The following is a 288,358-nucleotide window of genomic DNA, read 5'->3' as shown; positions in this document are numbered from 1 at the left end:
GTACCCTGAAAAATGCAGCCATGCCTCACCAGAAAAAAAAAAATGCATCTCAGGTCCAACTTCCCCATCGTGAACAGACCGTAGCAGCCACTTGCAATAACGACGTCGAGCAACAGAGCCTGGGTTTCCTAGTTGACGCACTACCGTTATTTTGTACTGTTTCAATTTCAGATTGTGCACATCTCTGTGGACAGATACTTTTAACACACAAATCTGAAGTGCCACAGTGCGCAGAGATTTTCTCGTGCTTCTTTCCAAGGCCTCCTCTACCTCCTCTAATCTATTTTCGGTTGACACACTAGGTTCTCTAGGCCTTCGTATGTGTAACAAATATCAAGTCTCTTGATATTTCTTCACTAATCTGCGTATGGTCGAATCATTGGGAGCATGCACACCGGGAAATTTTCGTATGAATTCAAGCCAACATTCCACGGACGATTCTGTGTTTGCATAATTCAGCACGAGATACATTCGCTGATTCTTCGTGTATACCACGCGGAATGGAAACTCGACGGGAAATTCAAAATGAAACACCCGAACACTGTCGCACAGTACAGAAGACTCGCGCATGGTTTTGCTGTCTCGCGACCGAGCCCAGCCACATACGGGCAGGGAAAGCCCCGGAGTCGGCCCAATTGCAATAATAATGACGTCTAACAAAAATATTTGAAGCGATTAAATGTGACAAAAAAACTCAAAAGAAAACACTGGTGTACTCATTCGCTCAGTGTAGGAGGCATGCGCGAAGTAATGGTGTACGAGAACTGGGCATAGCGACAACCGGCAGACGCAGAGTATCCAAGTATTGAGTATGACGTCAGAATAGAATTTTATTTCAGGGAACCACTGAAGTATCTGACATCTAGCGATACTCTGTAACTGCGACGTATGATCTGAAGTTGGGCGACTTTATCCGGAACAGATCATCTGTGAATGACAAAGAGCGATCGACAGACGGGAAACAAACCAATTTTGTATAAATAAGTGTCACTGTATCTCCGTGTGATAACTCAGTCCAGTTCTGATAATACGTTTTGATGATGTTGGGTGCGGTAGTTAAAAGATTAGGACAAGATAAAAAAAGATTAAGAACAGCATCGGATCAGTCGAGACCGATGACTTAGAAAAAGAAAACTGTTTCTTTAGAGTTGTCTTGGACGTTCCAGATATTCAACTGACAGACAAGCACGTCGTTTCACAAAGTGGCCGGAGCTAGTACGCTGACCAGCTCGACTCCAAATTGTAGTCTACCAGAACAGTGGCCAGAGTGCATAGTGACTCAGCTTGGAATTCAATACGACGTTATTCATGCCTACTTTATTCACGCTGCTGCAGACACAGAAAACTGGGTTAACGAAGAATTCATGTCAAAGGGAACATTTTCGAAAGAAGGAATGCCTCCAACCCAAATAATGCAGTTTTCGAATGGTTCTCTGGGACACTAATGACACTAATAGCAACAACATAATTCTGAGAACACTGTCATTGTTTCACTTGTCAGTATTAATGGTCTGTTGAGCAAAGATTCGCAGCAGGACCATGCTACTTTTATGTACCTTCTTCGTTAGTCCACGCTGTCTGAACCAAACCACTGCTCTCAGTTCACTCTAGATGTCAGATAATTCACTGTTTTCCTGAAATGAAATTTGAATCTGTCGTAATACTCAACGCTTGGTTATGTGATCTCATTTCCAGTCTGTGTTATAAACGTGGTGCGGATTAAAAGTTGCCAGTATGGAGGGCAACCGTTACTGAAAGTGCAAAAACTCTTTGGTTTGTCCGTTTCCATTCAGTATCAGCCGATGCCCCATATTCTGCACCCCTGTTTTACATATTAAATCCTGCGGGTTCGAAATTAAGTTTTTATTTATACGAGAGCATTTAATCACAGCATTTTTTATCCCTGATTATCGAGCATAGGCGGCAACAGATGTTCCGAGCAGAATATTTCACGTCTTCTCTGCAATATTCAAAAATATTTTTTTTTTTCGCAGCGGGCCTAAATTAAGCTTTCACGTGATTTACTGCCAGCCGTAAGAGGACAGAGCGCTGGATCTGGCGGGTGGAGCGCCGCGTCAGCTGACTGTCTGATTCAGCTCCTATATAGATTAAAGCAATCCCCTTAACAAGGGCTCTTGCATCTCTCATCCAACGAAGAGCGCACACAATACAAAAATATTTCTCGTAAACAGATCTCTCACTCACTCCTGTTTATCGCTACATCCCAGTTCGCTCTTGTCCCTGGACGCCGTTGATAATACTGCTAACCGTGAGAGTAGCCGCAGTCTCTTTAATCACAATTACGAAATTACATCGACGAGAAAAAAATGTTCTGGCAGACACAGATTTACAGCAATATACGAGGGTTGTCTAGAAAGTAAGTTCCGATCGGTTGCGAAATGGAAACCACTGGGGGAATCCGGTAAATCTTTGCACAGATTTGTTGGGCAGTGTCTCTAGCACGGCCGTCGACCGTGTCGCGTCGCTCTTTTCAGTTTTGAGTGGACAGTGAGCATGTAAAGACGCGTAGGAAATAGCGTCTCACGCGAAGTATGAGGGCCTGGTTAGAGATTTCGCCTGTGTCACGCAGCCCACATAACACAACTGTCGAGCAGTTCCTTCTTCATGCCAATTCTCAGCCGCACACTGCAGGGGCAATGAAGACGCTCCTGCAGCGGTTCCGATGAGAAGTGCTTGATCACCCACAATACAGTCCGTAATTGGCTCCCCCAGAGTCTCATCTCTGCTCACAAGAACCGCTGGCTATGAAGACAAACTTTTTCCACAGACAACGAGCTGCAGACCAGATAACTGCCCGAAAGCACAGGCGGTTGCTGACGAGGATATTGGAAAGTTGATACATCACTACGACAAAAGTCGAAGGTGGAGCGGCGACTATGTAGAGAAGTAGGTGGAAGGTGTCCCTAACTGTTGCAGATAAAACGTTTCTGGTTTACACAGTGGTTTCCATTTCGCGACCGATCGGAACTTACTTTCTTTTCTGGACAACCCCCGTAAACCGCTAAGGAACGAAATGAATAAGAAGTACACGGCAGCCAAGGCGAAGTTGCAACAGGAAAAATGCGAAGAAATCGATAAAGAAATGCTTCTTATTCGGAGGACTGGCTCAGCATATAGAAAAATTAAAATAAACTTCGGTGGAATTAAAAGCAAAGGTAGTAACATTAAGAGCTTAGTGGGATTTCCACTGTTAAAGGTTGTGAAGAGAGAAAGAACTTGTCTGATGACGTGGCAGGAGAAGGAACTGGAATCGATGTGGAAGATGTAGGGGATCCAGTATTAGAGTCAGAATTTAAAACAGCTCTGTAAGACTTAAGATCAAATAAAGCACAAAGGATAGATAACATTCCGAGGCACTTCCTAAAATCATAACGGAAAGTGGCAACCAAACGACTATTCAGACTGATGTGTAGAAGCTATGAGACTGGCGACTTAGCAACCGACTTTCTGAATAGTATCATCTGCATAATTCCGAAGATAACAAGGGCAGATGAGAATTATCGCACAGTCAGTGTAACAGCCATGCAACCAAGCTGCTGAAAAGAATAATATACAAAATAATGGAGAAAAAAAATAGGATGTGTCAGACGATGATCATTTTGGCTTTAGGAAACCTAAAGGCACCAGAGAGGCAATTCTAACGTTGCTCTTGACAACACAAGCAAGGCTGAAGAAAAATTAAGATACGCTCATAAGATTTATCGACCTTGAAAAAGCCTTCGACCTACAGGATGTTCGAAATCCTTAGAAAAATAGGAGTAAGCTACAGGGAAAGACGGGTAATAAGCAAGATGTACAAGAACAAAGACGGAGCAATGGTACTGGAAGACCCAGAACGATGTGATCAGTGTAAGACATGGATGCAGTCTTCCGTCGCTACTATTCAGTCTACACACTGAAGAACCAATGACGGAAATAAAAGACAGGTTCCGAGTGGAATTAAATTTCAGAACAAAAGAATGTCAGTGATGAGGTTCGCTGATGACGTTGCTATCGTCAATGAAAGTAAATAAAAATTACAGGAGTTGTTGAAAGGAATAAACAGTGTAACGTGTACCAAGTATGGCTGGAGAGTATACCGGAAGCAGCAATAGTAGTGAGAAATAGCAGAAACGAGAACAGCGACAAATTTAACATCACAATTGCTGATCACCAAGTAGATGAAGGAGTTCGCAGCAAGGATGACATGAAAAGGAGACTAGCACAGGCAAAGATGACACTCCTGGCCAAGAGAAGTCTGCTAGTATCAAACACAGGCCTTAATGTGAGGAAGAGATTTATGAGAGTGTACGTTTGGAGCGTGGTATTGTACGGCAGTGAATGATGGGTAGTGGGACAACAGGAGCAGAAGAGAATGGAACCGTTTGAGATAAGGTGCTACAGAAGAATGTTGAAAATCAGATGGACTGATAGGAAAGGAATGAGGAGGTTCTTCGCCGAATCGGCGAAGAAAGGAACAAACGGGAAACACTGACAAGAAGAAGGGTCAGGATGATAGGACACGTGTTAAGACATCACGGAGTAACTTGAATAGTACTAGAGGGAACTGTAGAGGTTAAATACTGCAAAGGAAGACGGAGGCTGGAATACATCCAGCAAATAATTCAAGACGTAGGGTGCAAGTGCTACTCTGAAATGAAGAGGTTGGTGTAGGAGAGGAACTCGTGACGGGCCGCATCAAACCAGTCTGTAGACTGAGGACTCCAAAAAATCAGGAGTGGAGCGATGGTTCAGTTCTGAAATTGCAGAGAGGTGGGGGGGGGGGGGGGAAAGGGGCGGTGCGCAGGCGGTGGGGCAGGAGGGAGGGGGGAAACACAGTTCGCTATTGTCTCTCTCTCTCTCTCTCTCTCTCTCTCTACCCAAATACAAGTTGCGGGCAACCCAAGTTACATATAATAACAATAAATAGCAGTTTAGTTACCGTAACATACATTAAATATTCTAATGTAATAATAATAGAGTATTTACATAATGAAAACTATACATTGTTTTAACATAATGTAACATAATGTGCATCATCAGCAGTGTTCCGCCGAAAGGCAGGTTTTCACATGGTAGTTCTCCATACTGTCCGGTCTTCTGCCATCCTCTTCAGGTCTACTTAATTTCCTCTTCCCTTTATGTCGTCTATCATCTTGTATCTCCTTCTTCCTCTCAGTCTTCTTCCACAAACCAATTCTTCCAACGCATCTGCTAGCAAGCACTCCCTTCTCAATGAATGTCCCAACCAGCTCTTTTTCCTTTCTCTTACAACCTTCAGCAGACATCTTCTCTCACCAACCCTTTCCCATACTCTTTCATTACTCACTCTTCCCATCCAGCTTATTCTCTCCATTCTCCTCCACATCCAAATGCTTCTAACCTTTCTTCATCCTCTCGTCTCAGCGTTCATGTTTCAGCCCCATATAGTGCCACACTCCAGACAAAACATTTGCCAAACCTTTTCCTTAGACTATTATCTAATTTGCCACATAAGAGTCTCCCCTTTCTGTTGAACGCCTCCTTCGCTATGGCAAAAAAATCGTTCAAATCTCTCTCCCATAGGGGACTTAACATCTGGGGTCATCAGTCCCCTAGACTTAGAACTACTTAAACCTAACTAAGCTAAGGACATTACACACATCCATGCCCGAGGCAGGATTCGAACCTGCGTCCGTGGCAGCATTCGCTATGGCAATTCGAGGTTTCACCTCCTGGTGACATCTCAGGTCTTCAGTTATTGTGCTTCCAAGATATTTAAATGCACTAATAGTAGACTGTCCTATTTTAATATTGGACAGTCTGCGACTTGTACTCATGACCATACTCTTTGTTTTTGCTGTGTTTATTTGCAAATGAGGAGAATGTTGTTTCTACCTAGTCGATTCCAACTACGTTTCGGAAGTCAATTTTTGTAATTGTGGAAGACCTTTCCCTTTCTGTTTTCTCTTACTCAGTTTCAGGCGGTTTGGCGGCTCTACTCGCAGCCTCACGAACCGCGTCAGGTTTTTTGTTGACTGCACGTACGGTCAACCTGACAATATGCATTTCTTCCTGGCTGGAATGTCGCCCGACAGCCCACGGAAGAAATTCAAAAGTACTCTGTTAAAGGTACAGGAGTTCGAGAAAAATATGGAATGAACGAGAAAAATCCACGCTTGAACGTAAATACAGATGCAGGTCAAGATGCGTGCTGCTGTATTTCACCACGAAAGGCACCTGTGCAGTGACCTCAACAAGCGACATTCGTCGTCAGAACAGTGTTCAGTGTAGCTGTGAGTGCAACATGTCGGAGCTCATTGCATTCGAACGTGAGCAAATTGTTTGTGCTCTTATGGTGGGTGCTTCCAGAACCATGGTAGCCCAAACGTTAGGTGTTTCAGGTGGCACTGTATCAAAACTTTATACTGCACACAGTGTAATATTATTGGATTTCGGATGCTCTGTATATAAAATATTTGTCATAAAAGAGAAGAACAGCCATCGAGCTGTAGTTGGTAAAATGTTATTTTTGTAATGTGCGTCTACACAAAGACGCGCGTCCAGCCTTAAGTCATCGGGACACAGACCGTGCTGTCGAACGTCAACGTGGAGCGTCCCAAGTTCAACGTGCTGCTGAACGCTCAGGAACGATGCGACTCGTGCATACGGTACGTGGGCCCCAACGTGGTATAACGCGATCACGACACACTCCAGCGGCAGTTGAGGGATGCTTCTAGTTCGTAAGTCACGCTGTTTACTCAATGGGCGCGCGTAAAATTCCCACGTCAGCTCTATTAAAATGCACATTTCCTTCATCGTCCACGAAAAGTAAACTACCATGTCCAATCAATAAGGACACAGGCTTATAAAAGTTCCACTACAAACAGAGCGGTACAAATTTGGAATACTTCTCCGCATAAGATAAACATTATTTCATCATTCCCACATTTTAGTAAAATCCCAGGTCAGTTTTACTTGACCACTGTTCCTACCCAGTAGCAGAATCTTTGCAACATGTGAATTACGAAGCGTAAAAGAAAAAGGAGCAAAATATCTTTATACAAGTAGCTCAAGCTGTCCTATAGATTAAGCCAGTCGAACAAAGCCACCCCTCAAAAAAAGGTTACCTTATATTTTCATAACATCAAATATTATAACATATACTTATATTAAACTAATAATAAATTATCAGAACCTAATGAAAAGGCGAATGTTAGGAAAAAAAATTGGAAGGGTTAAGACGCGAACCACCACTGCAACCTAAACACATTACTGAACAGAGACGCTACCCATCACACTTTTTTTTTATTTTGTTCGTTGTTGATCGTTGTCTTTGGTCGTTTCGGACGTCACATGACATCCGGTCAAGTTCGTTTATTGATCCTTACACTCAGTTTTTTTATTACAGAGGCCAACCAGCTCTCTGACCGAACACGCTGAGCTACCGTGCGGCTAACGCTAAACCAACAACACGCTCCTTGTTGTTAGCCATATGGTGTTACCCCTTGCTAAAAACGTTAATCGTAGATAATTATGTTACTAATTGAAATTTAACTATAACAAATTGTACCAAGAACAATGCGTTTTGGATTGATTTTCAGTGTGTTGCTGCCTTCAAATAGCCTACTCTCGTAATACGCAACTTACAATAATTATTTTGCCACGAATGTGATGTTTCTCATTATTTTATTGGAACAAATAACACAACACAAACGGGTTTTCCAGTGATTCTCAATTTGCCGGTGCTCAGAAACGGCATATATACATATAGGCTTGAAATGAATGCCAATATGGCGTCTCACAACTCTGTACTGAAGGGAAACGGCGTGCGTGTGACGTAGGTGGCGTTGTGCCATCTCATTGGTCAACGCTCAGACGCACGCTCAGAATATCTGATATGCCAGATATTGCTCTGCACGTTCGGAAAGACTCCCGAACGTGCTATTCCACGCTATGACGTCAGAAACTCGGCACGCTCAACGCTCAACGTTCGGATGCACGGTCCGTGTGCCGACGGCTTTAACTGCTTCAAATAAATACAATGACCCGCTGGGTGCCGATATTTAATTAACTTCCGCAGCGCTCGATCCTAATAAGATGCGAAACATATGAATGATAAAAAATCTGCCTTTTGTTATGTATAGTTCTAGACACTTGATTACTTTTTACTGTTTCGTTGCCGACATGTGGAGAAGTGCAGTGTAGCATCGCTACAAGTTATACTATATTTTGTGTACTAAAAAATGTAAATCTTAGAACAAACGCTTCGAAAAACCGTGTGACGCAATGAAATATTCACTTGTACGCAAGGACATCTAATTTCAAGAAAATGTTGGACAGACAAAATAGGACATTGTTGTAGCACGCAATGTGTGAAAGAAATATGAAATGTAAGTTTTATGTTCCTTAGATATCTGTTCATGTTCAGTGGTATGGATCCTTTTAGAATATATTGATGAGTCACAAATCTTTTTCTTTCTATTCTTTTCTTTAAGTAACCTCAGTGTTCTTTCCATGCATGCTATGTTGCAGGTCAGCTCTTTATAGCGGTATCTCGGTTGTTTTCGGGAGGCTACTGATGTATTGAATCTCAGATTTGATAACCATTACAAAAGCCCACTTTCGTGTATCCATTTCCTTTTCTTTTAATGTTCAGTTCGGTCTCTTAGGTATTTGTATCGAAGAATCAGATTGCGTGAAGGGGTTAAACGTCGGGCTCAAGCCATCTTTGCGTAAACAGACATTATTCCTCCTGAACACAATCGTGAACCGACGCAACGATATTCAAAACTCTTCTCTCTCTCCATCTCCGACCTGCACCAAAATCGGCTAAGAAATTGCCGTTAGTGCAGAATCTAGTATAAATTGCATTATCGTTATCATCTGTAATATTATCTTATCACATTACTATCAATATATCACGTTATCGCTATTTGGCCTTCTCTTTTTTTGCCATTTCCACTGGAACAGGCAAAGTGCGAAAACATTATCCGCTAAGTCACAAAGCAGACGAAAGTGTGTTTTTAGTGATCGTGACAGGCATCAACGGAGAGGACTGTGACGAAGAATAAGGATGAAATGACACAATTTCAAAGACGTTACTGGTCTGATACAGAAATGGTTTTACGTACATAGACTGAAGTGGAGAGTGAAAATCTACTCGAAGGCCGGGAATCGAACTCAGGTCTCCTGCTTACTAGGCAGGTGTGTTAGCCGCTAAGCCACCTTGCACACTGGCTCAGAGCACTGCACGAATTACCCTGTCATGCCTCACTCCTCGTTCCAAATTCTCATTGCTGCTCCAGTCTACTTTAAATTCCCCCTTACACACGAAAAGAACGCCAAGGCTCTCCATATTCTGGAGTGGCACCTCAGCATCTAACCGTAAATGGGAAATCCAGCCTGAAACCCAGGTGCATGTACAGGGTTATTACAAATGATTGAAGCGATTTCACAGCTCTACAATAACTTTATTTTTTGAGATATTTTCACAATGCTTTGCACACACATACAAAAACTCAAAAAGTTTTTTTAGGCATTCACAAATGTTCGATATGTAGCCCCTTTATTGATTCGGCAGACATCAAGCCGATAATCAAGTTCCTCCCCATCAATGAGTTCGAAAGCATCGTTGATGCGAGCTCGCAGTTCTGGCACGTTTCTTGGTAGAGGAGGTTTAAACACTGAATCTTTCACATAAACCCACAGAAAGAAATCGCATGGGGTTAAGTAGGGAGAGCGTGGAGGCCATGACATGCATTGCTGATCATGATATCCACCACGACTGATCCATCGGTTTTGCAATCTCCTGTTTAAGAAATGCCGAACATCATGATGGAAGAGCAGTGGAGCACCATCCTGTTGAAAGATGAAGTCGGCGCTGTCGGTCTCCAGTTGTGGCATGAGCCAATTTTCCAGCATGTCCAGATACACGTGTCCTGTAACGTTTTTTTCGCAGAAGAAAAAGGGGCCGTAAACTTTTAACCGTGAGATTGCACAAAACACGTTAACTTTTGGTGAATTGCGAATTTGCTGCACGAGTGCGTGAGGATTCTCTACCGCCCAGATTCGCACATTGTGTCTGTTCACTTCACCATTAAGAAAAAATGTTGCTTCATCACTGAAAACAAGTTTCGCACTGAACGCATCCTCTTCCATGAGCTGTTGCAACCGCGCCGAAAATTCAAAGCGTTTGACTTTGTCATCGGGTGTCAGGGCTTGTAGCAATTGTAAACGGTAAGGCTTCTGCTTTAGCCTTTTCCGTAAGATTTTCCAAACCGTCGGCTATGGTACGTTTAGCTCCCTGCTTGCTTTATTCGTCGACTTCCGCGGGCTACGCGTGAAACTTGCCCGCACGCGTTCAACTGTTTCTTCGCTCACTGCAGGCCGACTCGTTGATTTCCCCTTACAGAGGCATCCAGAAGCTTTAAACTGCGCATACCATCGCCGAATAGAGTTAGCAGTTCGTGGATCTTTGTTGAACTTCGTCCTGAAGTGTCGTTGCACTGTTATGACTGACTGATGTGAGTGCATTTCAAGCACGACATACGCTTTCTCGGCTCCTGTGGCCATTTTGTCTCACTGCGCTCTCGAGCGCTCTGGCGGCAGAAACCTGAAGTGCGGCTTCAGCCGAACAAAACTTTGAGTTTTTCTACGTATCTGTAGTGTGTCGTGACCATATGTCAATGAATGGAGCTACAGTGAATTTATGAAATCGCTTCAATCATTTGTAATAGCCCTGTGCTTATACAAAGGAAATGGCACTACCCCAGAACATGCAGATGCTCAGCAATTCTGTTTGTGTATAAGGGGAAATTTAAAGTAGACTGGGACGGCAGTTAGAATCTCGATCGAGGAGGGAGGCGTGCCATGTAATCCGTGTAGTTGTGTGAACCGCTGTGCCACGGTTGTTTAGTGACTCCACGTGCCTTTGTTCACTGCCAGGTCTCCGTAGACATTCTGTATGTGCATATGAATACCTGCGGTGCTTTCGTTTTTCGCCAGTAGAAACTCAACGACTTCTCTTCTTGGAATGCACCTCCGTTACATTTTGAACGCTACGTATAGCGCCGCGGCCAGTCATGAAACTATAGGAGCTGAAGCGTGAATATTCCACTATTTCCCACAGCAAATTCCACGTTTCTTCAGCCGAGACTGACCGAGAAAAAAAAATGTTGCATTACTTATTGAACGCCTCTTGTACTTCCACTTCAACGCGCAGATAAGATCTTTGACAATGTAGGTCGAAGTGATTAAAAGCACGCATAAGAAAACACCAGGCAAGATTGAATGTTCTGTCTGTACCAGTGTTTTAGCTCCACACTCAATAGGGCAGTAATGTTGTCGATGACAGCTGCCACTGTATCCCTTACAACGCGTACAGGCCTTATTATTTGCGGACTTGAGTCTGCGGCATCCCTGTAGCGTGGACACCACGCATGCCCTCTTGAGTGTGGAACTAAAACGCATAGAACATTCCCACTTACCTGGTGTGTTCTCACTTGTGGTTTAGAACACTCAAACATGCGCTATAAAATAACTTTCTCATTTTCACCTTCAACTGTGTGTACCTCCGTTGGAAATTTCCAGCCGTATGCCCGTGTGACCATTTTTGCTTCTTATCGTCTCAGGAATCGTTTCCTGTACTTTGTCCCCATTTGGCAAAACCACGCTGCGTTTTATACGTACTTCACTTCTTTCAGACATCTTTGACGCAAGTAAATATTGTAGTCTTTAGGAATCCCTGGGGAAAACGGAACGTAAAGCAGTAGTATGATATTGTTGTCGATACGGATTAATTCCGTCCGAGAGGGAGTGCAACTCTCCCTCGAAGAGTCGAACAGGTACAACCGTTGCAAATACGATGTGAATAACAAAAAGTGTTGTCTCAAGACTGATGAAAGCTGCTGTTTTTAAAAAGAACATTTTCGTTCATACCTCTTGTGGGTTGTTTTGTAATAAGTCCCTATGTTCACATGTGACAAATGAACTTACATGCTCCATGGTGATTCATGGGGAATTATGTTTTATAATAGATTCTTATCTACAGCGTCTGTGATTCAAGTTCTGTATGAGATAGAAATTCATTATCTTGATGAACTTCAATCTTCAAAATCCAGAGTGATAAATTTGCGTGTAGTCAACGGCGCATTTCTAATGTATCACTGTTGTAACATGGAAAATTATCCACCTGTAAAAAGTAATCGTGTAATTAATCTCTCGAGAGGAAAAGAACTGTTACTTACGATTTCACCCACGAAACATGTAAGACGTGACTATGCTAGTAGTGACCGATAGCTATACGGAGCCAAATACAAAGGTTCCGTTAAAATAAACGGATGCAATGCATAGCTGAGTATGAAATTTATGTTCAGTGACTACCATGAATACTGGCAGTCCCATCCGCAACGAACGTCATGGCAGTGTCTACCATATTTTCGCCGGAGATGAAATATCGTTCCCTGCAATACAGTAAAGTGCCCTCACACTCATTCTGCACATAAAATGCGGCAATTTAAAACGAATATTTCATTTCGATAACTGAAGCCCTCCGTTATCTGAGATGTCGATGGGTCTAGCAAATCTATATCACGCGTCACAAAAAAAAATTTACAAATGGTGACTAGTATTCCGCCACTCTTCGGTATAGTAAGCCAGTAGTACATAACCACCGCAGAGCCATGTTCGCAAGTGACATGCTAATAACAGATGACAGTTCACTCCGATATTTCACGCAGCGGACACAGTATGACCAGTAGTCGATATAAACGTTAATGGGATACAAATTTTAGAGCAGTATGTGACCTGCATACTACTGTTACGGTTGGTAATGTTGGTTTACTGTTGGCTTTCAAAACCTAAGCCAAAAATGTTCAAATGTGTGTGAATTCCTAAGGAACCAAATGCTGAGGTCATCGGTCCCTAGACTTACTTTCTACTTGAACTAACTTATGCTAAGAGCAATACACACACATCCATGCCCGAGAGAGGACTCGAACCCCCGGCGGGAATGGCTGCGCCATCCGTGTCATGGCGCCGTAAACCATGCGGTCACTCCGCGCGGCAAACCTAAACCGCTACTTCACTTTCTAGATATATAGCTACGTAATAGCAGTCACAGCCGGCCGGTATGGCTGAGCGGTTCTAGGCACTTCAGTCTGGAACCGCGCGACCGCTACGGTCGCAGGTTCGAAACCTGCCTCGGGCATGGATGTGTGTGATGTCCTTAGGTTAGTTAGGTTTAAGTAGTTCTAAGTTCTTGGTGACTGATGACCTCAGATGTTAAGTCCCATAGTGCTCAGAGCCATTTTTAGGAGTCACAATAATGATAATAATAACGCTAGAAAAGAATAAGAAACTACAAACATGGTTTTATAGACTATTGTACTTAAATTTGACGGCGACTTTTTAGGAAACACAATAATGATAATAATAACGCTAGAAAAGAATAAGAAACTGTACAAACATGGTTTTATAGACTATTGTACTTAAATTTGGCGGCGACTAGCTTCTTTTCCACGGGGCTTCTTACCCACGTCGTAAGACGGTACATGCAAAATTCTTGCAGATACGTACAGAATGGATCATGCACCCACGACAGAACTGCCAAAACTGAGTCCCTCGCCCCCTCCTTTTCCCTCTCCCCCAATAAAACTGCTTTTCTCCTTTCTGCAATTCCTATCATACAGGTTTAGTAAATTTTATAGTTCCACAGGTATGTTCAATAAAAAATCACTTATTATTAAAAATATTACTCAAATGAACGACATTGGTGAATAATGTTACGTGTGTCATTGTAGTACGCAAATTATTGGAAAATTAAAATTGAAACATAATATATATGTCATTGTTTATGGCAGCTACTGTGACTTGGTTTTACTATGACATATAATAACGAACGGATTTTTCTGCTCTCTGTAAATTATTAAGAGAGCACAAATTATTATCCAGAATAAAAGAAAATAGGCTATGATTAAGAACTGAGAAAATATCTCCTTCCAAGAAGTGTTTTTATTATAATTTTACTCTGCATTTCTTTGCTTTGAGTGAAGCAAACTCTTGACTGTGTCATTGAATTTTAGCAGTTGTGTCTCTCTGCGGTCTGAAAACATGCTTTCACCCACACTCGCCTTAAGTAGTCTTTTGATCCACTTTAATTTGCTAAAAATGCGTCTGCGAGGTACAGCAGTCACTGGCATTGTCAAAAATATTCTCACAGCTATTTCTATGTCTGCATAATCATCTCTTGATACCCTCTTTGAAAAAATTTGACGAGAAGCTGCGTTAATATTTATCATCTCTTTCACCTGAAACAAGAAAGCAGCTATCTCGTTAATTAGTTCTGATGTTTCAATATCTCTAATAAAGTTTTCATCGAAATCAGCTGAACAATTTTCGTTTACGTACAGAACTCTCATTTAAGAGGTTTCCTGACAGGAAATTGAAGTCGATGGCATCTCTCCAGCCATCCTCTTCACTCTTCTCGACCGTTTAAGAACAAAATCCATTATAGCTGTCTATAGGAACCAACGACTAATAACTCCCATAATGTTATTAATCACACACAGAGGGCTTAATCCTGCATTCTTTTTTATTTATAGAGCAGGTTGCTCCAAGCTGAACTTGGGAGCAATAAAATACCTGCAGGGGTCACTACACTACGTATCCGTACGTCCTTTTTTGCATGCTTCTTCAACCGTCACGTCTCTCTCCAATCTTTAGTGAGCAAAAATAGGCAAAACCCCGAAGCGTTCGATTTTATAACATATTTGCTTCAGTTTCCTCGTGCCCATCTTTGAAATCTTACAGTACCGTAACGATGTAGCAGCAACGAATGAGCTGTTGAAATAAGCGGACTCCGTGGGCGGTAGTTTTTGCGGACGAAGCGTACTGTTCCCGCCGAGTATCGGATCAGATTTGGGGCTGGATATGAGACTTCCTTACAGAAAGAACGCAACACGTCGCTCTTAACGGAATAAAATCGACAGATGTGAAGGTAATTTCCGGAGTAACGTAAGAAACTGTGATAGGACCATTATTGTTTACAAAGCACGTAATCACTCTAGTAGAAAGTGTCGAAGACCCTTTAAGACTGCACAGTCTCGATTTGCAAAATGACCTGCAGAGGACTGACCCTGAATGAAAATAAAATGTAGCATACTATGCATACATAGAATAAAAACTCCATTTCCGTACAACTTAACCATTAATGACAAATTGCTGGAAACGGTACCTACCGTAAAATATCTAGGCGTAAGTATCCAGAGTAAGCACTTGCTCGATCGATTTTTGAGTATTGTTCGTCAGTCTGGGATCATTACCTGGTAGGGCTGACAGAAGATATAGAGAAGATCCAACGAAGAGCGGTGCTTTTCGTTACGGAGTCCTTTAGTACGTTCGACAACGTTACAAAAATGCTAAATAAACTCTAGTTACAGACGCTATAAGAGAGGCGTTGTTCATCATGGAGAGGTAATTTCGAGAGAGGAAGATATGGACAACATATTACTTCCTCCCACATATATCTATCGAAATTTCGAGAAATAAGAGCTAATCTAGAGTCTCACCGACAATCATTCTTCCGCTGCTCCATTCACAATTGGAAGGAGAGAGGGTGAGGGGGGGGGGGGGGGGGGGGGTCAGCCAGTGGTACCAGATGTGCCCTCCACCACATACCGTTAGGTGGCTTGCAGAGTACAACACGAATGTAGATAAATCATGTCGGCAATATACTTCTGTTCGGTAATAATATTCTCTTTATGACGTCAGTCAAACGAAATGACACTGTGACAAAAGCCTGTATTTACAGCCGTGAGCCGAGGGAGGGGCGTATTCTCGTAGGTAGAAGATAGAAACACGAGGGGTAGGGAGTACTCTGAAGCTGTCGTCCTTCCTGCCGCTTCCTCTGTGCCTGCGCCCTGGCAAGAGACATGTCTAGCCATACACTCGGCGCGGCCCTGCCGGCCGAAGTGGCCGTGCGGTTAAAGGCGCTGCAGTCTGGAACCGCAAGACCGCTACGGTCGCAGGTTCGAATCCTGCCTCGGGCATGGATGTTTGTGATGTCCTTAGGTTAGTTAGGTTTAACTAGTTCTAAGTTCTAGGGGACTCATGACCTCAGCAGTTGAGTCCCATAGTGCTCAGAGCCATTTTTTGGCGCGGCCCTGCTCTCCTATCCTATATGTGATGGATGCGTGCAAGCAGGCATCGGAGAAGATAACGGAGTGTTGACATTAAAATGATATATAACCAACTACTTTCCAAATTTAAAAAAATAAGGCGCTATTGCATTTAGGGCCCGGCAATCAGGACATAAAGAACGTTACAGTACTCATTTAAGTGCGAACTATTAGGTTGTTGCATAAGTTTAAAGCATTTTTATTTTGTACATTGGTATTCTGGTTGCTAAGAGTTTATTTATCGACTGTCATATTTTACTTGTAGTTCACTGTTGCTATTTGAGTTTACATATTTGTCATTTTGTCATCTGGAGTTAATGAGTGAAGCTGTGGCCGCTAAGAAATGGTATGCCAAATGGAAAAATCTGAACATTACGACACATTCTTGTCACTAAGTCGAGTGGAGGGGTGACAGCAGCAGAGGGAGCCAGAAACATTTGCGCCGCGTGTGGGGAAAATGCCATTGGTCAGAGCACGGTAAGAAAATGGTTTTTCTCGTTTTAAGGACGATCGTTTCGACGCTAGTGACTCTCCACATTCATGAAGACCTTAGGGGTTTGATGAATATCGTTTAAACGCATTAATCCACAATGATCATCAGTGCATTCGAGAAATGACAAATGAAACTTGATCATTCCACCCTCGTGCGATATTTACATGCAGTGGGGGAGGTTCGAAAATCGCGTGTATTTGTACCGCATGCTCTAAGCCAAACTGACAAAAATCGGCGGTTGGCCATATATGAACCAGTGCTTGGTCATTATCAATTGGTTCGTGAAAAGCACCAGTTATTCCTATGCCCTATCATTACCGGTGACGAGAAATGATGTCTTTATACCAGCATAATGAAAAGAAAGGAACTGTATAGCCCAATAAAGCAGGAACTCCACATACAAAGACTTACGCGCATCCCGAAAAAGTAGTGTTATACATCAGGTGGAACAGTGACGTTGCGGTCAGCTATGAATTGCTTGACCGATGTGTAACCACTACGCTGATTAAGATGTCTTGCAGATGCAATCCACGGACAACGACTTGGAAGACTGTATAAAGTGACGCTACTCCACGATAACGCCCGCTCGCAGTCTGCTAGACTGACAAAAAATACTGTACAGGATTTGTATTGAGAAGTACTTCCGCACCCACCTTATTCGCCTCATCTTGCGCCCTCAGGTTTTCACCTTCTCCGCTTTCTGTCGAACAACCTTCAAGGAACTTTCCTTCCGGATGAAAATGCGCTCCGAATATGTCACGACGAGTTCGCATGAAAACCATCTGATTTCTACGGTCGCCGAATCGAAAAGAACAAGAAAACTCACTCAGCCTTAAAACACAACTATAAGAAAAGACAATAACAAACACACATTTCACATGTACAGAAAATCCTCAACAAGTGACACATTCTTACATGCAACCTCAAACTACCCACAGAATCAGAAACAGGCTGCTGTCAGAATGCATGTTAAACAGACTAAACAAGATACCCCTAAACACTTCTGATTACCAAAAGGAGCTGACCATTATAAAACAAATAGCATTAAAAACGGACACAAAGAAACAATGGTTGACAAACAAAACAGAAAAATAAAGGCACAAATAATGAAAAAACTAACCAAACCACACCAACACATACAACCTGCGCTGCCCAAAAAAGGCATACATTTACCTACCACAACAAATAAACACATAAAATAGGTAACATCTTGCAAAAAAACAAGGCATAAGCATTACTTACAAAACAAACAACTTCGTGCAAAATCACATCCCGAAACTGAAATCAAAACTGGACAGATACCAACAATCTGGTATCCACCAGCACAGTTGCATAGATTGTGAAAAAATATACGAGTATATTGGAATGACTGGCAGGACATTCGACATAACATACAGTATAAAGAACACATCAGAGCACTCAACATTTGCAGATAAACTAAAGCAGGAATATTACAGACAGAATAACATTCAAAAAGATATGAACATCATACAAGATAGTAAAGACGTACATTTCTTCCATTTCCAAGAAAATTTCTAAATACACAAACCATTAACGCGAAATAAACAGTTGCTCAATGAGTAGATAAGAGTAAATACTGGAAACCAGACACTGTATAAAATAACTGAAAAAATTACATGAAAAAGAAAAGAGCATTTTCCATCCTTCACCCTCTCCCACCAACCCGCCCCCCCCCTTCCTCCCTATTTCAGTTCACTTATTTCTCCGCACTTTTTCCTCCACTCAATCTCCATCACACTAGTATTCACTTATGTCCACTCATCTTTACTTCCTCTTCTTCCTCTTCAATTAAAAAAAAGTCCGTCCATCACTATTCCCTTATTACACTTACGTAGCAATAAATACACAGCAACATAACTGAATAGAATAACATACATATAATTAACTAAAAAATGTATAAATCAAAGACAAACTAGTGGCAACGTTATGTTAGCAACACTACAAAACAGAATACACACTTAGAAGTGTGCAAATAAACAATAAACGCTGGCGTACTGAAACGTGTGCTATATAAAACGTAAGGAAAATATAGTTCTGCAGAGCAAAGAAAAATTAGACTACAAGTATCAGTGTCTAACGAAGAAAGACAGCAAAAATATGCTAGCAGGCGGAATTTCCTGATGTAGGCGAGAAACCAGAAACGCGTCTGGTGAGAAAAACACACATCTACTTATAGTAGTAGCGACGAAAAGAAAATACTCGCAGGAATTGTAAAACAACCGTGGACAAGTTCATTTTCTCTTTTATCAATCCGAGGAGTATTAATAAATTACTCTCACGTTCGAATCTAGCACTGTTTCAGTTTTAAATAAAAATCGTCAGCAATGGCGGCCGAAGACTCCCGTTGTAAGCAGTTATCCTCCTTCTGCAGAGGCCAAGTCAAAAGGGCAAAGGAGCGGATAGAGTTACAGGGCAACCTCTTGCCCTTAGGATGAGAAACTGCCCCTAAAAGGTAGAAGCATAAGCAGTGATCAATGGCACGAGGATGCAGAAGGCAATGAAAACGACTGTGTTAAAGACACACAGTGTGTATCCACAGGATGTGAAGCCTGTATCTGGAAAGTGTCATGATAATATCTCCATTAGCAAAAGATTCCGGACTCGTTCCAAATTTCCAGCCCTCAAGGGGGACGTGACCGTAAGAAAGAGATGGCACAACCAATGAAAAGGTAATAAATCACGAGTCGGGGCGTGGAATGTCAGAAGTGTGAATGTGGCAGGGAAGCTAGAAAATCTGAAGAGGGAAATGCCGTCTGTACTTAGTGGGGGTCAGCAAATGAGATGGAAGGAAGGATCTCTGAAAAGGCGTATACAGAGTAATATCAACAGCACGAGAAAATGGTATACCGGGAGTACGATTCGTTATGAACAGGCAAGTTTGGCAGAGAGCTAGGTACAGCGAACAATTCAATGACAGGGTTGTTCCCAAAAGAATCGAAGGTAAACGAACACCAACGATAGTTCAGGCACACATCCCGACGTCACAGGCAAAAGACGAAGATGTAGAGAAATCATATGATCATACTGAAAGGGTAATTAAATATGTAAAAGCAGATGATAATCTAATAATGAAGGGGGACTTACAAAGCATGTAGCAAAGTCAAAACAACTTTCCTTTAAACTGAAAGGAAAGGTGTCAACATTTAGAGTGCAATGGAAATTCCACTGTTAAACGCACAGGGGAGAGTGGGTAGATGGAAAGAGGCCTCCCCCTCAATGAAGTGGAAGGCTTACCTAATGACGTGATTGAGGAAGAAATGTGAATCGATAGGGATGAATATGGGTTTCACCGTTAGATGTTGATAGTGGTTTGGAAAACTAGAAGGGATAGATAACATTCCTCCGGGATTTCTAAAATCACTGGTGGAAGTGGCAACCAAGCGAGTATTCTGGTTGTTGTGTAGAATCTATGAGTCTGGAGACATATCATCAGACTTTCGAAAAATATCATACGCACAACCTCGAAGATATCAAGGGCAGATAAATACGAAAGCTAGCACACAGGTACCTTAACGGCTCATGCACCAATGTTAGTGACAAAAATAATCTAGAAGAACGCAAAAGAAAATTGAGCAGCCCTTAAACGACGATCAGGTTGGCATTCGGAATGGTAAAGGCAGTAGGAAGACAGTCCTGAAGTTGCGATTGATAATGGAAGCGATACAAAAAATTAAGAGACCTTCACAGGATTTGTACATCTGGATAAAGATTCCACAGTTTAAAATTGTGCAAGGTGTTTGAAATTTTGGGAAAAATGGAAGTAAGCTACAGGGAAACGTGGAAAATATACAATATGTTCAAGAACGAAGAGGAAACACTAAGAGTGGACGACCAAGAACGAACTGCTCAGATTACAAAGGGCGTAAGACGGGGATGCAGTCTTCCGCTTCTACTGTTCAGTCAGAAATGACGGAAATAAAAGAAACTTTAAAGAGTGGAATTAAAATTTCGGGTGAAAAGATACCAATGATTTGATTCCCTGATGACAGTGAAAGTGAAGAAGAATTACAGGATCTGCTGAATGGAATGAACAGTGTAATGAGTACACAATATGGACAGACAGTAAACCGAAGGAAGGCGAAGGTAATGAGGTGTACCAGAAATGAGATTAGCGAAAAAGTTAACATCAAAATTGACGGTCACGAAGCAGATCAAGTTAAGGAATTCTGCTGCCTTGGAAGCAACATGATCCATGACGGACGAGGCAATGAGGATATAGAAAGCAGGTTAGCACTGGCAAACAGAGCATTCCTGACCAAGAGTAGCGTGTTAGTACTAAACGTCGATGTTAATCTGAGAAAGAAATTTCTGAGACTGTGCGTTTGGAGCACAGCATTGTAATGGTAGTGACACATGGACTATAGGACAACGGCAAAAAGAAGAAAATCGAAGCGTTTAAGTTGTGGTGCTACAGAAGAATGTCAAAAATTAGATATAGTGATAAGATAATGAATGGGAAGGTTCTGCGCACACTCGGCGAAGAAAGTAACCTATGGAAAACGTTGAGAAGAAGGAGGGATAGGATGCTAGGGCCTGTGATAAAACGTCAGAGAATGATTTCCGTTGTACTGGAGAGAACTGCAGAGGATGAAAACTGTATATGGTAGCAGAGATTGGAATACATTCAGAAAATTATTTACGATGTAGGGCGTACGCGCTACACTGAAATGAAGAGGAATTAGCGGCGCACCGCTTCAGAAAAATCATTACAAAGCTGTACCGAAAAAAATTAATGAAATTTGTATGCTTCTTTTTGTTGTTTTTCCAACAGGATTTTCTCAGTTAGTCTGATATTTTATTCTATTTGGGATTTATAATGTTCAGGATCAAACTAAGGTATTTGGTGTATAAACAGAAATTTCTTTAGTGAATATTTCCTAGTTTCATTACCGTATTCATTGTATTTTCTAGATTTAATCACATGAAGATGTCATTTCAGGTCTTCAAATCCTAAACACAGAATCCATATTTATATTAATATTATACAAATACCGTCTTTGCATGATACACTCCTGGAAATGGAAAAAAGAACACATTGACACCGGTGTGTCAGACCCACCATACTTGCTCCGGACACTGCGAGAGGGCTGTACAAGCAATGATCACACGCACGGCACAGCGGACCAGGAACCGCGGTGTTGGCCGTCGAATGGCGCTAGCTGCGCAGCATTTGTGCACCGCCGCCTTCAGTGTCAGCCAGTTTGCCGTGGCATACAGAGCTCCATCGCAGTCTTTAACACTGGTAGCATGCCGCGACAGCGTGGACGTGAACCGTATGTGCAGTTGACGGACTTTGAGCGAGGGCGTATAGTGGGCATGCGGGAGGCCGGGTGGACGTACCGCCAAATTGCTCAACACGTGGGGCGTGAGGTCTCCACAGTACATCGATGTTGTCGCCAGTGGTCGGCGGAAGGTGCACGTGCCCGTCGACCTGGGACCGGACCGCAGCGACGCACGGATGCACGCCCAGACCGTGGGATCCTACGCAGTGCCGTAGGGGACCGCACCGCCACTTCCCAACAAATTAGGGACACTGTTGCTCCTGGGGTATCGGCGACGACCATTCGCAACCGTCTCCATGAAGCTGGGCTACGGTCCCGCACACCGTTAGGCCGTCTTCCGCTCACGCCCCAACATCGTGCAGCCCGCCTCCAGTGGTGTCGCGACAGGCGTGAATGGAGGGACGAATGGAGACGTGTCGTCTTCAGCGATGAGAGTCGCTTCTGCCTTGGTGCCAATGATGGTCGTATGCGTGTTTGGCGCCGTGCAGGTGAGCGCCACAATCAGGACTGCATACGACCGAGGCACACGGGGCCAACACCCGGCATCATGGTGTGGGGAGCGATCTCCTACACTGGCCGTACACCACTGGTGATCGTCGAGGGGACACTGAATAGTGCACGGTACATCCAAACCGTCATCGAACCCATCGTTCTACCATTCCTAGACCGGCAAGGGAACTTGCTGTTCCAACAGGACAATGCACGTCCGCATGTATCCCGTGCCACCCAACGTGCTCTAGAAGGTGTAAGTCAGCTACCCTGGCCAGCAAGATCTCCGGATCTGTCCCCCATTGAGCATGTTTGGGACTGGATGAAGCGTCGTCTCACGCGGTCTGCACGTCCAGCACGAACGCTGGTCCAACTGAGGCGCCAGGTGGAAATGGCATGGCAAGCCGTTCCACAGGACTACATCAAGCATCTCTACGATCGTCTCCATGGGAGAATAGCAGCCTGCATTGCTGCGAAAGGTGGATATACACTGTACTAGTGCCGACATTGTGCATGCTCTGTTGCCTGTGTCTATCTATGTGCCTGTGGTTCTGTCAGTGTGATCATGTGATGTATCTGACCCCAGGAATGTGTCAATAAAGTTTCCCCTTCCTGGGACAATGAATTCACGGTGTTCTTATTTCAATTTCCAGGAGTGTATATTCTCAACTTTTAGGTGTCAAAGTACTATATTTTTCAAAAAATATAATGTTATTACCTATAAATCCTCAGAGATGAAATAAAAATTGTGTCTATACTATCAAATTTTTATTTTTGGATAATCACACGTCCTAAAACCCACACATTGATTTACACTGGTGTTCAAAATTAAAGCAACAGATTGAAATTTTGAAAGGTTGCGATCATTTGGCCACAAAACAGTAGAAACAGGTGATAGTAAAGCAGAAACAATGTAAAGAATACAGAACGTAATCAACTGCAACATGCATAACGGTAGACGAAATCGTTCTTGACTTTTTATTTTTATTTATTTATTTTTGCAACTTAACGGTTTTGCACTCATATTCTGACAACTGGTTAATGTGCTCAGTATGAAGTGTCACCACTTCTGGCGCCAGTACAAGCCTGAAAACGACGGAACATGCTGTGAATAATGTGATCAATCTCATTCAATCTCATGTTGAGGCAATAATGCCCATTCTTCCAGCTGAGCTGCCCGCAATTCTTGAAGAGTGGTTGGTGGTAGCTGGCGTGATGCAACTCGTCTCCTTAATGCAGCCCAGACATGCTCTATGGCATTTAAATTGGGAGAACGAGCAGGCCACGTCATGCGAGCAAATTCTTCCGTTTCCAAAAACAAAAAAAACAAAAAACAAAAAAAAACACCCGTGCTGTATGAGGTCGAGTATTATCGTCCATCAGTTCGAAGTCAGGGCCCACAGCACCTCGCAACAACAGCGCACGAGATCCGAAGATATCCTCACAGTACCTGACATCAGTTAAATCTTGCTGATTCACCCGCACACTTTGATAAAGAAGCGTTCGAGCGGTCATCATAATCCCTGTCCACACCATTCGGGATCCTCCTCGATAGCGGTCTCTTTACACAATGTTTGGGTCCCGAAATTGTGTTGCACGTGCCCACCAGATGCGAACCCGTCGAAAATCACTCTCCAGACCAAATCGGGACTCATCTGTAAGAAGAACATTGGCCTACCGTTCGACCGCCCATGTGGATTGTTGAGGGCTTCACTCTAGACGTTGCTTTCTGTGTAGACACGCCACAGGTAAATAGACAGCAGGTCTCCAACAATAAAGGCCACTCTTCTGAAGCCTTCTGTACACCGTTTGCCTCGATACAACGTGTCCATGGGATGCTGCGAGGTCTCAGACGCCAGTTGCAGTGCAGTGCTAAGGCGGAACGGTCGTGCCCTTACAGAAACATAACGGTCCACTCTTTCTGATGTTACACGTAGTCGGCTCTGTCCTGGTCTGCGGGATACAGTTTCGGTCTCTATAAACTGTCGCCTTATCCAAGAAATGACAGAACGATTAACATTAAGCCTTCGAGCCACATCAGTTTACTACTCTCCTGCTTCGATTCTTCCTATGGCCCTCCACAACAGAGAGTCTGTAGGCGCCTTCTCTGTGCCAAACTGCACCGTCTGTGATTGTGTACACAGCGAGTGTGGATGTGGGGCTACCCTGCAAACGTTACCCCGTTTGATAAGTGCCCTGACGTCATTGCTGGCGTGGTTGTCCGTTGATCGGAATGCCATCTTCCGTACAGAACATGATCATAACGACATCAGTTGACGGTTTGTATGATTATATCGTGAATTCGGCACAGGACGGGGATAATAGCAGTTTGTTGCTTTAATTCTGGACACCAGTGTATATCCATTATTAGGATTTTGCCCCCCACCTGGATAAATTTTTGCGGAAGCCCGTGAGTGGAAGGGTGGGAGGAGTATTTTACATGGGCAGAAGGAGCGCTAGATGAAAGGTGGATTGGATCCTTTGTGTTCCTGCGTCCGTCAACGGGACAGAGAGAGAGAGAGAGAAACGAAAGTGGGTCAGTCTCCATCCATCAGGTCGGCGTTATCGGGGCGCAGACGTTATTACTGCTCTCTGACAAGGCATCGATAACATGGACGCCGTCCCCGCGACGGATGCGGGTCTCGGTCGGATGGCCACCACCGATACGTAATCAGAAAACCGATAGGGCGCAGCTGCACCGAGAGAATCAAAAGCGCCCGTATCTGATGGCGGCGTGTTTCCAGCAGACGGCCAACTGTCGAACAGAGCTGTCCACGACAGCTGTCAGTCCGGCACCGCCAAAGGAGGCCCATTCTAATGCAGACAGCGTTTCCACACAAGCCAAACCCAGCCTTAGTCGCTATTCTCCTTATTCGTCAGAAGAATTTCACGGAGCGGCAAGGCACTAAGCATTCGACGATGGAGTGAGTGCCGAAGTCATAACGGGAGAACAGGTCGCCCAATCAGTTGTTCGGATCTAGATTACAAATGGCCTCGCCATCCCGCTTGAAATGCATTCTTGTGATTCACTGCTGGTCAGTCACAACTCGAAGCGTCAAGCGCCAAAAAGCCATTCCGATCAATGATCAGCCACGTTACGCCTGAAACTCACAAAGATGCGTTTTCTGCGGGTTGTGGCGTTCCTCAGTTCGTGAGTGTTTTTAAAAACGTGAAATTCAGAACCGATGAAAGATATAGCTAAATAGATCTTTATTAACTGCCGGTTTCAATCAATCGATCATCTTCAGATGTCCGTGTGACAATATTTTTATAGTATGACATCAATTAAAATAAAAACCATCTGGAGTCGTTGCTTTCAATAGTAAAATGTATTATACGAGGCGTATTCCGAAAGTAAAGAACCATCGGTCGCGAAATAGAAACCACATTGAAAATCAAAAGTGTTTTATTTGCAGTAGTTCAACCACGCCTTCCAACAACGTCTCTACGTAGTCGCCGCTCCGTCTGAGACATTTGTACCAACTTTCCAATACCCTCGTCATAGATGACAGTCGCCTGCACTTTTCGCCAATTCTCTACGCTGATCTGACGTTGACTTCATAGCAAGTGGTTCATGTCAGCATAGATGAAAATCAGAGGGAGAAAAGTCTGGGCTGTATGGAGGGCGATGAAACAGTGAGACCGAGAACTGTCATGAAGAAGGAAGCGCCTGACAGTAACGTTCTGTGGGGTGCATCAAATCAGGCGAAATCTCTCACGGGCACTCTTGGCCGGAGACACTGTTAGCTAGGCATCTTAAAGTGTTCACTGTGCGCTCAAAACTGAAAAGACAGGCGTGACACGATCAATAGGCGTACTACAGACACTGTCCAACACACCTATGCAAAGCTTTGTCGTATTTTCACTGTTTCTGTTTAGCGACTGGTCGGACATTACTTTCGGAATATGTCTGGTATAGCCAAAAGAAAATTCAGTGCTGTAGTTATTTAATCTTTGTACAGTATCATAATCTGGTACCATACTCCCGTGTGAAGTCCACTAAGCAGACTGACAATATGCTGATGGACGGGCCAGAATAAAACGATTCTTAGAAAGCCAGTTCTTAGAAACCCACAACTTATTGCCGAATAATTTGAACGTAGCTGTTATAATGTGGTTCTACCAAAGCCTATTTCGAAACACACAGTTTCTTTTGCTTTTTGCAAAAAAATTGACTAAACAGTGACGGCTAATCTTAGTGGTAACAGTGATTTTTGTGGCTGATAAAAATTTCAGGACTTGTGTCTCCGATGGAAAGATAACCGTGGCGTGACAATCACATGCGACTATATACGTCCTTGGGAGTCAAGTAAATGAGACTGATTGCTAGCTTAACAAAGGAGGACACATATGGAATGAGCACAAAAGACGTAACATCCCTTTTATTTCGTTCAAATGGTTCAAATGGCTCTGAGCACTATGGGACTTAACCTCTGAGGTCATCAGTCCCCTAGAACTTAGAACTACTTAAACCTAACTAACCTAAGGACATCACTCACATCCAACCGTAGTGGTCGCGCGGTTCCAGACTGTGGCGCCTGGAAACGCTCGGCCACTCCTTTTATTTCGTGAACGATTACACATATCAAAACGCGATTTTCGGCAAATGTTAGAGCGTCGAGTTGCACGTATTCTTTTTATCTTTTCCTTTTTTGTTAATGTTTTTAGCGCTGGTATCAACGGAGATACTGACGCAAGTATGATTTTTTAAGTGGAACCGTATACTTTTTATAACTGCATTCGATAGCTCTTGACATGACAATTACAGTGATACAATATTTTTTAATGGTGACGTTGAAACCTGCCGCACAAAAAATTCGAGAAATGTCTTAGAATTTGCCAGGAAGAAGCGAAGCAGAATCAGGTAATGACAGCTCTACAGAAAGCAATCTTGCGAGCGACAAAACTTGTAGAGCAGTCAAAAATACTTCAGTTTGAAAGACTTTAAGAAATCGGAAGAACTCGGGTAAACAGTTAAAACTCCTCTAAAACAAAGACATTCGAGGAAAGTAGTTCCTCTACATGACTTCGATGAAGCACTCATTCGAAGAAAGTTTTTGGTGTATTTTGAGCAGAGGATGGCAATTCCATCGTTGAGAAAGCTGCTTCTGTTTTCAAACACAGAGATAAATTTTTAGGAGGGAGGGGAAATATATTGGAAAATTTTGAAAGAGGTGGGATTTCGTTGCAAAAGTATAAAAACACGAAAACCATCTTCGCAAAGCGTTGTGGCACTGTTGAAAACCGTGCTGCATACTTGAGTGTAATCAGAAATAATGAAACAGGGCTAAATAAAGCAGTGGCATCCTGGGATGAACGTGGCAACAAACACTTCATACCATGTAAAAAATGCTGGTAGCATGAAGAAGTTCCGGGTGTAATGACTAATAACTGTGCTGACCAAGGAGATATTGTTGTCCACGCTGGAGGGTCAATGGGTTTCATAGGGGGAACAGAATCAGTTTATGATTCGAAATCTAAACTCCAAGATTCTCAGGAGGATGGGAAGGATTATCACAAATGTTTAGAGGAGAAACTGATTCCTAAGACACCAGCTGTTAGTAAACCTATTGTTGTTATTGATAATGCACCGAATCATACTGTTCAGACATATGAAGCCCCCACTACAGCAACTCGCATAAGGGACACAGCTTAACTGAATAGTTCATTCAGAACAAAATCAGTTTTGAACCGAGCTTAACAGGAAATGAGCGTTCACAAACTGTGCTTTATAACAAGTCAAAACCTGTTTTTAAAGCAGATACAGTTTTAAAGTGTAAATGACATAATGTTCTTTATTATTCTACAGAGTGTTTCCGTAAGAGCATGCAAAAATGTAACAGGGTATAGAGAATGTTCCACTGAACAATTTGAGATAGGGAACCTGAGGTCGCAGAAGCCAGCTTAAGGAGATATGGAAGTAAACTTTTCTACTGCCTTGGCCAGCATTATTGTTTTCCATCTTATTTACAACCACCATGCGTACAAGTTTATACGTACTGTGCTCTTTATTTACATGTACATTCCTTATTTCCTGCAAGGAAACAAGGAGGACGAGCCTGATTACTTGAAAGTCATGATGCAGGTTTTGTTTACTTTACTTGTTCATAAGGTAGCTCTGTTGTATTGTGCCGGCCGGAGTGGCCGTGCGGTTCTAGGCGCTACAGTCTGGAACCGAGCGACCGCTACGGTCGCCAGTTCGAATCCTGCCTCGAGCCTGGATGTGTGTGATGTCATTAGGTTAGTTAGGTTTAATTAGTTCTAAGTTCTAGGCGACTGATGACCTCAGAAGTTAAGTCGCATAGTGCTCAGAGCCATTTGAACCATTTTGTTGTATTGTATTTACATTGTCCCATGACAGAACGTGCTATGAACCAACGAAAGACCTGTTCATAACTCAGTGCTGTTTAGAGACGTGCATTACACTACGATGGAGCAGTACCGGTACAATTTCGCAGAACTCGCTGACATGCCCCTTTTGTATGGGAAAGTACCCAACGCTCTCGCTGCTGAATGGAGTACAGGGAACGATTTCCTAACACGAATGTTTATTTCTCTCAATCGACGAACGCCGGAGACTGGTTCATTGAAAAGAAGAAAGGAGGGACATGCCAACGTAAGGACCAGTCGCACACACGATTTTGAAGACAACGTTCTGGAACGTACTGCAGCGGACTCCACACAAGTACTCGTCGCATTGCACATGAAATGGGCTTTGCATATACTAGAGTATGGCAAGTACTCCACGAACAACAATTACACCCATATCACCTAGAACGAGTCTATGCAATGCTTGTGACTGACTTTGCACCGAGGGTCGCATTGTGTCAGTGGTTGCTCCAACAGTGGACTGATCGATCAGTCCTACAAATCGTGCTGTTTGTTGACGAGGCATGATTTGATCGTGATGGTATTTCGAGCAGCAGGAATAGCCATGCGATGGATGACGAAAACCTTCACGCTGTAGTAGAGTCACACCATCAAGCACGTTTTGCTGTGAATATCTGGTCCGACATTGTAGATGACAATCCCACTGGATCATATCTTCTACCTGGCCCTCTGAATGGCGACATGTACTGTATTTCCAGGAGCTGGATTAGAAGAGGAGGTCCTATTCCATGGTCTACGAGGCCACCACACCTGAATCAAACGGTTCAAAAGGCTCTGAGAGCTATGGGACTTAACATCTGAGGTCATCAGTCCCCTAGACTTACAAGGGAACCTCCCCATCGCATCCCCCTCAGATTTAGTTATAAGTTGGCACAGGGATAGGCCATGAAAAACTGAACACAGATAAATCGAGAAAACAGGAAGAAATTATATGGAACTATGAAAAAAATAAGCAAAATATACAAACTGAGTAGTCCGTGTCCAAGATAAGCCACATCAAGGTACGTGTACACCGACGAGCACCGTGGACCCGTGGTTACCGCGAGCAGCTACGGAGCGTGAGGTCCGTGGTTCAATCCTCCCTCGAGTGAAAAGTTTTAATTTTTTATTTTCAGACAATTATCAAAGTTCATGCACTCAGACATGATCAACTTCGCTCTCCAAAATTCCAGGACATGTTCAGATTTGCTTGGACACATGCAGGATTTGACGGTCTGCACACGGAAAAACTTGAAAACGTTAAAAACGTATGTTTTGACAGAGCACAGGGAAAACTGTGCGACTGTGAAACTTGCATTCATTTGTTGCCGTTTATGTGACAAACTCTTATGTTTTCATCACTTTTTTGGGAGTGATTATCACATCCACAAGAAAACCTAAATCGGGCAAGGTAGAAGAAACTTTTTACCCATTCGCCAAGTGTGCAAGTTAGGTGGGTCGACAACATATTCCTGTAATGTGAAGCACATGCCGTCACCAGTGTCGTATAGAATATTTCAGACGTGTTTTCCTGTGGAGGAATCGGTTGACCTATGAATTCTCGATCAAATGTTTTCGGTTCCTATTGGAGAGGCACGTCCTTTCGTCTACTAATCGCACGGTTTTGCGGTGCGGTCGCAAAACACAGACACTAAACTTATTACAGTGAACAGAGACGTCAATGAATGAACGGTCAGATCGTAACTTTGCGAAAATAAAGTAAGTAAAATTTTTACTCGAGGGAGGACTCTAACCAAGGACCTCTCGTTCCGCAGTTACTCACTCTAACCACGGGACCACGGCGCTCCTCAGCTTACACAGTCCTTGATGTTGCATATCTTACACTTGGACTACTCAGTTTGTATAATTTGCTTATTTTTTCATAGTTCCACACAACTTCTTCCTGTTTTCTCGATTGATCTGTGTTCAGTTTTTCAAGGCCTATCCACTGTGTCAATTTATAACTAAATCTGAGGGGGGTGCGATGGGGAGGTTCCCTTGTTAGAACTACTTAAACCTAACTAACCTAAGGACATCACACACATCCATGTCCGAGGCAGGAATCGAACCTGCGACCGTAGCAGCAGCGCGGTTCCGGACTGAAGCGCCTAGAATCGCTCGGCCACAATGGCCACTTTACTTCCTTTGGGGTCAAAGTCGTCTATGAGACCCCAGAGCATACGCAGGTGCAATTAGTTGCCAGAATTGTAGCTGCCTGTGATGTGATTCGAAACACATCAAGGATATTTGACAGGGTGCGCCAGAATCTTGTTCGCCGACGTCATGCTTGCATTAAGGTTCATAACCTCAGTTTCAGCACATTTTGTAACATGAAGTACAAATGGTACGTTCATTGTGTCAATGATGGTATTTGCATTTAACTCTAGCTAATGTAAAAGAAAGTACACGGTAATGGTAGCTGGCTTCTCAGACCCCAGGTTCCCTACCTCAAACTGCTCAGAGGAGCATCCTCTACGTCCTGTTAAATTTTTGCATGCTCTTACGGTAACAGCTTTTATAGTCCTTTATAATAACCCAAAGCCTCTTTTTAAAGGAGATGCAGTTTTAAGCTGTAAAGGATATACTGTTCTTTGTTGTGCTACATTATTGTGATTGGAACTCCACAGAGAAGTGGCAAAATGGTGCAAGATGTTCGAAATTGCGAGAAAAATAGGGCTAATCTATAGGGAAAGGTGAGTAATACACAATATATACGAGAACCAAGAGGGAACAATAAAACTGGAAGACCGAGAACGACGTGCTGACATTAAGAAAGGTGTAAGGCAAGAAAGCAGTTTTTCGCCCCTATTGTGCAATCCGTACATCGAGGAAGCAATGAGGGGAATAAAGGTTCAAGAGTGGGATTAAAATTCAGGGTGAAAAGATATCAACCATAAGATTCGCTGATGACATTGCTGTCCTCAGTAAAAGCGAAGAAGAACTGCAGGATGTATTTAATGGAATGAACAGTCTATTGAGCACAGAATACGGATTGAGAGTAACTCGAAGAAAGACCAATGTAATGAGGAGCGCATAAATGAGAACAGCGAGAAACTTAACATTACACTCGGGGATCATGTAGTATACCTGTGATGGACGGGACAAGGAGGACTTAAAAATCAGACTAGCACTGGGGAAAAGGCATTCCTGGCCGAGAGAAGTCTGGTAGTGTCAGACATAGATCCCAACGTGAGGAAGAAATTTCTAAGAATATACATTCGGAGTACAACATTGTATGATAGTGAAAGATGGGCTGTGGGAAATCCAGAACAGAAGGGAATCGAAGACTGCGATGTGGTGTTACAGAAGAATGTTGAAAACTAGGTGGACTGGTAAGGAATGAGGAGGTTCCTTACAGAATCGGCGAGGAAAGGAACATGTGGAAGACACTGACAAGAAGAAGAGACAGGGTGACAGGACATCTATTACGGCCTCAGGGGATAACCTCCATGGTACTAGAGGGAACTGTAAAGGGTAAAAACTGTAGAGGAAGACAGAGGCTGGAATGTGTTGTTGTGGCCTTCAGTCCACAGACTTGTTTGATGTAGCTCCCCATGCTACTCTATCCTGTACAAGCCTCTTGATCTCCGCCTAACTACCGCAACGTATATCTTTCTGAATGTTGTTAGTGCATTCATCTCTTGGTCTCCCTCTACGATTCTTACTCTCCACGCTTCCCTCCAATACTAAATTGTGTCCTACCAACCAATCCCTTCTTCTGGTCAAGTTCTGCACAATTTCCTCTTCTCCTCAGTTCTATTCAGTACCTCCTCATTAACTACATGTTCTACCCATCTAATCTTCAGCATTCTTCTGTAGCACCACATTTACAAAGCTTCTATTCTCTTCTTGTCTAAAGTGTTTCACTTCAATGCATGGTTACACTCCATACAAATACTTTCAGAAACTGCTTCCTGACACTTAAATCTATACTCTGTGTTAACAAATTTCTTTTCTTCAGAAACACTTTCCTGGCCATTCCTGTTTTACATTTTATATCCACCCTGCTTCAATCATCATCAACTACTTTGCTTCCCAAATAGCAAAACTCATCTACGACTTTGTCTCATTTCCTAATCTAATCCCCTCAGCATCACCTGATTTAATACAACTACTTTCCATTGTCTCGGTTTGCTTTTGTTAATGTCCCTCTTATATATTCCTTTCAAGACACTGTCCATTCCGTTCAACTGTTCTTCCAAGTCCTTTACTGTCGCTGAGAAAATTAAAATGTCATCGGCAAACATCAAGGTTTTTATTTCTTCTCCCTGGACTTTATACCTACTCCAAATTTTTCCTTTTGTTTCCTTTACTGCTTGCTCAATATACAAATTGAATAACTTCGGGGAAAGGCTACAACCACTGCTTCCCTTTCGTGCCCCTAGACTCTTATAACTGCCTTCTGGTTTCTCTACAAATTGTAAATAGCCTTTCGCTGCCTGTGTTTTACTCCTGCCACCTTCAGAATTTGAAAGAGAGTATTCCCATCAACACTGTCTAAAGCTTCCTCTAAGTCTGCAATTGCTACAAACGTAGGTTTGCCTTTCCTTGACCTATCTTCAAAGATAAGTCATATTGTCAGTATTGCCTCACGTGTTCCTACATTTCTATGGAATACAAACCGATCTTCCCCGAGGTCGGCACCTACCAGTTTTTTCATTCGTCTGTAGAGATTTAGTGTTAGTATTTTGCAACCGTGACCTACGAGGGCTATCCACAAAGCACATTACGTTTTGGAATTTTTTTTATTATATACAGATGAAAGCCATACTTAAATACTACTTTTCTACATAGTTGCCATTTAAATTAAGGCACTTACCGTAGCGATGGACGAGCTTGGAAATTCCTTCGTCGTAAAATTTGGCCGCCTGCGCCTTCAACCACGTGGTTACCTCTTCTTGAAGCTGTGCATCGTCATCAAAACGCTGCATAGCCAATCACTTCTTCATTGCTGGGAATAAGTGGAAGTCACTCGGTTCCAGGTCGGGACTGTACGGCGGATGAGGAAACAACACTCACTTAAAAGATTCGAGAACTTCACGAGTGGCATTTACCGTGTGGGCCCGGTCGTTGTCGTGAATCAGCAAGATCTTTGAGCCCAACTTTCCCCTTCGCTTGTTTTTTATTGCTCTTCTGAGGTTGTGCAGAATTTGGCAATACCTTTGAGAGTTTATTGTAGTGCCTCTTTCCAGGAAATCCACAAAAATCACACCTTTTCTGTCCCAAAAGACAGTCGCCATCACCTTCCTTGTCGACATCGACTGCATGCATTTCTTGGGTTTTTGGGGGGAATTTGTGTGCCCCCATTGCATTGACTGCATTTTGTCTCGCAGTTCACATGTTTAACCCATGTTTCGTCACCAGTAACGATGCGATTGAGTAATGAGTCGCCATCTTTCTCGTAAGCGTCCAAAAACGTTAACGCTGCAGCCATTCGCTGACTTTTGTGAATCTCTCTCAAGATTTTTGGTATCCATCTTGCACAAAACTTGCGGTAACCAAACTTTTCGGTAATCATTTCGTGCAACAAACTTCGTGAAATTTGTGGAAAACTCATAGAGAGTTCCGTTATTGTGAAATTACGGTTTTCACGGACCGCGGCATCGACTTTTTCGACAAGTTCGGCAGTCACTATGCTGGGTCTTCCACTTCGCTCTTCGTCGTGAACGTTAGTTCGGCCATTTTTAAATTTTATGACCCATTGACGCACTCCACCTTCAGTGATTATGTTGTCCCCATACACTTCATAAAGCTGCCGATAGATTTCTATCGGTGTACAGTTTTTTGCAGTCAGAAACCTTATTACAGCACGCACTTTACACGTCGCGGCATTTTCAATTAACGCTAACATTTCAAACTGTCACAGTAACTCAACGGAGTACAGCACGAACCTCTCACTAGCACGGCAGGATGCCGACTGAGCGGCGGAATGCCGTGACACCAAGATAGCCGCGCTAGCCCCGCCCCTAACGGACACTAACGAAAGCGTAATGTACTTTGTGGATAATCCCCGTATTAAACTGGCAGTTCAGTAATTTTCACACCTGTCAGCACTTTCTTTCTTTGGAATTTGAATTATTATATTCTTCTTGAAGTCTGAGGATTTTTCGCCTGTCTCATACATCTTGCTTACCAGATGGAAGAGTTTTGTCATGGCTAACTCTCCCAAGGTTATCAGTAGTTCTAACGAAATGTTGTCTACTCCCAGGGTCCTTGTTTCGACTTATATCTTTCAGAACTCTGTCAAATTCTTCACGCAGTGTCATATCTCCTATCTCATTTTCTTCTACATCCTCTTGCCCTCAAATACCTTGCCCTCGTACAGACCCGCTAGGTATCCCTTCCACCTTCTGCTTTCCCTTCTTTGCTTAGGTCTGGTTTTCCATCTGAGCTTCTGATATTCATACCTTTTCTGCAAAGGTCTCTTTAATTTCTCTGTAGGCGGAATCTATCTTACCCTCAGTGATATATTCTTCTACATCCTTACAATTGTCCTCCAGCCATTTCCGCTTAGCCATTTTGCACTTGCTGTCGATCTCATTTTTGAGACGTTTATTCCTTTTCGCCTACTTCATTCACTGCATTTTTATATTTTATCCTTTCATCAGTTAAATTCTACATCTCTTGTGTTACCCAAGGATTTCTACTAGCCTTCGTCTTCTTACTTACTAGATCCTATATTGCCTTGACTATTTCATCTCTCAAAGCTACCCATTCTTCCTCTTCTACTGTATGCCCTTCCCCTGTTCTTGTCAATCGTTCCCTAATGCTCCCTCTGAAACATTCTGCAACCTGTGGTTCTTTCAGTTCACCCAAGTTCCATCTAATTAAATTCCTACCTTTTGGCAGGTTCTTCACTTTTAATCTACAGTTCATAAACAATAAATTGTGGTCCGAGTCCACATCTGCCCCTGGAAACGTTCTACACTTTAAAATTTGGTTCCTAAATCTCTGTTTTACCGTTACATAGACAATCTCAATTCTTCCAGTGTCTCCAGGTCTATTCGACATGTACAACCTTCTTTTATGATTCTTAAGCGCAGAGTTAGCGATGATTAAGTTATGCTCTGAGCAAAATTCTACGAGACAGCTTCCTCTTTCATACTTAAACCTCAGTCCATATTCACCTACTACTTTTCCATCTCTTTCTTTTCCTACTATCGAATTCCACTCCCCAATGACTATTAAATTTTCGTTTCCCATAACTATCTGATTAATCTCTCTTATTCATTTATATTTCTTCAATCTTTTCTTCATCTGCTTAGCTAGTTGGCATATAAATTTGTACTAGTGTGGTAGGCGTGGGCTTCGTGTCTATCTTCGCTACAATAATGCGTTCACTATGCTGTTCGTAGCAACTTATCTGCATTCCTATTTTTTTATTCGTTATTAAACCTACTCCAGCATACCCCTATTTGATTATGAATTTATAACCCTTCATTCACCTGACCAGAAGTCCTGTTCCTCCTGCCACCGAACTTGGCTAATTCCCACTATATCTAACTTTAACCTATTCATTTCCATTTTCAAATTTTCTAACCTATCTGGTACATTAAGGGATCTGACATTTCACGCTCAATCCATGGAATGCGTTTTGTTTCTCCTGATAACCACATCCTCCTGGTTACTCCCCGCCCGGAGATCCAAATGGGGGACTATTTTGCCTCCGGAATATTCTACCCAAGAGAACGCCATCTTCATTTAACCATACAGTAAAACTGCAAGCCATCGGAAAAAAATTACTGCTGTGGTTTACCCGTGCTTTCAGCTAATCGCAGTCCCAATACAGCAATGCTGTTTTGGTTGATGTTACAAGGCCAGTGCAATCAATCATCCAGACTACTGAGAAGGCTGCTCCCTCTCTTTGGAACCACACGTTTGTCTGACCTCTCAACAGATACCCCTCCGTTGTGGTTGCACTTACGGTACGGCTATCTGTATCGCTGAGGCTCGCTAGCCTCCACACCAACGGCAAGGTCCATGGTTCATGGGCGAGGGTGGGTGGGGAGGTGGGGGAGGGAGGGAGAGAGAGAGAGAGAGAGAGAGAGAGAGGTTGGAAATTGGAGTACATCCAGCAAGTAATTGAGGACGTAGGGTGCAATTGCAGGAGAGGAATTCGGAAGACTTTTCCCCCCAACGCCACGCCGCGCTATCTGAGCGCGAGGAGAGGGAAGAGTGGGAACAGCGAAAGCGCCGCCGTCAAATGACACTGCAGTCGCGGTGAGTGCGACTTGGTTTTATGTTTCACATTTCTCTGCAACATATATCAAAAACAAAACACGGTTTAAGTATTAATAAACTATTTTTCGCGCGTTGAATACATAATATATATTTTTATCTGGTACAAACGATCGGCATATGGACAGACTCATACAATGACACAGAGTTTCGCACTCAAGTTGTCACTTAATTGTGACTTATTTGGTTTCATAATCGAAAAAAAGTCTTTCACACAAATATGTCGATCGAAATGTTAAAACACTTTTATAACCCCGTTATGGAGACTTGGAGAATCTACCTGAGGAAAGGAAGGTAGACGTCCTGGACAGCTTAAAGGTAAAAAGATTTGTCACTGAAACTGGAATTACCTTGCAGGTCAATCAGGTACGTCTGCACATGCGCAAGGAGCTTTCAACTGAAACGCAAAGGGTCTCGGAAATAGCTTGAAAAGAGACATAAGACTGACAGTGTCCCCAAAAACCTTTATAAAACTATCCTTTCAATTCTTGCAAGGCCATGATGACTTCTTCAGACCTTGCGCTTTCCTTAACGCCAGTGAGCTTAGGGAAATGGACTGCCTGTGTCAGAATGTGTCCCTTCGAAAACGCGATTTTCTTTTTAAATGCATCTGCAAAAAATCTGAAAGAAGTTAGCTTCTATTCTTTTACGGTGAGCAGTGTGCAGTCAAGTCCATTTAAAATATGAAGTCTGCAATCCACGTCGGACGTTCTGATTTTCGTTCCTGTACGCGTTTCTCCTACATAAATTCAACAATAGCGAGTTTTAAATCAAAAAGCCGTTCCAGGAATGCCCCTTGGTTTAAGCTATGTACTTCGTAGTAATGTATGAGGTCTCCACACTCTTCGTTCATTCCAATCGAAAACCGTTACAGCTTTTAACGGTATATGGGTGCGTCTTCATGAATTTTTGCTATTCTTACCACTTCCTTTCTTTGTTGTTATAAAATCAAATAGCTTTGCCACATAATTATCGATAAAATTTTTTATTGTACATTCCATCATACGTTGGGTAATATGATGCACCAACTGTAAGAATCTTAGAGCTTATGTACAAGTGTGTATGATTAGGATGAAACCATCCATCTTCTACATTTATATTAATTTTAGTATCCTTGTTAAAAGCGTTTAGGTTATATTTACTTATCTCAGTCACAGGGAATGAGTAAAACTGATGGCTCTCATAAGTGATCATCTAATAAGCACATAATTTTATTGAACCATTTCTAAAACACCTATCACACAACCACCAATGACATCAATTAAATTATCATTTTTGTCAGTTATATTTATTAATAAATCCTGAATAGCATCAAAAATTGGAATATATATGGGGTTATGTAGTTCATAAATTATTGGTGCAACAAATTCAGCTTTAGGCTCGAATCAAGCAATAATGTTAGCTTCTCAATGGAAACGATCTGTATGCTTTACAAACATTGCATCAGCCAAATTAAAATTGATGTTATTTTGGAACATCATAAGCAACAGTTTTTTTCATTGGCTTCAATAATTTGGCTACTAAATGTTAATACTGTACATTTTCAATACCACATTTTTTATCCATGTAAAATTTAATATCACTCTCAAAAATAACTCTATTTAAATATTTTATTTCCTTTTAAGTGTATGTTAAGCTTTTTTGAATGAACTAATTTTTCCAGGCTTTTCAAGCTATATTCAGTAACAGGAATTTCTATTGTTTCTCCATCACAATACAATTTATTATTTTTTGATGTAATATTTGGAGTTACAAATTTTGTACGAAAACCAACTAGTGCAACATTGTTATAGCAATCTTGTCTAGGTACAGTCCATCTTTTCTTGAGAACAGACGACTTACATTCCAACTGGATAAGTGACTCATTTACTACTAGTAAAAAATATTATTAACTACAAAAACAGACTGGGAACCAAAAATATGAATTCCAGAGAGAAATCAAAAAATAAATATGCTAAATTTTTACCAAATTCTATTCAATGTTGAGTAAAGGGACCAAGTACTTTGGAAAAACAACATTAATAATTGACAACTATATTTTAGCTCCAGAATGGTCTACCTGGAATAAGATCAGTGATTTGTACACTTACTCCAAATGTTTGGATCAAACAAAATATCAAAAAGTTGTAGATATGTGTAAAAGTGGAAGATAAGCTACAGCTAAAGAAGTCTTTGGACTGCATCTAAAATAATGAAAATTTATTGAAAAGATGATGAAATTATACTACTGGATCAATGTCAAGATAATCCTCCTGTAGTATTTGGTGACTTCATTTTTGAAAATCATGTTGTAGTTAGAGAATGTTTTACTAGAGGTAGAGATAAAGGAATAGATTGTGTTTATTTAGGCCAAACATATTTGACAATACCAAAGCAATATCTAAATTTTTAAATATATTTAGACAAGTTGATACAAATTGAGCTCATATTTATCATGAGTTTCTTGGTGGTGATTTAAAGTTTGACGATTTAAAAGAAAGACATGATTAGGAAGCCTAATGAGGGAATATACAAAGTGAGAATAAATGATTTCTTAGCAGTCTGAATATAAATACTATATCAAATTTAGTGGGGTATATTGTACATCACTACATTATAGTGAAATTAGAAAAAAAATATTAATGTTCTTTATCTTTAGTAAATGTTCACAAAATAGGAGTCAGGAGTTGTTAAAAAGCTAAACAAAACAGAAAAAAGTTCAAGAATTGTACGAAAATCACAAGTAAAACAGCATGAAAGTCCACAGTTTGATTACACATTAAGTGAATCAGAAATAAAGAATGCACTGAATAAATATGAAGAAGGAAAAAAAATAGAAAAAAATTAAAACATAAAGAACAATATGAGGAGGATCAAATGCTAAAAAATAAATGTAAGTGAAAGAATATTGGAGTACATTAACCATAATGAAGCTATGTTTTTAATTTAAGAACTGTTCATTTATTTAAATATGTTGGTTTTTTATCACTCCAGTTGAATGGAGATGAATTACCTACTGAAGAAAAAGAATGTGAAGCTACAGATGAACCAATGAATCTTTTCACAATAACAGATTGCTATAGATCATGTGACTGAAAAATTTTATGGTGCATTATATTCTGATAATAATCCACATAAAAGAATAAAAGAAATTTTTTGTGTCTACTTCCTAAAATTAAGACAATAACAATCAAATTCACATTTTTCAGTTTATTTGGATACAAAAACAGATGAGAGCTTAACAAAAATATTCTGAGAAACAAGTTGAATATCTTTGCATGAATGATGTATGAAATTAATCAACAGACTAGTAGTAATCCAAGGTGCAGAGTTAACTGGAAATAAAAATTATCATATTGAAGAAGCAGGAATAACACAAAAGTTAACAAATCAATTCAATGATTTCATTATCAATAATCCATAAGGAATACGATATCTGATTAGATTTTTGATTAACTTGCCTCACACTTTTTGGAAAAGTATGGGAATACATTAATTAATAAGTTACTTTCCAAATACATCTACCTGGTTATAATTTTGGCAGTCTGGGGACCAAACTAGATGAGGGATTAGCTAGACAACAACGAGGAATCAATCCATTACATGAAGCATGTAAGCAACATGATAATGCCTACTCAGATCATAGAGATTTTTCTATGAACAACTTCAACTAACTGCATAAGAGAGAACGCAACCATCGGATTAGCAGAAAAATTGTCTGCAACTGCAGTTACAGGTATAATGTATAGAAAAAGAAAATTTTGTGTGGGTTTAGACACTGATGAAAGTGGATGGGGTGAAACATCAATATCGGAAAATTTCAATAGCACCATTTCTGTGTTATCTAAAAATATTCATCCTCATTAAATTATTATTCTGTTTACATGAATAACTTCACCATTGATAGCAAATTGCTGCCTCTTGGCAAAACTAAACCAAATGCAATTACAATTAAACTGAATATTGAAGAGCAATATTTTTAACACAAGCTCCCAAAAAGGAAGACGAATACGAAATTGGTAGAAATTTAATCATAACATCAGATGTACCTATTGTAAAAAAATTATTGAATATCTAAAACAAAGAAAGACTGATGTAGACTAACAAAACATGAACAAGGATTTCTTCCATTATTTTTGGCAGCTTTATCATATTTAGCTATGACTGATTCACTGGCTGGAGGAGCAGCTGCTGTTTCAAATGCAGTTATAAACAAAAATAAAGGTGATGCAGAATTGGAAGAACAAACAAGACATACCTTGCAACAGAGAAAAAAGAAACTGGAGTGAAGAAAGTAAAAAGAATAATAAAAATGTAACAAACCTTTGTCAAATTTTGATGTACAAAATCTTGTAAAACAACTAAAAATCAAGCATTTTCAAGGCATCTTCGTGACTGATGAAGTACCTAATGAACCAAAAACTGTAAAATGTAGAATATTAAATCTAGGTACGTCTATTTATGATGGCACTTATTGGATACACTACTATATTAGGCAAAGCTCTAAGGCAATGACTGCATCCTGCTGTAGCTGTCGTGTTGGATTCACTCAGTGGTAATGCACCAAAAGAACTAGTTATATATTTAGGTCAAAATGAACTTCATTACAGTATTAAAAGAATACAAGATTATGGTAAAGTAATATGCAGCCATTTACATATATTTTTACTGAAGCTATCGTCAATTACTTATGGATGCAGCCCTGTCACTGAATTCTATAACATTTTAATTCTAACAGATGTATATTTCTGGAAAAAAGGTACAGCCCTTAAGTAACTACAGCAGCCACTTCATACAACTGCACAGCAGAAGAGAATTAGAAAACATTGGAAATGAATTCAAAGATTTGTAACTGAAGACTGATCCAAAAATAAAAAATTTGTCTAAACAATTTCACAAAGAATTATGCAACAGTCTTAAAGTAACTGAAGGACTTATTGATTTTAAAGGTAGAAGATTAGTAGCCTTAAGTGGTTATGATGCAATACTCCTGATATCTTAATTCCAAGTAAAGAGAAACATATAATTATGAAATATATGATCATCGATGTCCAGACATACTAGATGGAAAAGGTAATGTGGTTAAGTCATGAATTTTTTCTACATGTGAATAATGATCCAGTAGAGATCCATTTGGGTAAAGATGAGATGTGGTACATGGGAATTGACTGGAATATACCAAAACATCAAACAAATCTATTTGAAGTTTAAGTTCATGAGATTGGTCATCCATTAGGTTTATGACTTTCAAATGTTTATGGAGCAATAATCTAACCTTACTACAATGGCTAAAATTTAGACTTATCTCAAGATGATGTTGATGCTATTGAAAATTTGTATGGTAAAAAAATATCAGTACGAACAACATAGCCATCTATGTCAAAAAGCACACCAATTGTGAACTGGGTGAATCATTATGATAAATCAGTTATTATTTTCAATCGGTATTTTCATTTTTTATCAGATTGGTTATGGATATATTTGTATGATAAATCACAGCTAATAACTAACTGGTTAACATTCTTACCATAAGACTTACAAAAAACAAATGGAGTATATCAAATACTTTATGGTGAAGTTGTATTATTTGTTAGTAACTTGATATATATGGTAAATTTACAAACGCTGCAATAAAGCCTGGGATATCCAAAGACACTATATAGTACAGGATTACGTAAGCATACAGTATTAAATGGTATATTCAACACATATTCAGGTAGAATATTCTTATTTTGTAGTTATTTTTTGTATGCAGAATTGGATGAATGTAATTTTAAATATAAAATACATGAAGTTACTAGCAGGGAATTTTTGAGATTACCTTCTGGAATAAATTCTGTTGTTAGGTACATTAATGGGTTGTTTTCTTTTTTAAGGACAATACATTCTATGAACATAATGAAATCACAAAAAGGTAGTTAGAGCTTGTGCAACTGATTTATTGCTACTAGGCATAGACTGCAGGAAACCATCCGCATTAGTTCCTGACACAATAACTGTGTTACAAAATACACTGGAAAATCTGTAAAATTGTACAAGTATATAAATTTCATTTTTCCTTATTAAATTTTTAACCATATAAATGGATGTAATTATATCTGAGAAGCGCAAAATTTTTAAGTAGAGAAATCAACTCATAGTTTTATCTTACAGAAATACACAGACGATGGTTATAGGAATATATATAGATCATGTTTGAATGAAAACTATATAAGAGCATACAACAGTAAATGATTTTCTTGTATATGTGGTAAACACATTTCTGCATATTATTACAGAAGTAATTTACGATGAATTCCGAGTGAAGAACATTAAGAGCTATTGTTGTTGAAGTAAAAAGATGAACAACAAGTTGATTGAAAACATATCTTCAAAAAATAAATTGGTTGCCAAGAAGTTAAAGATTAAGATTCTTTTTATTCAAACCTATCATCTAAAGACAAACATAAAAATGGATGTAAGAAATTTTTTATTGAATATAACAAAGATAGGAAATCTGCTGCTAAAAATCAGGTTCAGGCCACTTAAATTTATCTTTTATTTTATCCTGTTAAAAATATATTTGTTGTAAATAAAGATCAAAATGGGTCAATCCACAATTGTTGAACTTCGTCATTATTGTAAAAGAAATAATCTGACTGGATACAGTAAAATATAAAAAGTTTATCTAATTACATTTACTAATACACATCATGAAAGTACTTTGAAGCAATTATCTTATTCTACAAGTGGAAATGGTTATGAAATTTTTCAAAACAATAAAACTAAAGCATTGAAAAAAATCATCCCTTCGCTACTAATGTATTTGGGAAATCAAGAAACTGAAGAACAGTTCATGATTATCTAGTAAATAAAGCATTTGAAGACAGACTACAGAATTCAAATTTCTGAAACAATCTCAAGTTATTTCAGCTTAATTTTTTTCTTGACTGCTTCGAAGCCAAAAATTATGGAAATAACGAAAAATTTTATAGAAATTAATCATGGACTGAAATTTAATTTTATCCTACTTTGCAAGTATCAGATCAAACAGATCAAAGAATTATGGAATTTACGTTTCAGGCACAACATTATACAATCATGAATGTAACAGATTTGATTAGAAAATATAAAAATTGAAAATGAGGACCAGGTTGGGCATTAAATAGTATTAATAGCTTGCAATTAGGAATTACTAGATATTTTCCATTAAGAGACTCATCTCATAGTAACCTGCCTGAAACAATAATAAATAAGAAAACTTATATTAATGTGAAAAATAATGATCAAAACTGTCTATAGCCTGTAGAATCTGCTTTCTTTCCTGGAAATAAATGTGTAGCATAGTTAAAAAAATATAGAAATGTTGGTCTTGATATTGATCAAAAACTTAGAAAAATTATGTTTGTAGTTGTGAGCAATAATATTACAAAAATTGAGGCTAAAATTAATGTTTCATCATTTGATGAAAATTATAAAGTATATCTACTAAAAGTTACAAAATGCAAGAAATAAAAATATATAAATCTGCTTTATTTCAAAAATGGTGAAAATTCACACTACTCTTGTATAAAAGATTTATCTCCAGTTGTTTCAATTCAGATAACAAAACAAAATAAATTAAAATGCATTTGTTTTTACCACATTTTAACAACAAGGAAAAATTGAATGTCTATACACCAAATTATTTATTAAATAAACCATTAATTGTAGAATTACCAAAGAAAGGGTTAATGTAAGTTTTAAACACTATCAACATCAGAGAAAATTCCTTTCATTCTTCATTCAGACTCTGACAGTTGGCATTTAAAACTGTGTAATTGTGAACCAAATCCAAAAAATGATAAAATTCAAAAATATCCTGTATTAACAGAAAATGACGTTCATAGCAGGTTGTACAAGGAACTATTAAAAGGCAGATATAATTTAACAATGGGAAGATAAAGCTAATAGAATTAAAATTAAGTGACACTTATGGTACTACAAAATATTTGTTATTATAATAAATATGTTAGTGGATATTATAAAAATTCTGTTGTTATAGAGGACCAAACTCTCATAAAAAGGGAACAAAATGTATTAAACAAAATGTTGAAGAAAAGCAGAAGAACAATCAAGACATGAAAAATCAAAAATTTGTTTATTATATAGATGCCAATATTCAAAGAAAAGTCAAAATGTTCATCATTATGATGATTTGACAGTAAAGTCCGTTTCCCCTCTAAACAATCTATGTAATCTTCAATCGAAGCAGCCTTCATTTGTTCCTCTATATCTACACAATTTATCAGGATATGATTCGCATTTGTTTGTGAAATAGCTTGATTACAATGATAAACAAATAGATTTGATTCCTAACTATGAAGAGAAGTACATCAGTTTTGGCAAGAAGATAGCCTATAAACAAGAAGATTAAAGATAATGGAAGAATTCTGTGGTTTAAGGGTGAAGACTTATGCATTAAAGAAGAGAAAATATCGAAAAGTATTAATAACTGTGTTTTTAAAAATAAAATAAGATTAGAAGCTTATAAAGATTATTCGTTTAATAACACTCAAAATACACATTTGTGAATTTGACATGAAGCATTAAAGTTAAATTTATTCCGTCAAGATTAAGAAAAAGCGTTGAGTCCGCATGATGACTTAAAATTGTTTCTGCAGTCATTTTTCAAGAGCGTCCTTGTACTTCCTACTGATTTCATTTTTAAGCGTTTTGTATTACTGTATCCATCTCTTTTTTTAGGAACTTTTTGTGCTTCCTTCTTTCCCCAAACAATTGAAGTGTTTCTTCAGTAACTTACGATTCCCTCATAGGTGTTTTTGTTATACCTATAATTGTTTGTAAAATTTCTGTGGTTAGCTTGTTTACATATGTTCGTCTTTGAATTCCTTCTATGATATTCACTATTGCACATCAAATGCGCATCTCAGTTCCAGAGTATTTCACTGTCCCCTTCCTTTGTATGTTGATTCGGCCTAAAGACTTTCTTCAACTTCAACATACTGCTCATCATTACTAGGTTGTGAATTAAGACTGTATCTGTTGCTGAATACGCCTAACAGTCCAAAATCTGACTTCAGAATCTGTATATGGTCATCATGTAATCCAGCTCTTATATTCCTTTGTCTCCAGGTATTTTCCCATTGTACCCCTCCATTGTGCTTCTAAACAGTGTATTTGTTAATATTTGTTGAAATTAATCGTAGAACTCAAGGTGTGTTTCTCATATTTTTATTCCCATTATCGAGCCCTTATTCTCTGGTAAATCTGCCTAATTTTCCTTACTGTACCATTGCATTCCCAACCCTTACGATTATTCGATTTTCATCTCCTTACCCGTTCAGTGTTCTCACAAACGTTCTCTATCTCTTCATATCCATCTACATGATTACACTGCATTTCACACTTAAGTGCCTTGAAGTGGGCTGATCGAACCACTTTCACACTGTTTCTCTATTGTGCCACTCTCGAACAAAGCGTCGGAAAAAGGAACACTTAAATCTCTCCCTGGGAGATCTGTTTCTCTTATTTTACTACGATTATCATTTCTCCTTATGAAGATGGACGTCAACAAAATATTTCCGCATTCGGAGGACAGGGGTGAAAGTTGAAATATTGTGAGAACATCTCCCTGCATTGAAAAACTCCTTTGTTAAAATGACTGCCACCCTAACTCGCATATCGTATCCGTGAGCCTCTCACCCCTGTTTCGCGATAGTACAAAACGAGCTCCCCTTCTTTGAACTTTTTCGATGTCGTCCGTCATTATCTGGTAAGGATTCCATACCACACAGTAAAACTTTATCATGGGACAGATGAGTTTAGTGTTTTCTATCTTTTTAGTGGATACTATGAAACTTCCAAGTGTTCTGCCAATAAAACGCAATCTTTGGTTTACCTTCTCCGCAACATTGTCTATGGGGTATCTCCAATTTAACTTGTTCGTAATTGTTACCCCTAGGTGTTTAGTTGAATTCACAGCCTTTATATTTATGTGATTTATCGTGTAACCGAAATGTAAAGAATTCCTTTTAGAACCGATATGGATGATGTTACACTATTATTTAGAGTGAATTGCTACTTCTCGCACCATTCAGATGTCTTGTCTAAATGACTTTGCAATTCGTTTTTATCTTTGAAGATTTCACTAGATGGCAAATGACAGCATCGTTTGCAAACAATCTAAGAGGGCTTCTCTGATTGTCTCCTAAATCATTTATGCAGATTAGCAACAGCAGAAGGTCTATAGCACTTACTTCGAGAATGCCAGAGATCATTACTTTTTTACTCGATGACGTTCCTTCAGTTACTACGAACTGTGTCCTTTCTGAAAGCATACAAATGAAGCGATACTTCATAGGCAGTCTGATTAGGATATGCTCTTCATCAATTGCTTGTAACATAGGAATGTACACCTTAGCTGTTGTTGTCTGTGTTGGCTTGCTGCCAAGTGTGATGATAACAATAGCATCATTCGGGTTTTAACAGTAACTCATTTTCTGCCTTTCCTTTTTATTTACGACGAATCACCTGTTACACCATGTTCTGCTATTTTTGCTATTACCCTCTATATGCATATGACAAGAAATCCTTACATTCTACCAATTTCACTTCTGTGGCTCCGATTATAACAAGATTTAGCCGCTGCACTTTCCTTTTCGGATTTTCTAGCTAAGGAATTTGACATTCCGTATTCCAACATGTAGAATGTTACCCTTTCTCTGACTTTTAATCTTCTCCTCATGGTCACCTCCTCCTTGGCAGTCCCCTCCTGGAGATCAGAAAAGGAGACTAATCCAGAATGTTTTTTCCAGTGATTATCATGACAGGCCACATTTTCTTGCGGATGCATATTATGTGACTTTAATTTGGTGGTTCCCATTATCTTCTGCATCCTCAGCTCATTGATCATTATTGATTCTTCCGCAAAACTTCTATTCGTTCCGCAGCTCTTTTTGACCACGCCGTTGACGGTACGAAGATGACTCATCGTACCAGCGGTCTTCAGCAGCCATTGCTGCTGATTTTTACTAGTATATGCAATGGTTTTGGGCGGACCTGGGACCTCGTAATATCGCGTAATTGTAGTAGCTTTTACTACTAATCTAAAAGCCTAATACTAATGAGATACGTTGGAAATTTATGATACAGCCTTTCGATAAAGAAACCGTGAGTAGTTTTGCATCATGTCCTTGTCTGGAACAGTGAACTGCCTGGCGCCAACGCAGTGTAAAGATGCCATAGGGAGAGCGGTGCTGTTACTGTTGTGACAACGCAGTATAAAGTAAGAAGACGTATGCAGAGTGCAAAAGGGCTTAATTCAGTAAGCTAATGAACTGGAAAAGAGCTAACTAACGCCTCTGAAGGGTTAAGATGGGCCACGCTACAGCTCCAGCTTCAGCTAGGCTCCTTGAGGAGATGACTAAACAAGATGAGCAGAACGAAAGAAGTCGTCGCCATCCAGCCTGCTACAGTTTGTTGTCTCATCCTGGATGGCGTGCTGCTGTTGCAGATGTACTGGCTAGCAGACTCTCGTAAATCCTCCCCTCATTTTCAGACGTACTCAGATGTTCTCAGATGCTCGCCAACGTACTCTGTATACGACCATATAGCGGTGTGTATATATATGATGCGAACTACTGCCATCTCCGCTAGCTGATGATTTTGAGGTGGAGACTGCTGTAGAGCCAGATGAAGTATCCAGTCATCTACCAAGCTTGGTCTTGTGTAGCGGCAGAAAACCATCTGTGCTGAAGAGCGTATGCAGATGACTTAACCAACTTCACCCAAGGAATGGGAAAAACCGACCGGTTGAAACAAATACGGGTATCTTAGTTCTGAATAACAGAAATTTTTCGGTATTTTTTGGTCCCAGATGTGACAGATCTTTTTCATTTTGTGCTAGTAACTGGGTAAAAAATCGGCAAACAAGTTTGTCGTAGCAAGCAATATCCATTGTTCTAAGGTATTGGGTTAATATAGAAACTGGAAATAGCAATCAATGCTATTTTATAAATTAGCAAGAAACACGACATAAGAATCAGCATAGCGCCGACTTATGTGGCCGAGCGGTTCTAGGCGCTTCAGTCTGGAACCGCGCGACCGCTACAGTCGCAGGTTCGAATCCTGCCTCGGGCATGGATGTGTGTGATGTCCTTAGGTTAGTTAGGTTTCATTAGTTCTAAGTTCTAGGCGACTGATGACCTCAGAATTTAAGTCGCATAGTGCTCAGAGCCATTTAAACCATTTTAAACCATTGTTGAGACAAATAATGTATCTGCAACGTCTTAGACGTCCATGAAGGCTATAGTACAGTCCTACCCTGTGTTGTATTCCGCGGCCCGATACGAGCCAACAGCGTGGACGTGGCTCTCATACATTGGCCACAGCACAGAACCTCTGCCAGATAAGGCCGTCCTGCTGACACGAGCCGTTGACGCTTCTTATGCACGCCACTGTCCAGGCGTATCTGTTGACAACGGCTCACTCAGCTCTGTTGCTCATTAAGCCATCCCGGGATCGATGGCCACTCCTCCAGCAGCGACCATAGCTTTGTACCTAACAGGAATAAAAGTCCAATTCAACCAGGGCCTGCTGCTCGGTTCCAGTCACCATCACCATTCTCAACCCACGTCCCGGCGAAGGCAGCAGTGTTACTTCCTGTTCTTCTCATAGCCGTTTCCTTCGCCATTGTACAGGTCACACTCATGGCCTCTACACAGCCTGAATTAAAATGTTCTGTTCCAGAGAATTCGGTGCATTGAAAAAGTGACTGAAGGTAAATATGGAAAGAAGGACACCGAGGGCAACCATCCTAATATTCGCCTCTAGTGATTCAACTATTTTTCCGTCATCAGCCTCCTGACCGGTTTGGTACGGCCTATGTCCTGAATTATATGCTGGATGTATCCCAGTCTCCGTCTTCCTCTACAACTCCCTCCATTACCGTGGAGGGTATTCAAATAGTTTGAATGGCTCTGAGCACTATGGGACTTAACTGCTGAGGTCATCAGTCCCCTATAACTTAGAACTACTTAAATCTAACTAACCTAAGGACATCATACACATCCATGCTCGAGGCAGGATTCGAACCTGCGACCGTATCGGTCGCGCGGTTCCAGACTGTAGCGCCTAGAACCGCTCGACCACTCCGGCCGGCGCGGAGGGTATTCCCTGATGTCTTAATGGATGTCCTATCATCCTGTCCCTTCTTCTTCAAAATGTTTTGCATATATTCCTTTCCTCACCGTTTCTGCGGAGAACCTCCTCATTCCTTACTTTAGCTGTCCGCCTAATTTTCAACATTCTTATTTAGCACCAGATCTCTAATGCTTCGATTCTGTTTTGTTCCGGTTTTCCCACAGTCCGCGTGTCAGCATTATTCAATGCTGTGCTCCAACCGTACATTCTCAGAAATTTTTTCCTCAAATTAAGAACTATCTTTGATACCAGGAGACTTCTCCTGGTCAAGAATGCCCTTTTTGCCAGTGCAAGTCTGCTTTCTTGTCCTTTTTGCTCCGTCCATCAGTGGTTATTTTGCTTTCTAGGTAGCACAATTCTTTAACTTCTTCTAATTCATGACCACCAGATCTGATGTTAAGTTCCTCACTGTTCCCATTTCTGCTGCTTCTCATTACTTTCGTCTTTCTTCGACTTATTCTCAAACCATAAGCTGTATTCCTCAGACTGTGCATTTCATTAAACATACTAGGGTAATGCCAAAAGTCTCCTACTTTTTATAAGTACATAGACTCGCTTATTTCTACAATGGTTTACATCAGTTTACAGCTTGAATATTTAGCTATTTTTTTTTTACATAATCACCATTTCTGTCGATGCATTTTTGTAGACTCTGGCAGTTTTTGTACGCCCATGTCACACCAGCTCGCCGCCATGCTGTTCAGAAAGTTATGAACCCCTTCTTTCACCTCGTCGTCGGAGCTGAATCGCTGGGACCACTAACGCTGACAGGTACTGTGAGACTCTGAAAAAAAAAACGAGCAATTCAGAACCGAAGAAGAGAATGTTGAGCAAGGGCGTACACATCCTCCATGACAACGCTCGTCCACACATCGCTAGGCAAACCGTTGCTCTCCTGCAACAGTTTCAGTGGAACATAATCACCCACTCACCCTACAGTCCTGACTTGGCTCCCAGTGACTATCACCTGTTCCCTAGGTTAAAATAACATTTGCCCAGAAAGCGATTCAGCTCCGACGACGAGGTAAAAGAAGAGGTTCATAACTTTCTGAACAGTATGGCGGCGAGCTGGTATGACATGGGCATACAAAAACTGTTACGGCGCCTATAGAAATGCATCGACCGAAATGGTGATTATGTCGAAAAATAGCTAAATGTTCAATCTGTAAACTGATGTAAACCATTGTAGAAATAAACAGGTCTACGTACTTATAAAAAATAGGAGACCTCATTTTTGGGATTATCCTCGTATTTTGTAATACTTCTTTACCTTCACTTAGGATAGCAATGATATCAGGGATCGTATCACTGAGATCCTTTCACCTTGAATTCTTATTCCACTCCTGAACCTTCCTTTAATTTCCATCATTGCTTCTTCCAAGTACAGATTGAACAGTAGGGGAATAAGATTAAATACTTGTCTTACAACCTTTTTTAATCCGAGCACTTAGTTCTTGGTCGTCCACTCTTATTATCCCCTCTTGGCTCTTGTACGTATTGTTATCACCCGTCTCTCCCTATAGCTTACTCCTATTTTTCTCAGAATTTCGAACACCTTGCTCCATTTTACATTGTCGAACGCTTTTTCCACCTCGACAAATCCTATGAACGTGTCTGGATTTTTCTTCAGTCTTGCTTCCATTATCAAGCGCAACGTTAGACCTGCCTCGCTTGCGCCTTTACCTTTCCTAAAGCCAAATTGCTCGTCATCTAAAAGATCCTCAATTTTCTTTTCCATTCCCCAGCATTTTATTCTTATCAAGAATCTGAATCCATGAGCTGTTAAGCTGATTGTGCGACAATTCTCGCACTTGTCTGCTCTTGCAATCTTCAGAATTGAGTGGATGACGTGTTTCCGAAAGTCTAAATATATATCGCCACTCATACATTCTACACAACAACACCGCAGAAAATATACATCATAATGGCCGGTCCGAGATTTTAAGCCAGGTTCACCTCAGTAGTTATCCGATGCCTTAGCTACTGTCGCTGGTAAAACAGGCGATGAGAAAAGTTATAGTGATTAATTTATAAAAGGATGACAATATGAAACAAATACCTTAAATAGGCGGCGCTGAAAGTCGCGCGTTCTGCCTTACGAGAGAACCCCGTTTCCCGTGCCTGCCGAAGCATTGTAGGCCGAGCAGATGCAAACAGTGCGTCGGCAGTAGTGCCCACGGTCAGACCTGGGACGGAGTGCAGACGTCCGCTTGTTTTCGCCTCGGCAAGTGTTTACCTCCGGCGCGCCGGAGAGGCTTCTATTGATTTAACTCCGCCGTTGGAGCGCACCAATTATAACTCGCCTGCCCATTCCGTAAGCACCATCTTCAGCGGCACTCTCTCGCCAGGAGAGGCAAAATATTTCCATAAGCGCTGCTCTCGGGATGCCTTCGCGCCGCAGCCTCCTTACGGCCAACAGCGTTCAATCGTTTGGAACAATACCTCTCTCTCGTCCAGCCTAAATTGATAAATATTATTTCCTTAGCGACGCGGGCCGAATCCTGAAGAGGGGCAAAAGCCAATTCGTTCACACCGCCACGCACTCTGTCTGTTCAAAAGTGTTCGGACACCTGGTGTCCGGAGATAGGCGGACACGCGAATTCGCGAACACCAGAGATTTGACGACACAACTTTACGTATCGATATGCTGCTCGGTAACGGAAGGAAATAGTGTTGATTAAGCTACACACAGCAGTGACTTGCGAGCTCGTTCGCGCGTGATTAATGCGGATACGTATTAGTGCGATGGTCAAGTCTTGCACGGCTATTTATTTAATAATTAATATGTTACAGTGTGAGACCTGAGTTTCTCCTGGCGTATACAATTTTCAAATAACTTCTGGGAATTCAGCCAGGTAACACTTTCAGCGACCGCCGATATTTCGGCGGGAGAACACCCCGCCATTTTCAAGGCCTTGCCGCAGTGGATACACCGGTTCCCGTGAGATTACCGAAGTTAAGCGCTGTTGGGCGTGGCCGGCTCTTGGATGGGTGACCATCCAGGCCGCCATGCGCTGTTGCCATTTTTCGGGGTGCACTCAGCCTCGTGATGCCAATTGAGGAGCTAATCGACCGAATAGTAGCGGCTTCGGTCAAGAATACCATCATAACGACCGGGAGAGCGGTGTGCTGACCCCACGCCCCTCCTATCCGCATCCTCCTTGGAGGAGGACACGGCGGTCGGATGGCCCGGTAGGCCACTCGTGGCCTGAAGACGGAGAGCTAAAGAAAAACACTTTCAGCGACCGCCGATATTTCGGCGGGAGAACACTCCGCCATTTTCAAGGCAACTGCCTTGAAAATGGCGGGGTGTTCTCCCGCCGAAATATCGGCGGTCGCTGAAAGTGTTACCTGGATGAATTCCAGGAAGTTATCTGAAATACGTTACAGGTCTGAAACGAACTTCGTCGTCAGATGTGTAGACAGGCCCCAGTCGCAGTCGGATACCAGTGACATCAAAATTGTTCAAATGGCTCTAAGCACTATGGGACTTAACATCTGGGGTCATCAGTCCCCTAGGCTTAGAACTACTTAAACCTAACTAACCTAAGGACATCACACACATCCATCCCCGAGGCAGGATTCGAGTCTGCGACCGTAGCAGCAGCGCGGTTCCCGACTGAAGTGCCTAGAACCGCTCAGCCACAGCAGCCGGCACCAGTGACATCGACTGACATCTTGGTTAAGGGGGACGTTCATGAAAAACACACACTATTTAAAAGATGCACCAAATCCAACATTTTCGAAGAGACGACAATGAAATTTTGTTCCATGCTTTACAAGAAATAAACACATTAACTGTTAGATTCCTTCAATTAGACATATTTAACTTTTTAAGGAAATTAAAAATTTTATTTTCGAGAAATGATATATGTACCTTTTTCTCATAAAATATTCAACAGATTTCTGCAAAATTTTCTCTGTGTAATTTCTTTGCAAATAGGGAGCTTTGCACATAAGATTTTTTGACTATATCGAATAGGAGAATTTTAATAACTTTTGACCATAATATAAAATGAGAATAGAAGCTTTCAAAATGTGGTGATATAGGAGAATGCTGAAGATTAGATGCGTAGATCACATAACTAATGAGAAGAATTGGAGAGAAGAGAAATTTGTAACACAACTTGACTAGAAGAAGGGATCGGTTGGTAGGGCATATTCTGAAGCATAAAGGGATCACCAATTTAGTAGCGTGGAGGGTAAAAATCGTAGAGGGAGATCAAGAGATGAATACACTAAACAGAATCAGAAGGATGTAGGTTGCAGTAGGTATTGGGTGATGAAGAAGCATGCACGGGATAGAGTAGCATGGAGAACTGCATCAAACCAGTCTCTGGACTGAAGACCACAACAACAACAACAATAAAAAATGAAGGCAAAAATCGAAGCACTTTGCCCCATATCTCAGCTTACATTCACGATTCCACAAATTGCTCTTGAGACACCATTCATTCGGTTTATAGAAATAAGTGTACAAAATTTCATAATTCTAGTCTTCATAGGTTCTGAGAAAAATGTGTATAAACTTTAAAAAACATAATTTTCAGGGAATGCAATTTAAAGTTCAGCCTAACGTTTATTCCTTTGTCACCTCTTCAAAAGACCCAAGATTTGCACTCAGGGTCCTTTTTCCCTTCAAGGATTCTATTCTGGTGTCTTGTTTTCTGCCTTCTTCCCTGACTTTTCAACTGCAGAGAGGCGCTGTTAACTATATTTTTCTCAAAACGTCTTGAGTGAAATTTCCTACCTTACATCGCATTCTGTCCAATACCTTCTTCTTCCCTACGTACCCATCATTAACTGCAATAAGGGCATCATAAGTCGCAATTCTTACAACAGTAGCTGAGAAAATGTGGTTTTAGGGCATCGTTTTCATGAGAGTGAATTTAGAAACTCATTTGGATTCTGGGATTAGAAGTTCAGCATCGGCCAGAAACCTTTAAGTGGGCTTGATAACATCTAGGATACAATCTGGAATCCTCTCTTTGTGAATGTAATCCATGGCATTGTTGCTCACCGAGTTAGTATTAAAGTGTTGATTCAAAAAGTGAGCGTGGCAGGAAGTTCGCGCCACACAGTTAATTATTTTTCAGGCATTTCGGATATGATTTCATCATTGAAACTAATTCTAACTTACTGTCCATGAGTTCTAATAAATAAAAAATAACTTGAAAATTCATTTTCGGTTAATTTCATGAACGTTTCCCACAATAAACTTTTTATGCATTCCTTGCTTGCACCACAAACTTCAACAGATATTTAAAACAAACCAAAAATTAGACGATATTCTATCATATTAACTAATATTTGATGCAATGGCCTCTGCCATTTCTTTTTAAATATCACATACACTTGAACAGCGCCTGTGCTTACTTTGCTTCCGAAGTTCCTAGTGTGACTACTGTATGGAAGTTGTTACAAAGATCAAGGCCAGGCCTTAGGTTCATTATAGTGGTTACGAATGTCGTAAACTTAGGGAATCTAAAGAAGGTGTTGTTACATAGATGCGCTTAAGTGAAAGTCCGATCTTGCAAAGAGAAGAGGCGTTTAATGAATGGAAATGTGAAGTACATGTCCGAACATCTCTGTGAACCACCTGCTGTCGCAGCTTTAGAAGTGATGAAGTAAACGGTGAAGACCAAGAAGATGGCTCGAGAAGAAACTGCGCGATGATTTCCGTAAATCGTTCCAGGCAGATGCCGGGATGGTCCCTCTGAAGGCGCATGAACCATTTCCTTCACCATTCTTGATACGATCCGAGCTTTTGCTCCACCTCAAATGATCTCGTTGAGCCGGCCGGAGTGACCGAGCGGTTCTAGGCGCTACAGTCTGGAACCGCGCGACCGCTACGGTCGCAGGTTCGAATCCTGCCTGGGGCATGGATGTGTGTGATGTCCTTAGGTTAGTTAGGTTTAAGTAGTTCTAAGTTCTAGGGGACTGAAGACCTTATAAGTTAAGTCCCATGGTGCTCAGAGCCATTTGAACCATTTGATCTTGTTGACGATCTGACATCAAAAACCCTAATCTTCTTCTTTTTTCTTACTTATATACGCTGTTAAAATGGGAACTCTTCATAATAATAGTTATGATTTTGTCATGTTAAAAAATGGAAATAAGCGTATGGCATCATCGGCCGGAAGACCCCTATTCGGGGAAGTTCGACCGCCAAGAGCAAGTCTTATTTCATTCGACGCCACATTGGGCGACTTGCGCGCTGGTCATGAGGATCAAATGATGATGAGGACAACACAACACCCAGTCCCTGAGCGGAGAAACTCTCCAACCCAGCCGGGAATCGAACCCGGGCCCTCTTGCATGGGAGGCGAGCACGTTACCACCCAGTTAAGCAGGTGTACTTTGTTATGGCAAGGCCTCACTCAAGAAAATACGAAGAGGGTTTTGCGTTATCAGGGAGGTGAAGAGCGGGGGAACAAACAAGAACCCAAGAACTGTTCTGAAATTGATCTTCATGAAGATCTCTTAAAATGGGTGGAGGCAGGAATTTTCTTCTAGAAGATAATAGATTAGAGGAGAGGATAACCATTTTTAGTGGAAGCAAAGGAAAAGTAAGCTTAAAAAGTCTTCCCATTTCTTTTATGGATGGAACTGCTCAAGTTTAGGTGGACGTAGGAGACCTAGGTTCTAATCCCAGGCTTAGTTCAAATTTTCATTAGTCGTATTTTATTAGTCGCATTAGGTGGAAACCAAACGGGCTGAGCCGCGAATGGGACTTTGGACTGAGGAGAGAGGCATGCTACGGCAGTCTGTGCAGTTGTGCAAAGCCACTGTGCCAGGGTGGTGTAGTGGTTAGTGTATGTGTTACTGAGCAGGAGACCTAGGTTCTAATCCCAGGCTTGGTTCAAATTTTCATTAGTCGCTTCAGTCTGTGTAGCTGTATGAGACTTGAAAAGGTCTCTGGAACCATATAGTTTCATTTGCACACTTAAGAGCTGGAGCAAGCAGTCTGTACAAATCTACATCATACTGTCAGACTTAAGAGGCCCGAGTGACGAAACAGATTGCACTACTCCCTAATAAATAGAAAGACACCAATGCCCGCCTGTTTCGTCTGATTAAACAAGCAGTTTCTCAGTGGTGTCCAAGAAAAGTGAATGCCGATTTTGAGACATCTGCAGTATCGGCCATTCGTCAAGTTTTTCCTTCAAATGAAAACTCTGGACAATATTTCCATATGAAGAAGTGTTTATGGATAAAACTTGAAAATCTCGGTCTGAGTGACGAATATTGTCAGAATGGAGATTTAAGACTCCACGTCAGCACGTGTGCAGCGCTGGCATTTGTAAAATCCGAGGACGTAAGAAATGGGTAGGTTGAACTTCATACGCACGTTCCTGATAACGAAAGACAATTTTTAACTACTTTGTGGATACTTGACTATAGAATGAGTATATCTCCATCACAATGTGAAATTGCTTCGGAAAAACGCACGACAAATTCTGAAATAAATAAAGTTATTTGAAAATCTCGCCCTAGGATCACCAGCTATTTGGTGGAATGTTTGAAGAAGGAAGCGGGGCTCACACACTTCATGTACATGAAGTAGGAGACTACTCTTGAAGGATAGAAAAACAAATAGTTGCAGCTGGACGACTGAACAGAGAGAACTAAAAAATTCTGAAGAACTGGCAACAATAGGTCCTGCCTGAAATCAGTATTATTGCAGAAGCATTGTCAGCGTTAATTATAGGTTGTAGTAATGAGGGAAGTGTACTGCAGTTCTAGCAAAAAACTGATGAAGCCTATGCAAAAATACTGTGTATGTCTCGTCTCCTGTACTAAAAAAAATCCAGAGTGAGTAAAGAGTTTTAAAAATAAATGTGATACAATTTACAAAACTTACGTTCTCTCCCTATCAACCTTAAATATACCCTTGAAGTGGTCTACCCTCTAATGATTTTTAAAAGTCTATTTTTCGTATTTTTTTGTCCATAACATTTGACTGTATACAGTTTGTTGGTCCTTGTTTAACTTGAATATACTTACACTTGTTCCCCACAGGCAGTTTTCATAAACTGCACTCTTATCTACGATGTTAGCTAAGTCCAGAGGATCATTACCACCACGAAATTTCTACCAAAAACGACATGATAGTTTTTAAAAAGAAAAATGAAAACTGTTCGCATAATAGTCGACTCTTTCTACTCTAGAAACGAGTTGAAAGCCTGAACATTCATGTATATCTTCGTACTACATATTTAAAACAAAACAAACTCCTCGTTCCTCAGACTGAGCCGGCCGCTGTGACTGAGTGGTTCTAGGCGCTTCAGTCTGGAACCGCGCGACCGCTACGGTAGCAGGTTCGAATCCTGCCTCGGGCATGGATGTGTGTGATGTCCTTAGGTTAGTTAGGTTTTAAGTAGTTCCAAGTTCTAGGGGACTGATGACCTCAGATGTTAAGTCCCTTAGTGCTCAGAGCCATTTGAACCATTTTGATCAGACTGACTTTTTTGAAAGAATTTTAATACAGATTCTTAGGTAGCATAAATCGATACAATTATAGCTATATACATTAATTCGTAAAGCGGTTAATAATGATTCTCTGGGACATTGCTTTCGTTTCAAATAGTTTTCGTTTATGGAACAGAATCATAGCAGTATTTCACATTGCACCTGCGGAAAACTGCTTCCACTTCAAACAGTACGTTGTATTCATACAGTAAGTGGTAACCTGTAAAATAGACTTCAGCCTCAAGAATCTATCACAAGTGATTAAATAGCGTGGAAATCCGATAAAACCTTACTGTCCCCACATCTCCGTGTCCGCATTTCTCCAGAATTTGGCCACCCATTAGTGGACATTAATATGTGCTGTGTCCACGTTTCGTCTTCAAGGCATTTCTAACTCTGCTAGTGACACTTTCATTGAGGTATCTGAATGTCTTTTGACAGTCCATTAGTCCTCAAGAGCCGGAACAAGAGAAGGTAGTGATGTTGGATCCTTGGGGTCTAGAGCGAAATCGACGTCCTAACTCATCTTAAAGGTTCTCCACTGGGTTCAGGTCGGGACTCTACGCAGACTGCCGGCCGTTGTGGCCGAGCGGCTCTAGGCGCTTCAGTCTGGAACCGCGCGACCGCTATGATCGTAGGTTCGAATCCTGCCTCGGGCATGGATGTGTGTGATGTCCTTAGGTTAGTTAGGTTTAAGTAGTTCTAAGTTCTAGAGGACTGATGACCTCAGATGTTAAGTCCCATAGAGCTCAGAGCCATTTGAACCATCTACGCAAACTACAAGAATATTGACAAACTGCCTACTGGCTTCTGTCTCGGTTCTTCGGCCGACGTTCATCTAATGATTTTTCTGACGTTTCGCCAGCACGATTGGCTGGCATTGTCAAAGCTTCACCCTCCATTGCCGGTGGTGAACTGGAGCCGAGCTTATATATATATATATATATATATATATATATATATATATATATATATATATATATATATATATATATATATATATATATATACTATTCATTTCCGCTCCTGATGGGAGGCGGATGGGCCGCTGGAGAGCTTGTTGCTCTATTGGGGCCAGAGATGAGGGTATTACATTTTTCTTTTCTTTATTTCTTTTGTACTTATTGCTAACTTACATACTAATTACACTTTTCCTAAAATAGTGTTTGGCAATATAGATTTGTTTTGTTAACTTATAGACTAATTACAATTTTTACAATTTTTCAAGCAGTAGAAGTGGAATTAGAGTTAGAAATGGAGCTAGTAATAGAAATGAAAATAAGAACAATAATACAAAAGTACAGAAGTAAGGGCGACAGTGGAGGCGGGTTTATGTGCCGATTTGTTGCTATCGATTAGGTGGGGTTTATGGTGGCGGGCGGTCGGGGTTCAACGCCTGGAGGTGGGGGGGGGGGGGGGGGGTAGGAGTGTCGTTGTTCTGTATGTGTAATTGTCTTGCGTGTTTGTGTTGGTGTATAGTTTCAGGGAAGGTGTGGAGGGTGTTGTTTATGATTGTTCTTGGTGGGTAGGTGTATTTGTATTTGGGTTTGTTTCTGTGTCTTGGTCTGTGGGTGTATATTGTGTGTAGGTCGTGTCGGGAGGTGAGGGTGGTTTTCCCATAGCGGGCTCTCAGGATGGCTAATCTTGTTTGAACGGGGGTGACTTTTGCTTCCTCAAAGACCTCTTGTCTGGGGGTGGAGGGTGGGAGTCGTAGGATGTTGCGAAGTAATCGTCTTTCGGTGCGGAAGATTCTTTCTGCTTGGGTCTTGGAGATGCAGGCGAGAGGCGCTGCCGCGTATTCAAAAAGTGGGCGGATGAAAGTTTTGTATGTGTTTACAGCTGTCTTGTCATTGCAGCCTGTAAATTTGCCTTGTACCCTTCGTATGAGGTGTTGTCGTTGACGGGCTTTACTTCAGAACTTCCTTGTCGGCGAATTTTATTACGTGGTCGGTCTCATTCAGTGCGTGCTCTGCCACGGCCGATTTCTCCACCTGCCCCAACCTGCAATGTCGCTTATGCTCTTTGATCCTGGTGTTAATGGATCGTCCAGTCATTCCGACATAAACTTGTCCGCATGTGCATGGTATACGGTATATTCCCGACATTGCAAGTGGGTCTCTTTTCTCCGTCGCCGATCTAAGACACTCTTTGATCTTCCTTGTCGGTTTGCAAATCGTCTTTACGCCATGTTTGCGCAATATACGGCCGATTCTGTCCGTCACTCTGGGAATGTAGGGCAGAAAGGCCGTACCCGACATTTCTTTTTCTCGTTCCTTACTTCGCCGAGTGTTTGGCTCTGTTACACTTCTAATATAATTTGTGGAGTACCCATTGCTCCTCAGGACAGTTTCCAGGTGTTGCATTTCGCGTTTGAGGTGTTGCGGCTCACATATTAGTCCTGCTCTCGTTACGAGCGTACTAATCATGCCTCTTTTCTGGCTCGGGTGGTGGTTTGACAGTTTGTGCAGGTATCGGTCCGTGTGTGTCGGTTTTCGATACACACTGTGTCCCAGGTTTTCGCCGTCCCTTGTGACCAACACATCTAGAAATGGCAGTTTCTTGTCCTTTTCTACTTACATGGTAAATGCTATGTTGGCATGGAGGCTGTTCAAGTGTCTTAGGAAGTCACCGAGCTGTTCTTCACCTTGGCTCCACACCACGAAAGTATCATCGACGTACCTGTACCACACCTTAGGATTGCAAGTCGCCGAGTCCAGTGCCTGTGCTTCGAACTGTTCCATGAAGAAGTTGGCCACCACTGGATTGAGAGGACTACCCATGGCGACGCCTTTCAGCTGTTCGTAGAAATCGCCATTCCACGTGAAATAGCTCGTGGAGAGCTTTCTGATGTCTTGCGGGAAAATGGAACCGATGTGCTCCAGAGCGTCACTGAGTGGCACTTTCGTAAATAACGAAACAACATCAAAGCTGACCAGGATGTCGTTTGGTGCAAGTTTCAGTTTCTTCAGCTTCTCAATGAAATGTCCTGAGTCCTTAATGTATGTGTCGGTCTTCCCCACGTGTGGCTGGAGCAGAGAGGCCAAGTGTTTTGCCAATTTATATGACAGTGATCCAGGAGCGCTAACGATCGGTCTCAGTGGAACGTTGTTCTTATGGATCTTGGGTAATCCACACAGCCGAGGTGGTAGGGCTTCTGTGTTGCGCAGGTTTCTCTGTATGTCCGCCGGCAGAGGAGACGCCTTGATTAATCGATTCGAATTCCGTGTGATAAGCTGCGTCGGATCTGCGCTTAGTTTTCGGTACGTCGTCGGATCTAATAGGTCTCGGATCTTTTGCTCATAATATACTCTTGTCGGCGTTGAGATTCTTAATGGCTTGTACCTCTTCTCTCTTCAGGTTGCAAGCTGGTGGTTTTGCTCGGCGCAGTATCCTGGCTGCTTCAGTGCGTATTTCCTCCGCCCTTTCACAGGGAAGGGTCCGAATGGCTGCTTCGGTGTTGGCAATGAAGTTCTCCATAGGTATAGTTCTCGGGATGATAGCGAAATTCCCTCCTTTTTGAAGAACAGACACTTCCTCTTCGGTCAGTTGTCGTTCAGTGAGGTTGACCACTGTGTGTGACATGTCGGGAATCGCCTTGTCGGTCTGCTTCCGGCATCTTTCAAACTTTTTCTTCTGTCGCTCGGTGCAGCGCTCGAGTTCGTTCTGCATGCTTCTGTGAGTGATGCTGTCGATCTTGTCCCAGTCGTCTCGCTGCATTCTGCTACTTAGTTGGTAGAAAATGTCCAGTAGTTCCTGATCCGTTCTTGCCAAGTCTCTCCGTGTTGTATGTATTCGCTCACGAAGAAAAACTCGTACCATTCTGTCGTAGATACGATGTGCTTGGGCGGTGGTGAATAGGCGCTTACATTTCAAGAACTTCGGTGTAGCGCATTCATCTCGGCACCGTGACAGAAAGGCGAGAGAGGACATCAGTCGCGTTTTCTTTTTCCGTCGTTGGTCAAGGCGTCGGTACAATCTGCAAATCTCCTCCCCGTAGAGGCGTAATACAAAATTGTTGAGGCTTTCGTGGCCACAAACTGCCTACTGGCTTCTGTCTCGGGTTCTTCGGCCGACGTTCATCTAATGATTTTTCTGACGTTTCGCCAGCACGAGTGGCTGGCATTGTCAAAGCTTCACCCTCCATTGCCGGTGGTGAACTGGAGCCGAGCTCGCGGGCGCAGACTAAATGCACCTGGCGCGCCAACGTCCGAGGGCTTCTCCGCGGTCATTTCCGGTGCGGTTCTCCTCTTGCTACCTGCGACGGTCGTTCGCTGCAGTACGGGAAGCCAGGATCCGTTTACCTTAAGGCTTTCCTCTTTCTTGTTCAAACTGTTCGCGTGTTTTTGTATTTCCACAGCTTCTCTGAACAAGCGCGTGTGATAGTGCTTCCCTACAGCCAGAACTTCCGTGTCGGCGAATTTTATTACGTGGTCGGTCTCATTCAGTGCGTGCTCTGCCACGGTCGATTTCTCCACCTGCCCCAACCTGCAATGTCGCTTATGCTCTTTGATCCTGGTGTTAATGGATCGTCCAGTCATTCCGACATAAACTTTTCCGCATGTGCATGGTATACGGTATATTCCCGACTATCACACGCGCTTGTTCAGAGAAGCTGTGGAAATACAAAAACACGCGAACAGTTTGAACAAGAAAGAGGAAAGCCTTAAGGTAAACGGATCCTGGCTTCCCGTACTGCAGCGAACGACCGTCGCAGGTAGCAAGAGGAGAACCGCACCGGAAATGACCGCGGAGAAGCCCTCGGACGTTGGCGCGCCAGGTACATATAGTCTGCGCCCGCGAGCTCGGCTCCAGTTCACCACCGGCAATGGAGGGTGAAGCTTTGACAATGCCAGCCACTCGTGCTGGCGAAACGTCAGAAAAATCATTAGATGAACGTCGGCCGAAGAACCCGAGACAGAAGCCAGTAGGCAGTTTGTCAACAAGTGGCCACGAAAGCCTCAACAATTTTGTACAAGAATATTATTGTCGACAAGCAAATACCCTACAGATGCTGCTTTATGACATGGTGCATTGTCATGCTGAAATAAACAATCATCGTCTACGAACCGTTCTTCACCTATATGCGGTGTCTGTTCTTTCGACATGTCCGAAAGAACAAACACATTTTGATCCCGCAACCGCTTTGAGTCAAGGCAAAAAAAAAAAAAAGACTGACGTCAGCTGCTACTGGGCTTTGATTTAAATCAGCTAGCAGCTTATGTACGTAATTTCTGTGTGTGTCTTGTTCCTCTACTGTACGCCGTACACAATGCGAAAAATGTGTTTATATCCTTCAGCATTCAGCGTTTCCTTAAGCGCATCAATGCAATCACACCCTAACCACGAAAAATGCCCCAAATACTGCAACACTACCTCCTCCATACTTCACTGTTGACACTACACATGATAGCAGGTAACATTCTCCAGGCATTCGCTAAAACCAAATCCTTCCATCAGATTGCCACGGGAAAGAGCGTGATTCATCACTTGCAGTTACTCGTTTCCAGCCGTCCACTGTGCAGTGGCGTCGCTCTTCACACCACCTCAAGCGTCACTTAATCACTGACTACAGAAGTGTTTACTTTATGACGAGGTGCTCGGCCATTGTACCCCATCATTTTTAACTTCCCTGTGGACAGTCATCGCGCTAGCTGGACTACTAGTAGCGCTTTGGAACTCACGAGTGTTTCCTTCCGCTGGTTTCACGTGGTTCCTAACAACCATCCTCTGCCATGGCCGACGGTCCCTGTCCTTCAGTAGACGATGTCTGCCTGGTCTTGGTCCAGCTAGGGTCGGTCCTTCGCTTTTCCACTTGAGAGTCACAACACCAACAGTCAGTTTTCGAAGAGGTGAAACGCCCCTGATTGATTTTTACTCAGGTGACATCAGATGACTGGTCCACATTCGAAGTCGCTGAGCTCGACCGATCCATTCTGCCACTACTGGTTCTCTACTGACAATGAAATACCCCCCCCCCCCCCATTTTGCGATATCTTATGATCAATTCCGCAGTACGCTGGGGTGTCCCGATACATTTAACGAGGCAGTGTACATCTGAAGTGGACAACGGAGATAACGTAACGTTTTTGGTGGTAAGTTCCTATGGAACCAAACTGCTGACGTCATTGGTTCCTAGGCTTAACACTACTTAATCTAACGTACTAAGACACATACACGCATGCCCGAGGGAGGACTCGAACCTCCGACGGGAGGAACCGCGCGAACCGTGGCAAGGCGCCCCAGACCACGCGGCTACGTAACGTTTAATCACTTGTTTCAGTACACCGAAATGGTTCAAATGGTTCAAATGGCTCTGAGCACTATGGGACTTAACTTCTGAGGTCATCAGTCCCCTAGAACTTAGAACTACTTAAACCTAACTAACCTAAGGACATCACACACATCCATGCCCGAGGCAGGATTCGAACCTGCGACCGTAGTGGTCGCGCGGTTCCAGACTGTAGCGCCCAGAACCGCTCGGCCACCCCGGGCCGGCCAGTACACCGAGGATCAACCCTTACCGTAGGTAGATTTTAGCTCTACGAACTTGATTTATTGTGAGTAATGGTCTTCAAACAGTGGTGTTTCCTAATGACCTATTTTCTATGGGCACCTCCTACTTTATCTCAGCTTATCTGATGCCATTCTCTTTTCTAAAATACTGCAACGAAGTTTTGCTTCTTGTTCCTTATCCCAAAGGCAAATATGTCCACTATACCACGAATCACCTGTGGTTTTTGTGATGCATCTGACACTCTCACCTTTCCAAGATTTAAGCAAACCTTTCATTTGCACAAATTCAAACTCCACAGGTTATCCAAATGAAGTTCATTTAGTAATTTATTGAAAAACCGTAGCTCTCAAAATATTGATTCGATCAATATGGGGAAATTCACCCTTTACTTTCTCCGCTTGCAGACTACGGCATGTGGAGGATTTGCAGCATCGTTCAGAGGACTTGCAACACATACATTAAAGTCAAAGGAAGGTATGTAAATGCAGTAACGGCCAGTGATCATGTGGTTATGTGCTTCAGCACACTGTAATTATAGCACTAAATTGTCCTGTTTATCTTCGAATTCAAGCCCAAAATTTGACAGAATTCACGAAATTTCTCTTCGACAGGTGCTGGTACGCAAACAAAATAGGCGAAAACATGTTCTGTAGTGCTCTCTCAACGATAACTAGAAACCATTGTCGAGCGCTGGGTTAGGGTTGTTTGGGGGAAGAGACCAAACTGCAACGTCATCGGTCTCATCAGATTAGGGAAGGGTAGGGAAGGAAGTCGGCCGTGCCCTTTCAAAGGAACCATCCCGGCATTTGCCTGGAGTGATTTAGGGAAATCACAGAAAACCTAAATCAGGATGGCCGGACGCGGGAGTCGAGCGCTTTAGATTAGATTAGATTAGTACTTGTTCCATAGATCATGAATACGACACTTCGTAATGATGTGGAACGCGTCAGGTTAATAAAAGGTGTCTATACAAGATATTACATTAGACAAAGTATTACATGACACTCGCACACGCACACGCACGCGCATGTCAGTCCGTACATGCACGGACACAAGCAGACATTTTGCATTTACAAATGTCTGCGTCTGCTTGTGTCTGTGTATGTGCGGATGGATATGTGTGTGTGTGCGAGTGTATACCTGTCCTTTTTTCCCCCTAAGGTAAATCTTTCCGCTCCCGGGATTGGAATTACTCCTTACCCTCTCCCTTAAAACCCACATCCTTTCGTCTTTCCCTCTCCTTCCCTCTTTCCTGATGAAGCAACCGTTGGTTGCGAAAGCTTGAATTTTGTGAGTATGTTTGTGTGTCTATCAACCTGCCAGCGCTTTCGTTTGGTAAGTCACATCATCTTTGTTTATATATACACTCCTGGAAATGGAAAAAAGAACACATTGACACCGGTGTGTCAGACCCACCATACTTGCTCCGGACACTGCGAGAGGGCTGTACAAGCAATGATCACACGCACGGCACAGCGGACACACCAGGAACCGCGGTGTTGGCCGTCGAATGGCGCTAGCTGCGCAGCATTTGTGCACCGCCGCCGTCAGTGTCAGCCAGTTTGCCGTGGCATACGGAGCTCCATCGCATTTAACACTGGTAGCATGCTGCGACAGCGTGGACGTGAACCGTATGTGCAGTTGACGGACTTTGAGCGAGGGCGTATAGTGGGCATGCGGGAGGCCGGGTGGACGTACCGCCGAATTGCTCAACACGTGGGGCGTGAGGTCTCCACAGTACATCGATGTTGTCGCCAGTGGTCGGCGGAAGGTGCACGTGCCCGTCGACCTGGGACCGGACCGCAGCGACGCACGGATGCACACCAAGACCGTAGGATCCTACGCAGTGCCGTAGGGGACCGCACCGCCACTTCCCAGCAAATTAGGGACACTGTTGCTCCTGGGGTATCGGCGAGGACCATTCGCAACCGTCTCCATGAAGCTGGGCTACGGTCCCGCACACCGTTAGGCCGTCTTCCGCTCACGCCCCAACATCGTGCAGCCCGCCTCCAGTGGTGTCGCGACAGGCGTGAATGGAGGGACGAATGGAGACGTGTCGTCTTCAGCGATGAGAGTCGCTTCTGCCTTGGTGCCAATGATGGTCGTATGCGTGTTTGGCGCCGTGCAGGTGAGCGCCACAATCAGGACTGCGTACGACCGAGGCACACAGGGCCAACACCCGGCATCATGGTGTGGGGAGCGATCTCCTACACTGGCCGTACACCACTGGTGATCGTCGAGGGGACACTGAATAGTGCACGGTACATCCAAACCGTCATCGAACCCATCGTTCTACCATTCCTAGACCGGCAAGGGAACTTGCTGTTCCAACAGGACAATGCACGTCCGCATGTATCCCGTGCCACCCAACGTGCTCTAGAAGGTGTAAGTCAACTACCCTGGCCAGCAAGATCTCCGGATCTGTCCCCCATTGAGCATGTTTGGGACTGGATGAAGCGTCGTCTCACGCGGTCTGCACGTCCAGCACGAACGCTGGTCCAACTGAGGCGCCAGGTGGAAATGGCATGGCAAGCCGTTCCACAGGACTACATCCAGCATCTCTACGATCGTCTCCATGGGAGAATAGCAGCCTGCATTGCTGCGAAAGGTGGATATACACTGTACTAGTGCCGACATTGTGCATGCTCTGTTGCCTGTTTCTATGTGCCTGTGGTTCTGTCAGTGTGATCATGTGATGTATCTGACCCCAGGAATGTGTCAATAAAGTTTCCCCTTCCTGGGACAATGAATTCACGGTGTTCTTATTTCAATTTCCAGGAGTATATATATATATATATATATATATATATATATATATATATATATATATATATTGGTAGGGGTTGGGGAAATTACCCACTTACTATATCCAAAAATTCATCTAATGAGAAGAAGGAGTTGCCATTAAGAAATTCTTTTAATTTCCTTTTAAATGCTATATGGCTATCTGTCACACTTTTGATGCTATTAGGTAAGTGACCAAAGACTTTTGTGGCAGCATAATTTACCCCCTTCTGAGCCAAAGTTAGATTTAACATTGAGTAGTGAAGATCATCCATTTTCCTAGTGTTGTGGCCATGTACACTGCTCTTACTTTTGAATTCGTTCGGATTGTTAATAACAAATTTCATAAGTGAATATATATATATTGTGAGGCTACAGTGAATATTTCTAGCTCTTTAAATAAGTGTCTGCAGGATGATCTTGGATGAGCTCCAGCAATTATTCTGATTACACGCTTTTGTGCAATGAACGCTCTTTTACTCAATGATGAGTTACCCCATAATATGATGCCATAGGAAAGCAGAGAATGAAAATAGGCGTGGTAAGCTAATTTACTCAGATGTATATCGCCAAAATTTGCAGTGACTTTAATAGCATAAGTAGCTGAACTCAAACGTTTCAGCAGATCCTCAGTGTGTTTTTTCCAGTTCAACCCCTCATCAATGCATACACCTAGAAATTTTGAATATTCTACCTTAGCTACCGATTTCTGATCGAAGTCTTTTTTTAGTAATGGGGTCATTCCATTTACTGTGTGGAACTGTATATACTGTGTTTTGTCGAAGTTTAATGAGAGCCCATTTGCAGAGAATCACTTAATGATTTTCTGAAAAACATCATTTACAATTTCACCAGTTAATTCTTGTCTGTCGGGTGTGATAGCTATACTTGTATCATCGGCAAAAAGTACCAGCTTTGCATCTTCGTGAATATAGAGTGCCAAGTCATTAATATATATTAAGAAGAGCAGAGGACCGAAGACCGAACCTTGCGGCACCCCATTCTTGATTGTTCCCCAGTTTGAGAAATCACCAATTTTTTGCATATTATGTGAACTGTTTATTTCAACTTTCTGCACTCTTCCAGCTAGGTAGCATTTAAACCATTTGAGCACTGTCCCATTCATACCACAGTACTTGAGCTTATCTAGAAGTATTCCATGATTTACACAATCAAAATCCTTTGATAGATCACATAAAATCCCAACGGGTGACTTCCGGTTACTCAGAGCATTTAATATTTCATTAGTGAAAGTATATATAGCATTTCCCGTTGAAAATCCCTTCTGAAAACCGAACTGACATTTTGTTAAAACTTTATTTTTACAAAGGTGTGAAGCTACTCTACAATACATTACTTTTTCTAGAATTTTGGATAAGGCAGTGAGAAGAGAGATTGGGCGGTAGTTGTTGACATCAGACGTATCCCCTTTTTTATGCAGTGGTATAACAATGGCATACTTCAGTTTATCTGGGAAAATACCCTGCTTCAGAGAGCTATTACATATGTGGCTAAGAATCCCACTTATTTCTTGGGAACAAGCTTTTATTATCCTGCTGGAAATGCCATCAATCCCATGTGAGCTTTTATTCTTGAGAGAGTTTATTATCTTCCTATTTTCAGATGGAGAGGTGGGTGGAATTTCAATTTATCAAATGGTGTGGGTAAGGTCTCTTCCATTAACTGCCTTGCTTCTTCTAATGAACATTTAGATCCTATTTTCTCTACAACATTTAAAAATGTTGGTCAGCCGTATTCCTGTCAACTCAGAGAAGGGACGCAGCTGCTTGTTTTCGACTGCGGGAGACTTAAAGTAACATTGACAACACCAACTATAATCTAAAAAGGGGAGAGCGTGGGCGAGGGCTCATTGATTTGGCTCGTATCATGTCATTAGACGCAGGTACATGTCGCATTTAGTTTCCCGGAATATTTCTCGTAGGTGGGCCATAAGAAAAGGTATAACGCTCTCTAAGGATTTACGAGTGGAGTATGAGTTACTTTTGAGCAATAATACGTAGTTGTATCAGAGCTGTTTGTTATATTATTATATTTGTTGTGGAGTTTTATGTTGTGTTGGAATATTATTTGCTGAGATTTTGGTTTGTACTGTTGGCTGTCAAGGATATACTGTTGACTAAACTCGTCGTTTGCATATTATTTTGAGTGACAAAGTCTTGGGAGAGCTCTGTTAACACTATTTAACTGCGAGTTCTTGAATGTGTAAAGAATCGCCGTGTGATTGTAGGTTCGTTCTCCGCGTCTACAGCGTCTTTCCAAATCCACGTCAACGTAGATATCTGGAACTCTCTATTTTAGAGATTTTAATTTTAGAAGAATAACTCATTTCGAGTCTCACCTATTAATCAATTCAGATGAGCTCTTTTATTTCTTCGGACACAATACTTTTATAGAGCTTTAGTGATTTAAAGATAATCTTAACGAGAACAATAGTCTGAAGAACAGTAGTCACAATAACTAAAATTCCAGATAACAAAAAAATAATAATATAGAAATCACTGATGATAGTATTCTTCATATCTCTCTGTAAGATTATAGCGTCTTTGATTCCCATGTACATCGTTCAGTGTCGAACAGTCATTTCAATAATCAAATTGTTCATATTAAATTGTGATATTACAATGACCTCCCGAGGAGTACAGCAGAATGAGACACAAGACGAAGATGAACTCCTGCACAAACGTTTTATAGTTCACATTTCAGTAACACACTGTTAAATTCTTTCAACCTATTTGATCACAAATCACTGGTGTTTTGTCCAATTAAGCGTTGTTCACGTTTGACATGACATCTACATCTATTTACATATTTGCGATGATGTGTGTTAAGTGGTGTGTAATTTCACTAAGTTTCATTACAATTGTCAACACTGAGAAAGAAAACCCTGGATTCTCATTTGCCTCCTCATTCGAGCATGGATGACCGGATAAACAGGAAAAACCGCATCGAGGCCTTCATTGTTGAAAATTGCAGTGAATGTCTCGCTGTATATCAACAATACGTGAATAAGTCTAGCTGTCTCTGTACGTAAACCGTGTTTGACAAGTAGATTTCACTAAAGTTTTCCATGTCTCTCTCTCAATTTTTAGGATACATGTCTCGTATAGCATAGAATGTACAATGTTCTAAATATATACAATCATTTTCTTCTTGTGTCGTAGGTGGTAGGCGACAAAGAAGTTGACCGGAAAGTCAAGCGGAATTAGGTTTGCAGAATGAACAGTTTAGGATGGGTGTTGGACATGGACTTAACCTTCCTTCGGTTTGGTGTGGTAATCAGCTCGAGAATGGGTAATGGAACGATCGTAACAGGGCATTAGAATTTTTGAAAGGTCAATTTCTACACCTGTAAGAAACTGATGAGTTCTTATAGATAGTCCATTGTCACACGGCATATCTGTGGTCCTTAGAAATTCAGATTCAGAGTTTATATCCGAAAATTTAATAACTGACAACGCAGTCGCTGTATATTAATTGGTTTGCATAAATCAGCAAAAGCTTCAGATCACACTGTTGTTTCGAGTGTTTTTAATAACATCGAAAGTCGTTATCACAGTTTTAATTAACGTTTATAGCTCACCACTCGTAGAAATGTAATGTTCTATTGAAACACGACATTTCATAGGAGTTCGTGCAAATAGATTCAATCACAATCCATGACACAAATTGAACGCTCATGATGGATCACATTATACCTACATGGCAGCACAGTCTTCACAAAATTACAGATTGAAAAGTCACATAGAAACACCAGTTTCAACAAAATTTGACGTTAATCACTGCGCAAGGGCAGTACACATAGTTATGTGCCTCTGAAAATCATTGCACAGGAAAACAGTTCACTGAGTTCTCTGGAAACACTGTGCCTGAATGTTCTTAGAAAACAGATAGTCTCACAGTCATATCTGTTCATGCGTGTTCCAACATTCTTTAATACAAGTCAGCTACAATATGTGATGGTATGGATGCTTGCATGAGACGCAGTTGTACCTTAGTATGTACACTTTCACATCCATCTCTACTGACTCAGACCATGGATATAGGTGTCCTAACACGGAAGAGACAAAAGAGTAAAAAAAAAAAATACGCAAAATGGAGTCGAATAGATACCTCGCGAATCGGTGTAGATTAGCAATAGATAGACACTATTAATATTAAAGTCTGTCATCCTTAAGTAAGTGTGTGCGTCTGTGTGTATTCTATGTAGGAATAAATCACTAGCATCCATTTCATACACAGTGTGAAGTTATCAATAATCACTTAATACTAAAAGAAATAACAAAATAATATGATATCATTGTTGCAGTGCTCGTAGAAACAATTAAAATGAATAAACATAGAGTTCAAACAACATAATATTTATATGTAAAAATTAATTTCAACTAGTGAGTGTAATTGTGACTAAAAACTAGTAAAAAATTTACGTTTAAAGATATTATTAAAATTATTAGTCACTGATTACATCTGTCCTTTGTATGCTAAGGTTTCAGATCGTGCTGAGGGTACATTCCCTTCACTTTGTTATTATTCGGGCGATCTAATACATAGCCTCCAGGATTATGTATAGAAATGATCCTGTCAGTTCAAGTGTACACCAGTGACCATTTCTTGTTTTTCCTTTTTAGCAATGACGCTTTTGGATGGGTCTTCACTAGTACTTCCGTGCCAATGGGAAATGTCTGTGTTTTCTTCAATTGTTGCTCAAAATAATTTTTCCTCTGATGAGATTTTCTCTTCACTGTGGCCAATGCTGGACTAATCTTGATCTCCAGAGATTTTTCTAAAGCATCACTAATACCCCTACTCTGCATTCGCTTTATTTCTCAGTCAATGACAGATCTTAGAGTATGTTATGAGGTCTCACGTTTAAATGGCATATCCTCTTATAATGACTGGTTTCTCTTCCAACACCATAGCATAATCCTGTAATAACTGCTTTAAGTCATGCTTTTACTTTGGCATTAGGGTATTAGATTCGGTTTCTTTTTTCTTAATCTGCTCTAATACACTTAGGCTAGAATCAATAGCCATTGGGTTCGTGATCTTCCTGTTATTACTCCAAGTAATGAGTTTTAATGCAATCCTTCGACATAGTGCCCATGCAGTTCCTGCTTCTGACCAGATTAAGAGTCAGAGGTACTCCGTCTGAAGTTAACATGAGCTTACTGGAGGCGAAGGCTACTATTGCATTCACTCACAACAAGATTACGTACCACTAGGCATGTGCAATCTATAGCACCATTACCGAGGTCCATTTTGATTCATGGCTGCAGTTTAACTGAATGAGAGCGTCCTCTTACAGCACAAAGTATGTTGCAGTTTGTCACGGGTAAGGTCGGCAAATTTGCTCCTCCCTTTAATCTCTTCATAAGAGCCATGGGGATAGCATTTACTCTTACGCCCATGTCTAAGATTGCTAGAACGCTGAATCCAACAATGTTCACATATGCTTGTGGCATGGTTTTCGATTTAAAGTTAGAAGGCTCGTCACCGTGCAATAATTCGTCTCTAATTTCAGCAATATGGTTGTACCTTATCATCTTAATATTACTGTCACATTTCCATTCACTAACTCAGTTCACTTCCCCCATGAACCATGGACCTTGCCGTTGGTGGGGAGGCTTGCGTGCCTCAGCGATACAGATGGCCGTACAATAGGTGCAACCACAACCGAGGGGTATCTGTTGAGAGGCCAGACAAACATGTGGTTCCTGAAGAGGGGCAGCAGCCTTTTCAGTAGTTGCAGGGGCAACAGTCTGGATGATTGACTGATCTGGCCTTGTAACATTAACCAAAACGGCCTTGCTGTGCTGGTACTGCGAACGGCTGAAAGCAAGGGGAAACTACAGCCGTAATTTTTCCCGAGGACATGCAGCTTTACTGTATGATTAAATGATGATGGCGTCCTCTTGGGTAAAATATTCCGGAGGTAAAATAGTCCCCCATTCGGATCTCCGGGCGGGGACTACTCAAGGGGACGTCGTTATCAGGAGAAAGAAAACTGGCATTCTACGGATCGGAGCGTGGAATGTCAGATCCCTTAATCGGGCAGGTAGGTTAGAAAGTTTAAAAAGGGAAATGGATAGATTAAAGTTAGATATAGTGGGAATTAGTGAAGTTCGGTGGCAGGAGGAACAAGACTTTTGGTCAGGTGATTACAGGGTTATAAATACAAAATCAAATAGGGGTAATGCAGGAGTAGGTTTAATAATAAATAAAAAAAATAGGAGTGCGGGTTAGCTACTACAAACAGCATAGTGAACGCATTATTGTGGCCAAGATAGACACAAAGCCCATGCCTACTACAGTAGTACAAGTTTATGTGCCAACTAGCTCTGCAGATGATGAAGAAATTGATGAAATGTATGACGAGATAAAAGAAATTATTCAGGTAGTGAAGGGAGACGAAAATTTAATAGTCATGGGTGACTGGAATTCGTCAATAGGAAAAGGGAGAGAGGGAAACATAGTAGGTGAATATGGATTGGGGGGAAGAAATGAAAGAGGAAGCCGCCTTGTAGAATTTTGCACAGAGCATAACTTAATCATAGCTAACACTTGGTTCAAGAATCATAAAAGAAGGTTGTATACATGGAAGAATCCTGGAGATACTAAAAGGTATCAGATAGATTATATAATGGTAAGACAGAGATTTAGGAACCAGGTTTTAAATTGTAAGACATTTCCAGGGGCAGATGTGGATTCTGACCACAATCTATTGGTTATGAACTGCAGATTGAAACTGAAGAAACTGCAAAAAGGTGGTAATTTAAGGAGATGGGACCTGGATAAACTGAAAGAACCAGAGGTTGTAGAGAGTTTCAGGGAGAGCATAAGGGAACAATTGACAGGAATGGGGCAACGAAATACAGTTGAAGAAGAATGGGTAGCTCTGAGGGATGAAGTAGTGAAGGCAGCAGAGGATCAAGTAGGTAAAAAGACGAGGTCTAATAGAAATCTTTGGGTAACAGAAGAAATATTGAATTTAATTGATGAAAGGAGAAAATATAAAAATGCAGTAAATGAAGCAGGCAAAAAGGAATACAAACGTCTCAAAAATGAGATCGACAGGAAGTGCAAAATGGCTAAGCAGGGATGGCTAGAGGACAAATGTAAGGATGTAGAGGCTTGTCTCAATAGGGGTAAGATAGATACTGCCTACAGGAAAATTAAAGAGACCTTTGGAGAGAAGAGAACCACTTGTATGAATATCAAGAGCTCAGATGGCAACCCAGTTATAAGCAAAGAAGGGAAGTCAGAAAGGTGGAAGGAGTATATAGAGGGTTTATACAAGGGCGATGTACTTGAGGACAATATTATGGAAATGGAAGAGGATGTAGATGAAGATGAAATGGGAGATAAGATACTGCGTGAAGAGTTTGACAGAGCACTGAAAGACCTGAGTCGAAACAAGGCCCCGGGAGTAGACAACATTCCATTAGAACTACTGATGGCCTTGGGAGAGCCAGTCATGACAAAACTTTACCATCTGGTGAGCAAGATGTATGAGACAGGCGAAATACCCACAGACTTCAAGAAGAATATAATAATTCCAATACCAAAGAAAGCAGGTGTTGACAGATGTGAAAATTACCGAACTATCAGTTTAATAAGTCACAGCTGCAAAATACTAACCCGAATTCTTTACAGACGAATGGAAAAACTGGTAGAAGCGGACCTCGGGGAAGATCGGTTTGGATTCCGTAGAAATGTTGGAACACGTGAGGCAATACTAACCTTACGACTTATCTTAGAAGAAAGATTAAGAAAAGGCAAACCTACGTTTCTAGCATTTGTAGACTTAGAGAAAGCTTTTGACAACGTTAACTGGAATACTCTCTTTCAAATTCTGAAGGTGGCAGGGGTAAAATACAAGGAGCGAAAGGCTATTTACAATTTGTACAGAAACCAGATGGCAGTAATAAGAGTCGAGGGGCATGAAAGGGAAGCAGTGGTTGGGAAAGGAGTGAGACAGGGTTGTAGCCTCTCCCCGATGTTATTCAATCTGTATATTGAGCAAGCAGTAAAGGAAACAAAAGAAAAATTCGGAGTAGGTATTAAAATTCATGGAGAAGAAGTAAAAACTTTGAGGTTCGCCGATGACATTGTAATTCTGTCAGAGACAGCAAAGGACTTGGAAGAGCAGTTGAACGGAATGGACAGTGTCTTGAAAGGAGGATATAAAATGAACATCAACAAAAGCAAAACGAGGATAATGGAATGTAGTCAAATTAAATCGGGTGATGCTAAGGGGATTAGATTAGGAAATGAGACACTTAAAGTAGTAAAGGAGTTTTGCTATTTAGGGAGTAAAATAACTGATGATGGTCGAAGTAGAGAGGATATAAAATGTAGACTGGCAATGGCAAGGAAATCGTTTCTGAAGAAGAGAAATTTGTTAACATCGAGTATAGACTTAAGTGTCAGGAAGTCGTTTCTGAAAGTATTTGTATGGAGTGTAGCCATGTATGGAAGTGAAACATGGACGATAACCAGTTTGGACAAGAAGAGAATAGAAGCTTTCGAAATGTGGTGCTACAGAAGAATGCTGAAGATAAGGTGGGTAGATCACGTAACTAATGAGGAGGTATTGAATAGGATTGGGGAGAAGAGAAGTTTGTGGCACAACGTGACTAGAAGAAGGGACCGGTTGGTAGGACATGTTCTGAGGCATCAAGGGATCACAAATTTAGCATTGGAGGGCAGCGTGGAGGGTAAAAATCGTAGAGGGAGACCAAGAGATGAATACACTAAGCAGATTCAGAAGGATGTGGGTTGCAGTAAGTACTGGGAGATGAAGAAGCTTGCACAGGATAGGGTAGCATGGAGAGCTGCATCAAACCAGTCTCAGGACTGAAGACCACAACAACAACAACAACTCGGATCAGACCTTCGGGGTTAAAGTTGGTCGTGCAGTCGATGGTTCGCTGACGCTTTTTCATCTGTAACGTCAGTAATAATCTGTGACTGACTCCGCCAATCATTACTGGCTTCATTTTGATGTGGTGGAATATAACTATTCTGATTACAGTGTGACGTTCCTGGATGCTGTTGATAACCAGGATAAAATCGCCTATCATGTTTCCTGTTCTAGCATTTGTAGCCAATGTTATTGCTCTTTCCATTTCTGTGTGCTGAGCGAACCTGTTTGTTGGTTTGCATCAGCATTCGCATGTTGCTGATAGTTGTTCGTATGTCAATTTTCTCAATTCTTTCTGTTTGACCCGTCATGTCGGTTGCCATTGTTTCCTCTGGCTCCGGTGTCTTCCATCAACATATCAACGACATCTACTGCAGTCGAAAACTCATCAAAATTCGTTTAACTGACACGCAATAATTTAGTTGGTATGTCCAGTGGCGATTCCCTTTCAGTATTGTAATGAGGTCTTTGGCAGATACTGGTTATGTCGAAAACTTAATCTTATTATGTTACCTCTCTACATATCTGTGTAGTATCCCTATAGAAATGGAAGAGAATGTATATGAAGATGAAATAGGAGATATGATACTGCGTGAAGAGTTCGACTGAGCACTGAAAGACCTAAGTCGAAACAAGGCCCCAGGAGTAGACAACATTCCATTAGAACTACTGACAGCCTTGGGAGAGCTAGGCCTAACAAAACTCTACTATCTAGTGAGCAAGATGTATGAGACAGGCGAAATACACTCAGACTTCAAGAAGAATATAATAATACCAATCCCAAAAAAGCAGGTGTTGACAGATGTGATAATTACCGAACTATCACTTTAATACGTCACAGCTGCAAATTACTAACACGAATTCTTTATAGACGAATGGAAAAACTGGTAGGTGCCGACCTCGGGGAAGATCGGTTTGGATTCCATAGAAATGTTGGAATACGTGAGGCAATACTGATCCTACGACTTATCTTAGAAAACAGATCAAGGAAGGGCAAACCTACGTTTCTAGCATTTGTAGACTTAGAGAAAGCTTTTGACAATGTTGACAGGAATACTCTCTTTCAAATTCTGAAGGTGGCAGGGTTAAAATACAGGGAGCGAAAGGCTTTTTACGATTTGTACAGAAAGCAGATGGCAGTTATAAGAGTCGAGAGGCATGAAAGGGAAACAGTGGTTGGGAAGGGATGTGAGACAGGGTTGTAGCCTATCCCCGATGTTATTCAATCTGTATATTGAGCAAGCAGTAAAGGAAACAAAAGAAAAATTTGGAGTAGGAATTAAAATCCGTGGAGAAGAAATAAAAACTTTGAGGTTCGCTGATGACATTGTAATTCTGTTAGAGACAGTAAAGGACCTGGAAGAGCAGCTGAACGGAATGGACAGTGTCTGGAAAGGAGGATATAAGATGAACATCAACAGAAGCAGAACGAGGATAATGGAATGTAGTCGAATTAAATTGGGTGATGCTGCGGAAATTAGATTAGGAAATGAGACGCTTTAAGTCGTAAATGAGTTTTCGTATTTGGGGAGCAAAATAACTAATGATGGTCGAAGTAGAGAGGATATAAAATGTAAATAGGCAATGGCAAGGAAAGCGTTTCTGAAGAAGATAAATTTGTTAACATCGAGTATAGATTTAAGTGTCAAGAAACTCCTTTTCTGAAAGAATTTGTATGGAGTGTCGCCATGTAGGGAAGTGAAACGTGGACGATAAATAGTTTAGACAAGAAGATAATAAAACCTTTCGAAATGTGGTGCTACAGAAGAATGCTGAAGATTAGATGGGTTAGATCACATAACTAATGAGGAGGTATTGAACAGAATTGGAGAGAAGAGGAGTTTGTGGCACAACTTGACTAGAAGAAGGGATCGGTTGGTAGGACATGTTCTGAGGCATCAAGGGATCACCAATTTAGTATTGGAGGGCAGCGTGGAGGGTAAAAATCGTAGGGGGAGACCAAGAGATGAATACACTAAGCAGATTCAGAAGGATGTAGGTTGCAGTAGGTACTGGGAGATGAAGAAGCTTGCACAGGATAGAGTAGCATGGAGAGCTGCATCAAACCAGTCTCAGGACTGAAGACCACAACAACAACAACATCCCTAAACGTAAGGTTCAGGGTTGTGTATCTACTGATGAATCCTCTCTTGTATCGACGAAGACCAGTATTTCGCAATAAATGCATTTTCAAACTCAGCAGACCTATTGCAGGTTTCTGCTGCTTCAACTGCCTGTAGCGCTCCATGTCCTAAAATTTGCCAACCCACATAACTAATCTTCTGGTTTTCCGTCCATATTCTGTATAAACTCCTTTAAATGATCTAATAAGAACTACTGGATGTACAGTCTTCTTTTTCGAATTATAAGATGAAACTATGTGACTTAATTAATTTGTCCTCCATACGTAATGCCGCATAATCCCTAACATGATTTGTCATTACAACATGTGGTAAAGTTTGTATATGGATCTGTTCATTCGTTCTAAAAGCTTGCTGCATTATGTGTGGACTAGATCGTTTGTTCACAGATTCATTGTCCACGACAACTTAATAACCATCCTGGCAAGCGCGAGGTAAATAATTTACTTGCTTGCTCACACTTTCGACCTGCTTGAAAACTTCTTGCAGACTTCTAACAAATTACCGATTGGCTAAATCTCTGTCTGAAATGACATCCTTTACCACACACTGAACCTTTTGTTTGACAGTATTAGTCAGCTGTGTGTCTTGCTCACCTAACCACTGCTGGAAAAAGTCTATTAATTGTTCCTTTTGTTGCGTGAGTTAAGCATTTATAATGTCACACTAACTCGAAGTCACATCATCTACCGCTTGTGATAGATAAGCATCAGTATTCGATATCTCATCTTGGCTTGATTTCACATTTTCAAATTCCGATTTTAAAGCATTAAATGCGTATGGCCAATGTTTACATACATCTAGAAAATGAACAGATTCTGTGGCTAAATTCGTTTTTAATTAGAAATCAGTTGAACAGCACTGTTGAGTGCGGTTTGCAACTGTACGTGTTGAGCCTGCAATATAATTTCGTTGTCTGCAATTTGGTTTTTAATTCAGTCTGTCAGTTTTGAAATTGTGTTCGAAATTAAGTTTTTAACGCTGTATGACTGTTCCGCAATTCGTCCTCAGCGTTGTTTGACTATTTCGAAATTCGGTTTTGAGTTACGTTTCTAACTCTGTAGACATTCGTTCAACACGAGCTAACGGTAACATAATCGTCAGCCTCTTACACATTCGCCTGCGGAACATTTTGTTCGTTCTATTCTACCATTTTAGCTTGTTGTTTTAACCTGATCATGAAATTATTAATATCTTATGCAGATCGTGTGATACAGTTTAGCAAGTGGGTTCTCAAAATAGTGTGCTGCAAAAACCGTTTTTGCCTGGTACACAACAGCACGCCAGAAACAATCTAATATCACTAACGTTGCGATATCGCCGCAGGATAGTTGACACAAACAAACTTTGGTACTAACTGCATCTAATCTACAAAAAGGAAAGTACCTATCTACCATTAATTTTTCCCTACAACACCTGAAGAAAAGTCAGCAGAGATGAAGATGAAAATGTACACCTACTTTTCGTAGACTGCTGCGTAGTGGACTGCTGTTACAATTCTTTGCTCTCCACCTCACTTTTATGTAGACCTCTCCATCAATAGAACTCGAGCAGTCATATATGAAAAAGAACGATATTAATTTCTTACAGTAGTAGTACATACGACATTTGTAAAATACAACACGTCATAATTTTCATGTTTCTGTGAAGACAAGTTGTGTCCTGTCACGGTCGCCAGTCGTCACATTATTTTATTAGTTGTGGTTTTTTATGTTGTTTTATGTTATGTTGGAATATTATTTGGCGAGATTTTGGTCTGTACTGTTGACTTTAAAGTGATGTACTGTTAACTAAACTCGTCGCTTGCTTGATATATTGAGTGACGTAATCTTGGTAGAGTGCTGTTAACACTATGTAACTGTGAGTTCTTGAGTCCGTAAGGAATCGCCATGTGACTGCTGGTTCGTTCGTCACGTCTCCAGCGTCTCTGCAAATACACATCAACGTAGACATCTGGAACTCTCTAGATATTTATGACAATGTGATTGTAGAAGAATAATGAATTTCGAGTCTCACCTATTAATCAGTTGAGATGAGCTCTTTTATTTCTTCTGATACAATACGGTATATCTATAGAGCCGTGGTAGTTTCTAGATAATCGTAACAAGAGCTATAGTTCGAAGAAGCATAGTCAGAATAATCGACATTCCAGATAACAACAAATATTATATATATACCACTGTAAGATTAAAGTGTCTTTGATTCCCACATATATGGCACAGTGTCAAACAGCCATTTCAGTAATCAAATTTTTCGTGTTAAATTGTGAAATGTTGTGCAGTGTTCAAGTGCAGTGACTGGCAATTCGTCGGCTTGGGTTCGATTGCAGCTGCTAATATTTTTTTTCATTTTATTATATTCCTGTCAATGTTAAACTATTAATTATGAACTTTAAATATATTTAAATAATTCAGTTTGTGTATTCAGTGTAGTTACGATTAGTACCCAAGTAAGTCAAAAACTTATACGATGTGATAAAAAAGCGAGTAGACGAGAAAAATTTGCGTAAAAATGTATGAAAAGGGTTGGATCTGTGGGTGCGATGTACACAGTGCATTTTTTTCTTTCAGTGTTTGTTTTTTGGGAACAGTGACCCTTGGGATAAATGGGAGTGAAAACTCTAGAACATATTAATCTACCAGAATGAAAAACAGTCCTACCATAGCACAAAAGAGCGAATGTATCCTGTGCAGGGTTAGGGATACAAAAGAAAGGAACTAGCTTTTCGACTTATTTTGCAGCTTCAACGATATCTGAATCAAAACATCTTGCATTATCGCACTTTTTTGCTTGTTACTGTAAGTACCCATGTCATGTAATATAATGCATCGTGTCACGTAAAGTAACATGATACATGATGGAATTTCCCCCCCCCCCCCTCTCTCTCTCTCTCTCTCTCTCAGGAACAAATCTACAACCAGAAAAACTTCTTTGGCTATTAAATGTATGCTCTTCAGCTATATGATATTACATAATGTTCACTTACGGCTGCCGAATCTTCTGGATGCTGGGCATAGGACCAGAGACCGTAGCTTTTAAATTGCAAGATACACATACGGCAACACATTGCAGCAAAGAGAGCTCAGTGCCCTGGGAAAGTAGGGTTCACTCGTAAAAAAGCGCAAATATATCGAGATGTTTTTATTTCAATGTCTCTGAAGCTGCTAGATAAGTCGAAAAGCTAGTTGCTTTCTTTCACATCCCTAACTCTTCCCAGGACATGTTCGTCTTTCTTTGTACTATGATAGAAGCATTTTTCATTCTGGTTGCCAGCTTTTCCTCTGCCATAATTTCGACGTTACGTCTCCATAGCTTGACAACCGATTTAGATTTTTGTTGACTCAGGAGGTATATGTTTCTTTATTGTCTTTCGAACCATGTTGTTCATATCGCCGCATCAGATGAAGCTTTCACAACACAACATGACGTCCATTAATTACGTGTATTTTTCTAGCTTCTTACAAAATTTGAACCGATTCCCACAAGTCCCACAAGTTTGTAATACAGAAGTCACGCGCTTAAAAAAAGGTCACTAAATGCGTTTTTTGCACGTAAAATCCGAAAGGAGATGGATTTTTGAAAGCAAATCTTCAATTTTATCGTAAGAGCGCATTATTCATTTGAATTCTCTTAAAACGTTTCCGCACTCAGTTCAAGTATGAATGAAGTTTAGGTGCTACATTTAGCTCGACTTTAAACCATCGAATCTCGACAACGGATAAGGATTATTTCGTTTTTAGTTCACTTTTTTACCTAGCTTAGTCCAAAATTTGAACTGATTTGTACAAGTATAGAAGTGGCGCACTTCAAAAGCCTCCCTGATAAACATATTGTTTGCATGAATTTGCACAAAAACTCATAACGATGCACATCAAAGTGGTGTCGTTATCTGAGCATTAATTTCAGCCCAGTTAACATATTTTGCAAAAGGAATTAATTTGTCTGGATGCCAGCTCTGGTTCGTCGTTTAAATCTTGCTTAATATGGTGTAACATAGATGCAGTAAGATAGATGTTGGAATGGCTGTACGAATGGTCCTGGTTCTGCGACCGACTTTCTCAAACATGTTTGTTACAGAGCGAAATAAACAACACGCTCTATTAAAACTAATATCGCAATAATATTAAGTCGCGACGCACTGAAACACAATATGATTATTTGCGTAAGATTGTATCACATTGGTAAAATTTTTCACGAATCACCATTATGTCAATGATTAGGATTATCGAGAGATACCGCCTAAGTATCTGACCAGCTCATGCTGAATGGTCGTGTTACGATAAGAAAAGTATTAACGCTAAGTATAGTGTTCATACGTTGTAATCGTTACGCGAGAGATCATTATATTTCATTCAGGCAACGATGCCATATGAAAATTATAGTTTGCTACAGTTAAGGGATTGATAGCAAAATTGTCTACTGACAGTAAAAATTGTTTTCCGTGCGTTGGTAGAGATGTGCAACAACGTCACTCAAGTATTGACTCGGGCGGGGCAACAGTTTTGTTTATACGACCATTTGAAGCAATCGTATTGCGTGTGTCTCGTTGAAATGAATAAATTGACTTGTCGTGTCGAAATACAATTACTGTTTTTTCTCTTTTTTCGCAGTTTATCACTAACGGAAATTCATCCAATATCGGTGAAGGAATATGCTTTTACATTTTCGAAAACTATGAAATGAGCAGATGACTCGAAGATCGTTTTGCTTTTCTTCGTTCGATAACTACAACCGCAGACGAAAACACTGAGTAAGTGCGCAATATGTATTGAAAGAGCGGTGATTATGGGAACATGAAATAGCAGACGACATGGGAATATGGGAAGAAAGTGTGCTGTACGTTTTACATACTGTAATGGTGACTTTTTATTATTATTATTATTACTGGGTTTTGAAATTATTATTTACTTTTATATTATTCTGCCTTTTAAGATGTTTAAACCCAAATGCAAGTCTGAATCAAAATGAGCTAAATGAGTCATCAATTAAAACGAGAAAATTACGTAATTTGAAAAATTATGTAAAAATATTTTTAAATATTGAAATTTGAATGCAATTCGCTGGCCATTACCACCATATTCTTTTTTTTTGCTAGGCTCCTCTACCGGAACTGTCTGTTGGCGAGTATAATTTTGGGGCATGATTTACGCCTTAAGGTTATGGGGCTTCGTTTTGTGAAAAGTGAAGTTTTAGATGCACATTCTATTCTGAAAGCAAACCAAACGTATCACACTGATTGGTGCCGTTAATACGCGATCATTCACTAACAGACATCCCCACACAAAGTAAGCCACATGTAATTATCAAATTCATGAAAAACAAGCTGAGGAAAAAAGGTATGATTAGTCGTAATAACAAACACAATGAAATTAAATAGTTATTATTATGTAAAATTAGCACAGTTAACAAAACCTCTATATAACATAGACCAAGCAATATATTTTATGACCGTACCACACAATGGCTGAAAAGAAAGAGAAAGAACAAAAATGTTGCGAGTCCTTGTTCGCTTACATTACATAGGTAATCCAATTACAGATATATTAATTTCATTATAATCTCAGTGTCTATTGTCAGCGATAAAATCGTCTCAGCGCTATTGCGCGAAAACACACAGTTACGAATTTCGCTAACACTTGGCGAAACATTACAGTAGACAGTTAACAATGAAAACGTCTTGCGTAAGATTGGTGTTGCATTTGTTTAATGCTAACTAAAGCAAATGCAAAACCGTCTTTCTTAGCAATTTTTGAACCGATTTGAAAAGAACAAAACGGGATGTGTCCATTGAGTTCTTACTGTGGATGAGTTATGTGTCCAACACTTCACGACAGAAACGAAAACACTATTACAAACAGAGGCTGGAAACTGCATGCCCAGTACTATCAAAGACAAAATCGATTACACCTGTTGGAGAGGTTAGGGTCAGTGTACTTTGGACTACAAAAGGGAAGTTTTTATTGATTACCTTGGAAAGGATAAAACAATAACTGGTAAATCCTACACAAGTTTTCTAAACTGGCTTCAACGGACAAAACAAGTAATGCACTTGCCTTTAAATGACAACAGGATGAAAAGTAAATGTAATAGGCCGTTGTTGTCTGGGATATCCCATGGTTGGGTTCAGCTGCCTAGCAGAGAGGATGTTCTTCCGCGCACTTTGGTCGCCATTCTAGAGGATATGTAAGAGTTGTGTCGCATGTGTATTTTTGGAGTGTAGATCACTGTAATAGATGCGTGTGGGATGTAGTGTTATGTTTTTGTTCTATGAGGATGATGAGAGAATAGATATAGTCAAACCCGGTGCCGGTACAAAGTCTAATCCTCTCGAATAACACCAAAGGGGCAGCCAAGCTTAATGTTCCCATCCGGATGGACGGATCGCCATCAAAAGTGTCACATGCCCACATTTCATGAGACACTGTACAGCAGCTTGGAATTTAATCCAGGACATTGGTTCAAAGACTGGTGATCAGGAACTTCACGCCATGACATCTCCTCCCCTTGCTGGGCAAATACTGGCAGCGAAAATTTCATTCGCATCAGGATTCGGACCAGCTTGCCTCCGAGTCGAGGGCCGCTGCACAAGTATTCATCAGCGACCTCTGCTATGGAGGCTGGTATGCTAAAAGGATGGATGGACGAATGTATAGATTTGATTTTGGGCGCTAAACACCTATTCCATAATTTGGTAATTGGGAAACATGTTAACAAGGAGTAGTTGGAACACCAAATTTATTTAATAATTTTGTCACCTTCCACCTACTCCTGTGTCTAAAGAAAACTGTGTTTAAAATATTTGACTCTAATTAAGAGGTAGTGGAAATGGCAGACGGGTGAAAAAATGTTGAACGATGTCGTAAAATTTGTGCATTTTCTTCCATGAAAAGTATTTAACTGCCTGGTCAAATATTTTAACCTTGCCCTCTTCAATAACTTGGAGTGAGATGAACAGAAGCTCTTTGTAGACATGATATGCCGTATTTTGAAACTGCAGCCTTTGTGGATAACAATACTACTACTGTGATGCGTGTTGGCCACTTGTGCCCAAGAAAACCAAAGATTCGCAAACCTGGAACTGAATGAAAACAGATATCACTAGATACCACTAACTGACATGGCAGTGAAAGTTTCAACATTCCAGTTATATGCTGGCAAAATATTTGAGCACTATAGCTCGCTTCATGTTGGAAGGATGCCCTTTTTTCAGCCATTATGCGCGTCCCCCACGATTAACTGGTAGTAACCAAGAAGATTCATTCTCTTTCCGAGCTACTAGCCGCGAGTTACAAACTGGACTGCGAGAATTTCTCTCCTATATGCTGCGTGCTGCCGTATTTTGTGACAAAATACAGTTTCATTCATAGAGCGAACGAATTATAATAACTCGTGCTGAACTCCTGCAACTCGTTAATTTATACAAGTCAGGCGAAAGGATGTGCAAATTTGACTTTCTTGCATGTGAATGTGGTCTCGCAGTTTTGCGTTTACCCACATATTACTGTTAGTATAATCTGATAGAATTAATTTGCGCACAGGTTACAAGCTATGTAGAGAAAAAAAAACATTCAAGATAACAGACACTGAAAGACTTGTGCATGAAGCAAGAGACAGCATCCCTCTTCAGCGTGGGCACACTGAACTTTCGCAGGGAGGTGAAGATGATAAAAGCCTTGAACACATCATTCTAAATTTACAATCACGTGGTTCGGACATGGACTCAGCCAAATGATATCAAGATGTAGACTTTGAAACAAAGTAAAGTAACGATCTTTCTTGGTTTTTAAAGACTAATATTTTAAAAACGTTCTTGTCAACATATGAGTTACGTGCGTTGTACACGAGAACTTCCTAGTTATATTGATTAGGAATATGTAGCCTGTGAAGTTTTCAGACTAAAATGTTCATCACAATGCTCAAAGAGAAGTTAAGCTTCCCCCAGCCTGTTGCATAAATTGCGAGAATGCGGCTGGGTAAATTCGTCAAAAACTCCAGTATTGCTACAAGTAAACTGTCATTTTCATGGCACGAATTGGAAACTGCCTTAAAATGAAAAGGAGGGTTACCTGTCTGGATATAGGTGGCTTTCGACGTTGTCGGGGCATTCCGTCGAGCTATTTACAGAAGATTGTTAATTGTTAGCTTATTCATTGGATCATACATGTGTTCTCCCACTGTAATGTCGAACGAGTTAGTTTAGACTCATAATGCCTGTTGACAACGAAAAATATGATAACATGCTGACAATTTTTACGATAATCTTTTGCACTAGTGATTGCCACCAGTAATTCTTTTTTATGCATAGTGATTTAGATTGATCTGTAGTGAAAAACACCTACATACGCGCATATATACGCATTTCAAAAATTATGTAGCGTAGAAGAAGTTGTCAAACATATATCGATTTCGGTTTGAGTCTGAAGTTTATTTTGTTATGTATTACATTTTTACTTATAATACAGTCCACAACGCAATAAATGGCAATTATTGCAACTATTTTCGATTATCTTGTCGTTAGAAAATCTTAGTTTTGAGAAAAATTGTTACTGGCGTCTTCACAAAGCTGTATCAGCTGTTCTCGCCTTCCGACATCACAAAGACAATTGCTGTGGAGCGGTGGCCACATCAAGACTCACAAGTTAGATTTCTCTCATGTAGACGAATGATCGAAATCGGTTTTAAAATGTACTTTCCCTCATAGATTTGAACGTATAATACGATGTACCGAAGGCATATGAACATTGTTGTAGTCCTTAGTAACAAAGTTCAACAGCACGGACTTCATTTGCCAGCTCTCTGCCACCACGCATGCGCAAACCTCATCCCCTCCACGCATCACTATCGCACTGCCACTATGCGCGGAAGGACAGCCCTATGTGAAGCGGGCCATAACCACCGTTTTTCAGTATAATTCGTCAACAGTTACTGCGTCACACATGTATTTGCGAGAAGCGCTTCTAGCTTCAAAGGGGCAGTTAACCCTTTCGTGAGCCGTGGGAAACATGCTTCCCACTACAATGAACTCGCTCCTAGTCCCGTGGGATTCACAGTTCCCACCTCTGTACGGTGCTACCACCTAGTGAACAGTATAGGGTACTACTTCCAATCGGAAGTTCCCGCCGTTTTTGCTGTACCTTCGCGCAGAGGCATTGTACAGCTGAATGTTCCTCTGTAGAGTAGGCTTTCAGTGCTGTTTGCGTGACGTTTTGTGATTTTTTCCTCAGATCTATAGTATAAGGTAAATACTTTTGATTTACACAAATTTATGAAGGAAAACGTAAAACTGGAACGAGGGGAATTCCAGTTTGAAACAAAAGGAGCCATTTCTGCAGTAAAATGGATGGATAACCATCCAGTCACTTTCCTGTCCTCAATTCATGACCCATGAGAAACAGCCACAGTGAAAAGGAAAAACAACGATGGTACTAGTACAGAGATTCCTTGTCCTGAAGTTGTGGCAGAATACAACAAAATAATGGGTGGTGTCGATAAGTTTGATCAATTACAAGAAAGGTATGCTATTGGCAGATGTTCTGTAAAATGTTGGCACAGAATATTTTATTTCCTCGTGAATGTTGCTGCAGTGAACCGTTTTATCCCGTGGAAAATAAGTAAAAGTGAAAGTGGACAGCATGATCAGCTCACATACAGGATCCATCTGGCCAGACAACTGATCGCTGGCTTCTCATCCCAAAAAAGGCGTGGACAAAAACCTGTCATTCTGGCAAAAAGGGGTAAAGTACCTGAAGATTTTCGTCATGTGGCTGTAGGGGAGCATCGACCCATTTTAGGAGAAACCTACTGGACGTGCAGTCATTGTAGTACCAAAGCTGCGGAGAAAGAGTACTCGCCGTGTTTGTACATATTGTCAAATACCACTTTGCGTAGACCCATGTTTCAGAAAATTTCATGGCAAGTAATTGTGAACAATCATTGTAACAAGAGAAGTAAATTTATCAAATAAATATGACATATTGAAAAAGTTGTTTTTGTCATTTAACTCCAAGGAAGGGCAGTGGGGAGAATACTTCCCACCTTGTTGTGTGACGTCACTTTCACAGTTGGAGCAAATTTGATATTCTGTATGATAAATACACCTATCTGTTAACTACTATCTGCTCTCCATTCATTTAAAAAAAACTGCTGAATAATTTTGCCCACGAAAGGGTTAACACAGGTACTTGAAATAGAATATTAATTCACAATGAATCGTCTTACTTTACTTTCGAATACAGTGAGGGCCAAGTGTATGTGGTTCGCAAGGAAGTTGAAAGCTGTCTTCCAGACCTCGTTATCCTCTGTCCTGAATGACGACAACCAGTCAGCGGGCACCACTGATAACCCTGATTTTTCAACAATGACTATGTCAGTGCATTTGTAGTACCAAGATAAAAATTTCTTCCCTCGAGTGCCCACTGAAAGCGAGTGTCGATTTAGCTGCTGGTGATTCGGTCGTGATGTTCGTCCAGCTACTCGTGCAACAACTCAGTGCTATCAACAAGTACTGAATTTGGTAACATAAGTATCTTATTGCTTTGTACGGTTAGCTGGTTGGTTGGTTGATTTGGGAGAGGGGAACAAACAGCGAGGTCATCGGTCCCATAGGATTAGAGAAGGATGGGGAAACAAATCGGCCTTGTCCTTTTAAAGGAACCATCGCGGCATTTGCCTGAAGGGATTTAAGAAAATCACAGAAAACGTAAACCAGGATGGCCAGATGTGGGTTTGAACTGTCGTCCTCCCGAATGCAAGTCCACTGTGCTAACCACTGTGTCACCTCTCTTGGTGCTTTGTACATTCTTTCTTTCTTATCTTGTTTGGTGTTGAATCCTAACGTTGGTTTTTTATAGTGTTCTAATCTTGTCGCTTGCCAGTTGTTCTCTTCATTTTGAGCATAGCTACTCTATACTATATCATTAACATTCTACCCAACACACTCTTTTGTAGGCATGCCGCTACGATTCATTCCTCCACAACCTCATCAGCTAAGGTTTCCAGCAATGTCTCATTTAATATGTGCCCGATCGTTGTGTGTCTTCGATTCATTACTTTCTTTATCAGGTTTTTCTTTTTCACTCGTTGCAGGTCGTATTCATTCCATATTCGAACAATCCATCTTACCTTCGATAGTATCTTATAACACCTATTTTTAAAATCTTCTAATTGCTTTATTTCTTGTTTATACATAATCCGATTTAGTACCCATGCAAAGCTATAACAACCGTACCGAGAGTCTATTATTGCTTTTCACTGTAATACCTTAACATGAAAATATTGCCAAAGGAATACAAAATAAAAATGAGGATATGGAAGAGGAGGAAGAGAAGGATGAGGCGAAGAAGAAGAAAAATGACAGAATGTTAAATTTGAAATTTTGGTTTTTGGAAGCAATTTATGACAGATTATTGTGATGCAAAAGAGGTTAATGTGAAATAAAGGCTAAGCTATTAATGTTTGAAGAGATACGGTATTTGTTTATTTTTAAAAGTTAGGGAATGAGTAGCTTCTCTGGTGTAACAATACAAATGATTTTGGTATGACAAAGAATGGCTATGGATCCTGAAAGCAATAATGTAAGGTTTGAGTTTCTCTTCTATGACAATGAATTGAAAAGTAAGAGTGGAACTGTAGAGAAATAGCTTGAAGTGGCTCGGTTAACCCTCTGCCAGGCACTTAATTGTGAATTGGAGAGTAGTCAGGTAGTTGTAGAAATGTCTGAAGAATATCGGTAGTTTAGGTGGTGGTGGGTGGTGGTCGTGATTAGTGTTTAACGTCCCGTCGACAACGAGGTCATTAGAGACGGAGCGCAAGCTCGGGTTAGGGAAGGATTGGGAAGGAAATCGGCCGTGCCCTTTCAAAGGAACCATCCCGGCATTTGCCTGAAACGATTTAGGGAAATCACGGAAAACCTAAATCAGGATGGCTGGAGACGGGATTGAACCGTCGTCCTCCCGAATGCGAGTCCAGTGTGCTAAGGTAGTTTAGGAAGGTTCCCCACTACCAAAGAGACGACAGAGCAACACTACGTGAAATAACCACAGAAATGAATATGGAATGTACGACGAACATACCCGTTAGGACAGTACTGCCAAATTTAGCGTTAACGGGCTACAGCAGCAGACGAGCGATACAAGTGCCTTCGCTAACATCACGACATCACCTGCAGTGCCTCTCCTGTGTTCGTGATCATATCGGTTGGACCCTAGACGACTGGAAAATCGTGGCCTAGACAGATGAGTCCTGATTTCTGTTGCCAAGAGCTGATGGTAGGATTCGAGTGTGGTGTAGACCCTATGAAGCCATGGACTCAGGTTATCAACAAGGCACTGTGCATGCTGGTGGTGGCTCCATAATGGTGTGGTCTGTGTTCACGAGGATCATTGACTGGAAATGGTTATGTTCGCCTACTTGGAGATCGTTTGCATCCATTCATGGACATCATGTTCCAAACAATGATGGAATTTTTACGGACGACAATGCACCTTGTCATTGGGGTCGCATTGTTCGCGATTGGTTTGAAGAACATTCCAGGCAGTTCGAGCGAATGATTTGACTACCCAGATCACCCGACATGAATCTCGTCAAACATTTATAGGACACAATCGAGAGGTCGTTTCGTGTACAAAATCCTGCACTGGCAGCCCTTCGCAGTTATGGATGGCTGTAGAGGTAGCATGGCTCAGTATTTCTGTAGGGGACTTCCATCGACTTATTGAGTTTATGCCACGTCAAGCTGCTGCACCACGCCGGGCTAAAGGAGGTCCAACATAATCTTAGTAGGTATCCCATGACTTCTGTCACCTCAGTGTACATCACCATACAGGAATTGAGAATGAAGTAAAAAAAAAGTGGTAACACACGCATATATAGTAAATTCAGTTTTATTTTAAACACCACTGACAGCAATATCATCTAATCACTCGCAGCCCTTGGCAAACAGTCCCTTACGAACGAGGTATTTTCGCTGATAACTGCTGCATTTTCAACGATGTTGTATGACGTCGCAGTATTGAAATACCATATCTCCGAATAAAGCCTTGTACCCGTACACAAAAACAGTATCTTCAGTTTATTTATTTATTTATTTAGTCCTTCGAATCCTATATGTACAGAATATATACAAGGATATTGTACATGGTTAGGTATTTACAAGATAGAATACAGTTTGTATTGCAATCCTAAGGACTAGATATTGAAGTAATTTAGCTTCATACATACAACAAACATTACAGGCAACATACAAAGTAGAATACTAATAATGCATCTTTATTTTTGTTGTTTGGCTTTTATATATTGTCAGACTGTAAAAGCAATGGTCAATTAAATATGCCTTTACTTCAGCCTTAAAACTACAGAGTTTACCTTTTGATTTAATATGGTTAGGTAGATTACTGAAAATCTTTATCCCAGTATGTAGAGTGCCTTTTTGGCACAATGATGTTCTCACCTGTTTCATAAGAAGGTCAGATTTTTGCCTTGTATTGTGTGCATGTATATCTTCATTTTTAATAAGATATCTGGGTGTCTATCAATATATTGTTTGATGAAAACTGATGTTTCGTAGATAATAATGCAAGGAAGAGGAAGAACTGACAGTTTTTTTAATATGGGTCTGCATGATTTCGTATTGTTTACCCCTTCAATAATTCTTAGTATTCTCTTTTGCATACTGAAAAGTTTAATATTTGTTGTTGTATTGCCCCAGAAGATAATGCCATATTTAATTACAGAATGCACATAGGAGTAGTATACATTTAACAGGCTGGATTTGCTGCAACAAGTTTTTAAGATCCATATCATGTAACAGGTTTTGCTTAGTTTTCTTCGCAAATATTCAATGTGTACCTCCCATTTTGTGTTGTTCTGGAGCCAGAGTCCCAGAAATTTAGTGCTGTCAACACTTTGTCCCCAAGTTCTATTTCTATGTTTGGGTGGTGTCTGCCTTTTACATTATAGAAGTTCAGCGCTACTGTCTTTTCTTTGTTTATAATTAGCTTGTTATAACTGAACCACTGTTCTACACTGTTCATTGTTTGGATAGCGGAGTCTTTTAGTTTTTCTTCTGTTTTACCAGTTCAGGTTACGTGCTCATCCAGTATTGCACCAAGCTCTCTGACGACCAGAAACGATCTGATTTCCATGTTAGTTAAAATACTGTGTTGAAGTAATCTGTGTAAGTGCCAACTGTTTAGCCCACGACGTGCTTCAAGGATTGCTTGTGATTTAGTTGAGCTCAGCTTAAGGCCTGTTTTGTAGGTCCAGTCGTAAACAGCTTGTTGATCGTTAACCAAAGTTTATGGCTCCCTCTGGATTTTCTGGTCTGGTGATTACAGTGAGAGGGAACAATCGAGGATATCCCGTTTACGTAGCAGTGAATTAACAATGCATATAGAACTGATCATCTGGGATACATTTTATGTCTTTCCATTGAGTCTTTCGCATTCCATTCTTTATGTGGTGTAGGATACTTGCAAGTTGCAAGATATGATTAAAAAAGAATAGACATAGGCTTTTTTCCTTTCGCGAGTTGTGCATCGAAACCGGCAGTATCGGAAACGTTATTGAAGTCAGATAGTGATCACAACAATTTATTGTCGAACGAAAGCCAGTTTCAGACCACTTTCTTCAGGGCTCTTATGATGACATGGTGTTTCTGAAAACGTGATTGGTACCTACCGAGAAGCATATTTTTCCTTAGGTATTCGATCAGGTGATCACGTGCAATAAATTTCTGCTTGCTCTGATGGTATAGACTTACTTTGTATTGTATATAGTGTAGGTGGTGGTGACAGTGGTTTCATTAAATATATATATTTTATTAAATTGGAAGAATATTATATCAATTACGTATGCCACGCGTATTTTGACATCTTACGAGGGAACCTCCCCATCGCACCCCCCTCAGAATTAGTTATACGTTGGTACGGTGGATAGGCCTTGAAAAACTGAACACAGATCAAACGAGAAAACAGGAAGAAGTTGTGTGGAACTATGAAAAAATAAGCAAAATATACAAACTGAGTAGTCCATGTGTAAGATAGGCAACAACACAGGTCAATGTATAGCAATGAATGCCGTGGTCCCGTGGTTAACGTGTGCAGCTGCGGAGCGATAGGTCTTTTATTTCCAGACAATTATCAAAGTTCAGGCACTCATATATAATCAACTTCGCTCTCGAAAATTCCAGGACATTTTCAGTTTTGCTTGGACATATGCAGGATTTGACGGACTACACACGGAAAAAATTTGAAAACGTTAAACATATGTTTTGACAGAGCACAGGGAAAACTGTGCGACTGTGAAACTGTTGCATTCATTTGTTGCAGTTTATGTGACAAACTCTTATGTTTTCACACTTTTTTGGGAGTGATTATCACATTCACAAGAAAACCGAAATTGGGCAAGGTAGAAGAATCTTTTTACCCATTCACCAAGTGTACAAGTTAGGTGGGTCGACAACATATTCCTCTCATGTGACGCACATGCCGTCACCAGTGCCGTATAGAATATATCAGACGTGTTTTCCTGTGGAGGAATCGGTTGACCTATGACCTTGCAATCAAATGTTTTCGGTTTCCATTGGACTGGCACGTCCTTTCGGCTACTAATCGCACGGTTTTGCGGTGCGGTCGCAAATCACACACACTAAACTTATTACAGTGAACAGAGATGTCAATGAACGAATGGACAGATCATAACTTTGCAAAAAAAATGAAAGTAAATTTTTCATTCTAGGGAAGATTTGAACCAAGAACCTCTCGTTCCGCAGTTGCTCACGCTAACCACGGGACCACGGCGCTCCGAAACTCGCACTTTCCTAGATGTTGCATATCATGCACATGGACTACTCAGTTCGTATATTTTGCTTAGTTTTTTCATACTTCCACACAACTTCTTCCTGTTTTCTCGATTGATCTGTGTTCAGTTTTTCAAGGCCTATCCGCTGTGCCAACTTATAACTAAACCTGAGGGGGGTGCGATGGGGAGGTTCCCTTGTTAGTAACATTGTGTAAAAGTATCATTGTCGTCTAATTATTATTAAAGGAGTAATAAAGTTGTTCCAAGAATAGGCAGAGGGTATTGAAGAAAATAGAAAGGATTGCAAATAAGTACTTAGAAACACTAATTGGGAAGTCTTTGTCTTTCGACGAATTCATAAAGTAAATATCGTAATTATCTGAGAGTAATGCCGAAAAGCCGCTTATTGTGGGGAAATATGCTGCACCACTGCTTGTTCTTCCTCTAATGAAAGCGTTTTTTGTGAATAGAGTGAGGTGCTCACTACTCGGTTTGAAGACATTTTCTTCAGACAGCCACTGAAAACCAGATAGCTTTGGATGCTTGCCGTATTGAATTCCCATTTTCGATATAGCCAAGATCTTGATGGTTGAGATTCTCTCTTAGCTGTCAAGTCGATGTTCGCGATCGGTTTGTGGATACAAAAATGCTAGCTACGGAAGACGTTATTATATTCGAAGTATGTTTGACAGGTGGATATATCTGGAAAAAAACACTAACCAACACAAGAAAAACTACGGAAAATAAAAATTAATTTAAGTTCTCTAAGGTTAGTAATCGAACATCCACGGTAAATAAACACCAATAAATAATGATTGAATGCCCTGGAAGGGAGAACACAAGTCCAAGTACAAGTTATGAGGTAAAAGCTTGTAATTAATTTCTTGATGGGTTAAAAGGGCGCAGTGCTTTATTGACCAAAAAGCTTGATGTTTAGTTTTACCCCACACGTACTTTTACCCCCACTTATCCTATGTTGATTACGAAAAAACGGTTTGGAGCAACTCCTCCTGTGGGTAGTTATTATAACATTTCGTGGTTACCCTTTTCCATACAATTCCCTGTTTCAGATAGTAAGAGACGTTGGGCAAATATCTAGGCTTTGAATTTCGCTTTACATGATTAAATCTATTGCGAAACGTTTTATTTACAAAGTTTTGTTTTCACGATTACCTAGTCAAACTACTCCAACCTCTATGTGCAGTGAGCGTCAGCAAAAAGTTTTCCAAGTTTTGGAAAAATGCTAAAATTGCTTGCATTTATTTAATTGATCTGGTGAGTTTCAAAACATGTCCTGTTGCAAGAAGTGGGTAAGTCATCTAGTACGTGAAACGATTGATAGTACCCCTCTGTATTTTTAAGGTAGATTATTTTGACACCCAAACAGAAAGCATATTTCAACAGTGTACGCAAATTACGTCGTTTTATGTTATTGGTATTTATATGTCCTCCTCCCCTCCCCCCCAATGAGCCATGGACTTTGCCGTGGGTGGCGAGGCTTGCGTGCCTCAGCGACACAGATAGCCCGTACATTAGGTGCACCCATAGCGGTGGGGTATCTGTTCAGAGGCCATATGAACATGTGGTTGCTGAAGAGGGGCAGCAGCCTTTTCAGTAGTTGCAGGGGCAACAATCTGGATGATTGACTGTTCTGGCCTTGTAACAGCAACCAAAACGGCCTTGCCCTGCTGGTACTGCGAACAGCTGAAAGCAAGGGGAAGCTACAGCTGCAATTTTTACCGAGGGCATGCAGCTCTACTGTGTGCTTAAATGATGATGGCATCCTCTTGAGTAAAATATTCCGGAGGTAAAATAGTCCCCCATTCGGATCTCTGCGATCCTGCTGGTACTGCGAACAGCTGAAAGCGAGGGGAAGCTACAGCTGCAATTTTTACCGAGGGCATGCAGCTCTACTGTATGCTTAAATGATGATGGCATCCTCTTGAGTAAAGTATTCCGGATGTAAAATAGTCCCCGATTCGGATCTCTGGGCGGCGACTACTCAGGAGGACATTGTTATCAGGAGAAACAAAACTGGCATTCTACGGATTGGAGCATGGAATGTCAGATCTCTTAATTGTGCAGGAAGGTTAGAAAATTTTAAAAGGAAATGGATGGGTTAAAGTTAGATATAGTGTAAATTAGAGAAGCTCAGTGACAGGAGGAAATGGAGTTCTAGTCAGGTGAATACAGGGTTATAAACACAAAATCAAAAAATGGTAATGCAGGAGTAGATTTAAAAAAAAAAAAAACAGGAACGCTGATAAGCTACTATGAACAGTATAGTGAGCACATTATTGTAGCAAAGACAGACACGAAGCTCACACCCATCACAGTAGTACAAGTTTATATGCCAACTAGTTCTGCAGACGAGGAGGAGATTGAGGAAATGTATGATGAAATAAAAGAAATTATTCAGATAGTTAAGGGAGATGAAAATTTAATAGTCATGGGGGATTGGAATTCGACAGTAGGAAAAGGAAGAGAAGGAAAAGTAGTAGGTGAATATGGGCTGGGGAAAGAAATGAAAGAGGAAGCCGCCTGGTAGAATTATGCAAGGAGCTTAATTTAATCATAGCTAATACATGGTTTAAGAATCGTGAGAGAAGGGAGCATACATGGAAGAGACCTGGAGACACCGGAATGTTTCGGATTGATTATGTAATGGTTATACAGAGTTTTAGGAACCAGATTTTAAATTGTAAGACATTTACAGGGGCAGATGTGGACCCTGGCACAATTTATTGATTACGAACTGCAGATTAAAACTTAAGAAATTGCAAAAAAAGGTGGAATTTAAGGAGATGGGACCTGGATAAACTGAAAGAACCCAAGGTTGTATAGGTTTTCAGAGGTAGCATTAGGGAACGACTGAGAACAAGAGGGGGAAAGGAATATAGTGGAAGAAGAATAGGTAACTTTGAGAGGTGAAATAGTGAAGGCAGCAGAGGATGAAGAAGGTAAAAAGATGAGGGATAGTAGACACCCTTGAATAACACAAGAGATATTGAATTTAATCAATGAAAGGAGAAAACATAAAAACTCAATAACGAAACAGGCGAAAGAGAATACAAATGTCTAAAAAATGAGATTGACAGGAAGTGCAAAGTGGCTGGACATGAATAGCTAGAGGACAAATGTAAGGATGTAAGATAGATATTGCCCACAGGAAAACTAAAGAGATCTTTGGAGAAAAGAGAGCTACCTGTATGAACATCAAGAGTTCAGATGGAAAACCAGTCCTAAGCAAAGAAGGGAAAGCAGAAAGGTGGAAGGAGCATATAGAGGGTCAATACAAAGGAGACATACTTGAGGGCAATATTATGGAAATGGAAGAGGACATAGATAAAGATTAGCATCGAGAAATGATACTGTGTGAAGAATTTGACAAAGCACTGAAAGACTTAAGTTGAAACAAGACCCTCAGAGTAGACAACATTCCGTTAGAACCACTGATAGCCTTGGGAGAGGTAGCCTTGACATAACTCTTTCATCTGGTGAGCAAGATATATGAGACAGGTGAAATACCCCCAGTCACGGATGCAAAATACTAACACGAATCCTTTACAGAAGAATGGAAAACTTGGTAGAAGCCGACCTCAGGGAAGATCAATTAGAATTTCGGGGAAAATTTAAGAACACGCAAGACAATATTGATAATATGACTTCTCATAGAAGATAGGTTAAGTGAAGGCAAACCTACATTTACAGCATTTGTAGATGTAGAGAAAACTTTTGACAATGTTACCTGGAATTCTCTCTTTCAAATTCTAAAGATGGCAGGGGTAAAATACAGGGAGCAAAAGGCTATTTACAATTTGTAGAGAAACCAAGGCACAGCAAAGAGTCAAGGGGCACGAAAAGGAAGCAGTGGTTGGGAAGGGAGTGAGACTGGGCTGTAGCCTATCCCCAGTGTTAATCAATCTGTACATTGTGCAAGAAGTAAAGGAAACAAAAGAAAAATTTGGAGTAGGAATTAAAGTCCAGGGAGAAGAAATAAAAACTTTGAGGTTTGCTGATGGAATTGTAATTCTGTCAGAGACAGCAAAGGATTTGGAAGAGCAGTTGAATGGAATGGACAGTATCTTGAAAGGAGGAAATAAGATAAACATCAATGACAGCAAAACGAGGATAATGGAATGAAGTCGAATTAAATTAGTCGAATTACATTAGGAAATGAGACACTTAAAGTATTAGATGAGTTTTGCTATTTGGGAAGCAAAGTAACTGATGAAGCACGAAGTGGAGAGGATATAAAACATAGAATGGCAGTGGCAAGAAAATCATTTCTGAACAAGAGAAATTTGTTAACAACAAGTATAGATTTAAGTGTCAGGAAGCCTTTTTTGAATGTATCTGTATGGAGTATAGCAATGTAGGAAGAGAAAAATGGACATTAAATAGTTTAGACCAGAAGAGAATAAAGTTTTGGAACGTAGTGCCTCAGAAGAATGCTGAAGATTAGATGGGTAGCTCATGTAAATAATGAGAAGGTACTAAATAGAATTGGGGAGAAGATAAATATGTGGTACAAACTGACTAAAAGAAGGGACTGGTTGGTAGGACACGTTCTTAGGCATCAAGGGATCACCAATGTTGTATTGGAGGGGAGTGGGGGGGGGGGGGGGGGGTACAAATCGTAGAGGGAGACTGAGAGATGAATACAGTAAGCAGATTCAGAGGGCTGTAGGTTGCAGTAGTTACTCGGAGATGAGGCTTGCACGGGGTAGAGTAGCAAGGAGAGCTGCGTCAAACTTGTCTTTGAACTGAAGACCACAACATCAACAGTGAATATGGATGCCACCTTTTTGATTCAACCATCTCAAACTTCATTCTCACATGATTAAGTCCAAGATATCCAACGAGTCTGAGATGAATACAGTAAGTACACTCATTATCATAAAAAACAGAACACCTTGAATGACTAGAGATAGGACGTTGATATTCACAGTACATGTGCACCAGTATGTGCTGCAGAAATGATTAGTGTTTGAACCATTTCTGCCGTCGGGTTCGACGTCAACATCGCCATCGTGGCACAACACTACCTACTGGTAAAATGTGCCTGTGAATCTCATTGACACTATAAACCGAAGGCAATGGATCAGTGTGACTTTAGCAGACCTGCAGGATGCCTCGGAGACATATGTGCGAACCATACTGTCCAATCGGTGAGTTTGAAAGAGGGCGCTTTATTGGTATGAGAGAATGTGATGCATCCATGCTGTAATTTATTGTTGCTTGTCTGGAACGAGGTGTTTCGGGAGTGCAACGGGTGCCTACAGAATGGTTCACGGAAGGCCACAGATCACAACAATGTGGGTATGGTCGCACGACCCAGACCAACCCCCAAAAAAGAGTGACACCTCATCTGAATGGCATTGCGGTACAGATCTGTGTCCCCCATGGCTCTGATACAACAGTGGAACACTATAACACACCGTACACTATCAGAGGTGACAGTTTGTCACCATTCATTATGGCAGGAGTTATGTACCCATCGTCCACATCTCCACCTACCTTTGACAAACATACAGAAACATGATAAACAGCAGTGGTGTACGGAACGACGCCACTGGGGACAGGAGAGGTATCAGATAGTATTTTCGGACGAATCCAGGTTCTGTTTGTTTGAAAATGATGCCCACATTTTGGTTTGCCACAGACATGTGGAGCAGCACAACAGTAACTGCATTCGCTCGATATACGCAGTGCCAACCCAAGTCCTTATAGTGTGAGATGCTATTGGGTACCACCACAAATCACAGTTGGTATGTTTCTGGGGCATTGTGATCAGTGTGACCTATATGAATTGCACCCTGTGACCCATAGCCATATCCTTTCTGCACAACACCCCGGATGCTATTTTTCAGCAACACGATGCGCAAGCACATGTTGCTGCATAAACACAAGCCTTCTTGGTGTGTCCACCTTTCTCCCTGGCCCACCAGATCATCAGACTGGTCACCAATCAGAAATGTATGTGATATGGTGAAACAGAGGATATAAAATGTAGACTGGCAATGGCAAGGAAAACGTTTCTGAAGAAGAGAAATTTGTTAACATCGAGTATAGATTTAAGTGTCAGGAAGTCGTTTCTGAAAGTATTTGTATGGAGTGTAGCCATGTATGGAAGTGAAACATGGATGATAAACAGTTTAGACAAGAAGAGAATAGAAGCTTTCGAAATGTGGTGCTACAGAAGAATGCTGAAGATTAGATGGGTAGATCACATAAATAATGAGGAGGTACTGAATAGAATTTCGGAGAAGAGGAGTTGGTGGCACAACTTGACAAAAAGAAGGGACCGGTTGTTAGGACATGTTCTGAGGCATCAAGGGATCACCAATTTAGTACTGGAGGGCAGCGTGGAGGGTAAAAATTGTAGAGGGAGACCAAGAGATGAATACACTAAGCAGATTCAGAAGTATGTAGGTTGCAGTAAGTACTGAGAGATGAAGAAGCTTGCACAGGATAGAGTAGCATGGAGAGCTGCATCAAACCAGTCTCAGGACTGAAGACAACAACAACAACAACAACATGGTGAAACAATGGTTACAGTGCTGCGACCCGATGCCAACCATCACAGATGAACTTTGGAACCAGGTGGACGCAGCATGGATGGCTATACCACAGGACACCATTTGCGCCTTATTTGCATCGATGCCATCACACATGGAACAAGTTGTCAGGCCCCTTGGCGAACCTTGTGCCTACAGGGAAACATGCTGCACTGAGACGACTGAAATGCTGATTATTTCTGCAGAAGACGGAAATGCTGATCATTTCTGCAGAAAGTACTAATGTGCTTGTCCTGTGAATATCAATGTCCTATCTCTAGTCTTTCAAGGTGTTCTGTTGTTTTTGAAAATGTGTGTAGATTCAAAAGAATGTAGGTTACAGTAGTTATTTCAGAGACAAAAAGGCTTGCACGGGATAAAGTAACATGGAGAGCTGCATCAAACAGGTCTTCAGTCTGAAGGCCACAACAGTATTCAACCAGTTAAGAAAATAATTCAAAAATTAGTCATATTCCCATTAATTTAGATTAAACCTGAAAATTAAAAGACATTTCTCTTGATGTACATCCACAACTGTTACTCATCATCAATGAATGTAATTAGTTGCCTCGTCGATATGTGAGAGAAGTCAATTGTCACTGCGGTGGATGCTAATTTGTGATTTCTTAGCCCTGTTGTTGGCGGTTACATTCATTTCCATTTTGACCATCAGATGTCGTGAGCAGTCCACTCGCATACGTTATGGCTACACGGCCCCTCTCGCAACGTTTCAACTTTTGTTTTGTGCTTGCTATGGGTCTGATGAGTCATAAATTTTACTCAGGGGATAACACTGTGTTTTTATACATACCTGCAGGTGCATAGTCTATATAATCACGTTTTTGGACATTTCAGTGTTTGAAAGGCCGCCTATCACTTCATGTGGATACATGTGTGGAGGCCCTTAAGCACAAACCATTGTAAGTTTTGTATGGGGAACTGCGACATCGGGCCATTATTACTGGATGTATCAAAAAAAAAAATCATCTGATTTTTAAAAAATTGTAACTATTATGTTCTTTGAGATATGTGCCTGAACAACGTATGGTTGAAAAGAGCAAACTCTCTAGTTTTACATGGTTTCTGCTAGGTAGCAGCAGTGTGTGCCCATTTAAGTTCTAGTAAAAATTGTGTCAAGACAACAGGAAGTGTTTTGTTTTCTACGTTTTGCACAGTGCAGGTTAGTAATAACTTGTACAGCGCGACTTTCGTTCTAGGCATGGTGTGGATTCTCCAACAGCACAGAGTGTTAGATAATGGCATGAACAGTTCAGTTGTTTGTGTAAAGGCAAATCACCAGGCCGTCCCCGAGTGTCTGACACAGACGTCGAACGCATCCACCATAATTTCAAAAGCAGTCTACAGAAATCCGTTCACTGTGCAGCCCGACAGCTCAACATGCCCCTGATGTCTGTCTGGCATGTGTTGCGTCACCGTTTACACATGAATACATAGAAAATTCAGCTACTGCAAGCTCTTCATGAAGGTGACAAACACAACGTGTGGAGTTCTGTAATTTAATTCTTGGCAAGATGGAGGATGTTAGTTTTCTTCCATATTTAGTTTTAGTAATGAGGCAATATTCAATTTAAATGGATAGGTGGACTGTCATAATGTGAGAATATGGGGTACAGAACAACCACATAAAGTTGTATAACATGTGAGGGACTCACCAAAATTTAATGTGTTTTGTGCAGTTTCATGGGAAAAGGTGTATGGTCCATTTTTCTTTGTCAAGAACACTGTTACAGGAAGTACACATCTTGATATGCTTGAGAACTTTCTTTTCCCTCGGTTGGAGACTGATTCGAATGACTTCATTTACCAACAGGACGGGGCATCGTCATGCTGACATCTGGAACTGCAGGAATTTTTAAATCAAAGGATTACTGAACCATGGATCAGTTGCACCAGACCAAATGATTCAGCCTTACATTACTGGCCTCCAAGATCCCTGGACCTAACTGTATGTGATTATTTTTGTAAAGGTTTGTAAAAGATTCTGTTTATGTGCCTCTCTTACCAGCAACAATGAATGAACTGAGACATCGTATAAAAGCAGCTCTGGAAGCTGTAACTCAAGACATATTCACTGTATTGTGGAACAATGTGAATACTGCATTGACATATGCTGGGCATCTCAAGGGGCGCAAATTGAACACCTATGAAAAGGCATTAAAAAGAAAAACTTTTTTGAGTTTCCTGTTCATCAAAAAACAAAATTCATTGTATATATTTATTAGTTTCACAAATACTGACGTACCAGATCGAATGATTCTTTTTGATAAACTCTGTATTCTATATTCTATTCAGTGGTGGTTTCCAATATTATGGTTGGGGACCTTTGTTGTTTTATGTGGATCTTCCTCCGAGAGAGGCTTTCTTGCAGACTTTGGATCAAACAGGATATCCTGTTTCACGCGATGTGCCAAGGATGCACTATTTTAACATATTTGATCCTATTTCAACTTCAGTTACACATCCTTCATGGATTCACATTTTAATGTACATATGGGGATTTTTTCTAATAATTTCTGTTGGTTCTGTTTAGCTTCTCTAATGTCAACAATGTGGATAGGTATTATTAATTTATAATTTTGCAGATGCACCTGAAGATGGGACATATGTCTTAAACCCTGGTTGTGCTTTTGTTTCTATATTCTACATAAATAATCACTACACCTGTAGCAGATTTTGTCATTGATGAAAATTAAAACCCTGAAATAAAAAAAAGGTCAGAACAGCTGAGAAATTTCTGTTGCATATTAATAAAAATAACCAACAAAAATACCATATTAATACTCTTCAAAGAGGAACAGAGCTTTTTCAGATTTGATGCCACCGACAATGCTTCATGTTTGTCACATTAATGGATTTCTTGCATTATATTCATGCTTTCTGTTTTTTAGTGCTCACTAGCATAAATAAAGCTGAACAAAATGTGTTTTGAAAGCTAAATTTTTGTGTTGGTGAGATAAATGCGTAGCTCTGAGATGTTATATGAACATTAAATGGCTCCCAAAACCACCTTATACTGGTTAATGGAATAGACTTGACAACCTAGGACTGAACAAGGCAGTTCTCACCTCTCCAGTTCATAACCTTTATTGTGTGGCAATGCCAACTGAGCTACACAATTTGCAGCATTATCAGTTTATTCTTCTAAAAGAATTAGTTCCTCAGAGTACGCAGAAGCCCTCCTGAAAAGTGTGGAAGTTTGAGATAAGGTATGGCAGAATTAAAGCTGTGAGGGACAGTCATTGTTCATGCCTGACATGCTCAGTTGATAGACCAGTTGCCTGCGAAAGGCAAAGGTCCCACGTTTGAATCAAAGTTGGGCACACAGTTTTGATCTGTCAGGAAGTTTCAGTGCTATAATGAAAAACAAGTATATACCCAGATTCCAGGAGGGGACAGGTACATCCTCCCCCCCCTCCCATTCCCCCCCCTCCCCCACGCTGCCCACTCTCATTGTGGATACCTAGGGCATTGTTCCTTCGATTAAGGCAATATTTACCACTGAGTTATTAGGATCTACAGCATTGAGGGAAGCATGGTTATTGCATCGCTCAGTTCGTACTATGTTTATTTTTATATGTTCTCATCTATGAGGGGCAGGTGAATGAAAACCGAACACCCATCACAACAGGATCATGGAATGGTTCAATTTAAAACTAATCACCGCACGCGTTTAGACATTGATCTCATTGAGAGACGAGTTTACCAATTCCTGTTTTGTAGAATGCAGTCGACCATGGACAGATCCACAACTGCACCCACTCTTGCACTTCCTCGTCTGATTGAAACATATGTACCTTGTGGTGTGCGTACTGTAAGAACTCGGTACACACACCATCAGATTATTTGACTTGTCGCTCTAACGAAGTAGGCGAGTGTCAGCAATATGTCTCGTGTCTTATCGTGGCGTGTTTATCTTCTGCCGTTAGGTCAGATGATAGAAATGCCACTTGCACGCTTAGAGTAGCAGATTGACGGTGACCAACTTTAAACACAACTTGATTAATTTTCACACACATTTATTAAAATAATAAAAAGCATAGACATTACGTAACTTGATTCTGGATGCTGTTTACAATTGACAATCTGAAGTTCCTTTGGTCTTGGTACGTTAATCTTATTCTCACATATCTCTGATACTTGACAAAGTGTCTATACATTTCTTTTCATGGCTATGTACAGGAATATGGTAATCTTATTAGGCGCAGACTGAAACTTGACTATAGACTGGTACAGACTAATGCAGACTGGTGCAGACAAATGCAGACTGACTAATCGGAAGTTGGGTTGTTGGGGGAAGGAGACCAGACAGCGAGGTCATCGGTCTCATCGGATTAGGGAAGGACGGGGAAGGAAGTCGGCCGTGCCCTTTGAAAGGAACCATCCCGGCATTTGCCTGGAGCGATTTAGGGAAATAACGGAAAACCTAAATCAGGATGGCCGGACACGGGATTGAACTGTCGACTAATCGGAGGTCTGTACACTCATTATAATACCTCGTGCGTTCAGGTATCACTGCGCGAGTGTGAGCCGCGAGGAGAAAAGGTTCTACGTTAGCAGCAATCTCATTGGCTGCGTTACATATTAATACACAGATCGGTGGAAGCAGAATTTGGTCCGTCTCTAAGGCAGCGCCATCTCGTAGTGCACAGATGGACGAGTGCTGCGCCTGCGCTGTTGTGCTTAGCGGGGCGCGCTCTAGTGGGAAAGTTGTGTATGCGCTGACTACGCGGAACTATGTACACAACATACCTGAATTTCTTTCTTCAGGTTGTCAAAGATATGAAAATGACATGGTGAGAGGTCCAGGCTGCATGGAGGATGTCGCCATGTTTCCCAACCAGTCTGAGGGCAGATGCTACTGTACAACAGGATGATTCCACCAAATAACTCCAAAGCTGTGACACACAAGTTCCGGAAAGGTCATGGTGACCTCCTACTTAGACTGCACGGGCCCTCTGCTCGTCGAATTCCTTGAGCATGGAACCACAGTCATTCCATGGCCCCATTTTGGTGGGCGTGTGGTTTTCATTTGACTGCCACTTATATATTGTAGGAATTGGCTCGTTTGCCATGCCATGCTGCAAGCTTCCATTAATAAATTTTCCTTTTCTACTTTGCTTGATATCACGAAAAACTGTTCTTTGACCAGTGCAATAAATAAGTTTAAATCTGTTATGGCCTCTCTGCACAAACCTGATCACAGGTTTAGTGCCCTTTACAAATCTTCATACAACAAAGTGTGTTATCCGCAGAGTGGTTGTTCTTTCGACCTATGACAATTCTTTTTTACCATCAGTGTGCAAATCATTTTATAAAGTGCTGATATTGTCACCCTCCCTCCAGATTTCAATCTTTGCTTACACCTGAAGAAATTCCTTGCCTGTAAATACTTTCACAGTGAATAACAAATTGATATGTATAAAATGCAGACTCATATGAAAGAAGGACTCTAAGGTGTAACAGGTGCCTTGCTGCCAATGGCAAATATATTGAAAAGTGGCGCAAAAAATGCTATATCTGTCCCAATGAATGTTTTCTGGAAAGTATATATTCTATATTTTTTTATTAAAGTATGGTGCCCACCACACATTATGCTCATGCCAACTTCTTGCACCCTACATCCTCATGTTTTTCTTGGATGTATTCCAATTTATGTATTCCTCTGCAGTTTTTACACACTACGAGTTCCTCAAGTACTGTAGAAGCTATTCCCAATGTCTTAACACAAGTCGTATCATTCTGTCCCTTTCTTTGGCGATTCTACAGAGAAACTCTTCACTCCTTGTCTTATCAGTCCACCTAATTTTCTAAGTCCTTCTATAGCATCACACTTCAAAAGCTTCAATTTTTTCCAATTTTACCACTGTCCTTATTTCACTACTATACAATGCTGTGTTCCAAACAAACGTTCTCGGACATTTCTTCGTTGAATTAAAGGCCTGTGTTTAATGCTAGTACTCGGCTTCAGGCAAGAAAGGCCCTTTTTTCCCGTGCTAGCCTGCTCTGTATGTCCTCTTCACTCCGACCATCGTGTGTTATTTTGCTTCCATGGTAGCAGGATTCCTTAACTTTGTCTGTTTCATAGTCACCACTTTCAATGTTGAGTTTATCACGAACCTTTCTTTTATTTCCATCATTGCTTCTTCTATGTACAGACCGTGAACAGTAGCATCAAAAGACAGCATCCCTGCCTTAAACCCTTTTTAATTGGACCACTTTGTTCTTGGTCTTCCATTCTTGTTGTTCGTTTTTGGTTCTTGCACACCCAACAGCAGGAAAAGAAAAGAAAAGAAAAGGGGCCACTGTTGACAAAACAGCAGAAACTATTTGACAATAAAATACGCAGATCGAAGAGATTTGTAGGTATATAATAGTGGATTGTGTTACAACATTTGACCTAACCAAATCAGTGTCACGAACATACAGCGATCACGATTTTTACTGTTTTCATCCTTATACCACAAGGTCTGGTTTGAATTTAATGAACTATACCAAACTACAAACCCGTTAATTGCACTTACCTGTCGTGTCCTGAGAGGAAGTAGGACTGCTAAAAGCGCGACAAGGGATCTTACCTCATCAAAGAACCAGAGAAGGATGAAGTGACTGTGGGCTGCCTGCCGCTTCTCTGAGAGCTGCTGAAAAGGCTTTAGGTGGTGCAGAGTGCAGAACTCAGAACTAATATGGGCTACAGGGTAGAATGATCCAAGACCATTCTGTACTACAATTCGAGAATATGCCTCTGGCACTTCCAACCTATCTGTAATAACTGTAAGTTCCCAGTTAAGAACATACTGATGGCTCTTCTCTATGACGCCTAAGTCCTACATCACCTGAGGCTAGCGCACGTTTTCTTAAGTCATACCCGAGACTGAGTGACTTGGAGAGGACATCTGCGGTTCACTGTTGGTACTGCCCTGTCCACAGTATGGTTAGGTGACCCTATTTATACCACCTCTTTTGTACTCTGTACCTTCTGAAGAGTTTGATGATGATGTCCAGGGAGTAGTCGATCACGCAGTTCGTGCGTAACGACTCCCATGTTTGGCGTCATGGCAATTTTCTTGGCAGCCTCATGTGTGCTACCTGGTATAGTGTCATGGAGGTCGCTGTTGCATGTTTTGCTGACCACCAGCTTTTGAGTCACCAGTCTTCTGAACAGCGAGAAACTTAACATCAGGATTGATGGTCACGAAGTAGATGAAGTCAAGGAATTCTGGTAGCTAGGCAGTAAAATAACCAATGACGGATGGAGCAAGGAGGACATCAAAAGCAGACTAGCAATGGTGAAAAAGGCATTCCTGGCCAAGAGAAGTCTACTAGTATTAAACTTAGGGCCTTAATTTGAGGAAGAAATTTCTGAGAATGTACGTCTGGAGTACAGCATTGTATGATGGTGAAACATAGACTGTAGGAAAACCAGAACAGAAGAGAATCGAAGCATTTGAGAGGTGGTGCTACAGACAAATGTTGAAAATTAGGTGGACTGATAAGGTGAAAAATGAGGAGGTTCTACGCAGAATCGGAGAGGAAAGGAATATTTGGAAAACACTGATAAGGAGAAGGGACAGGATGATAGGACATCTGTTAAGACATGAGGGAGACTTCCATTGTACTAGAGAGAACTGTAGAGGGCAAAAACTGTAGAGGAAGACAGATATTGGAATACATCCAGCAAATAATTGAGGACATAGGTTGCAAGAGCTACTCTGAGATTTATATTAGATTAGGAACTATGTCTATTTTACTAACATTGGTGTATACTGTATGGTCAGATCACAGTGGAATTTGGGCTCATATCCTTAACATTTACTGAAAAATTTGAGTTTTCCCATGCCTCACAGGTCAGTGGTCAGTAGATCGTCACATAGTTTGTTAACCCTTCATCGTTTGGGGTAACAAACAACCACTCATTGGTTTGTACCTACACCCAGACACTTTTGTTCAATACTATGTATTTAAAATTTTCTTTGCCTTCCTTGCAAATTTTTCATAGTCATACTCCTCCAGTTTTAATCGGAACTTCATCAACCTAGATTAAGGATCAGATACGCTACTTAACCACGCCACTGGCTTGTGATCCATGATATCTCAAATCGTCTACCGAACACGTATGGTTGGAAATACTTGACCACCAATACATTCCATCATGGTATAATTTTACTCAGGTTTGTTGAGTGTCTAGGAAATATATGCTATTGGTAAGTTTTTTCCTAACTGCCCTTGACTCAGGTATGCACCCAGCACATAGTTGCGCACATTTGTCATAATGAAAAACTCTTTAGTGAGGGCTGACCAGTTTCTCCTACAACTGCTGGAAGGCTTCCTCCTGTTGCGTGCCCCACTCGTTAGAGACTCCCTTCTTTAGTATGTCATGTAGCAGCTTCGCCACTTTGCTGAAATTACTCACAAAATGATGATAATACCCTTTCATCCCCAAAGACAACTTTAATTGTGAGGTGGTCCATGGCTGTGGATGCTTTTCTATTGCCTCCACTTTGGCAGGGTGCGGTTGTACTCCGGATGCTGTTACTATGTGCCCTAGCAGTGTCACCTCCCTTTGCGAAAACTCACATTTGTCTACCTGTAGTTTTAGATTTTCCTTTCGTAGTCTATCGAACACTTCCTCCAAGCGTGCATTGTGCTCTTCTAGCTAGGAACGTATCACCACAATATCGTCCAGCTATATAAATACTTTATTTCCCTGTACTCCAGTCAGCATGGTACTTACTAAATGCTGAATAGTGGACAGATCTGTTTTCAGACCCATTGCTGTCCATTGGAGCGCTGAAGGCTGTTTTTCTCGATCCTTCTTGTCTATGAGTATCAGGCATACCCTTTCGCAAGTTCCACTGTGTAGAAGTATTTAGCCTCCCCCAAACTGTCTGGGATCTCATCAACCTGGAGCAGGAGGTATAGCATGTTTAGTGATTTATGTAGTTTCTAGTAGTCAGCTATCACTCATCATTTTTGCTTCCCACTGGAATCTACGTTTCTTGGGACCACTGGGACAAGGAAATTCCAGGCGCTGGTACTTGTGGAGATTACGCCATCAGCTAACATTCTTTTTATTTCACTCTGTAACAGCTCTTGTTGGGCCTGAGGGATTTGATATCATCTCTGATTTATTATTTTACCTTCCACTTCTGGTAGAGCGGGATTTGATGCTTTCGGTGTGAGTAAACACGTCTCCTGGTATATGGAATACATCATGGTATGCAAAACAGAGCTCTTCTAATGCTGATTTCACTATTTAAATGATTGGTGCACATATTCTCTCTCAACAACGTCTGCTGTGACTTGTCGCTCCCTTCTTCTCCGTTGGGACATGGCAGACCATGCTCTGCAAAGACTTCAGGTGCAGGGAACCTAATGCCTTGGTCCCTAGCATTCAACACTCTGGTTATGCATGTTCCATCTTGCACAGTCATGACTGCTTCATGGATATACACCGCTGATCTAACTTCCAGCATGGGGACTAGTACCTCTGTTCCTAACTTGCAGGTCATGTGTATCTTTTTTATTTGTTCTTTGGTTGGTTGTGTTGGGGAAGGAGACCAGACAGCGAGGTCATCGGTCTCATCGGATTAGGGAATGACAGGGAAGGAAGTCGGCCGTGCCCTTTGAAAGGAACCATCCCGGCATTTGCCTGGAGCGATTTAGGGAAATCACGGAAAACCGAAATCAGGATGGCCGGACGCGGGATTGAACCGTCGTCCTCCCAAATGCGAGTCCAGTGTCTAACCACTGCGCCACCTCGCTCGGTATATTTGTTCTTTCTGCGGTCCGACCACTATCTCCGCACAGCAACCATTGATGTTTGATGGTGTGGGAAGTGACTTTTGTTTTCCTGACTCATTGGGTTCCTCCAGCAATTTTTTCCATTGTTTGCTCATCTGTTTTGAGTCTCGCTGTGGTGGCCTGCAATAGTGTTGGAAGCAGCTGGTCAGCTACCTGCTCATAACACTTCTGCTTGCTTGGTATCCGAGGTGGGCTGTTAGGCTCGGTCGGCTGGACCACTATCGCTTGGGAGCATATTTGGACTTTGGGTTGTGCAACACCTACACAAGGACCCCCCTGTGTTCAGTGGCTTACCATGTTTTGTTATGAGAACGTAGCTATCTCATGTGTCCCTCGGTTTTCCATTATTTTTAACAATGAGTGAAGCTATGTGCGCACCTTCCCATGCCTTCGCAGTTCCATATTCCTCTATGATCGTAATCTAAAATGACCCTGTTACTTTTGAGAAATTCTCTCCCTAGTAGACTATCAAATGGCAAGTCAGTAAGAGCATCCATGACTTGAAATTTTGTGACCCATTCATTACAAGTCCTTGTTTTCAGTCTTACTTGTGCCGAGCCTTCTGTCTGAATTTCCTCATTGACAATACTTTTTATCATTACAGCTTCATTGGTATCCCACTGTACCCAATCATTCCACACACTGGTTTTAACAAAAATTGACATGGGCTCCACTGTCAATTAATAGCTTTATCTTGTTACCTTTTAACCTTGCAAATTGGCTCTCCATAACTGAACATAATCATTTGTCCCAGTGCAGTTAGCTGTTTGTACAATACCTGATACAGTGTAAAGAGACTATATCATTATGCTCTTCTCTCGTTTCCCATGGTGGTTTTCTTCCGTATGTTGGCCCACTTACTCCCCTGACACACTCAGGCACAATGGCCAGTTCAGTGACACATGTAGCAAGTCACTAGCTTGGCCCTGTTGCATGAGAATGAGTGCCCGGTTAAACTGCATTGCGTGCACTGTACAGGTGATGGACCTTGGGGCCGTGGGCCGTTCCCTTTGAATTCTCTGATATTGATTTCCTCGATGGAAAGTCACACCCGCAAGGGTTGGACTGGAGTATCCCTAAAGTTGTCTACTTTGCGTTTGGAAATTTTTCATTGGCACTCTCATGCTATGTGTCCTTCCCTGCAACAGTTGAAGCAAGTGGATATTGTCCGTCGCCCTTGCTTGGACGCAGCTGTTACTCAGTATTTCTCTTTATCGAATGTGATTCTTCCATTGTAGCTAAATCAATTGCTTCTGATAGCATTAGCTTTTCCCCTTGAGCTCTTGTCACTGTCTTAATGCGTTCATTGTATAATCCTTGCATGAACGAAGCCCTGACTAATTTTCCATCAAGTGTTACTGTCAAATGTTTCCTCCTGCTCCATGATCCTTCTCGAGCTCTCCCTAAAATGAAACTGCATAGCGTCTATGTGGAAACACCATTGTACCACATTTCCGTCGTTGCCATGTCATCTATCAAGCATTTTACATATGTAATGTTCATAATTTTCTACTAGTACCATCCTCTCATCAGACCAAGTTTCTAACTCTAACCAATACTTTGCTTCGGCCAAGCCCGTTATTTGTCCAACTATAAATTTTAGGGATTAGTTCCTAGCCTTAGGTTCTACTATACTATAGGCACTGGGAGCCATGACTTTATTGGAATCATCTTGCGACATTGTACTGACCTCTTGGACTTGGAGAGTCAATTGAAGTGTCTGTGTTGAGTTGCCCGTGAAGTCAGGGCAGTGCGCTGCTCTCTGGTATAGTGTACCCTCACGATGACAGCACACTGCAAGACATCTCTGGTATTGTAAGCCTTGTACTTACAATGGCGGTGCAGTGCAACATCACTCTGATATGGTAAGCCTCGTGCTTACCATGGCAGCACAGTTTGATGCCTTCCTGGTATGGTGAGCCCCTGTCTGTGTCTGTGTGTGTATTTATTTTTATATACTATGTATTTTCAGATGCAATCAATGCAATGTAAACTGTCTTTGTATAAACAAACTACTATTGCTACTATTATCATCGAGCCACTCCTTTGTCTGACATCATGCCCTGGTCCAGTTTGGCTCTGAGCACTATGGGACTTAACATCTATGGTCATCAGTCCCCTAGAACTTAGAACTACTTAAACCTAACTAACCTAAGGACAGCACACAACACCCAGTCATCACGAGGCAGAGAAAATCCCTGACCCCACAGGGAATCGAACCCGGGAACCCGATGGTCCAGTTTTTCTGCTGTTACAGCTAAGTGATTAGATTTTTCTGCTGTTTTGTGCAAAGTGGTCAGATTATTTTGCTGTGTAGTGTACATACTGAATTCTACCAGTCTTTTTCCTATAGCTTGCTGATAATTTTTCATAGCTTCCAACATCTTGCACCATTTTACAGTCTCGAACGCTTTTTCTTTGTCAACAAACCCTACGAAAAACTCTTGATTTTTCTTAGGCCGTAAGTCTAGCTTTGATTATCATGCAGAAAGCCAGAATTTTCTCTTTGGTTCCTTTACCTTTCCAAAAGCCTAACTGGTCATCATCTCACACCACAATTTTCGCTTCTGTTCATTTGTATATTATTCTTGTTAGGACCTTGATTAAATTGACTGTGCTGTAGTTTTTGCATTTATCTCCATTTGCTATTGCTGGGTTTATGTGGATGATGTTTATCTGAAAGTTTAATTGTATATCTTCAGTTTTATGGATAATTCACACAAACTTAAATTTGGTTTCTATTTTCCTTAAAGGTTTTAAGAAATTCGTAAGTGATGGTACGTATCCATTCTGCCTTTTATATCCCATGCCTCCCAGAGCTCTGTTAAACTCTGACTTTAAAATTGGACCATGTCTGCCCTCTCCTCTGTGTTTAACAGTGGAATTCCAATTGCAGTATTAATGTTGATGTCCTTGCTTTCAATTTCACAAAAGATTGTTTTGCCTTTTCTATATTCTGATCCAGTGCTCCTCATGATCGTGTCTTTTGATTGCCATTGATTTCCGCTACACTTCTTGTTTATTTAATTCCTAAATTATTTATAATGCTGTATGTATGTTTTTTTCTGATCATTTTTGAATTTTCCTCTGTCATCAGCCAATTGAAGTATTTCTTCTGCTACCCAAGGTTTCTCAGAGTTAACCTCCTTGTGCCTTACTTCTGTGATTGGCCTTTTGAGAGATGTCCTTTCCTCTTCAATCAAACGGCAAGTTATGTTATTCATTGTCACAGTGTCTACAACCTTAAATAACTTAAAAATGCATCTCATCAATGCTGAATAATTCAGCATCCCACTTCTTTCCACTTTGATTCCTATATACAGTTCTCTTAAGCTTCGACATACTCTTCATTATTACTAAATTCTAATCTGAGTTTACATCTGCTCCAAAATCTGATTTTGAAACTCCGTCTAACCATGATGTGAGCCATCTGCTGAATTCTTTCAGTACCTCCAAGACTTTTGAAAGTACACCACCTCCTCTTATGATTTTTGAATAGTATATTCGCTATTACTAGCTGAAACTTACTGCAGAATTCAATTAGTCCTTCTGCTCTCTCATTCCTGATTCTAAGCCCATATTCTCCTGTATCTCTGTCTTATATTCTTTCCTCTCCTATCACAATCCAACCCCTTATGATTATTAGATCATCATCTCCCTTTACATACTGAAGACCCATTCAACATTCTCATACACTATCTCTATCTTTTCTAACTATATCATTGACATGTAAAACTGACCTTTATTTGTTGGCATTGGTTTGCTGTCGATTCTGATGAGAACAACCCTATCACCGAACTGTTTACAGCAACTCACACACTGACCTTCCTACTACACTATATTATTTTCTGCTGCTGTTGATATTATCCTTTATTTGACCAAAAATCCATATCTTCTTCCTTTTCATTTTACATATCCCCACTACAATTTGATTCAGCCTTCGAGGTTCCCTTTTCAGATTTTATAGCTTCTGTACAAACTTCTGAGTTTCCAAGTTCCAACTCTTAGCATGTTAGCTTTTGTGGTACTTGCTTACTTGATCTTCTTCTCATTGTCTCCTCCCCTTGGCTTTCACCTCTTGGAGATCTAAATCGCAGACAAACCCAGAATCTTTTGCCAATGGAGAGATCATCATTACTTTTTGCAATTACAGGCAACATGTCTGCATCTACTTACACATCTGTACTATGCAAACCACAGTGAATATATGACAGAGTATTTACCATTGTGCCAGCCTCTGCCATTCACATATGGAGCAGGGGAAGGATCATTGCTTAAATACCTCTGGGTGTGCTGCAATTAGTCTAATCTTGACTTCACAATGAAAGTGACATGTACAAGGTTGTATTATATTCCTAGATTCATCACTTAAAGTTGATTCTACAAACTTAAGTAGGCTTTCCTGGGATAGTTACTATCTGTCCTCAAGAGTGACAGTTTAATTCTTTCAACATCTCTGAGACACACTGCCATGAGTCATCAAACTTATGACTATTTGTGCTGCCCCTCTTTATATCCACTCAACAACCCCTTTCAGACCAATTTAGAATGGATCCCACACACCTGAGAGCAATATTCTAGGATTGGTCACATGAGAGTTTTGATGCAAATCTCCTTTGCTGACTGATTGCATTTCCCTATGAACCGTAAGCTGTGATTTGCTTTACCTACTGCTGGGATTATGGACTATGCTGTCTTACCTTTACACATCCCAAAAAATTCTTACACCCAGGAATTTGTGTGGGCTGACCGATTGCAAATGTGACCTGTTGAGTCTAGCCATGGGATACAACTTTTTTTTGTGAAGTGAAAGATTTTAAATTTTTGAATATTTAAAGCAAGTTGTCATTCTTTGCATAACTTTTAAATCTTATCAAGACCTGACTGAAATTTGTGCAGAGAATGACACACAAAAATACGTTCAGACACACAAATACATAAAATGCACAAAAATCTGTACAAATACATAAAAAATGCTCAAATACACTAAAGAATACATATAAAAACACAGGGAAAAGGATGGAATGGATGATGTATGGAAGCATGCATGTGATAGGGTAAGGGAAGACAGAGAGGGAGGAAGGGGGATTGGGATTGGTTAGGGAGAGGTTCAAAAGTTTGTGTAGGATAGGTAGATGAGAAAAATAACACACAAAAACAGACGAGGATGAGGGAGAAAATGTGACCAGTAGGAGTAATTATTATAGTCAGTACGAAGAATTTGAGGCATGCGATGCTGCACCAACAATACACGTGGTCACGTAGCGGCGTGTTGTTGTGGGGACGAGACTGTTGATACAATGTCTCTCAGATATTGGAGTCTGTGGATTCCAGCTGGAGCAGCTGGATAGCAGTCATCAGTCACACATATGCGAAGTATGATTGCTTGTGTTAATGTGCCTTTTTTTCTTTTCTGAAGAAGGATTTGGCTGAAAGCTCAACATGTAACACACTTTTTGTTGTGCCTGTCTGCAACTCAATGTGCCATCTTTATGGTGAGACCAAAAATGCATTTATTAATCTCATGCAGGATGTGTTATCACTGTAATCATCCCAGTTGGCTGTAGGATGAGTACAAATCTCCTCCAATTTTTACAGCACCATTGGGTAACTTATGTTCTAATGAACTGAGGTTTTCTCTGAGGGGGTGAGTCTGGTGGTCAGTAGAAGGACCAGTTATAAAGTTTATATCCATTCCAGATAATGAGTCTTGCCCAAACAATTTCACAAGCACCTTCAATTTCTATCTTGGTGGATGTGAGATTCTTCTCTAACGTGATGAATACACTGCCTCCATTTCTCATCAGCCTATTTTAGATATACCGTACACTTATACTTTCCCCAAACATCCCACTGCTGTCAATTTCATGTTTTAACCAACTTCCCGTACCTAGTATGATGTAAGCTTCACTGTGTTTTATAAGCATTTAAATCTCTGGCACTCTCCTGTGAAACTTCGGCACTTAACCATTAGGACTTTATTGCTCTCACTTGGGCTAGGGGGAGGCATTTCTTTTTATCTTCAATGATAGTTATGGGTCTAATACAGCTATTGTTATCTGGACTGTATGGAGACTCATCTACCCTAACATGTCCTTGTCTGCCCCAGACGCAGAGTCAGATATCTGGGTGGCAGCCTCTAATATGTAATGCACACCTGACCCATTAATAGGTACCCTACACTTCTCAACCCTATGGTACAAGCCTAAGAAGTCACAGTCTAGCTTGTTACACAACTTTCAGTCTTTTGTTCAAGCCTTCCACCCAACTCTGAATGAAGTGAGGAAGGGAGGGTTGGGGGGGGGGGGGGGGGGCAGCCATGATCAGTTCTTGGGAAGCATGTCCAAAGGAACATTGCATTGTTCTTCTCAACAATACTGCGACACTGCAATACCGTACTTATCAGCCAATACCAGGCAGCAACTTTCAATTAAAATGTCTTCCCATGTATGGGAATTACATGTGTGTATGAGTATAGGTTGTGACACAGGAACAGTACCATATGGAAGTTTGGGTCTGGCTGTGAGTCATGCATGGATAGCCAAAGCAGATAAGGCGACCCCTCGCATAAAGTGAGGAATCTGGGTTTGAGTCCCAGTCCAGCACAAATTTTGATTGTCATCATTCAATTACAGTGCTGATAGTTGTCCATATTCGCAACTGCAAATACATTCAGAGTCCAGGGTACCCTGTTTTAATGGCAAAATAGTTTCATGAGTTTTAGCACATGCAAGTTGTAACTTCGAATGTTTTCTTGGTAAGTAGAGCTTCTCATTTCCACATTCTACAGACATGAATTGGAGTCATTCAAAGTTACTTTTAAAGGCGAAATTTTATTAATACGTAACTTTTCTTAAATTGACAGGAAGCCATTTACAAAGCAATGGAAAGTTTTTTTTCTGAAGCACAATTATTTTCAATACAACTGAAGTATGGTACTCTTGGCTCTCTCTAGTTTTTGGTTACATCAATACAAAATTTTACCTATAAAGCTTCTACCTATGTGCTTGTATAGCAAAATCTGAATTGTTTAAGGACTCACCCTTTTAGAAAGGAAACTATAATCCTTAACAAATCCCAAAAGATACATCATCATCATCATCATCATCATCATAATCATCATCAACAACACACAAATCCTCCAAAGGCATAGTGAATTAATAACATCGCTGTCCCCCTCATACTGAACAAACAAGAGGGGCAATCACAGTCAGCTATACCAAAAACATGAGGCAGTTTGAGGAATAATCACTGCAAACATAGAATGATGACAATTTGAGTTTAATTTATCTCAGGCTGGAAACAATAGCTCTTAAAGCAACTGATATTAGATTTTATTTTGAATTGATAACAAGATGATGATAAATGATCAGATTATCTCAAATCACTTCTGTCTCCGTATTTGCACATTTTATAAAATTCTGCATCATTCATGGTGCCCTTGAATGAGGAATATCCTGTATCTAATAGTCTTACCACCCTCAAAGTGTTATTCACGCACTAACTCACTTGTGGCTACTGCATGGGACTATTTTGTTGGGCATGACTCCTAACCAGTTGTTCAACCACGTAAATGACAATCGTCAAGGGCAAAATTGCCCACACTGTGGCAGAGAAGGCTGCTGAGCATAGAAAATGGTTTCAAGCTATTTCCTTATAGATCATCTTTGGCAACAACAGTGTCCAAGACAGTATAAGTTGAAACCATCATCAAATACAATCGCCAACCTTGCAATTTCTCTGGCTTCAGTCTCTGCAAGCCTCTGTCCTATATGCACTCCTATCCCTATTCCCATCCCAACTACTTACTCTCATATTTGAGGGCTGTTTAAGAAGTACCCACGCTAGCAACAAAGTTGTCGTTAAATTATCTCTGACAGTCTTGTTTTAAGGAAACATTCTTTTAACAATATTACTTTGTAGTCCTTCCTAAAAACAGGAACTCTCAAACACTCAAATATAATACCTGTGTTGACTGAGACCACCTCATGCAAACATAATATTTTTCCTGTAAACCACTGTCTTGTCTTCACGCAGAGTTTTTTCCACTAGCGGACCATTTCTTAATGACATTTTGTCCCAACATCTCTAGTGTGTTGTCATGGTGAAAAGTGCTTTCTTCACCACTTGGGCATGTTTCCTTCAATTGCCTCTCAAACTAGTCAAGTATTTCAGTTCGTAAATTGCTTTTCTAAACAGTTTATAAGTATGGCACCTTCAATTCTCAAAACTTCATTGCCATAACTTTTCTGGTGGATGGGATCTTCTTTGTCTGCTTTCGGGTAAATTCACCACCAGCATTGCACTGTTTTGATTGTCGGTTGGCTTTTAGGTAACAATGAGGAATCTACGTCTCATCAACAATGACAACTTAAAGAGAAAATCCCCTCAGATCTTGTCTAAACTGCTCCAAACACTGCTTCAAAGGTGAAAGCCACATCCTCTTGGTGTCCACTGTCCCAGCAAATTATCACAAAAAATACTGTTTGCCATTCTGTTTTACATACTTATGACCTCCACACATTGCACATTTTCATTTGGTGATCAGCAACAATTATGTCATAGACTTTTTTTATCATTTGCTTGGTAACAACTTCTGCTGGGCATCCTGTGCAATCCTGATCAAAGGCAATTATTTGACCACGTTTAAATTTGTTGACACGCTATCCATCAGTTGACAATAATGAACAGAAACATGTGACAACATCCATTTTCACTTTCATCTAGACACAAATTTTTCCTTCCAAAACCAAAAGGTAAATCAATGGACAATACTCAACCTTTTTCATCTCACTGAAAACCAAGCAGTACAAACTTACAAAATATAGTGCAAAACCCAAAATAACCAGGGAATCAGTATCATATCTGTTTTAGCACAATCTAAGAGTGAGCAGCACATGATGGTAACACCAAATAACTTCCATAACACCACAAATGTCTACAAGCATAAATAGTTATTGAACTATCCCTCATTTCATGCTTCAAACTTCTTGATACTTCTTCTATCACCTTCCATTAGTGTCCCTCCCTCTGATAAACCAATATACTCCTTTTTTCCTTCTTTCTCCTGCCACTTCATCTGACCACCTCCAACACAACTTCTTACCCCAGTCAGGATATTACACTGTGAGAATGTATTTGTGTATGTGTGCTCTACTGGAGAATACCAATTTACAGTTTGAGCTGCAATGTTAGCATTTTTTAATTCATGTGCCTATCAATCTTCAAATGAGTCCACTTTAAAGTGACTAAGTCATTATCTTAATTCATTCCATTGCTTGTTCTATCCAAGATTTTCCATTATCTTATGATCATACAAAAATTATTCTAAAGACATTGTGGTTTTCTAGTCAAGTCCTATCTCAGTACTGTACATCATTTTATTTCAGTCAAAAGTTTGCACGAACTTCAAGCATTAGAAGTGTGACATTTTCTTTTTACTCCTGCTGTAATGAGAGCCACATTCAGCAACCATATACAACTGCTCGCTCAACAAAAGATCCGTACTCAAAGACTGGAAAGTTGCTCAGGTTGCACCAATACACAAGAAAGGAAACAAAAGTAATCTGCTGAATTATAGATCCACATCATTGACATCAATTTACAGTTCAATTTTGGATCATATACTGTTTTTCAACATTATGAAATACTCAAAGAAAATGGTCTATTGACACAGAAACAGATTCAGAAAATATCATTCTTCTGTGATACAACAGGCTTTCTATTCATCTGAAGTAATGAGTGTACTTGATGGAGGATCTCAAATGGATCTTAATTTCCAGAAGGCTTTTGATACCATTTTTCACAAGTTGCTTCTAACCAGATTGCATGCCTATCAAATTTTGTTCCAGATGAGAGACTGGATTCACGATTTCCTATCGGAAAGGTCACAGTTCATAGTAACTAATAAAGCCATCAAGTGAAACACATTCTCCAAGCAGGTTAAACAGCTCTTTGCTGTTACTAATTTATATAAACAACTCAGTAGACAATCTGAGCAGATCTCTTAGATTGTTTGCATATGATGTTGTCGTGTACCACCTAGAAGTCAATCACGAGATCGAAATCAAATGTAAAATGATTTAGATGATGTATTGTTATGCTGAAAATCTACTAAAGAGTCTGCCTGCACTATGCCTGCCAATTCTCTTCTGGAGTACTGCTGCACTCTAAGGGACCCTTACCCAATAAGATTGATGGAGGACATTGGGACATCGGAAAAGTTCAACAAAGTGCAGCTCGTTTTGTATTATTGTGAAACAGGGGAGAGGGTGTACAGATATTATACACAAGTTGGGGATAGCGATCAATAAAACAAAGGCACTTTTCACTGTGATGAGATCTCTTCATGAAACTTTGATCACTAATTTTCTCCACCGAATGCAAAAACATTTTGTTGAGTCCCACTTACACACAGAGAAATAACCACTGTAATAAAATAAGATTAATTAGAGCTTGCACAGAAAGATTTATGTGTTCATTTTTCCCAGGTGATATTTGAGAGTAAAACTGCAGAGAAATAGCATGAAAGTGGTTCGACGAACCCTCTACCGAGCTCTTAAGTGTGAATTGCAGAGTAGTCATGCAGATGTAGATGTACAAAGTGACTTCCAGTCATTCATCTCCACTACAGGTTAGCAAAATGATGGTGAAAATACAATTATTTCAGCACCCTTCACATGTCAGCTGCACTGACAACTAAAACCTATTCAGCAACACACTGATACTAGAAATGGAAGTGAATGTATAATATTTGAATCATGATCTTGACCAGTGTGTAATGCAAATACATTTCTGGGTGTTTTCATAGCTGCATTCTGATTACTTCATTCACTGCAATTACCTTGTCTATTTAGCAGTTGTTCAAATAATATGAAACAGTTTTATAGCATGAAAATGTTTGATTTGAGACAAAAGTCATAACTGCTTTCAGAAGTTGTCTTTTCTTTAAAGAAGTAAGTACAAGAACAGAACATAAAATACTCTGATCAAACCAGATCTTGAAAACATAGTTGAGGCAAGAATACATGTTGTATGACACAATAAAGAAAATATTCTAAATTAATTTATATGTTAAATACATACCAGAACATTATGACAAACAGAGAACACAAATACATCCTCCCCCACTCCCCCTTGTAAGTATACCAACTCAAAATGTTGGTTGTGAATGTGGACGAGTTCTTCACTGCACACTTGACAACAAATTAAGTACTGCGCATTTCCATGGAATGAATGGCAGTGGCTGAAAAAAATGTCTGAAGTGAGGATCTTATGATGCAGTATTTTGGCAATAAGATTAACGTTTCTGGAATGTGAAAACAAAGAGAGGTTCATGTTTATACATGTTATCTTACTTCTCTACTTGGAAATTTCATTTTTTGTGATCCAAGGTAATTTTTTAAATATGAAAGATAGCCACTTATGAAACAAGAGATACTTTTGATACTTCACAGATCTGGTCCGTATATGTAATATACATAAATGGATTCATAAAAAAGGATTACATTCAAGATTAAAAACTTTCAAGTGGCAACTTTTCAGATCTTTAGTGTATAAGATTAAAGTACAATGAAGGCCACTAGACACAGTGTTACAGAAAACAATATGTAACCTATAAAACTAATGAATGAATGAATGAATGAATGAATGAATGGAATGAATGACAATTAAAGCTTCAGCCACTTGAAACAACTGTTATTAAGTAAAAACTTACGTGAACAGCCATAAAAACAACATCAAAAGTTTAAATGTATTACAGCATACATACATTTTTTGTGATAAGTTTTCTTTTTTGTCATCCTTACTTTGGTTCACTCTAAAATATACATTTCATACAAAATAAGATTTTCGTTGTGCTAAGCAAACAGTATCAGTTTCACTGATGAAATGTACATTTGACAATTTATATTACAGAACACATTGTTTTTATTATAACATTGACAAGAGTGGCAAAAATAAATCTGCTTATTCTTATAAATAATTTCACAAAATATATCACAGTTATAACAGACACTATAACCTCCTTAATGTAACTCTTCAAATAATCTATAATTCATATATATATATACATAAAGCTCCTTTAGAAGCAATACATATTATGTACATAGCAATGGCTACGTATCTGGTCCTCAGTTGCACACCGAATAGCGTCCAACAAGGTAGACATGGCATTCATCACATACTCGCACAGGCTTTGCTGAAGAGGGTAGCATCATTGCATTATCTGAGCACTTGTTACAAAAAATTTCTCCACAGTTACGGCAGTGGTGCTGTTAAAAAAGAGAGAAAAAAATTACAAAGAACAAAACACAATATTCTCTCTTGGGTATTAATAATCACTTCAGCTGTGTTTTGGTCCTTTATTACTGTACCACTACCAGTTTCATGGTGTTACAGCCACACCTTTAGGTGACATATGATTAAAACATTAGAGTGGAAATGCTCGGAATCTTTTTTCCCAGGATTTGTTGTCCTTCAGTGCAAAACACTGCTGAAAGATGATATGTCATGGAGTAAAACTGCCAAATTCCAATATTGTGGACGGGTCCAAAACAAATTGTATCATAGTGATCTCTTCTCCGATCTATATGGAACTGTGTACAAGGGACATGGCCACGTGCTCTTGTCATACTGATGGCAAGAAAATAAACAGCTTGCCTGTATATGAATGTTGTGAATAAAGATTCCGAGCTTTTCTGCTCTAATGTTTTAATCATACCTCATCTGAAGATGTGGCTTTAATGCCATGAAACCAGTGGTACAGAAATAAAGGACCAAAATAGAGCCGAAGTGGTTATTAATACACAAAATGAATACTCATAGCTGTGGTTGATCTGCCTACAATGTTGTCTGCACAATATAATCTACCTGTCAGTTACTTGAATATTTATGGTTGCTAATTACCAACACATATTACATCCATTGTTTATGGAACACATGAAACAAATATCAAAAATATTTATGAAAATTGAAGAGAATCTAACTAATAGTTGCAAAACCAGGAGTAACTAGAACACAGCTACTCCCTTTCTGTAGATTACAAAATAAACAAATAAATAAAGAATAAGGCTCTAGCTTTCTGAGAAACACCTTCAACAGAAGATAGGAAAGATTCCAAACAACATTAAGGAAAAGATCAAGTGTTAAGGATAAGGTAAAGTTTCTCCGTTTTTCTTTTCTGCACTTGTATTTCTTGTGTCTTCTTTTCCCATCACTCCCTTTCTTCCAAGATGGGATTTTTTTAGTAACACCTAATATTCTATTCTGTTTCCAAATTTCTATTGCTGACAGAGCTGCTTCTATTACTCCTGTTTCAGTGGTTGGTAAATAAATGTTAATCTCTGTCCAAAATATTGTGATATTTTACACACAGTATTTTACCTACGGCTATTTGTATTGCAAGTACACAAACTACACTGCCCGACAAAAACAGTGAAGCACACAGATGTGTTTGCATGACAATGTAACTTTTCTCTCTCTCTCTCTCTCTCTCTCTCTCTCTCTCTCTCTCTCTCTCACACACACACACACACACACACACACAAATTGCAGTTCCCTGTGAAAGGTAGAAATGCCACAAGATTCATGTTTAATGTTGTTAACAGGCCTGGTAAGGTACATAAGGTGCTTGAACAGCTTCAGTGATCACCGTGAAGGACATGGATACACAGTGTACTCATCTGAATTTGAAAGTGGTCTCATTGTGGGTCTTCACTTGCCGGGATGATGGTCAAATTGTGCAATATCCAGATTTGTGGGGCATTCGGATGTAACAGTAGCTTTAGGGTTGACTGCATGAAAACTTAAGGGCAGCCATGATGGTGGTCAAGTTCCAGTCAACTACATCTTAGTGCCAGAAGGGAGGGTTGCCCTGCTGTGCACCAAGCACACTGTAACCCCTTCACATATGTGCTTGCAAAACCAAGTAATGGACTCCCTGTAACACATTGGGTCACCCCACACTATTGGTCAGAGAGAAACAGCATTCAGACAAGGCTATTGCTGTTTTATGAGTAGGCTAATATTAACACCACAACACAAATGGCTGCATTTAAAGTGATGCTGTGGCCAGGAAGCATGGCCTGCTGATGAATGGGATCACACTGTGTTCAGTGATGTGTCACACTTATCCAGTACCCCAGTTGACCATCGGCTATGATGGTGGAATGTGGGGTAGGTCCCATTCTTTAAATGTTTTGGGGAGCCACAGTGGTGTTACTCCTACCTGCACGGTGTGGGGAACTACCAAGTATAAGTTTTAGAGACTTTTCAAGACTGTGATTCGGAATATTTGCAGCCAGAACTACAAAAGGATTATGACTGTTTCACTGGAGCCATAACAATGCCCCAGCTGCCAACAATCATACCTACTGCCTATCAACTTAGAGCAATACAGTGTGGCCGATACAGTGATCCAATTTTCTGCCAGCAAAGTAGCGAGACACAAAACCATTCATGGTAAGCTGTGTCACAGCCAGCTTGAATTTATTTATTATTTTTGGTTGTAATTTGTGTTGTACAGCACATAAGGTGTTCTAACTCTTCTGGTTTCACTGTCGGACTATGTCCAACATTACGATTTTCTGCAATGGCTCTGATGTCAGATGTTTCAATTATTCTGTTTTCCATTTGCTGCATTGTTGGAATCCACTAGGTGTATGGCAGCAGTTAGTATAATGACCTCACAACTCAAAGCATGTTGCATTCACACGTTTCCAGTAGGGTAATGGAAAAAAAAAGTGTAAGTGATGGTGATATTGCCAGGTGGCTTCTCAAGGACACTGAGGAAAAAGGAGAATTTATTGATGAAAGTTATCAAGAAGAAACTTACACAATGTACAGTGTCATAAGTGTTAGTTAATAAGTATCCAGTGGAAAGTGATGAAGAGACACAACTTGTAACAAATATCTGGAAGGTTTATGGTGATGATGGTGATCTCTCTTGTGGTTTCCTTTTTCTGCTGCAAAATAAGATTTCACCATTCCTCAGGGTATCTAACCAAAATCCCAACTCTGCTACAAATATATATGCTAGAGAAAAAGACACAGAAAGTCATTACACTCACACAACACTCTATGTGACACTCGTGGAGAGTTGTTTCATCTGAACAACTGAAGGCTTTCCTTGGTATAAAAGTGAATATGGCCTTGAATTTGAAGCCAGAATAACTTGACTACTTTACAAAACACTGAGTAGAACAAACTCCATCTTTCAATTATGTTTTCTCTTGTCCCTCGCCTTTTTTTAAAAGTTTTAACCGTCACAAGCTCAGAGGTATCAGCATCTGAGACGGAGCAAGGAGAAGAATGTTAGTGGATATATTAACGGTACATGCAAGGAATTTCATGTACCACAAAGAAATGTGGCTATAGATGAGAGTACAGAAGTGTGATTCAGAAAATGGTTATGTTTTCTCTCACATTTTGTATTATGTAAAGATAACTACAGAATGCCTTCTGATTTACCTTTTGCAACATGAATAGTGGTTCATTCAACAGATTCTGCACAAGACCTCAACTTGTTCTGGAATTGCACAAAAGGAAATTTCATCTAACAGAGTTATGCCCTCTAGGAAAGATTTTCCATGTGATCAGAAGAAGACAAAACTTGCTGAATATGAGTTATGTGCCTATCAAAGTGAAGTGGAAACTATGTGTCTTTGCTTCCATGACGAAAGGTTAGAGGCATGGGTTTACTTTTTGGTTCTCAACCCCAACTGATCACTGATTACAGGAAGAAAGAGCCTGTGAAGTTCCTGAAACCCTTCTTTTGGAATACACAAAGTATATGGAAGGAGTGGATAGGACTGGTGAGTACTGTGGTTGCTATGGTTTGCAAAGATGATCATACAAGTGATGGAAAAAAATTATTCTTCTGGCTGATTGAAGTTGCTGTAGCGAACAGTTATATTCCACACTCAATAGACAAAAATGAATGTGGAGAAGAAGTACAGATTCATCTTTCCTATAGAATAAATCTAATTGGACAGCTAGGCGGACAGGTGAGAAATACAAATCAGAGAAGACAGGAACACCATCATCATCTGACAACAAGGAGAGACTACCGTATTTACTTGAATCTAAGCCGCACTTTTTTTCCGGTTTTTGTAATAAAAAAAACTGCCTGCGGCTTAGAATCGAGTGGAAAGTAAGCAGAAGTTCTGAAAAATGTTGGTAGGTGCCGCCACAACTAACTTCAGCCGCGAATATATGTAGCGCTACACAGGCATGCTTTGCAGGCACAAAGATAAATACTGGCGCCCAAACCTCTGCGTCAGTAAATAAATTAAAAAAAAGGTGGAAGACGAGATTTTTTTCTCCACTCCAAGTTTCGACCACTGCATTTTCATACATTATCCAACGAAGTAAATACAAATTACGTACTGTTCATCTTCGAATGTAGCAGCATTTCAATCTACTACAATAAATTCGACTGTTTGGGATGTTTGTCAATATGGCCAACTCTTCGTTCTCAATTTTTTCCTACCTGTGAGAAGAGATGGTTGCTGACACCAACTTTTATGAATTGTGAATCGCATGCAGTATTCTCTTCACCATAAGAATAATACGAATATAAACATTTTGCCATGTATTCTTTCGTGTTTGCTGCTATCTCATTTAAATCCTGTCTGCCTAATAAACTACGAAACTAGTGTGAGACAACAGCAAACGCGGAAGAATATACATGTCATGTCATGTTTATATTCGTATTATTCTTATGCCTAATAGTGACACAGTCAGAAATGAAGCACGGCAATTGACTAAATTTTTAAATCTAAGATGACTCTAATTTCTGTGCAGAATGTAATGTACAAAAGAGGCATCTGCAAAGATTTTCAAACGGAGAAAAATTTTAGCTTAACTCTCATTCAGAACATCTTCTATCATACGCAGTCTATTATTTGGTTCTTGTTGATCATTATCAAAGAAAGCAGCAGTGTAAGTAACAACAAATAGCAGTCTCTTGCCATTGTTTCGCAAATGAGACAATTCCTCTTTTTTTTTTTTAATTGTAAGCGGCAACAGTGTGCACAAAAGCAAGCCATGCCGTGAGCGGCGACAGGCCGTAAACACTCATCAGAATACGACAAACAATGCATGACACAGTACAGTAATGAAGTTTCAGCTTATAGTGACGAACACCTATAACAAAGAGAACGGCACTTATCAGATCAAAGAAAAATAAGCAATCGATTTAAACCTGACGAAGCACGTGAAAAAGGAAGGGTATGGACAGAGCGCCTGACACTTAGCAATGGCTACCTGGTAAAGCTTAACTGCTAACCTTACGACTCGAACCAAACTACTATAGCTGTATCGTCATTCATTCGACCAAAACTGTGCCTCATATTACAATGGACCAACTTTATTTCGATTTGGAGGTGCGGCCTAAAACTTTTCTCTCCCCTTGAATTTCGAGTCTCAAATTTCAGGTGCGGCTTAGATTTGAGTGAATACGGTAAATGGGAAAATACATCTTATAAAGTAAAGTGAAAAATTCAACAAAGGATTGCATGGTTTACAGTAAATACAAGGAGAAAGGAAGAAGAAGAGAAACAATTTTCTATGGCAAAACATGCAGTAGGGAGCCTTGGCTTCACCCAGGAAAATGTTTTTAGGTACCACCATACAGACAAAAATTATAAATGACAAGTGACAACATTTAGAAAAGTGATTACTTACAAGAAGGACAGAGTCAGATTCAGTTACACATTTATATTTCAACTCCATATCTTATGTCAAAAGATTTTAAATGTTTATGTAAGATATGAAAAAGAGGCAAGAAAGGAGATTTTAAGTGGAAGGTACACACCCTCATGTCTATACTGAGAGAAATGAAATATGTGGGTTGACAGGTGTACTCAAAGGTTGGGGTACACTTTCCAATGCCACAGGCGCAAAGAAATTGTAATTATTATAATTATGTGCCACATTTCATCACTCATCTTCGGCATCACATCTTCTTTTAACTACATTTTCTTTCACTGTCCTCTCTAAAATGATAAAATAAAGAAATGAGCACACGAGTAATTTATACTTAGATGATGATGTTGCTATTGTTGTCATCGTCGTCTTCAGTCCAAAGACTAGTTTGCGTGCGGAACGATTTGAAGTGGAATGATCATATAAAATTAATTGTTGGTAAGGCGGGTACCAGGTTGAGATTCATTGGGAGAGTGCTTAGAAAATGTAGTCCAGCAACAAAGGAGGTGGCTTACAAAACACTCGTTCGACCTATACTTGAGTATTGCTCATCAGTGTGGGATCCGTACCAGATCGGGTTGACGGAGGAGATAGAGAAGATCCAAAGAAGAGCGGCGCGTTTCGTCACAGGGTTATTTGGTAACCGTGATAGCGTTACGGAGATGTTTAATAAACTCAAGTGGCAGACTCTGCAAGAGAGGCGCTCTGCATCGCGGTGTAGCTTGCTCGCCAGGTTTCGAGAGGGTGCGTTTCTGGATGAGGTATCGAGTATATTGCTTCCCCCTACTTATACCTCCCGAGGAGATCACGAATGTAAAATTAGAGAGATTAGAGCGCGCACGGAGGCTTTCAGACAGTCGTTCTTCCCGCGAACCATACGCGACTGGAACAGGAAAGGGAGGTAATGACAGTGGCACGTAAAGTGCCCTCCGCCACACACCGTTGGGTGGCTTGCGGAGTATGAATGTAGATGTAGATGTAGATGTGCTCTCCATGCCACTCTATCCTGTGCAAGCCTCTTCATCTCATAATGACTACTGCAGCCTACATCCTTCTGAATCTGCTTACTGTACTGATCTCTCAGCCTCCCTCTACGATTTTTACCCCCCATCTCCATGCTTCCCTCCAGTGCTGAGTTGGTGATCCCTTGATGCCTCAGAATGTGTCCTACCAACCTACCCCTTCTTCTAGTCAGGTTGTACCATAAATCTTTCTTCTCCCCAGTTCTATTCAATACCTCCTCAATAGTTACATGATCTACCCATTTAATCTTCAGCATTCTTGTGTAGCGTAACATTTCAAAGGCTTCTATTCTCTTCTTGTCTAAACTGTTTATCATCCTTCTTTCACTTCCATACACGGCAACACACCACACAAATACTTTCGGAAAAAGACATCCTCACACTTAAATCTAAAATCAATGTAAACAAATTTCTCTTCTTCAGAAACGCTTTCCTTGCCATTGCCAGTCTATATTTAACATACTCTCTTCTTCAACCATAACCAGTTATTTTGCCCCAAAAGCAAAACTCTGCTACTCTTTTAAGTGTCTCATTTCCTAATCTAATTCCCCTAGTGTCACCTGACTTAGTTTGACAACATTCCATGATCCTCATTCTGCTTTTGTTGATGTTCATCTTACATCCTCCTTCCAAGACACTGTCCATTCTGATCAACTGGCCTTCCATGTTCTTTTGCTGTCTCTGACAGAATTACAATCCCATCAGCAAACCTCAGAGTTTTTATTTCTTCTCCCTGGACTATAATTCCTACTCCAAATTTTTCTTTTGTTTCCTTTACTTCTTGCTCAATGTATAGATTGAATAACATTGGAGACAGGCCAGCCCTGTCTCACTCCCTTCTCAACCACTGCTTCCCTTTCACGCCCCTCGACTCTGTAACTGCCATCTGGTTTCTGTACAAATTGTAAATAGCCTTTTGTTATCTGTGTTTCACCCCGTCACCTTTAGAATTTGAAAGAGAGTATTCCAGTCAATATTGTCAAAAGCTTTCTGTAAGTCTACAAATGCTACAAATGTAGGTTTGCCTTTCCTTAATCTGTCTTCTATGAGAAGTCATATTGTTAGTATTGGCTCACATATTCCTACATTTCTCCGAAATCCAAACTGCTCCTCCCTGAAGTTAGCTTCTACCAGTTTTTCCATTCTTCTGTCCGCCCCCGTTAGCTGAGTTCTCAGTGCGGCGGAATGCCACGCCAAGAGGCCCGGGTTCCATTCCCAGCTGGGGCAGAGGATTTTCTCTGCTCAGGGACTGGGTGTTGTGTTGTCTTCATGAACATTTCATCCCCATCTCCAGCACGCAAGTCGCCCAATGTGGCATCGAATGCAATAAGTACTTGCCCTCGTCGGTCGAACTTCCCCAAATGAGGGACTCCCGGCCCACAATGCCATACGCTCATTTCCATTTTCCATTCTTCTGTAAAGAATTCATGTTAGTATTTTGCTACCTGACTTATTAAACTGATAGTTTGGTAGTTTTCACACCCATCAGCACCTGTTTCTTTGGAACTGGAATTGTTATATTATCCTTGAAGTCTGAGGGTGTTTCACCTGTCTCATACATCTTGCTCATCAGATGGAAGACTTCTGTCATGGCTGGCTCTCTCAAGACTGTCAGTAGTTCCAATGCAAAGTTGTCTGCTACTGGGGCCTTGTTTCGACTTATTTCTTTTAGTACTCTGTCAAATTCGTCGTGCCATAGCATATCTCCCATCTCATCTTCATCTATGGCCTCTCATTTCCATAATATTGCCCTCACGTACATCTCCCTTGTGTAGAATCTGTATATACTCTTTCCACCTTTCTGTTTTCCATTCTTTGCTTAGGACTGGTTTTCCATCTGAGCTCTTGATATTCATACACGTGGTTCTCCTTTCTCCAAAGGTATCTTTAATTTTCCTGTAGGCGGACTCTATCTTACTTTAGTGATTTAAGCTTTTACATCCTCACATTTGCCATCCAGCCAGTCCTGTAAGCCATTCTGCAATTCCTGTTGATCTCATTTTTTAGACATTTGTGTTCCCTTTCACCTGCTTCTTTTACTGCATTTTTGTAATTTCTCCTTTCATCAGTTAAATTCAATATCCCTTGTGTTACCCAAGGACTTCTATTAGCCCCAGTCCTTCTACCTTCTTTATATTCTGCTGCCATAATTATTAAATCTGTCAAAGCCACCCATTCTTCTTCTACCATATTCCTTTCCCCATGCTTGTCAATCATTCCCTAATTCTCCCTCTGAAACTCTCTAGAACCTCTGATTCTTTCAGTTTACCCAGGTCCCATCTACTTAAATTCCTACCTTTCTCCACTTTCTTCAGTTTTAATCTACAGTTCATAACCAATAAATTGTGGTCAGAGTTCACAACTGCCCCTGGAAATGTCTTACAATTTGCAACCTGATTCCAAAACCTCTCTCTTACCATCATGTAATCAATCTGAAACCTTTTGGTGTCTCCAGGTCTCTTCCACAAATACAACCTTCTTTTATGATTCTTAAGCCAACTGTTTGCTATGATTAAATTACACTCTGTGTAAAATTCTACCAGGTGGCTTCCTCTCTCATTCCTTTCCCCCAGTCCATATTCACCTACTACTTTTTCCTCTCTTCCTTTTTCTGCTATCAAATTACAGTCCCCAATAACTATTAAATCTGTGTCGCCTTTAACTATCTGAATAATTTCTTTTGTCTTTCCCTCATCTACAGCGCTAATGGCATATAAACTTGTACTAAAGTGATGGATGTGGCTTCGTGTCTATCTTAGCTACAATAACATGTTCACTATGCTGTTCATAGTAGCTTATCTGCATTCTTTAATTATTATTAAACCTACTCCTGTAGTACCTCTACTTGATTTTGTATTTATAACCCTGTATTCACCTGATCAGATGTCCTGTTCCTCCTGCCACCGAACTTCGCTAATTCCCACTATATCTAACTTGAACCTGTCCATTTCCCTTTTTAAATTTCCAAATCTACCTGTCCGATTAAGGGATCTGATATTCCATGCTCCAATCCATAGAACATGTTTTGTTTCTCCTGATAACAACGTCCTCCTGAGTAGTTCCCACTTGGGAGATCCAAATTGGTGGACTATTTTACATCCACAACGTTTTACACAAGGGGATGCCATCATCATACTACGATATAGTAGAGCTGCATGCTCTAAGGAAAAATTATAGCTGTAGTTTCCCCTCACTTTCAGCCGTTCACAGTACCAGCATAGCACGGTCTTGTGGTTGATGTTATGAGGCCAGATCAGTCAATCATCCCACTTGTAGCCCCTGCAACTACTGAAAAGGCTGTTGCCCCTCTTCAGGAACCACATGTTCGTCTGACCTCTTAACAGATACCCTTCCATTATGGTTGCACCTATGGTACAGTTATCTTTATCACTGAGGCATGCAAGCTTCCCCATCAATGGCAAGATTCATGGTCCATAAGGAAACTATCACTGTGAAAATTGCATGGTTTTTATGAAGTAGCTTTCTGAGCAAGGAATTGTAATTTATAGTATTTACAAAAGTGGAATACTGGTGTGACTGAGGCTTAATCTGAAGTGGTAGTGGTCCAGTTAATATAATGGGTTAATACATGAGTAACAAGGATATAAATGTCTGAGTTTTGAGTGTTGTTTCTAATGCAGGTATTAACAAGAGAGCGAGTATAGTACGCAATGCTACAAGATGTTACTTTTTGCTCTAAAATTTTAACTTCTTTTGCTGTATGTCAGTGACACAATGAATGAACACATGCTGTGGTAAAATATAAAATGTCTATTATCTTATCAATAGTAATAATTATTGGGTATATCCACCAACTCACTAGGTATGCTTATTTTGCAAGTATACCTCACTATATTTTGTAAGGGTTTCATGTATTTAATTTGTCAGATGACAATACCTGATGAGAGTTAATATGCTTTCCTGATGAGTAGTAGTAACAATATTTCCTATGTGTTTTATACAAAGTGAAATCTGTACTATTTGAAATTTACTAAGTTTTTACAGTTGGATCTGGACACGTTTCTTAGAAGAGGTTAGGTTAACTTAATGTAAATAGTACAGGTATTTACCTTCCCTGTCTTACTTGAAGGAAGTGGAGACTAAGTAAGAGGTATCAACCAGAGTTGAAGTTTTTCTTTGGTAGTTTAGTATGTTAACTGAATGAAGGTTACTACTTGTGTTGCTACTCTCGCCATTGGCTTTCAATAGTAGTGTGTTACAACCAATTTTCAGGGCCTGTGAGAATGAAGCCAGGAGTGTCAATTCTGTAGGATTGGTGACTATCATCTTGCAGCCCACCAGTGAAGCATTCGCCAGGCAGGCATCACTGGGGTGGACGGTGGGAAGTATTTCTATCTGTTCCTTTCACCTCTACCAGGATGGTCATGGTTATCTTCTCTTTTTTCCACACTCAGTATTTCCTGTTGTGGTAACACTTCTCTTGTCCATACACTTAAACCTGTCATCACAAGAGTGCCCCAGATAAAGAAATATATAGATAGCTTTCAGATGAAGTTAAGAAGCATAGAATTCACGATAGTAAATGTTGCTCACATGATATCAAATAAGAATAACTAAATGAGGAATGCTTATTACAAGTTACGATTAGTAGATACGCACAAGTGAATTAAGAATACATACAGTTATGAGTAAGCCAAATCAGGACTGTACTATATTTAATGAAATAAAAGTTGAATTATATGAACTAATACTTTGAGGAAATGTGATGCATGAATGTGTTCCAGTTCATGTAGTTTAATAGTTGAAAATGTAAAAGTACCTAGTTTCCTTTGTTTCAGTTTTAACAATAATGGGATTTTGTACTTACAAATATTATCTATGTATGTTTTATAGTAGTGGCAACATCTTCATCTAATGGAGGAGGTATGAGGTGTAACTTATCATTTTGAAAAAATGTAGTGTTACCCAGCATCTATCTAGCCGATGAATGTTGATCAACATGTTTATTTGTAATTTGGTTAAGAACTGGAGGGAAAAAACCACTAGTTTGGAGGTCGTCATCAGTGTTTGTGCATGTAAATGGTACGGATGGATGCCATACATCTTCAAGCTCAACATGTAGTTGGCTTGGTAGGGGAGGGGACAATAGTGTTGGTAGGGTTCCCTTGTAAAAGGCCACATGTAATAGGGGAGGTGCAGTTGTGACAGCTGCAGCCTTTGCTCAAAGCATCCCTGCGTTAACTTGTACACCCCAAGTCTACAAAGGATCATATTAAAGGTTATGTCAGTACAACCAATAATTTGACAAACACAACCACCTTGTACAAAGAAAGAGAGAATTCAGTCAAACTGCTATACTGCTTTATGCATGTATTTGAAGTGCTTAAATAATTACAATAAAAATTTTACTGCAATTATCTCTTAATACTAATCTGCCAGTTTAGTCTGACATGAATATTTAAAGCACATTTGGAACAAGACCAGATTTTCTTCCTGCGGGGGGAATCATTTAGTTATTTTCAGGACATTATTAAATGTCTCACATTCTGAACATTTAGTTTTTATCTGTGTGTGGTACAACAAGGTGCTTTTAAGCCTTCCCTTAGCCAATCTGACTACTAGTTGCATCTAATGCGAGAACCATGGATATATCTATCATTACAGTATAGATGGATGTGTCCTCTTCACGGTAATTTCTCACATTATTCAAAAAGTCAGTGTATTTACTTCGTATATCTAAATGTTCAACTAGCACCTCCCTGTTATCTCACGACTTTTCCCAGCTGGTAAATTTTATATAATGTGAATTATATTCAAACATACTAGTAAGACAGGAACAAAGAAATAGAAACTAGAATCTGTAGCCTAACTTGTTTAGCAAGGATCATAATAATGAAATGCCTCCTTTAATTTTTTTTAGTACTGGAGCTACTGACTTTAGCATTGGGCACTGTTTGTGTGTCGTGGGGAAATTATGTATTAGTCTCCAGACAATTTGTTTATCAGAATTATCCAAACGCAAAATTTTCTTATCTTTCTTCCATGTCTTTTCTGGAGCAGAAAAGGCTTGGGAAGTACCTGTAACTACGTTTTACCCCTTGTTCTTTATTCTCTTAATTGTGCTATGGGAAATGCTAATAGCTACTGCATTCCTCTCTAGCACATTTTTTAATGGGATGTTTACTCTTTTCATTTGCCTCTACCCACATAAATTTTAAGAAACTGCACACTTTCTCCTATGCATGACAGTGGGAACCTTCCCTGTTCCCATGGAGGGTGAAGACTGTGATGCCGTGTAGTATAGAACAGAAATAGCAACAAGAACGCTGTAAATACATGGATCAGCAGGTGACAGACAGTTGATAAATGAGTCAACTACTGATAGCAGATGAAGTGCACAGCACAGCAAGCAACATACAACTGAGCCAGCCACCCTTTCAGAACACAGGGATGGACTTGTCCAGTAACCACAATGAGAATGTGTTTCTGTGCAGGTTCCAGGCTACCTTGTGTGAACTGTATCTACTAGCTTAGCAGTTATTCCTTACTGCAGCATCCCAACTTGGAGAAGTGCAATGTGCCATTGAAAAAGGGATGCGCTGTGGCAGCTGACATCACATAAAACATATGATGAATAGTTATCTGCCAAATCTGATAAAAATTCATCTTCACTCACTAGTATCAGCCACAATAATCAAATATTCAAGTATCTAGCAGTATCTGTCTGTAGCGATTTAAAAATGTCTACAGAAATAATCTAGGTGTAGGGAAAGCAACTGTTTGGCATAGATGTATCTAAAGACACCTAAGGCAGTGTCTTTCACTTATACAGGAGTTCACCAAACCTTATTTGACTTTTTTTTTTTTTAATACTGTTTATTAGTCTGGAACCCTTAGCATGTTTGATCACGCTCAAAATTCTGAGAGCCTACATTCCTTTATGAGTGATGAAACATGTCAGTATCTCATGTTTAGGTACCTGGGTGAAAATTTATGTTTCCCTGCAGTAAACCAGATCCCTGTGACAAAGCTTGGGTATCTTACAAAAATAAGGTACATACAGAAAATTTGGAGAGCTACTTTCCCATAAATTTGTGTATGAAAATGAAATGTATGCCCTACAAAAATAAATCTTCAGTATGATAATATATAACTTCAAAATTCAATTACTGGTACACACAGTTAGAAATGAATGTGGTAATGAGTTTTAAGGAAAATTTACATAATAACACAAACATGAAATAACTTATTACATACAGACCTTACGACGTTTGATGCTAAATTCTCGAGAGCAGGCACGACAGGAAGTCGCTTCTTTGTCGGGTGCCCAGGTTGCATCAGGTGCACGCCCCAGTCCTGCTCCTACTGCTGCTTCTTCACGCAGTTCATCAAGTTGGAGCTTAGCACGCCGTAGTTCTCCTCCAATTTCTTCCAAAGCTAATTCATGTTCACGACACTGTTCCTGGAGTGAGTAATGCTCTTGTTGCAGAGCCATATGCTTCTGCAACAAGTAATGTACCAAATATGTCATTTCAATATTGTTTTCCTAACTTCAGAGGGTTTCAGCTACTATAAAATCAAAATGAAATTAAGTACAATTAATTATCAATGCATGACAATCAAAATTGTCAATATAATATGAAAACACAAGCAAAGATACATAATATGAACAGCTTGCAGTTAATTTCCTCAACAAATACAGAAAAAAAGCATACAACTATAACTCATTTTTGTAGAACCTGTTTGTCCTTCAGATTTGCCATATAGTCTGGAAGTACGGTAAATAAATCCTTTCAGGTCATTCTGGATATTAGTGCTAGCCTAATTTTCTCAAAAGAAATGAAAAAAGTAGGATATGGGTTGATCTTTCCATATAGATGAAATCAAAGCACTACATGACAATAACCTCATAACTAATATACCTATTATGTCAGTCACTTAATACAATAATTATATTCAATAGGCATCAAAATGTAACCACAAACATCAAATGTTTGGGGAGGAAATAACAGACCACTGATGTATGAAGTCTTACAATGGAAGCAACAGAAACCGACTTCAATAATTTTTTTAAATTAATTATACTTCTCTGAAAGCTGATTTCTATTTCATGACGACCAGACTAACTAGACAGTTTATATGTGATTCATATTTTTAAATCATACTTTAAAGGCAACATTTCAATACACTTTTGAAGAAGATGGGGAGTGGTACCAAAATTTTAGTATACACAATATTCAGTGGCAAGATAACTGTTTCCTATCAAACATTCACATGAATTTCATTTAACCGGAGCTGTTGCTTTTATTACATTTTAGTGCTGACAGTCTTATTTTATTTCATTTCATTTCATTTCATTTCAAACACCGTGTGTTAGGAACAGAATGGTATAGCACTTAAGTCAGTTTCAACTGCTTGTCAGTCTCTGTTGGCTATGGGAGAAGACAGAGAGAGTGAATTAATGACTCTTGATACATATACAAGCGTTTCTATTTATAATACAATAAATATAATCAATTCTTCAGTCACAGACCATTTTCAGAGACAGAGACTTTCACAATCTCTATGGAAAACTCACTCATCTCTTCCCGATCACCGAAATGGACCACATGCAGACCATTCTCTAGCTAAGACCTACACTTATATACACCAACATGAGTGAAAGCACACTCTGCTTTGATCAGATGTGGCTAGGGCTCAAACCTTGATCCTTGCCTTTCGCAGACAATGTGTTATCAATTATGTGTAATTGGTAGTGCCGTATCTGTGGAATGCATGGACCCAGGTTTGAATCTCAACCCAGCATACACTTATAACTTACCACATATAGTGAGTAAAGATCTGTTAAAATCAAACATCACTAATTTCATGCAGCTAACTGGAATCTTCAACCCTTAAATCTAGATAAACATACTATTTACCAATTTCCATTTGAATTAATAGGGAGCCACAATTTCTTTCCTTATGAGTGATAAGATCTTACTTAAAAACTTTGCTCTAGAAATATAATAAAGAAACAAGGAATACTGAAGTTTAATGCCCTGTCACTGTCAAGGACATTGGACACAAGCTTGAACTGAGGAACGACAGGGAAGAAAATTGGCCCTGTCTTTCAAAGGAATCTGCATGATCGGATGGAGATCTGAATCACCATCTTCCTGACTTCAAGCCCAGTGTCTTACCACGTTGCCACCTTGCCCAGTCCACAAATACATAACCCCCACACCGAGCATTAAACAAGAGCACATACAATAATTTTTATGTATTGTGTTGTGATTGCCCAACTGGATATGATGTCAGGGCGTTCATTTTAACTGAAGACACTACATATCAGATCAAAAAAGGTTATAATTCCAATTTGTTTGTCTCAGAGGGGGACATGCCACGACACCACACTCGATCGCTGTCCCCACCCAGTGCCTGGGTTCCGGGTGCAACTTTGAAATCTTCAATGGGAACCCCCATTTTTTATTGCAGATTACGACTGTGTGGCAAAATCTATAAACGTTTTGTCTGGAGCATTTTCTTCATTTCACCACAGAGGGCTCTGTAACCGGAGGAATAGTAATGGATACACAATTGTAATTCATGACATGCTACTCCACAGCCCTTGAATATCCAATGGCACATGGGACCCTACCTCCATGCTGTAAGGGTAGGACAGGTCAGTAATTCATAAAACCCCATTCACAACGTCGTACACCTGCAACATATCGAATGGAGGACTACTCAGTGTGCCACCGTGGCCACGTAGTGAACTATGACGTATCACAACATGCAGTGCACTGTGACTGCAGCTCACATATTGTGCAACATGGAACAAATATCAGCTATAAATATTACAATACTTGTGCAATGTTTAGCACCTGCACATCTAATTATAATTTGAAGAACAGATGTGCAAGTGGACAGTGAATGCTGCAACTACAGAAGAAAAAATTGAAATGATCTGGATTTACACAAAACGTAGGAGAAATGTTGAGGCTGCTGTTGCCTTTTATGGTGAGCATTTTCCAGAGAAAACACACTCTCATTCATTCTTTTACAAGGTTCTGCAGGAATAAGTATGTCTGATAGCAGCGTACAGACCAGCAAAAGAGCACAAAGCAAACATGTTACAGGTGAAGCTAATGAACTAGTTGTACTAGTAGCAGTGCACCATGACCCACAGATAAGTACCCACCAATTACACCACTATTCTGGTAAGTTCGTAGGTGGTATTGTTACAATACAGCATCGTCATAAGTGTCATTCATACCAAGTGTCACTGCTCCAGGAACTTTATGGCGCCAATTTCCATAATCGGGTAGTGTTTTGTGAATGGACACATCAACAAATGCAAACAACCCCCCACATTCTTTGCCGAGGTACTGTTTTCCAATACATCGACCTCACAAACCATGGTCGCGTTAACTGGCAGAATATGCATTATTGGAGTGTAGACAAACCCCACTGGTTACAGCAAGTTGACCATCAATGTCCTTAGTTAGTTAATGTACGGTGTGGTATCACGGGAAAAAACTCACTGGTCCGTATTTTATCGATGGCACGTTGAATGGACGCAAATATTGAATGTTTTTGGAACAGGAACTACTGGTACTACAGCAGGATGTTGCCCGGGACATAACAATGTATTTGGTTTTAGCACGACGGTTGCCCAGTGCAATAAGCAAATGAAGTATGGGTGGTATTAGACTGTGTTTATACTGGTCAGAGGATCGCCAGAGGTGACCCTATTATTTGACCCGTAGGTCACTGAATTTGACATCACCTCATTTCTTTCTGTAGGTATATTCAAAAGGTAAGCTGTATCAGCAAGTGGAAACAGGCCTTGAAGACATGGCCGACTGCATCAGAAATGCTTGTGCTGACATTTCCGCATATATGCTTCTGTCCTGTGTACTGTCATTTGGAAAGTGGATCACTAAGTGTATTGAAGTTGGTGGTACTGCATTTGAAAACTTACTCAAACTGGAAAAGTAGAATAACGTTTGCCTCGAGTGATGGCCACAGTTGTGTGTCAAGAAGTCTCCCGTTCGTTATGTTGGAGGAATACAATGTTGCGAATGGTGCTTCCAATTACAAGTTACGAAATACTGGCCTGTCTTACTATCACAATATGGATGTGGGATCCTATGTGACATTGGATATTCAAGGGCCATAGAGTAGCCCTAAATTATGATTATGTACACATTTCTATTCCTCTGATTAGAGTGCCATCTGTGATAAAACAAAGAAAATGCTTCAGACAAAACATATGTCGATTCTGCTGAAGAATTGTAATTTGTACAAAAAATATGAACACATCATCATTAGAAATAATGCATGAAAGTGAACCAATATGTGAAACAGAATATTATACATTTTTATAAGTTAATACTGATAAGAACTTGAACTGGAAGTCACATATAACAGATCTTCGCTAACTTTTTCAATTTTCAGTCACTAAGGTTTATGGCATCATATTCTGTGGTAGCTTATAACTGAGGAAAAAAAATTGCACAGAAGTGGGTAATAAACACGACATGTATTGTCAAATCTAGAATCTCTTGTAGGCAGTTCTTTAAATAGTTCTGCATACTGATAACAGCCTCACAATACATCATAATTTGCTTATAGGAAAGTTCATAAATAAAATACAAGGTGGAGAAATTACTTTCCTTTATTCAGCACACCATGTGGTGTGGCGTGGCACAGAAATAAATTAAGTATTCAACCACAAAACTCATTGACCACCTACCCAAAGATACACTATGTGATCAAAAGTATCTGGACACCTGGCTGAAAATTACTTACAAGTTCATGGCACCCTCCATCGGTAATGCTGGAATTCAATATGGTGTTGGAAGGTTTCTTGAGGAGTGGCACAATGCACCTAATATGAAAAATGTATGTTTTTGGGGGTGCCCAGATACTTTTGATTACATAATAGTGTATTAAGAACTTAATAGAATGAAGTTAAAATCTCAGTGAAAAATATGGCACATGCATGTGCCATATTTTTCACTAATACAGTGTGCTATTACTGTAAGACTAACTTGTTCTAAATCACAGAAAGAAGGTACAATTATGATCCATTGAAGAACTTTACATGCAAATCACTCATCAACCAACTTACAAGAAACATCGTTAAGAAGTAAATACACTGAGAATCAGGTGTGTGTGAATTCCAAGATCTTTGAGGAGGTCTTGCATGCTTTACAATGTGTTCTTGATATCTTTTTTGGCTGGAAGAAGACACTCTTAAGTTTATCTGAATTGTTCTTCAGAGAGAACAGTGACATGAAGTATGCAAAATTGTTCATTTTACCCTCTACTTTCAGTTATAAAGTAAGATCCTATCCATGCAAGAGTGATGTCAGTAACGCTTCAATACTTCAGCTTCCCTAAGTAAAATTTTAAAGTTCACACAATCAAAGTCCTTGCTAAAGTCATCACAGGACAGTTAATCATATAGAACTTTAGCTGTAGAGATTCATTTACAAAAGCCAAACTAAATGGCAGTTAGTAGGTTCTACTATGAAAAAATGAGTCAGTATTCTTCTGTAAACAGAACTCTCAAAACTTTTCAAAAATTCAAAGAAGTGAAATTTGCCTCCGACTACGGATAATATGCTTGTATCAATTTGATTTGAGTTTGCTGTTCTACAACCATGCTATTTTTTTGTGAAATGCACATCCCATGTGTGTTTTCTGTTGATAATGGGTGAGATTGCTGGCAATATTTTGAGAAACCATGAGATACCATCCCTGAGTGGTCCATTAACATCCCCATACTCATCATGCTTGACGTCAACAATTTCCAAAATGCTAAAGTCACAATTCATGGAAACACCTACACTGATCTGGTAACAAGACGCTTGCATCGGATATAAATGATATATAAGCTGTGAAAACAAACAAGCTATTGCCCTAAATGCTCACACATGTGGAAACTAGTGAAAGTGGCCAATTACATCCAGATACAGCCCAACATTAACAACCCAGGACAAGTATAGAAACCACAGGTGGAAGTTCCATTACCTTGTAATCAAACTAATTTTAAAAATGCTTTACCTGATAATGTATGCAGGAGTAATTTCATTTTGCATTTGCACATTGGAGGTCGGTCTGAAGAAATGATCAGTAAGCTTTACAATATTCAAATTATTCTGTTAGAAAATATGAGACAGTCATTGAAGTTAGGATGTCTAAATGAAAACTGGCTTAAAAATGAAAATATCAGTCTCCCCGGTAAACTTACAGCTAAAAGCTGACTGCCAGGCTTTGTAAACCTAATGGATATGGTGGCTCTTGATACCAGTTCATTCCTTGGTAGACTATGAAATCAGACATATATTAGCATTCTAAATGAAGAATTTACATTTGAAAGTATTTGTATTAAACTTAAGAGTAAAAAATGTTAATCATCAGTTTACATCGCTTTTGCAGGCACTATATAAGCTCTGTATTCTTAGATAAATTTGAAACATAGTTACATAAATTAAAATCTAACAAAGTGCATAAGAAACTAGTCATACAAGTGCTGTTCAATAAAGAATGATCAAATTTTTTATGGTCATAATTTCTCATGCTAAAATTTAATCTTATGATATTCTGTTAGCTTAATGTGCAACAAACACACTGCAGTAGTTTCATTTCTGAGACTCCTGGTTCCCGCCTCTTAGAGGCTGGCAAGGTCAGAAAAGTTCAGTATCGCCTACCGTTGCAATGGAGGTAACGCGAGGAAAAATATGCGGCTTTGAAATTCTGCTTTTGAGTCAACAAATCTTCAGCTGAGGCCTATACAATGTTACAGGAGGTCTATGGAGAGTCTGTTCTTCCCTACAGCACAGCTCGAAGGTGATTAAAATGTTTCAGTTTCAAAGGAAGGTGGACCTGGTGCTTCAGTTACTGTTCGAACAAAAGGATATGTGCGTACAAGTCTGCATGCAGTTTAAGTTGATGTTAGAGGAAAACCCAGAGTTTCTTTCAAATGTAATCTGCTGATGAAACTTTTGATCCTGAGAACAAACAGGGAAGTTCAGTGTGGAAATCTTCTTCATCACCAACCCCCAAAAAAGCAAAGTGGTTGCTTCTGCTGGGAAAGTTATGGTCATCTCATTCTTTGATATTCATGGAATGTTTTATCAGCATGTTGTACCTAAACATATCAGTAACTGGACAACTGAAAACATTGCAAGTCCATATCAGACATAAAAGACCACATTTCCGTGAAGCAGGTTGGATGCTGCACCACTATAATGGGCGGCCGCATATTGCCAATGTTGTTGCTGAATATCTTGCGAAAATCAACGAGAAATGCATCCCTCACTCTCCCTTTAGTCTGGATTTAGCCCCATGTGACTTTCTTCTATTCCCTAACATGAAGAAATGCCTTCATGGGAGGTATTATCAATCATCAAAAGCAGTGGTTAAGGCTGCAGAGGCAATTTTGAAGGACCTCTCAAAAAATGGTTTGCAGCGTGTATTTGAAGACACAGAAATGCTGGGACGCGTGCATTGCATTCATGGGAGACTACTTTGAGTAGGACCATCAAAATTATGAGAATGAGTAAGGGCATGCTGTAAAAAAAAATTATGATCATTCTTTACTGAACAGCAATCATATATGCTGACTTCAAAACAGGTGGAAGAACCGATGACAAATTTTCTTCACATTTAAAGAACTTGATAGCCACAAATGGGTTAAATCTAAATTTTGATCAGTGCACAAGAACTACAGCAACTGTTTCAACATTTATTGATAATATTGCAGGAAGTTACAATTACAGGGGAAAAGAAAAAATGGTACAAGATTTAGGAGTTTCAGACCATGCAGCACTATTTGTATCACATCAAAATTAAATTCAGCCTGTGCAACAAAGAGATGTAAGCAAAATGTGAAGGTATTTACTAAAAAACAGCCTCATCACATGGTCAGTCAGCAATCACACTTCTACATCTACATCCATACTCCGCAAGCGACCTGACAGTGTGTGGCAGAGGGTACCTTGAGTATCTCTATCAGTTCTCCCTTCTATTCCAGTCTCGTATTGTTCGTGGAAAGAAAGATTGTCGGTATGCCTCTGTGTGGGCTCTAATCTCTCTGATTTTATCCTCATGGTCTCTTCGCGAGATACACGTAGGAGGGAGCAATATACTGCTTGACTCCTCGGTGAAGGTATGTTCTTGAAACTTCAACGAAAGCCGTATCGAGCTACTGAGCGTTTCTCCTGCAGTCTTCCACTGGAGTTAATCTATCATCTCCGTAACACTTTTGCAATTACTAAATGATCCTGTAACGAAGCGAGGTGCTCTCCGTTGGATCTTCTCTATCTCTTCTATCAACCCTATCTGGTACGGATCCCACACTGCTGAGCAGTATTCAAGCAGTGGGCGAACAAGTGTACTGTAACCTACTTCCTTTGTTTTCGGACTGAATTTCCTTAGGATTCTTCCAATGAATCTCAGTCTGGCATCTACTTTACCGACGATTAATTTTATATGGTCATTCCATTTTAAATCACTCCTAATGCCTACTCCCAGATAATTTATGGAATTAACTGCTTACAGTTGCTGACCTGCTATATTGTAGCTAAATGATAAAGGATCTTTCTTTCTATGAATTTGCAGCACATTACACTTATCTACATAGAGATTCAATTGCCATTCCCTGCACCATGCGTCAATTCATTGCAGATCCTCCTGCATTTCAGTACAGTTTTCCATTGTTACAACCTCTTGATATGCTACAGCATCATCCGCAAAAAGCCTCAGTGAACTTCCGATGTTACCCACAACATCATTTATATATATTGTGAATAGCAACGGTCCTATGACACTCCCCTGCAGCACACCTGAAATCACTCGTACTTCGGAAGACTTCTCTCCATTGAGAATGACATACTGTGTTCGGTTATCTAGGAACTCTTCAATCCAATCACACAATTGGTCTGATAGTCCATATGCTCTTACTTTGTTCATTAAACGACTGTGGGGAACTGTATCGAACGCCTTGCGGAAGTCAAGAAACACGGCATCTACCTGTGAACCCGTGTCTATGGCCCTCTGAGTCTCGTGGACGAATAGCGCGAGCCGGGTTTCACACGATCGTCTTTTTCAAAACCCATGCTGATTCCTACAGAGTAGATATCTAGTCTCCAGAAAAGTCATTATACTTGAACATAATACGTGTTCCAAAATTCTACAACTGATCGACGTTAGAGATATAGGTCTATATTTCTGCATTTCAACAGATGACAACTAGAATAACTTTTCAACTGAATTCAAGAGTGTATCCAATGAAAGCTTCCCTTTCCCAACACTACAGACCGGTTCTCATAAATGTAGAGTATGGGTAACAAAAGGAATTGTGAGTCTTGCACCATGAGCCCATTTAATTTTTATTAAAAAAGGGGCATTTTAAAAAGTTAAAAAAAAAAAAAAAGACATGGGACAATTTAGGGGGAAAAAGTGTCACAAATTGTACTGAGAAAATTTAATGAGCATAGTAATTTACCTTTGCATCAAGCACTCAGATGATCCCAGATGACTTTTTACAATTATTCTACTGCACTGTCACCATACTTTTCACTCTTACATATTTTACCAGGAAGTGCATTTTCATTTAACACCCATACGACATTTCTTCATCTTAATGTGATTCACAGTGTCAGACATTCTGCTGTGCCCAACAGCAAAGTTTAATTTTCACAATGTGCCATCTACAATTTTCTCCGCTGGCTACGATAAAAGTAAACTCTCTTTCGGTAATGGTACAAGTATCACTTTTTATTTTGCTGTTAAATTACACTTTCATTTTGGCATGATGAGACACTGAATATGAATTGATACTACCACCAGTGCAAAACATTTAACAGCAAATATTAAAGATTGTAGAGAAAATTTTACATGTGACATCTCCTCTGCATATACTTGCACGATGCACAGTAGATTGCAAATCAAACATCCGGTAGCATAAAATAATTCAACCATGTGGCGTCCACAAGTAAAAAAAAAAAAAAAAAAAAAAAAAAAAGTACCAGGAAAAATAACATGAATGAACACCTTAGTCTAACATTAGGAAAAGGAAACTGCAGTTGGCGGCAAAAGTTAAACAAAACCCAGAATTTCTTTTATGTATGACAACATAGTTAAATTAGCAAAGTGTACTGAAAACAATAGATCCATTTTCAATGCTTAAAACAAATCAAACGCTGTTTGTTCTGTTGTAAGGAGTGAATCTGGCAGTGAAACAAAAAATGTCTTTTGCTGAGGGATGCTTCCCAGATTGAATAAAATATACTGAAATTCAGCCAATTGACAAAAAGGGCAAACAAGATGAAATTCAAAATTATAGGCCTATCTCACTGTTACAACTTTTCTAAAAAGTATTTTAAAAAGCTGCACGTGATCAGAAAGAAAATAACAATTCATTCCACAGCATTACTTTACGCAATCAGTATGGTTTCAGGATTGACTGCAGCACAAACCACTCAATAAATGAATTGATCATAAAAATTAGCAGATGTTTTGATGATAGAATGTGTGTATAAGGCACCTTTTGCGATCTTATCAAAGTTTTAGATACAGTACAGCATGGCCTACCTCTTCAAAAATTGACATGTTATGGTTTTCAAGGAAAATCTTTTTACCGGACGTCACTATACTTGGAAAACAGAAAAATAGGATACTTGTTAACAACAATCATAATAAATTTCTCTCTGGCTGGAAACACAAGGCTTCCACAAGATTCAATATTAGGGCCACTATTTTTATATTGGGTCAATGATGTGCCATTCCACGTTCAGTTTGATACCATCCTCTATGTGGGGTGACAACTGCAAGAGCATGTTGTAAAAGTGATGAATACTTAATATGTTGTATTATGCAGACACTTGGGAAAGTAGACACATGAATAAAAAATAACAACCTGAAATTAAACTTTGCAAAAGAAGAAATTGTTTATTTCACCACAAAACAACCAGCACAATGTACAAATGAAAGTTACATGTTGCCAACCCACAGACTAAAACTAGGTGAATAAACTCCGTATTATATGGGCATGAAATTTATAAATGAAGTGTGGAAGGGGAAGTATGACTGAAATATAAAAAATACTCCTGGAGATCTGGAAAAAAATATCTGAAAAGTAAATGCTACTGTTATGTAGAAAATGTTTTGAATGGTAATTATGTACAATAGTATCTGTCTAAATAAGTAACACCATATGTACTATAACCATAGCTTATATTTTACAATAACCAAGTCTGTATGAAGAATTGTCAACATATGTATTATAAACTTTAATTAAATTTACCGGCCTGTACGTAGTGTTAGAACTGACAAGTGCCTATGTCACAATCTCTGATTGGCTGAGGCATATTATGTGATGGTAAAAATTTGATTTGAATTATAATTGTGACTCCTATGTGTAAGAGTCAGTTTTAACATTATAATGTACACAGGGAAAGAAGTGGCGAAATTCTCACCAGTCACGCTGCTGTCTTAACCAACCTTTTTTTCCCCTTCTTATAGAGATGTATACAACTGTGCTCTCTTTCTCTCTCTAAAAACACACACACACACACACACACACACACACACACACACACACACACTATGACACATTAAGAAATCATCTGTGATTTACAAGAAGGTGTTGAGCAAATTTGATTTCATTTTGTGTTAATTTTAGTATCTGTTAAATTTCTTACAACAATGAGTGACCAAAGATTACTTTACATGTTGTGCTGCACTAGCTGCATCCACAGTCTTTTATTCTTAATATTATGTACTCTCTATATTTAACATATCTTGCACTGTAATGGTTAATTTGCAGGATGTTGGTTTGGTCACTCTTAATTTTATACTGCAATTTTATTAATTTTATTTCTCAACAACTGCATTATACATTGAATATTTTTCTTGTATTGTTTGCTCTGTACCAGGCCTACTATAACAGATATGTATACTGAAGTGTCTTATTGCGGGTCACATGGCAGTCTGTTGGCCAGTCTTTCTGTATCCACAGCATGCAGTGGGCTGGGCACTTACATGGTAGGCTACTTCTGAGGTTCACAAATTGACACTCTTCAGTAATTATGTCTTCATTTACTTTCTTAGGAGTATGTCACACAGAGCTGTTTGCAGTTGGTTCGTAGATTACGTTAGTCTGGCAATGAGTGACTATTTGTTGATTCATCCCTTTTTTTTTTGGTTAGGCCTTGTCTATCATATGTGGTACTGGTTGACTCGAAGACCTTTTTCATGCCTCACCTGCACAGGATCTCATATTTCACTTTATAAATTTGCTGGACCGTTTACATTACTTGTATATTTTCTCGTACGCAACCAAGGTATTACTGATGTTCATCTGTTTGTAACTAATTTTATATAGTATCCATCTTGGTTTCCTTTGTTTTTGGTGACCTCTGAAGATGGGATTTAATCCTCAAACCCTGGCTCTGTGCAGTTTCATCCAAATAAGGGGTTTGTCATGCACAGTTGGGGCAGATTTATTCACGATGAAAAACAAATATATAAATTTACAAATTTTGATATTTACTTTACACGAAGAGGTAGTCACATCACACCTAAAAGAGGAACTCATAACATCTACCTCTGGGCTGGAGCTTGTAGCAGAACTGCAGTTCAAGCTCAGCACAATAGCTGGCTATATACTGAATCCAGAAGGAAGATACATACTGCCCCATAGACTAGTGTCAGTGGCACTGATAAACAGCTGTTTAAACTAACAATATAGCTGCTACTCGCCATATAGTGGAGATGCTGAGATTCACATATGCACAACGAAAAGACTGTCAAAAAGCGAGCTTTTGGTCTACAAGGTTTTTGTCAAAAATAGACAACACACGCACACACCCACACCCAAGCATGCACATGCACACATGCAGGCACATGCACAGGCACATCCACGCGTGCACAAATGCACGCGTGCACAAATGCACGAACGCACACATGCATTTTCATTTAACACCCATACGATATTTCTTCGTCTTAATGTGATTCACAGTGTCAGACATTCTGCTGTGCCCAACAGCAAAGTTTAATTTGCACAATGTGCCATCTACAATTTTTTCCACTGGCTATGATAAAAGTAAACTCTCTTTCAGTAATAGTACAAGTAAACTCACTTTTTATTTTGCTGTTAAATTACACTTTCATTTTGGCATGATGAGACACTGAATATGAATTGATACTACCACCAGTGCAAAACATTTAACATGCGTGCCTTTCATGTGGACAGACAGATTATTGGTTGTCATGCCCATGTAGAGTGCAGCACAGTGGTTGTAGCTTAGCTTGTAGATCACATGACTGGTTTCAAGGTACCCCTGTCTTTGATGGTATAGATGAGGCTTATAACCAGACTGGAGTAGGTGGCGGTGGGAGGATGTATGAAACAGGTCTTGCATCTAGGTCTATTCCAGGGATATGAGCCATGAGGCCAGAATTTCCCATTGTGGCTGGTTACTGTGCCCCCACTGAGACAATCTCTGCTCTCATAGACCAACACCTTCACCCATTACATAGAAACCTACCCTCCTATATAAAAGATACCAACCATTTCTTCCACCAACTCTCCACAGTTCCTGTTCCTTTACCACATGGTACCCTGCATGCCACCTCCCTTTACACTAACATCCCTGATAACCATGACCTTACCACTATTGAACACTGCCTTTCCCAATGCCCAACGAATTCCAAACTTACAACCTCCTTCCTAGTCGCCATGACCAACTATATCCTCAATCAAAATTACTTTTCCTCTATAGGCATTACCTACAAACAAATCTAGGGTATGGCTATGGGCACCTGCATGACACCATCCTATACCAGCCAACTTATTCATGAGCAATCTACGGGAACGCTTCCTACAATCCCAGAATCCCAAACCCCTCACCTGGTTCAGTGTCACTGATGACCCCTTTGTGAGCTGGACTGAGGGTAAGGACACCTTAGCCACATTCCTCCAGAACCTCAACACCTTGTCTCCCATTCACTTAACCTGGTCCTACTCTACCCAACAAACCACATTCCTTGATGTTGGCCTCCAAATCAAAAATGGCTATGTCAGTACCTCCATCTAAACACCAGCAATACCTCCACTTTGACAGCTGCACCCACTCCACACCAAAAAGTCTCGTCCATACATCCTAGCCACCTGTGGCCGTCACATCTGCAGATGAGTGGTCCCTCCCAAAATATACTGAGAGTCTCAATGAGGCCTTTACTGATAGTAAACATTGTACAAAAACAGATCTACTGTGCCTTATCTCTCCAGTCACTCACCACCTCCCGAAGTCCCACCGTCCTGCCACAGAGGAGCATTCCCCTCATGACTCAGTACCACCCAGGACTGGAGCAAGTTCTCCACCAGGGTTTTGAGTACCTCTTCTCGTGCTCTGAAATGAGGAATGTCCTACCCACTATCCTTCCCACCCCTCCCACAGTGGTATTCCACTGCTCAATAAACCTACACAATATCCTCCCATCCCTGCACAATCCCTGCTCCAAACTCCTGCCTTATGGCTCATATCCCTGTAATAGATCTAGATGCAAGATCTGTCCCACACATCCTCCCACCACAACCTACTCCAGTCTGGACACAAGCATCACCTACCCCATCAAAGGCAGAGCTACCTGAGAAACCAGTCATGTGATCTACAAGCTAAGCTGCAACCACAGTGCTGCATTCTACGTGGCTGGCAACCAACAAGCTGTCTGTCCGCATGAATGGACACCGACAAATTGTGGCCAAGAAACAGCTGGACCACCTCATTGCTGAGCACACCGCTCAACACATGCTGTGTGTGTGTGTGTGTGTGTGTGTGTGTGTGTGTGTGTGTGTGTGTATACACTGCTGGCCACCGTAAATGCAACACCAAGAAAGACAAGAGGTAGCACACCAAGATTTATTTTGTAGATAACATGTTGACCAAGTATCAAATGATTACGTTTACAGACGTCTGTGACATGTGGTTCCTGCCAGAATCAGTAGCCAGAGTAGCCGACATTGTTGGAGATCACCGCTGCCACACGTCTCGGCATTGAGTCAAAGAGACGTTGGATGTGTTCCTGGGGTACAGCAGCCCAAGCAGCTTCCACACGTTGCCAAAGATCATCTGGTGTGGCAGCTGGGGATGTAATCTGGGTCACTCGTTGAGCAACCATGGACCACATGTTTTCTATCGGCGAAAGATCCGGAGAGCGAGCCGGCCAGGGAAGCAATTCAATCTGGTTATTGACGAAGAACCCTTGGACAATGCGTGCCACGTGTGGTCGCGCATTATCCTGTTGAAATATGGCTGTGGCCGAGCCCTGAAGGTAAGGAAGGACAACTGGCTCCAGCACCTCGGATATGTAGCGCTGGCTATTTAAAGTACCGGCAATGCGTACTAGAGGCATGCGAGAGTAATATCCAATACCGCCCCATACCATAATACCCGGTGCAAGACCAGTGTGGCGGTGCATAATGCAGCTGTCCAGCATCCTCTCTCCACGGTGTCTCCACACTCGAATCCGACCATCGTGGTGCTGCAGACAGAAGCGTGCCTTGTCAGTAAAGACAACGTCATTCCATTCTGCCGTCCACATCCGTCTGTCATCACACCATTGGCGACGGAGATGTCTGTGGTTCTGCGTCAATGGTAGACGAAGCAATGGACGTCTTGTGGACAGGCCACTCTGCTGTAAACGGTGTCGAATGGTACGCGCAGACACTGGATGATGCGTTACAGACGCAATGTGCTGTGCTATGGTTCGGGATGTCACTGAGCGATCCGTCACTGCCATGCGCACAATTTGCCTATCAGCACGTGCAGTGGTGCACCGAGGTGAATGCGATCGACCACGTCGGTCCGTCGTACCCTCCTGCATCCAACAGTCACATATCCGCATTACAGTTGTTTGGTTTCGTCCAACACGACTAGCGATTTCTCTGTATGATAATCCACAATCTCGGTAAGCCACTATCCTTCCTCTGTCGAACTCGGATACTTGATCAAAAGATGTTTGCTGTTGTCTACGAGGCATAACTGATCGTCGTGTGATACAACCACAAGGTAAACACACGTGCCGAACGTACACTCGTCGAAATCGCCAAGCCTTAACTGGCGCTATGAGGTGGCGCCACAGGCGCGCGTGATGTGCGTCTGCGCTGAAATTCTAATCAGTTGCATATCTCATCGCTGCAAACCCATGGTGTAAATTTCACTTGATTCGGATGCTTCCTTCAGGGTGTTGCATTTACGGTGGCCAGCAGTGTATATATATAATGGAGTGAAACATTCCACGTAGGAAAAATATATCTAAAAACAAAGATGATGCGACCCACCAAATGAAAGCGCTGGCAGGCCGACAGACAAACAAACAAACACAAACACACACACAAAATTCAAGCTTTCGCAACAAACCGCTGCCTCATCAGGAAAGAGGGAAAGACGAAAGGATGTGGGTTTTAAGGGAGAGGGTAAGGAGTCATTCCTATCCCGGGAGCGGAAAGACTTACCTTAGGGGGAAAAAGGACGGGTATACACTCGCACACACACACATATCCATCCACACATATACAGACACAAGCAGACATATTTAAAGACCATTTGGTAAGTCACATCATATATATATATATATATATATATATATATATATATATTAATAGAGGGAAACATTCCACGTGGGAAAAATATATCTAAAAACAAAGATGATGTGACTTACCAAACGAAAGTGCTGGCACGTCGATAGACACACAAACAAACACAAACATACACACAAAATTCAAGCTTTCGCAACAAACTGTTGCCTCATCAGGAAAGAGGGAAGGAGAGGGAAAGACGAAAGGATGTGGGTTTTAAGGGAGAGGGTAAGGAGTCATTCCAATCCCGGGAGCGGAAAGACTTACCTTAGGGGGAAAAAAGGACAGGTATACACTCGCACACACACACATATCCATCCACACATTACAGACACAAGCAGACATATTTAAAGTTTAAAGTTTGGGCAGAGATGTCTCTGCCCAAACTTTAAATATGTCTGCTTGTGTCTGTAATGTGTGGATGGATATGTGTGTGTGTGTGCGAGTGTATACCTGTCCTTTTTTCCCCCTAAGGTAAGTCTTTCCACTCCCGGGATTGGAATGACTCCTTACCCTCTCCCTTAAAACCCACATCCTTTCGTCTTTCCCTCTCCTTCCCTCTTTCCTGATGAGGCAACAGTTTGTTGCGAAAGCTTGAATTTTGTGTGTATGTTTGTGTTTGTTTGTGTGTCTATCGACGTGCCAGCACTTTCGTTTGGTAAGTCACATCATCTTTGTTTATATATATATATATATATATATATATATATATATATATATATATATATAGAGAGAGAGAGAGAGAGAGAGAGAGAGAGAGAGAGAGAGAGAGAGTTATGGTTTGGAAGTGGGTTACGTATTATTGAATATATATAGGCGGGATAAAATTGTATAGTAGATTACGGTAAAAAGGGGAAGGTGAATACAAAGTGAGACTACTGGTAAAAACAGAAAGAGAAAATTAAGAGAAAATAAGACGACAGGAAAGATTTCGAAATCCAACAGCGACAATAACAAACGTAATTGTTGGGTTCAAATTAATGATATGGTTATAATAGAGGGAAACATTCCACGTAGGAAAAATATATCTAAAAACAAAGATGATGTGACTTACCAAATGAAAGTGCTGGCAGGTCGACAGACACACAAACAAACACACAAAATTCAAGCTTTCGCGACAAACTGTTGCTTCATCAGGAAAGAGGGAAGGAGAGGGAAAGACGAAAGGATGTGGGTTTTAAGGGAGAGGGTAAGGAGTCATTCCAATCCCGGGAGCAGAAAGACTTACCTTAGGGGAAAAAATGACAGGTATACACTCGCGCGCGCACACACACACACACATATCCATCCGCACATACACAGACACAAGCAGACATTATGTCACATATTTTGATACTTGCAAATGTCTGTGTATGTGCGGATGGATGTGTGTGTGTGTGTGCGTGCGCGCGAGTGTATACCTGTCCTTTTTTCCCCTAAGGTAAGTCTTTCCGCTCCCGGGATTGGAATGACTCCTTACCCTCTCCCTTAAAACCCACATCCTTTCGTCTTTCCCTCTCCTTCCCTCTTTCCTGATGAAGCAACCGTTGGTTGCGAAAGCTTGAATTTTGTGTGTATTTTTGTGTGTCTATCAATCTGCCAGCGCTTTCGTTTCGTTTGGTAAGTCACGTCATCTTTGTTTATATATATTAGGGTTCTGTACCTCAATTCGTAAAAATGGAACTCCTATAGGATCGCTTTGTTGTTCATCTATCTGTCTGTTCAATAGTTAAGAGTTCTCTTTCTCATGAATAGGTAGACACATCAGGTTAAAATTTATGTCACATACTAAGGTCTATGGTGCCTTACCACCACAACACATTTAAGCTTATAAGTAAGTGCTTTCAAAAGATATGACCATTTATGTCACATATTTTGATACTTGCAAACTCACTCATGAAAACCTATACGGTACTTTACAGTACTAGCAAAGGAAAAAATTCAAAAATTGTAAATTGGAATTATATCGCATAAAAAACATCTCTCTGCCACTAAAACTTACACTACTTTCATCAGCTGCCAAAAGCACAATGTTTTAGTAGGTAAATAAAAATATTGTATTAAATCTTCTCTCTCTAGATACATAATCCACTGCTCACTTATTTTTGTATGTTTGGGTTAGTCTCAGAAACTATTGTAGAGATTCTGATATAATGTTGGAATTCCCAGGACTAATATCTTGCCTATATCAATGTCAATAAAAAGGGAAAAATTGTTGAGATTCTTGATTGCTGGGGTGGATGAGCTATCTATACACATATTTAAGTTTCACAGAACCCTCACAGCACATGAAACATACTCACACTTACCTATGACAGGTAATGACAGTGGCACGTAAAGTGCCCTCCGCCACACACCGATGGGTGGCTTGCGGAGTATAAATGTAGATGTAGATGTATTTTCAAAGGTAAGTCGTGGACTCAGTATTGCCTCAAGTGAATTTCTGCATTTCTCTGGTACCCAAACTCATATTCCCCCAACTCTACTTCTACCAGTATCTCCATTCTTCTGTAAATAGTTTGCATTAGTCTTTTGTAATCATGAGTCATTAAACTGAAAGTACTTATTTTGCTTACCACATGGAAAAGGTTCGTTATGTATGATTCTCCCAAAGTTCATAATAATTATGATGGAATGTTGTCTAGTTCATGTGCCCTGTTTCAACTAACAGATATTTCAGTGCCCCTACCGCACAATTCGATCTCCTTTCTAATCTTCACCTATTTCATCATCACTTCGCTTAATGCTATTTAGAAGTTCCTTCTTGATACAGCCCTTCTATATATTCCTACCATCTTCAGCCTTCATGTCTTTGCTTAGTATGGCCTTGCCATCTGCTTTTGTTTCCTCTGGAGGTTTCTTTAATTTTTGTAAATGCAGCATCTATCTTTCTCATAATCATTGATGATTCTAAAGCTCTGTATTTCTCCTTTAGCCCTACTGTTTTGCCATTTTACACTTTTTCAGTCTCATTTTTTAGATGTCTGTATTCTTTTTTCCTGCTTTACTTGCTGTTTTTTTTTCTCATTTTGCCAATTAAATTCAATATCATATGTGTTATTTAAGGGCTTCTACTGGCCTTATATTCTTGCCTAGTTGTCCCTCTGCTGCCTCCATTATTCAATCTCCGACAGCTACCCATTGGTCTTCCACTGCATTCCTTTCCATTGTTTCTGTCAATTGTTTCTTAAGGCTCCCTTCAGAACTCAGTCTATGGTTATTTCAGTTTATAGAAGTTCCAACTCCCTAATTTACTAAATTTCTGGTATTTATTCAATTGTAATCTGCAGTTAACAACAAAGCAAGTACAGTTACTGCCTGAATCTGCTCCTAGACATGTTTTATGGTTTAAAATTTGGATTTGAAATGCCTGCCTTGCCATTATACAACCTACCTAAAACCTTTGGCTATCGCAGTTGCTATTCCATGTGTTCTGCCTCACCCAAGGATTTATGATGAAAGCTAGCAAAGTTTTAATCCTCTGTCACATAAACCATGTGACAATGTCCCAGCTATTTGGCGAGTAGTCTCATTTCCTCCTAAATTATCCACAGCACCAACCCCATGTCAGACATAGAAGCTACATCCCAATCCTCCTCAGCAGTTCTCACTCAGAGGTCCAAATGGGGGACTATTTTACCCAACAACGTTCATGTACTCAGGAAATGTAGCACATTAAGTTTCTCCTTGCACATTTGTTTGCAATACCACCACTGGATGGCCATGGTCCCTGTTATTACAAGACCAGGTCAATCATCCAGACTGTTGCCCCTGCAATTACTGAAAATGCTGATGCCCCTCTTTAGGAATCATATGTTAGTCTAGGCTACCGACAGAAAGCTCTCAAATGTGGTTGCAGCTATGCTATGGTTACGTGTATTGTTGAGGCATGCTACTAATTATTTTCTATGACTACAGAACACCTGAATATATCATTTATCTCTCAGTAGTATCATGGGACTGGTTAGATTGCAGTACCTGGATATTAGCTGATTAAAAGAGGCAACAAGCAAAGGTTCATCAAACTGAAAAGTATGACCAACTGAAGCTCTCAAACACTGTAAAAAGGTACATCATGTTTAATCTCATGGAAAATACTCTAGACAATGAAGTGCTCTCAGAGTCAGAGAAGGGGCCAGGCACTACAGTGATGCTGTTTAAGAAATTAGGGTGGTTACCTGCCACAGTCTGGTTCATTCTCCAGGAAGAAATGTTGTCAAGTTCGTAAGGATATCATCATTTTATATGCAACACACAGAAGGCACTATCATTCCTTCACACACCAAATGTAGGAGCATATTATTTGATGATTCTGCATACCACCGATTAAATAACAATCTGGCTGGGAGGATTCAGAGGAATACCTAGGCCCTCCTCAAGAGGAATCTACTTTAACCCATTGCCAGTAAGAGTTTGTTTCAGCAGGCTGCTTTTCCGGCAAGACAATGGCATATAGAAGATCCATAAGGATGGGGTTCCTCTTTGCCCCACTGTAAGAACATCATACTATTCAATTATTTTGTAGCTAAACGTCTAAAATCGAACAAAATAACTGTCCAGGAGAAAATTATGATACAGCTGTGGTCTCAAAAATTGGTGGAAATGTACTACAGTGGTGTTTCTCGTATCACATACGGAAGTCACAGTGAACATCTGCAAGGTATGTTTGGAGATATTCTCTATTAATTAATTAATTTCTTTCCACTTTGTGTATTTCAGTTGTCATGCAGTTGCAGTTTGAAATCGTGGGAACTCTGTGTAGCTTAATAAGATGGGATGAGGAAGTTTAGGTGTGAGTGATTAGTGGGTTAATAGAGTGTCCAAAGATGAAGTGTTTTGTATCAAGTCAGCCATATGATTCTTTTCAGGTGTGTAATATATTTTGATCTATTGCCGATGCCTTGAAATGCAGCCTCAAGTCAGTAATACACTATGGTGTTTAAACTGTCTTTTGAGATACAGGTATGTTATGGTTACTTATTCACAAAAGATTTAACTATCCATAACACCTACAAAAATTTCAAATGTTATTTTACTATCACACGTCAATATTATGCCACATATGCTTTTTAGAGTTGAGATCATCATTATAATCACCATGAACAGTTTTCAAGAAATTGGTGGATCGGTTTCTTCTGTCCTCCAGCCAACACTCTGCCACCAACCTGTTCCAGTCCTTTCCTTTTCTCCAAATATGATATTTTGCTTTTATGCCTCAATTCATCCATTCTGTCATATGTTCTCTTAAAATGTCAATATCACTTAAATCCATTGAGTCCATCACATCCTTCAAGGCAAGTCCTTTCCCATTTCCCTCAGCTCTTATCTGTCCAACCTTGTTACTCTCCTCTCTGCTACAGTGAAATTTCATTTCACGCGCTTGTATCTGGCTTTAATAACTTTTCTTCACAGTCCAGGTTTCAAAAGCAAAGGTTAGGACATGTTCATGTTCATAGTAAAATCAATATGCAATATTATTCTCTCTACCTTTATTCCCCACCAAGCTCCCGAAACTTCTCAGAAATTTGACTGCTTGCCCCCCCCCCCCCCTCTTTCTCTCGATGGCTTCCTCTTTTTTTTTTTTTTTTTTTTTTTTTCAATTTCTTTTCAGTACACTTCCAAAAGATTTCAGGTTGTCACCATTTTCTGGTTGTACTCCTGCCAGGAAGAGTCTTTGAGTAGTCCTCTCCCTCTTCCTGGTTATAATCAAGAATTCACTATTCATCGTATTTAATTTTGTACCCTACAATACCAACCCCTCTGCCAATGCACCTAATTGCAGCTGAACTTTATCTTTCTTATTACTTCAGATTACTACGTCATCACAGCAAAGGCTGTTACCTTATCATTATCTTCTCCAGCTTTGCCTGGCATCTTACGCATTATATCATTCATGACTGTTTTAAACCCCTTCTCTGCTGTATCCAATCAATTGCCTCACCTCCAATTTTAGCATACCTTTTATTTCCATGTTACATTTCTATCACCATGTCAACTGTATCTTTTTGTAGACCTGGAGTCTCTTTATGGCTTCTCGTACCTTATTGTGGCAAACACTGTCGTATGCTTTCCCTAGATTCCAGAAGACCCCCTTTGCCTTCACAGATAATGTGCCTCTTGCAGATGCCTTACAGCAAACAAAGTCTGTTGTTGTTGACCTCAGCCTAAGCCAAGCTTTAGCACAAGGTGTACAACTTTGCTTCCACCATTTGCCGATTGATGGCGACAACAGTAAGTTGTAAGAAACAGATCGCAGATGTCAGGCAGTTAGCTTGGACCTCGGTAAACATAACCTTATTCAAACATTAGTTGATTTGTGTCTGCATCATGAAGTTGTTCTTGATTGAAAATGTCAGTTTACGAGCCTAATTCTCATCATTTGTGGGAGGTGTTACTGTTTTGTTTCAATATGAAGAAAACAGTGGTTGAGTCTCATCAAATGCTCTCAAGTACGTATGGTAAGGATGCTACTAGTGAAAGAACATGTCGTGAGAGGTTTCAACACTTCAAGAACGGTGATTTTAATGTTGTAGACTGGCATAGTGGTGGAAGAGGGAATGTTTTCGAAGATGGAGAATTGGAGACATTGCCGAGTGAAGACTCACGTCAAACTCAGAAGAATTGGCACCATTAATGGGAATGACACAGCAAGCCATTTCAGAATGTCTCAAGGCTATGGGCATGATTCAGAAAGAAGGAACTTGGGTCCCGTGTGAGCTGAAACCAAGCGACGTTGGACAGTGTTTGTGTGTTTTTGAACAGTTGCTTCAGAGGCAAAAACGGAAGGGATTTCTGCATCGCACTATGATCGGGGATGAAAAATTGGTTCATTACAATAACCCAAAAAATCATGTGGATATCTTGATCATGCTTCCACGTCGGCAGCCAAACCTAATGTTCACGGCTCCAAGATCATGCTCTGCATTTGGTGGGACCAGCTCAGCGTCATGTTCTATGAGGTATTAAAACCAAGTGAAACAATCACAGGTGCTCATTATTGAATGTAATTAAAGCGTTTGAACAGAGCATTAAAAGACAAATGGGTGAAATACAGTGAGAAGCACGATAAAGTGCTTTTGCAGCATGACAACACTTGACCCCACGTTGCAAAAAGAGGTCAAAACATACTTGGGAAATATTAAAATGGGAAGTCCTACCCCACCTGCCGTATTCTCCAGACATTGCTCCCTCTGACTATCACCTGTTTAGATCAAAGGTGCATGGCCTGGCTGACCGACACTTCCGATCTCATGAAGAAGTCAATTCAAAATATGAACAATTTTTTCGACGCAGGATTCGTACACTGCCAGAAAGATGGGAGAAAGTAGTGGCCAGTGATGGAAAATACTCTGAATGATACATGTGTAACCAGTTTGTTTCATAAAAGCCTCAAATGTTGGGGAAAAAAATGGTGGAAGCCAAGTTGTACACCTTGTAGCTTCTTCATTTTTATCTCAGTTTGATCTCTTTTTCTCTTCCCTAAAATTTTCTCAAACAGTGGCACGGTAGGGGCACTCCTCTATACTTAAATTCTCTCTCATTTCGTATCTAGAAGACAATGATGATCATTGCTTTTCTCTAGTCTTCTGTAGTTGACTTCCCCCTGTAAGCTACCCTCATCATGAGCTATAGTTCCCACTTCTCTTCAACTCCAGCTGCTGTCACCATTTCTGCTGACACCTCACCTATATGTGCTTCTACCTTTCCTCATTTGGTACTGTCTATTGCTCACTATGCTTTTACCCAAGGCAAATTCTTTCCAGTTTCTTCTCCCTGGTTGTCATCTCTCCCTTCAATGGCCTCTCCCTCCTCAGCTATCCAATTTATGTTCTTGTCTTCTTACACTATATGTATGCATTTTTCCATCTATTTCTGCCTCTCCTCTGCTAGTATAAGCCTGGCTTGCTTCTTGTTGGTACTGTATTCATCAACTGTATCTTGTGTCTTTTGCTCAAACTATATCAGCTGTGCTGATTCAATTGTGAGTTATTGTCTCTGCCATTATTATTCCATTCAAGAACATAGTGATTTAAAATACTTATCTTTGATTTTTATGTCACAAAAATTCATTAACTTATAAGAAATCTTTTGCCAACTTTTAAGTTCACAAGCTGCTAACATATGCTACATGGTTTGGAATTTCTATGTATCTGAGGGAACTGAAGGGTCTGTGAAATATATTATTTTATATTACTTATATTATTTTATATACTCACTATATTGTGAAACATGTTTAAATGAATGTTCATGGGTAATTTCATTTTTTTCCCCTTATCCTCATTCTAACATCAATAACAGAAGCAATGTAAGCTCCCGTATCTTCCACTCGCCAACTATCGGATTATCATAGGCACTGGTGAAACCACAGATCATACAATAAAAGCTCCACGATGGAATAACAACCATATGATAAGGATAGAGGGGACACTGAGTCACAGACAGGCACAATGAAAAAGCCTGCTGCACTTTTAAGCTTTTCGACAAAAAAGACCTCCTTCCAAAAAAACAACCACAGACAGATTCACACAAGCACAGCTCATACACACAGGGCCATGTCTCTGGGTTGGTTGGCTGGTTGGTTAATTTTGGGGATGGGAAATAACAGCAAGGTCATCAATCCCATCGGGTTGAGAAAGGGTTTAGAGGGAAGTCACCTGGGCCCTTTCAAAGGAATCAGCCCCGAATTTGCCTGAAGAGATTTAGGAAAATCACAGAAAACCTAAATCAGGATGTCCAGATTCGGGTTTGAGCCTTCATCCTCCAAAATGTGAGGCCAGTGTACTAACCACCGCGCCACTTTGCTCGGTCTGTCTCCGGGGGCTTGCGCCCAAGAAACCAGAGATGGTGGCCATGTGTGTAGAGCTGTGCTTTGTGTGTGTGTGTGTGTGTGTGTGTGTGTGTGTGTGTGTGTGTTCTATTCAGAAAGATGGGTGACAGGCTTTATTTGTTCAAAAGCTTAAATGTGTAGCCGTCTTTTTCACTGTGACTGTCTTGGACTCAACACTTCCTCTATGTGATGAGCAACAACTTGCCCTTTTCATTTTGTCATCATACAACAAATAATTTTTTAAGTTACAGTTGTAATTACTAGGGTTTTCGCGAGATTACTTGAAAAGAAATGGGAACTGTATTTATTATCATGCTAAATAGAAAGATTGATGTGACAGAAAAATAAAAATAAATTTTGATCTAATAAAAACAACTCTGAAACACTCATCTATCTGTGTACTTTGAATGAATTTAAAATTTTACACCATTATTTGAAACTTTTTGGTAAGAAAAAATAAAATCTACAACAAAAATGAAAAACAAATTATTCTAAGAGATTGTTGTTGTTTGTAAATTTTTGGTATTCAACCATAAGATTACCAGTCTCTTTGCTTTAAAAGGAAACCTCAAGATAATAAGTGAAACCATAGAAATGAGAACAGAAACTCTGAGCTGAAATACTAATAAGTATTTAAAAAAAAAAAAGATCTGAGTGAAGTGAGAAATGTAGTTAATACTTACAGAAGCAACAGCTCTCAGCTGTGCAAGTTCCTGATTCAATTGCGAGATCTTATCTCTGTCTTTAACCATAGTTTCTTGAAGAGATGTTCGCCATTCCCTTTCAATTTTTAGATCTCCTTCAACACTCATTGTCTTAACGTCCTTCTCCATTAGCTGCTGTCCCAGTTTACGCAGGGATTCTTCAGCACTGTTTTTCTCTTGTTCAGTCCTCTTCATGCTGTCATAAGCCAATAAAGCCATTTTGGAATAGGGGCATAACACAGGATAAATTAGGAACAGGGTTCTCAAAATAAAATAAAAAATTACTTCCAAGTAATAAAAAATTAAATTCAGAAACAAACAGGTGGTGCAGGTAATAAAAGCATACTTTGCAGTGTGATAATGGCAAACCATCAAAACAGATAAACCACAAATCAAACAGGGGATAATAAAAACAGGCATATAACTGCAGAGGAAAAATATTTTCATGCAATATATTGTTCAATAACTTCAAGTCAAAGTTTGTTGTGAATAAATATTTTATTCCTCATTAAATTTACAAGCTTAAGCATATTCTTTCTATTGTAGATAAAGATTTTTTTAAATTTATTAATTTCACACATTATAGTGCAAAAACAAACATGCAAACATCAGTCAGTCAATGTCACTTGACACTGTATACACAAAATGTTAACAACTGTCAATTTACTTTGTGGCACCTGTGATGAAGGTTTGCCAACATATCCAACAGAATGTAATCGAGTTGATCTCTAAATTTCTCACTTTTACAATGCAGATCATCTGCACAATTACAGACAAGAAAAAGTTCTGGCTATGCTAATTAATGCTTTTTAACACAGCCTTTGTCCCTCCGTGTCCATTTTCAGTTAACAAATATTACAACAGAGAAACAAACAACAGACTTAACTATTTAAAGCTTTTAAAATAGATTTTTTGAATACTACAAAATATATTAGTAGCACAAAGTAATTATTTATTCATGTGTACAGAAATAATGTGCAGAACTAAAATAACTTAAAACTATAAATACCAAATTAGCACGATATTGGTAAGAACAGATATTAGTTATTTTAAAACTGGCCAGAGCAAACGGAGTATTCAAATAGAATGTGTGTGTGTGTGTGTGTGTGTGTGTGTGTGTGTGTGTCACACAATGGTGATAAAATTTTTCTCGCCTTGATTAATTAACGCATAAATGTCAATCAGTGCAATGAAAAGATGTACATAATGAACTTATGACAGCAGAAACCATTTATAAAAGACAAAATCATTTTGGTATCACAACAGTGTGGAATTTGTTTTACTTTTTTCACTCAAAACCAAAAAGTAAGTTTTAATAAATTAAGGTTGTTCAATTATAAAGTTATTATGCTATTAATGCAAACAGTGCTCCCACACAGGAAAGATGGGAAGCTTTAGAATCGTTGAGAAAAGCATAGAAAAGTTATTTCTGCAAGCAGTGGAGTTCAGTCAATTGTTTAAAATTGTGTCACAACAACACAGTTCAAAAATATATTTTTTGCACACATTTATGAAAATAATTTTATTTGCAATCACATACGCATTTGAGGATGCTTTTGCTCAGTGTACAGCCATTAAGAAAGGGCAAGCAGTGTTTTTTATGGGTCATGTTACATAATCTGAGAGCAATGAATCAAGCACACAATAAATGACCTTGGGATGATAATATAAAAGATAGTCATTACTTTCAACAGACTCACTTAAATCTGCCTCTGAGAAACGTTTTAAGGCATGTGCCGTCTTAGTAATATATGAGGCTGTTGTTGACATGTGTTAAAATTTTTCCTTTTATATACACAAGCAAAATTACAACAAGTACAAAGTATGTTCAAGCTTTCCATTGCCTTCTCCTTCTGTTTCATAACAATCATCCATACACTGATTACGAATTCTCATCTAACAGTTGCAGTACACTGTCTTTACGACCTACTAGAACAAACACCAGACACATTTCCTTTGTGCATGTTTGTTAATAGTTTTCCAACATTTATTAATATCCAGGTAATATTACTGGGTTATAAACTGACTTCAAATGGTTGGTTTTATGTGACTTTAGTATTTTATTCACATAAATCTAATTCACTTTCAGTATTTAACCAAACCAAATTTTTGATTTTCAAAACTGACAGTTATCATTGTTAGATAACGCAGTTCAAATCAATTTCCTTTTAATAATGTTTAAGGCAGGTTAAAAATAAGGAATCTAAGTAAATACATGCCATCAGCAATGCCAACAGCAACCTTATAGGATGTTTAAAATTCTGAAGTAATGACTATCTTATGATTTGTATGTTTCAACTACTTCTGTGAAAGACAATAACTTGGAGTACAGCATTTAACTTCAAATACAGTTCATCCAATGAATAACACATAACTTTCAATATACTTCTACAGCATCTTAATGTAGTATCAGTTGATACATCTTATGGGAGGTAAGTTTGTTTAAAATACTTACATTTGCTATACACCAGTCTCATTAAAAATCTCATTTGATGTATCAATTATTGCCTTGTAACTAATGAGTTATGTATAAAAACTATAAATATGATGTATTGTCTATCACAGAAGTTATTCCACATTCTTTATGCTTTCAGAGCTTACACCAACAAAAAAAAACCAGTTATACAAAAATTACTATCATCTATCACCACAAAAAATAGGAACATTTAGAAACAATTTTTTTCTTGGAAGATAAAGACATTGTAATGCTGCTCAATGAAAATTTGGTGGACTGCTAGAGAATCTGACTAGTAAGCTAACACAAACAGTTTTACTCTCTGAATTCTGTAAAAATTGCTCTATGTAATTTCTCTGACTCCAGACCCATTACAGCATATCAGAGCTTGCCACTTACTAAGAACCCACAGCCAGATTAAGACTGAAATAGTACCTACTTTTCCTCCATCGTTTGTATTGTTTCAGACATGGCTACGTTCTTTGCTTCCAACTTGTTCTTTAGTTCAGTTTTGTGTTTAAGTGAGCTTTCACACTCCTGCAATGCAACAACACAGATTGATAGCTCAATAAACAATATTAACAACACAGTGAAATTGCACTGAAGTATAAATAAAACAAGAAATTACAGTGTTCATGTTAAATTTAGACAATATTTTGCTACTGCAAACAGAGTTTATAAAAGTTATTTTTTGGGAGGAGTTGTCTGTTTTTGCTGGTTTCCCCTTGATGAATGTGCCCCCCTTTCAGCATCCTTCAATAAATGGTTGTATTTCTCCAAGTTGTTTAGGATTTGCCCAATCTGGCTTGTCTTAGCCTGAAGACGTGTCACCATCTCACCCTTCTCAGTCAACTCCTGCTCACATTCCTAAAACGTGAATGGATAACAATGTAAAATGACCTGAGTAATAAGATTTTTTGCAAGTATTTCGAAGGAATTGGCCTGTATTAATATAGTTACTGTTACAATTTAGTAAGTAGTCAATATAATCAATTAAAAAGGCCAGCAAACAGGTGATCTAACTTGCTAATAACACTGATTTTGAAAACACAGTAAAATCAAATTTAAGTGTATCATGCCAACAACAATGCATTCTGAAACAATTTTGACAGTTATAGCAAACAAGTTAAAAAAATTTTATTTACCATACAAGCTACAACCCAAAAGGAGCAAAAAAATGTGCCTCTACAAACTTCTTTTTTTTCTTTTCCAGAAAGCTATCATTCATGTAGGATGTACAGAAATCTACTTCCTTTTCCATTTCCTCAGAACTGAGATGGAACACTCAACACAGTTAATTCACACAGTGTGTAATTTAAAGTGCCTTCATCTGCTGAGTTTCTTTTGTAACATCTACCTCCAACTACATGATGACATAAAAACAATCTTGCCTGTTTAAGCATACAGCAAACAAAGTTATAAAATGGGTAGTGTGTGTGTGTGTGTGTGTGTGTGTGTGTGTGTGTGTGTCCATGCAAATAGTGGACAGGGAGGTGCAATCAGGAACATACATCCATCCATCCATCCTTCACTACGAAAGTTACAAACCATGCAAAGAGTGACTATATTCTAAGCACACCTGACAAGTCATTACTGCTGAGCAGTGAACAGTGAATCCACTGGCCTTTGTCCATAAGGAAACAGTGAAACCACTGAGCAAGAATTTATTGCAGCTACATTCTATTTCAAAAACATTGTTAATATGATGGTGGAAAAGCCTAGTGGGGAGTAAAGGTATCAACTAACCGAATATGTGTAAGTATTGAGCCAGCAAAGGCAGACAAACACAAAAGAAAACTTTGCTAACTTTTGTACTAACAAGGGAACCTCCCCATCGCACCCCCCTCAGATTTAGTTATAAATTGACACAGTGGATAGGCCTTGAAAAACTGAACACAGATCAATCGAGAAAACAGGAAGAAGTTGTGTGGAACTATGAAAAAATAAACAAAATATAAAAACTGAGTAGTCCAAGTGTAACATATCCAACATATAGGACAATATAACACGAAGAGCGCCGTGGTCCCGTGGTTAGAGTGAGCAACTGCGAAACGAGAGGTCCTTGGTTTGAGTCCTCCCTCGAGCAAAAATTTTACTTACTTTATTTTCACAAAGTTACGATCTGACCGTTCATTCATTGACGTCTCTGTTCACTGTAATAAGTTTAGTGTCTGTGTTTTGCGACCGCACCACAAAACCGTGCGATTAGTAGACGAAAGGACGTGCCTCTCCAATAGGAACCGAAAACATTTGATCGCAAATTCATAGGTCAACCGATTCCTCCACAGGAAAACACATCTGAAATATTCTATACGACACTGGTGACGGCATGTGCGTCACATTACAGGAATATGTTGTCGACCCACCTAACTTGCACACTTGGCGAATGGGTAAAAAGATTCTTCTACCTTGCCCGATTTAGGTTTTCTTGTGGATGTGATAATCACTACCAAAAAAGTGATGAAAACATTGCGTTTGTCGCATAAACGGCAACAAATAAATGCAACAGTTTCACAGTCGCACAGTTTTCCCTGTGCTCTGTCAAAACAAACGTTTTTAACGTTTTCAAGTTTTTCTGTGGGTAGACCGTCAAATCCTGCATGTGTCCAAGCAAATCTGAACATGTCCTGAAATTTTGGAGAGAAAAGTTGATCATGTCTGAGTGCATGAACTTTGATAATTGTCTGAAAATAAAAAAATTAAAACTTTTCACTCGAGGGAGGGTTGAACTAGGGACCTTCCGTTCCGTAGCTGCTCACGGTAACCACAGGACCACAGTGCTCCTCAGTGAACAAGTACCTTAATGTGACATATCTTGCACACGGACTACTCAGTTTGTATATTTTGCTTATTTTTTTCATAGTTCCATACAACTTCTTCCTGTTTTCTCGATTGATCTGTGTTCAGTTTTTCATGGCCTATCCCTGTGCCAACTTATAACTAAATCTGAGGGGGGTGCGATGGGGAGGTTCCCTTGTAAGTGTGTGTGTGTGTGTGTGTGTGTGTGTGTGTGTGTGAGAGAGAGAGAGAGAGAGAGAGAGAGAGAGAGAGGGAGAGAGGGAGAGAGGGTGGGAGGGTGGGAGGGTGGGAGGGAGGGAGGGAGAGAGGGAGAGGCTTTAGCTGTGTATATACAAACACACTTCTGCCCTACAAATTTCTTACCCTTTCTATTCAACATATGTAGTCTACAGTAATGATTTGTTAGTTAATTTGTAACTGCTGGAATGGGCTACATCTGCTGAACAAATGCTTTAAGGTTATAACAGTACACTAAGAGTCAAATTTTATTTTCATGCTAATGGAAGAAAAGTTATTATTTATTTCTACAACTGGAATTTAAAGGAATTATTATTACTAGTAGTACTCAAAGAATAGTGGATTATATTCTGTACATGGAATCATAAACAAACTGTTAAATGCAGTATTTCCATAAAGAACACAAAAAAGATAGAAAGGTACCTCACCGCTTGCATGTAGAATCATTCTTTTGTTTTGCCTGTGTCTGTGTATATGTATGTGTAGGAGGCAGGGGGGGGGGGGTTACACATGCTTTATTATGAATTATTGTGTAATCAGAATGAGGGTACATGCCCACAATTTCCAAAGCCTGAAAATGTTAATTATTTTTCAATTTATTTATAGGGAATGGAAAATATGACAAGCTGTGGATTGACAGGTACTTCTCAACATTTTGAAAATAACATAAGAAATTGTAAGATGAAATAACACGTAAAACAGGCAGATAAAGAAACTGTAAAATATAGTACAGGTAAAACAGGCAGAAAAACAAGGGGGGAAAGCAAACATTTTTCCACCGTGCAATGGGTAAGTGCATAAACATTAACAGTTGACAGAATAGTAAAAGGCACATCATCTTACCTTCCACAATTGTAACCAGCCTGATAACAAAACAAATTAAACAATTGTACATTTAGTATCTGCACTTGAGAATAATTGCTCCATTTAACTTCTGAGAATGATGTAAATTATGAGATGCAATGTAAAGCAAATGTCAGTGATACCTGAATAAAGCAACGCAACATCAAGCTATGATACATGACTATCGCCGTCTATAATCTGAGAATATTAACAGGAAGCAGGGGCACATGTGTCTGATAAATGAATGACTGTGGCAGAATACATTGGAATGTTTGGGGGAAGAGACCAAACAGCAAGGTCATCGGTCTCATCGGATTAGAGAAGGATGGCGAAGGAAGTCAGCCGTGCCCTTTCAAAGGAACCATCCCAGCTCGGCATTTACCTGGATTGATTTAGGGAAATCACAGAAAACCTAAATCAGGATGGCCGGACACGGGATTGAACTGTAATCCTCCCGAATGCGAGTCCAGTGTGCTAACCATTTCATCACCTCGCTCAGTGTGGCAGAGTGGAATATGTGATAAAAATCAGAGATGAAAAAGTGACAGTAAACACATAAGATATCTATTTTCTTAAATCTTACAATATATCACCTTTCTCCGACGCTTGGAAATTTTATTGCTATTAAATTGAAACTTCCAGCCACAGAAAATGTTTACATAACCCTGACCCAAGGAGGGAACCAGCATAGAGAAGACACAGTACTCATGGTATTCTCCTGTGTGTCACAACAGCAGCCCAAAACTGGTCAGCAACCAAACAAGATACAGTATGTGCAGGTTCCCAAGACCACTGCTCTGTATTTGGTAATTAATGAGAATGTACTACACAGTCACAGACTAAAACACTTTTTTAGTTGTTCCTTGTCTGTCAAAAATTATGTGGCAGTTCTGAATGTCACATCAGCAATAATGACTGTGGTCTCTACTTTTTCTCCCATCTTTTTGAGTCCTCAGTCTTCTGACTGGTTTGATGAGGCTTGCCACGGATTCCTCGCCTGTGTCAACATCTTCACCTCAGAATAGCACTTGCAACATATGTCCTCAATTATTTGCTGGACGTATTTCAATCTCATTCTTCCTCTAGAGATTTTACTCTCTACAGCTCCCTCTAGTACCATGGAAGTTATTCCGTGATATCTTAACAGATGTCCTACCATCCTGTCCCTTATTCTTGTCAGTGTTTTCCACACATCCCTTTCCTTGCTGATTCTCCTCATTCTTTATTTTATCAGTCCACCTAATTTGCAACACTGTTCTGCAACACCACATCTCGAATGCTTCGATTCTCTTCTTTTCTGATTTTTTCCACATCCACTTTGTCCCAATTGGACATTCTCAGAAATTTCTTCCTCAAATTAAGGCCAATATTTGAAACTAGTAGACTTCCCTCGGCCAGGAATAGCCTTTTTGCCACTAATAGTCTGCTTTTTATGTCCTCCTTGCTCCAACCATCATGGGTTACATGGCTGCCTAGGTGGCAGAATTCCTAACTTGATCTAATTTGTGATCACCAACCCTGATGTCAAGTTTCTCACTGTTCTTATATCTGCTACTGCTCATTACTTTCGCCTTTCTTTTGATTTGCTCTCAATATTCTGTGCAGGTTAGAATGTTCATTCCATTCAGCAGATCCTGTAATTCTTCTTCACTTTCACTGGAGTTATTAAAGTCATCAATGAATTTTATCATAAATATCCTTTCATCTTGAACCTTTCTTTTTATTTCCATAATTGCTTCTTCAATGTATAGACTGAGCATTAATGGCGAAAGACTACATGCCTGTCTTACACATTTTTTAATCCAAGTACCTCGTGCTTCGTCTCGCGATCTTATTGTTCCCTTTTGGTTCTTGTAAATACTATATGTTACCTGTCTTCCCCTTTAGCTTACCCCTATTTTTCTCAAACTTTCAAACATCTTGCACCATTTTACATTGTGAAATTTAAAATTTCCATTTTGCATTGTCAACCGCTTTTTCCAGGCTGACAAATCCTATGAATGTGTCTTGATTTTTCTTGAGTCTTATCTCCATTATCAACTCCAAAGTCAAACTGCCTCTCTGGTGCCTTTGCCTTTCCTAAAGCCTGTTGTTCTGTACATTATTCTTGTCAGCAACTTGGATGCATGAGCTGTTAAGTTGATTGTGTGATAATTCTCACACTTGTTCGCTTTTGCAAACTCTGGAATTGTGTGGATGTTGTTTTTCCGAAAGTCAGTTGGTATATCAGCAGATTCATACATTCTACACACCTATGTGAAGAGTCATATTGTTGCCACTTCCCCCAATGATGTTAGAAATTCTGATGGAATTTTATCTATCCCTTCTGCCTTATTTGATCTTAAGTCCTCCAAAGCTCTATTAAATTCTGATTCTAATACTGAAATCCCTCATCTTTTTTACATCGATTCCTGTTTCTTCTTCTATCACATCAGAGAAATGTTCCTCCACAAAGAGGCCTGCAATTTACTCTTTCCACCTATCTGCTCTCTCATCTGCATGTAACAGTGGAATTCCCATTGCACTCTTACTATTACTACCCTTGCTTTTAATTTCACTGAAGTTTGTTTTGACTATTCTATATGCTGAGTCAGTCCTTCCGACAATCATTTCTATTTCTTCACAGTTTCTCTGGAGCCAATTCCTATTTACTTCATTCCTACGAGACATGTTTCTATATTCCCGAATTTCTCTGAACATATTTGTACTTACTTCTTTTATCAATCAGCTGAAGTATTTCTTCTGTTACCCATGGTTTCTTTGCAGTTACCTTCTTTGTACCTATGTTTTTCTTTCCAATGTCTGTGATTGCCCTTCTCAGACATGTACATTCCTCTTAAACTGAACTGCCTACTGAGCTATTCCTTATCAAAGTATCTACAGTCTTAGAGAACTTCAAGTGTATCTCTTCATTCCTTAGTACTTCCATGTCCCATTTATTTGCACACTGATTTTTCCTGGCTGGTGTCTTAAATTTCAGCCTACTCTTCATCACTAACAAATTATGATCTGAGTCTATACCTGCTCCTGGGTATGATTTATAATCCAGTATCTGATTTTGGAATCTCTGCCTGACTGTGATGTAATATAACTGAAATCTTCCTCTGTCTACTGACCTTTTGTAAGTATACCAACTCCTCTTGTGACTCTTGATTTTGATCAGCATATTTGCTATTACTAGCTGAAATTTATTGCAGAACTCTAATTCTTTCTCCTCTCTTATTCCTTGTACCAAGTACACATTCTCCCATAAACCCTTTCTTCTATTACTTTCCCTACAACTGCATTCTACTCCCCCATGACAATTAGATTTTCATCTCCCTTTACACACTGAATTACCTGCTTATTATCCTCAAGTACCTGAACTATCAATGTAGGTGTTGGTATGCTGTTGATTTTGAACTGTTCATAGTAACTCCCTTTCTGCCCTATCTTCCTATTCATAACGAATCCTACTTCCGTTATAACATTTTCTGCTACTATTGATATTACCCAATACTCGCCTGACCAGAAATCTTTGTCTTCTTTCTATTCCACTTTATTAACCCCCACTGCTTCTAGATTGAGCCTCTGCATTTCCATTTTCAGCTTCTGTACCATGTTCAAACTTCACACATGCCACACCTTGACTTGTAGAAATTATCCTTTCATTGGTCGTTCAATCCTTTCCTCACGGTCATCTCCCCTTGGCAGCCCCTCCCAGAGATCCAATTGGAGGAATAGTCTGGAATCTTTTGCCAATGGAGAGATCATCATGACACTTCTTCAGTTACAAGCAACATTTCCAGTGGTTACACATTACATGGCTTTACTGCACTGCTTTCCATTGCATTCTGCATCTTCATGCCATTGATCATTGCTGATTCTTCCACCTTTAGGGGCAGTTTCCTACCCCAAGGACAAGACAGTGCCCTGAACCTTTGTCCACTCCTCTGCCCTCTTTGACAAGGCCATGGCGCAGAGAGGGTGACTTACCCAAGAAATCTTCAGCTGCCATTGCTGATGATTTTTATTCAAAATTTAAGTTGTGGCAGGGTTAAAAGCCGGGACCGGGGGCATTTTGATTACTACATCTACATCTACATGATTACTCTGCAATTCACATTTAAGTGCTTGGCAGAGGGTTCACTGAACCACAATCATACTATCTCCCTACCATTCCACTCCCGAACAGCGTGCGGAAAAAACGAACACCTAAACCTTTCTGTTCAAGCTCTGATTTCTCTTATTTTATTTTGATGATCATTCCTACCTATGTAGGTTGGGCTCAACAAAATATTTTCGCATTCGGAAGAGAAAGTTGGTGACTGAAATTTTGTAAATAGATCACGCCGCGACGAAAAACTTCTTTGTTTTAATGACTTCCATCCCAACTCGCGTATCATATCTGCCACACTCTCTCCCCTATTACGCGATAATGCAAAACGAGCAGCCCTTTTTTGCACCCTTTCGATGTCCCCGGTCAATCCCACCTGGTAAGGATCCCACACCGCGCAGCAATATTCTAACAGAGGACGAACAAGTGTAGTGTAAGCCATCTCTTTAGTGGACTTGTTGCATCTTCTAAGTGTCCTGCCAATGAAACGCAACCTTTGGCTCGCCTTCCCCACAATATTATCTATGTGGTCTTTCCAATTGAAGTTGTTCGTAATTTTTACACCCAGGTACTTAGTTGAATTGACAGCCAATGAGAATTGTACTATTTATCGAGTAATCGAATTCCAACAGTTTTCTTTAGGAACTCATGTGAATCACCTCACACTTATCGTTATTTAACGTCAACTGCCACCTGCCACACCATACAGCAATCTTTTCTAAATCGCTTTGCAACTGATACTCGTCTTCGGATGACCTTACTAGACGGTAAATTACAGCATCATCTGTGAACTAATCAAAGACAGTACTCCTAGACCATGGGTACAGGTCTCCCATTTCTAATAAATGTTACTTACATAAAATGTAAACAGTAAAAGCTCATTTCAGAAACAAAACCATTCTTTTCTGATGAAAACTGCATCATGTTCCCTCCACCTCTGAACAAACAAAAACATTAGAAAACAGAGACAAGGAATTCCATATTTTTCAACCTGTTGGCACAGGCAAGTGTGATACATTTTACATTCAATTACACCCAAATTAGAGACAGCTGCTGTATTGGGGAGAGAATACTACCACCACTGTGATGGGTGGAATGGTTTGGTGATAGATGGAACGGATTAGCTATCATGTGACTGGAATGTCGTCAGATATTCCACTGGCTTTTGGCGTGCCAGTCAAGCACAAGACAGGCGTAAGGAGCTACTACATCTATTTCATACATACGTAGAATTATACTGCTCATAACTCTTTTTCAGGAAGATATTTAGTGCTTACACCATTAAGTAACTATCTCAACAATGTTTTTAATTCTGAGCTACAAATTCTATCTGTATGATAAGCAATTATATATGCTCCACATGGCTGTATTAAACTGAAAAGAAATAGTTACATATCTCTTTCTAAGAGAGAGGTCACTTGTGTTCATGCACAATGCACAAAGTGTTCTTTCAAAATGATACTTAGAATTATTTGTTTTTTGGTCTTTTTATACTGTTGTTCATAGTAAATATGATGCATTATAACTTGATAAAAAAATCAGTTTCAGACTAGTTTTCTAAGGCAATTACAGATGTGTCTGACAGAGAGCATGTTTGTTGGACACCAATTTTTTTTTTATCTTTTCAGTTCATATTACAAAGAGTAATGACTAGTGGAAACTTGTGTGATTTTACAAGTTCCTACCCCAGGTAACACAGAAGCACCTTCTTTTGTCACCCAATACTATCCTGGCCTTGAATTCCTCAACAGATTACTCCGCCAGGGCTATTAATTTCTCAAGTTGAGCCCTGAAATGAGACCATCCCACCATAATACGCTCTCTGCACCACCCAGAGTGGCCATTTGCTATCCTCCTGACCTCTGCAATGTCCTTGTCAAACGCTACAACATTTCGAAACCACCTTCCATAGCAGAGGTTCCTCCCTTGTAAACCACCCTGCTGCAAAACTTGCCCACTGATCCCTACACAACCACCCATTCCAGACCCACCACTGGAAAAATATACAAGGTGTGTTCAAAAAGAACAGAACTTTTGCTGTAACATCTTTATTGCTAACTGTACAACATTTTATACCAGCACCGTAAAAGTGGCCCCATCTACCGGCAATACACTGTTCCCATTGTCTCTTCCATGTTAGGAAAGCCTGTTGAAACTCATTTTCTGGGATGGCGCTCATGTCACAGTGTTGCGAATCTCCTCTATGGTTTCAAAAAGATGTGCTTTCACCTAAGTTTTAAGTTCAGGAAACAGGAAAAACTGCTGGGGTTAGGTCATGAGAAATGGACTATGACACCACCTTGTCATGATGCACCATCCAAGTCTGGTTTTCCCATAATTCAGGTCTCTTCCTATGCACAGCATCCCCCATGCCTGGTAGGATTCATCAGAAAATTCTCAGACAGTTAAATGACAATATTTGCAAGCCATAGCACAAACTTTCTACGTGGTCATCACCTTTTTGATGTGGAAGGTTGTCCAGGCTCAGGTATCACCGACCAACATTCTACCCTGCTGAATATACTTAAACCACTCATGACACTGCATACAGTCCTCCCCAGGTGATAAGTGAAGAAAGTTTTGCCAAATTTGCAGCAAAATTTCACACACACATGTAGCTCTTCAAGCACTTTCATTGCCACTTTGGCACAAATCCAACAAGCAACTTGTACACATGCTTGCTTCAAAAGCTGAAGCTCACTTGTTAATGGTCAGAGCAAAATGCAGCAAAAAGCAGTTTGTCATTTAAACTTTACAATATGTGCACTCAGTAGCCAGAGCACGCTACCTCTGCAGGGTGGCACACTATTTCAAAGGTTCAGTTTCTTTTTGAGCTCACTTCATATGCCATTCAAGACAGGGCTGCATGTGGAAACACACACACACACACACACACACACACACACACGACATTTATCAGCTGACATGTTCATTGCATGGTCTTCTACATTGGTATGACAACCACCAAACTGGCTGAACACATGAATGGGTACAGACAAACTGTCCATAAGGGGGATGTAAAATACCCAGTGACAGAACATGCCCTACAGTGTAACTTTAGGGACCTAGGCACATGCTGCACCACACAAGCCATTTTGATCCTTCCCCCCACGCCCCGTCACCAATCCCTTGGAACATCACAGATGGGAGCTTGTGCTCCAACACATCCTCTCATCCCACCATTCCCCTGGACTCAACTTAAGTTAACCTCTACTCCTGTTGTCTCTTTGGTCCCTTATTCATTTATTTATGTTTGAATTTTCTTCATTATTTATTTTGTTAACTTTCTCTTCTTACTTGGCACTATTCCTCTCGCACATACTTCTATACTTCTAAATCTATCTTCTTTGCTTTTAAGCTGGCACAGTACTTATGACGTATTACCTTTGACTTCCCTACGAAATGCTTTACTCAATCTTTGTTTACGTTCCTCCTATTATCTCATACTCCTGGCTGCAAGTGACCCACGTCTGCTTTTCATTAAGTTTCCGTAAGCTATGTTTTTATTTATTTATTTTTGTAGATTTTCCCCGGTTGTGTGCGACTGTCAGCTGTACAGAGGTTAGGTATTATTTGCTAAATTTGTAATTTCACTCTTCATACAAGAGAATCTTGAGATATTCATTGTCCCGACAGTAACACACTAAATGTTCAAAGCCCTGCTCAGCACCATCATCAATCCAAAATGGAGTCTTTTGTGTTGATGGTGGTGTCGCACAGAGCTCTGTGCTTTTAACTAGCTGTCGTTGCCATAAGGGCAATGAATACCTGAAGGGCCCTCATTTGTGGAGTGAAACTAATAATATAGCAAATAATAGGGAACTTATAGTGGTTTACATGTACCTTTAAAGAAACCTATGGTAATTTATCTGCACCTTAACATCATATACTTCCTTGACATCAGCTACTCTGGACTGCATTGGCGACTCAGTCTTCCATTTGCCAGACATTTTGTTTTCAGTTCACATGATCCCACAGTTTTTTTTTATATGTTCTGAACTTTGGAGGCATTTACAGTTCAGCACAGCACTGTAGATGATTACACAGGACATCCAAATGAGGGTCAATTAAATGAAGAGGAAAAAAATAACCCAGAAACAAAATTCCATACTTTGGAGATATTGTCACCAAGACAAGCACTTCTTATTCTGGCAGTGTTTCTTCCAGTATCAATTCAAAGCATTTCTTTAGAGCTTTTTGTTTCTCACAAAAAAACACTGAGAGTTTTAGATTTGGGATTCCATCTAGTAGTGTATGCACCTTGGGCAATCCACTTAGCAACACATGAATATTTCAAACTGATGTTCTTCGTGCAGAGAAAGGGGGGGGGGGGGGGGGGGGGACTTGAATAACAGATAACAGATGGATTTCAAAAGCATGTTGAGGCTTTACTCCTCGCTGCTGCACCATGAAAAATTTGACCCATCAGTTTACTCTTGTCTTAAAAAATGTTTTCTAGTGCAGGTAATTTATTACACACTTGGCAATGCACTGGAATACGTCTACTAAGTCAGTAGTCTCGTTAGCCTTTAATTGATTCAAATTTGCTCAACAAACCTCTGTCTCTCCTTGTTCTCACGACAGTTGTGTCCCTCCAGTCATGGGGTATGAGTGACCTGTCTTTCCTTTTTAGCCTACTCCAAACTATGCTTACTTTCTCTCCAAGGAAGGATCTAACAGCTCCAAAAGCTATGATAGTTTCTTATACTTTTGTGTGCATCTACTGGCAGTACTAAGAACTTCATCTCCTGAAGGTAAGTCATGGCCAGCAATTCTGCTTCATAAATTTAACAGACATACAATCTGCTGATTTAATTCTCTGTAAAATGGTAACTCTACTAATTTTCAACATATGTGGGAGTAGTCTATTGTTTATTGTCTTGGAAGTATCTTCTGAATGGGATTATTAGTTGACTTCATTGACATATTGTATTAGACCCAAAACAATTTCACACTTACTTTCAGGTCTTTTGACTTACATCCAATTACTGGACAAGTTATAAATAACCTTTTGCTTCCTAAATTTCAACTCTGCTACCTCCAGAATTTCAAAGGGAGCCATAATAATTAAACAGCTGAAGCTCTGCTTCCATGGTGAACTGGATACAGATTTATGTGAATCTTTCAACTGAAAATTGTCCATACTAGTCCAGAACTCAAATTTACAGATATTAAGTAATATTATTTTCAATCTGACACTCAATATTTGATAGTAAGAGATATTTTTGTAGAGTTTACATAGGTTGTATATTTGTCGGACGGTTTAAACATCGTAACACTATGCTCTTTCAAGTACTACACATCTGCCACTTAGCCTGCCAGTCCAGTGCAAGCTATTTCACCCTATAACAACTCTTTCATTGTATATGCTGCAAGTATGACGCTGTGCTACACTGTCTCCAGTTCTGAATGGTTGCACCTTTTAACTTCACACATTTTGTCCTAGAAGAAGTGTGCTTGCACAAAAATTTGGAGCAGAAATTAAAGTTCAGGGAAAATAAATTAAAACTTTGAAGTTTGCTAACGACATTGTACTTCTGTCAGAGATAACAAAGGGCATGGAAGAGCAATTGAACAGAATGGACAGCGTCTTGAAAGGAGCATATAAGATGAACATCAACAAAAGCAAAACAAGGATAATGAAATGTAATCAAATTAAATCAGGTGATGCTCGGGAAATCAGATTAGGAAATGAAACACTTGGAAAACAGTAGATGAGTTTTGATATTTGGGTAGCAAAAAACTGATGATGGTCGAAGTAGAGTTGATAAAAAATGTAGACTGACAATCACAAGAAAAGCTTTTCTGAAGAAGACACCTTTGTTAACATCAAATATAAATTTCAGCATTATGAAGCCTTTTCTGAAAGTATTTGTCTGGAGTGTAGCCATGTAGGGATGCGAACATATTTATAGTCTCACACCCAAAGAAATCTTTTATAACATTAGTGTCAATTCCTTTTGCAAGAAGCATTCTTCCTCAAGTTCCTCAGATGATATCATAAAAAAAATGAGGTCAAATTAATGGTCACACAGTTACAAGGAAGGAATTTTGAATATATCTTTCCCAAATGTGCCTATGATATGGAATGTTCTGGCACAGTATAAATAATTTAAAAGTGAAGGTAATGACTCACCAAATAGTAGAAGTGTTGAATCGTTGACAGGAACACAGTACGAATGGAAACATCACCAGGTTTTGGATGAATCCATTTTCGAGGAAGAGTGTACACACACACACACACACACACACACACAACTAAACAGTGCAGGCTGTACAGCTCTCTCTCTCTCTCTCTCTCTCTCTCTCTCTCTCTCTCTCGCCCCCCCTCCCTTCCGTGTGTGTGTGTGTGTGTGTGTGTGTGTGTGTGAGAGAGAGAGAGAGAGAGAGAGAGAGAGAGAGAGAGAGAGAGAGAGAGAGAGCACGTGCTCTAACTCAATAAATGATTTCTCCAAAGCTAGTGATAAACCACCACCCCCCCCCCCCCCCCCCTTCCATGAACTATGGACCTTGACATTTGTGGGGAGGCTTGCGTGCCTCAGTGATACAGATAGCCATTCTGTAGGTGCAACCACAACGGAGGGGTATCTGTTGAGAGGCCAGTCAAACATGTGGTTCCTGAAGAGGGGCGGCAGCCTTTTCAGTAGTTGCAGGGACAACAGTCTGGATGGTTGGCTGATCTGGCCTTGTAACACTAACGAAAACGGCCTTGCTGTGCTGGTACTGCGAACGGCTGAAGGCAAGGGGAAACTACAGCCATAATTTTTCCCAAGGATATGCAGCTTTACTGTATGGTTAAATGATGGCGTCCCCTTGGGTAAAATATTCCGGAGGTAAAATAGATCTCCAGGCAGGGACTACTCAAGAGGACATTGTTGTCAGGAGAAAGAAAACTGGCATTCTACGGATCGGAGTGTGGAATGTCAGATCCTTTAATCGGGCAGGTAGGTTAGAAAATTTAAAAAGGGAATTGGATAGGTTAAAGTTAGATATAGTGGGAATTAGTGAAGTTTGGTGGCAGGAGGAACAAGACTTCTGGTCAGGTGAATACAGGGTTATAAATACAAAATCAAATACGGGTAATGCAGGAGTAGGTTTAACAATGAATAGGAAAATAGGAATGTGGGTAAGCTACAACAAACAGCATAGTGAACACATTATTGTGGCCAAGATAGATACGAAGCCCACGCCTACCACAATAGTACAAGTTTATATGCCAACTAACTCAGCAGATGACGAAGAGATTGATGAAATATATGATGAGATAAAAGAAATTATTCAGATAGTGAAGGGAGACGAAAATTTAATTGTCATGGGTGACTGGAACTCGATAATAGGAAAAGGAAGAGAAGGAAATGTAGTAGGTGAATATGGAATGGGGGGAAGGAATGGAAGAGGAAGCCGCCTGGTAGAATTTTACACAGAGCATAACTAAATCATAGTTAACACTTGGTTCAAGAATCATAAAAGGAGGTTGTATGCATGGAAGAAGCCTGGTGATACTGGAAGGTCTCAGACAGATTATATAATGTAAGACAGAGATTCAGGAACCAGGTTTTAAATTCTAAGACATTTCCAGGGGCAGATGTGGACTCTGACCACAATCTATTGGTTATGAACTGCAGATTAAAACTGAAGAAACTGCAAAAAGGTAGGAATTTGAAGAGATGGGACCTGGATAAACTGAAAGAACCAGAGGTTGTAGAGAGCTTCAGAGAGAGCATTAGGGAACAATTGACAAGAATGTGGGCAAGAAATACAGTAGAAGAAGAATGGGTAGCTTTGAGAGACCAAATAATGAAGGTAGCAGGGGATCAAGTAGGTAAAAAGACGAGGGCTAATAGAAATCCTTGGGTAACAGAAGAGATATTGAATTTAACAGGCCCCAGGAGTAGACAACATTCCATTTGAACTACTGACAGCTTTTGGAGAGCCAGGCCTAACAAAACTCTACCATCTGGTGAGCACGATGTATGAGGCAGGTGAAATACCCTCAGACTTCAAGAAGAATATAATAATTCCAATCCCAAAGAAAGCAGGTGTTGACAGATGTGAAAATTACCGAACTATCAGTTTAATAAGCCACGGCTGCAAAATACTAACATGAATTCTTTACAGACAAATGGAAAAATTGGTAGAAGCAGACCTCAGGGAAGGTCAGTTTGGATTCCGTAGAAATGTTGGAACACGTGAGGCTATACTGACCCTACGACTTGTCTTAGAAAATGGATTAAGGAAAGGCAAACCTATGTTTCTCGCATTTGTAGACTTAGAGAAAGCCTCTGACAATGTTGACTGGAATACTCTCTTTCAAATTCTGAAGGTAGTATGGGTAAAATACAGGGAGCGAAAGGCTATTTACAATTTGTACAGAAACCTGATGGCAGTTACAGAGGGGCATGAAAGGGAAGCAGTGGTTGGGAAGGGATTGAGACAGGGTTGTAGCCTCTCCCCAATGTTATTCAATCCGTATATTGAGCAAGCAGTAAAGGAAACAAAAGAAAAATTCTGAGTAGGTATTAAAATCCATGGAGAAGAAATAAAAACGTCGAGGTTCGCCGATGACATTGTAATTCTGTCAGAGACAGCAAAGGACTTGGAAGAGCAGTTGAACGGAATGGACAGTGTCTTAAAAGGAGGATATAAGATGAACATCAACAAAAGCAAAATGAGGATAATGGACTGTAGTCGAATTAAATCGGGTGATGCTGCAGGAATTAGATTAGGAAATGAGACACTTAAAGTAGTAAATGAGTTTTGCTATTTGGGGAGCAAAATAACTGATGATGGTCAAAGTAGAGAGGATACAAAATGTAGACTGGCAACGGCAAGGAAAGCGTTTCTGAAGAAGAGAAATTTGTTAACATCGAGTATAGATTTAAGTGTCAGGAAGTCATTTCTGAAAGTATTTGTATGGAGTGTAGCCACATATGGAAGTGAAACGTGGACGATAAATAGTTTAGACAAGAAGAGAATAGAAGTTTTTGAAATGTGGTGCTACAGAAGAATGCTGAAGATTAGATGGGTAGATCACATAAATAATGAGGAGGTACTGAATAGAATTTCGGAGAAGAGGAATTTGTGGCGCATCTTGACTAGAAGAAGGGATCGGTTGGTAGGGCATATTCTGAGGCATCAAGGGATCACCAATTTGGTATTGGAGGGCAGCATGGAGGGTAAACTTCGTAGAGGGAGACCAAGAGATGAATTCACTAAACAGATTCAGAAGGATGCAGGTTGCAGTAAGTACTGGCAGATGAAGAAGCTTGCACAGGACAGAGTAGCATGGAGAGCTGCATCAAACCAGTCTCTGGACTGAAGACCACAACAACAGTGATGTTTCCATCCTACTAACTATTCAATGCTTCTATTGTTTAGTAAATTGTTACCCTCACTTCTATCTTATCTCCTGAATGTGACTGAGTTTGTGGTGATGCTGCCAGTCTGAAATTTGCTTCATCAGTAAACAGTATCAGTTCTTGTAATTAACCATAAACAAAACTTCAAACAATGAGTGCCTGCCAGTAGCTGTTGGGCTTGTTGGTGATTTTAACAGATATCAGCCAGACTGACTTTTTTTATGTGGGAAGTCAACAGATGTGGATATTTCTTGTGTGCTTGATGTAGAATTACTTTTTGGTGAAGAAAATTAAATGCATTTTTCATCCAAATTTTGTTCCAGAAGCAAGTAAGCACATTTCAACCTTGCACTTTTCAATTAAAGCAGTAGCTACAATATTTTACATAAATATTTCCATTACAAAATTTCTAAACAAAACAACAAATCTGTGTATTGAGCATGTGTAAAAATGTGCACCATAGTTTTAAATATTTGTAATAGCAGAGTCAGCTAGCTTGAAATTGTAAGCTCTTTTGATCCAGACGCCGAATCTGACTGGATACTAGTAATTGTGTCCAACTTATACACATGTCTAAGAACCAAGAACTGCGTAAGACATGTGCACCAACTTGAAGCAGCTATACTCCACATCCAGTGAAACTTGTGTTCACTTTTATATAAAATTTTAAATACAAAATTGTACATACAACTGCCTTATGAAATGTTTACAGTTTTTTCTGAAACACCCTTTTTATTAGACAATGTAATGATAAATATCATATTTCAGAAAGTATTCTGAATTACTGCAAAGTACAGCTGTTGGTGTGGTACCCTGAATGGTAACTGTACTCTCACAATACATCTTGGATGTAGTAATTATCAATGACAACTGTTCCCTTTAGAGAAACAATCAAGAACAAAGACACATACATCCTCTAGCAAATTCCTGACACTATGCAACAATAAAACCATGGCTACGCACATGTTGCTGAGTGGACAAGGCTTTTTTTTTCTTTACCAAAGAAAGTTTTTGTGCATCTTTTGTTCACTCAATGAATAATCATCAATCATTAGCGACTGGGGGACACGAGACAAGCCGCCGCGAAGGATGTGTCATTAATAACACATTCAGGCGTCCCCTGGGCAACGGCTCTAAGCCGACCGATTCTCTCACACCAGAAGCATCATAGTAGAGACATAATGTCTCTTATCAAAGCTGGCTTTGACGATCATCTCTGTGAACATAGAAGGTCTTTCATCTTGCAAAAAACAATTGCTGAGCGAGCTTTGTCAAAAACCAAATGTGATGTACTCTGCGTGCAAGAAACACATAGGGACATCCAACACCGACGCCTCAAAGTCCCAGGGATGAAACTTGTAGCAGAAAGACCGCACGCGCAATACGGGAGTGCCGTGTTCACCAAACCGGACCTCCAAGTGAGGATGGCGGATCGCACTGAGGAGAGAAATATCGAGATTATCACGGTGGAATTTGGCGAATACACGGTGACCTCCCTGTATAAGCCCCCAAATGTAGACTTCCACTTTGAACCACCAGTAAAAATCGGTAAACAGAAAACGGCTTTCATTATCGGCGATTTCAACAGCCATAGTCACGTATGGGGATATGCACAAGAAGACAAAAATGGTGAAGCCGTTCTGGCGTGGGCCGAGTCAAACCACCTGGCACTTATCCACAACAGCAAACTTCCCACATCTTTCAACAGCGGTAGGTGGCGCCGCGGATACAACCCGGATCTCCTATTCGTTAGTGAAGAATTAGCACAACAGTGCTTTAAGTCCATCTGCACCCCCATCCCAAAGACACAACATCGCCCAATAATGTGCCAAATGTTGCCAATAGTTATACCACAAAGAGTAAAGTTCAGAAGGAGATATAATTTCAGGAAGGCAGACTGGCCCAAATTCACCAGAATACTAGAAGAGAGAGTCCAGACATATAGCCCAGATCCAGAGAACTATGACAGCTTCATGGACACCGTCAAATCCTGCTCCTGAGCGTCTATTCCAAGGGGATTCAGAACAAGTTACACACCAGACTCACCCAGGAAACAGTAGCCCTACTGGAAGAGTATCAAATGCTCTTCGAAAGAAACCCCTTCAGTGAAGAAAACCTCACCAAAGGAAGAGTTATTACCTCCCGGATATCAGAAGTGAGAAGAGAGCAATGGACCAAACTGATGGAGGAAACTAATTTTGGCAGAGATAGTCCAAAGGCCTTGGAACTCCTAAAACGCCTAGCCAATGACCCCACCACACCAAATCTACATGCGAACGTCACAGCAGATCAAATTACACACCAGCTTCTCACAAATGGGAAACCACAAGATACGACAACCTAAAGACAAAAAAGAGGGGTACAGAATGAAACCCCCCTCAGGAGACCGAAGAACTATCCAAGCCCTTTACCTTGGCGGGACTGGAGAAGGCGATCAGTAAGTGCAAAATGCGGAGAACAGCCGGCCTTGATGATATATGTGTCAAGCAAATAAAACATTTTGGACCTGTAACAAGGAAATGGCTAGTCGATATAATGAACAACTGCACAACATCCTGCAAAATTCCAAAAATCTGGAGAAAATCGCGAGTCATTGCCATCCTAAAACCAGGCAAAGAACGTGACAATCCCAAAAACTACAGGCCAATCTCTCTGCTATGCCATATGTACAAGGTTTTGGAAAGGATGATACACCACAGAATCAAGGACACCATCGAGCCCCTCCTGATCCCACAACAAGCAGGCTTCAGGCAGGGCAAATGCTGCACATCACAGGTGCTAAAATTAACGCAACACATAGAGGATGGGTTCGAGAACAGGAAGATCACTGGGGCTGTCTTCCTAGACCTATCAGCAGCCTATGACGCAGTCAACCACCGGCTACTCCCGGGGAAAATATACGCAATGAGTAGGGACTACAGACTAACCTTACTGCCTGGAAACCTACTCCAGAATCGAAGATTCTTCGTGGATTTTCAGGGACAGAGAAGCTGGTGGAGGATACAGAAAAATGGCCTCCCCCAAGGAAGTGTACTGGCCCCAACACTTTTTAATATATATACTAATGACCAGCCCCTCCCCCAAGGCACCGAAAGCTTCATATATGCAGATGATTGTGTCATTACTGCTCAAGCAGACAGCTTTGGAACTGTTGAACAGAATCTGTCAGAAGCCCTCGAACAGCTTGCCACCTGCTATAAGGGGAACCATCTCCAACCCAACCCAGGGAAAACCCAAACCTGCGCCTTCCATCTAAAGAACAGACAATCTGCAAGAAGACTACAACTTAACTGGGAAGGAGTGCCCGTGGAACATTGCGAAACACGAAAATACTTAGGCGTCACCTTGGATAGAGCACTCACCTATAAAAAGCACTGCATGAACACTAAACACAAAGTAGCCACGAGAAACAACATTGTGCGCAAACTAAAGGGCACTACATGGGGGGCACAGCCTGGAATAGTGAGAACCACAGCTCTTGCTTTGTGCTATTCAACAGCCGAGTACGCATGCCCAGTGTGGTACAATTCTAGCCACGCCAAGCAAGTGGACATACCACTTAATGAATCCTGCCGCACCATCACAGGCTGTCTGAGACCAACCCCGACTGATAAATTGTACTGCCTGGCAGGCGTGGCCCCACCAGATATTAGAAGGAAAGTAGCGGCCAGGAAAGAAAAGACAAAGGCGTTGACTTCACCTGCCCACCCGCTGTGCAAACACCAGCCTGCCTGCTGTCGACTAAAATCTAGAAAAAGCTTCCTGCAGACAGCAGAAAACATCGTCAGGACACCGCAGCAAATGAGGCTGGCAATGTGGCGAGAAGAAAACGCGCACCTTGGGGAATGGTTAGTCCCAAACGAAGAACTCCCTCCCGGCCATGTGGAAGGCTGGACGGCATGGAAATCTCTTAATAGGCTGCGCTCTGGTGTCACACGATCCAAAGAGAATATGCGCAAATGGGGCCTCTCAAATGAACCGGTGCTGTGTGACTGTGGACACACTCAAACCACCATCCACCTGACGCAGTGTGTGCTGTGCCCAAGCACCTGCACCATGAAGGATTTGATGAATGCCACCTCGGAAACGCTGGGCGTGGCCAGGTTCTGGTCCAAGACTTCATAAAATAAAAAACTACTTGACCCTGCTTATATATCTGTGTACTTTTATACGCTTTTTGTATTTGTTACATACTTCCAGAATGAGATTTTCACTCTGCAGCGGAGTGTGCGCTGATATGAAACTTCCTGGCAGATTAAAACTGTGTGCCCGACCGAGACTCGAACTCAGGACCTTTGCCTTACGCGGGCAAGTGCTTTACCATCTGAGCTACCGAAGCACGACTCACGCCTGGTCCTCACAGCTTTACTTCTGCCAGTATCTCATCTCCTACCTTCCAAACTTTACAGAAGCTCTCCAGTGAACCTTGCAGAACTAGCACTCCTGAAAGAAAGGATACTGCGGAGACATGGCTTAGCCACAGCCTGGGGGATGTTTCCAGAGTGAGATTTTCACTCTGCAGCGGAGTGTGCGCTGATATGAAACTTCCTGGCAGATTAAAACTGTGTGCCCGACCGAGACTCGAAGTGCTAGTTCTGCAAGGTTTGCAGGAGAGCTTCTGTAAAGTTTGGAAGGTAGGAGACGAGATACTGGCAGAAGTAAAGCTGTGAGGACCGGGCGTGAGTCGTTCTTCGGTAGCTCAGATGGTAGAGCACTTGCCCGCGTAAGGCAAAGGTCCTGAGTTCGAGTCTCGTTCGGGCACACAGTTTTAATCTGCCAGGTAGTGTTATATACTTGATATGTATGTGTTAATCATTCTGATTTTATGTACGATGCTTCTGACATGATTAAATTAGGAACTGGCCGTGAACATGGACAGTGGCACCCTGAGATGCACTGCTACAAACAACCTACGCCCCTTTCATTTAATGTCACAATCTATAGGGTTCTTGCTCACAAAATACAAACCTTCGCCAGTTATGTTGTAGTACTGATCTGGAGATTGTCATTTACTGCAGTTGCAAAAATCAGTCATATCTAATGAACATTTCCTGTTTATCTTGTTTCTTTTGTTGTCTGGATTTTTGAGATTACTGTGCATTTTCACTTTCTCAAATAGTAAATGTGTAAAACGCAGAAAAGGTAATTTTACAATAATAAAGGAACTATTGGGCAGTTTATGGAAACAACATACATTTCTTTTGTTGTAACATACGTTTATAATTCTGCAAATTAAATTATTTTCAGGAACATTCTGTTGCAAGATTCTGTCAAGTCTTAATTTACTTATATCATGATATCACTTTTTCAAATAACATTTCTAGAACTCAAAAACTTCACTTCTTTTGAGATGTGAGTTTTCAACAAACTTGTGATTCAAAACACATGCAAACTGAATATTTAAAATACAAAGTAAGACATTATTTGACAGTATCAACACCAAGGAGATGCATAATACTGAAACTTAAAGGCATGCATCTAAGAGCAACATACCAAATGATTGCATCCACTACACATTTCTAATAATTTGAAGAAAGTAATTTTGAGTAGTAAATGCAGCTGTAATGCAGCTAAGCAAAAATAATAATTCAATTATCCAGCTGACATAAAATAAGCAACATATAACAAAACTAATAAATAATTTTAATTGATTCAACTATGGGTTCTTTGTGAGATATTCTCTTTTGTATACTGACTAAACAAAACAATTTTTTGCTTTGTTTCACAAAACTTTATTATTTTTGTATGACCTAGGTTTCAGATTGTAAGCCCTCATTGCAATACACAGCTGACTCCAAAGGTGGTTACCATGAAAAGATAAACACATGTCAATTTCTTAGTCTGTTACTTCCAAACTGTTAAACTATAAAAATTATCTCTGTTGACTATTTTGGCACTTTATGTCATCTGTACTGTATACTTCATGATATTCATCAGTCCATGCATGACAGTGCACAATACCAATTGTTTTGAAAAGCCACGTATGAAAAAGCAATTTTTCAGGTGGTCATATCTTGGTTTTTATTGATCACATAGATAAGGGGTCAAATGTTTTGGATAGCCCCTGGCTTAGTGTCCACTTATATGCCTATCAGAAGATTGGGCATACTGTAGCTATTCTGCAGTACAGGGTCAAAATTTAAATGTTACACACTTCCTCCAGCCCATGCAACTTGAGAAAATTGGTTGGTTCTTTTGCATTAAGCGTGCTCTCAGATGGCCCTCAGGTGGTTTAGTGTCTACACATGTGTGACATTGCCACTTCACTATATGGTCGGTATGGACACTTTAGGGGCCAACATAGGCTCAATGAAAGCCAGGAAACAGAACAATGTGAGAGGGAAAGTAACACTCTGTGTGAGGCAATCTATGGGAAGCAGAGAGTCTACACACACACAAAGATTAGCATGTGAAGAACTAAGCACACAGCTGATGCTGACAGCTAACAGCTACGCACTCGGTGCAACACACAGGATGAACAGGATGATACACTAGATTAGGCCCCAGTGACCAAACTCTGTGCAAGCACTTGGCCAGTCAGCCGGTAAAAACTTTGGACAGGTCTGCACATACTATGTCATGCGTGCACCCTCCATGGCAGGTTTCCACACCCCCCCTTGTGCTACCCACACCGGCTCATCTGCCCTATTATGATGTGCACTGGTGGGGATACGAAAGGTGGCTTACAGAAGCTCCATTTGTTCAAGGGCAGTTCCTGAAGAAACCATGATAAACCATGATTTTTGGTAACAAAAAGTACAAATTGTGAGGATGGCCACTTGTATAATTTGTATTCATGCTAGATTGTCAAATTTTTCACCAAATGTTCTTAAGATGATGATCTTGGAGACCTTGATATCATCATCCATTACCGATACCACCGAGTTACCATATTCATGCATCTAAAATATGCACTTAATATCTCATCTGAGATGTAAATTTAGTTTTAACTGAGTTAGTGAACATATGACAAGGGATCTGTGGTCTTTGCAAGGGTTCAGAGGTCACAAAAATATGTTGTTAATCACTATTTTTTCACAATAAATCTTTATGTCACACTGTTTCTGTATAACGGGCACTTCACACCTGTAGTTCTCATGTCTTGAAAATTACTTGATGGTGCTACTAGATGGTGTAAGCACTTAACAAAATTATTTTGTCATAGGTCATTCTTTGTACATTCAAACCAAACACCACATTTTATGGCATACTGAGGTGTAGCTGTAAAATAGTGTAAAGTGAACTTGCATTGGATTGGAGATTATTTTGTGTTAACCTTATATTATGCATACTAATTTGTTGTTAATGTGGTTAAAGTGGCAAATGTGTCAAAATATATAAGTAAAATGTCAAAACTTTACTGACCTACAGGATTAATTTTATATAAGCAGCACACCTTGATGTAACAGAGAAAAGAAGGGAAGTACCTGAAAAACACTCCTGTTGACAAATTAGGAGAATACGATCCTCTTTAAAAGAACCTGACAGAAAAGTGGGGAACCAGCTGCTTCAATCCTCATTCAACATTGCTCACCAAAAATTTTGGCATGCGAAGATATTTGTGCATTTTTGTGATGAAAGAGAGTAGCAGAGAGACAGTGGTGGCACAAGAGAGATGAGACAGTAGCACTGGGAGAGAAAGAGAGGGGAGGCTCATGGTGGAAGATGGGAAGTGGCAGTGAAAGACAAATGAATGCAATAGCAGTGGAAGCCAAAGAGAGAGGAAGTGCTGATGATCAGTGACAGACCGTGGCAGTAAAACACACACACACACACACACACACACACACACACACACACACACACAGAGAGAGAGAGAGAGAGAGAGAGAGAGAGAGAGAGAGAGAGAGAGAGAGATGGATGGAGATAGCAGTGGTGGGAGCAAAAGAGAAAGGAGACAGTGTAAATGAAAAAGAGAAATGAGTGGAGAGCATACACAGGCTTGAGGGATCAGAAACCACCCTCATGGCAAACTTTAACATGAAATCTTTACCCACTTTCTCCCCCTCCCCCATACCCACAGGTTACAGTTTCCTGGGCTAGGGGTCAAAACCCTCAGCAAAACTAGCCGACAGGATGTGTGGAGAACAGGCAATGTGATTGATGAGAATGACAGTATACTACAAGCAAGAAAGAGAGAATGGCAATGGGAGAGAGAAAAATGGGACAAACACAATGACAGTATGATAGAGAGAGAGTGAAAGTGGCAGAGGAGACAGTGGTAAGGAAGAGCAAGAGAAAGGATTGAAAGCTTTGTTGGTGGGAAAACAGATAGGAAATGCGACAATGGGAGAAAAAGGAGACAATGGGAGAGAGACACATATAAACAGTGACAGTGGGAATGAGATACTGAGTATGAAGGCTTTACTACAAAGAGACTGAATTAATGGAGTAGTGAATGAAGTACAGTTAACAAAGAAAGAAAGAAAGAAAAAATGAAACTGTGTCCAAATAGTCAACACAGACAACTTTTATAGTTTGAGTTGACAAGCAACAGATTACAAAATTTATTTGCACTTATCTCTGCTCGGTTGCCTTCTTTGGAATCAGTTGCGTATTGGAAAAAGGCTCACAACCCGAAACATAGGGCATGCAATTAAAAAACCACAAGCTTTATTGAACAAAGCAAAAAAGTGTCTTGTTTAGTTAATACAAAATAAAAAAGTGTTGGAACAAAATAATAATAATAACAATAATAATAGTATACAACTATGTCTAAAGTCATGAATCTCTCAGAAGAAAAAAGGAAAGTGCCTCTTTCAAAGAAACATTTCCCGAATCTCTTATAGAATTAATTAGCATCAAAACACAGACAACTTTAACAACACACAGTGTGCTTGATACGAGTAAACTTGAAATTCAAGGAAGAAGATATGCTGTAACACTTGAAAAATTTGTATCTATTGTATCTATATACAGGGTGAGGCAGCTAATTCATAACACCCCTTGTATCTCCCCAACCGTAATATATACAAAGATGCTGTTTGGACAGTGAATTGCAGGGACAGGGCCTACCTAAATACATCACATTTCATGTTTGTGCTATTTTTTATTATAGATACATGAGGCCATCTTTGGTTTTTTTTAAGGGAACCCTATGTTAAATTTTAGAGTAACATGATGGGCTTAAAAAGATGGTTTCAAATATATGTATATCATAATACACTCCTGGAAATGGAAAAAAGAACACATTGACACCGGTGTGTCAGACCCACCATACTTGCTCCGGACACTGCGAGAGGGCTGTACAAGCAATGATCACACGCACGGCACAGCGGACACACCAGGAACCGCGATGTTGGCCATCGAATGGTGCTAGCTGCGCAGCATTTGTGCACCGCCGCCGTCAGTGTCAGCCAGTTTGCCGTGGCATACGGAGCTCCATCGCAGTCTTTAACACTGGTAGCATGCCGCGACAGCGTGGACGTGAACCGTATGTGCAGTTGACGGACTTTGAGCGAGGGCGTATAGTGGGCATGCGGGAGGCCGGGTGGACGTACCGCTGAATTGCTCAACACGTGGGGCGTGAGGTCTCCACAGTACATCGATGTTGTCGCCAGTGGTCGGCGGAAGGTGCACGTGCCCGTCGACCTGGGACCGGACCGCAGCGACGCACGGATGCACGCCAAGACCGTAGGATCCTACGCAGTGCCGTAGGGGACCGCACCGCCACTTCCCAGCAAATTAGGGACACTGTTGCTCCTGGGGTATCGGCGAGGACCATTCGCAACCGTCTCCATGAAGCTGGGCTACGGTCCCGCACACCGTTAGGCCGTCTTCCGCTCATGCCCCAACATCGTGCAGCCCGCCTCCAGTGGTGTTGCGACAGGCGTGAATGGAGGGACGAATGGAGACGTGTCGTCTTCAGCGATGAGAGTCGCTTCTGCCTTGGTGCCAATGATGGTCGTATGCGTGTTTGGCGCCGTGCAGGTGAGCGCCACAATCAGGACTGCATACGACCGAGGCACACAGGGCCAACACCCGGCATCATGGTGTGGGGAGCGATCTCCTACACTGGCCGTACACCACTGGTGATCGTCGAGGGGACACTGAATAGTGCACGGTACATCCAAACCGTCATCGAACCCATCGTTCTACCATTCCTAGATCGGCAAGGGAACTTGCTGTTCCAACAGGACAATGCACGTCCGCATGTATCCCGTGCCACCCAACGTGCTCTAGAAGGTGTAAGTCAACTACCCTGGCCAGCAAGATCTCCGGATCTGTCCCCCATTGAGCATGTTTGGGACTGGATGAAGCGTCGTCTCACGCGGTCTGCACGTCCAGCACGAACGCTGGTCCAACTGAGGCGCCAGGTGGAAATGGCATGGCAAGCCGTTCCACAGGACTACAACCAGCATCTCTACGATCGTCTCCATGGGAGGATAGCAGCCTGCATTGCTGCGAAAGGTGGATATACACTGTACTAGTGCCGACATTGTGCATGCTCTGTTGCCTGTGTCTATGTGCCTGTGGTTCTGTCAGTGTGATCATGTGATGTATCTGACCCCAGGAATGTGTCAATAAAGTTTCCCCTTCCTGGGACAATAAATTCACGGTGTTCTTATTTCAATTTCCAGGAGTGTATTTAGGCGAATAGTTTTTGAGACACAGATATGTTCTCATATCATGTTCGTCCTTCGAAGCGGCTTTGTCCAATGCGACCTTTCCTGTTGATTACTGAGGAACTTAACAGGGAAGGCATTTTCCTGCTTCTCAATAACGCCGCAAGGTGATGCACGAGGTAGTTGGAGAGAAGGGCATAAATGTGCTGCTGGGGTAATGAGACATCGCATTTCCGTCACAGTTTCTTGGAGCAGACATGTACACCAACGAAGAAAAGTTAGATATACTTCTAGTGTATGGTGAAAGCAGAAGAAATGCTGTTAGAGCAATAAAGCGATATGGAGAGATGTATCCTGATCGTGAGCATCCTACGCGCAAGCTTCTTGCACGTATTTGCATTAAACTACTTGAACCGTGATCATGGAATGCCATACAGAGGACAAGGCAGAAAACTGCAACTGGCGAGGTACATGAAGAGGGCATTCTAACATTCTATGCATATTGCACTGGCATAGATTTCACCCATTTCACCTCTCATTGCATCAATAGTAAATATTTTCAAATAAAAAACAAATACGTATGAAATAAATGTCACCAATAAGGGCCTCCTCATTTACATTTGTATTTATGTTACTTAAAATGTATTAACATCTTGTAGTATTTTAATACTGTATGTTATCTACTATTTTGGTATCACAGTTGCCAAATAACTGAATAATATTTGCGCGACATCATCAGTTACTTTTTGCACAAAATATCGCAGTATGTATTACTACTGTCGGGTAAAGGGGCGTGTTTGTCTAAGAATGGACTCGTGACGTTTACCATGTACTCCACACAACAGTTGAGGTCACATTAGACAATGCCGCTTCGAAGGCCGAACACAATACAAGAACTTATCTGTGCCTCAAAAACTATTCGCCTGAATATTATGATATACACATATTTGAAACCGTCTTTTTTAAGCCCATCATGTTACACTAAAATTTAACATAGGCTTCCATTTAAAAAAAGCAAAGATGGCCTCATAACTCTGTAATAAAAAATAGCACAAACATGAAATGTAATGTATTCAAGTGGCCCCTGTCCCTGCAATTCACTGTCCAAACAGCATCCTTGTATCTATAATGGTTGGGGAAATAATAGGGGTGTTATGACTTAGCTGCCTCACCCTGTATAATACATACAGTAACTCCATGTTAATTATCTAATGCATCACAAAAATTTCAAATTTTGTAGCTATGTAGACATTTATATCATTAAAATGATTAATGATCAGCAAATTCAGTTTATAAAATCTTACCTGCAACTTCTTATACATTTCCAGGTTAATAAGTTTAATATCATCCAGCTGCCTGCGTAGAGAAACTATAGTATCCTGCTTCTCATGTATATCTTTTTCTAGAAGCTTCATTGCAACTTCCATTTCAGCTTTCAAGCTTATCTGGAAAGATAAATACCAGCAATCAGTGACCTAAATATTGAAGGAATTTTGGATATCCAATTGGGGGCCACTGGTAAATACAAGGATGCTGTTAATATGAAATGAATTAAGCCAGAGATGTTTTGCAACCTAATTAGAGCAGCAGTAAGACTACATACCAAGTTGGAATTAGACAAGCAGATGAGCTGCTGAATTTGGGGAAAAAAAAACTTTGAAACACCTCAGTGCTTCTGAAATCAATGGGCCGCACCAGCAAAGATAAATGAATAGAAACACATTCCAGCAAGAGCGTGTGGTCTCCCATTTGGAAACTGCCATCTTTGTCAAAACCACTGAACGAGCAAGTGACAATATAATCTACAGCAAACCACATTTCCAACTTCCAGAACAACAGTGGATAACAAATTCAGTACAAAGATAGAAAAGGAACTGCACAAGCTGAAATCCATGACTCAGCAGTATGACCTTTATTCCCAGGCATTCACATGTCTTAAAGTGGAAAAGTCTCAGACAACATCTGAAGTTGAAAGGCTGCAGGCCTCAGAGGGATGTTCATAGAAAAACTCAAATACTGTGGACCTGTCACTATGGGCCTGCTCATTTGCTTCATTTCTCTGATGCATGTTGTAATAAAATACGCTGCCACCAATCTATACAATGATATAGAGACAAGTCATCATCTAAAATTGTTTCCAAAAGTCTCTATAAAAGTTTTTGACCAATTTACTTCAAATTTTTACATGATACTCTAACAAATGTTGGGACAGTCATAGGCAACATTTTTAAATTTATACTGCTTATAATGCAGGCTATATGAAAAGGACATGACGTTAGCAAAAATCTCGCAACGTTCTTGACCAGTTTACTTTAAATTTTTACACAACATTCTAATAAACATTCACAATATTATGAAAAAGGATAGATTGCTATTCACCATTAGTGGAGATGCTGAGTCCCAGTCAGGCACAACAAAAAGACTACTAAACAAGTGAGCTTTTGACCAAAAGACCTTCTTCAACATTAGGCAACACACACATTCACACAAGCACAATTCACACACACATGACCACTGTCTCCATTGTTTGATTTTGACATACGCTGTATTTTTTTTAACAACAATGTACATGTTTCTTGTTGAAATCAACTGTGGGAAACAAAATACTGTGCTATGCTGTGCTGTGAAAATGTGCAGTTTCATTTTCTTTCTCATATTCAGTTTTAACCACAATAGCTGGGCATTTAAATCATTACACAAATAGTTTTTCCCATACATTTTCTTTTTTTTCCCTTATATATGAGGGTGGCTTGAAAAGTTCTCGGAATCACCACGAGAGGTCACCGCTAGCGCAACAAACTGTTCACGTGATATTCATTGGACTGTTGCCTGTAAACACGTGACATGTCAGTGCTCTTGGAAGAGAGCTGCGGCAGTGACATGGCTCTGTTGTTGTTCCTCTGTAGTGACTTGCAAAGATAGAAAAAAAATCTACATTCGAACAGTGATTAAGTACTTCGTAAAGAAAAGCATGAAGGCAAAGGACATTCATGCCGATTTCCAGAATGCACTGGGGGACTCTGCTCCTTCATATTCAACTGTTGTCAAGTGGACAAATGAATTTAAGTTTGGTCAGGAGAGCTTAGATGAAGATCCGCACAGTGGTCGGCCAATATGTGTCACTACTCCAGAAATCATTGCAAAAGTGCACAAATTGGTCACAGAGGATCGCCGAATGAAAGTGTGTGAAATTGCTCATGCTTGCCAGATGTCATCTGGCAGGGTATACCACATTTTAACTGAAGAATCAGAAATGAAAAAATTATCTGCAAGATGGGTGCCACGATTCTTGACACGCACCTGCACAAATGTTCCGTCGCCATGGCAAAATTATACGAACTAAGGTATGAAATGTTGCCACACCCGCCTTATTCACCTGACATGGCTCCGTCAGACTTCCACCTCGTCTCAAAACTGAAAATTTTTCTTGGTCGATGAAGATTCAGTTCAAACGAAGAATTGGTGGTAGCCGGAGTTGAAAACTATTTTGTAGACATGGAGGAAACTCGTTTCAAGATGGGATCCGGGCACTGGAACATCTTTGGACCACGTGCATTACTCTACAATGAGACTACATTGAAAAATAAAAAATTTCAGTGATGTAAGTATTTTTTTATTCCGTTCCATGAACTTTTCAAACCACCCTCATATAATGTTAAAGAAAAATTGTATACACAACTATGTGCTGTTTTGTTTTCTTCCTCACAGTTACTTTTAACAGAAAACATAAAAGTTGTAATTCTGGCTCATTGGCTTATGATTAAAATACTACTACGGAATATGAATTGTCTCAGACTTTGTAATCCTACTCATTGCAGACAAAAACTATGTGAAATGTTATTATCCTCACAGATCCAGCTGCAGGAGAGGTCTCTCATACCCTGTGTAGTGTATATGAATGATCCCAACCAATTTACCCACTCTTTTTAAGATTATGTTGGCAGTAAAAAAGGAAAAAAAGGCTTGAGGTAAGAGAGAGGGAGGAGGGAAGAGGCTGACAGAGAGAGTGGAGGAAATTAACAATGAGAGGGAGAAGGGGGAAGACATACAGACAGAGCAGAGCAGGGAGAAGGAGGTAGAGAGAGAGAGAGAGAGAGAGAGAGAGAGAGAGAGAGAGGAGGAAGTGGAGAAAGAGGGAGAGAGAGGAGGAAGTGGAGAAAGAGGGGGGAGGGGGCAGGAAGTGATGGATCAAGGGAGGGGAAGGAGGAGGAGATGGACAAAGAAAGGAGGCAGATTAGAATATACAGGATGTCCCATTTATCTTGACCAGTATGACTTTTCTAAATGGCATCCTGTATTTTTTTTTTATCTGGTAATTCATTTCCGCTTCTAAAGACCTATTCAAAAATGTATCACAGTGTACCATTCACTGAAACATAACATTATTAATTACATAACACAACACTGACTTTGAGTCCGGTATCACAAACTCGTCCACTTGCTGGAGTTGTTAGAAAACAAACGAAGTAAAAACACAACACAAAATCGACTGACTCCCCTGTACCATTACCCAGGAGTATAACATTCAAAGGTGCTCAAAGTGGTGACCCTGGACACTGATAAACAGGTGCACTCATTGAATGAAAGAATTATTTACTGCTTCCAATGTTGCCTACTGAAGAGAATTACAAGCAAGCATGATATTTTCCTTCATGTCCTCTGCAGTTGTTGGGATATCGTGATAGACAATGTCTTCAATGCATTCCCAAAGAATTAATCTACAGGATTTAAATGAGGAGACCTAGCAGGCCAAGTAACTGTTCCTCCTTGACCAATCCATCTGGAAGGATACCTTTGGTTCAGAACACGACGTGCACGCAAGGCATTATATGCTGGACATCCATCGTGTTGATACCACATAAGCATTCTGGTTCTTAGCGGCAGGAAGAGGAGGAAGAATTCATCTGAGGAAGTTGGCTTATGCTGTGCTGTTTAGACTACCATTTATGAAATAAGGACCAATAACTGTAGTACGAAGCACCTCACACCAGACGTTAACTCTCCACTGACACTGATGTTCCACCTGTCTAAGCCATCGTGGGTTGTTGCTGGACCAATAATGCATGTTCACTGTATTTACTGTCCTTTGTTTGAGAAGGAACATTCATTGGTAAATAGAACATTGTGCCCACTGACGGAACTGTGCACAATTCTGGAAATCATTCCCATGTAATTCTTGATGTAGGTGTACATGGTAAGGATGGAACCAGTGATGTGTAAGAATACGATGTACACTGATTTTAGGAATGCCAATCTCATGTTGAAGCTGTTGTGTGCTCACATGTGGATTTATGGCAATGGAAGCGAGAACAGTAACTTCGGCAGCTTCGGCTGTGCGAGTGCTACGACAATTGCATTGTCGTGGGTTGAAACTTTCCGTTTCCTGAAGCGTCGTAACAATCGAGAAAACATCTGTTGGGAAGGTGGGTTCTGTCAGTATATCACTCTCTATACAGTTCCGCTACCTGTGTAGCATTTCGCCTACCTTCAAACAACAACAACAAAAAAAGAAACATTATGTCGATGCAGTTTGTAGGAAGGACAGTCTTTACTGTATCCCTACTGTACACAACAGTATTTAAATGGTCTAAACTACTGTACTAAATGTACCCGTACATAAGATAACAGTATTGTAATTACTGTTCTGCTAACTTACATTCCTCATAGATGAGTAGCATTTCTACCTTCTCTTCACTGGTGTACAATATACTCACGCAACTCTTCAACTGACAATGGTTGATGGAATGACAGGTGTGCATTCTACTTATGCTTACTTTTGTCCTCTGTCAACGTCAGCATGTGGATGTGTTCCATTACTCCGAGTACCTGCACCAAGCCCTGGGAGTGTCACCATCAATGTTGTGTTATGTAATTAATAACATTGTGTTTCAGTGAATGGTACACTGTGATACATTTTTGAGTAAATCTTGGGAGAGGAAATGAAGTACCAAATAAAAAATACAGGAAGCCATTTAAAAAAGTCATATTGCTGTTCATATCTTTGTAAAAAAAAAAAAAAAAAAAAAAAAGCTAAGCTACAACAAAGGCAATCATGCTGACTGATGTCCCCCATATGGCTAAAGAACATTTGTTTGAAACATTTGGCAATTTGCATCTGAACAAACAGTTATTTAGGGTGGTCAAGATAAATGGGACACCCTGTACATCCAATTCCCATAAATATGTAGCAATTGCGCAGCACTACCAGTTTCATTAGTTTTCAATATGACCCAACTCATTGTACTGCCGAAATCAAGGAAAGACTCAGATATTCTATGAAGCTACAGACCAATGACATGCTGTCCCATGTAACTTACCTAAATGCTAATCCTAAAAAGAACAGCACTGGAAACAGAAGTGATCATCCCAGCAGAACAAGCTACAGTCTAGCCCAGTTGTGACTGCAATGATGAAGTCCTCTTCTTAACTGCCTATTTGGAAACTAGCACTAAGAAAAAAGGGGAAAAATTGATATGCTGGTGTCTTACTTTACCTGTCCACAGCATACAATTGTGACTGAAGAGAGGTACTTTCTCAAAATTGATCGAGGCAGTTCCCTGCATTAAGATCACTCCTTATTGGGCAATATGATGACTAGCCAACAGTTCAGAGGTCGCTTCAACCACATGCAGGGTAAATTTCACAAACTTCATCAAGATTCAGTCCTCTCTCTTACACTATTCAAAGTATGTACCCACGACTTGCCACAAAATTCATGTTACAAATTTAGAAATGCCATAACATCCATCTTGTGGATAAACAGATCAGATTGTCAGAGGCAGAAGAAATAATGATACAGGAGCAGTATGTATGTATTTCATAACGTGAATGCTGAAACCAAACCCAATGAAGTTGCAGCATTCCATCTGAGAAATGCAAACTACTGCCCACATATAATACTACGAGGTAATATACTGGAGTGCAACAGTATACAAAAGTATCTTGAGGCCACTTTTTCTCCATCAGTCATCTGACTGGTTTAATGTGGCTTGTCACGACTTCCTCTACCGTACCAATCTCTTCATCTCGGAGTAGCACTTACATCAAATGTCCTCAATTATTTGTTAGATAGATTCTCATCATGGTCTTTCTCTACAATTTTCATCTTCCACAGCGCCTCCTATACCATGGAATGTATTCCCTGACGTCTTACCACACATTCTAACATCCCATCACTACTTCTTGTCAAAGTTTTCGACATATTTCTACCAACACCAATTCTGAGACCTTCCTCATTTATTATCTTAACAGTCAACCTAATTTCCAGCATCCTTCTATTGCACCACATCTCAAACACTTCAGTACTCTTCCTACCCCTCCCCTCTCCAACCATGATTCACTTCTATACAATACTGAGCCCCAGACACACATTCTTACAAATTTCTTCCTCAAATTAAAACTTACATTTGGTACTAGTAGACTTCTGTTGGCCAGATACGGTTTCTATGCCTGTGCTAATTTGATTTTTGACTTCCTTGCTTCATCCACCAAACATTAGTTTCATTCCAAATAGTAGAATTCCTTTACTTCACTTCCTTCATGTTTGCCACTTTTTATCTTAAGTTTCTCACTGATTCATTTCAGTTACATCTCGTTACTTTCATATTTTTTTCAATTATATATGACGGTAGTATCTATCTATAAGTCAGTACTCCATGCTGAGTAGACTGTTCATTTTATTCAACAAATCCTGTAATTCTTCTTCATCTTCACTGAGGGTAGGTATGTCATCAGCAGTCTTATTATTAATATTATCTCACCCTCAACTTTAATGTTACTCCTGAACCTAACTTTTATTTTCATCATTGATTCTTCCATTCACAGACTAAATAGTAGGGAAGACAGGCTGCATCACTGTCTTACGTGATTTATGATCAGAGTACTTCGTTGTTGGTCTCTGTTCTTGTTGCTTCCTTCTTCTAAATACTGTGTATTACCCATCTTTCCCTATTCATTATGAAGTGCCTTGCCATAACTACCTCTCAGGTGCATTTACCTTTCCTAAAGCCACACTAATGTCATCTAACAAATCCTCAATTTTCTTTTCCATTCTTCTGTATGTTATTCCTGTCATCAACTTTGATGCATGAGCTGATTGTACGACAGTTTTTGCACTTAGCTGCTCTTGCTATCTTTGGGACTGGATGCATGAAATTTTTCTGAAAGTCAAATGGTATGTTTCCAGTTTCATTTATTGTGCACACTAACTTGAATAGACTTTTTGTTGCTACTTTCCCCAATGATTTCAGAAATTCTGAAGGAACGTTACCTTTGTCTTCCACTTTATTTGACTGCAAGTCTTCTAAAGTCTGTTCAATTGTGTTAGCAGATCACCTACTATTTGCTGTCAACTCCCAATTCTTCTTTTATCACACCACAAGACCATTCTTCTCCCTAGCAAGGGCCTTCAATGTGCTCTATTTGTCTATTTACTCTCTCCTTTGCATTGAACACTGGAATTTCTCTCACACTTTTAACCTAGCTTTTAATTTCCCCTAACACTGCACGACTGATTTATTTCATTCATATGTGATTTACATTCTTATATTCTTATCTTTTCCTGAATATTTTTGTACTTTTTTCATTTGTGATCAATTGAAATATTCAAATATTTCTTCTGCTACCCAAGATTTCCCTTCACTGCCCTCCTTGTGCCTAATTTGTCTGACCAGCTTCTATGACTGCCCCTTTTCAGAGATGACAATTCCTTTTCAACTGAACTGTCAACTGTGGTATTAATTGTAACAGTTCCTACAGCATTATACAACTTTCCCATTTCTTTCCACACCAATTCTTCCAGATGATTCTCTTAAGCTTTAGTGTGCTCTTAATCACTACTAAATTGTGCTTCTTGGTATGCCTTACAATCCAATGTCTGATTTTGGCATCTCTTTCTGTCCATGACTCGATCCAGCTGTTATCTTCCAGTGTCTCCAGGCATTTTCCAAGTAAAACTTCTCCTCTTTTAATTTTTTAACAGTGCATTTGCTTTTACCAACTCAAGTTTATTGCAGATCTCAATTAGTCTCTCTCCTCTGTCATTCCTACTGCCAAGCTCAAATTCACCCACAAATCAGTCTTCTAATGCTTCCCTACTACAGCAATCCAATTCTCCATGATTATCAGATTTTCAACTTCTTTACATACTGAATTACATATTCAATACCCTCATATACATTTTCTCTGTCTTCGAATTCTGCGTACGTCAGCAGGTATACTTGAATTATTGTTATTGTTGTTGAGGGTTTGCTGCCAAATCTCACAGGAATAATCCTACCATTGTGTCATTCAAAGTAATTCTCCCCCCCCCCCCTTTAGTTACAAAGTTTTCTGCTGCTGTAGCTATTACCCTATTTTGTCTGACCAGAAATCTGCATCTTCTCTCCATCTTACTTCACTCATCTCCACCATATGTAGTCTGGGTATTTGAACTTCCATTCTTTTATTTTTTTCAAACTTCTGATATCCCAAACACCAACTCATAGAATGTTACCCTCTCACTGGTTTTACTTATGGTCACCTCCCCTTTGGCAGGGCCTTCCCAAAGATCTGAATGAAGGACTAATCCAGAATTTTTTCTAATGGAGAGATCATCAAGACACTTTTTTCAGTTACAGACCCCATGTCCTGGAGATACAGATTATATGTCTTCAATATGTCTTCCTCAAGCTGCTGATCATTGGTGATTCTTCCAAATTTTAGGGGCAGTTTCACTCCAGTAACAAGAGGGTGCCCCAAACCTCTATCAGCTCCTCTGCTCTCGTTGACAACACCATTAGCAGAATGAAGGTCACTCCTTATGCCAGAAGTCCATTGCCACCATTGCTGATGATTTTTATTCAAAATTTAGGCAGTGGCTGGGTTTGAATCTGGCCCCCAGGACATTTACTAGTCACAGACTACTAGTCAAGATGCTACCCCTAGACCATGGTGTCTATCACCACCTTCCTACCCAATTATATTTGAGAAACAGCTGCAAAAGCAAAAAGCTACAATTCTGTTTTACAAAGAATAATTGGAATTTCATGGGGAGTTGATAAAAACACTTTGAAAATGATAGCACTAGCTTTGGTTTATTCATCAGCTCAGTGCTGTTCAGTTGTATTGCTGAATCGTTCCCACACCTTGCTAGCTTCATGATTCAGCGTTTGGTCTTCAGTGAAATCTGTGGAAGTCTCAGTTTTTCTTGCACAGAGTTGTAATACCTTGGACATGTGCTACGTAAAGTGGGCATAGGCACTACCATCTGCCACTTCTGTGTGTCAACAAACTGTCATCCCAAAGAACCTAAAAGGATTTCTGTGCTTTATATGAAAAATAAATATTCAAAATCTTTTCGTATGCTAAGACTACTTCCCTTCCTCTCAGAAAAAGCTTTTTGTTGTAATGTTGTACAAACACAATACCTGAATAGAAGGCTGTTTTGCACATGGTGGAGTGCTTGCTGTGCCTTTTGTGCTAATGCAAGGCAACCTCTTTAGGAGGGCCATGGAGGTGTACACCGTCTGATTATGTGCACCGACTTTATAGGGTTACAACACTCCTTTCTGCTAGGGGAAATGTGTTAACTGTGGATATGTCCACATTCTCATCAGAAGGGGATTACTCCTGGAAGCTGCTGTGCAGTCACAGGCGAATTCGGACTGAATTGGTGTGGGCGTGGACAGGTGCAGCACCCATTCCCCCTCCGAGAAGCCATAAGGGAGCATCGATGATGGATTTGTTGTATCCATGTGCACATCTGGACTGCCACTCAGTGATAAGAGGCAGCAGAGAAGACAGTGACAGCAGCAGGAGCAGCAACAGGGACTGCAGAGATGAAGGTGACTCTACACCCAGAACAAAGATGCCGCAGGAGCCGGAGGGCACCTGAACCATGTCACAAGAGCTGGCACAGATGGTGGCTATGGGGGCAAAGGGCTCACCACTGCATGGCTGGTTGTTTGTGGGTGGGGTTGGTTGCAGTTTCGTGAAAACAAACCATCAGGGATGTGCACGATACAGAGGATGCCTCTGCATTGATGGACAGCTGCTGGTATCCATCTTGGGCGCTGGCCAAACCACTGGGACCACATGGCAGAGCCCAGCTGGAAACACTGTGAGGCAAGTGTCGGCTGCTGGCTGGGTGATGGCTGGAGCATAAAGAGTAGTGCAGGGGGTGGTGGCTGTTATGTAGCATTGCTGGGCTACAGTTGCCAATGTGAGTGAATTTATACGAACTCAAGAACCTTTGAGGGCTTTCTCGGATGCAGAATGAATGATATATTTTTTCACAGGGTTTGAATGAATGGACCAGCTGCTCAGCCTCATGTTGGAATGCAGATGAAAGAAAGGGGCCTTAACATGTTGGATGCCACTCTTTATACAAAAATCTTGAGACACAAAATATGGGCCATTGTCTATCAGTGTATACGATAATCCTTCAAAGGAAAAATTCTTTGAGAGGACTGTGACTGAAGCCACCAGGCAACCAATCGCATAGGGGAATTCTGAGAATGCATGAACTACTACAAGCCAAAAGGAGCTGAGGAATGGACCAGCAAAATCAGCAAGAATACGCTCCCGGGAGTGCTGGGAGGTGAACCACATGGAAACAGAGGCCCATGGTGCTGCTTAATGGGTGGTGCATTAGGGATAGGCTGTCACAATGAGAGTGATCTCATTGTTGCTACTTGGTCAGAACATGTGGTGGCGGGCCAGCAATTTTGTGCTACAAACACACCAATGGTCCAGGAGGAGAAGGCGCACGATGTTCCACTGTGCACAGGATCACAAACCTGGGCACAAACGCTTCAGCAGCCAATAGTAACACCCCAAAAAAAGACTGAGAGGTGGTGGCAGTGAGCATACTAATTACAGAAAGGACCCAATGCTCGGCCCAGTAGTTTAACTAGCCTGCCATGGTAGGCAAACTAAACAACCTGACGCAAGAATGGATGGGCTGCAACAGCTGCCAAAATCTGAGAACTGGTAATGGGAAAACAAATCTGTGGTGTTTTGGGCTTTGACATCTAAAAGGAAACAAAACAGTCCATCATGATCAAATGCTGGATTGGGGCCAATTGGCAATCAAGAAGAAGAGCATCTACATTAGCTTGTTGCGCTGTGGGTCAGAAATGAAATCTCATCATTATAGTGTGACAAAAACAGAGGACTGCAAAGAGAAACCAGAGTTTTATGATCATTAATCAAATGAAACTTAGAATCGTATAGGAAAACATGTAATTTTTTGAGCACATACACAATGGCAAGGGCTTCTTTTTCTATCTGCAAGTAGTGCCTTGGTGCCTGATTCAGAGTTATGGAAATGTATGCAATAGGACATCTAGAACTGTCTGCATATTTCTGCATGAAAGCTGCCCCAAGGCTATACTGGGAGGCATGTGTGGCCCAAACAAGATGTTGGCCTGGTTGGAAGATAAACAAGCAAGGTGCTAGATGTAATTTTGACTTTAAGATGGTAAAAGCACACTTGCAGAGGGGTGATCAGTGAAAAGGAACATCTTTATGTAAGAAAGCATTAAGAGGCTGGGTCAAAATGGCTACACCAGGAAGAAATTTATGATAGTACACAATATTTTGAAGAAAGGCTTGCAACTCTTTGTTTCGGTAGGCACGGTGAGTATGTGGACAAGAAAAAAAGTCTGGACTTCTCTCAGATTTCCCAATTAAAAATATGCCTTTTCTGTGTGAAAATACACTACACCACAGGTGAATGTACAGTTTCTCCATGTTCAGTGACAATATACTTTCCCTTGGAGCTGTAAAACTTATCAATCCTTTAGATGGTGTAAAGGTTTTTATTACCAGTGTAAACTCTCAGGCACTCCCAGCAGAAAAAAAAACCCATTTAGGAAAGATCTTTAATATGTTGCAACATGTACACTGCATATTTCTGTGTTATGAAAGTATAATTATGAATTCACCAATGACAGGGAGGTAGTTTCTGAATACAGAACACCAAGCTATAAGAATAGCGACACCCATACTATGATATGGAAAAAAAAAATACTGTAGTAGCACTATGAGTGGCCCAGCAATGAACTTTCACATTGGGAAAATATGGCGCGATAATATGTATTCTTTCTTTGCAAAATACAACTACTGATGATATTTTTCATCAATGAAAGCTAAGTTTTGACAAGTAACACTGGTCATCGAAAAATTTTTGCTGATTTTTCCAAGCATCTGTTAGGCAGGATCCTAAGAGCACACCTTAAATTGCAGCAGCTAAATATTTCTACATGCACCACTTCGTCTTTTCCATAGGAAAGCCCATTACACACGAAATTGCTCAAGAACTCAACTCTCACTTTTTTTAAGGGCAATTACACTTTTTGCCACTGTTATTGCTTAATTTGTAATCTAAGGAAGAATTAAAATAAATGTTTTTGTTATGAAGTATTGTATACCGTATTTACTCGAATCTAAGCCGCACTTTTTTTCCAGTTTTTATAATCCAAAAAACCACCTGCGGCTTAGAATCGAGTGCAAAGTAAGAGGACGTTCTGAAAAATGTTAGTAGGTGTCGCCACAACTAACTTCTGCCGTCAAATATATGTAGCGCAACACAGGTATGCTTTGCAGGCACAAAGATAAATACTGGCGCCAAAACCTCTGCGTCAGTAAATAAATTAAAAGAACAGGTAGAAGAATGTAAACATTATGCCAGGTATTCTTTCGTGTTTGCTGCTATCTCATTTAAATCCTGTCTGCCTAATAAACTACGAAACTAGACCGAGAAGACGCGGAAGAATATACATATCATGTCACGTTTATATTCGTATTATTCTTATGCTGTCTAGTGATACAGTCAGAAATGAAGCACGGCAACTGCCTGAATTTTTAAATCTAAGATGACTCTAATTTCTGTGCAGACTGTAATGTACTAAAGAGGCGTCTGCAAAGATTTTCTAACGGAGAAAAATTTTCGCTAAACTCTCGTTCAGAACATCTTCTATTATACGCAGCTATTATTTGGTTCTTGTTGATCATTATCAAAGAAAGTGGCAGTGTAAGTAACAACAAAAAGCAGTCTCTTGCCATTGTTTCGCTAGTGAGATAATTTCTCTCTTTTTTTTATTGTAAGCGGCTTTGGCTCGCCAGCATGTGTATTGGTCAGCACAGATGGGGACATTACACAGCTTACTGCCACTTGCACTCACTGTGTTCAGCAACAGGTGGCCCCCACAGGCACCTTTTCTTTTCCCCTTGCCAATGCCACAGCACCTGTGAGAGCATCTACATGTTGATTTTGCTGGTCCCTTCCTAAACCAGTATTGGCTCAATGTAGTGGACACCTAGTCCAAATTTACCTACTGGCACGTTGTCCATCCAAGACTGCGGTGGCCATTATCGTGGTCCTGTCTAATATTTTTGCAATTGAGGGATACCATGGTTACTGATAATGGCCCCCAGTTTGTTTCTTGAAAATTTGCCTCTTTTTGTCGGGTTATTGGTGTTCAACATCTCATAGCTCCACTGTTTTATCGTCAATCTAATAGTGAGGCCATACACATGGTTCGGATGTTTAAGACTCAGATTCAGAACTATGTATCTAGCAGGCCCCCTGAAATCTGCTTTAGACTGTTTTTTTGTGTTCGTACCATTTCAATCCAATGATGGACAAGAGCCTGGCAGAGCTGCCACATGGACGCCAACCATGGACCCTCCTTCACCTGCTGCACCTGAAGCTACATCTGTCGCTAGCTGTGTCAGTTCTGACCAGGAGCACCTGTCTGCGCTTGGGATTTCAGCCGCCAGTCGAAGTGGGTACCTGTCATCCATCGGGGGTCGCTGGGGCCAGCACCTGTGTGTTGTCTGCATTCCTGTTGGATAAACTTCCCGTCACTTTGACCAGCTAGGGCCATGCACAGTGGGGTCTGTTCTGGAGTGCCCACTGCCTCACCTGCCCCCGCCACTGCCGATCCCTGTTCCTGAGTCAGAGAGAGTCTGGTTCACGCCATTGCGGAGGTCACTTCTGGGAGATCATCATTTGGGGTTCCTGCCTCCACCCTCATTCCTCAACTGTCACCGCCAGTGCAGCCCCCGTTGCACCAGAAGCCACAGCCGCTGCCACATCTGTTACTGGGTCCTGAGTACCTGTCATTTTCAATGTCCCCCCTGATGCTTCCGGTGCCAGCCACTGACCTTGACAACGATGTCACAATGGAGACGTTGTCCCCGGTCCTGCCTACAGCCTCTCACACTAAGGAGGATAGGCTACCCAGCCGCCCCTCATCACTTCCATCCCTAATCGCCACTGACTGACCGCCACATGGTGCTGCAGCCGCCATCATCAGGTGATGAAATGGAAATCCGTGTCATCATTGGTGTTTTCTGCAACTCGTAACCTCAGTGGCTTGTGCAATCAGTGCCTTTTTTTTCATGGTATCAGTGCTTTTTCGGTGCCATTACTTTTTTCTGTATCATGCTTTTTTCTGTACCACGCTCCTTTCCTGTACCACGAATTTTTCTGTACCCTGCATTTTTCTGTACCTAGTGTCTTGCTGCAGTGTCAACACAGGTTCCCACCAAAATTACGCACTGTCGAGCATGGCTAGCACTCGGATGGGTCATCATCTGGGTCTCCTAAGTGCCGTTGCAAGTAGGGTGCTCTCAGCCCTTGAGAGACCAATTGAGGAGCTACTTGACTGAGAAGTATTGGCACGGGTAAAAAAAAAAAAAAGAGAATGGACAGGAGAGAGGAGAGCAGTGTGCTAACCACATGCCTCTCCCTATTCCCTATCTGCTTCTGGTGCCGGTGATGTCTAGAGGCTGAGGGTAACAGTGCAGCCTGTTGGCATCATTGGGCCTTCAAGGTCTGGTCAAACAGTGTTTTTTTTTTGTTTTTGTTTTGTTAGTGTTTTTATGTGCTCCCAAGAAGGGAGGAGTGATGTGCCTTTACCCATGACGTGCGCGATTTACATTTCACAAGCCTGCTTATAGAGGCCACCTGGGTTGGCCCTGTGGTGTGCCCTGGTGAGCCACTAAAGAAACACTATTATTTAAGCAATCGCAAGCGAGTGCTCGGGCTATTCTGTAACCTGTATTACTGTGTTCAGTGAATGTGCTCTGTGCTACATGCAACCTGTTCTTCACTGTATCTTATGATGGGTTCCTTCCTCTCTCTCTCTCTCTCTCTCTCTCTCTCTCTCTCTCTCTCGTCAACAGTGTTCCAACTGGTTTGATACGGTCTGCCATGAGTTCCTCCCTGTGCCAACCTCTTCAACTCAGAGAAGCACTTGCAACCTACATCACCAATTATTTGCTAGATGTATTCCAATCTCTGTCTTTCTCTGCAGTTTTTGCCCTCTCCAGCTCCCTCTAGTACCATGGAAGACATTCCCTGATGTCTTCGCAGATGTCCTATCATCCTATCCCTTCTCCTTGTCAGTGTTTTCCACATATTCCTGTCCTCTCCGATTCTGTGCGGAACCTGCTCATTCCTTACCTTATCAGTCCACTTAATTTTCAACATTCATCTGTAGCACCACATCTCAAATGCTTCAATTCTCTTCTGTTCCGGTTTTCCCACAGTCCATATTTCACTGCCATACAATGCTGTGCTCCAAAAATACATTCTCAGAAATTTCTTTCTCAAATTAAGGCCTATGTTTGATACTAGTAGACTTCTCTTGGCCAGAAATGTCCTTTTTGCTAGTGCTAGTCTGCTTCTGATGTGATCCTTGCTCCATCCATCATTGGTTATTTCGCTGCCTAGGTAGTACAATTTCATTATTTCATCTACTTCATGACCATCAATCCCGATATCAAGTTCCGCACTGTTCTCATTCTGCTACTTCTCATAAGTTTAGTCTTTCTTCGATTTACTCTCAATCCATACTCTGCACTCATTAGACTGTTCATTCCCTTCAGCAGATCATGCAGTTCTTCTTCACTTTCACTCAGGATAGTGATGTCAACAGCAAATTGTATCATTGATATCCTTTCTCCTCGAATTTTAATTCCACTCCTGAATCTTTCTTTTATTTCCATCATTCTTTCTTCAGTGTACAGACTGAAAAGTAGGGGCAAAAGACTACATCCATATCTTACACCCTTTTTAATCTGAGAGCATTTCGTTCTTGGTCATCCATTTTTATTATTTCCTCTTGGCTTTTGTACATGTTGTATGTTACCCATCTCTCCCTACAGTTTACCCCTGTTTTTCTCAGAATTTCGAATATCTTGCACCATTTTACATTGTCGAACGTTTTACCAGGTCGAAAAATCCTATGAACATGTCTAGATTTTTCTTTAGTCTTGCTTCCTCTATCAATTGCAACATCAGAATCGCCTCTCTGGTTCCTCTCCCTTTCCTAAAGCCAAACCGATCGTCATCCAACACATCCTCAACTTTCTTTTCTATTCTTCTGTGTATTATTCTTGTCAACAACTTGGTTGCCTGAGGTGTTAAGCTGATTGTGTGATAATTTTTGCAGTTACCAGCTCTTGCAGTCTTAAGAATTGTGTGAATGACATCTTTTTGAAAGTCACATGGTATGTCACCAGACTCTACATTATAGACACCAACTTGAATAGTCAGTTTGTTGCCACTTTCCTCAATGATATTAGAAATTCTAGTGGAAGATTATCTATCCCTTCTGCCTTATTTGATCTTAAGTCCTGAAAAGCTCTCTTAAATTCTGACTCTTATAGTGTATACCCCATCTCTTCTAAATCAAATCCTGTTTCTTCTTCTGTCACATCAGACAGTCTTCCCCCACATAGAGGCCTCCAATGTACTCTTTCCACCTACCCGCTCTCTCCTCTGCATTTAACGTGAAATTTCCATTGCGCTCTTATATTACCATGTAACCACCCTTGCTTTTAACTTCACTGAAGGTTGTTTTGACTTTCCTATATGCTGAGTCGGTCCTTCTGACTATAATTTCTTTTTTGATTTCTTCACATTTTTCATGCAGCCATTTTATCTTAGATTCCATGCACTTCCTATTTATTTCATTCCTCAGACTATCGTATTTCTGTAATCCTGAATTTCCCTGAACATTTTTGTACTTCCTTCTTTCCATCGATCAGCTGAAGTATTTCTTCTGTTACCCATCATTTCTTCATAGTTACCTTCTTTGTACCTATGTTTTCCTTTCCAACTTCTGTGATTTCCGTTTTTAGAGATCTCCAGTCCTCTTCAACTATACTGCCTATTGAGCTATTTCTTATTGCTGTATCTATAGCCTTAGAGAACTCCAAGTGTATCTCGTCCTTCCTTAGTACTTCCGCATCACACTTCTTTGCATATTGATTCTTCCTGACTATTAAACTTCAGCCTACTCTTCATCACTACTGCATTGTGATCTGAGCCTATACCTGCTCCTGGGTAAGCCTTACAATCCAATGTCTGATTTCAGAATCTCTGCCTGACCATGATGTAATCTAACTGAAATCTTCCCGTAACACCCTCCTCTTCTGATTCTTGAACAATTTACACAACTGGAAGTGCACTGTTTACATTCTGTGAGAGACATCCTGGGATTTTGGTCAGCTATTTGCTGTCTACAGTGTGGTGTCACCGCCAGACACCACACTTGCTAGGTAGTAGCCTTTAAATCGGCTGCGGTCCAGTAGTATACGTCGGACCCGCGTGTCGCCACTATCAGTGATTGCAGACCGAGCGCCGCCACACGGCAGGTCTAGAGAGACTTCCTAGCACTCGCCCCAGTTGTACAGCCGACTTTGGTAGCAATGGTTCACTGACAAATTACGCTCTCAATTGCCGAGACGATAGTTAGCATAGCCTTCAGCTACGTCATTTGCTATGACCTAGCAAGGCGCCATTATCATTTGTTATTTATCTTGTGATGCATGTCCCGTCAGATCGATGTTCACCAATAATGGATTAAAGTTAAGTATTCCAGAAGCTACGTACGTTATTTGCTAGTATTCATTACTTGACCTGTTCCAGACCTCACACCAGCCTGCGTGAGCTTAAACGCGTGCCTTTCGGCTTCCTCCAAACCCCGTGGATTGGCTCCTGCCAATCCACATCATACAGAATTCAAAGGCAAAGTGGATGCCATGGTCATCTTTGCTTGTTGGACTCTTATGGCGAGGACCTTACTGAATAGACTACACAAACAGTTATTACGAACTAGTAGCTATGTTGTAACATTCTTTGTATTATGTGTTTAGGTCTGAGTTAAGCCTCATTTTATTTAAAGAGCCTACCAGTTGCCATTTTGTTAACTGGTAGTGCTAAAACTGTTTATGGTGTTTGGCACTGGTCTTCTGTGATTTATTTGGTACTCAGGGTTAATATAAGTTTAGTTGTATTGTCTGCTGTTTTAGTTGTAGCCATGTGAGTGAGATTAAAATTTTATTTATACACTGTTTTAATGAACTAGCTGCATTATTTGCATTCTACTGAAGTATTTCTAATAATATTTCTCTGATTTACGCAGAGATTATATTTTAAATTGTTTTATGGCTGCTCATAGATTGTTCTGGTCTGCTGTGGTTGAAGGTGTTAACTGACGTGTTAACTAAATGTTTAGCGGTGCTTAACGTGGTTTTCCTTTTTTACTTTAACACGTGTTAACTGAAATTCTTTTCTGCATATTTTAGCAATGCATGAATTCACATTGCACTTCACTGACATTATTTTGAGACAGAAGCTCCAAGCTAGGTCGTGCTGTCAAATCTGAACCGAAAATTTCTCAAATTTCAAATATTAAGTATTTGTTGCTCATTTCCTCATATTCATTTGAGATTATTAAATTTCACACCTTTTTAAATAAATTTATCTTTTCTGGGAGAAGTGCTACATTTTTTTGTGGTCTGGTAGCTTACCACTCCCAGTCTGTTGCTTGCTGAAGTATTCAAATACAACTAGGCAAATGTAATATGCAGCATTTACTGAGTCCCACACAAGGATGTATTTTTTCCTTAATACACATCAATAACTTGCATTTAGAAGTAGTAAACAGGTCTAAAGCTGTTTTGTTTGCAGATGATAAAAGCCATCTTGTTACAGATTTAAGTCATGAACTTATAAACATAACAAGCTACATTCTGTAGAAGAAACTTTTGGTTCACAGCTAATAAACTTCATTTCAATAAAACAGTACACCCAGTTCTGTACACACTATTCTGACAGCCAACTTCCTCACAATGGTGCATTATTAATGAAGCAGACAGTTTAACTTTTTAGTACTCACAATAAACTCTTATGGCAGGAATATATTTACGAATTCCTGCAGTAGTTGAATATGACTTTCTTCATGGTAAAATGCTCCCCACTGTCCACATGAATGACGCAATGAGATGTGAGTACTTCACACACTGTTAAGGAAATATGGCTTATTTCTCCATTGTGCTTAACATTTGGACATGAACACTGTGTTGTCATATGGCAGTCTGATCAAATTACAAGTACTGATGATTAGAAATGAGTACTGTTCAAACAAGTTTGACATTACTGGCAGCTGCATATTCTTATACAATATATGAAACAGTGGTCTGAGAATGGTACAGTCTTTTATAGGAATTGTAGATGTATGACAACAGGCCAATGACAAGAATTTGTTTACATGAAAAGAAAAAGAGTAAAGAAATTTGCCACAGTCAAATTTGTACACCAACTGGGTAGGTGAAGGAGAAGGCACTTAACATTTAATAATTCATTACTCACAGGCAGCAAAATGGGATAGAATAAGAAGGTACAGTAAGATTACCTGTAAATTCAGTTCCTTTTCAGCCTCCTGCCTCAATTTTCTCTCATTTTCCAGTTGCTGTTTCAGATCTTCCACTTCTGCAGACTGTTCGGTCTTCTTATTTTGAGCTGGCAGATTTTGTTCTCCTCCTCCTTCGTCCATTCGCTCCGAGTTGGAATCAAGTCCAAGCTCTTTCTTAAGATTTTCATTTTCCTCATATAGTGTTAAGAGGTTGTTTTTTGCAATAGCAAGATCTTCCTTCATCAATGCATTTGTTGTTGTTAATGCTTCAACTTTTGCCTGAAGATTTGTTACTGTGGCACTGTAATGTGAAAGACTATCAGTGTAGTTCAGCTTCAGCTTTATGAGAAACTATCATATATTTATATGTATGGCAAGCAAAATACTATTTCAACAACTGAAATCTGTTACGAGTACATGAAGCTAAATTCCCCTGAAAGACTAGCAAAATACAGAGTTCCTGAACAAACAGCTTAAGTTTATTCAGTCATCATACCAGTCACTGAAATAATAGAGGTCCTCAATGCACTGTACTACATGATATATGTGCAATTGTATCACATCCTAGCAGGGATGGTGACACAACTCAAAAATGCAATACTTGAATTATAAATAAAAATAAATCTCCGACCCAGCTGGGAATCAAACCCGGGCCCTTATAATTGACATTCTGTCACACTGACCACTCAGCTACCGGGAGCGGACAATACTTCAATTAATTCCATATGACTTATACTGAATGAAATAGTATAAGCTTCCCTTACATTTCAAGTAAGAATTTTTGGCAGTAAATTCCATTATAATTTTTGTGCATGCTGGGACAGTTCACATGTGTTTTTCTGGGACATAAACTAAAAATGCCATTTTTTCACTTTTATTACTTTTCTTGACGGGCTGCAATATTAAACACATGTGCAACAACACTACCTGCCCGGATAGCCCTGGTCAGTACGCTGGCCAGCCTGGACGAGGTTTTTAGGCTGTTTACCACAACTCACTAGGTGAATATTGGGCTGGTACCTAAGTCACACCTCAGTTATATGATTCACAAACATTTAAAAACTTTTGCTCACTTTCATATGAATAAACCTACACACAGAAAGTTACGGCATACATATTCCCTTCCAGAGGGTAACAAATTAATAACAAGAAGTGCATCCAGCCACCCCTTAGAACACCATAGCAAATTCATTCATAACAATACTGACCCTGTGCTGATGGGGGACACAGTGACAACAAAAAGAAGACCTAGACATGTGCCTTCACCTCTAACAATAAATTAACATATTTACAAAACACACAAAAAATTGTCAAAGGATAGTGACAATCATATTAACTTGTTATTTCTCACCTAAACAAGCGGTGTAGGGTCACTGATGGACACAATGAAAACACTGCTAAATATTTAAGCTTTCAGACAAAAAAATCCTGCTCCAGAAATAATAAACACACAAAGAAAACCCACATACACAGTCTCCCGATGCTGTGGCCCAAGTGAGGGCTGCAACTGTGTCTGACATGAACAGAAATCTTGGGTGGTGGTGGTGGTGGTGGTGGTGGTGGCAGCGGCGGCGGCGGTGGTGGCGGCGGCGGCGGCAGCGGCGGCAAGGAGGATGGGGGGATGGGGCTGCTAGGTACAAAGTGAGATGACTGTGTTGGGTGGGAGGGACGGCAAAGGAGAGCAGAAAAGGAAGAGGGGAGACATAGGGAAGTGAAAAAGACTAATAGGTGCATTGGTGGAATACAAGGCATTTGTACTGCTGGAGTAAAATTGGAAATTTATGGTAAGGTCTTATGGGGCCAAACTGCTGAGGTCATCAGTCCCTAAGCCTACACACTACTTAACCAAACTTAAAAACTAACTTATGCTAAGGACAACACACACACACACACACACACACACACACACACACACACACACACACACACACACATGCCAGAGGGAGGACTCGAACCTCTGACCCGGGGAGCCACACAGACCGTGACAAGGCACCTCAGACCGCGCAGCTACCCCATGCAGCATTGCTGGAGTGGGAGCAGAAAATGTGATTCGTGTGTGTAGGACAGGGACTAGCACAGATCTTAGACCATGGGGATTCAGGAGCAAAGGATACATTGTAGGAAGATTTCCCACCTGTGCAACACATAAAAGCTGGTGTTGGTGGGAAGGATCCAAATGGCACAGCCTGTGAAACAGCCACTGAAGTGAAGCATATTGGTTTATGCAAGAACAGGGTGGTCCAGCTGTCTCTAGGCCACAATTTGGCAGTGGCCATTCATGCAAATGGACACCTTATTAGTTGTCATTCTCTTGTAGGAATCAGCACAGAGGATGCAGCTTAGTTTGTAGATTACATAGCTGCTATCACATATAACACTGCCTTTGATGGGGTAAGAGATACCTGAGACAACTGGAGTAGGTGGTCATGGGAGGATGGGTGAGGCAGGTCTTGCATTGAGGTGTATTTCAGGGATATGAGCCATGAGACAAGGGGTTAGGAGAAGGGATCAAGAAGTAAAGACAAGGATAATACTTAGATTCAGTGTGGTGGTGGGGAGGGGAGGGGGGCTGGATACCACTATGAGAGGGGTGGATAGGATAATGGGTAGCATATTCCTCATTTCAGTGCACACTGCGAGGTAGTTGAAGCCTTGGCAGAGACTGTGATTCAGTTACTCCAGCGGACAGTGGGTATGTGCAAGGTGGTAGGTGGTACGTGACTGGAGAGAGAAGGCAGAGGAGATATGTTTCTGAAAAAGGTTGAGGGTAGGGGGTCATTTCAGAGTGTGAAGGCCTCAGTGAGACCCTTGGTATATTTGATGAGGAACTGCTCATCACTACAGATGCAACGATCATGGTTGCTAAGCTGTAAGGTAGGAACTTCTTGGTATGGAATAGGTGTCAGGTGTCGAAGTGGAGGTACTGTTGGTGGTTGGTAGGTTTGATGTGGATGGAGCTGCTGATGTAATCATCCTTGAGACAGAAGTCAACACTGAGAAACATGGCTTGTTCGATTGAGTAGGACCACATGCTGCAAATCAGGGAAAGCAATGTGGATAGGGTGTCGGATGGCACCATGGGAATGTCCACAGTTGTACCACAGATCTGTTTGTAGGTGAAGCCTTCAAAGTAGGAGTAATTGTGGGTGAGAATATACTAGTTGGTCACAGCGACAAGGAAGGAGATTGGTTGTTTGGAGTCAATCGTACACTGGGAAAGGTAGTGTTCAATAGCAGCAAGGTAGAGAGAGGTGGCATCAACAGTAACAATCCGGGCACCAGATGGTAAAGGAACACAAACTGTGGAGAGCTGATGGAGGAAACAGTTGGTGCCTTTCATATAGGAGGATAGGTTGGTGCTGATCCATGAACGCAGAGAGTTTGTCAGTGGTGCACAGTAACCGGCCACAATGGGGTGTCATGAGTGGTTGGATTTATGGATTTTAGGAAGCATGTACAAGATAGGAGTGTGATGATTGGTAGGGACGAGGAGAGTGTCACATTCATTCAGCAGAGAAGTTGTAGGATGGGCCTCAATATTTGAGGAGGGGCTGGAGATCTTGTTGGGTTGCTGAGATGGGGTCAATGTGGCAGGATTTGTACATGGACAAATGTGACAGCAGGCAAAGTCTCTCCTCCAGGTAATCCTTGCAGTTCATAACCACAGTGGTGGAGCCTTTGTTGCCAGGTCAGAGTATGAGGTCAAGTTCAGTTTTTAAGTGGTGACTTGCTGTTCTTTTGCAGATGGGAAGCTGGTTTCCTTGTTGAGGGTTTTGGGGAATGATGTGAGGCAAGGTCCGAGGTAAGGAAATTCTGGAATGTTAACAGGGGGTGATTTGGAGGGCAGTAAGGTGGATGAGGGGGAAGGGCTAGATCAGTGTTGGATGGAGGAGTGAAATGAGTCAGACAGGGTTCAATTTTGGTTTTGGATTGAATCTCGTTGGTAGGGTTAGTAGCAAGAAAGTGTTCCCACTGTAGGAGCTGGGAAAAAGGAGAGAAGGTCTTTAACTAGTCCAACATCATTGGATTTGGGAGTGGGAAAAAACTCATGGCCTCTGGAAATGACATACTTCTGTGGGACTGAGGATTTTGAAGGACAGGTTCATGACTCTGTTTCGAGTCAGTTTAGGTTCTGTATTTTGTTTGGTGGTGGGAGCTTCTGAGGGTGTGCTATATGTAGTCGATCTGCAAGGCAGGGTTTTTCAGTGGTGAAGGGACACAGGGGAGGTTTGATGCAGGTTCTTGTAGAGGTGATGAGTAGTGGTAATCCAAGATGGGAGTAGATGATAAACAGGTTGGACAGTTTTTTGGGGCGGCATTATGCATACTACTCTAGTTGCTGGAGGGCAAGAGTTTCAACATGGGAGAGGGATACAGGAATTTCGGATAGCAGAGCAGAAGAATATTAAGAACAGAGGTGAAGTAATACAAGAAGGTTTGAGCCTGATTTATATGGTTTTACAGAACTAAGTTGGTGAGGACTATGGACTGACAGGATTTGAACAAATAGAGGTAATTGTGAGGGGAGGAGTTGCAGCCAGGGATGGTTAATTTGATGGTCAGACCATTGGGGGGGGGGGGGGGGGGGATTCCATGAGCTAGGCAACACCACAGGAACAGTATCTGGGACTGGGCTCTGGATACTGATTTTCATAATACTGTTGTTATTCCATCCTGGATTTTCCATTGTTTGATTCTGCCTAAACAGAGGTTTCATTCTCAACTGATATGAAGAAATGAAATCAATAATTTTCTCTGCAGAAATAAATGTAGTACCTCCAATTTTAATGGAAGAAAATGATGCTAAAAATGGTTTTGATATAAGCTTTAATAGTTGAAACAGAGAAGCAGTTTGACATCATCTGAGTTTTCTTAGTCTATCCCATTACAGTCCCTCAATTCTCACCCAGCCCTCCATTAAAAGCCTTACTTATCTTCTTGCTAACAAACTGAATCCAACACACACATTTCTATTCATGGCATCCCATGGCTCTGTCTAACATGTTTTCCCCTCTTCTACAACACAGACAACCATTTCATTTACAGTTTTCTATAGATTCTCCAACTTCTCTAACATGGGGAATACCACTCAACATTGTAGAAATAGGATAACATTTAACTCTGTTTCATTTTACAGTGCATAATCAAATCCACAAATGTTGATAGTGCATATTAATTTTGAATGCCACACGACGATAACTTCTCACCGGTTGCTAGTAGATTTCTATATCTTCTTCTTACATAAAATTATTATTTTCAGCTTTTTATCAAATTTATCATACCCTATTTCTCCATTTTGCCTAACTCTACAAAATTTTTCAGTGACTTACTTCTTTTATAAAAAAGTCTACTTACCTTCAACAATATATTAAAACTTTATCAATATATGAAGTCCATCCTTCTATCAATTCATTATTGCAAAAGAAAAAAAAAATAACTTTGTATAAATCCTCTTTTTTTAAAACTGATATGAAATCAATGCATGCACACATTTGGCAATGGACTTTTATACATTTGAGCCATTATCATAAATTGGGAAAGTAGATTTCAGGTTCAATTACACTAGATGTTCCATCAAATATCAGGTGGCTATTGGCTGTAGTATGACAGAATGTTACCATGGATGTCAAAGAATTGTGAAACTACAGTACTGGGAAGTTGTGGTGGAATATAAATAATTTAGTAGTAAATATCAAACACACACAGACTTCTGAAGATACAATAAACTGGCTGAATATAGTATTCCAGAAAAGGAGATTTGCAGCTCAATTGGGGTGAGGGAAAAAAGTAGGTGCGGAACAAGAGGGAAGGTTGGGGAAGGGTAGTTGACGGCTGGGAGGAGATCAGCAGCAACTGCACAAGATAGGAATGCTTGAGGGGGAGATAGCAGGTGTATGGTACAGAAATGCGATATGGGCACTGGTACCAATGCGTTCATGCAGCACACAATGACAATGAACATGATAATGTGGAAGAGCAGACTGAGAGGGGGCGACAACAGAGGATGGGGAGACTGCAAGGAAGAAGGTGTGAGTGCAAAATGTGTGAATTTAGGGTCCTGGGGCAGGATGGAGGTGGATGCAGAGTAGGGGGCTAGCAGATTTGGGGCCAGGAGTATTATGGGAATGAAGGATGTGTTTGAAAGATAACTACCTAGTTCAGAGAAGATGCTCTTGGAAGGAACAGTCCACATAGCATGGGCTGCAAAGCAGTCACTTAAAGGAAATGTGTTTAGTATTGCATTCTGCCACTGGGTAATTAGCCACAATTTGGCAGGGGTCAGTCATTTGAATGGACATTTAATTGATGATCATGACCACATAAAACAATGAGTAGAAATTGCAGCAGAGCTGGTATACGACATGAGTGTGTTCACAGATGGCCCTGCCTCTGCTGGAGTAAGACAAGGCTGTGACAGGACTGGAATATGATGTGCTGAGTGGATGTATCAGACTTGATGCCACACCTACCTCCAACCCCTTGCCTCATGAGTCCCTGTGGAAGATACAGGTGCAAGACCTGTCTGATACACCCATCCAGCACATCTAACTCCAACACAGTCACAGGTTTATTCTATCTGATTGGAGGCAGGGCTATTTGTGAAAGCAGTCCAGCTATATACCAGCTCTGTGGAAAGTCTGAGCAGCATTTTACGTGGGCATGACCACCAATGAGATGTCCACTCTAATGAATGGCCACCACTGAACTGTAGACAAAAGCTCAACTGACCATCTAGTGACAAATTCAATTTCAATGGCTGGTTCACAATTCGTGTCATTTGGATCCTTCCTCTCAACATAAGCTTCTCTCAATTAGACAGATGAAAGTTGTCTTTGCAGCACACCCTTCATTCCCATAGGCCCTCTTCCCCACAGCCATCTCCACCATACCCCAGGACCATATCTTCAACAGAGAAGTGTGAAATATACATTAACACACGCACGCATGCGGCAACAGTTCAACAGTTACCATGGCACTGCTGTCTCAATTTATACTTACTTAAGATGCCTATTAAGCTCTTCTATGTAATTTTTCTGATCAAGAACTGTAGTCATGTTGTCTTGGTCCAGCTCATCTTCTGGAGAACCCTCAGGTGTGTGATTTGAGGAACGCAGGTACAATGAAAAATCTATCACACCTTGCTGACAATCTAAGTCCTCTTCCTGTAAAATGAAACAAAAAATAAAATTTGAAAACAATCACTTTCTATGTCTCTCTTTCTCCAAAATAAAATCTGTGATGCAGTGCAATGATAATGCTCACAATAATTCAAGAGTCTGACAGTGCATTGTGGGAAAAAAAACCTGTATGAAATGTAAAAGGAATTTTGTTCATGAAATACAAGTGTTATAAATATGTTTGAAGTTTATCAGTCACTACTTTCAGATCGTGCTTTAACTGTTTGCAGACGAAAATTCAAAACTCATGTCCACCATGAGACCAGAAGAAACCATTATTAAACTGAAACATAGTGACATTAACATTCTATAATCACAATAATCATTATGCAACTGACACAACCCTGACTTGAAACTTGAAAAAATAGCTTTAGCAAAAAAATTGTAGCAATAGATAAGAACCACATAATCAGGCAGAGTCTGACATACAATTGCTTACTTAATGACTCCACTGCATTTATAGATGAATCAAACACTGAATGTTCCAAGTTTGCAAAACTAAACTGACAAGTGTAGCAAACAGGAAAAAGATATTATGAGAAGGAAAGTTCCTACTCACCATATAGCGGAGTTGCTGAGTCGCAGATAGGCACAACAAAAAGACTCTCTTAATTAAAGCTTTTGGCCATTAAGGCCTTCGTCAACAATACAAGCGCGCGCGCGCGCACACACACACACACACACACACACACACACACACACACACACACACACACACACACACACACACACTTCCGCAAACGCAACTCACACAGACAAGTCATCTATTGTTGACGTAGGCCTTAATGGCCAAAAGCTTTAATTGTGATACTCTTTTTGTTGTGCCTATCTGCAACTCAGCATTTTCACCATATGGTGAGCAGCAGCTTTCCTTTTCATAATACTGTCACATTCCATCCTGGATTTTCCATAGTTTGACATAGTAAAAGAAATATTGTATGTCACAATAATGGAGAGCAGAATGAAAAACAATAATTATTTCTCATTATTGGAGATATCTTGCTAGAAAATGTGCCAAAAGTGTAGAAATCAGAACACAACACTTGAAAAAAACACATCAATAAAATGTGGCATTTACAGGAAGATTCCACAAATGAATCTCGCAAGAACTATAAAGGTTCATTACGAAAACCTCAAGATTTTTTTCCTTTCAAAAGTTTTGAAACTGAATATTAATGAAAATTATTGTGTTTCTATGCCTACTACTTCATCAGTTATGTGGATATTTTGGGGATTGGTATGCTTCAGTGCATAAATTAGTACTGTAAATCATTTTCTTCTGACAATGCTGTACTACAATTGCACATTACTATGGACGTGTTTAAACGATTTAAATGAGATTGTAATTTATATGTAAATGAAAAATGTTTAATATTTCACATATTCTACAGCCTTTTATACCTATGGAAGGAACAATAGCACATCAGTTCATTCGTAAACACGTAGTACACATTTTTGTTTGTACGCCACATTCCACTTCTTCACTTTTCACTATGGGTCTACAGAATAAACAGAGAATCTGATATCCACTCTAATTTAGTGGCACAATCTTCTGTCTGCAGTTAACAGTGTGCCTCAAATTTCTTGGTTTAAACTGTAGCTTTAACCTTTTCACTGACAAGTTACCAGCAGCACACAGTACGCCTGTAGTCTTGTATGTGAAATTGGAGCATATCCTGGTAAGGCAGCCATATTTGCACTCACCTATCCGTATCAAATAGTCGTCTGTGCTTCATTTAAAACTCTCTCCATTCATCCCTGTTCATTGTGAATTCTACATTACTTAAAACACTTTGTAATATAATGAATAACAATTATGGAAATCCCAGGATGGAAAAATTAGTTAAAAAAGGGAAAAGAAATCAGTCACTATAGAGGACTGATAAACAAGTAATTCAAGCTCTTACTCTTTTTCCTGGTAAGAATACACACATTCACATGCACGAGAATAAAGACATTCACATGTATGCACCCATGGAAGCAGAGAGGCCAATTATCGAAAGCGGTTGCCTGGATTGATGGAGGTGGGGAGACTGGATAGGGAAGGACGCATGCACGACACAACAAAGGGGGTAGCACAGTAGTGTGAGGCAGATCTATCGCCAGGTGACTCAGTGGCTGCACAAGATAAAAAGAGTTCAACGGGTAGAGAATATAAGGGAGGGAGAGAGGAAAAAATGCAGGGGATAGGACAAAAGGAAAGGAAGGTAATAATGAGAATTTGTGTGTGTGTGTGTGTGTGTGTGTGTGTGTGTGTGTGTGTGTGTGTGTGTGTTCCTAATGGACCAAAATGCTGAGGTCATTGGTCCCTAGACTCATACACTACTTAAACTAACTTATGCTAAAAACAACACACACACCCATGCCCGAGGGAGGACTTGAACCTCCAGTGTGAGGGCTGCACAATCCGTGACATGGCGCCTCAAACTGCATGGAAACTCCGCGTGCCCCTGGTAATGAAGAAGGAGTTAGGGAGGTAGGGGGAGAGGGAGAGGAAGGGAGGGGATAGGGTGGGAGAGGGGGAAGGGGTGAGAGGGGGAAGGGGTGAGAGGGGGAAGGGGTGAGAGGGGGAAGGGGTGAGAGGGGGAAGGGGTGAGAGGGGGAAGGGGTGAGAGGGGGAAGGGGTGAGAGGGGGAAGGGGTGAGAGGGGGAAGGGGTGAGAGGGGGAAGGGGTGAGAGGGGGAAGGGGTGAGAGGGGGAAGGGGTGAGAGGGGGAAGGGGTGAGAGGGGGAAGGGGTGAGAGGGGGACGGGGTGAGAGGGGGACGGGGTGAGAGGGGGACGGGGTGAGAGGGGGACGGGGTGAGAGGGGGACGGGGTGAGAGGGGGACGGGGTGAGAGGGGGACGGGGTGAGAGGGGGACGGGGTGAGAGGGGGACGGGGTGAGAGGGGGACGGGGTGAGAGGGGGACGGGGTGAGAGGGGGACGGGGTGAGAGGGGGAAGGGGTGAGAGGGGGAAGGGGTGAGAGGGGGAAGGGGTGAGAGGGGGAAGGGGTGAGAGGGGGAAGGGGTGAGAGGGGGAAGGGGTGAGAGGGGGAAGGGGTGAGAGGGGGAAGGGGTGAGAGGGGGAAGGGGTGAGACAGAGAGGGGGGAAGGGGTGAGACAGAGAGGGGGGAAGGGGTGAGACAGAGGGGGAAGAGGAGGGAGAAGGGGTGAGAGGGGAGGGGGAATGGGTGAGAGGGGAGGGGGAAGGGGTGAGACAGATGGGGGAGGGGTGAGAGGGGAGGGGGAAGGGGTGAGACAGATGGGGGAGGGGTGAGAGGGGAGAGAGGGGGCCGTGGGGAAGGAGAGGGGGCCGTGGGGAATGAGAGAGGTGGGAGAGGGAGAGGTGGGAGAGAGGGAGAGGTGGGAGAGAGGGAGAGGTGGGAGAGAGGGAGAGGTGGGAGAGAGGGAGAGGTGGGAGAGAGGGAGAGGTGGGAGAGAGGGAGAGGTGGGGGAGGGGGAGACGGGGGAGGGGGAGACGGGGGAGGGGGAGACGGGGGAGGGGGAGACGGGGGAGGGGGAGACGGGGGAGGGGGAGACGGGGGAGGGGGAGACGGGGGAGGGGGAGACGGGGGAGGGGGAGACGGGGGAGGGGGAGACGGGGGATGGGGAGACGGGGGAGGGGGAGATGGGGGAGGGGGAGAGTGGGCCGGAGAGGGTGGGGGGAGAGAGGGGAAAGGGAAATAGGGGGAGGGGGTGTGGGGGAGGGGGAGTGGGGGAGGGAGAGAGTACACACAAAGGCTGCGGGGGGCAGAGTGGTGGGAGAAGACAGTACATGGTCCGGAAGTAGAAGAGGTATGGGCAGACGACTGAAGGGAAGAGCTAAGATGAGGTAGTAGGAAACCAGTTTGCACAGGTTTACGCTAGTGAGATTGTGAGAGTGGAGAGAGTAGGAAACCCATTCAGTCTCTCTCTCTCTCTCTCTCTCTCTCTCTCTCTCTCTCTCTCTCTCTCTCTCTCTCCCCTCCTTTCCTCCCTTTTTTCCACACTCTCTTGTACTCTCATCTATCTTTCTTTCCTCCCCTCTCCTCCCTCCATCCTCTAACCTCTCTTTACACCTTATATGCTCTACCCTCCAAACTTCTTTCACTTTGTTTTGCAGCTGCTGTATTATCTGGAGGTGATCTGCCTCTCACTTCCCTGCCACCCCCTCCTGGCCTTGTGCATCTTTTCCTATGCCTTTGCTGTTGTGAACTAAGGGTGCTCACTTTCATGAAAATCTCACTGCCAGTAGTATGGATACAACAGTTCTAGGGCAGCACACACACATGAAAACAACACAGACCAGTGAATAGTAAAATATATGACTCAACTTTGCTAACACTCGTTACAGCAATTGCAGAAAGCAGATATGCCTATCTCTCATGTGCTGACTACAGTTCCATGAACACAAACTAGATAATGTTCTCTGAACTAAAGTAGGAAGAAAACTTATCTTCTGTCTTGAAGCACTAGTCGAAGAACAGTTCTAACCTAAGAGTATTCGGTTTAAATCTTTAGGCGGGTGGTCTCTGTCCATATATGATAATTCTTTTCACTGCTCAGTTTCTACTAAAGACTAACCACTGTCTCTCTATCAGCCACTGTTTCTATATCACTCAACGACTTGAGGACACGACTAACATTCTGCAAGAACTCCCCAGAAAAACTTGGACCAACAAACAATTTGCAGCCGAAAACTTCTGCTCATGCACACTTACTTATGTGCACATCTATCTTACGGGTAGCACTGCTACTCCAGGGGGCATAATTCTCACTGCCTGTATGACTGGTTTGCAACAGATGTCCGGTTCTGGTACCTACCATCACAAACGTGTCTTGTGTGGTATCTCAATGTACTATGCTCCCCACCTTCATCTACCCCAGCAACTGCTTATAATATAATGAAATTATTTTCTCCACATACTTGCTTTAACATCTTATTACACTGTGAAATATCTCTATTTGATTTTCTTTGTGGTAATGAAGTATCTATTTCTGCATACATTTCACACACAGTCTCATCAGCATAACACAAAATATTCCATAAGTAATGGAAACAGAAATCAGAGCATTTTTACCTTCACGCATAAATTGCAGTCTATAACATTCAGCCCCACAAGCAGACCAATAATAACAATGGCTTCTTCACTCATCATCAAAGCATCAGGCTCAAAATATTCAGACAGCAGATCATCTTTGTGGTCTATGAGAATTTTCAAATAATCTGCAAGTTTCTTCTGCATTAAGGCCAATCGCAGCCAAGCACGAGCTCTTCCCATATGCGTCCTGAAATGAATGAGGGGATTTATTTTATTTTTTTTTTTTTTTTTTTGTTAGATGTGGTGTTCAATGAAATGTGTGACTGGTAATAGCTGTAAGTACATAAAGAGGCTGAAGGGAAACAAACATGCACACTTAGTAAAAGTTAGACATTAAATTTTCATTTAAATTTCTTTTAATCAAGATATCACAGTAGATTATCTCAGTTACTACTCTTGAACTCTATGGCAGGTTGTCAAATCTATAAAAATTAAAAACCTGGAACACAGGAGCCTGTCGAAAACCAAAATAGTTGTTCACAACAGTTAAATGTCAGAGCATTAGTAATAAAAGTATGAAACATCAGGTCACAGCCATTACCAATGTACCTGATTGTGGTGATCTCTTGTCTTTGTAGCTCAGTGGTAAATCATGAGGCTACAAATTAAAAGGTCACAGGTTCAACCCCTGTTGGTCACTCCTAGGATTTAAATCTGTCACTTATCACTTTTTTCACTTCTGGCTATGACTGTTAAAGTGAAATATGTCAAGGTGCACCATGGTTTAAGACCCACACTAAACTGTAGCTCCCCCCAATAAGTGTGTGGGTAAACCGGTTCAAAGGTCAGAGGACACCAATGGATAACACTTACGTCCAGTAATTTATGTATTTACGAAGAAAATAACTTTATTAAACAGATTTGGAATCTGTGAACATTTTTGAAGGTCAAAGTGTTGAACAACACAGTAGTCACATTTGTAAATTTGTGGACTTTAAGAGGGCCTATGGCTCTGTAGACAGGAAGACTATCTTTGATACACAAGAAGAATATAGAATTGGCACAAAAACTCACAGACATCACTTCCAAAATAAAACTTATGGGGGGAAATGCAGAAACATTCGAGATATATACCAGGATCAGACAGGGAGCTGTCTCTCTCACTGCTTTTATTCAACACATTCTTGGACAAAATTATCAAACAATGGAAAGAAAAGTAAATGGAATTACTCATGAAGAACACATGCAAACAAGGCAATAATAAAATGCCTGGCATTTGCAGATGACCTGGCAATACTCAGCAACAACATAAGAAGAACTGGAACAATTACATGAAGTGTCTGCCAAAACAGGTCATAATGCAATACATGGAAAGAAAGAACAATAACACACAAGCCAAGAATACAACATAAAGATTAACAAAGTGGAAAAATTCAAGTATCTAAGGAAATATATATAAATAGGATGACCAAACAAGGCATTGAACATAGAACGACCAGAAAAACTTCAGAAAGCGTACAAACTGACTTCAATACTGTTGCTCTAACAGAAGCACCCTACACATCAGAAATGGCCTCAATCTGAGCATTAGACATCACACACACACACACACACACACACACACACACACACACACACAGAATGAACAACACTCACAAAGATGATTTTTGATGTACAAACAGATCTGTTACAACAACCAATTGGTTTCAAGAAATAGAAGAATATCTTAAACAAGCAGGAACCTGTCGGAAAATTATAACTGAAAGAGATACATTCAGAAACAAAATTATGAATACAAAACCTTAAATAAAAGAAAGGAAGAAAACAGGGATATTATGGATAAAGTAAAGGAAACAGAAACACAGACAGAGAATGAAGAGATTTTGGGAAGAGAAGAAAAAGTAGAAAGCAAGAAAAAATTCAATTAGTTGTTGTTGTTGTTGTTGTTACATTACGCTTATTTAGGCAAGCTACTCAGCTGCCTGGTATCGGTATGAGGTAAGCTGAATTAGATGTACAACTGAACGCTAACAGGGCCAGGTCTCAGGATGCTTTGTGGCAGTTCGGCTTATGGCTAGTTGACCAGTACAAGCAAGTTCAGGTTCAAAGACTTGCAGCATTGCCAGAAATTGGGAAAATCCCTAAGCTAGGAATTTGGATGCCAATTACTCATGTGGTCTTTGTGCACAAGATGCTCTAAGAAATGGTGGAGCATGAGGCAATCTTAAAGATGTCTAAGTTACAGATCTTTTGATTTGACAATAATTCACATCAAATATTAATGCAAAACTGAATACTTTGTAATCCCAGAAAAATGTGGTGCATCCAGTGACACAACAGTATTTCATTATCTTTAAAACTAGAGAGCAAATAAACATTTTCACACTGACACTCTGAATTAACAACTTTTAATCACTTGATGAGATTTTAACAAATGTTACGTCAGATAATAGCTTTGCACTTTAGCTGTCATACCTGAAAGCTACCTATCTGTATCTCTCTTATTTATTTATTTATGATGCCTTTTATTTTTGTTTCATTATGCAAACATTTGTCTGAAGATTGTATCCACCTCTATTACACAACAAATGAGAACAGCATGAATACCTCATATTTTGTCAGACTTTTGTATTTATCAATGAACAGTTTACTACTTTGCACATAACTTTATTTAAATGTTGACTGCGAGTGCTATTAAAAACTGTTAATTTAAAAGTAGGCAATCGCATGTGTTAGCAGACACCATAACTGAAATAAGAACTGAACGACGTTTCTGTCAAGAAGGCATGAACAACAATTTGTTGTCATTTAACATGAGCACACTTGCACAAGAATACTGGCTTGCTTATTTATGGACAAATCTGTCTTTCTATTTACTGTGAATGTTCTGAGTATGACCGAATGTTTGTAACACTTCTTTATTTAAATGTTGTGATATATTAGTTTAGTGCAGGAAAGAGGTTGAGATGAATCAAATCATGTCTGTAACATGTAAGAAGGATGTATTTTTGGTGGGGATGGCCTTCAGCCAAAGGAAAAGCAGACAGTAGTGGACTACTATGGGAGTCAAGTGGGGACTGGGACTTTTCAAGGGAAGAGCACAAGGGAGCGATCAAGGACTGTATGTAGAGTTCTTGAAGAAGGCAGATCTGCCTGCAGTAATGTATGTGATTTGATCATGGGTGTGATTGAATCTGGAAACTGAACGGCCACTATCATACTTCTGAATGGACTTCATAATTTGAGAGGTCTGAGTGTGCTCCAGAGTAGAACGCTTAACTTTTTCCGCTTGTAATACAGAATTGAGCATAGACAGGGTAAGAGTTACTGTTCCTTGTATCGCATGTGTTAATTCGTGAATCATCAAGTTGAACTCTGAATTATTTTTAGATGGTGAATAATTTGTGCACTGTGATTACAAAAGGAACATAGTTTTCGCAAACCTTTGATGACTGTTTTGTTTGGGGATTTTGCTATTATTCTCGTAATGCTCTCAATGTAACTTTACTGGTTGGTTGGTTTTGGGGAAGGAGACCAGACAGCGTGGTCATCGGTCTCATCGGATTACGGAAGGATGGGGAAGGAAGTCGGCCGTGCCCTTTCAGAGGAACCATCCCGGCATTTGCCTGGAGTGATTTAGGGAAATCACGGAAAACCTAAATCAGGATGGCCGGACGCGGGATTGAACCGTCGTCCTCCCGAATGCGAGTCCAGTGTCTTACCACTGCGCCACCTCGCTCGGTTAACTTTACTGCATTTGATATTTTCTGTCTGTATTTTAACTGAAAACTGCAGCATCACTTCCCATTTATTTGAGATGTCCTTTCTTGAATAAACATTATTCAACATAATTATCTGTCATCTACATCAATTGCAGCTATTGGAATGGAACCCTTGTTATTAAATTACTCATTCAACTTTTGTGATTCTTGAAGTTTTCCCCGTGTACTGAATATTCTATGATGTTTTGGGATTGCAGCCCGATTGTCACAATATTTCCGCTGTTAACGCCCCCCACCCCTACACAGCTATCCCTCCCCCCTCCCAGCCTCAGCCTCCTCCTTACCCCCACCCTGTTGCCTCTCCCGTAATGTACTGTTGCTACTGCTCATAGTCTGGCTTCAGCTACCAGACACTGTGGTCACGTGTGTGTGAGTTACGTTAGTGTGACAGGATATTTGGTGACTGTCTTCAAGAGTCCATCAGCTCAAGATTTTTAGCATCTCTGTGATGCCCTATCATGGGTCAAACAAACCTGTGACCATACATGCTGCCCTTCTTTATAGGCATTCAATATCCCTTACAGCCCTGTCTGTTGTAGGTCCCACACACTCAAGCAATATTCTAAAATGGGTTGCACGAGTGTTTCTAAAGATCCTTTGTAGCTGATAACATTTTACCAGAATTCTATAGGGCGTCCAGCAAAGGAGTACCTGATTTAAAAAATAAATATCTTGAAAACCTAGATCCACATGAGTGCACAAAAGATATGTTTATTGTGAAAGTCATAACAATTTTAGACATAATTTAAACAGAGGTTTTGAAATAGCTCGAAAAGTTGCTAACAGATGGTGCAATATGCTATGCAGCTCTTACAGAATCAGTGAGCATATTTAAACTCATCCTCTGCAAGCAGTCTTTGCACTTGCATCACTATTTTTTCAAAATGTCCACCACTCACAGCACCTAGGTAGCACACATGAACAATGAAATTTGCCATCACTTTCTGTAGTATCTCAACAGAAATGGATTCAAATACCACCAAGATTGCTGATTCAAGCTAGTCCAGCATGATGGGACAGTTCTAGTAGATAGTGTCTCTTAATGTGTCCCAAAAGAAGTAGTCACAAGATGGTCAGATAGGGAAAATGTGGAGGCCACTCCATCCCTGTGCCAGTAAATTTGCTATAAACCAACACAATAACCCCATTCCTGAAGTATTCATCAGAAAAGTGGAACACCTGTCTGGTGCAATGTAGTCTGGCCCCATCTTGCATGAACCACTCAGTGCCTGGTTCATCTTCCAACGGTAGCTGTGCAGTGACAAATTGTTCCAAAATTACAACGTAACATTCACTAGTGATTGTTCCCTCTATGAAAAAAGGGTAATAATGCCTCCAATACATACTGCAGTCCAAACAGTAACTTTGGGAGAATACAGTGGCTTCGCTTCACACAAATGGGGATTTTTGTAAACCCAAAATTGCCAGTTGTATTTAGTCACGACTCCATTCAGTAGAAGTGTACAATATCTGTGAATTAGATGCAGCCAACATCAAATCCTTCATCATCATTCATTGTGAAACTCCAGTTGCAACATCAGTGCAGCTCATACAGATATGGCCTTGTGATTTTGGATTTCAAATGATAACATATGTAGGATCTGTCCGATGTTTTCTGTGAGCTGGAATGCTTCAAGCCAGTCTCTGCTGCAACTCTTCAGGTGGATTTACTTGGATTTTGCTGAATAATTTCAGAATAACTACACTATGACTGGAGCTAACATTCCTCACTAGATGATCAGCTGTGCTACCTGTCCCTTGGTATTCAGCAAGAGCTTGCAAGGGTTTTTTTTTTTTCTTTTCTTTTTCATTGGGTCTTTTTGGTACATTAAATCATATTTGAAAATTGTGAATTGTTGCCATAGTAGAAATGTGGTATTCCAGTACCAGAAAAACATGTAGTTCAATGGAATGCATTATTACAACTTTTTCCTCAGGTACACTAATCTCCTTTCACATTGTAACTGTGGAACTGCTCACTTTGAGATGTGACACACTGTTTATAGGTACCACAAATTGTGATTATTGTGCCATCTATTAGCAGCTTTTTTAACTATTTTTGAACTTCTGTTTAAATTCTTACAGCTTTCACAATACCCATACTGTTTGTTGCACTCATCTATCGATCTTAGTTTCCAAGGAACTCCTTCACTGGACACACTGTGTCAATGAACTAACATCTGTCCTGCTTTACCTATGACTGAGCATATGTGATCATTCGTATACCTACAGACTGATGTGCTCAAGTATTTGTGGAAGATGACTGAGTCCAGTTGTGACTCACTGATGTTTTAGTCACAGGATACACCATTTTTCTGCTTTGTGAAGTGTGCAATGTTATATTTCTGAACATTTCAAGCAAACTCCCAACCTCTGCACCACTCTCAAGTCTTATCAAGATGTGAGTATTAGTTTACTATTAACACTGTTTGCCAGGTCATTAATACACATCAAGGGTCCCAAAACAGTTCCCTGGGGTGTGCATGAAGTGAAACACTATCCAGGACAACATGCTGTGTTCTCTGTCGAAACAAATCAGCTTTCTCATCACAAATTTCAATTAATATGATCACTAATAAGCATTTGTGTGACATCAAGTCAAATGCTTTTTGGAATTCAAAAAAACTGTACCTATCTCACAGCCCTGTGCCATGGCTTTTAGGATTTCTTGAGAGAAAAGCATGAGCTTGGTTTCCCATGACTGACATTTTTAGAATCCATGCTAGTCTGCAAGCAGGTGATCATTCTGTTCAAGATACTTCATCCCATTTGAGAATATGTACTAAAATCCTGCAACAGATTGTATGGTAGTTTTCTGGATCACTTGTGCTACTCATCTTGTAAATAGATATCACCTCAGTTTTCTACCATCTAATGAGTACAATTATTTGTGTGAGTGACATATCACAAATTATTGTTAAAGAAGGGGTTAACTTGGCAGCAGATTCTGCATAGAATCTGATAGTGATTCCAGTTAGCCCAGGTGCTTTGTTCAATTTTAATGAATATCACTGTTTCTTAACTCCAAAGACACTAATATCTGTATTTCTCACCTTTCACAGTGGTGTGAGAAACTGGGGCAGTACTCCTGGATTTTCCTTTATAGAGGAACATTTGAAAATAGAGTTCAGCATTCCTGCTTTTATTTTGCTACTCTCAGTTTCAGTTCCCATGTTGTCCATGACTCACTGGACACTAACTTCCGTGCCACTACCAGCCTTTACACACAAACAGAATTTATTTGGGTTTTTGATAAAGTAGTCACTGAAGGCTTCACACTATGTATGCCCTGTTGACAGCAAAATACACTGAATTTAGCATTTGTGTCTGTATACCCCTCCACTTTGTTTCACACTGATCGTGCAGTTGTTCCTGTTCCTTCACGGAGACTGTATACCCTTAGAGGCTACTCCGATCATAAATTGTACAATTAGGTGGTCAGAAACAATCTGAAAAGCTTGTAAGGGTGTTGCATGGTATGTTGTGCTGGGAAATAACTCTTAAGAAAAAATATGTTGCACCATTTCCAAGCTCATTAGCACTGAAGTTAGCCAAACGGGCCATCGCGCATGCAAATTCAAGTGCCCCATCACAGATGGTGTCACTAAACAAGTTCTTCATTTGGTTTCCTATAGCTGAGCAAGAGAGAGATACAAAAATTGGACATAAGTTGGTACAAGGATCAAACATGAGCCACAGGCTGAGCACGCCATCATCTACGCTATGAGAACAATGGACAGTAACTGTCTCTGGCAGGCTGCTTCAATGTGCAACAGCATGATTGGCTAACTCAATTCCAATTAACTTATAAATGGTGAAACATATCAAATTTTTTTCTTAACAATTATTCCCCAGCACAACCTGCCCTGCAACACCATTACATGCTTTTCAGACTGTTTCTGGCTACCATGTAAAGCCAATGCTTGGTCAACTATTATTAAATTTCAGCTACAGTTCCTCTACATGCTCCTCCCAAGAGCTAAATGAAATGCAAGTGTACATCTACATGTACATACATACTCCACAAAACACTGTATGGTGCATGGCTGAGAGTACCATGCACTACTACTAGTCAGTTCCTTTCCTGTTCCACTTGCTAATAATAGAGTGAGGGAAAAATGACTATCTATAAGCCTCATAAAATGAAGCTGATCGTGTACTTTCCATACTACCAATCTGATATACTCATTCCATTTCCTATTTCTTTGCAATGTTATGTCCAGATGTTTAATTGATGTGACTGTCGAGCAGCACACAACTAATGCTGTATTCAAACATTACAGGACTGTTTTTCTACTAATTTGTATTAATTCACATTTTTTCTGTATTTGGAGCAAACTGACAATCATCATACAAACTAGAAACTGTTTCTAAATTCTCTCATATCCTCCTACAATCACACGACAAAACCTTCCCATACACCACAGTTTCATCATCAAACAGCCATAAATTGCTGCTCACTTTGTCCATCAGATCATTTATGTACAGAGAATGAGAGCAGTCTCTCCTGACAATACCTTTGTCTCTCATGAACACTCATCATGAAGAACAGCGTAATGGGGCTATTACTTAAAAAGTCATTGAGATACTCTTCCACCTGGGAATGTAATCTGTATGCTCGGACCTTTGTTGGCAGTCTGCAGTGGGGCACAAATGCTATCCATAAATCTAGAAATATGGAATCTAGCCTGTTGCTCTCGACTGATGGTTTGTAGGATATCATCTGAGGAAATGGTAAGCTGAGTTTTGCAAGAGTAATGCTTTCTAAATCTGTGTTGATTTGTTAAATAAGCTTTTCTGTCTCAAGGAACTTTATTATATTCGAACTCGGCTTCTGTTCAAGTATTCTGCAGCAAAACTATTTTAAGGTTATTGGTCTTTAATTATGCAGATCCATTCTTATTTACATGAGACACCTGCACTTTTTTCCAGCAGTTACTTGGGCCTTTGCACTGGGCAAGAGATTCACAATAAAATGCAAGCTAAGTAAGGAGCCAATGTTGCAAAGTACTCTTTGTAAAACTGAATTGGGTTTACATCTGGACTTGGTGACTTATTTTCAACTCTTTCAGTTGCAAGTTACACCTCTATGCCAGGAATGTCTATTACTATGTCCTCCATACGAGCTCTGTGCGACAGTCAAATGATGGTTTGTATGAATTTCCTAAATGTGAAATTTAAAACTCCAACTTTCCTTTTGCTGTCTTCTATTGCCACTCTTGACAGGTCGATGAGTGACTGGATTGAAGCTTTTGGCATGCTTAGTGATTTTACATATGACCAGAATTTTCTACAGTTCTTGACAAGTTCTTCTGCTAAGGTATGATGGTGAAAGTAGTTGTATGCTTTGCACATTGTTATAAGGATGCATGACTTTCTACTCACTTTTGCCTGTTGATGTTTGTAAATTCTTTTTTGAACCAATAGCAGAACAACTTTATTTCCTCAGAATTCTCCAAATTTGATTATTAAGCCACAGAGGGTCTTTTCCATGCTTAATCCACTAACTTGGCACATAAATCTCCAGAGCGTGATTTACAATCAGTTTAAACTTTGCCTATAATTTCTCTGTGCCTGTCATACTGGAGCTGAATGATGTCCATTCATTGTAGGTGGGATGCTAACAACTGATTATTTGCTTATCTGCTTTTTCTGGCACAAATACTCTCCTAGCCTTCCTGAAGGCTTATCAACTTTAGTAACCACAATTACTATGATGATACATTCACTAATTCCTTTCTCTTTAATTATACTGTCAATCAGGTGATGCCTGTTCGTAGCTACGAGGTCTAAAATATTTCCATTGTGTGTGGGTTGTCTAACTAGTTGTTCAAGGCAGTTTTCAGAAAAAGTATTCAAAGGTACTAAACAAGATTGTCTGTCTGCAGCATCTGCAGTGAATCCATAGGCACACTTGCTAGATCAAAGTCACCTCCAACTAATACTGAATGACATGGGTATTTCAATGCTACGGAGCATAGACTTCCTTTGAATGATCCTCCTCCAGCTATTATGATGGAAATCACTCCAGGCAACTTCACAGTCAGACTCAATTTCTACCTCGATACAGACAACTTTTTTGGTGACAACAGTGAACACTCTTCCTTCTATGGCATCTAATCTGTCTTTTTTGCATATGTCCCACACCTCGTTAAATATTTTGGAGCTTTCTACTTTGCATTTCAGTCGCCTCTTGGTTCAGAGAATAATTTGTGTGCGGAAACTTTCCTGGAGGGTAGTAAGTTCAAGAACTTCATTACAAATAATTTGACAGTTTTCCCTTAACAAAAGCCCAGAAATCTGCAGGCATGATCACAGAATTGATGAAGCCTCTGACTACGATTGACTCTGAGTATGATGATGCACCCTGTGAGCAAAGCCAGAAGTCTTCTCCATTTTTGCCAGGCTCCCATAGGAACTGAAGATGGCCTCAGAACATGAGCAACAACTTACAGACTACTGTATCCAGCACCCTTGACAGCAGCAGGCAGAGCCACCTCCACATCTCAAGTGAGCCGCCATCCTGCCCACCCCGCCCTCTCCAATGCAGGCACACTGAGTGCGCATTGAAATTCTTTCCAGACCTGGGCACTATTTCAATAAGTGGCTCCCTTATGGGCCCAACATTAGCGCTTCCAGTAAGTAAACCCCTCCCATTGTGTGCCTGCCCAAATCCTGCTGACGGAGCGGCCACCTGCACACTCAGAGCGAGTTGGTGAGGCCATTCTACCAGTCTCCATAATGACTCCCCACCTCAAGCAATGTGACCCCAGAACAACCTGCCACTCACCCTGCAGTGAGCCCAGATCCTCAACAACAAGTACACTGGAAGATGCCTCAACAGCAGAGCCTGTGGTCAAAATAAGTGACACCTGTGACATCCCAAATGATGCACGAGTTTCTCCACTGTTTATGAAATGCGGCCAGCTGCTCCTGCCTCCACACACAGCATGCACACACCATATCCATCTTGTTATTACTAACCTAACTGAACCAAGAAACCAAACAGAGAATGCTAAACATACGACTTGCTAGTAGACTGGCACTTCACCAGCAAAGGCTGATGGGGTTAAAGAGACCAAACTACAAGGTCATTGGTCCCTCAATCCCTTGCGTGTCAAGCCGGGAATAATTCCCAGAGAGGAAGTACATGAAAGACAAACCCAGTGACCCAATTTGTAACCAGTAATCGAGAAAACCAAGAGACAGAAGCAAGTTGAAGTGACAGAGGCATAAAAGAAAGAAGGTGGGAAAGTTGCCTTGTCCATAAAACAGCTGGAGTGTCCTGAAACACATTATGGGATGGGAGAGAGACCCTCTCCATCCGACCATTGCTTCCACATCCTACATTACAAGAAAACTAGCAACACAGACAAGTTGGTAAAGTCTTAGGAGGCAGAATAATGGTGATGAGAAAGTAAACCAACAACAGATGTAAAAGAATAAGAAGGATTAAAAAAAGTGGAAAGGGCAGGAGGAAGGCCAGACCACCGAGAAAGGGGAGCCATAGATCCCCTGGGTTGGAGCAGGTGATGGGGCATCCTCCAAGCTCCCAAGTGGCCAACAAGGCTAATGTGTCGTATGTCACAGAGAGTAGTAGAAACCCTTTCACAGTTAAAATGTACAACCAGATCAGCCGCTTTGATGTCATCCGCTCACCAATCCACTTTTCAAGCCTCCAACAACTGATGGCATGGAGTCGACAAAAGGTCCAGTTCCAGTACCCCCATCTCCAATGTCGGTATCCTGGTAGCCAACTTTGTCAACTGGCCAGCACAATCATTCCCTGAGATCCCAATGTGATCTGGAGTCTACAAACACACCAAACTGTCCAACTTGGTGCAGGTCACAAATGAGATCCTAGACAGTCACAATCAATATGTGTCAAGGATAGCACACCCCAGCCTCTGCAAGAAGGCTCTGCACCAGACAGGTCTAAAAGGCACCCGTTACGGGTTGGACACCATAATGATGTAACAGGTTCAGAACCTGCAATTCTGAAGGTGATGCTGAACCATATGCCAAACTCCCACAATCACTATGAAACAGGATTACAGCTTTGAAGAGCTGCAAAAGTGTAGACTGATTTATGCTCCAGCTGGTTTTAGTGAGTATGTCTGACCAGCATGTCAACCAAACACTTAAAACCAATCCTAAAAAGCAATAAGACTCCACCATGTTGAGCAATTGGTCATTGATGTAGAGTTCTGGACGTGGATGGATAGTATGACAGCAACAGAAGTGCATGATGCATGTCTTGGCAGCTGGAACCAAAAGCCATGCATGAGACCCTAAGGACTGCGCCCTGTTTACGGCATCCTGCAGTTGGCATACAGGAAGGGTGACACTGTAGACACTGCAGCTGCAACTAGACCATTGACAGCCACTAGAAAAATGGGCACACTCAATAGAGGGCCCTGTTGCACCCCATTCTCTTGTATACGTGGAGTACTGTGGGAAGCACTAGCTTCAACCCAGAATGTACGATGTGCCAAGTGGTTCTGAACAGAAATTGGGAGGAGATCCCAATGACTTCACTGATGTAGAGTAAAAAGGATTTGGTGATGTCATATGGTATCATAAGCCTTTTGCATTTAAATGAAGATAGTGAGAAGGTGTTGACATTGTACAAAAACTGACCTGTTAGCAGACTGCAGGCTGACCACACTGTCAGCAGTCGAATGATTTTGGCGAGAGCCACCCTGGAACAGAGCCTGGCCCTGAGACTCAAGGTACCAGCACAGCTGACAGCTCAACATACGTTCGAGCAGCTATCAGAGAACATCAGTGAAACTAATTGTGTTATAGCTATCCATCTCAAGGGGTGTTTGGATTCAGTACCAGGACAATAATCTGTACTCACCTTGGTGAAAAGCGAAATGATGCTCCCCGCAGTTGACATACATGGGGGGAAAGGCACAAGGAGCATGTGTGAGCACCAGACATCCGCAATTCCTACAGACCGACCTTGCGGCTTCACATTGCATACCTATGCCATCTTCTTGACCTTTTCAGGCAATGAGGTTCCTTCGAAGGCCAAGGTGAAGGGTCCAGGATCAATCCTGCACATGGCAGACACAATGAACACCTCACTGCTCCAAATTAGCACACACATGGAACTTGCTGTGTCTCTAAAAGGAAATTGAGGTAAAAGATGATACCCCTGTACCATCTTGAGACAGTTATTGGGGAGTTATAATGACAGGAACGTCACCCAGATTTCACAGGCAAGTGGCACCCACAACTGAAGAGGGAGGCCATTTTAATCAGAATGGAGCCACTTTTCACTTTTGAAATTGTTGCTAATTCTCCAAACCTGTCCTCGAGTCGTTCAATGAAGACCAGTGATTTTGCAGTCAAAAAGAAGGCCCTGTCAATCCTAGAACAAACTAAGTACTGGTAGGAGTAAATCTTTCCTTGTCTCTGAGCCCTACATTCCTCCCATGGTGTAGCAAGGGTAGGAAACATTTTGGGGACGATATTTCTCCACATTGTAATAAATCCTACATTGAGAAGAGACTGCTGGGGCCATGCGGCCATCAGCAGAAGGTTTAATTTGCTTCATCTGAGAGTCTTGAATTGCAGTTCCACACACTCCAAATGAGGGCTGTCTCCATGGGTACCAATCAGCCACAGCAATGGTTATCCTTCAAGTAAACTGCTGTCAAGAGTCTCAATGTCCCAGCCATGCCACAGACAGTACTCCTTGGCATTTGTGAAGAGTTTTCAACTCAGGTACCAACAGTGTGATCCCTGCATGACCAGGGGCTACCACCGTGCAAATGCTTGATGCCCTACCTAGCAACAAAGTAGCTACCATGCCAGGTTTCGGGCATAGTACCTTTGCAAGAAAGGAAGGGCACAAAAAAAAAAAAAAAAAAAAAAAAAAAAAAAAAAAGGTGCACAAGGTGGAATATATAGCATGCAGGGTGACCTTCCCCACATGTTCTGCACTTCTGTAAAATGGGGACCATATAGTCAGAAACGAAAAGCTGTAGAATGCCGAAAGGGAAGAAAACAAAGGTCCAAAAACACAAACCAAACCCAAGCACAATCAGCACCAAGGCCATCCAGTGGAAAGGCAGAGGGGAAAAAAGACTAGTAGAAGAAGAGACTTGCTGCACGGAAAGGGAAGTAATGCTGCAAGGGAAGGGGTCATGTGGTGACCAAGTATGAACTCACAAAACAAATGTGAGCTGCCTGGGATGCTGGGTGGCTAATGAGCTGTGATCAATGGTCACCATCCATCCAAAACATACTACATACTGCACAAATGTACATATTACTAAAATGTATGATTACACCCATCAAATACAAAAAAGCATGATGAATTTAAAAAACAATGCGAGCACACAAAAACATGGACACACAATCAGTTCTGGGACAAGATTATGAACCTCATTGAATTTCCATGAGCAAGCCTGGTTTCCTCAGCCTTCCGTTCAGGTATGACCTTAGAACATAAACAGCACACATTGTGTTTTCTAAGATGCACCACAACCTGCAGTTGGTTGACCCTGTTCCCTCAATGGCTGCCGGAACCACTCTTTTAACATTTTCTAGATATACACACTGACTGCACAATGTGATCCTTCCCATCCTTGCTGCCATTTCCCCAAGGGGTATCATTATTCACCTTACATTCAAACTGCCAACAATAAACATGAACTAGCCTTTTGCATTTGCTTCCATCCAACATGAGATAGCAGGCTTCCCAACAGGTGGTGTGTGTCTCTGTGGTTCTGTTTCCAATTCCCTGATAGATAACAACTCAAACTTCTTGGTTAGGGTGATGGATGCAATACCCTGGGTTGTTCTTAGTTCCTGCATCCCTGTACAGTGGGTATAGCCCTAACACTTACATGACACACACAGTCAACTGCATGAGTGGTGATAGGGTCTGTACTTCTTGTAGAGGAGACAGTATCCACAGTACACAACAGTATTTGAGGTACCTTTGCTATCTCTGATACATTTCTCTCAGTAGCCCTCCAAGGGCCCCTACTTGCAGCAGATTCCAATTGCTTCACAGCAATCTGTGAGATATCCAGATATGAGCACCAACTAACTCATTCTCTGCTGGAGAACAGTATTTATAGTGGGACTGCATTGTGGCTGATGCAATATTTTACAGAAAACTAACTTGAAACAAGGCTTGTTGATTATATTTTAATTTCTCAACGAGTTATGGTACAGTGATTACAAGTTACCTTTACAACTGAAGTGACTAAGACACAAGAAAGTGCTCTCTGTTAGGAGAAGGGCAAAACAAGGTGGAAAAAAATTACTATTTTCCTGGAAGCAAATTTGAGACTCAAATTCAAAGTTGTGATCACATAACAAACTTGAACACAGCAGCAGCAATTTATGATATCTGCCAACAATATACAGGGTGTATCAAAAAGAATAATCCAATTTAAAAAAATCAGTACCATTGTGTTATTTGAATGTGTGTATGAACAACATACTGTTGGAAAGATCAAACTCTCGAGTTTTACACGATTCCCGCTAGGTAGCAGCAGTGTGCACCCACTTCAGTTCTAGTAAAAATGGTGTCAGGACCACAGAAAGCATTTTGTGTTCTATGTTTTGTGCAGTGTGGGTCAGTAATAACTGTTCAGCATGACTTTCATAATAGGTAGGGTGTGGATCCTCCTAAGCACAGAGCATTAGACGATGTCAAGAACAATGCCAAGAAACAGGTTGTTCATGTAAAGGTGAATCGCCGGGCCATCCCTGAGTGTCTGACACAGAAGTTGAATGCATCTGCTGCAGTTTCACAAGGAGTCTGCAGAAACCTGTTCGCCGAGTAGCTCGACAGCTCAACATGCCCCTGATGTCTGTCTGGCATGCGTTGCATCTATATTTACACATGTAACCATACAAAATTCAGCTACTGCAAGCTCTTTCTGAAGGTGACAAACAACAATGTATGGAGTTCTGTAATTTTATTCTTGGTAAGATGGAGGATGACATTTTTCTTCCATGCTTAGTGTTTATGGTATATGTTTATTAGTTTCAGAAATGTAGACGTGCCAAATCAGATTATTCTTTTTGATACAGCCTGTATATTGATGTTGAAAGTGAAAATTAAATGTAGCACAATATGTTAGTCGTCATAAGTCATCTTTGTAAGATCTATGTTTACATCACAATCACGCACTTCCTTAATGGTCAATTAGTGGAAAAATGGAGGGCTAATGCACTAATTACATAAAATAGCCACACTGTAAGGAGAAACAGTTTCCAAACAAGTTATCACTACTGAAATATGTAGAATAACATCTGTAACTCACAAAACACCTATTTATACTATAAAATGTGTTATGCATGACACACTCAACTTCTGAAAAATCTTGAATTTATTTTATTTGCACAGATCCTTAATACAATTAGAGTGTAAGATTTTCTAAAAGAAGATACTAATGTGTAAAGCCCAAATGTAGATTACAACACTATACCATGAAACAGCCAATGTTCAAAAATACACAATATATCGCAGCACATGCATCAGTTCTGATACAATTATCAAGAAAATCACACTTAAATTTTACATAAGATTTAGGACATAAGTTTTCATAGTGAATTTATCTGACAAATGATTTTATTTGTACACGAAGAAAACACTACAGTCAATTTCTGTACCAGGCAGCAGGGAGGTGGAATGGAGGGGGGGGACTGTAGTGATAATAATTACGGGCAGGTCGAACAGTGTCTCATTAAAAAACACCTTCAGTCACAATTTTTTGTGACAGGAATATGCATTTCATCTCATTCAAGAGAACAAATAAATCATGTATTAATAAAGAGATAGAGGGGCTGGCCAGTACTTACCTCAGCTCAGTACAGCTGATAGATACACAAAACAGAACAGAAAATTTATGTATCCCAGTTTTCCGTCCTACTGCTTCCCCTGGCCTGGTATAGGTTTATAGATGACATCTTTGTGGTCTGGACTCATGGTGAAGAAACACTCCTTAATTTCCTCCATAACCTCAACTCCTTTTCGAATCTTAATTTCACCTGGTCCTTCTCCAAAACCCAAGCCACCTTCCTGGATGTTGACCATCTTGTTGAAGTTCACATCCACACCTCTGTCCACATCAAACCCACAAACAAACAAACAAACAGTACCTTCACTTTGATAGCTGCCATCCATTCCACATCAAATGCTCCCTTCCCTACAGCCTAGGTATTCGTGGCAAACGTATCTGCTCCAGTGACGAATCCCTCAACAATTACACCAATAACCTGACCAGTGCTTTTCTCTCCCACAACTATCCTGCAGACCTTGTCCACAAACAGCTCTCCCGAGCAATACATTCCTCCCTGTCCAACAACAATGTTCCTACCCCCAGATCACACAGAAGCATCCCCCTTGTCACCTAATATTATCCTGGCCTCAAATACATCAACAAATTACTCCGTCAGGGATATGATTTTCTCAAGTCAAGCCCTGAAATGGAATCATCCCTTGACAATATTCTCCCCACACCACCCAGAGTTGCCTTTCATCGCCTCCCTAACTTCCATAACATCCTTGTCAAACCCTACAATATTCCCAGACCACCTTCTCCACCCAGTGGTTCCTACCCCTGTAACTGACCCTGCTGCAAAACCTGCCCCATGCATCCCCTCACAACCACCTACTCCAGCCCCGCTACTGGTAAGACGTACACAATTCAAGGCAGGGCCACATGTGAAACAACACATGTCATTTATCAGCTGACATGCCTGCACTGCACAGCCTTTTACATTGGTATAATGACAACTAAACTAGCTGAACGCATGAACGGGCACAGATGAACTGTCCGCCTAGGAAATGTCCAATTCCCAGTAGCAGAGTAATTCTAGGGACCTAGGAACCTGCTACACCGTACATGCCATTTGACTCCTCCCACCCAACACCAGTCCCTCGGAATTGCGGAGATGGGAACTTGCACTCCAACACATCCTTTCATCCGGCCATCCCCCTGGACTGAACCTATGTTAACCAACCTCACTCCCATTTACTCTTCAGTCTTCTCCTCTTTCCCTTTCCTCTTTAGCCATTCACGCATCTTTTCATCCTACATAGTTGTGTTTATCTTTATACTATATACCTCTTTACTTCTGTATGCATCCTCTTTGGTTTGAAGCTGGCACAGTACTTACAGTAGAATATCTTTGGCTTCCCTCTGACACCCATGCCTCCATCTTTGCTACCCTCCCTGTTTACCTTTCCCCTGTTGCTTCATAACCTGGGTTGAGAGTAACTGAATCCACTTTCCCTTCTTCCCCTTTTTTCCCCTCTCTCCTCCCTGATGAAGGAACAAAGTTCCGAAAGCTAGGATACGTAAATTTTCTGTTAAATTTTCTGTTCTGTTTTGTGTATCTATCGGCTGTACTGAGCTGAGGTAAGTACTGGCCAGCCCCTCTATCTCTTTGTCAGTATTTGTTTCACATCTTTATATGAGATTTTCCATTTATCATTTAAATCATGTATTAAGATGAATTACACCTGAAGATGGACCCACAGGGTCCGAAATGCATCATGTACTGAATAAAACACGAAAAATTTTGACTGAAGGCATTTTTTTTAATTCATGCCTTGAGTGTATTGAGTACAGTCACATTTGAAGCTTCAAAATATGGATAAAATTAAATTAAATATTATGTTTTTTAAGGCAGTCAGAGAAGAGACTAACTTACAGAAGTTGTATCAAAAATTAAAAATTATGGAACAAGGAACAGAAATAATATACACGTATAGAATACCAGACTAAGTTAAGTCCCAAAATAATTTTAAAAATATGGGCATAAAGCTGTATAATAAATTACTTCTGGCAGTGAGGGACCTATCACATAATTTCTCTGACAAGTATGGACAGAATGTATTAAACAACAGCTGTGTTTAGGAAAGAGAATAATTCTATAATAATGTGGTATCCTAAAATAAAAATTTATTTATGTAAAATATAAATGTAGACTACTTTTAATGCAAAATTTTTAACTGTATACATGTCAAAACTCATGACAGATGAATGAATAAATACGAAAATCAGTAAAAATCATCAAGCACAACAAATCACCTCTTCAGCATGAGGTGGATAGCACGTGCCCCCCCCCCCTCCCCCACACACACACACAAACCAAATTAGGCCAATGCTTTCCTGACTATAAAAAACATTTCAGTGAGCAATGCATTAACAATTGCTAAAACTTTCATTAATATTTTAAACTGGCAGTCTTTTGAATGATTAGATGCAATCATCCTAATTTATACTTCTCATAACTAGATACTTGATATACCCAATGTCCTGGATAATGTGTTTTACATATTCTAATCCTCCTTTTCCCTACAGACATTTTGACAATATCGAAGGAGTAATCTGTTTTACTTGCTGAAAATGTTCAACACCGTAGATCGCACAAATATTTGTTTATTTAAGACAGACAGGTTACTGCCTGCACAACATAAATAATATGAACTACACATCTTTGCTGTGGTTGGTCATACACTCAGTGATATATATCTAACAAGGGAACCTCCCCATCGCACCCCACTCAGATTTAGTTATAAGTTGGCACAGTGGATAGGCCTTGATAAACTGAACACAGATAAATTGAGAAAACAGGAAGAAGTTGCGTGGAACTGTGAAAAAATAAGCAAAATATACAAACTGAGTAGTCCATGGGCCACATAGGCAACATCATGGACAATGTGAGCTCAGGAGCGCCGTGGTCTCGTGGTAGCGTGAGCAACTGCAGAACGAAAGGTCCTTGGTTCAAGTCTTCCCTCCAGTGAGAATTTTACTTTCTTTATTTTTACATCGTTATTATCTGTCCGTTCGTTCATTGACGTCTCTGTTCACTGTAATAAGTTTAGTGTCTGTGTCTTGCGACCGCATCGCAAAACCGTGCGATTAGTAGACGAAAGGACGTGCCTCTCCAATGGGAACCGAAAACATTTGATCGCAAGGTCATAGGTCAACCGATTCCTCCACAGGAAAACACATCTTATATATTCTATACGACACTGGTAACGGCATGTGCGTCACATGACAGGAATATGTTGTCTCGACCCACCTAACTTGTACACTTGGCGAATGGGTAAAAAGATTCTTCTACCTTGCCCGATTTAGGTTTTCTTGTGGATGTGATAATCACTCCCAAAAAAGTGATGAAAACACAATAGTTTGTCACATAAACTGAAAATAAAAAAATTAAACTTTTCACTCGATGGAGGATTTGAACCAAGGACCTCTCGTTCCGCAGCTGCTCACGTTACCATGAGACCACGGCGCTCCTGTGTTCTTAGAGTCCTTGATGTCGCCTACCTTCCCATGAACTACTCAGTTTATATATTTTGCTTATTTTTTCACAGTTCCACACAACTTCTTCCTGTTTTCTCAATTGATCTGTGTTCAGCTTTTCAAGGCCTATCCACTGTGCCAACTTATAGCTACATCTGAGGGGGGTGCGATGGGGAGGTTCCCTTGTAAGCACTTTTCTATGTTGTTGTACAACACCTATGTATGCACAGCGCTACATAGCAGAGTATGACTTGCACCTATCTGTAGCAAGTATTCTGATGTAAAACTCTGTCCAACTAAAGGACAGTTCTACACATGTCACACTTGAAGTCTGATTCTTTCTAGTCTCACCATGCTCACTATGTAATATTTGCATTCAACACTATTATACACCATTGTCTGTGAATAATTATACCTCAAGGCTTTAATAATCTACATGGGAAGATTTGTACATACTTTGTATGTCAGATTGTGTTACTGAACCTGCACATCATAATTTCTACTTTGTCATGTCCAGGGTACGTGTTCCCAATTCCTCTCTCCCTCTCCCTCACCTTTCCCCATAGCACAATGGACCTAAGCACTTGTGCACCTGTTGCATTTGCAGCTTGCATGCGCAACAACAACAAAGTTAACTATTGCAGACTAAATATCTTAATTTTCCTGTCATGCATGCAGTAATAAGAACGGTATAGAGGGTTCTGAAAATTAAAATTGTGTTTCAGATGTAAATTAAGTGCAGTTTTGTAATTGTTACTATTCTTCAAGGCCACTCACTGAAGTAGTTAATTTTAAATGTGAATTTATGGTCTCTTAGATGGTAACAATGTACGAGCTATCTAGTTCTGAACATGCTATACAAATGTTATTTTTGCAATACTACCTGTCAATTGTATGTTACACACTGTTTAAACTGGATTTTTCACTGCTTTGAATATGTCCAGCTTATGTAAAGATATGTGCTACTGTACACTCTTTTTTGTGATGTAACAAGCATTTGTGATACACACACACACACACACAGGACAGTTTGCACAATGTGCTTTATGTTTTTAAATATTTTAGTTATAAAAAACCTTTAATAGCATGCTGATTTTTATCCACATGACAACTTGGCACAAGGTTAAAATATGCACTTTGTTACAGACCTGAAGATAATGGTAATTTCTGTCAAAACTGGTTGTTTTGAATTAAGAAATATTTATGCAATCTAGGCTGTTGAATGTATGCAATATTTCTGTGTGCCTTAACAAAAGCTTCCATTAAGAATAATTTCTTTTTAAATTTATTTTGGGCCTGTTCAATTCATATATTATCTGATCACTTAATTTTTAGAATTCTGCTATGGCACATTGTTTCCATTTTCTTCATCTCCAATTTTTGTGGGATATCAGGCAAGATCTGTATCTGGACTGACAACATCTTATCAAAATACAAAACATTGTGTGTCTACAGACACAAAACAATCCAGGTTGTCCTGGAATTTAGTATGAGTGCAACAAATATGGCAACACATTGAAAATATCTAGTGGAATTCAATATATGTCTTCCACAGAAACACCCATGGACAAAACAGTAGCTAAACAATAGAGTATGTCACAGTAAATATGTGTTAGTAATATCAGTTGCAATAGCCTGGCACATCAGTAAGTGTCACTGGTGTTCAGAAACACCTCAAACTGCTAAAATTGGGGGAGGTCCCAAAGCCAGGTCAGGTACCGCACCGAATTTGTAGCCGAGTTCACCTACCCTTCAACTTTTATACACTTTCAATCCCTCAAACAGAAAACAGTGCTTATTAACTAGAAGAAAGAACAAGTAACACCCATTTACAAGGAGGACATCATATGTGATCACCTAAACAAACATCCAGTATCAATGACATACATATGTTGCAGACTCTTAGAACACATTCTGAATTCAGACAAAATAAGATATAGAATGAAATTCTCCATGCCAGCCAGTATGGATTCTGAAAACATCAGCCTTGAAAAAGCCCACCCGCAGTTTTCTCACATGATATCCTGAAGGCTATGCATCAAGGCATTTAAGGTAGTTAAAGTATTTCGTAACTTGCAACAAGCATTTGACTTGGCACACACTAACATTTTTAAATTTCAATAAAATTTTATGGAGAATGAAACAAAATTTGTGGTTTGATTGGGCATTTCTGAACATGGAGGATGCAGCTTGTTATTTTGGATGGAGACTAATAAACAGCTTTACAAGTGAAATAAGTGTTTGTAGTTTCATGTAAGTTGCATTAAGAAATATCTTCCTTAATTTGTTGATGGTGACTAGTTTCAGACACTTATCTGCATTTTAAAACCATTTTTACCATAAATGTGACAATACAGGCGTAAGCTTGTGTACAAAAACTGCACCTGCAGTGACAGTCAAAGCACCACTAATGCCAACTCAACAATAGCAAATAGACCACACAGGATAGACACTGAAGAGATCTCCAACATTTTGAAAGTTCGTAAATCGTTGTATAGATTTATAAGTAACTACACGCATACCCCTGGGAAGTCTGCTGTAACCCTTTCTTTTTAAGCTGTACATTACTTATCATTAACACTGCAACACACAAGGGCAGCATGCAACAAATTTCAAATTGGCATGAAGAGTACAAATGGTTGGAAATGCAAATGGTCAGCATCTCAGCACAACCACAGAAAGAAAGTACTACTGATGCCACCTACAGTCTGTATGTATGCAAAGATTATGCAATGTGTTTCTCATTCAGGAATTACATTTGAATGTTGGTTGTCTGTGAAAACTTATCATATAAGAAAGAGAAACATCTGCCAGCAACTGTCAAAATTTGATAGTGGCAGGATTGAGGATTATTTAGACTGCAGTTTATCACTACTTGTTCTTGTCAGGAACAGTTGTCAAGCAAATATGGAATCGATGAGTTGAAGAGGGCTACACTCAATGCCGTGCAGAATCTCTATGATTCCACCGACTAGCACGCCAGATGAGAGACACGTTGTTTGCCACGTCATTCAGGATTCTAAAGCCACTTCACATACCTTTAGTCAAGAAGTGGATTTGTTTACAGTGAGACAAGTATCCACACAAACCATGCAACAATGTCTGGAACAGTGTGGACCATCAACACAGCAAACAGTGTTGTTGCTTTTCTTGACATGGCAGCAAAGAAACGCACTCCCACAGAGTCGTACCCATGACCACACCGGACACAGGAGTCTCACTTCTGCATACAGCGTCACAATGGACATATCCAAGTATGGAGTTGACATATTACATTCATCACCACCATACTAGCCACACACACAGAATGATGGTATGGAGTGCCATTACATACACAACACAATCACATATTTTTCGCATACATACTGTGTCCCAGTTCCATTAGGACTGCTTGTGTGAAATTCGAAGCTGCAATGCTACCTCTTGGTGGGTTGTGTTGCCATGATCCTTGCAGTTTCAATAACACTCATGTGGAAGATCAAAGCACATCACTGCAGCAAGCATACTGGTCGCGAATGTAATAGTTTGTATCTTGACACTCGTCATAAAATGGCACTGGAACACTGAGGTGACATAAGGTTTCATGTTTGTGAGTGGAAATTCATCAAATTTAACTCAAATACTGAGAGGCAGGTTTCTGCTCACCCTCCATAACAACACAACAGCCTGGAGAATGAAGATTGTGTGCAAAATTTTGGCCAACAAACAGAACAAAGGTCTCAAACATTCACTGTATTCATTGCATTTGACCCTGCCGACTTCTGCTTGTTCCCCGAATGAATTTGGCAATGAAAGGACATCATTATGATGCAATTAAGGACATTCAAGAAAATTTTACTGCAGTACTAAATGCAATTCCAAAATAGGAACTGCAGTGACTGTTTCAAAACACCTTTAAATAAATTATTTCTGCTGTGTATCAGTTCAAGGGGAGACCATATTGCAAAAATATAGTGGTTTTGTGAACATAATCCATGACACATTTTTCTTAGCCACAGTCCTAATGGAACCAGGACTGCTAATTTGAATAGCAACCACTACCTTTCCGATGTGTTAAGGTAGGTGGCTGTGACCTATCTTTGAGGTCTCCATGACCATTTTCTTTGAACAAAAATGCTGTCCTGACATACTTTGACACAGATGATGTTCAACTGTTTCCCTACCCTGCACGTTCTTCATAGCTCTAACCTAATGAAAAAAAGACAAGAAAAAAAACTAGTTACGACTTGCCAACAGACTGTCACACTCCTGTTTGCAAGCCACCACAACTTCTGAACTCTGGTGGCATTGAGCTGAAGCAGTATGGAATGATGTGCCCATAACTGGTATCCACACTCAGTTCAACTTGATGCTCAGCTGTGTTAGACTCACTGTTGCCACCCAAGTGGCTGCTCCTTGTGCTAAATTTGGCACTCTGCATACTCACAAATTACCTACAAATCTAATCATGTATTCTTTCTACTACGCTATAAATGCACAATAAGTAAAATTTCATATATGCTATCCTTCCCACTGCCCCGAGTACTTATGTGGAGATTATCTGATTTGCAGATTATTGTTGCATCTAAAAAAAGAAAAAAAAAGAAAAAGACAGACAATATGTGCCTTTTCCACTGTTTAAACAACTGTTGTGTGACAACACAGTACCATTTCCATTATTACTGGCCAACCTGCTCTGTGTAGATCGAAAACAAACTGAGTTTCCTGATGTTATTTCATGAGTAAGTGTCATCGAAGCAAGTTACAAGAAATTTTAAAAAGATGATCGATAAACAAAAGAAACATGTTGACATAACAACAAAAATTAGAATTAAATAAAAGACTTGAATAGACAGAAACTGCTGCAAAACTAAGTGCTGGTTATAGTACTGGAAGTCAGACTGTTCAGGGCATTAAAAACAGTAGGCAGAAAATACTGGATTCTATAAGGAAAAGTGATTGTAGTTCTGGATCATCTGCATGAAAAAGCAGGAAGAGATCTACATTTGATGAAATAGAAGCTGCTCTTTTGCAGCTGTTAGCCAAAATCGAGCAGAAGGTGTCACTGTTTCAGGTGCAATGTGTGCCAAAAAAGCTAAATTTTTTCATGAAGCTCTAGGATTAGAGGGAGAATTTAATGCCCCATCTGGATGGATAATTGGGTCAAAACAACTGCTTGGAATTCATGAACTTAGTGTGCGAGGAGAGTGGCTTAGTTCAAATGTTTTCGCAGGCAATTTCTTCTGGGGAGAGTTCCGAGAAATTTGTCGAAGAAGAGATTTTCACTCCAGACCAAACTGATAATGCAGACAAAAGTGGTACATATTGGAAATGTCTGCTAATCAGAACCTTTGCTTTTAACAATGATGCTCATTCTCCTCAATGTAATTTGTTAAAGAATGCATTAAAATTTTGAGCATCGCTAATACTTCTGGAAACTGCAAAGTGAAACTAATAGTGACTGGAAAATAAAAAAAAAAAAAAAGAGCATTCAAACATATCACAACTAAGGATATCCATGTGCATATTGCATCAAAAACAAGCATGGATTGATAGTGAAATTTTCAAAAACTGATTCCATACATATTTTGTACAAGTTCAGTGATTTCTAGAAGAGAAAGGGTTGCCACACAACTTTGGTCTATTGCTTCATAACAACCCTTCACAAACTGATGAGAGGATTCTTGTATGTGATGGTGGTCTAATTGTAACTAAGTTTTTACCCCCCAATGTAACTGCTGTTATACAGCCAATGGAACAAGATATAATTGCGTCACTAAAACAGCAGTACCATGCTGGTCTATGGAGAATGCTAGTTCATGAGAATGATTTGATAGTGTTTTCGGAGAAGTTAACAATTCCAGACACCATACAGGGCATTTATGATGCCTGGTAGGTCAAGAAACATACAGTGCTTCTATCATGGAGAAAAATTCTTCCAGATATAAAAGAAACAGCATTTCAAAGTTTTAGTGATGAACTAATTATGAGTGCACAAACAATAAATTTGGCAACAGGTTTACATGGTTTTGAAGATGTCAATGAAGAAAACTTAAATGGGTGGCTGATGATCCAACGCATGTGAACCTGGCTTGCAGTGCATGAATGACACCGATATTGTGACTGCTACTTCACAACAAAACACAGAAGGGGACAGTGAAAGTGAAAGCAGCAAAGAAGACAGTGACCTTGTCAGTAATTTTTGATACAATTCTAGATTACAGGGGCCAGAGTGGGATTCAGTCAACTTCTCTCAGAAGCAAACCAACATCACAGACTATTTTAAGAAATAAACGGGCTTACAGTTCCTATGAACAGAACATGGATAAACTTTCAGACAAAGAATACACGTTTGAAAATATCTCGATTATTCAGTTTTTTTTGGTTTTCATGCATCTTCTCCCACACATCATCCCAAATAATCAGAAATATACTGTATATTGGACAGGCACAGTAAGTAAAAGTTCATAAATGCTGTCCTATCTGGGGTTTTTATTTTAATGACCAGCACTGTAAATTAACGACTTGATAGACAATATCAATAGAAACCACACATGGCTGCAGATGATGCAGTTATCTATAATTAAACACTACCTGAAAAAAAGCTGCACAAACACTGCCTTAAATATTCAGAAACCTAAGATTGTGAAGTTCAGAAAACACAAAAACATAGAATCCTTTGACAATATCAGTGAGTCTCATTTGAAATTAGTCAGTTCATACAAATATTTGGACAACACAGTTTGTGGAGACATGAAATGTAATGATCACAGAGGATCAGTCATAGATCAACCAAGCGACAGACTTTGGATTATAAGTAGGATACTGGGAACATGCAGTCAGTCTACAAAGGAGACTGCTCACAATACCCATGTATAATGCCTCTTAGAATTTTTCTGGTGTATGTAGGAACCATACTAAATAAGACTAGCACAGGATAAAAAAAAGGACAATGTGAATTGGTACAGGTTTCTCTGTAATTACAGATTGTCACAGAAATTCTGAAAAACATAGCCTGACAAAAACCTGAAGACAGACATCAACTAATCTGCAAAAGCCACTTAGCATTTGCCCCATGCTACACATGTGAATCGAACAGAAAAAACAATACAGTGAAACCTCTTTATAACGTTCCTCCATATAATGTTTTCCTCTATATTACATCCATTTTTTTCGGTCCCGACTAAAAGCCCATATAAACAATGTTAAATTTTCCTCTTTACTGAGTTTCCTTTATATTACAATTTCCTCCATGTAATGCTCATATTTTTGGAACCCTGGTCAATTATTTACCTCTTTATAACGTTTAAGTGACTGGATGTAGACACATAGTTTTTCATTCTGTGGATTCACAATTTGCACCGGCTCAGAAAGCCCACGCTCAGTGTATTTCATATGTCAGTGGCAGAACCCGGTCACATGAAATGTGACGCACATTCTGTTTGCGACCTTTTTGGTGCCATTTCAGTCAATGCTTTGCATTCATAGCATGTTGTGTGAGCTGAGCAGCAAACAGTTTGTGTGTCCAGTGAGAGTGTGTCTTCGATATAACGTGGAAGAACATTTCTCTGAAAGAGAAGTTTTCTGTTATTAAAAAAGTGGAGGCATCTCCTGGTGTGAGTCACGTGGAGCTAGCGAAGCAATTTGAACTGGTCCCGTCAACACTCAACACTACTATGAAAACAAATCGTCGATAATGGAAGGGTTTGAGAATTGTGGAAATTCGAAACGTATGCATGTGAAACCATCGACTTACAATGAAATGGAGGAAGTTTTATTAACTTGGTTTCAGCAAGCATGCGCTGCAAACATTCCTATAAACTTAACTATTCTGAAGGAGAAGGTGCTTCAAATATCACTGCAGTTAGGAATAGAAAATTTTAAGGCGTCCAATGGATGGATTAATAAATTTTGACAGCATCATGGTGTTGTATACAAAGCGGAATGTGGAGAAAGTAAAAGTGTGGACAAACCAACTGTAACTCAGTGGATGCAGACTCTCCCTAATCTGATACATGGCTACAAACTGCGTGACATTTATAACACTGACGAAACCGGCATGTTTTTCAATTTAATGCTGGATAAGACATTTACTTTTCGTGGGGAAAATTGCCATGGCGGTAAGAAGAGCAAGAAACGTCTTACCATTTTGTTGTGTACATATGCCGATGACAGTGAAAAACTGAAATCTTTGGTTATTGGGAAGCCAAAAACTCCGAGATGCTTCAAAAACATTTCCACGTTTCTGTGCAAATATACAAACAATGCCAAGGCATGGATGACGAGTGATATATTTTTACATTTTCTCAGAGAATTTGATGCCAAAATGGGGAGTGCTGCAAGAAAAGTGCTGCAAGAAAAGTGCTGCTGTTTGTGGATAGATGTGCGGCACATCCACCAGACGTATCCTTTCTGAGAAATGTGAAAGTAATTTTCCTGCCACCCAACCGCACCAGCCACCTGCAACCTTTGGACTTGGGAATATTACACACCGTTAAGGTTAAATATAGGACAACCCTTGCAAAAAAAAAAAAAAAAAAAAAAAAAAAAAAAAAAAAAAAAAAAAAAAAAAAGGCCTTGAATTTGATGGACCGAAGAAAACCGGGAAGCCAGCTGAGCTCACAACTGAAGCTGAATATTTTACAGGCAATGAATTTAATTATGTACTCGTGGAGGGAAGTCAGTGCTGAAACTATTAGAAACTGTTTCACAAAAGCGGATTCTGTGAGAATGAGATGGCAGCTCCTGTGGAAGATGTTGCAAGTGATTTGCAAGAGTTTCAGGAGTTAATAGGCAGTGATTCTGTCACTTTTGAGGACTTTGTGGCTGTGGATGACAACGTGGCAACCACAGGAGTACAAAGTATTGAGGAGCTGACTGCAGAGAGAAGTTTGGAGAATAATAGTGGTAGTGAAAGTGACAGTGACAAGGTAGTTGACCCTGCGCCCTCATATCCTAAGGCAGCTGAAGCCTTTGAAACATTCAGGAGATATATGATGGCCCATAGACTTGAGGACAGAACGAGCAATAAATGATTGCCGTACAGTCAAGGAGAAATAGAAAACAAACATGCTTGCTTGAATCTTTTAAAAAATCATAGGTATGTGATTTTCAGATTGCATAGGTTCCTAGAGTTTTGTTCAAATTTAAGTTTCATTTCATAATTTAATTATTAAAGTAATTTTTTTGTAACTAATTCTTTTTTAATCTGTACTACTTACTGTGTTTTTATGTAATATGTGCAGTATATCATAAACAAAACTTGGCTCATATTCTATAAGTGGGTCAACTGAAGAATGGGATACCACCTGTCAGCTTTGGACAATGGTGTCATATATTCAGAATCTGTTATAAGTTTTTACAGTACACACTTATCCATTTACTTTCACCCATCCACCTACTGGGCCCCATGTTTTAATTACAAAAAACTAATCATTTGATACATTGATCATTTGCAGTGAATATCATATTACGGTATTGTGAAAATTTAAAATGTAATCTATGGTTCCATTTGTCAAAGCTGATTAGTGGTATCCCTATCTTCAGTAATGCCCTATAATCGTTATTTGGAAGCCTTCCTCTTTATAGTGTTTTCCTCTATACAGTGTTCAGAATTTGTGGTCCCTTGAAAAACGTTGTATAGAGGTTTCACTGTATATGGTATAATGTGAAGTATCCTCCTCCAAACATTTCACAGTGGCTTGCAAAGTACGGGTGTAGGTGTAGAGGTAGATGTAGATTTAACTTCGTTTTTGCAGACAACCTTTACCACAGTCATAATCACATAAATGTACAAATATTGATTTATAATGTAGAATACATATTTCTTTTCATTAAGAATGTGTTATGGGTTCCTGATATGATCAAGTAAAACATGTTTGGGTAATTAAGAAAAACCACAATTATTTTAAGTTTCCATGGATGGCTATTTACTCAGTAGTTTTCACATAAATAACTCATACCAAGGTTTATAAGAAAATTTTGGACACACACACACACACACACACACACACACACACACACACTGTTGCAGAGCCATCTAACTGCAATATATTTAAATAAAAAGAAATGAGTATGGTCCACTAGACAAGCTACCACTGTGAAGCTATCATCTCAATAAATAAATTAAGACATCTTAAGAATGTTAATTCCTCAACTGCTACTATAAATATTTCATATTTATTCTATCAACAATTACTTAAATTTTAAAATGAACCATTCATATGAAAGCTGAGGTAGAAACAAAAACAATGTGTGTGTGTGCGTGTGCGTGTGTGTGGGTGGGTGTGTGTGTGTCTTTCTGATACAAGGGGCTTGAACATAGGCACAGCAATAACACTTTACCATACGATGGAATGTCCAATTATTGATTATGGAAGTGGTTGTTATGGTTCTGCAACTAACAGTTACACCAACAGAATTAACAGATGCCAATACAAAGCAATGAGAGTTAGTTTGGAAGCAATTCATCCCCCCCCCCCCACCCTCACCCCTAACAATGATGCCGTCTTGGCTGAAGCACATGAACAGCCTCCAGTCCGGCTTCGCCAGCGGTATCTCTCTGCCAACTTTCTTCTTCCAAGGAATCAACATGAATCCAACAATCTCAGATCACCTAAAATCTCACTAAGCAGTGCTTAACTGGACACTTCTGGATCATTACAACTCTTCCTGGTCCACTTATATTTAGATAATACATATTCCACGGAAGATCAGCAGAGCACCTAGACTAAATAGTTTTAGCATTCCATCTGCAGTGAAATTGTTGATGGTGAATGCAAAAACTAGCATTGCTTTTCACCAACAGGCTCACATTAACAATACAACTTTGGCACATTTTTTAAGGCAGTGTACCTACACCAACTACTCCAAAATCAGTGACTCTCTCAGAAGCGCATGCTACAAGCATGTTTGCAGAAGTCTAGGCTACTCAAAATACCTGCAGTGGCAAGCATCATGACCACAGAACTTGTTGTGAAACTGTGATCAGTTTGTTTCTGCTCACAGATGATGCCCTCTCTGTCTTTCCTAATCAGTGACTCTTTATCTCCTTTAAGATAACTCGACTGAATAGTCAGTTGTCTACAAAATTATCAGAGTGTTGGAATTGTTTATTTTGTTAATTTTACTTGGGTGAACTCGCACTGTGGAATCACTGGCAGTGAAGCTGTTGACTGCTTAGCCAAAGAAGCTACTGTCCAGGAGCTTACCACCTGGACTGCAATCCCAAGTATAGAATACCGAGATGTCCTACACAGACATACAGTATAGGGGGAGGAAACAACAAGACACAAAGACAAGAAGTTCATAACAATTCGCCCAACATTCCTTATCCTACGAAATCTCATAGAAATTCTATGCTTAGGCAATTCGCCTCTGTAACAGCCAGATTTAAATTTGACCAAAGATGTTTCCATAAGCATCTTTACAGGCTGCACATTGTAAGGACACCTTTCTGCCCTTGTGAATAAGAAGAGGATGCAGATAACTTTTTCTCTGGGCGCCGCAGACTACATGGAAGTACTACAATCCTTTTACAAGTACTTGTGAAGTTTGATCTTCCACAGCCAACCTGTGTGATGGCTCTGTTATCAACACAGGATCATAGACTTTTCCATGCAATTTACAGATTCACTGTTGTTGCACGTATCCACTTCCAAGAGCAAAATATGACTGAAAATGGACTGTACAAAAGTGCACTGATTTTACAATGAAAATATGTACTGGTCTATCTGTAGCTATGTGTGTGTGCATGCAAACAAACAAATACTCTCTAACACTAATTTTCTATCGATATCTGCATATTTTATGTAAGTATGAACTGGCTTTATGTACATCAATGCACAATCATTCTTTTTAAGACAACACAGTCTTTGTGTCAACCATGTTTACATATTTCATATGCATAATAAGGCACGAGTCTCTGGCATTTATTTGAAAGAATGTAGCACTTCTTTTAATAAATACTACCAAATTCATGTCATCTGACACTTCTGGTGGACAGACAGTGAAAATTAAGTATGCAGGTGACATAAATTCGACAGGAATTATTACATGAAGACCTACATACTTTCACATAAATGACAAAGATTCCTGTTTTATTAGGCATATGGACTACATAAGCACAGTTGACATGAATATAGTGTCCGCTTAAAAGGAATAATTATGCACTATCGCTTAAGAATGGTGTAACAGATCAAAATGATGATTACAAATATAATGGCTTAGTAATATTCCACATGAAAAATGTTGCCATTTCCAAAATATCACAGCTCAGTGGACATAAGTAAACAGAAAATAATTTGTTGGTATTGTTTTACAGGTTAACACTTCTAATCTTCTATCCACAACATGTTTCACATGTGAATGCCGTTCGAGTGATCACTATTAGCTACCTGACTGACAACCATTTGCAATAGAAAATCTGCAACAAATGTAACAAAATAGGTTGTCAATACCGATATTTACTGCCATCTGTGTGCATTTAACACTGAAAGTGCTAAAATACAATTTCCTGCTAGCTCTTTCAAGATTCCATGAAAATTTTCTGTGGATTAACATTTCTTTCAGATGCATAAAATGTATTAATTGAAACTCATATCCCTTAAAATAAAAAGCGATGCACAATAATGATCGGCCAGTTCACAATTAATCATTTACGGTCCAAAACTCACAATGACGTACTATAAAGATATGTGTGCTCCCCCCTGCCTCCCCCCCCCCCCCCCCCCACACACACACACACACTTCATTAAACATTTTTACGCACTGTCTTTGTTGGAATCTCTAAGGAAAACTAAGTAACATAACAGTAGTAATTTGTGATTTAATCTGTCAGTATATTAATTATTGCTGGCTTTTCATATCAATGCAAGCATCATGCCTTACCTAACAGTAGGAAGATCTCGTACACTTGATGTAATATCCTGTGCTTCCACAGTATACTTTTCAACGCACTGCAAAACATCCCATAGCTCTTTCTTTGGTCCAAGGAGGCCCTGTGGAATTTATCACTGATAGAAACTGAGAGTCAAAATGAAGTTTTAAACAGATTTTTCTATTCTAAGAGAAAATAAATCAGTAACTTAACTTCCAATACTTTGTGATAAACTGTGTCTGTCTGTCAGAGTAGAACACTAATTAGACATGCTCTTTCAACTGACTCCTGCAGGCACAACACACATACTGAGAAACATTCAATGATTTAACCTACTCTTCTTCATATGTTTCAGTCTCACTCAAAATATCTTCATAACCAAGACAATTATGTAAGCAGATCTCAGGCCTTTCACTTGAATTATAAAAAGATCTTGATCCAAGAATCACACTCATACTGCAGACTTTGGGAAAAACTATTACAACCAAAGGAAAGACTCAAAACATGCAGAAAAATTTCAAATTAAAGAGATTTTATTCAGTTCTAGAAGTGCAATTGATCTCAACATTAACGGTTTGCAGGATGTGAAGGAAATCTTACAATCCCTTAGAACTGTAAGTGACAAAATACAAATACTATCTTCAAGTTTTAGTCTTTCACACAGGAGAGAAGAAAAATAGCATCCTGACACGGTCATACAGTTAGTACTCTTACGTCTCTGTAGGAAAATGATGACACAGGCCTATATATTTCTTTTTATGAATAAAGAGACTTCTACTCTTCGATCCAACTGCTTCAGGAAATCACAGACCAAAAGACACACTTTTGAAACAATGTTCCGCTAATGACACCAATAATACTGTTTGTGGCAGAGATGGAACTTTAAAACTCAAATCTCAATAACAAACCATTGTAAATCTCTAACTTACTTTACTTTACTCTTTCGTGTCCGGAAACTACAATTTGTTTGCCCAATATTGGGCAATGTCCAATGCTTCTTCTTTAGCCAGCCATAGATCGTCGAGGGTGCATCTGTGCGGGCAGGCTGGGCATTGTAGGAGATGTTCCATGTCCTGTCGAGTGCCGCAGTCACATTTGTCATCATTTTCGTCCAACAAACCCCATTTGATCAGATTAGATTTCGCAGGAGCCACCCCAGTTCTGATGCGGTTAAGCATTCTCCAGGTTTTCCAATCACCAGAAACGCCGCTTGGTGGGTCCTCTCTTAGTGGATAGTAGATGGGGGGCTCATCTAAGGCGCAACTTAGGAAACGGCGTCTGGATTTGAGTCCGCTGGGGCCACACTCTAGGCCAAATATTGAGTGACGAGCATCAAAGGTTTGTTTTAGCTTCTTGGTATGTTCATGGGCTTTCCTACGTGAGTCAGGGTTTGTGAAACCTGCGGCCCTGTAAAGATTTTCTATGGGGGTAGGTTTCATGCAGCCTGTCACTATCCTGCATGTTTCAGTCAAGCTAATATCTACCTTTTTTGCGTGGCCGGATCTGCACCATACCGGGCAGGCATATTCTGCAGTTGAGAAGCACAAAGCTTGGGCTGAAGTTCTGACCACGGTAGGTGTGGCACCCCATTTGCTGTTGGACAGCTTTCTTATTAGGGAATTTCGTGCTTCTACTTTTTTGCGTGTTTTTTCGCAGTGATATTTGTATGTCAATGTTCTGTCCAGCACGACGCCAAGGTAGGTGGGAGTATCTGTGTGTTCTAGTAATGTCCCATCCCAGGTAACATTGAGCCTGTACTTTGCCTGCCTCGAGTTCGGATGGAATGCACTCACTTGAGTTTTGGAGGGATTGGGTTTTAGAGAATTCTTTTTGTAGTAGGTTGACATTATAGAAAGGGCGGTTTCTAGTTTCTCCTCGATGGCTTCAAACCTGTTGCCTTGAACTGTTATTGCCAGGTCATCTGCATATACAAAAGTTTTGGTTTTGTCTGGAGTTGGTTGGTCATTTGTATATATGTTGAATAGGATTGGCGCCAACACGCTGCCTTGGGCGAGCCCATTTTTCTGATTCCGCCATCGACTCTTTTTCCCCCTCAAGCATTACGAAGAACTGTCTATTTTGGAGCAGGGATTCGATTATCTTGACTAGGTGGTAGTCTTTCAGGGTCTCGTAGATTTTATGCAGTAATGTCCAGTGATGTACTGTATCATAGGCGGAACTTAGGTCGACTAGTGCCAGCCCGGTCATTAGTTTATTCTCAAACCCATCCTTGATATGTTCCGTCAATGCTAGAATTTGACTGGTACAGGACTTTCCAGGTCTAAAACCTGCTTGGTGTGGAATTAGCTTTGAGTCAACGATCTTCTCTATTCTGTTGAGGATCAATCTTTCATAGAGCTTAAACAGATGGCAGAGAAGGGTTATGGGTCGATAACTCTTCGGAGACTCTGGGTCCTACCTGGGTTTAAGGAGAGCCACCACTTTTGACTTCCTCCACAGTTTCGGGATTTGAAAGGTTTCACGGCACACGTTAAAAAGTCCAAGTATCCAGTCCCTGGCGCCAAGGCCGAAGTTTTTAATCTGTTCCACGCAAATATCATCAAACCCAGTGGCTTTCCTATTCTTCATGGTATTTATGCCATTGTTCAACTCTCTCATGCTAAATGGTTTCTGGAAGTTGGTGTTTTCCGTTGGCAGTAGGCGTGTGATTTTGGTTTTCTGACGTTTGGAGTTGAACTTGCCGTTTAGAAGGAGTTGGTTGGCCACCTGGTTTGGAGTTACGTTGGCCGGGGCCTTGCTTAGCCTTGGGTCACCATCCAGTTTCTTAATCAGGTTCAGGCTATTTTGCTACTGTGGGACATATCCATTCTTTCTAGGGTTGCTATCCACTTCTTCTCGCGTGCCTCGCTGAGGGCTGACATTAAAGCTGTGCCACAGGTGATGGTTTCGTCGCTGAATGGGTCTTCTGCGAACAATACTTGATACTTCTCCAGGATGTCCTTTGAGGCATTTGAGAGCCCTGGGATATAGTGTTGTCTGCAACCCCTAGGAGTATATTGTCTAGATACCTTTCGCAAAGTCTCAACAAAGGTAAGGTAATTATTTGGTGTTGGGGTCAGACTGGCTAATTCCTCATCCAGCGCTTGGGAATATTCTGACCACATAGCCTTCTCTAACAAAACAATGATGCAGATACACTGTGTCTACATTGTCTGGGTAGCACATGCACAATACGATTTATAACACTTTCAAGAAAGTCATAGTATTTTTGACATAGTTGAACAGTTGCCCGTTTAATGTTATGTGCCCAAAATAAAATCCTCCCATAAGTAAATAATCACAGAAAAAACTGCCTTATTGTCATCAACAATAAATTTTCATTTACAAATTTTGTTATTATTTCACATTGATAAATGTACTGACAGCATTTAATGTGCAAAAGTTAATTTTTGTTGATGACAATCAAGCAGTTTTCCCTTAATTTCTGTGAAAACTAATAAACATAAAAAACACAGTGTTGATTAAATAAACCATTAAAGTTTTCACATTTTTTCATTTTTCACAAATGTACTCATTAACAACTATATCTGTTGAGCAATGTTGATATAATGGATTTTGTAAATCACTAAAATTTAGAATTTCTTGACCACCAATATACTGTAAGTAACAATACAATTATATTTCGGAGCAGTACTACAACAAACAAAAATGCGGTGCCTTATAAATTTTCTAGGTAGTTTGTGGCATTTGTCAGTTATAATTTATCTTGGCACGCATTATAATGGGTAAATTTTGGGAAGCTTTTAAACACAATTTACACTAATTCACCGAGACTTTGTTGTACAGTTCTGAGTTATCATTATCTAGTGATTGTATGAACATATACTCATTTTGAATGAGCAGAAGTTGGTTTTTGAGTTGGAGGCTCACATAGTCTAAAATGAATCCTTTTTTTCATTGAATACCAAATATACTGATACATGGTGACTGTTCCATAGGGCTAGATGAGTGGAGCTGTTAGTCCATGATATGACCCTGGCTTTGAAAATACAATATAGTAATGTTAGATTATTTATGATATTTCAACAAGGAGCAAAATTGTGACAATAATGGAAGAGTTTTAGAAAAACCAGTGAGAGGTCAGATGATGCAAATATTTTAATAAAGTTGGAGACAGAGAGAGTATAAAAAGGGTGGAGGGGGGGGAGGGGGGAGGCATTAATGGCCAAGGGAGTAGATCATTCAAGAAAGACAACAGAGCATAAACTGAAAGAATGGATGCTTAAAACAGGATCTGGACTCACAGCTTAACTAGAAGACAGGCTAAAACAGCTATAAGTCAGGGAAAATAACTATATTAAAACAGAGAAACAGTGGATTCATGAGGAGTGGTTAGATCTGGGATCTGGATAAAGAAAATTCTAGAAATGAGGGGGGGGGGGGGGGTGTTGACTGGGACTTGGACAAAATGTTTGTGAAGGATCAGAAAGTGATCTGATGTGTTACTCATCATTTGACTTCTTGTTATTTTATTTTTGAAGGGGGAAAATTTAACTGAAAGCAACTTTTGAACATTAAATGTCGTCAGCACACTTACCAATGTGAAATAATGAAAAAAATACATAAATTAAAGTTTATTGTTGATGTCAATCAAGCAGTTTTCCCATATTTTCTGTCATTATTAATCCAAAAATTCAATGTTGATTAAATTAACTCTCAATGTTTTCTTATATTATTTTTAATGTTCCAGAAACCTGTTTATTATCAAATACACTTGTTGAATGATGTTGATTTAATGGTTTTCTCAATTAACAAAATTTGGAAGTTCTTCGGCAGCAATTTACTGTAACAATGTATTGTATTAATGAAATTTTTAAAGTGGATTTTCTTGCATCTTTGTGTCATCATTATCTAGCAATGTATCAATATATGTTCATTTTGTATTAGTAAAAGCTGGTTTTTCCAGTTGGAGCATCAAACAGTTCAATTGCATCCTTTTATCACTGAATACTAAGTATTAAATTACAAGATGACTGGCAGTTAATTTGATATCTATATAATTTAACCTCTAGCTGTTCCCCTTTAACAGGTGAACAATAATCTGATGATTATGAAACCCTAACTCAAGTGTAATGGAGCAGCAAGCAAAACACTATTGGATATTAGAGTAACATTTATTTGGCTGTGATTTTCACATGCTAAGCTTTGAAATATAATACTGCAAGCAAAGTATTGAACCAAAAATAAACACAGAAAGATAGTGTGATGCCACACAGTCAACTACCATCCAGAGATGTTCCACTTAAGAAGTAAAATTCAAAAGGAACTTACACTTCTGTGATGAAAACAGTCAAGTTGTGAAGAATCTAATGATAAATTAGACCAATGTGGCTGCTGCCCTTTTTTTTGTCTGGTTGATATTTATTACAATTTATATTGAACTTTTTTTACAGTAAAATTTTATGGTGCTGACTTTTATTGAAGTTGGTCACTACTTTGTTCCATGTAACCCAGACTACAGCTTCTTATTTGATTTGATTCACCATGACATCTCTTGGTAGTGTGACAAAAACACAGTTTACCAGTATACTTTCTTGATTCTGAGATGTGAAGTCAAGTTATTTACATCATAGTCCATATTTTGCAGCTATTATTGTACAATTTCATTAAACAGAATTTATAAGTTCTCTACCGTGTAGTTATTTGAACACTCAAAACATTAATTTCTATATTCAGAAATAAGCAGGCATACAGTGTAAATTTTTGAGGTATAAATGATATTCTGTACATTTAGATTTAGAGCTTTCAATACTGACAACACTTTAAAAACAAAAAGTGATGCCTGGTCTTGAAAGCCACACACTTCATCCAACCCTTCACCTATTCTTAAGCATTAAGTAACCTGCCTTTTTACTTTTAATAAGAAGTATCATTTTATTTTTTATCACCTGTAAATAATTCTTATGCGAGGGTCATTTCAAAAGTCCTGTACACTGCACATGTATGACCATTACAGCGCCATGATCAAGTTGAAATTCATGTCTGTTTCAATGAGCCTTTAGGCATGATGCCGTATATGCATTTGTTGGTTCATGTGGCTGTGCCATGAATAATTCAGTTTTAAACTGGAAGATGAAACCGAATCAAGTCAGATTACATGTAGTGACTCATATTTCTACATCAAAATTGAATCCCTAAATGTAAAGAACCCAACAGAATTTTACAATGCTTAGAGAGAGGTGTATGGAAATAGTGTAGTAGATCATAGTGCAGCATCATGGTGATCTGCCTACTTTTGTGAAGGTGGGGGGTGCACTGAAGGCAACTCAAGAAGTGGAAGGCATCAACTGCAACAGACCACATCTTTCAGATTATTGTTAATTGACATTTTGGGAGGTAATGAATGAAAATGTGATCGGTGAAACTTCCAGTGAGGTGACCCGCAGAAGCACACAGCGCAACAATGAAGGTGCCCTATCCGGAATACAGAAGTTGCCAAAACATTGGGAAGCTGTCACTAGCAAGACTGGAGATAATATTAAAGGCCTGTGAAGTTATGAAATAACCTTCGTAATCTGGTAAACAGTAACAGTTAATTCCCTGTTGTGTTAAATTTATATGGATCTTTATACTATTATTCCTTATTCTTCTAAAATCATACTTTTCTTGGTAAATTGATTCTGCTGCTCTTGTGATACTAGGCTTTTGTTTCTATTCTGAGCATTTAAAATTTCACCGCATTTAAGTGAATCTCATGCATGAGCCAGTCTTGCAGTATTACACATAATAATTATCACATTTTCCAACAGTGTTTTGGTGAGATTACATAAGTAACACAGCCACAATTTAAAAGTCACAGCTTCCAAAGGATCCTAGACTATTTTCACCTCTATAACATCCAGTATTTCAAATTATTCTACATTTTGCATTCCAATAGAATAAAAAAAAAAAAAAAAGAAGTCCCATGCTTCTTTACAGAGCGTAGGGGAACGATGCAGGAGACCCGCACCGCCTTACTGGGCAAGGTCCTAATGGAGGTGGTTTGCCGTTGCCTTCCTCCGACCGTAATGGGGATGAATGATGATGATGAAGATGACACAACAACACCCAGTCATCTCGAGGCAGGAAAAATCCCTGACCCCGCCGGGAATCGAACCCGGGACCCCGTGCTTGGGAAGCGAGAACGCTACCGCGAGACCACGAGGGGCGGACCCAATAGAATAAAGACAGCTATAAAAAAAATCCTGCTTAAAATCAAACAATGGAACTCCAGACTGGAATTTCAACAATAAAAGGAAAAGGATAGATTGATACTCACCATAAAGATGACATGTTGAGATGCAGAAAGGCACAAGAAAGACTGTTACACATTTAGTTTTTGGCCAAAGTCTTATTCAGAAAAGGAAACACAAACACTTTCACTCACACAAGCAAGCACACCTTAATGCACACGACTGCTATCCCCAGCAGCTCAGAACGGCTTATTGTGCTTGTCTGCAACTCAAAGTGTCATCTTTACAGTGAGAAGCAATTTATCCTTTTCCTTTTATTGTTAAATCTCCCACTTACTAATGCAAGCTAAGTTGAACATGAAGGAAATAATTATACAGCATTATTCCAAAATAGCATGTCAGTACAAGGCTATCAAAATGAAATATCAGCAGTACGTGGGAATTATCTCCTGGTACCCATATCAACTTTTTCTATACCACTATTCACTGCTCAGTGTTCCTTATTGCAATAGTGATAATTCTAAGTTTTGATCCTGGCATGCTGTTTTGATGTAATGTCTGCCACACAGCTACCAAGTACACTCCTGGAAATTGAAATAAGAACACCGTGAATTCATTGTCCCAGGAAGGGGAAACTTTATTGACACATTCCTGGGGTCAGATACATCACATGATCACACTGACAGAACCACAGGCACATAGACACAGGCAACAGAGCATGCACAATGTCGGCACTAGTACAGTGTATATCCACCTTTCGCAGCAATGCAGGCTGCTATTCTCCCATGGAGACGATCGTAGAGATGCTGGATGTAGTCCTGTGGAACGGCTTGCCATGCCATTTCCACCTGGTGCCTCAGTTGGACCAGCGTTCGTGCTGGACGTGCAGACCGCATGAGACGACGCTTCATCCAGTCCCAAACATGCTCAATGGGGGACAGATCCGGAGATCTTGCTGGCCAGGGTAGTTGACTTACACCTTCTAGAGCACGTTGGGTGGCACGGGATACATGCGGACGTGCATTGTCCTGTTGGAACAGCAAGTTCCCTTGCCGGTCTAGGAATGGTAGAACGATGGGTTCGATGACGGTTTGGATGTACCGTGCACTATTCAGTGTCCCCTCGACGATCACCAGTGGTGTACGGCCAGTGTAGGAGATCGCTCCCCACACCATGATGCCGGGTGTTGGCCCTGTGTGCCTCGGTCGTATGCAGTCCTGATTGTGGCGCTCACCTGCACGGCGCCAAACATGAATACGACCATCATTGGCACCAAGGCAGAAGCGACTCTCATCGCTGAAGACGACACGTCTCCATTCGTCCCTCCATTCACGCTTGTCGCGACACCACTGGAGGCGGGCTGCACGATGTTGGGGCGTGAGCGGAAGACGGCCTAACGGTGTGCGGGACCATAGCCCAGCTTCATGAAGACGGTTGCGAATGGTCCTCGCCGATACCCCAGGAGCAACAGTGTCCCTAATTTGCTGGGAAGTGGCAGTGCGGTCCCCTACGGCACTGCGTAGGATCCTACGGTCTTGGCGTGCATCCGTGCGTCGCTGCGGTCCGTTCCCAGGTCGACGGGGACATGCACCTTCCGCCGACCACTGGCGACAACATCGATGTACTGTGGAGACCTCACGCCCCACGTGTTGAGCAATTCGGCGGTACGTCCACCCGGCCTCCCGCATGCCCACTATACGCCCTCGCTCAAAGTCCGTCAACTGCACATACGGTTCACGTCCACGCTGTCGCGGCATGCTACCAGTGTTAAAGACTGCGATGGAGCTCCGTATGCCACGGCAAACTGGCTGACACTGACGGCGGCGGTGCACAAATGCTGCGCAGCTAGCGCCATTCGACGGCCAACACCGCGGTTCCTAGTGTGTCCGTTGTGCCGTGCGTGTGATCATTGCTTGTACAGCCCTCTCGTAGTGTCCGGAGCAAGTATGGTGGGTCTGACACACCGGTGTCAATGTGTTCTTTTTTCCATTTCCAGGAGTGTATATTAAAAACTGTTTTATTCCTACAGCAAATATTCACAATTTAAGATGCTTCACTAAAAATACAACAGCTACCTGCAAAAATTTAGCAAGGGAGAAAATAATAATGCTGACAAATAGCTTATAACATACTTTATCAGAAAGTATTGCTTTTGGAAACGTTAGTTCCTACCTAAGGGAGGACAGAGGGATAGGTCATAAAAGGTTACAATGTAGAGGTAAGTCACTCAGAACGCAGGCTGAGGTGGACCCATCTGTTGTGGCTGATGTCTCTTCATGTTTTTCTCTTCTTAGTCTGCACAACAGGCATCACCCTCAATTTGGGGCCTCATTGACGTGCCCCTGCTTTTTAATTTTCTCTCTTTTTCCTCCCCGAGGGAAAAAATACTCATTATGGTTGTTATGATAGTTGTATACTTGTTTCTACTGTCTTGTGTGCCCGTCAGCAGTACTTTACATACTTATTTATTTTTTACCTGCTGAAGGTATGTACACTCCTGGAAATGGAAAAAAGAACACATTGACACCGGTGTGTCAGACCCACCATACTTGCTCCGGACACTGCGAGAGGGCTGTACAAGCAATGATCACACGCACGGCACAGCGGACACACCAGGAACCGCGGTGTTGGCCGTCGAATGGCGCTAGCTGCGCAGCATTTGTGCACCGCCGCCGTCAGTGACAGCCAGTTTGCCGTGGCATACGGAGCTCCATCGCAGTCTTTAACACTGGTAGCATGCCGCGACAGCGTGGACGTGAACCGTATGTGCAGTTGACGGACTTTGAGCGAGGGCGTATAGTGGGCATGCGGGAGGCCGGGTGGACGTACCGCCGAATTGCTCAACACGTGGGGCGTGAGGTCTCCACAGTACACCGATGTTGTCGCCAGTGGTCGGCAGAAGGTGCATGTGCCCGTCGACCTGGGACCGGACCGCAGCGACGCACGGATGCACGCCAAGACCGTATGATCCTACGCAGTGCCGTAGGGGACCGCACCGCCACTTCCCAGCAAATTAGGGACACTGTTGCTCCTGGTGTATCGGCGAGGACCATTCGCAACCGTCTCCATGAAGCTGCGCTACGGTCCCGCACACCGTTAGGCCGTCTTCCGCTCACGCCCCAACATCGTGCAGCCCGCCTCCAGTGGTGTCGCGACAGGCGTGAATGGAGGGACGAATGGAGACGTGTCGTCTTTAGCGATGAGAGTCGCTTCTGCCTTGGTGCCAATGATGGTCGTATGCGTGTTTGGCGCCGTGCAGGTGAGCGCCACAATCAGGACTGCATACGACCGAGGCACACAGGGCCAACACCCGGCATCATGGTGTGGGGAGCGATCTCCTACACTGGCCGTACACCACTGGTGATCGTCGAGGGGACACTGAATAGTGCACGGTACATCCAAACCGTCATCGAACCCATCGTTCTACCATTCCTAGACCGGCAAGGGAACTTGCTGTTCCAACAGGACAATGCACGTCCGCATGTATCCCGTGCCACCCAACGTGCTCTAGAAGGTGTAAGTCAACTACCCTGGCCAGCAAGGTCTCCGGATCTGTCCCCCATTGAGCATGTTTGGGACTGGATGAAGCGTCGTCTCACGCGGTCTGCACGTCCAGCACGAACGCTGGTCCAACTGAGGCGCCAGGTGGAAATGGCATGGCAAGCCGTTCCACAGGACTACATCCAGCATCTCTATGATCGTCTCCATGGGAGAATAGCAGCCTGCATTGCTGCGAAAGGTGGATATACACTGTACTAGTGCCGACATTGTGCATGCTCTGTTGCCTGTGTCTATGTGCCTGTGGTTCTGTCAGTGTGATCATGTGATGTATCTGACCCCAGGAATGTGTCAATAAAGTTTCCCCTTCCTGGGACAATGAATTCACGGTGTTCTTATTTCAATTTCCAGGAGTGTACTAGCCAGGCATTCAGTACTTTCTCTCTCTCTCTGTCTGTCTTTTTCTCGATGTGTGTGTGTGTGTGTGGGGGGGGGGGGGGGGGGGGAAGGGGGGGGGACATGTATGTATAAATAACATCAAATAAAGTGAATTCTTGTCTGCTACAGTAGTATCTGTATCTACATGGTGGAAGTGGTGAAGGGTACCTTGCACCATTTGTTGTCTTCATTGTTTCACTTTCAAACTGTGCAAGAGAAAAATGACTACTGTATTTATATGCCCCTGTTCAAGCCATAATTTCTCTATTTTTGCCTCTGTGGTCCTTATGTATGATGTATGTTAATGGCAGTAAAACTGTTCTGCAGCGAGTCATGTGACATCACCTCTGAACTCACAGACTATGTGCCTGTAAACTTCATTCTTGAATCTCCACTGCAGCTCATTCATCATCTGAGTCTGCTGTCAAGTACAAGTGGATCTGACTCACTCAAAAATGAGAGTGAGTACACAAGTTCGCAAGTAAAACCGTGGTCTCGCGGCATCTGCATATGTAACTGCTTCGAAAAAAATTTACACCATTAAACTTTAAATTACTTTTCATTTATTTAGCACAATCATGATTTCGGCTTTTTAGTCATTCTCAAGTGCAAGATGAAATGTCGCAAGAGGTCTACCCTGCCTAAATGACAGAAGCAAGTTGTATACCAATATAATGACTGATTAGTTAGCAGTGAATATCGTTCTGTTTGTAAATCCGTTTATACAGATAAAACTTTTTCGGAGACTGCTGTAAATTTATTTTCATATTTAATATCTGTTTAGAGAATTTCTAACAATTACTTTGACATATACACCCTTTCGAGGCGATACTGAGTCTGCAACGACAGTACCAGAAAATTTGACAAGAGGACAAAGTGCAGTCCCTAAATGGTGATCAATTATTAAAATAAATTATAGAAATGAATGATAACCTACACAATTAGCTGTTACCTCATAAACACCTGTTGTCATGACCAAATAAATACAGAAATAGTGCACTCCTTTTTGCAACAGGGATAAAACAGTGACATTGCTCTGTGGCCAGTAGTTTGATGCAGCAAATATGTTTTCTCATAGTGAGGGTGGAATGAACAAGAATACAAACACCTCGTTTGCACTGGACAGAATGTGTACTATTTTCATGTGTACATGTTTCTAATTGAACAAATTTGTAATTTTGTACTTCGCATAAATTAATTTTCATCTTTACACCCTCCACAGCTTTGTTTAAGGCCATCTAATCATAACAATCTGTCATTCTGCCTTGTCAGCGCTACTTTACAGCAGGAAGAGTGTGTGCTTATCTTCTCTGCAAGCAGTAAGAAATGACTACCCGTACACTCCTGCACGCTTTAGTAAGAGACAACTAGTCAATGAGCATGAAGCGACCGCAGCAGCACAGTTCTCAGACTCCTCATATTTGCAGAACTTCAGTGGGAACCAAAGCTCATTAGCACTGATTTAATTACATCGTCTTGATTTGTGACTTATGCAATCTGAACATTACACTCCTAACCACTCCGTTTCTGATCTCTAGGCAGCAGTCAGTTGCAAATGATAGTACTCTAAAATTTCTTGATAATGTTTCACAAAAAGAATGTTTTCTTTCTCCGGGATTCCCATGCACATCCTCGGAGCATTTCCGTAATACTCAAGTGTTGATCAAACCTACCAGTAACAAATCTTCCTTTAATCCGACCGGGTGGGGACACGAAACACTAGAACATTGTTCAAGTATGGGTCACACACATGCTCTATATACAGTCCCTTTTATAGAGAAGCTAAACTTTCCTCCCAATAAACTAAAATCAACCACTCGCCTTCCTCACATCCGACCTTGAGTGCTCGTATCATTTCCTACCACTCTGCAATGTTTTGCCTCGATATTTAGCTAACATGATAGTGTCAAGCAGCACATCACTGATACTGTATTTGAACATCACAGGATAGTTTTTCCCACAATTTGGCATTAGCTCATATTTTTCCACATTTGCAGTATATAGCAAGCTGTCATTTACCAGCCAAAGAGAAATTTTGCCTCAGTCATCCTATATCCTGCTACAGCCACCCAACGATAACACTTTCCCATTCACTACAGCTTCATCAGCAAACAGTCGCAGTTTGTTGCTCCCATACTTGTCAGATTTTTTTTGCATACAGATAACAAGAGTGGTTCTATCATACTTCCCAGTGACACTTCTAATAATACCCTTACCTCTGATGACAACATAACAGGCTAGAACACTTTAAAAGTCTTCAAGACATTCTCATATCTGAGAACCTAGTCCATATGCTTGGACCTCTGGTAACAGCCAGCACTGGGCCTCTGAGCCAAATGCTATCGAGAAATCTAGGAATATGACATCTCCCTGTGGCCCTTCATTCATGGTTTGCAGTATATCATGCCACAAAAAGGCAAGTTGAGTTTCCCAAGAGTGATGCTTTCTAAATCTGTATTGTTTTGCAGACAGAAGCTTTTCTGCCTCTAGGAAATTTATTATGCTTGAACTTAGAATACGCTCAAGAATTCTACAGCAAACCAATATTCAGCATACTGGTCCATAATTTTTTGTGTCCATTCTTTTATCCTTCTTAAATCCTGGAGTCACTTCACTTTTTCCCAGTCACTTGTGGCTTTGCACTGGGTAATACACTTGCGATAAATGTAGACTACGTAAGGAAGCCAATGCCAACAAGTACTTTCTGTAAAATAGCATTGGGATTCCTTTCAGACCTGTCAACTTATTTGTTTTCAACCCTTCCATTTCCTTGCCAATGCTAACGATGCCTATTTCTAGGTCCTCCATACAGGAGTCTGTGATAGTCAAACGCCGTCATGTCTGTATGACCTCCCTGCTTGAATGATGTACTAAATGCAAACTTTCCTTTTGTCGTCTTCTATTGCCACGTCAGAAATGTCCAGAAGTGACTCAATAGGGGTATAGGGGGCTTTGATCTGCTTCATGGTTTTACATAAGGACATACTGAGGGGGGAAAAAACAAAAAAAATGCCAGAAGCAAAATGGATAGCAAACGAAAAATAATTAAAACTGTAAAACGTAAGAATCCTTCTTGATGATGATATGCTTCCATAATATGAATCACCTTCAGTACAGCCACAGACAGCCTTACACAATAAACATCCAAATCTGGGTTAGTTTTCTTTATGCATTTCCATAAAATAGACTCATGACAGTCCTTAAGATGAATAAATATTTATGGCACAAAGTTTGAAACTCAAACAGGATGAATACCAGACTCCCAACCTACAGTGCAAAATGCAGAACAAATGAAAATACCTGAAATGGTAAGGGCGATTGCAAAATAAATGGCAGAATTTCTACATTAAATGACCAAGTAAATACACAAAGAAAAAAACCTCCACGACCAAACAAAATAGCAAGTCTCTATCTGTGTAGTGTAAACCTCAATCATACATCATCAGTACTAGCATGTTTTGAGGGAATCAAAATGATTTTGAGTTTCAAAACTTATTTGTCAAGCCTTTCAAATCACACATACAACTTATAAAAATGTTTTTCCAATTTCGAGGTACTTCTGACACTGAGGGTACCAGCCTGGGAGCAAAAATACACAGTGCTTGACTTGTGGCATTACCCACCCCTCTCCGTACAGTACCTCTGACGAAAAAAATCAGAACACCACATTTTGGGATGTGCTACGATAGACCTTTATATTTTACAAGTATAAATGTTGTATTCACATTTCTAAAATGCTCAGAAAAACTTTATTTTTGTTTGAAGAAGTCTAAATTTCAAAAAACAATCCAGCCCCACCCCAGAAGGTCACAGTACTGTAAACAACCCCCCCTCCCCCCCCCCCTCTCTCTCTCTCTAACCCTTTTTGTCCAGTCAAGTACTGAAAATACTAATGTGCATCCATGAACAAATATGAGGAAATTACTGTAAATAACATGGAGAAGAAATTACTAGTGACTGTAGTGTCATTTGTAAGAAAATGTATGTTTAGATACGCTGTCTGAAGTTTTGCTAGAATTTAAAAAAGTTAACTTGTCCTTTACTGTACATTTCATTAGGTGAACAGTACCAGCTAAAAGTTACCTCAAGACTCAATCTAAAGATAAGTTTTGATGGTACTATCCACACTGTGAAATATGTGGTGTTGACAATGTGGCCTCGATCCGGTATCAATTAATAAGGATCTACAAGTAGGGACAGGAAAAAATCATTCTATTTTATGGCCATGTTTTGTTTCTTTTTCTATTCTGTCCCAATTTCTACATTATTTTTTGCCAATGTCAGCAGTTTTTTCCCCGTTTTAGTCTTAATTTCTGAAAGCTTAGTTTTGAGTACCCTTATGTTTGTCTTATTTCACTGTTTTTCAGTGTTATGTTGAAGACGAAAATGTACATACCCGCTACTGACACCAAAGATAACCTTTTTTCTACATTATTCAAAAAAACAATCATTTATGTTAAACTCTTTAAACATTGTTGTAACTTTGAAGATCTCATCTGAGGCATTACACTGCCAATCTGTCAACATGAAGCAGCTGCCTAGTGTCTATATTTTAACACTGATGACAAACTGTCTTCAGCGAAACATCAGACACTTGACAATGTCCACATTTACTGTTGACATGGATAGTTGTTTTGACACTAAATAGTGAAATGATTCATAATAATGACTTCATCATTATCAATCTGTGATTGAAACAACTGTGAATGCAGACTTGCATCAAACTGTGGCCACAAGAGTTGTTAGTCTAGTTTGAAGGTTCAACCCAATGTGCTTCAATATTTCCTTCATCTCTGCCTGAAGTATTTGTCTATCTATGCTCCTCAAAAGCTTGCTGATTTCTTAAAAAAACGCCTTTTACCACAATAATGAAGCAATATTCAAAGTCTTTAATTTTGAACGCAGGTAATAGTTTTATAGAGCAATGTATCCCAAGATCTAGGATAAGTTGAAAGTTGATAATCTGGATATTAGCTTGCAAACACAAAGTAATTTTGTATAAAACTAGCAGACCATCTTGTGTAGCACGATTGACTGTGCAATGCCTGTCATGTGAGATACCTGTGAAGTTTGCGTACAGCACAAAACCAACCGATTTACGTGGTCACAAAATTATAACTGCCATATTGGTGTTTTTATATTTATTCCTGTGTAATACGAATATATGTAGTTTAATTAAAGCATCACATTAAAGATCTCTAAAAAATGCATCATTTTTGGTAGGATTTTCTGTGCAAAAGTGTTGGAAAATGTGACATCAGCGACTAAAACTATTGCAGAAAGGGATTTAATTAGTGTGGGGCTATTTTCGTATGATGTCACTTCTAGAACCATGTTCTTTACACATGAAACGAATTGTTATTCTAAGATTAAACACAGCCTGAAACAAAGCAAGCTAGACTATCCCACCCACCATTATTGCACTCCTATTAATAACTTTTTTTTCTTTTCTTCATTTTTCATTTTGAGTGTAGTTACCCATATCATGTATATGTTGTGCATACCCAAATCTGTCAAAATGTTATACATACCATATTACACACACACACTTATAATTCAGATGATAATTTGCAATAGCCTGATTATAGAGGTGTATTTAGTTTTTCTGGAAACCATATTAACAAAAAATAACGAATATTTGAAATTCTCAAAACAACATGTAATGGTAGATTTTGAGTGAGCTATATCAGTAGTTTTGGAAGTGCTGACACCTACCATTAGAAAGCTGGGAATCTGGACTTTACAGTAACATGCTTTAATTTTTGAGAAACTAATTAACTTAATAGACATTTGGTATTTCATAAAACCTGTCAATGTTGCATTGTGTTTCTGAAATCTGTATTTTGCATTATTTATGAAAAATTATCCTGTCCGTATCTACAACATACAAATGAAAGATAAGCTTCATTTTATCTGAGGAGGATAGTTTTGGGTAAATAATGATGGGCAAGGAAACAGGGGCACATATGCACATGTTTTTAGTTAACAGGAAATTAAAAAGAAAAGAGTCAACATTAAAGTAAGTTAAGAGAGGGCTGCATGCAAATAAGATGTGGAGGTGCTTTTTCTCTTGAGATATCATATAAATTAATGTAACATGAAGTAATGAACATGCACCTTGTAACATAACAACTCCCAGCACTTCATTTAATTTAATCTGTACTACAAAAATTAAGTTCTGATTGGAAGATTTTTTTGATACATAAATGATCACAGCATGAGTCACGTAAATGTATATGAAAGATAATTATGTTGACATGGTGTCAGAAACAAATGAGAAGAAGTTGTTCTTAACAAACTCAAAATCATTATTATTATGAACATCTACATACATACTCTTTAATCCACTGTATGGTGAATGATTTATGCATCCGTATGAGCCTTCACTGCTTGTATCTTGTCCAGCACATCATTTAAGTACATCGAGAATATGAGCAGTCCTCTCACATTTTCTGAGGCACTCCTGATGATACCCTTACCCTTGTCTTTAATAAAAACTCGCTGTCGAGGATAACATACTGGGTTCTATTGCTTAAGAAGTCTTCAAGCTTCTCACATACCTTGGAATCAATTCTGTTTCCTTGGACCATCATTAAGAGTCTACAATGATGCACTGTGCTAAAAGCCTTCTGGAAATCATCCTGTTGTTGTTCATAAGGTATCGCTTGAAAAAGGGCAAGCTGAGTTTTAGATGTGCAATGCTTTCTAAATCCATGTTGATTCGTGGATAGGCATTTTTCTGTTACAAGAAAATTTATTACATTTGAACTTAGAATAGTTTCAAGAATCTTGCAGCATTCCGTTGTTAAGGATAAGGATCTGTAATTTTGCACGAGTGTTCTTTTAGCCTTCTTCTATACAGGAGTCGCCTGTGCTGCTTCCAGTCACTTGGGATTCAGTGGTGGGCAGGAGATTTGCTGTAAGTGCAAGCTAAGTTAGGGGCCAATGCAGTAGACTACTCTTTGTAAAATCAAACTGGATTCCATCTAGACCTGGCGACTTATCTGTTTTTATCTCTTTCAGTTAATTCGTAGTGCCAGGAATGCCTGTCTATATGCCCTCCAAACAGGAGTCTGTGTGATAGTCAAACAACAGCACATCTGTATGATCCTTCTGCAAGAATGATTTTTTTAAACACAAAATTTAGACCTTCAGCTTTCCTTTTGCTGGTTCTATTGAAACGCCAGACTGATCGATGAGTGACTGGATAGAAACCTTCGACTCGCTCAGTGATTTTACACAGGACCAGAATTTTCTCAGGTTTTCAGAAAGATCATTCCCTATAGTATGACAGTGGACAGTGATACTTTGTGCATCAATCTTTTAACAAGTGTATAAATCTCTACTAACTTTCACCTGTTTCACATTTCCATGTTCTTTTTTGACCTAAGAGTGCAACAATCTCTGCTTCCTCAGCAATTTTTGAAGTTTGTTATTAAACCACGGTATGTCTTTTCTGTCCTTGATCCACTTACTCAGCACAATACTTCTCCAGACTGTGATTTACAATCATTTTGAACTTTGCCCATAATTCCTCTGTGTACATCTTAGTTGAGCTAAATGGTGTCTACTCACTGTCTACGTAGGATGTCAACAGTTGCTTATCTGCTTTTACCAGCATTACTCTCAAAGCTTTCCTAAGCATCATCACTAGGATCATGTGATCTCTGTCTCTATAATGACACTGTTGATAAGGTCAGGAAGGAAAGATTGGCTAACATATTGATCCCATTTTATACATGGCTACTCAAGATCATGAGCACTGCCAAAAGAGTTAGGTATGTTACACAGTTCACTTGGATCACAGTTCTTTCTTAGAAAAGCCCATAATAGAAATATGGCATAAAGAATTATTGACAAATGGAAGGAAATTAAAAGCAGATTTCAGATCCTGCCTTATAGAAAATGTCTCTGGAAGTTCTCTGTGTTCTTTGAGTCAGAAATTCAGATAAATTACTTAGTTTTATCTAAATCCAACATTGGGAGTTGCAGGGCCTGAGCACTTTCCCTCGATTACACTCAAGTTGGCAATGTGTCACTTTCAGGAGGTAGATAGTTTTAGGCTAATAATGGTAGCTGAGTGCATAAACTGTAACAATTTTATCTTCTGTGATTCTATTTGTGATTCCTTTAGATTTTCCCTATCATGGCTTTGCCTTTATTTTTACAACTTGTCTGGAATGAAGAGAGTGGTGATAGACTGATCTGTAGCACAGCCTGTGGCCTAGGATCAATTACAGAGTGACAGTTGGATTTCGAGTTAGTGAAGCCTACGAATGTGATGATACGACAAGAAGCTCAGCTACAGTTACAAAACAGTTCAAGTAGTAAGTCAGAATACAGTCATGATGTTAGGAAGAACTCCGTTAACAGCTGGCAAAATTGTTGTTTAATAAACATAACTGGTTTTGCAGCCTAAAGCTGTGTCATCAGGTGCAACAACATTAAAAGATCACAGGCGCACCCACCACTCCTAGTCAAAATTTACTATTCAGAGGATATCATCAATACTACGGTGAGCGTAAGGTAAAGAAGAAAAACTCAGTTCTTTAAAATTTGACTGCATCATTGGAACGGCAGGGTAGCTTGGTGCAGGGCAAAGGAAAAGTGACCCACACAAACGACAAAGAGAGACTACTAGCAGAGTTCTTCCTAACATCATGCCTTTTAATAGCTGCAGTTACGGTGATTAACTTGTCAACATTTGTGATTACACTCACTGTTTTTCAAATACACTGGGCATTATGTACTTTTATTCTTGTCAGGCTGAAGCATATATGCTTCCTCATTGTTCTCTCATTAGGTAATGACACCACACCTCACAATGAGTGCTGTCAACATTACTCTGCTAAACAATTAAGTAATGGCCATGCCCCGCTCTAGGCTTTTGCCTCCGCAAATCTATATAAATGCTGTGAAAAATGGCCACCTCAAGTACTTGTTACAATGATTTGTGTGTAGCAGCATACATATACCTTCATGGAATGGAAATCAATGACATTTCAAAATAAAATAAAAAACTCTCCCATCGTCCACCATCATAATAACCAGCTGTATTAGGTATCACGTCATACTGCTATTCATGTAATAAACATCTGTGTTAGTTAAATAAAAACAAATAATTTCAAAGCAATATTATGACAACTGATGCAATGAACTAATTCATGTGGTACATGAAATACTGAAATATTATTTTTCATTTTGTAACGGCAATTGCAATTTTTCCTGCAGAAATATAGTACCTTACCTTCTTTGGCTTCAGCCCGTGCCTTAATACATGCTCTAACACAATGAAAAAGTGTTGAAGAGGCATATGATCAGAGTCAAGCATTCTTCCATATTTAAGTGATGTTTCAATCAATTCTTTCACAATTAGTTTTGATATGTTCAACAAGTTGCTTCTTTCAATCATAACAGGATCTCGTGCTGTAAAAGGACAAGAAAATGGAAAGCCATTCCTCGACTTTGAAGTGATAAGTTAGGAATTCTTAAGCAAAACAACTGAGTATTATGAAAATGACTGACAGATAGTTGAGACCGTGCATGAAAATTTATTCTTGGCAACGGTATAATAAATATCAATATAACTAATACAGTTACAGATTTAATGCATCAAACTACAGAGGATAACTGAGGAAGCAACTTTTGTTAGTAATAAAGCAGTAGTAGGATTGAACTAACACAATAAAATTACAGAAACTGTCAGAGAATGACAAACATGGTCATGAACAGTTACACACAAACAGTTATTAAAAGATTAATCACATGACAAACATAGTGGAAATATTACACAGAGGTACACATACCTAGGAGAGGTAAAGGACCATCAGGAGAAGGAGTAGATGGTTGGGAAGAATCAGGAACGCTGAATTCAACATCCTGAAGCTCTTTGAGACACAGCCACTCGCCATCCACAGAAACACGAAAGTTGCAAAGGTAGATGGTGTCCTGGGCACCAGCCATGTCCTGGTCTATCATGATTGCACAGTAAGCACTCCCACCCGTTCACTGGAGAATGCTAATTATGTATGAAGCACCCTTACCTACCATAACAGTGTGCATCACATTACACACATCACTACATGAATCACTAGACTACACTACTGTGCAATAGCTACAAATTTCCAGTTTTCATAACTGACAGACATAAAATGGCTACATATGTAATCTGATCAGAGCACAGATGTGGTTAATAAAAATTGGATTACAGACAATGTTATGTCACATGTCAGTTAACAAATTCAAGAGGAACATGTGGAATACCACACAGCTTTACGTGAGTCACAATTCCTCAGTCTGGCAAACTCCCAGAATGCACACAGTGCAGCTATTGATTTTCTGCCACAGTTAGCTTCCCCCTCCAGATGGCACTGAGGAAGTGGATCAATACACAATGCTTACAAGCAGATGTTCGTGCTGAATTCCAGAGGCTAATCATTTTAATTTAAATTTGGATTGTTCCTTTCAGATTAATCTGCAGGTCTTCTTCCTTAAAAGGAAAAAATAAGCCAAACAAAAAGTAAATAAATATTTTATTGCATGCCAAAGCAGACAATTACACCTCATACAAAAATCAAGTTTCTGAAATACAGAGATACAAATGTTTAAAACCAAATTATAGTTAGGCAAACTGGAAGGGAAAGGAATGGGAGGGATTTACCTTTAAATCAGTAGGCAAAACTATCACAAATATTTGGAGCTATCATACAAAACAAACAACTAAAGTCATCTTACATGAAGCATGCACACCTACTTATAGGGCCCTAATCATATTTTTACAACAACATTAATATCTGAAAATAGTGTATTTTACTAAAACTTTATTTCTCTATATTTTTCCTTAACTTTACATTTAGGGATTATCTCCCACTACTCACTTACCGTTGTTTTCATAGCAGCCTACACTTATCAGATTTTTTGAATATTAGAAACTGGTCAACAGATTAACACAGGCTGAGAAAGCCATTGCCAAAAGTGCACGTGGACACTGCCATATACATATCAAGTGAAAATCATTAATATGATACATTAAAATATCACGTGATACGTTTCTCTGGCTTTGTGACAGTGAGGAATGCTGCACATGCAGTTTTTCTTACATTCCTCACCTTATAACAGCAGATTGTCATTCAGAAGCTGCTACGATACATCTTCCACTCTGCTGCAGTAAATCAGTCAGTATATCCATCTTGCTGGACAAGCATTTCCATCAAGCAGCTCTGTCAATTAACAAAGCATCAACCCCAAACAAGTTCTTGGTATTTTATTTGTAAACTAACAAAATTACATTCACCATTTAAATTTATTAGGAATTTGCAGAAGGAAGATGACATTCTCTTCACAAAACACTACAGAGAACATTTAGAGAAGCAGCATCTGCAGCTGATTGTGGAATGATTGTGCTGATTGTGGAATGATTCTAATGCCACACGTGTTCATTACCATGAAGACAAATTAAGAGAAATTAGGGGTCATGTGGAGGCATATGGACAACTGTTTTACCGTTGCTCCATTTGTGAGTGGAATAGGAATGGGAGTGACCAGTAGTGTTGTACAAGGGACCCTCAGCCATGCACAGTATTGTGGCTTGCAGAGAGTGTGTGTGTGTGTGTGTGTGTGTGTGTGTGTGTGTGTGTGTGTAAGACTTACTATTCCTCAGTTTTTAACTTCATGGCCACCAATAATATGTAAATTCAACCACATGATTCCTTATCATTATCCAAGACAGTTCCATGGTTGATCTGATTGTTACTGACATATTTTAACAGAGAGCATATCCATATATTACTCTGCCAGTTTACAGTTTTCAGTAGAGTGGTACTGATGAAGCCTACTGAGAGATTCCACAAGTTCAACAAGAACGGTAATACTAGTCATCAATACTATGCTCTCACTAGCTGCATTTCATATTTCTACAAGTGAAAGATGCTTCCTAAAACATTTCAACTGTCATCATTAACAGATTTCAATATGTGATATTTTTCTTTTGCCACACCATTGTGACGTTCTCAATTTCACTCCACATTGAATGTCACTTTGTTATAATGTTACTACCCTTCCATATAAAACATTTAATTTTACTGTCAGTATCTGCATTATTCTTCCACTTATCTTATTATACAACTTGTTTCATTTGCATTTCACTATTTTATTTCTTAAATTGTGAGTATCTTCTTTTCATGATTATTTCTTCTGCCTCTTCCTTTAACTTTTCTGGCAGTATTTCACTTCTGTTTTCTCACTTGTTAGCTCGATATTTTTACAGTTTCAGGAACATCAACCGTAAGTCTTGCACAGCGTTATTCGTACGTATTTTAACAAGAATCCTGTGTGTGTCTCATTTCAACTTTCACAATATTGTATACATCCTTCCTCACTTCTTACATCCTGAAGACGAACAGAGCCCCTCATTTAGAAAGCAACATATCTGGTTAATGTTTCTTGTCACCCTCAGTCTTAATTTTGGCCATTATTTTAGTTATGTACTGCATTTCTATTCATATTTGAAGACTTTACTTTTTTATATTTGGTTTGTGGATTTTGTACATTGTGCATACGCAGAGGCTACACAGAAACTACCCAGCAAATGCGAGAGTAGTGTAATGTGATTACTTCAGTTACACACCAAATATGACATGCAGACTGAAGAGAAAATATTTTCCAATTTCCAACCCATTTTTCCAGGTAGGATGTCACATATATTTAAGCATTTTGTCCAAAGCGCTATAACCATGATTCTTCACATGAACTTATCTTGTAGCAATAGCCGTAACAATGGGAACCACAAAGTTAATTGTAATAGATATAAATGTTCAAAGGCTAAATAACATGTTTGAAGAGAGTGTTTCAGACCACTGAAAAAAAAACAAGTGAAATTATGGTTTGAGAAGGGATTTCAACTGTCTGCGTAAATTGCATTACTTTAATACAAATGAGTAAGACACATGAAACACTAAGCCAGCATTTATATATTACAAATATATGGTTTATTTTGGGGCTGAACTATTGAATGGGTAGTGGCAATTAGCAGTATGCTATTGTTTGTTTACTGGATGAACAATGGACGAGATGGTAAGAGTTGTGTAGTGGCCGGCCTTTAATTTTTTGCTGTTTATGTATGATGTACGTACAAAATATTCAGAGGTTTACACGTTATGTAATAAAGCTTTCCTCAATTTGCCATGACATTTTAGTTTTGCAGTGGAAAGTGCACTTCATGTGGCATGAACATAGTCACTGGGTTACTATAGATAAAACTGTTACCACAACCATTATTACGCATTAATATTAATTGATTTCGGCAACTTGAAACCACATTGTCACCTTCCAACCTAACCTACACCTTGCGCTACACTACTCATTAGCACACCACTGCAATCTAGATTTCTAGGAAGGGACGAGACAACAGCTGCTGTCCACTAATCAAACAGAAAGGGCGTATGGGTTAACAGGGCTAACAGAGTAAAGAGTACACTTTGATGATGTAAAACAATTTTTTGTGTATTAATGTAAGTCTCCTATAGTCATTACAGAATGATGAATTTTGCTACTGATACTCTGATGGTGTTTCGAATAAATGTCCCAGAACATAAACAGCTATTCTGGAAGAACTGAAGAGCAAAATTTCCCTGAGATTATATTTAATGAGCCAACATGTTATTTTCAGATATATTATTTCAGGTTTTACGAATACATTCAACTGTAAGTACATTATAAAGAAGAATCTGAAAGCTGTTGACCTCATTTATAAAACCCTATACTGGAAAGAAAAGCTGAATTTTTCAATTATATGTAAATTAAGTATGTTGTCTGGTACCCCATGTGAATGTAGATAATATTGATATTCAACTATCTGAGACACAAATAGTAGAAACACGATAATATTCAGTTGTTGTTAAGCTAGTCAATCAATTTAATCTATGAAATGTAAAGAACCACTCCATCAACAATGTTGTTGTTGTGGTCTTCAGTCCCGAGACTGGTTTGATGCAGCTCTCCATGCTACTCTATCCTGTGCAATCTTCTTCATCTCCCAGTACCTACTGCAGCCTACATCCTTCTGAATCTGCTTAGTGTATTCATCTCTTGGTCTCCCTCTACAATTTTTACCCTCCACACTGCCCTCCAATGCCAAATTTGTGATCCCTTGATGCCTCAAAACATGTCCTACCAACCGATCCCTTCTTCTAGTCAAGTTGTGCCACAAACTTCTCTTCTCCCCAATCCTATTCAATACCTCCTCATTAGTTACGTGATCTACCCACCTTATCTTCAGCATTCTTCTGTAGCACCACATTTCGAAAGCTTCTATTCTCTTCTTGTCCAAACTAGTTATCGTCCATGTTTCACTTCCATACATGGCTACACTCCATACAAATACTTTCAGAAACGACTTCCTGACACTTAAATCTATACCCGATGTTAACAAATTTCTCTTCTTAGAAACGATTTCTTTGCCATTGCCAGTCTACATTTTATATCCTCTCTACTTCGACCATCATCAGTTATTTTGCACCCCAAATAGCAAAACTCCTTTACTACTTTAAGTGTCTCATTTCCTAATCTAATTCCCTCAGCATCAACCATTTAATTTGACTACATTCCATTATCCTCGTTTTGCTTTTGTTGATGTTCATCTTATATCCTCCTTTCAAGACACTGTCCATTCCGTTCAACTGCTCTTCCAAGTCCTTTGCTGTCTCTGACAGAATTACAATGTTATCGGCAAACCTCAAAGTTTTTACTTCTTCTCCATCAATTTTAATACCTACTCCAAATTTTTCTTTTGTTTCCTTTACTGCTTGCTCAATATACAGATTGAATAACATCGGGGAGAGGCTACAACCCTGTCTCACTCCTTTCCCAACCACTGCTTCCCTTTCATGCCCCTCGACTCTTATAACTGCCATCTGGTTTCTGTACAAATTGTAAATAGCCTTTCGCTCCCTGTATTTTACCCCTGCCACCTTCAGAACTTGAAAGAGTATTCCAGTTAACATTGTCAAAAGCATTCTCTAAGTCTACAAATGCTAGAAACGTAGGTTTGCCTTTTCTTAATCTTTCTTCTAAGATAAGTCTTAAGGTTAGTATTACCTCACGTGTTCCAACATTTCCTCGGAATCCAAACTGAAGCTAACACTTGGTTCAAGAATCATAAAAGAAGGTTGTATACCTGGAAGAATCCTGGAGATACTAAAAGGTATCAGATAGATTATATAATGGTAAGACAGAGATTTAGGAACCAGGTTTTAAATTGTAAGACATTTCCAGGGGCAGATGTGGATTCTGACCACTATCTATTGGTTATGAACTGCAGATTAAAACTGAAGAAACTGCAAAAAGGTGGGAATTTAACGAGATGGGACCTGGATAAACTGAAAGAACCAGAGGTTGTAGAGAGTTTCAGGGAGAGCATAAGGGAACAATTGACAGGAATGGGGGAAAGAAATACAGTAGAAGAAGAATGGGTAGCTCTGAGGGATGAAGTAGTGAAGGCAGCAGACGATCAAGTAGGTAAAAAGGCAAGGGCTAATAGAAATCCTTGGGTAACAGAAGAAATATTGAGTGCAAAACAGCTTTCTGCACTACATTTTAAAAAAGTGGGCCCACAACCACTTTTCCTAATGATATAAGCAGGGGACATCTCAAGTCAACATTTGAAACGAAAAACAAATTATAGCTTAATCTATTTTCGACATGTTGGGCGAAAAATATGGTCACTGTGATATTATTCATGGCATGAAACAAAACCACCAGTTAATGTTTTATTGTACATGAAGACATGTTGAGATGCTCAAAATTTGTCAGTCAGTTCAGCTCTTTATGTACAGGACATCTCTCTAGCTTCAGCATTCTTTCACCATGGAAAAAAGGGGTACAGGAACAAAGAATGTCACAGTCAAATATGACAGTGGAAGCGTCATAAGTAGTCCTTTTACTAGGCCTAATGTTTAACACTTCAAAAATAACATTCACATTCATTAAGCTCTGGAGAGATTTTATGACACTAACGGGTTTTGTTATAACATTATAGGTAAGTCACAAATCAGTTTTCCTGTGTACCATGAAAATAACGTTATTCCTCAAATTTTGACTACTAGGATTCCGTGTTCAAAATGTTTCGCTGATATCAGCATATTTTGGAGAATATTAAACGCAATTCAAATGATTGTTCATTCAAAATGCTACCATTCATTTAAAATTGCGGCAAGGTGTAATGGAATTAAACTCTTACGTTTCTTTGACTTAACACTGCCTGGCCTTCCTCTTGCTACTACAAGTATGGGCCATTTTTCATCTCTTATAGAAGATATTGAGGACGAACGAGACAAACTTTTTCCTTCCGACGAGTTAACGGATTCATTTCTTGATTTGTCTGTTGGAGATGTTGGAAAACCTTCACCACAGGTATTCGCCATATTTAAACTAAAATGTTTACAAGTCAACCAGCTGGAGCGTCAGAGATCTTGTTAAGTTGCTTGACATCAAAGTATATTATCCTCCGGAGAGTGCCTGTCAAAAAAAATTCCGGCACAGCAAACAAGAAAAAAATAGTCTAAGTCTGTTAATGCGTTCATTAAATTTAAATACTAATACAGCTGCAATGAGACGCAATTTCTTACATTTCTTTGACTTATCACTGCCTGGCGTTCCTCATGCCATTTCGTTTTATGACAGAACGTTCTTCTCAATTCGTGTCATTCATCAGATAGATCAATGTCAAACAGCCAAATGAGCGACGGAATTCGGGACATGTTTAAAGGCTGAAAACAACCGTCTTGATATCTGCAATAGCACCATTGCTTTGGGTCTTTAGACGAAGTGACAGGAGAACCATGGCAGTCTGTCTAAACTAAACGACTGTGGGTCCAACAACGAGAACAGAAGCAAATTAGTAACACAGATCACACAGAGTGATTTCAGACTAGCAATGGAAGAGTTAAAATTTTCCAAAATATCATTTTGGCAGGTAGTAGTGACAAAGGGGGATGGCAGTACTAGTACTCGGTTCCTTGGACGACAAATACCATATCTCTAATAATTCGTGACCAACTGCATATACAACAGACGTGGCGCCAATTGGCCGCCAGTCGCGACACCGAAATAGCGTGTAGAAACACCCAAATACCTGTGACGCCACTTGAGAACTATGATATTTTTAACTATGCCACAAAAGTTAAAATCGCGTAACTTTGTCATACCACTTCCTTCACTCACCACCGAAAAACGTCTTTCGACTGCCATCCCGTGGCTGAAATTCGAAGTACCATCCCAATGTTTCGGTTTTCATGTCAGTAATTTAGCTGTGCGTATAGTTCGTAGTGCTTAAAATGTCTACATAGTGGCTGTTAGTAACAATTGTATAATTTATTGAACTAATGGGAGTGGTTATTAGTTTCCCCAATTATAATGCAGAACACAGTGAATAATAAAAATACAATTATATTGCATTCAAATATATACACTCACCGTTACAATATCATGATGCACCCTCGCACCATAGATAACAACACAAAAAGAGACAGCATCTGACTCTGTGATAATATTCACACTGGCACTAGTGACAACACGATATCTGTCGCTGTCACCACAGCAGCCCCATCCATTTTTGAGGAGTGGAAAGTCATGTCATTCCAAAACAGTGAGATGCCTACCTCACTTTATTCTTTCCTTCCTGTGGACTTTTTCTGGGGCAGGTGACCAGCTGTGTTGTTACTGGCCGCATGGGTGGTACTCAGCTAAGCCCATTCATGGTGATTTGCATCAACAGTGCATTGAGACAGTTGTGATGAAGTCAGTTTGCCATCACCTCCACATATATTCTTACGTCAACCGAGCAAGCAGCTAGCAATTGGCAAGAATGCTCGATCTGTTGAACTAGGTTAGCATCTTAATGAGGCGCCCTCTTCGCAAAAATATGAGCCCCTTTCACTGTGGGAACATGCACCTCACTAGCCTACCAATCAGAGCTTGTTAAAACTGGTGAAGGAT

At 40.3% G+C, this 288,358-nt stretch overlaps 1 protein-coding gene across 4 annotated transcripts; it reads right to left on the bottom strand.

The window, feature by feature from the left end:
- Nucleotides 1-122,192: 122,192 nt before the first annotated feature.
- Nucleotides 122,193-286,822, bottom strand: LOC126259256 (RUN and FYVE domain-containing protein 2). Of its 4 annotated transcripts, none has more exons than XM_049955888.1 (13): nt 286,602-286,739; nt 280,411-280,856; nt 280,174-280,338; nt 279,615-279,793; nt 259,250-259,359; nt 226,345-226,552; nt 221,126-221,289; nt 214,127-214,427; nt 194,738-194,878; nt 165,974-166,071; nt 163,059-163,275; nt 137,193-137,432; nt 122,193-123,514 (listed from the first exon to the last, which is right to left on the bottom strand). In XM_049955888.1, the coding sequence occupies exons 2-13, from the start codon at nt 280,427-280,429 to the stop codon at nt 123,374-123,376; spliced, it is 1,983 nt and encodes a 660-aa protein (XP_049811845.1). In that variant the 5' UTR covers nt 280,430-280,856; nt 286,602-286,739; the 3' UTR covers nt 122,193-123,373. The 4 variants fall into 4 exon arrangements, with proteins under 4 accessions (XP_049811845.1, XP_049811847.1, XP_049811846.1 ...); XM_049955890.1 differs by having other exon boundaries at nt 280,415-280,856; XM_049955889.1 differs by having other exon boundaries at nt 280,174-280,856.
- Between the last annotated feature and the right edge of the window lie 1,536 nt (nt 286,823-288,358).

The sequence above is a fragment of the Schistocerca nitens genome, chromosome 5 (assembly GCF_023898315.1).
Source record: "Schistocerca nitens isolate TAMUIC-IGC-003100 chromosome 5, iqSchNite1.1, whole genome shotgun sequence".
NCBI lineage: Eukaryota > Metazoa > Arthropoda > Insecta > Orthoptera > Acrididae > Schistocerca > Schistocerca nitens.
This window is presented reverse-complemented; position numbering and strand designations above follow the sequence as displayed.

Bases quoted from the DNA above. Each gene is read 5' to 3' on its own strand.
- LOC126259256 (XM_049955887.1), bottom strand. From the start codon at position 286,785: ATGGCGAATACCTGTGGTGAAGGTTTTCCAACATCTCCAACAGACAAA. The intron at 214,428-221,125 runs GTAAGTATAAAT...TTCACATTACAG, and splicing joins GAGCTTAATAGGCATCTTAA to TGCCACAGTAACAAATCTTC. The intron at 166,072-194,737 runs GTAAGATTTTAT...GTTGCATTGCAG, and splicing joins AAATGTATAAGAAGTTGCAG to GAGTGTGAAAGCTCACTTAA.